Source organism: Colias philodice, chromosome 24 (genome assembly GCF_061535455.1).
Source record: "Colias philodice isolate Cphi_HAF_F1 chromosome 24, ilColPhil1 Martin Lab GWU primary, whole genome shotgun sequence".
Classification (NCBI taxonomy): domain Eukaryota; kingdom Metazoa; phylum Arthropoda; class Insecta; order Lepidoptera; family Pieridae; genus Colias; species Colias philodice.
Genome location: NC_143109.1, coordinates 6,508,748 through 6,733,492, shown reverse-complemented (window position 1 = coordinate 6,733,492; position 224,745 = coordinate 6,508,748). Strand labels below are relative to the sequence as shown.

Sequence of the window (224,745 nt, the reverse complement as noted above, 5' to 3'; positions counted from 1 at the left end):
CATATAAAACTCCCATTTAAGGTTACATCTACAGAGCCTTACCTTCTTATCTAAAATGTAACCAGAAGTCACGACATACATCACACTATGAGTCATTGATAAACTAAGATTTTTATTGCATCCTATACTCACGTAATTTTCCTTTCAGGTCTTATTGTCTGTTAATATTGTTTTACAAAATATATTTAAAATATAAATGCTTATATTATGTATTAAATAATTATATACATAACATATTAGTTCTTAAAATAAGGTAATGCATGACTTTAGATATTCTTTGACCCATCTAGAAGCCTTAGGATAAAAATGAAGTCAGTCAAAAAGTCATAACGGCATAAAGCAATCCTGAAGTATGAATGCTTCAAATGAACATTGTTATACAACTTGTTCACTGTGACTTCACCTTCGTTACAACACAGCAAACTTTATTTAAGATCCGTTCAGTAGGTTTGGTCATTGGTGTGATAACAAACATACACCAATGCATCGATCTAAAGATCAAAACTTTAACATTTTTAGCAACATAAATAAACATTAATATTTTTATCTAGAAAATATGTTTGTATATTAATTTAGTACCTATGTACTTAATGTAATTACCATTCTGTTCTTATACAAATATTTTAATTATGTATTATAAATTCGTGGTATCGCACAGAAATAACTTTAGACACCTTTTCCTTAAATTCCACAAAGATACGGAAAATTTGTGAATATCTTCGTATTATGCGATATTTTATCCATATAAAGGTTTGTTTATTTCTTGATGTTTCTTACTTTTAATAATAAATAAATGAGATTCAATTTATCGTGAGTCAATTACTAGTGGATATTTTTATATTGTTTTCTTGCAATGTATTAATATAGTGCAAGATAGATATAAGATAGTTATTATTTTATAGTCTATATTGGAGCGAGAAGGGCAGGCATAGTTTTTTTTTTATAAAAATAATTTGATTTGGGCTTATTTTACTTCTTAAATTTTATATCGATTCATTGTTACGTCTTTTTTATATAATATGAAATGTTATTGCCACATTATTTAAAAAAAAAAAATTTGTGCCACTCAAAAAAATGTACCTAGTTATATTATATAAAATGATGATTAAGTACTAGGTAATTATATTGTGTATACAAGATTTAATAGTACCAAGAACTATTAGTAATTGATGAGTAATGAATTAATAATGTTCAAGTATACCTCGTGATTCCATGAACATAACAAAATACCTTTTAGATCCGAAGCAAATAACCTTGTTTCAACGTAACCTTAGTTTTTATACTCCATAACAAAATCCTCACTAAAAAACAAGTTTCGAACAATCTAGAAATAGGTTGTTTAACTAAAAATTTACAATATATTGGAATTAATTAAAATTCCGACGAAAAATACTTAATTTTTTATCGAATATCGATTATCTGTACAGAAATCACTACACATCCTGTTATTCGTTTTGCGTTTTATCGCTTTTATGCCAGACTGAGATAACATTGGTCATTTCTGAAACAATAAAACTATAGAGTAGGTTGTATTATGTGTTCTTGGAATGCATGCATTCGACATTCCTTCATCGGAAATCGGAATATATTTTTAAGGTTACGCAAAAAGACGCACAGCTGTCAAGTGCAAAAATACAAAAACTATTTTTCAACTTGTTTATTAAATCACTCAACAATAATTGCACTTAATTAAACATTATTCTAACTAAAACAATTAGATAATAATCAATTAATAAAATTTAAATCTGTTACGCACATAAATAAAAAATATTCCATTAAATTCCTTAAGTACCTATGTACAACTTCAATGGCAATTTTATAGGCACGATATGTTACATTCTTTCGGTAATATTATGATACAAAAATTGTACAGGGATACGATCACAAATCAAACATGACACGGTAGAGTACTGATGTCACGGCGCGGGCTGGCAACACCGCATTGCACCTGCGCATAGGCAACAGCGCCTCCGTTATGTACAATAGGGCGTTTCATCGACACGCGAGCTCGCATCACGCACACACGACACGGCACCTCACAACTTCTTAACGATATCGAACTTGGATTTGAGATCCATTGGCACCTTTTTGGGGTCTACTTTCTTTTTAGCCGCTAAGAAAGCACGCATCTCCGCGGCTGTCATCTGCAGGTTGAGGCGGGGTGGCTCAGGGGACGCTCCGTCGGTCCGGTCGGAGCCTGTCGAGCCGGTGGTCGGCGTGGAGTCGTTGGAGGAGGCCGCAGTGTTGTTGGCAGGCCGCTCGGGCGCGTCCAGGTCCGGCATGGGCTCGCCGGGCGCGGGGGCCACCACCAGTAGCTCGGCGTCGTCGCCGCGCTCCTTGATGCGCGCTACCACTTGTTTGTGCGTCTCGCCCGCTATACTGTGACCGTTCACTTCAAGGATGCGGTCGCCGCGGCGCAGCCCCGCCTTCTCCGCGGGCGATCCTTCGTCCACCTTGCCGATGTACTGGCCCGGCTTGCCCTTTTCGGCGTGCAGGTTGAAGCCATAGCCGTCGAAATCGGGGACTTTTCGCACGTGGCACAGCCGCGGTTCCGCAGCCGCGGTGCCGTTCGCAGACATAGCTGGAACTTGATAAACGCGCTATCGCTCTCGGACGCGATGAGCCACTGCCACCCGCCGCAACACGTATCACCTGCGGAGGCCGGAGGCTCCGCTGCGGGGAGGGGAGGACGTGAACGCGGCCGACACTTCCAGTGCTTACCGGGTCGCCGTTCAGGCGCGAAGTATTTGTTACGTGTTTTGTGTGTGTGTTTCGAAACTTGACTGCAAACGGTAAGTTATTAGGACCTAAGGAGGCGATTTGTTAATGGGGTGAAAGATGCCACGACACGTCAGCGCGCGCGCATACGACAGAGTATCTCAGTGACCGCTTTCCCGTGACGCCACTCCCTATTTTGAGCATACTGTTACTTTCATCTGCTTACGTCTATGTTATACTTCAACCCTTTGTTAGTCCACTTCATAGTGTAACAGAATGTATTATATTTATCGAAAATTGTTGATCAACATGTGTAAAGTGTAAAGATATAAAATAGTTTGAGAAAAGGCCGCCGGTAGATGGCGCACAAGTGTCGCCGGTCGTTGCTCCGAAGGTATACGCAACTCAGCTGTATTTTAATTAATGTTTACAACTCTTCAGTGACAAGAATTCGTGAGGCATGCATAAGGTGTGTTCTATAGGTGCTAAATAAAAGACCTGCGATGAAGCAAACGATTAAGATAAGGAAAAAAACTCAGTCCCTTTATCACAGGTACACGTCGAAACCTTTGGCTTGCCGCAGGTAAATTTCAAAAGGCATTCTCGTGTATAAGACTACAAATTATGGATGATTAATATTTCTTACCCACCATCAGACAAATTTATATGAATTACATTACATACCTATACTTTGGGAAACACTGGAATGTAATCAATTCCACAGAGTAATAATGCGATACAGAGCCGTCTGATAAATCGCAAAAAAGTTTTCATTCACACATTAATTAAGTAGAAATTGTGTTTCTACATTTCTTAACCTTTATTCAGTGAACTCAGACAGAAAAGACTTTCAATGGATTTAACAAAGCCTTTAAAAAATAAAAAAAAATTATGTTAATATAATTTGTAGGTTAATGGTAACGCAAATTAAAAGTAATTGGTTGTTCCACTCATTACTTTTAATTAAGTCCAAATAAAAAGAGATAATGTACCCATTCGGCACCAATAATCATAGGTAATTTCAATCGTTTGTTTGTTTACAAAAGAAAGTATGTTTCACTCGTTTATTTTAAAAATAAATTTTCTATATAGTGAATTAGATGATAAAACTCAGCTTGAATAATAATCTAAAGTTTATGAACTAGCGTTAAAACGTACTACCAGGTAGAAAATATGTAAAGGGACCACATAACTAGGTACCGTTAGATTGTGGTGATGTATCTACAATACCTACCATATTCTTTCAGTAGATATTCACGTACTTAAAACAGGCTTCATTCATTTATAGTGATAGGTTACAGTGGGCAAAAGTCATATTCACATAGTAACAGGCTTTATTATTTATGGCTGATTTTTCAATGCTTGGATAAAACTCATCCGTCCAATAAAGTATTACACGATAATATTAAAATGTCACGTAAACTGTCAAATACGGGCAATTAGAATACGTTTTTAAAATGGTAGTTTTATACATTATTCGACGAATAAGTTTTAACCAAGGATTGAAAAATCAGCCCTTAGTGGTGTATTTCAGTGAGCAAAATAAGATTAATAGTCCACATGTTAGAAGACCAATAGACCACTTTTCAGCACTTTTAGCAAACCTGGGTTATCTAGGTACCCCATTCTAGGTTATGAACATGTACCTACATAATCTATAATACGGGTAACGGTCCATAATTCCAATATGGCCGAAGACCATAGACACTGGCGGGTTCCTGCAATAAGTACGTGATACAAATATTAATATAATTGGAAATGCAATGCAGGAAGCTATGACCATATTAGATGGAGGTTGACCGGTTCGGTTCCTGCAATTAATTTTTAAACCATTTTATTCTAACAACGTGTTTATTGATTATAATGAAAGCCCAGTAAGGTCATTCCAACATGTCATTACCTATGGGCCCTATGGGACTGTTTCAATGTTACGCTATTGATACAATTTCGAGTTATACTGATGATAACTGGCTGAATTGAATGATCCAAGGCTCGAAACTAGATAAATTATGACAATTTATCTTTAAATTCACCTAAACCTTCATCTAACGTACATTTGGTATAATTTGGTGAATTGGTAAAAGATCTCAACATGAGGTAAAGGGCATAATATACAAGAATTCGTACAGTCTGACAACATAATTTGACGAGCATAAAATAGTAAATCCAAACATTTATAGATGTTTGGATTTACTATTTTATGCTTAAGTGGATGGAAATATAATTAATTCTTAATGTATAAGATTGAGATTTGAAAAGTGATTATATTTGCATCAACTGTTCCTGCGAAGCACAGCACCTATTAACTTTTTAGTACAGGAGATCACGAGAAGATTTTATACAATCAGAAACATAATTATACAATCGTATGAACACACACGTTTTAATACGTTTTTTTAACGTAGCGTATAATCACATTACAATAAAATTTCGTCTGTACGCATCTTGGGTGTGGCAGCCATATTACATACAGCCCATAAGTGGTTTTGAAGCCATCGACAGTTGTTGATTGCGCAATTTTCTTTGCTTTGTCGTTGTACACAGGTGGTTTAAATTGCCAATAACTTATCTTCATATTTAATTCTTACCGTAGAGACGACAACGATTAATGATATGCTGCATTGATTAGTAACTAATGTGAATGCATAAATATGTATGGAAAAAAAGATTTTCTTCGATAAAAGTTTTATTCTTCGATCTAATGAAGACATTCATTCCCTCTGATAAAGGTCCCCTGTTTTATAAAGGTCATGACTTTAAAAATATTTATTTAATAGCACTGAAAATGGCATAAACAAATATAGTATATAGTCATAATTTATGACCTTCCAAAGAAGGCAAAAAGTCTTTCTACTGAAATTTTCTTTGAGCCAGCCTAGGCTAACACGTAGGTATTATTATCAAGACTCAAGAGTAACATAACATACACATATATCATTTGATAATTAAATAACCATTTCGTAATAACACGAACGATTCATTACAATTACCTCATAATTGTGATTGATTGATTACTTTTATAATAGTCCAATTAAATTCATAATATTTTGCTTTCACTACATTTTTGCATACTAGCTAACGGTGTACGAAGGCGTATACAGGTCTTTACAATATCAATTGAATCGTTATTTATAATACTGAGGTTAGCACTATACTGTGGTTAGTTTATAGTTCTGAAGTTGGCCCTATACTGTGGTCAGATAGTACACAACACAGCCTTACTATGTCGTCATAAAGCATTATTATTGGCAGTGTGGAAAAATGACAGCGCTATACAGGTCGTCTAGCGCCATCACTTTTCCATTCTGGAAATATAACTGATATAGCAGTATTATTTCCAGAATATAGTCTATAAGTCTTATAAGACATCATGGTAACCCCTATGGTTTTAGATTCTATGCGCAGTTGAAACATGAAATACAACAGTAAAAGAAATAAATCAGTTAATCAGTTCGAAGTCCCTGATATTCCACATGGGGGCACGAGGCTTAACACAATTATGATAAGATTTGATTCAGAACAACAAATTATACAATCTATACTAATATTATAAAGCTGAAGAGTTTGTTTGTTTTTTTGAACGCGCTAATCTCAAGAACTACTGGTCCGATTTGAAAAATTCTTTCCGTGTTGGATAGCCCATTTATCGAGGCAGGCTATCATCACGCGCCACGAGCCACGCGGGTGAAACCGCGGAGCGCAGCCAGTGAATTAATAAAACTAACAAGCATTTCAACAGTTCTAAGTTTACTAGCTATGGGATATAGCTAGTACCTTTCAATCATTTCTATTCTTAGTGCAAATTTGAGTTGTTTTTCATTTACGTGTTCAGATAATCCATTCAAACAATACTTTTTATAACACTTACCATACACATACGTATCTTTTATAGCCGCCATTAAAAATATTAGCCTGCTATTTCTAAATGCTAATTTTTACAGTTAGGTACTCTTTTAGAGTAATAAGAATGTAGGTAGAAAGCGAATAAGTTAAATACGGAGCAGAAAAGAAGGTGTTAAATTTCATTATTTATTCGTAAATTAATATTTATATTATGTTTTGTTATTATAAGCAGACAATGAACAAAATGAGGTCATAAAAGTTTTACAATAAAAAAATGAACTTGATCAAGGGGCGGTTATTCAATCTTTAGTTAAAAATTAACCGTTCAATAAAGTTTTACACAATAATATGAAAATATCACCTGTAAAATAACAAAAGTCGGACAATAGACCCAATTTTTAGTAGTTTAATACGTTAATCGATGAATAAATTTTAACGGAGGATTGAAAAATCGACCCCAAGTTGGACATAAATACGCCCAAATATTGGGGAAATCAGTAAAATACATACATAAAATATGACATAAAAATATATTTCATTATTTTCTGCCTTATAAAATATAATATCATGTGTAATATATTCATTCCTTATCAATTTGATTACATATATTAATATGAAATCAATTGTTCAATATTATATCTTTGAAATGATAAAATACTTGTGATTACGTCTTATCATCTCTTTGTGCCTGTTATGATGCGTAGGAAAAGACTAGACATAGCATTTATATTAGGTATTATGTACTAAAATATGATATTTATTCATAAGTACATTTCCGCAGGCGGCTTCGCCCGTGTTTTCAAAGAAAAACCCGCATAGTTCCCGATCCCGTGGTATTTCCGGGATAAAACCTATCCTATATGTTAATCCAAGTTACCCTCTATGTGTGTGCCAAATTTCATTGTAATCGGTTCAGTAGAGTTTGCGTGAAAGAGTAACAAACACACACACACACATCCTCACAAATTTTCGCATTTATAATATTAGTCATTAGTCATAATATATTTGTGTAACTTTAAAGCTATGTTTAAAAAAACAGTGATTATATTTTTAATTAAACATTGATCAAAACTCAAAATAAATATTTCAATTAAGTAGTAGTTAGGGGGCGTGTTCTGTAAATCTGGATGTTGAATACGTTATTTATAGCTTTAATACAAAAAAATTAGGTAATTCAAATATTTTTTTAAAGAGTAGCATGATACCTATCACCATAAGTTTCTAATCAACAGTGTTCTTTATCTCATATCATCGACCATACTTTCATAGAAGATTCATGGTCCCTTAAACATATTGCCTTCAATGTAATACAGAGGTCTCACTAAACTGGTTGTCTTTAATGGCTTATTCTAGTGCGAACTAAATTATCAAGTATTTTCATATAACGTTAGCACATAGCAAATGTGATGATTCATAAGAAATAAGGTTGGCAAGTTTATCATTAATGCTGTGTACATCGTTGTGATTTGAATAGATATTTATTGTTTAAACCCAGTAGGTACTTATTATAGTAGTGTGTAATAAAATCGGCAAATGAGGAACACAAACATATATTACAACAAATACATAATATTATTTAAACTTCTGTAAAAAGCCCGAATATGAAAAGTATTTACGAAAAATAAAGGTTCATGTCGTTTTGAAATTGACTGAATGGACTTCACATAAACTAATATAAAGTTTAGAACTTAGAAGAAAGGGAGATAATAGGATTTTTTTGCCTTACGATTTAACTTAACCAGTTTTAAATGATCCTATTATCATTTGAAATTGTTTTTTCCTACTTACAAATATAATCTACTAGCTTTCCACCCGCGGCTTCGTCCGCGCAGTCAAAGAAAAACCCGCATAGTTTCCGTTCCCGTGGGATTTCCGGGATAAAACCTTAAACCTATCCTATGTCCCGGGGTAAAAAGTAGCCTATGTCCTTTCTCGGGTATCAGAATATCTCTATACCAAATTTCATGCAAATTGGTTCAGTAGTTAAGGCGTGATTGAGTAACAGACAGACAGACAGAGTTACTTTCGCATTTATAATATTAGTAGGGATTATGTATTTCATTATCCTGGACTAGCGCGAATTCAGGAAGTTAGTACGTAAGTAAAATTTTCAAAATAATTTACACTAATATTATACCGCCTTCACAGAAGAAGTGCTAATTTTACATGTGATTGAAGGCTGCTAACAAGGCTGTATATCGCTAATACATTGTTTATATACTTCAGTTGCATAATCGCATTCCGATCGGTGCCTTGAAATAACGTTATCAGTTTCAAAACATTTCGATATGTAATTATTATTGCTTTATGGAGTGAACAAATTGCCGACATTTTTAAAGACAGGATTTTCCATCATATTTTTATCCAATAGGTACATAATATTTTTGGGCGGGAGAAAAGTCAATTTATTTTTAAAGTGAAACTTTTATTACAATATCGTCTCAAACTTTTTGGTCTGTGTAGCGTATGTCGCGTGACGGTCGAAACGTACGATAATTATCGTACAAATACGATAATAAAAATAAAATAAAACCACACAACATTTATTATTTTTAGTTTTATATTATTTTTATAGACATGGTTCCTCTTTGGTTAAGAAAGTGTGTGAATTATTAAAACTGATCCTAGACACGATTAAGACTATTTTAAGCTTCGTAAGTTACAGAAAGCTTCAAACCAACTTTCAGTATATACCTAAACTAGATGTGAAATATATATCCTTAAAAATAATCTAAAATAAATAAAAAGTAATTTATCCTGTTTATATAGTTCAATCAAGATCTGTGCTACCTATTTCTTTGCTTATTATATTGTACTTATTATTATTAAATCACGTTCACACTTTTGGCGTAAAAATACTTAGATAAAATTATATAAAAACTTTTATTCTTTTGAACATTAATGAGAATTTTATATTATGTAGAATGAATTAACATCAATGCCATTTAAAAATAGTAGGCCACTGATTTTGCGCTTCCCTCGCGTACAAATGTGCAGCATCTCAGATGAAATACAAAATACAAAATATATTTGACTAGAAATACAAAATATATTTGACTAGCTGTGCCCCGCGGTTTCACCCGTATTGCTCCACTCCTGTTGGTCTTTAGGTTACGATATACCTATAGCACCTTCCTCGATAAATGGGCTATCTAACACCGAAATAATTTTTCAAATCGGTCCAGTAGTTCCTGATATTAGCGCATTCAAGCAAACAATCAAACAAACTCTTCAGCTTTATAATTTTAAATTATATAGATTAAAATTTATCTACGATTATATTTATTTGGATGATGATTGAAAGCATAACTTCTAAGTTCCAAATCCCTTGGAACCTCCACTATGTCATCACTAAAGAATGTGTGATCATGGGGAAATCAGTCAGACGTCATAACTACACGAATAGTACAAGTTAAAACGAACCCTAATTACTTTATCATAAGGATTAATTTTCTAAATTAATATTCGCACGTGTTTTCGCGTATCAATTGATATTAAACTTTATGTTTTGGATTAGAAGGTATTATTTCGTGTGCTCTTGAGTTGGTTAAGATATGCGTTATCAAACAATTGACATTCTTGTACCGTTTGTGCAGTGTTTTAGTACTCAAGAGACATTTTATATACAGCTTTACATTATGTGAATTATTTTTCTAAAAAGCGTGGTGAAAATAATTATATTAAGTTAATAATAATTCATAGGTATGTGTTATTCACGTTATTATAGTGTAGCTTAAAAATAGAATAAGATTATAATTTTCCTCATAATAACTGTGAGACAATTATCAATGTATCTATAAAATGTGTTAAATTAAAATTTAAGTTGAAAATTCGATATCGTAGGCCAGTGCCCGGTATCTAAAGTAAATTTTTATCTCATTATATAAAAATTTAGTTTTCAATAGATAGGTATGTAAATTTGGCATTAATAAGTATTCCTCAGTAAATTATTTGATAACATGATTATTATCTTTATATTGAAACAAATTATCTTAAATTAAAACCGATCCTATACATCATAGGTACCAAACATTAAGTGACACATTACAGTACCTACAAGAATAATAAAAAGCCTCTTGCTAGTATGAATTTAATCTATAAACAGATGAAGGTCACTGGAGGCTGCGACAGGCGGCATTCTTTGCGTATTTGCGCAGAGTTACGTGTACGGCAATAGGTCAACTGACCAGCTTGTCGAGGTTTTCATGTAAATATTCTTAAGGCTTTTTTAGGTAATGGTGATTTGTACTTGCTGATAGTGCGTTAGATAAGTGACATTTTGGTGGCCCTTATTTTTTTTTATAACAATACCAGTTTACTTATGTATTTCTAGAGAAATGTCTCCACTATGTTTAATTTACTAGTACATAAAGTGTGCTCAGTATATAGTGGAAGATTTATTATATACCTGCTTGTAATTAATAGTTCAAAAATTACTACGATGGTTTTGTAAATCCTTTGCCAGTAAAAAGCTCAAAGCTCCATTATTACTAATCCTTTTTACATTGAGGTCACATTGAAATCATTACGTAGTCAAAACAATTTAACTTCTATTTTTTTTTTCACAAAAACAATTACAAGTTTGTTACATATTACTCTGCCAAACTGTACAACAGTTTGTTGGCAGTTATACCTTTCTTAAATATATTATATACTTATCTATATTATAAAGCTGAAAAGTTTGTTTGTTTGTTTGAACGCGCTAATATCAGGATTTACTGGTCCGATTTGAAAAATTATTTCGGTGTTAGATAGACCATTCATCGAGGAAGGCTATAGGCTATATATCATCACGCTAAGACTAACAGGAGTGGAGCCACGCGGGTGAAAGCGCGGAGCGCAGCCAGGCCCCCGTCACTCGCTCAAGGTCGCGCTATAAGCGCCTACCGCACAGTAGGTCGGTACCGACCCAAGCGGCAGTTGGTTGGCACACGCGAGACTGCGCACCCGCGTCACGTTTCCCGCGCTCGCTACCAAGATGCCCGGTTATTGCGATGTGGACGGGTGTCGGGAGTTCGGAGTACGGAGTCAAAGAAACTCACAAACCTTATAGCGGGTCCACGCGGGTGAAACCGAAGGAAACAACTACTTACTATCAATAAGATTTCATTTTTTTTATTGTATAATGTAACAAATATAATTAACAATAAAAAATTAAGTGTTTCAGCAACTCTGTGTTTAATTTACGCGCTCGGTACAACCCTAAAGTTTTCGTTTGATGACGCAATCACGCGGCGTGCGCGGGAAACTCACTTCTCGGTGCGTGTTCGTAGAGTACATTTCTTACTGCAGCCGAGTTGCGACGCATTTTGTAGGTAAATATAGCGTAGGTATTTTAGCTTTTGTATGGGAGTGATGTATCTGTTACGAAGTAACTATTCTCTAATCTGTGGCGCAGCTAGTAATACATCCATACTAATATTATAAATGCGAAAGTAACTCTGTCTGTCTGTCTGTTACTCAATCACGCCTAAACTACTGAACCAATTTTCATGAAATTTGGTATGGAGATATTTTGATACCCGAGAAAGGACATAGGCTACTTTTTATCCCGAGAAAATGACACAATCCCGGAAATCCCTCGGGAACGGGAACTATGCGGGTTTTTCTTTGACTGCGCGGGCGAAGCCGCGGGCGGAAACCTAGTATAATAATATACAAACTTAATGTTATAAATGAAAACACACTCACTAATTAATAATTTTATGGAAATTGATAACCAATTTACGAAATGCATATATTAAAGATCTACAAATTAGATGTGACATCATGTTTTAATTAACTAATTAGTATTTTGCAAATTGTTAGTAATCAAGTTTCAGTGGTTGACCTTGACCTGTCCTCTAGATAATTATAGTAGTTTTATATGTGATACCATTTTAAGTTAAATAAAAGTTTAGTTCCAGATGGTCTTAAGTGTAGTTTAAATTTTTTTGTCTGGGTAAAAAACACGTAAAAAATTATTTTTGTTACAGTTATTATATTATGGGTAGTTTGTTGTATTTTGTTGATATTTTTTGTCTTGTTTCAATTTACTTATGTACGTAGGTATTTATAGTTCAATCTATAATATACATGTAGGAGTTTTACTGGCTGGTAGAAGTATAACTGGCTGATGAGAATTACATCGGAACGAGATTTGACAACTGTCGATCTAGCGGAGCGTCGCGTCGATGGTCGGCTGCAGACGTTGCTGGGTTACAAACGAAGAACGGCAAAAGCACCACGTTTGCGACGAATCGCTATTGTTCCGAGTAATCTTGTGCATTGTTGTATCGAAACTAATTAAAAGCGATTGATCAAGTGATTCCCTAATTACTAGCGCATAGATTTGTGCGATTACATAACATTTGTTTGTAACATTGATGATTCATTTGTTTCCACCAACATTATAATTTACTGAAGATATGGGTGATTCTGATGATTATGGCCATCCGCCCATATACATATAATATAGCGCAGGAATGATTATGTTGAAAATGATAGAATTTTGAATGAATGAATTAATTTTATTCATTCGTTGAAATAATTCGAATCTAAGTAATGTAATTATTCATATATTATAATATAATTAATTGTAAATTCATATGAATAATGATTACAGAAGATAAAGTATGATAACGAATCTTATCTGAGTGGCAAATTCGATCGATAACATATTTTACGTATTTTTATTTATAATTCTTGTTGAACGTAAAAGATCGATATGTAATTAAATTATTGATTTAAAAAATTAATTAATAGGGTTTTTCATATTGGTATTAAATAAAATATTATCAAAATCGAGACGTTCTTATAAAAGACATCAACGCATCATATAAGTATGTAGTATCAATTCTATGCAATCAGTGTTATTATTTTTTACTAAGTGATACCACAAGGAAGTTGTAAGAGTAAGTAGGTTGGATATGAGTGATATAATTATTGTGAGTGATTAATAGAAAATATATCATTTTTTAAACGCAAAACATTACAAAATTAATACTAAAATTTCTTATCGTTGTGCTGACACAAAAATTTGTAATTTTACGTGCCTGCTCATTTTAACGCATATTATTAATAATATTAGGTAACACTAATAATAGCTAACAATACATGACAGTATACTACGTGACTTAGTATTGTATGTTTGTGTGACACATACCGCGAAAAAAGTGAAAACATAAATGAGTCTTAAAACAGAGTAAGTAATTCATTAAGATGTAAATTAAGATTCGGCAGTTTGCATTTGTAATAAAAATGAAATCTATGCGAAGATTACTTTTTATAGTTGGAGAGTAAAATTTCATTTTGCAACATAATTAAGAAAATTAATCTATACCATAGATAATATGTACATATATACTACCTACCAATTTTTAATAAACCACAGAAGCGTTATGTTATGGATGAATTATGAAATGAAAATATGTAGTTGAAGGGACAAACGTACGTCTTTAATCTATACTAACATTATAAAGCTGAAGAGTTTGTTTGTTTGTTTGAACGCGCTAATTTCGGGAACTACTGGTCCGATTTGTTAGATAGCCCATTTATCGAAGAAGGCTACAGGCATATCATCTCGTTAATACCAACAGGAGCGAAGCAATACGGGTAAGTCCGCGGGACACACCTAGTATGTTGATAAAGCTTTGAAACAGGGAATTACAGTTTTAAGGCCTTTTCAAACCAGAGAAACCCACCGCGTGGCGGTAGCGGATATATATCTGGATTTTTATGGCGGATGAAACCGCGCGGCACAGCTACTACGAGCTTATAAAATGTTAATTGAGCAAAATTTTAAAGCTTCGTCCCTTTCACTACCATATCATAGTAAATATGTTAGAACGAGATAAAACAGTAAACTACTTATACCCTTTAGCTTGTTATATGAATGACGAGTAATGTACTAGACTTCTACACTATTGTTATTCTATGTACACTAAAATGGAATAATCTCACGCACAGAACTTTCTATGAGTTTCTACACATCATGGTATGTGTAGTTCCGTATACCATGGATTAGAGAAAGTACTAGAAAGGGACAGATGGATGTATATCATACGTGTAAGGGAGAAAACTGTATGTTCCTCTTGCGCGTCACGTAACCCTGTATGGAAATTGTAGTTCATTCATGATGGAAATTTCTAAGAATTTCAGTATTTACTACATGATTTATATTTTATGTCAAACATGTTAATCAAAAGTCCCACGACGTTCGTTATACATATACTTTTAACTAGCTGCGCCCCGTGATTTCACCCGCGTGGCTCCGCTCCTGTTGGCCTGGCGTGATATTAAAGCCTTATATAGCCTTCCTCGATAAATGGGCTATGTAACACTGAAATAATTTTTCAAATCAGACCAGTACTTCCTGAGATTAGCGCGTAAACAAACAAACAAACTCCTCACCTAAATAATATTAATTACATCAATCACGAAAAAATTGATTACCGCATGAAATATAAATCGTATTTCTAAAGCTATATATTCGGAACTGCCTGTTATCTCGAGAATGTTTACGAAGTACCTAAGCGTAACTAATTTGTAATTAGTGCTTTAATCAGTAATTGGGATTATGCAAACTTTATTATATTGGCAATATAAAAATGAATCGCAAAATGTGTTGGTAAGCGCATAACTCGAGAACGGCTGAACCTATTTCGATAATTCTTTTTTTATTATATTCCTTGAAGAACGAGGATGGTTCTTATGTAGAGAAAACGTTAACATGTACCACGGGCGAAGCCGGGGCGGACCGCTAGTTGGCAATAAAATTTAATTTATTGATGCCAGTTAGTATTGAATGACTCCGGAAGAATATCAGGTTATGACACACTTCAGAAATAGTAATTTTTCCAAAATAATAGTTAAAATTAATAAATTACTATATTTAAAACATTTTATTCTGTATCTATATTAATATGATAAAGCTGAAGAGTTTGTTTGTTTGTTTGAACGCGCTAATCTCAAGAACTACTGGTCCGATTTGAAAAATTCTTTCGGTATTGGATAGCCCATTTATCGAAGAACGTTATAGGCTATAATATCATCACACTAATACCAACACAAGCGGAGCGACGCGGGTGAAACCGCGGAGCGCAGCTAGTAATTCATAAACCTTAAGCATTCTTAATAAGTCTACAATCAAAACAATTACAAAAATTGTATGAAAGTTCGTTCCTTTGTTTTCGATACATTTATGCACTTACTGTTATCAGTTATCACACATAGCATCAGATAACTTTGATAATATTGATGCATTGATAGCTGTTCTGCTCGTTTTGATTATTTTTTCTGGTAGAACCCATCAAAATAAAAACATGGTAATATTTTTGTAGTGAAAACTTCTTTAGCGGCGTTGGGTATAAAATCTTAAACTCGCGTCAGGACACGTGGCCTGATCGAAAAAGCGTAAGACGGATGTTTGTTTTTGCACGCCTCATAAGCGAAGCGTTGAGGTGGGTACTACTGTCACTTCGCGCAAAACATCTGATTTTTCAAACTTAAAATGTCTTTATGTATCATACATTGCACTTGTAAGATAATACATACACACACATATTAAGAAAAAACACTATTTTTAACATTCATGATATTTTTGATGTCATTTTTGTTATTTAAACTAGTTAAAAAACAGTTTAAAAAAGTTCTGTCTTGGACGTCCGTGTGTCTGTATGTGCGGAGGATTTTCTTGTTAACACGATAGCGACCGAAATACTTTACTAATCGAGTCTTTTTTTTTTCTCTTACGCTTGAGTATGCTCAGGAATAGAACCCTTTCATTTTTCAGGGTCTGATTCGATGTGGTTTAATTGTTATTAAATAAACAAAAATAATAATTAATAAATAATTATTAAAAAAAATTATGAGGCGTGCACTTTTGGATTTTCCAAATTATTTTTTTTTAGCCCTTATATTCCATGCGTAAGACGGATACCATTCCAAAATATCAAACATGCTGAACGTTAATAATCAAGTTTTCACTTCTATACCGGCACTCCCGGAGTGCAACCCGTCTTTTTTTTTTAAGTAGATAATCTTTTTAACTATTAATTGAAATGCAAGAGCACATTACATATTGTGATCTTATGATAAAAATTATAGTGACATAGCCATATATATGCAAGATGAAGAAAGTTATTATTATTTTATATTTCGACCCATTTAATTGAAAATGTGATAATTTGTTTCACAAAACTAACAAAATCTATTTTTCGTTTCAGAATTACAACAACCAAAGCAATATAACTGAAGATGCAACAACATTGAAATGGCAATGCGGAGTGGCGGAGCAAGCGCAGGGGGGCGCTCCCGTGGGGGGGACTCCCAGGTAAGCTATTATCTCAATATATAATACTTAACTAGTAACATTATATTATGTCTTGATACCTAATGATAAATAGGCGAATTCTTTTAAAAGACACTAATATATTATACTAGATTTCCGCCCGCGGCTTCGCCCGCGTTTTCAAAGGAAAACCCGCATAGTGCCCGTTCCCGTGGGATTTCCGGGATAAAACCTATCCTATGTGTTAATCCAAGTTACCCTCTATATGTGTGCTAAATTTCATTGTAATCGGTTCAGTAGTTTTTACGTGAAAGAGTAACAAACATCCATACAAACTTTCGCATTTATAATATTAGTAGGATCACTTTGATAATCCTTACAAATATCTATGTTCCTATTTTTTTTTTCATTCTAAATAATTTAATAAAACCAAAAAAATAATAATAATGAAAGTATTGCGCAAAGTTTGAATTAAATATGTATGTTTAAAGTGTGTGTCAAAAGCATACAGCAAAAACGTTTGAAAAAGAAATTTTCCCTCATATTGCAAAACCAAAATACAGTCTAAAATCTAAATAATTAGATCCTCGATCCTTTTCATAACATTTTAATACGACCAATCACCAATTACCAATATATAACCGAGAACCATTTATTATTTCCAGGCAGCGCGTGCGATGGACGAATTCGAGCAGCTGGCTGGTCTGCGAGGGCGGGCGGTATATGTGCTGGAACACCTGGCCACCTTCACGGTGACGAGGGAGACGGGGATCGTGTACCCTGCTGATGGCATGAGGCGGCTGCTGCAACTGGAGAAGACAAATGGTAATTGAAATGAAATGAAGTTATTATGACCAGTAAATAGTTATTACAAATGTAGGATAGTGCATCCCGAACTAAGTGAAATATTTGTACCTTGGGATTTGTTTTTGACAGTCTTGTAGGCGGGTTTGACGCACTTGGTGCACTTCTCAACTTGTACACCATGCTCAAATGGTGAACTTAGCAACTTGTACACTTCTCAAATGGTACACTTCGCGACTGGTACACGTCTCAAATGGTGCACTTCGCAAATGGTGCACTTTTTAAGATTAGTTGAGATTTGGAAAAATTGTGTAAAAATGAAAGAATTTTTAGTTTTGGATGTTTAATTTTTATAATTATGTCAACACAATAATAATAATTAAACTATACAGAATCACCTTAAACACTACCATCTGTGTACCATGTGTTTCTACCATCAACATTTTGGGTCATTTTTATTTTTTCAAAAATAAAAATGTGACTCGGATATAATAAAAATAATATAATTATGTCAAAAAAAAGTAGATTTACAGTAAAAAAATATCATAATAAAGATATGATATAATATAATATTATATCAATAACCTTTGTAATATTATTATTTAACTTTTAACTATTACTAATTAAATAAAAGCTTTAAATTAAATCATAACCTGTTTCTTAAAAACAAATTAGTAAAAGTAATAATAAGTAAAACTTTGTAATTGTTACTATTTAATAATATAATTAATAATATTATATCCGAGTCACATTTTTATTTTTGAAAAAATAAAAATGACCCAAAATGTTATAGTGTTTAAGGTGATTCTGTATAGTTTAATTATTATTATTGTGTTGACATAATTATAAAAATTAAACATCCAAAACTAAAAATTCTTTCTTTTTTACACAATTTTTCCAAATCTCAACTAATCTTAAAAAGTGCACCATTTGCGAAGTGCACCATTTGAGACGTGTACCAGTCGCGAAGTGTACCATTTGAGAAGTGTACAAGTTGCTAAGTTCACCATTTGAGCATGGTGTACAAGTTGAGAAGTGCACCAAGTGCGTCAAACCCTGCATCTTCTAGGCATAAATGGTCAGTAAGAGATACAAATGGAACTTAATACAATAATAATAATAATTAATCACTTCAATTTTAGTACTTATTTATTAAACTGAAATAATCACAGCAAAACTATTAACAAATATGTTATGTATAATAATACATACCTAAAAATTATCTACCCACTGTCACTTACTCAATTAACACGAATCTATAGGCACCACGCAAAGACCGTTTGCGCTAAATAAAGAAATACACGTAGGTACATTTATTTATACATTTTCATGTAAAAGGAACCTGAATAACAAACTGCTTCCGAAAGAGGGTATTCATGATAAGTTATAATTCGGAAAAGCGTTATTTTATTGTTATGTCATAAAAAGTATGGAAGGTAGAAGTACTACTATAAAGAGAACGTTTTTATTTTTAATATTTCTACTGAAACTTTTAGAAACGATTGTGTTTTATTTTTTAATAAACAGTAATCATAGTTCATACAAACAACAATATATATCTGTGTCAAAAATTATACTAAAATGTTATTTTCCAGGAATATGGAGTCAAAAGATGCAGCTATGTTTAGAAGAACAATGGGTTCTTGTGATGGATTACGAAACTGGAGTGAGTATCAATAAAATTATACTTCCAATAATAATTTTAATTTAAATATTTAAAAAAATGTAGATATATTAATAATTATATTATACAACATACTATATAACTATAATTGTTTCGGAATATTTCCCGAAAATGAGTCCTATTTGTAAAACCATGTTCAACATTGACAAGTAAATAAAATTCATTCATTCAAATATTTTTATGCATGCTATGTATTTCTGAATTAATTGATATAATCGACAAAATTAAAAAAAAAATCATTATTGTTATACAAACGCACCTTCAACGCAAGTCATCACTACAATCCAAACTCAACCTTACCCCCTTTCCCCACAGTCCATAATGGAGCGCTTCCCCGCGACCTGGGTGCATTCGCCCACCGCCTTCACATCACCAGAACCCGCTGAGCTCTACAACAATGTGCTAGCCTTCGTGGTAGGGGCCCCGGAGACTGGTGGTGGCTCGCCGGGCGGTTCGAGACGGGAACTGCATATATTTCAATGTCATGACGTCAGCGCGCAGACCCTGGTTGAGGAGTTGAATGCTTTGAAGTAAGTTTATATCTATTTTTATATTATGTAGGCTTCTATAGCCGCGTTGAACACTTTTTGGTACGGAAAAAGCGCATAACCGTCGGTCGCCGACATTCTTATTTATTTTATGAAATTTAAAATTCGTTTTCATTTTGTCTCGTCTCGTCTCTATAACCGTATAAACGTAGCTGTTTAGTAATCTTGCTATAATGACTACCTACTTTTTTGTGTTGTTTTTAACCCGCGCGAGCCGTTTCGTTCTTCCTCTTTAGGAAGTATTAAAAGTAATAATCTGTATCTTTAAAGGGTATCCTTAATTTTATAATAAAAGCAAGGGAATTAATATAACAAAATGAACATAATATTGTGAAAAAAAAGCATCTGCAGACTTACTCTTCAACCTAATTTCAATTCCAATCTAAGACCAATCCGATCCCAATGTTAATTTTGCAGTCACTTGATAACAGCACTTGATTTCGTACTCTTGAAAACCATACCATAACATACATTGGATTGAAATTTGAAATTGGAATTGCTCCGCGCTTTGTTACACGTGAAGTTAGCTATGATACGAGCTAATAGTGTCGTCTAACTCTTTACGATTAATCGGTATTCCGTATTAGGACTTTAAAATGCTATTATAATTTATAACTTTAAAAAAACAAGGCTAATAAAATATATGTCTGAGTAAAATTAATATTAAATTTTATTAATTTTAACGTATTCCATTTATTGAAAATGTTTAAAATCATAAAATCACGTTTGACGTTGGCTGTATGCGGGAGGGTCGTTGCCTTTTCTGCAACGTAAAAAAAACCGCAGAGGCGCTCCAATTTCAAATATTTTTTACATAATCAAGTGGTTGAGAAGAGTGAACTTATTTAGTTGTGAGAGTTAAATATTTATAATTTTGAATTCATATTTAATACTCAAATAATAAGAAAGTTTTACATAAGTGGTAAGTGAAATATATACTAGCTATATTTTAAGTAAGTAATGTTTTATTACGGTTTTAGTTTTTACTTTACTACGTAAATAATGAGAACCAACTATATTTGTTTTATCGCTGTACCATAATTACTATCGTAATGTAGCTTTTTAAGGATAATATATTTTTTTAAATGACGAAGTGATTTTTGATTTTAGGTATTTTGTGATAATTATATTTGTTATTATTTACAAATATATGTACATACAAACCTTTCTCTTTATTATATTAAGTGTAGCGTGGTGTAGCTATATTGCTGGTAGGCAGATAACATAAAAAAATGGGCCGATATTTTGGTCAAAATAATTTTGAATTTAACGTTTGATACAAATATCTCTTTTTGTGTGAGAGAAAAGTAAGATTATCATTTGACACACGTCGAAAATATCTTGATAATATTATCAATCAAATAAAAGCACTTAAGATCAAATTGTGTGTGAGGTGTGAACGGTGTGGTTATGTTTAACTTGCAGTTGCGTTTAAAATTTCCTGTTTTAACATGGTAATGTATGTTCTAATTATTACCTATAACATTAAGTTTCTTATTAATGATTTAGATATCCAATGAGGTTATTTAAATAGTCAAAATTTACTAGCAGTTTGAGCAAATTCATATCTAAATAACCAGCCATGGCTATTGCGATCATAATTTGAATTTGCCCAAAGAATACTTATACTCTAAAAAAGAGAATTTGCCCGTTCGCGTCGGTTCAATTCATGGTGTCAACTGTCTGGAAATAAAGAGGTCATAATACGGATCCTGTACACAGATTATAAAAAAGTTCAATTTTAAGTTGTGTTTTACAATCAATATCTACACAAATAATTTAGTGAACGTTTTTATTGTTGAAAAAATTAATTGAATTGTATTAAAATGTTTAAGGTCTAATATAAGCACTATTTGCATATCTATACGGAATCAGTTTCATGGGAAGATTTTCCCTCCGAAGGAGTTATTTTCTTCAAGTCGAATGACCTCATAAGTCATAATTATGTTAATTTACATAATACTTAGATCCCTATATAATATCATGGCTATATGATTAAATAATTATACGTTCTTGTGTGACTAGTTTTTCCCTCATCTTTTTCAATGCCTATACAATACTCACGTATAACACATAGGTATATAATATATATACAGTTCATAACATCATGAATACATTGTACCTAAAATCTAAATAAATATTCTATAATCTATTCAATATGTGTCATAAGAAATCTGATAACTCATTATTATGATTTTTTATTTAAATCAATAGAAAAAAAACTATAAAAAATTGTATACTAATGTTTTTATTGTAATAATAATTATTTATTATTGTTACAGGGGCGTAGGAAGTGGTGCCTCGGAGAGTGGCCGCGATTTCGTTATCGAGCGGGAGAGAGAGCGTGAACGGGAGACAGAGATAGAACGACCTCGACGGCAGGTGAGAGCATATTCTAGTCTTTATGGTGCATTTACACATTTGTGCGAATAGCGAGCTGAATTCTGAACACGTATATACCCACGTAAAGAGTGCTGAGATGCGCCTAAACGTCTAAAGAGCGACTTTTCGGACGTAATCAAAGGGAAGACGCAACACGGATTCATGTCAACAACTGAATACAAATGCTTCGTTCAGTGATGAGGCAGATGACGAACACGAATGTGTGAATGCACCATTACCCATCGAGATATAGTACGTAGTACATATATCTCGAGATATAGTACGTAGTACATATATCTCGATGCCATTACCTGATAGCTGAAATATATATTGCACGCCTCATAAGCGAAGCGTTGAGGTGGGTACTACTGTCACTTCGCGCAAAACATCTGATTTTTCAAACTTAAAATGTCTTTATGTATCATACATTGCACTTGTAAGATAATACATACACACACATATTAAGATAAAACACTATTTTTAACGTTCATGATATTTTTGATGTCATTTTTGTTATTTAAACTAGTTAAAAAACAGTTTAAAAAAGTTCTGTCTTGGACGTCCGTGTGTCTGTATGTGCGGATCCTTTTTCTTGTTAACACGATAGCGACCGAAATACTTTACTAATCGAGTATTTTTTTTTCTCTTACGCTTGAGTATGCTCAGGAATAGAACCCTTTCATTTTTCAGGGTCTGATTCGATGTGGTTTAATTGTTATTAAATAAACAAAAATAATAATTAATAAATCTTATATATAAAAATGAATCGCAAAATGTGTTGGTAAGCGCATAACTCGAGAACGGCTGAACCGATTTCGATAATTCTTTTTTTATTATATTCCTTGAAATACGAGGATGGTTTTTATGTAGAGAAAACGTAAATATGTACCACGGGCGAAGCCGGGGCGGACCGCTAGTATTTATTAAAAAAAAATTATGAGGCGTGCACTTTTGGATTTTCCAAATTATTTTATAATAAGATGAATGCATGCAAAATAATTTAAAAACAGTAATTATAAACAATATTATGAATAAAAACTTTTATTATACGGCTTTAATATATCAGGTAGGTTACCGTTAATAAAAGTTAAGATTATAAATTCTCAAAGAAGTAAAAAATGCAGAAACCAAACATAACGACAAACAATAATTTATTTTAAGTACCTAGTTGCTGTTTCTTATACAATGAACTAGTAACCCTAGGAATCTCTTTATTTACTTCACATTATAATGTGTTTCTTTTTTTATAAACAAATGTATTTATTTTATGAGTTTAATTATGGTAGTTAATTTCACAAGAAATGTGAGTCACTTAAGGGGGCGCATAAAGCAAAATAACCAATCTTCTATTAGATGATACGTGTAATATGCAAGACCAAATCTAAAAAATGAAATATATATCAAACTAGATGATATGTTCAACGATTCTGTTTAATCAAAAACATAATGGTTAGGGAGCCAGGTGCAAATTTGGTTAACTATTTCCTCTCAAGAGATAATTCGTCAGACGCATGAGAGTATAGTATTATAAAGCCTCGTGAACGTCAGCTGGCGCTCGGTTGGGGCGGTGAGCGGTTGTAGCCTCCCACGCACATAGGAAAAAAAAATACATTCATTCATTCATTTCCTCTCAGCTAAAAATTTGTCAAATTGTAGCTAACCCAATATCTCAACGAAAAAAAATAGTCAGCTGGTTACAACATGGTGTATTATACGTCAGCTGGTGTCTCGAACATGAAAGTTAAATTTAAAGAAAAATTTATTTTCCGTTATTTCCTCTCAAACAAAATTTACCTGATGATAGCTTATATGTAACTGTGGATAAATATATATGTCAGCTGGCTGTATCTTGGTGGAAAAACCGTCAGCTGATACGGGAGGCTACAACCGCTCTTCCCCCCAACCGAGCTCCAGCTGACGTTCACGAGGCTTCATAATACTATACTTTGATGCATTTTACTAATTACCGCTTGAGAGGAACTTGGTCATAAAATCTGCTGCTGGCTCCCGGACCATAAAATATTAAAATTGACTCGATAAAAAAAAATCACCAAGTTAGCTCTAATTTTCACACTTTTACGTTTTCTACTTGACATGGTAATACTTATTATGATTTTTTTCTCATAAACAATTATATTAAAACATTTGCAAGATATTTGTCAGAGCATTTTGTGTAATTACTTTTAGTTTTGGTTTTATCTGCGATAAACCACTTTTATCGTGACAAAATCAAACGTTTATCTCGAGAAAAAAAGAGCGCCAAAAGTGGTTTATCGCAGATAAAACCAAAACTAAAAGTAATTACACAAAATGCTCTGACAAATATCTTGCAAATGTTTTAATATAATTGTTTATGAAAAAAAAATCATAATAAGTATTACCATGTCAAGTAGAAAACGTAAAAGTGTGAAAATTAGAGCTAACTTGGTGGTTTTTTTTTATCGAGTAAATTTTAATATTTTATGTTTTTGATTAAACAGAATCGTTGAACATATCATCTAGTTTGATATATATTTTATTTTTTAGATTTGGTCTTGCATATTACACGTATCATCTAATAGAAGATTGGTTATTTTGCTTTATGCGCCCCCTTAATCATGACTTCATTCGTGCATCAATTTAAATAACAAGCAGGTTATCTTATCAAAGATCCTACTAATATCGCATAAATGCGAAAGTTTAGTGTGGATGGAAGTATGGAGGAATATCTGTTACTCTTTCACGTAAAAACTACGTGTTAACGTGACGGATTTGGATGAAACTTTACAGAAATAAACACGGTCACGTCAAATTAATTAATGAGCTACAAAATACTTGATTTTGCATGCGGCTTCGTCCTCGGGTGAAACCACAGGTGAACCAGTGTGCGACTGTTACGGATTCTTGATACAAGTGGGATAAAATTGATTCTGAAGGATTCGAATACACACAAACATACAGGTGTAACTAATAAAAGCGTATTAATAACAAAATATTTGCTTTCAATACATCGTTTATCTTAGAACAAGGTTTATGCGGCTTATCGCTGCTGATAACGAAATAACTCGTATTGCGTCGGCCATTATAAATATAGCATACTAGATTCCTACGAATTTGCTCGTGTAAAAAAAATTGAAAAACACCAAAAGCGAAAGTTCAATAAAGGCTTCAAAATAATGTAATATAAAATAAAATAAAACTTTAATAATTAAGACTAATTAGGTAAAATCAGACTGAACGTTATTTTTTAGAAACAATTGCATCGAGATAAAAGCATCCTTTAATATAAAATATGTATTAACTCGACCAAAAAGCTAATCTTATCAGCATTGAATTAATAAACTGAATAATAATTATGATTTATTTTTATCATCGGATTCACAAAATGATGCATCATAGTAAAACCCCCTACAAATTTTCCCTACAACGCGGTTACACTACAAAATACAAATTCCTAAGTATTGTAATAAGTACTTAGTTATTATTTTTAATTATTTTATTATTCTGTTACGAAGCGTTTGTCCCGGGATTAAATATATAGCCTATTAGAAACAAAATTATGTTCTTAATATAGGTCTACCAGAATCTGATGGCTTATTTATATTTAAGAAATAAAAGATTTTCATGTGGCAACTTATTTGACAACTATCAAATTGGTTGTCAAATTATTTGTCATTTTTGCAGTTGATAAATAATTTTTAGGATTTTGTCTAAAAAATCTTCGAAAATGTCGAAAAAGCCGCTGCGATCACAAGCAAGAGGTGTTGTTTATAATGTGTGTAGAAAAATATTTGATGAAGAAGGGTCAAACACATCACAATTTTCAATTTAGAAGATTTTATTGGTAAATTGGACTTACCCGCTTTGATACTTTCAATTAAAAAATATTATATGTAGGTAACTATAATATTATTTGTTGATTGGAATATAATTTTATGAAAACTTATTACAGGAGTTTCCAATACGGCTATTCGTCAAGTCCAAGCTGTCCAAGTCAATTTTATAATGTGTGTATCTAAAAATACTTACGAAAATAAACAGTTTTATTTTATTTTTATTTTATTTTATAAAAAAATATAAGCAGTCTAGTTTTCTATCGATATAACATCGATATTTTCACATGGCATAATGATAATGAACATACAAATATAGGTATGTGTAAATAATAATATGTATTACCTGTATAAAAGTAATATGTATATTATACATGTAAGTATGTACCTACATAATATTAAGTGGATATCTCATTATTAAGAACAGTATTGTCCACTTATGTAATGTGACTAATGATATTGAGAACAAACTAAAAAATAAGCAGTATCAAGATCGTTCAGTCCATTTTCCCTAGGGTTGCACACTCAAAATTTTGATTTCCCTAATTGCCATCAGATTCTGGTTTACCTATAATATTTTTTTATTAATCGGTAGTTTTTGTTGAATATCGTAACAAACAAACAAATCAACTCTCTCCTCTACATACAATATTTAGTACCTAGTTTATGTTATTCAAAAATAGTTTTTACCTATGATTTCATCTACTAACAAACCGGCCCTTCGCAAGTAATCCCCGATAGTGATATTCATAGATAATACCTATATCAGTGATAAGAATTCAGTCAGTCAGTAGCCATCATGGCTCCTGCGTTTCGGACGTTCACTAAACAGCAATGGGAGGCTGTGATGATCGTGAGTGATTTATCTAAACTAATGATATAATAGTGTAAGAAATAAACTAGGTGGTAAATATTTTTTTTTCATAAATCCGTTTTGCCTTTTCTTAGTGACAAAGGCTATTTTGTTATTTGTTATTGTCCTGGTTCAAGCAGGTTTCGTCAACATATTTCTTAAAGCTCCATTATACCATATTCCATTACTATTTACTACCATAAATAATAATTAACCACATGCCTCATGTCACAAAAAAATGGCATAATATTTTTTAATAATTCTTGGCGTTTTACTTTCTTGAATAAGATAGTAACATGGCTAGAAGTGTTTCTAATATCTATGTTAATCTTATATATAAAAATGAATCGCAAAATGTGTTGGTAAGCGCATAACTCGAGAACGGCTGAACCGATTTCGATAATTCTTTTTTTATTATATTCCTTGAAGTACGAGGATGGTTCTTATGTATAGAAAACGTAAATATTATGTACCACGGGCGAAGCCGGGGCGGACCGCTAGTTAATAATATAATTAAATTAGAACCATTGAACGTTGGTAATGTTATAAGTTTAAGGACTTTTCGCTTCTTTTTGTTGACAATCTCGGAACAAGGATTAAATTATTATGTTTTCAATTTCAGTTAGAGAGAATGTGTATTCTATTTTCTTTGTAAAGATGACTAAACTTTTTAGTTAGGAACTTAGAAAAAGTTAAATTAATTTTGTAAATGTATCAATATATAATATACTATACGATTGCATTTCACATGGCGAACACTGTTACGCAATACTTTGTAATACAAAACATCGAATGTAGGTACCTACGTGTTCTAGCAATTAATAAATTAATTTGAATTTTGAAGACTGGTTCAAAACTGTGATATGCCTTTATATGCCTTTTGGTCCAAGGTGTATGATAACCTGTATCTTCTCTCATAGGTTTTACGCAAGGTTAAACTTAGAATTTTGATTGCGAAACCCATATAAGATAAAGATAAAATTTTCTTATCCGTTAAAAACTAGTCAAGATTTCACTTCAAAAGATCTTCAAAAGAAATATGACAAATCACTCGAAGATAAATGAGCCCAAGGAAAGTGTGCTTAAAAACAGAGCGGACGCGTCAGGGTGTAGTTAGAATATATTGCCAGCAAAAATGACGCAACTTTTGTTATAAGGTATTGCTACACTTTAATATTTGCTCAAATTGACTGTTTACAGAGAAATGACCTTTATGGGCCTATGTATTACTCTATTTTAAGTACGAAAATGATATAAAACGAAAATCGCTAAAATGTTAGTTAGGAGGTATTGATACTTCATCGTCGATATGTATTTCGAAATTACACTTCGAATTATTATCTATTTCCTCTTATTGATGGTATAAATAAAAATATTAGCTAGTTAGATTGGGCGTTATCTTATCTTGAATTCCTTTTAGGATTATAACACACTTACTCCATTTTTAGACCTAAATTAGCATAAATATATCACCTTAATAATGTTCATCCGTAGCTTCTTTGTGACTTGATACATTATAGTTTATTTATTTATACTCTTTTCCAGAATTCTATTAAAATAACATTCCAATAATAATTTAAAAATTTTGTTGTATTTTTATTAAAAGAAAAGCTGAACTTGATTAGCAAAGCTTCGATCATGATTTTATCATCTGAATGATCATACGTTATTCGCATCCATTTTTCCATATGTTTTTTTCCAACATTATGTTTAACATTATGTGTAATTATAAATAAAACTTAATGATATACGATAAAAAACACGATGCAGAAGCAATGCAGACACTACCAACCTTTAATAAGATTGTGATGAATTTTTAAATCAAACTTTACGTAAATTTTACCTAACAATATGTTCTATTAGTAACACCAACATTTCTAACATCATATAAATTCTTCCAGCAAATGTCAGCACAGCTGGGCCGCGGGGAGCGCGGGGAGCGGGGCGGGTCCGGCGGGGAGCGAGATGACGCATCCTCCACAGGATCCGAGCGTCTGTATGAACAGGACATCGCCATCTTAAACCGATGCTTCGACGACATAGAGAAGTTCATCGCACGGTTGCAACACGCAGCCGCTGCGTCTAGAGAACTCGAAAGACGTAGACGCTCCAGGGGAGGGAAGAGGAGCGCGGGGACAGGAGAAGGAATGCTCGCGTTACGCACCCGTCCCCCACCAGAAAGGGACTTCGTTGATGTGTTACAAAAGTTCAAGTTATCCTTCAATCTGCTAGCAAGGTTGCGCACACATATACACGATCCAAATGCCCCGGAATTGGTCCATTTTCTATTCACGCCGCTCGCGTTGATAGTGGATGCGGCACAGGATGTGGCTGATGGTCGTCTGCCGTCTCGTGTGGTGCAGCCATTGCTGACAAGGGACGCGCTCAATCTGCTGGCCAATTGTGTGACCAGTAAGGAAACAGAATTGTGGCATTCGCTTGGCGATGCTTGGCTGATACCAAGGTTTGTAACGTTCACTACATAATATGCATAACTATTTCTATCAAATCATCCATCAAGTCATGAATTTTCGGAGATTGAAAATGACTTACTTTACTCGATACAATATAATACTTCATTCGAATTCCCCATTTAACAAAAATATTCCAGCTTAAGGACCTTGATCGAGTGCAATCATCCGATAATGTAAGAAAAACCATAAATTTTCAGAGAACAATGGAAAACAGCAATACCTCCATATCAGCCGGTGTTCATGGATGGCTGGACGCCGGACTATCAAGTAGACGATCAGCCTTTGAGAAGGTGAGCTTTATATACAGTTCTACATTTATATATGGCTTTAGGGAATAATTTTCAAGCAGAAATGCCTTATAATTCACCACTTTTTAAAACTACAATCGAACAATTATAACTCATTTCATCAGAAAAGTTTTGTTTCCATATGTATTGTATATTAAGTGTATGTGTCGTTTGATGATTCAAAGTATGTTCTAATATATTTTTGTCCAAATGTGCTGTATCATTTTAAGTGTATGTCCTTTCTGTGCAAAATATCATGCCATTTTTTGTTGTCCCAATATACTATTTGTCAATGTTTGTCCAATCATCCAATTGTGTTTGTCTATGCTTATGTGTGTCCAATGTGTTCAATGTTCACCCAAAGGCCGTCCCCTCGTCGCAGCGAAGGAAGGGTTGTAGAGGAAGCTGCGGGTAGTGCAGCGGATGGTTATGTTTATGAAAGGGATGAACCAGATCTGTACGGGGAGAGGGAGTACGCACCGTATCCAAGGTACGAGTGCTTCTTTGTTGCTTTGCGTGTTTTTGTTCTATAATTATTATGACATTATTCTTTCACCAATATCATTGAAATTGTGTTATTTACGCCGATTTTTCAATGCTTGGTTAAAACCTATCCGTCCAATAAAGTATTACACGATAATATTAAAATGTCACGTAAACTGTCAAATACGGGCAATTAAAATAAGTTTTTTAAAATGGTAGTTTTATACATTATTCGACGAATAATGATTTTAACCAAGGATTGAAAAATCAGCCCTAAGGGCTGATTAATCGTCATTTTTGAAAGAAATTAAATTGACAATTTAAACTACCATAATAAACAATAAAATGGAAGTAGTTTTCCTTTGTTTGAACCGACTACTTATAGTCTTTCGCCAGCCAGACATTCGCCAGCATCAGCATCAACTCTCTTCCCTAAAGAAATATCAATTCCTTTCACAAGCAGTTTTATTAATTAGGCGAAAAGTAATTGCTGTCTGATTAGTAACTTTTAATACTACTTTTTTATAGAAATACGCGAACACTGACACGAGAAGATTCTGGGTCAGCGGCTTCATCGCCGGAACGGGAACCTCCATATCGCCCCAATGAACGTGAAGATGGTACGCACATTGAAATCCTAATTAATTTTTATATATCAATTCTAACTCATGCACACAACTTCGTTTGATTTAAAAAAAATATTTTCATTGCTGCTCTGTTTCTAGTCGCCGCAGCTGCAGCGTGATATCTTTACTACATAGTATAAAACAAAGTCGCTTTTTCTGTCCCTATGTCCATTTATCATTAGTATAGATTTATTACCTAGGTCATCAAAAAAATTGGCTATCTTCCGAAGTTCTTGACACCTATTTTTGGATAGATACGTTTTAATAACAATAAAATAGAATTGTATTTGAATGTGAACCTTACTGCACTTGAACTAAAGCTCATTTTATGTTACAGATGATCTAGGAGAAGCGTGGGCACAAGGGGTAGCGGCCAGAGGGGGGAGGGTGGTACGTGTCACCTACCCCAGGACTGCTAACAATGATAAAGAGCTAACTGTAGTCCGTGGGGAATATCTTGAGGTAAGGATCCTTCGTAATAAAGTATTATTAAAAAAGCTCCTTAAATTTAAGCTGATTTAGGTCTATTAAATTAATGGACCAAAAACGTTACTGTGCATGCAATAGTAATTTACAGCAAACATTTTTTTATAAACATAGTTCTCGGTAACTTTGTTACGGAATTACAGCAAAATAAAGCAATAATATGTACCCTACTGATTACAACACCTCTTGGGTATATGGGTACTATGGTATTTTATTTGGCGGATTTTTTTACCTTGCCAACATAATTAAAACAGTTCAACGCCGATGACATTAATGATTGTTTCATATTATCTGTATTCTTAACAATCAATCCTACAAACATCAACAAATTTTAAACTTTTACCCATCTTAATATACAGGGTTACAGGAAAAGTCGATGTAGATCCGTTAAGGGCACATAGTACACATCATTTCTGAATGATTTCACTACGGAACCCCCCATCCTAAACTTAACCATTTTCGAGATATTCGAGTTTTAATTATTTTTTTGAAAATGCCCAATTTTTCGGCTATTCAATTGAATATTTTGAATTTTTTTGACTCTTATGATTATTTTTTTGGTTTTTTACATGAAGAATGAGATGCTTAATTACCTCAATGACTAAAATTGCACGTAAGTTAACTAAATAGGTCATGGTAGACGATCGAAACTTTAGAAAATAAGTACAAATTATAAAAACATATTTTTCTTTTCTGGATATCTCAAAAAAATATTATGGCACTTGCTCTGCAGATGTGCTTAAAAACATCTACATTTTATCAGCTATCCAACGAGGTATAACAACTTAGGGTTGTATTTAAACTCATAGAAAAAAACATAGTTGAAAAGGTTCAGGTGGTAGGTCTAACGGGTCCCTCGGCTATTGTCCTTCAAGTTAATCCGGTGCGTGTGAGCGAGACAACTTACGATTTATGCAGATGAGAGTGAGAAAAATAATGTGCAAAAACAAGTTTGGGGATACAACATGCCCATTGTTTTGTATTTGGTCGTTTGTTTGCTTGCCATCCATTTTAGTCTGCTCATGCAATTCGTCCATGGTAGATGCGAATTATTGTGCTTTCGGATTCCCACACGACTTTTGTGTGTGACTTAAGTGACCTACTAATGATCTCCAATTACAATTACTGCGGGACATGTGGTTTCAACATGATGGCTGCCCTGCTCATTTCAGAAGAAGCGTTAGGGAATGGTTGGACACTAACTATCCTAACAAATGGATTGGACGAGGTGGGCCTTTACCCTGGCCACCCAGATGTCCCGACCTGACCCCCATTGATTTTTATGTATGTGGGCACATGAAGAGCCTCGTTTACAGTGAGCCCAACCCCATATCGTCAGTGGAAGTTCTCAAAGAAAGGATAATTAATGCTGCTAACGACATAAGAAGAACATTAACCACATGGTGTAGTGAAAAGTGGACTACGTGAAAGAATGAGAAAATGTGTGCGAAATAGAGGTGGACACGTAGAACATGAACTATAAAATTTTATTCAAAAACATTAGGTGAATAAATGTTATTTTGAACTGATTTATTGTTTCATTTAGCTTACTACAATCACCGACGATCTGTACGCCAACTATGAGTTGAGCGTGAGTGACTTTGTATGCCAACTAGCGTTAACAACGCACCGATTACTTTATTTTCCAAACAATAGCCAGTAACTAGTCACTTACGCTCAAGTAATAGTTGGCGTACGGTCATTATTTGTACGATCGACGATGTGAACAAAAAAAATGCTATAAAACTGAATGATCTCCTAGGTCAGGATAGCGGGATATCGATGGATGCATGAAGGTTGTACCTAGCCGAGGGAGGCCTATGTTCAATAGTGGAAGCCAGTAGGCTGAAATGATGATGCTGAACTTAAGTCAAATTAATTAGATTAAATAAGGGCTATTTATTCTGACTGCCACGTAGCCTTAGAAACTAAGTTTCACCTTTGAGGTTAATAAATACCCTAGAGTGTTATACCTCGTTGGATAGCTGATAAAATGTAGATGTTTTTAAGCACATCTGCAGAGCAAGTGCCATAATAATTTTTTGAGATATCCAGAAAAGAAAAATTTTTTTTTATAATTTGTACTTATTTTCTAAAGTTTCGATCGTCTACCATGACCTATTTAGTTAACTTACGTGCAATTTTAGTCATTGAGGTAATTGAGCATCTCATTCTTCATGTAAAAAACCAAAAAAATAATCATAAGAGTCAAAAAAATTCAAAATATTCAATTGAATAGCCGAAAAATTGGGCATTTTCATAAAAAAAATTAAAACTCGAATATCTCGAAAACGGTTAAATTTAGGATGGGGGGTTCCGTAGTGAAATCATTCAGAAATGATGTGTACTACATGCCCTTAATGGATCTACATCGACTTTTCCTGTAACCCTGTATATAAATCTCGTGTCACAATGTTTGTTCTCAATGGACTCCTAAACCACTTAACCGATTGCAATAAAATTCGCACACCATGTGCAGTTCGATCCAACTTGAGAGTTTAAACATGTAGGTACGACGGGCGAAGCCGGGGCGGACCACTAGTATTATAATATAAATTAAAAAAAGACGTGTGGCACTCGGGGACTGCCGTGGTAAAGCTATTGCATGCTATGCCTTCAAGCCACACCTCCGTGCCCGTCGGAGTGGGGGGCGTGAGGATTTTCGTTACTACATTTCTGGATTCGGTTCCCGCGCTCAAGGCCCGCGATAGAAGCTATGCAATAGCTTCATCATCATCATCATTATCAGCCTACATTTGTCCACTGCTGGACATAGGCCTCACTCATGGCACGCCACTGAGCCCGGTCGTTCGCTCGTTGCCGCCAGTTATGCCCAGCAACCCTGCGGGTGCGTCACTCCACCGTGTAGCAGGGCGTCCTACGCAACGTTTGCCGAGCCGCGGTCTCCACTCTAAGACGTGTGCAATAGCTTAATAAAACCAAAAATATCAAATTCATATAATTCTCTCCGCAGGTGCTCGACGACTCCCGCAAGTGGTGGAAGGCCCGCAACCGGCGCGGCGTCACGGCGCACGTGCCGCACACCATCGTGGCGCCCGCCGGCTCCCCGCCCTCCTCCCCGCACCTCTACCCGAACCCTATCTATACGCACTATCAGGTTTGTTCTAATTCTATATTAGGCCGCCTTTTTTTGAAGTGAAAACTTCTTTAGCGGCGTTGAGCACTTTTTTTGTAATTGGTATAAAATCTTCAACTCGCGTCAGGACACGTGACCTGATCGAAAAAGCGTAAGACGGATACCATTCCAAAATATCAAACATGCTCAACGTTAATAATCAAGTTTTCACTTCTGCCGGCACTCCCGGAGTGCAACCCGTCTTTTTTGTAAGTGGGGAAATCTTGCATAGATACCCACGGTTGCTGTCAGACAGACTGTCGGACATTTCTCGCAGAAGTTTTCTTGCAGATGGAATCGCGGTCTTAGTTACTTAAAAAACTGGAAAATACATTGAAATTGGTTATATAAGTATCTACAGAACTATTGTCAATCAAGAAGTTTCTTATAAATCAATACTTATTTCTTAATAAAAGAAATGTGTATTGATAATGGAAAATGCATTGTGCTTGAAAATCGTTGTATCAAGTATCTACAGAACTTTTACGAATCAAGAATTCGTGCAGTTTCTTGTAAATCAATGCTTATTTCTAAAATGAAAAAATGCGTATTTTAGTTGGCAAGAAAATACCTTCAATGAAATATAAATTAGGTACCTATACGTTGTTTATACGTTGCTCTCTAATAATGAATCAGTCCTATTTTTACTGGTTTTTCTCTTTATAGCAATGTATAAACATACAGTCTCAATTTTTACGTAATATTCTTTATTCGTTGTTCCAGGAAGGCGGTCGGGGCTCCGGCGGCAGCAGCCCCACAGCGCCCGCGGGTAGGAACACGGCCGCTAGCGCCGATTGGGTCCGCAATGAGAGGATCGGCAAGAAGGGCGAGTTCCGATACTTCTAGCGAACACGCTTAGTCATTATTTATTTATTACAATACATATCTACAGGGTGTTCCACTATTGGTATACTAAGCGCGAAGGGACTTGTAGTTTTGCATACACTGACCACGTAAAAAATACTTAAACAACAAAATTACGTCAAAAATTTTTTGCTAATTTTTTTCTGAAAATCCATATTTTCTTCGCGCAGCCGGCATATACCGCTTCTCTAATGTGAGCATTTTGTCTATGAAAACATAATCTTAGACGATAGCTCACGTGCGGGTGGCAAAGTTGGGCGGGTTACTTGTTAGGGGTGTACACTGTACACATAGAGTTTTAAGAATTCATCTATTTGAAAAAAAATGCGTATGGAATTTTTTAAGTATTTTTTACGTACTCAGCGTATGCAAAACTATAACCTCCTTTGAGCTTAATATACCAACAGTGGGACACCCTGTATATGTCGCTGTCTGGTTGAATCTGATATTTGATTGAATGTCTAGCGTGTTCAACGATGACGTTCAGTTGACTAGGCGGAACGTTAACAAGTGTCACACGACGTCCAACTAGTGACGTAGTAGCATAGCACTTTGAACAGAGCGGATATAACACGACACAATTTACTTTTTCCAAATATCCTCAAGAAGACGTTACATTTAACAACTTGGCGAGTTGTCCTTGAGTCATTCAAAAAAATCATTAATGTCGTCATTCAATGAACGAGCTAGTCATTCAATTAAATAGCAGATTCCACCAGAATGCGACATATAAAAGTATATGCTTCGTGTAATTATCGGTTGCATTTAATATTTTGTAACTCGTTTATCAGCGTAAAGGCCCATTCAACCAGTGCGGTACCCGATGTACGCGATTAGATCTCTTACGCAGTATATTATAGAGACTCTAATCGCATACCGATCGGTATTGATACCCAGCAACAGCGACTGACCGGTTGGCTTGGTTGGTAGTGGCCTTGCCTTCCAAGCCCGAGGTCGTGGGTTCGATTCCCACCCGGGGCAAATATTTGTGTGACGAACATAGATATTTACTGTGTCTGGGTGTTAATAATTATATATATAAGTATTTATTTAAAATTATACATGCATGTTTATCAGCCGTCTGGTTTCCATAACACAAGCGAAAGCTTAGTATGGGATCAGATCGTGTCGTGTGTGAAAATTGTCTTGAAATATTTATTTTATTACCCACGGCCTTAGCCCACGGCGGTAGCGGATACCGCTCTGGTTTGAAAAGGCCTTAAAGCTAGTAAATGAATTATTAGTTTTGAATTAAAATTTTACATGCAGTGAGTATCGGAACTCGCTTATCGGTTTTGTGTCGTCAAGGTCGTGGTCGATAGTGTTTCTAAGACTCAAATGTATCGTTAACGTGTACGTGTTTCGTATTTTGGCAATAACCTTGAAATGACCTTCGGTGTGTGTGTCGCTATATGCTAGTGTGCGTGTGCGCTTGGCAGATGTTTATATTATTTTTCTACAATACGTAAGTTATCTTTCTATATTGAATGTGTCACTTTGATTAACGAGTGAAGATTCAATTTTATTTATACAGAGTCTATTTTTATATAAATACTATTTATTACGCTCTGGGTTGAACAGAGTTACACTTTGTAAGTTTGTTTATCAATAGGCGCGCACGTGTTGGGTTTTTTTTAATAGTTAATTGTACTATCATTTGGCAGCTATGTGATTAATGAAATTGTACATAAAACTAACTAAATTTCAACAAAAATGAAAATTGATTATCAAAATAGTTGAATACCTCGCGGCGCGCTTATACAATTTATTGTATTGATGAGTTTTTAACATTTATAATTAAACTCAGTACTACCAAATATAGCGTTTTCTTCCCTGTTTCGTCCTTTCCCTTTTCTACTTCTTTCTTGAAATTTCTACAAAATATACTTTCTTGGATTTTTAAATCGCTTTTGTGTAGCGTTCTGTACAACGAAAAACAAAGAAAATTGCAGAATCTCAAATTAATGTAAATTACTTTTTGATTTCTCCTATAGATAAGACTTAGGAGGACTTATAAGACTTAGGACTTAAGATTTAGACTAAAAAGTTATTCTGTTTTTTAAACCGGGTAAAATTCATTTGCGATATTTTGGGGGTATCTCGATAACCATTCTTGTCTCAATTTAATATAATTATTAAGTATATATCTCTATTCAATCAATATTAAATCAATTTCTAACGATAAACAAAGACGTTATTTTAATATTTACCGATGTAAACGACCATAAATCTTCATTGTTTGCTAAAAAAAATAAAATATTTCCAATTCAAAATTTATAATTCGAATAAAAAAATATGATTAAAATAATTGTTTGTAATTCAGAATTAAAATAAATGATTATGTTAATTTACATCGGCAAATAGGGGATCAATGGTGTTTTTCCACCAATAGTGTGCGAGGAATGTGTTTGTTAATAACCAATAGTATCGCTTCAAACGCTAAACGCTTCAAATTTGAAACTAAACGAAGCGATATGATTGGCTATTTACAAAGACATTCCTCGCTACACATCCCCGCACATTATTGGTGGAAAACCACCCTTAATGTTTTATATTTTGTTGTTTTGTACTAAACGGGCTTGTGTGTTGTAAACATGTTTATGTAAAGGTTTGTATTGCTTTGTGTTTGTATGTTTGTATTCGTTGTGACTCGTATGGGTAAGTGTTTTGTTTTTTTTTTTATTTGTAATTGTAAATATAGATGAATGATATTCATTTATTGTAGCATTGTTTTACGATATAAAATGGCGTAGATATCAGTAATCAATACCATAAAAGTAATGTGACAAGATATACTTATCTATTTGAATTATTTCTTTATATAGGTGTTGAGGTTTTTATATTGTGTAGGTACCTTTTTAAATTATTATCGTTTTAAAATTCAGTAGTAAAAATTTACATCAACAATTAAAAATAGAAGCATAATAGCCTAATCAATAATTAGTCTTCGATTAATTCTATATTCAAAATATTATTATCCAAATACCAATTTTACAGAGAAGCCCATACCCCCTCCCCCACCACCGCCGCCCCCTCCCCCTGAACCGCCTGTCGCGCCGCCACCGCCTCCACCTGTGACGAAAACTGATACTATCAAATGTAAGTATAACACGTAGTATATTATTATTAGTCTGTGGTATAACAATAAAAATGTTTGTAAATACTTCATGCACGAAGTAATCAAAATCTTACATAGGTACGTATTTATAAGTACAGTAGACCCGCGTTACACCGACCCCTGGCCTATCCGTCGCCCCCTTTAATCCGACATTGCCAATTTTTACGTCTATCATGCATGATTTAACTGTATACAATATACATTCTGTACCAAATAAAACGAGCCACCACTATTGTGCTCTACTGGAAGATATTGTTTTAATTCCAAAATACACAATGAAACATGATATTTTGTAGTACCTTCTTCTGAAACATAACTACCTACAGCATCTTATCTTTAGGTCTCTAATTTGTCGAATTATAAGGTACTCTTACGTAAAAACATCCGGACTATAGGGGGATCTCTAGGCAGCACCCTATAATCTGACACATTCGATACTTCGACAAGGCCTTGCAAAACGATTGTCGGAATAACGGGGTCTACTGTAAATTGTGCCGGTTACGTGGTAACTTATACTTAATCTGTAGTACCAGGCAGATTCACCCGCGGGCAAAGCAAATATATTACCTATATCTCATGTGTAACTTTGGTACATAAGCTGCACCACTGCCGCAAGTATCATCTACCTAAATCGGATCAGTGGTTTACGCATGAAATAACAATATAACAACAAACATACATAGTATGTATGTATTACATACCTACATACATCCATCCATCCTTACAAATAATATTGGTAGGATTGTTATTTGATCTTTTTGCCCAATGGAGGACAATCTATAACAGTGGACCGATTTTTTAATAACTTCGTGAACTTACACACATTCAGAATTAAATCTATTTAGATATTTTAATCTGATTCTAACTGGACCATACGAAACTGCTAAAAAAAAGTCGTGTGGCACTCGGGGACTGCCGCGGTAAAGCTATTGCATGCTATGCCTTCAAGCCACACCTCCGCGCCCGTCCCCGTGGGGAGCGTGAGGTTTTTCGTAACTAAATTTCTGGATTCGGTCCCCGCGCTCAAGGCCCGCGATAGAAGCTATGCAATAGCTTAAAAATCTACATTTGGACAGAAAAGTAACAACTATCAACGATCTGTCTTCGATAGACCTTTCAAAACTAACCTAAAATTATCACCAGCCACAAAGTCAGCAGTGAGCACCAGCAGTGATCTACACGAAGAACTAAAAGCCGTGCTACCACAGATACAACGCAGGCTGGAGATCAAGAAGACACCGGATATATTTATTCATCAGGTAAGGTATTACAATAAGTTTAAAAATTAGCTATATACATACTACATATAGCTTCCGCCCACGACTTTGTACGTTCATCCCCGTTTTTCCCCGTTCCCGCAAGAATTTCGGGAAATCCTTTCTTAGCGAATGCCTACGTCCTAACATCTACCTGCATGCCAAATTTCAGCCCGATTTTCAGTCCAGTGGTTTGGGCTGTGCATTGATAGATTACCTACTATATCAGTCACCTTTGAGTTTTATATATATAGATTTTACTTGGCAATACAGCTTACTTTAATACTGCAAACTAGTTGCAAAGTATTGTTGATAAATTCTAAAATTTATAGGGTCAGTCAATAAAAAATGTAGCCACAAATAAGCAGAAGCTAACTTCATTGTAAAATGCCCTCAAATGATTCCATAAATACTTGATTGATGATGATGCACATCAAAAAGATGATACGTATTTGGTCTTATTTTAAATTGATTCTAATTCTTAATTATTTCAAAAGTCTTCTTCCAAAATCCTAATCATGACTATTAATCAGGTTTGCAAAAAACAGTAAATTATGAGAAAAAACATGTTTTTTTTGTTTTTTTGGTTTTGGTCAATGTTTTATGTTTAATTCAATGTTTTTTCTTTGTACTTTTAATATGTTTTAATCACCCATAGGCTTTATGTTTTCTGGACGCGATTACAGTCAGCGATGACCGCGATTGCAATCACTCATGTCCGTAGTAACGTGCCCAATGTTGTGTGAATCGGAACGCGATGTATGTACTATGTACATAGAAGCGAGCGCGCTTTTGTTGACAGTTTGACACTGACGTTAGCTTGTTTCAGTTTTTAAAAATATGAATAAAAAAAATACAATCTCCCAGAGTGGCCATTTAGAGCATTTGGAGGAATCCTTATTAGTTGACTAAGTATTAAGTTAAATAATTATAATAATGTTAAAATTAAAGTTTCTTTATTTGAAATGTTTTATTTATCTTATTAGCTGAATGACTAGTGGTATATAATAATATAATTAAGTTAATTAAATTAACATTTCGCAATAATAAAATATCGCAATAATAATAATTTCCCATTTGAAATTGTTTTATTTATCTATCCCACTTGTAAGTTTAAAACCTGTTTAAAACAATGTATAAAACATTGATTTAAAACAGGTGGAAAAAAACATGTTTTTTTTACAATTTGTTTTAAACTTGTTTTAAACATGATGTTTTAAACAACGATGTTTTTTTGTAACAACCCTGGTATGGTATTAATAGTATTAATAGCCACCATTTTATATCTTAAGAACTTAATAACATAGAAGCGACGTATAATTTCAAATAAAAGCTTATCCAGAACATGACGACGCGGTTGGCGCAGTGGTAAAGTAACTGCCTACTGAGCCGACGGTCCCGGGTTCGATCCCCGGTCAGGGCAAATATTTGTGTGATGAACTCAATTATTTGTTCTTGGGTCTGGGTGTTATTATCTATACATGTATTTATTAAATATTATATTTATCGTCGCCTAGTACCCACAACAAAAGCCTTAATTGAGCTTACTGTGGGACTAGGTCGATTTGTGTAATAATGTCCTATATTTATTTATTTATATATATTTATTTGTTTATTTCAATTAACAGAAATCGAATCCAGAGGAAGTCGTGTCCTGGCTGGAACTGAAAGGCTTCAGCAGAACTGCCCAGAAGCAGCTGCGTGTGTCTGGTCACCAGCTGTTCGCGCTCTCCAGAGCACAGCTGGAGCGCGTCCTGGGGCCAGACGAAGGGAAGCGGCTGTATAGCCAGGTTCTGGTGCAGAGGAATGTGTCTGGGGTAACATATTTGCTATATTGTGGTTGAATTGTATTGATTATTTTAAAGCTTATGATAAGGGCCTTGGTCACCGGATAAATTAGCTACCCTTTGTTTAGATTATAATTGTCAGAATTTCTCTGCTGCTCATTTTATCTTACATATGAATGGAAATTTAAAATCCTTAGATTGTGGGAGAATCAATTGATTTCGATTTAGTCGTGAACAAACTAGACACTGTTTTTAATTCCATAAAGAAGGGAATGATTAGTAATGAAATCCGAATGAGATCAGAATTTTAATGATTAACAAGTATCCTTAAAAGATTATTTTGAGATGATTCCAATAATTTAATCGAATTGTGTTTGAATGACGTTCATTTCATTATACCATTGTTTACATGGTGATGGGCGTATCGTTTAAAATATTTAAAACAATTTTCATTTTGGGTGGTGCTCTCGTGCACGCGAGCAGTACAAGACGACATCAGCGTCAGAACTGCAGAGCATACTGCGGAAGGTTCGAGAGAAGGTGGAGGTTTCCTGACCATAGATAACAAAAATGCCACAGACAACGCAAACTCCAGAGACAACGCAAACTCCAGAGACAACGCAAACTCCACAAACAACGAATGCGCCACAGACGACGAAGCGGGTATAGATCCGCCCATAGACTATATTCAAATAGATGCAGAACAGAAATATTATCGAAGTTCATCGTTCTGTTGATATATTATTATGTTATTAATATGATTAAATATAATTTTTTACCATAATTTTTGTATCATTTTTTTTTATTACATATTTAAAAATAAGTGATGTTTGAGAATTTAGAAAGGAAGGTAGTATTAAAGTAATCCTAGTAACATTAATATATTTTTACAGCCGTATTCAATTGCCTTTTAATATCTTTATAACTTTATATGATGTCGGGTTGTCTTAGAATAATCTTTATGATTGTTACTTACGTCAAAATATACCTATAATTTAATTGCGTTCATAAATATAAATGAATAAACAGTATCAGGCATTTCTCAGAATGTGCTTTGTTTATAAACAAAATTTTGTAAAACTGAAAATAGGCTTACTTACATTAGACTAAAGACATTCAAATACTAGGCAAATTCATAATTGTTGTGTAAAAATGTGTTCTAAATAAACCAGGGTATACCTACCCAAAATTGTTAAATAAAAATGAATAAAACACAATATTCGCGTCCCGTATATTTTATTTAGGTATTATATCTTAAAATGATAACAATTTGATCATAGAGTTTCATTACAACAATGGGTTAATTAACAATATATTAAAAAATAAATACATATTCGTAGACTATCAATTCCTGTAATATTTGTATGATTTACAAAATATATATTTTTATAAATAACAAAAAATATATATTTTTCTATCTACGATATGGAAATACAATATTGTAAAATAACAAATAGTATACCTACTATTTTAAAAATAAAGCTGCCATTAAAACTAATATGATTTCATGTAATAAAATTGATATTGATTTTAAATTATGATAAGAATTTCTCACCTAATATGAAAAAAGATAAAATGGCAAGACTATTGAAAAATATTAATCTTCAATTAATGAACAATGAATTTATTACCTAGATATTTGATTATTGTACTTAAATAAACTTACATAACTAAAATATCAAATATTTAAAATTAAACACATAAACTCATTTTACCTAGTACGTCTACCTTTTTATTTATGCGTTCAATTTCAAAAATAACATTAATTGTATATTTATGAATAAAATAATAAAATTCATGATATACAGGGTGTCCCACTGTTGATATACTAAGCTCAAAGGAGGTTATAGTTTTGCATACGCTGAGTACGTAAAAAATACTTATAAAATTCCAGACGCAGTTTTTTTTCAAATAGATGAATTCTTAAAACTCTATGTGTACACCCATAACAAGCAACCCGCCCAGCTTTGCTACCAGCACGTGACCTATCGTTTAAGATTATGTTTCATAGACCAAATGCTCACATAAGCGAAGCGGTATATGCCGACTGCGCGAAGCTAGAGAAGAAAACATGGATTTTCAGGAAAAATTTTGAAAAAATTTTTGATGTAATTTATTTGTTTAAGTATTTTTTACGTGATCAGTGTATGCAAAACTACAAGTCCGTTCGCGCTTAGTATACCAATAGCGGGACACCCTGTATATACCTAACTATCTGTAATATCATATGTTCTTTGTACAATTATTAAACAAAAATATTATTAGCTCTAATAGATATGTAAAAGATCTTTAAAAAACTATGTTATAATCTAATAGTTTTAGAACTAAATGTTGTATGTACTTATTAGTAATTTGTTTGAAGGTCTCACCGATTTCTCAAAGATACAGTACAATGTACTTACATAAAGAACAGAATGTTTAAAATTCTTTAATAATTATTCTTTTGAGAGTTCGGCTAGATATAAATTACAAATATCAATAATTATGGCACTGATAATTATAATAAAATTACGTAACTAAATAAGGGTCAATATCATTTTTCATTTGTTTTGAATGGCATGAGACAACATAGATATTTTATACCAATAATTTCTGTTACGACGTAAAGATATCGAACCTTACTTACAAAAGGATTCATGTTTACTTCATATATTATCGAAATATTATGAACTAAATATAATTACTATGTACAGATAAATTAATATCAGTTTTAAACCAACTAATGTATTAGTTAATAGTTAGGTAGGTTATTAATTATCCATAATTCGTGTTTATTTTTCACACAACTGGTAAAAAATATTCACACTTTTATTTTAGTAATATTTATCCTTTAAAACCTGTATTTAACATTGATAGCGTTTTATCACAAATAAAACGTCCCTTTTAAATGCTTAAATTCGACACAAAGTGAACTTTTCTGGTTTTACGAACATTAAAACGAACATTAAAATAGGTATCATAATTTTCGTTTATAATGGACTGCGAGGTGAATCTAAAAATCACAGTAAATGCCTATAAATATACTTTAACCTACAAAGTCTTTCATTGCTAACAATATACATAAATATCTCCCATTTTCCATTCGTTATTTTATTCGAACATGGCGGATCTTACATTGTTACATACATTAATAATTTGGATAATATCCTTGGCTATATAAAAATATCTTTCCTTCTAGTGAACTGTGATGTTCAATGTTTGGAAAATAACTTCTCTGTTTGATTTTATAATTGAAACTGTGAAAAGTTCAATAAAAATTATCTGTTCATTTGTAAGGGTCTGTATTTGTTTCATGCCTATATTATAACATAAGCCAAATGGAATCAGACACAAAATTTATACCAATAATATCGAACTTTTACAAAATATTTTCTATACATAAGTAGTGTAAGTTATTCTCATCTTAGATACAATTTTAATATGATTTTTATTCGTAGTGAAGTTTTTCTCATATATTTATTTGTAAACTCTTTATTAACACTCATTCGTAGTTAAATATATTGTAGCTAGGATTTCCTCGCCGCAACTCTGGCAGCAATGGCCGCTGTCAATGCTGACCCTTTGCCGCTGCCGTCTTCAGCGCCCAATAATGTGAACTGTATAGAAAATCAGTATTATTTATCATCCAATTTATTAGATTATGTTCTGCTTAGTTTTTGTATCAGTCAAATCACCATTTCTAGATAATATGTTCTGTTGTTATAACCTAACATGCCCGTTAAAATAAAGTATCAAAATATTGTCTGTAAAGTCGGTTTACTGACGATAGTTGAACGTGACAACGTCCGATTGTGCTTCTTTGTTCCGGGCTCTCGCTTGCACTTCAAGCCTTACGTGGAACGCCTCAGAGCGAGGTAACGCCGCATGAGTCATGTTTTTTCGTGCGTGCAGCCGGCTATATCGAATTATAAGACGTTGTCACGTCAAAAATATGTATAATTCCTAAATACATAAGATTATGAATCGCAGATGTATCTTGAACAGATTCTTGCTTTTTTATACCTACGCTTTGAGAATACTATAAAAATACGTACAAAAGGGTTACCCTACGAATAAAATAATATAACCTTATGATGAGGAGCCAATAGAGCGACGTATTTGTCCATAAGATGCCTGATGCGGGGGTGCTTTTTGTATACAGATCCATCTACCGCCACCGACACGTGCGCTCGGTCCATTCGCTTCAGGATTGTTGCTATGCCTGTAAAAATAGAAAAAATAAATAATATTCATTTTTTGAAAAGCATTCTAAAATACATTGTCTATACAATTTAAGAGTGTCAAATTTTATTTAACCAGTTGCCGTCTGTTTTATTTATTTTGTATAGTAAGTTTAAAATAATTAATTAGTTTTGTTTGTGATCATTGTGTGTACAATATTTTCAAAACAGCTTTTTGTCCGTTTTATCACAATTTCTCTATTTAATTAAACCAATTACATAAATGTGTACATAATCACACCGTACAATTATACACCGTACACACATACAATTACACCGTACACACGTACACACATACAATTATCACACCGTATCTCAATGAACAGAAAATTGTAACTGGTAGCGATACATTTCATTCAAATTATAATTCCCATTATCACAAAAAATCAATAAAAGAACTCACAAACAGACACAAGTTGCGCAGCACGGTTGGAGATCAATCGCGCCGCATGTTGCGCAACAAGCGCGTCGGTTCGTGATATTTGTGCGCCCGCGCACGCTTCGCACAGCGCGTCTGCTGTGCGCTGCCAGTCGCCGCTCAGGTTGTCTCTGTAATAATGTAAACATAGATAAATAATATTACAATTCAACATAAAAATATGTAGAAGTAGCACGTAACAAATATTTTAACCGACTTCCAAAAACAATAGAAGAACATATATGGAAAATGTGTTCTTATGTCACATATATATACATATTATACATAGCATAGTTTCATCAATAAAAAAAAATATTTAGAGATTCAGTTTTTCAATGTCTTTCCAAAAGTGGTATTTTTCTGTATTTTGACGATTCAAAAGCGCATTTAAATATTCTATAGTTGGTCAAGTTGAATAAATAAATGTTTGAGTTTGAAAATATTACTGACACTAAATACTACCAGTCAAAATTTAGTTACCTAAACAAAACAAAACAAAAACCTAATTACGATAAAGACAATAATTCCACTTACTCTTCAAACATGCTGACGTGCGCAGACAGTATTTCCCCTTTAGTGGGCTCAGCAGCAAATAGACCATCTCTAGCCAACGCACTCAGCACTGCACACAGAATTTCTCCCAAATATTTCCCACCGATGTATTTCTCGAAACTGTGAAAAAAATATTATATTTTATGTTTATGATAAAAATACATTTAGACTACAGCTCGTTACTAATTATGAGTAAATGCCTTTTAGAAATACGATTCCGAATAGTACTCTGAAATAGAGCGTTTACACTAAGGTTTACACAACGTTTACTACACACAAGTTGTTTGTTGTATAGAATTGGCAAGCCTACACACAACTCAATCTGCAGACAATCCAAAATCAAACGACCATCAAACCAAAATCATAAAAAACACGGCCAAAAAACTTATTGAAGCAGTACCAAGTTTAACAAATACACATAACAAACTAAAACATCATATTATAAAACTCACGTAAAGGATGCAGCGAGTAACGAATTGCTGTCCACCTCGTTATCGAACTCGGTCCTCAGGAAGGATAAACACCCGTTGTCTCCAAACGCACCCCACTCGATATCCACACAGACGTCGTGGACCTTCTCATGAGCTGATTCCCAGTGCTTGACCCTGTCTGCGCGCTCCATGTAGCAGCCGTTCGACCCTGTGCCGAGGATCACACCCACCTGGGAAGGGAAATAATGTTTCAAGTATATTTCAAAGAAGTTTGGTAGAATCACTAGGATGTTATTAGCATTATTTCGAATGTTCTTTGTTAATATTATTTATATGTTTAATGGAATAATTAATATTACCTACTGCTCGTTAAAAAATATGCCTAGGTAGTTATATGTATTACTAAAATTTTGGTGTGATTGGAAAAAATACCAATATCAAGAATCAAGATGTAGATTTATTGGGCATAATAAGAGCTATTCCAGTTTTGATTAAATATAAAAGTTTCCTTTGATAAGCATCACTATATTGATTGATACCATTTATGATTTCAAACACCTTTAATTTGCATCCCTTTAGGGTCTATTAGGTACTAAATCATTCGTCTTATATAAATAACTCACAGCAACATCAGGGTCCATATGGGCGCCAGCGACCAAAGTCCCCGAGGTATCATTGAGCAGCACTTGCACGGTTATCTTCAGACCCCTCTCCCGTAAGCACCTCTGGAGTAAAGCAGCCACGTCCACTCCATCCATCCCACTGCATTTGAAGCTTTTGGTCCAGGTTATCAGCTCGCCAGATGATATGGAGTGCTGCTTCATGGGGAACGAGAATGTGAATCCTGAAATGATGAGATGTATTAGAAATTTTTATGGAATGTTACCAAAATATGTTGTGGTATGTTTTTTTTCGAAAATTTACTACGATGCTGCTGTGTTTCCGACATTTAAACAGACGCATGATAATTCTACTATTGCACAGAAATATGTAGATCCGTTCTCACAATTGCAACCACTAATAACTTAACATTTTGTTACTTATTAACTTAACTTAACTTTCGTCAGATTTTTCTTTAGGCGCGTTGAGAGTGAAATTTCAAGATCGCATCATGGCAATACCGTCACATCATGAAGTAAGGCGACGATTTTGGTATCTTTGTATCTTGCCAAAGAAATTTCACTTCTGCCTTGTCTGGCACACACGCTCTTTTTGAAGTGAAACTTCTTTATCAGGGTTGGAAAAAAATTTAGTGTAACATTTTTTTTAAATAAGGTCATAAAGAAGTTTCACTACTTACGTGTGTACACTAGACACCACAGCTAGACACGCACACATTTTTTTGTATGTATTAACTTAGGTTGAAAATAATAGTACGAAAAATTATGAACATACCTAAGGAAAGTTCACGGTCTACCATGTCTTCTGCACGTAAGAAATCAAGCACACAGTCTGCGAGGAAGTTGAAGAGCTCTTCACCAGTTCCAAGCCGTAAAGCATCGCTGAAAGTAAATTTACATTGTGTTTTATAAAAAAAAAACTTAGATTTACAGTGGTAAGTAAGAAGACATACCTACAAAAGAAAATTAAAAACAATAAATTATTCTGTCAAGCAGTACCCTAATTATTACAATTTCACCAAAGTTCTTTGAAAACCTGAATACAATTACCTTAAAAATCAATTTGTATTTCCAAAAAATATCTTTTTAATAATAAAATAATTATTTTATACAATTAACACACTGATATCGGTACATATTATATTATGCATAGTTATATACTATACAATTGGTTTATTTACTTTCAAACTTTTCAAATCGATTTCCAGTAATTGATCCTTTAAACACAACATAACTTCCCAAACATTATTTATTTTTTGACGTGACAACGTCTTATAATTCGATAGAGCCGGCTGCACGCACAAAAAACATGACTTATGCGGCGTTACCTCGCTCTGAGGCGCTGTAAGGCTTGAAGTGCAAGCGAGAGCGCGGAACGAGTGGCAAAGAAGCACAATCGGACGTTGTTACGTTCAACTATCGTCTGTAACCGACTTTACAGACAACTATTTTTTTTTTATTTTACTTGGAGCACCAACATCGTATGTACAAACATAAAATATATAGCAGTTTAAAATACATAAAGCCAATTAAATATTTATCAACAAATCGAACACCACAAGCTTATAAATCTCAAGTGCCTCTATCAGGAAAAGGGGGTGTAGGTACCTGATATGATAATGTTTGACATCCTCTCGCACCAGCTGACCTCCCCGCAGTTCTAAGAATAGCACTCGGAAATTTGTACCTCCTAGATCTAGTGCTAAGAACACACCTTCCTCTGTAAGAATTAAAAGATTTAGTATTTATTTTTGAAAGAATTGATTAAGCTTGGCATTGATGGTAAGTATAATAATTGGCTCCTTTTAAGAACTCAATGGTTGTTCAATGTCAAAATTATTATTTTCCAGGAAACATCAGAATAAGCTAAGGGATATTAAAAGTAAATTATTCCTAACCTGTGCCATCAGGAAGTTCAGGAATATATGTGTTTTCCATCTGCAAGCTGGATGGTCTTTCACTGAGGCCATTTTCAATTTCTCGTGTAAATACTTCCCCAACTTTCCGCAAGGTGGCGCCACATAACACTAGACTGGATAACCTGGACTCCACCTTGAAATAAATACATAGTAGATATTTTAAGCTGTAAAGTAAATTTAATTGATCTAAAAAGTTAAAAACATGTGTTGTGTCGTGTCAAACTTCCTGCTTTCAAACATTTTAATGCAGCCTGCGAAAAACATGCGAAAAACTAAAGAGTATTACGACTTGCAACAATCAAAAAAGCTGAGTTTGTTATTAAAAAATATACAAAAATGTAACTTACATTAAAATATAAGTTAACTATCACTAAAAATAATTTTTAGACAACCAAATCTGAAAGTTTTTACATCATTTTCTTTTAAAATAAATATCATAAAGATATCACTGTAAATAAACATTTTACTTTGTTTTCGTGAGCACGACTGATAAAAAAATCATTATGATGTGTAAATAATATGTGGATATAACACATACTTAAGCAATTCTACTTTTTCATCCTCAGTTATGAGATATAATAATATCTTCATTTAAAACACTCAAGAAGTGTAGATCGTAATGGTCATAAGTTATATCACAGACTATAGCTGCTGCGTCCCGCGGTTTCACCCGCGTGGATCCGCTCCTGTTGGTTTTAGCGTGATGATATTATATTATAGCCTTCCGCGATAAATGGGCTATCTAACACCGAAAGAATTTTAAAATAAGACCTGAGATTAGTCCCATCTGTCTTCATGGGCGTAGCCACGGTGGGGCAGGGTGGGGCGCTTGCCCCACCCTGGCTCTGACCTGGAAGGTACCTAACCAAATCTAAAAAAACTAAATTATCTATGTACTCACTATAATACTAATCCATTAGAAAATTCACACTTGAAAGTCGTCATTCGACACAAAAAATGCGATCAAAACAAAGCTTGCGCACGTTTGACCCCATGCGTACACAAATGCAATCCTTTTGTGTGATTTTTGGATGAATTTCGTGATGTAAGTAGGTAGATAAGGTGCTCTGGATAATTACAACAAACCAAATAATATAGCTGATGGTTGGGAAAAAAAGACGGGTTGCACTCTGGGAGTGCCAGCAGAAGTGAAAACTTGATTATTAACGTTGAACATGTTTGATATTTTGGAATGGTATCCGTCTTACGCTTTTTCGATCAGGTCACGTGTCCTGACGCGAGTTTAAGATTTTATACCCATTACAGAAAAAGTTCTCAACGCCGCTAAAGAAGTTTTCACTTCAAAAAGAAAATAGCCGATGCTTCTATGTTACATGATATTATGTACTTTGGTGACAGAAAAAGAAGTGTAGTCGTCGTCGTCGTCGCCGTGGTATTTCATGTTAAAAAGAAATTAATGAATTTAATTATTTTATTTATAGAAAGCAAAAGCATAGGTATAACATAGTAGCTCCAACCATATTTTTAAGTTACCGAACCACAAAAAGAAAAAACGCAGCAAGCAAGCAGTGAAAAAATCAAAGTAGACCAAAATACACACATTCACAAAAATACAGCCGTTTGCTGCAAATTATCGCAAAATTTCGACATTTGCAAGGAATCAAAACCTACAGTTCTTCCCGTGAACCCAGTATTTTGAAATTTTCATGTATGGAACCCTCGGTGCGCGAGTCCGATTCGCACTTGGCCAGTCTTTTTATTGTGTAACCATTTTGTATGAAATAAAAACCAGCTGAAATGTATAAATTTATAAAGAATAGAAAAAAAGACTCGCGCCTCGTGATCGAATTTTTTCTATTCTTTATAAATTTATACCTATTTATAAAGCATTTGAATGCCATAAAACCAAAAATATCAAATTCGGCTGTAATGTAATAAAAAAAATCATACTATTCGCTTATTTCTATATCTATGTTATAAAGACGTTGCTTCGTACCAAATTTCAAGATTCTGTGTTCACGGGAAGTAGGTTTTTATTCCCTTGCAAATGTCGAAATTTTGCGATAATTTGCATTTTGCAGCAAACGGATGTATCTTTTGATTGCGTTGGCTTATAAGTTTGATTTTTTCACAGCTTGAAGAGACCGTGGATTTAAGTATTCGATATAAATTTCAGCTTGATACCTCCACGCGTTCCTGAGAAAAGGAGTCATGACAGACAGACAAACTTAAAAAAAATATTAAAGACTAGATTTCCTCCCGCGGCTTCGCCCGCGTTATCAAAGAAAATCTCGCATAGTTCCCGTTCCCGTGGGATTTCCGGGATAAAACCTGTCATATGTGTTAATCCAAGTTACTCTCTATATGTGTGCTAAATTTCATTGTAAACGGTTCAGTAGTATTTGCGTGAAAGAGTAACAAACACACACACACACACACACACACATCCTCACAAACTTTTTTCGCATTTATAATATTACTACATAGTAGGATAATTTTAAATTATGTAATTATTTTTTTTTGCAATTATTCCTCTATCTGTGCTATATGTTGCTTCGTACCATATTTCATGATTATGAGTTCACGGGAAGTACCCTGTAGGTTTTAAATTAGGATTAACTTGCGAATGTCGAAATTTGCCAAAATTTTCACAATTTACGGCTCGGTGCGCGAGTACGACTCGCACTTGACCGGTTTTTTCCTTTTGAGGTTCAGAATCCTCAAAATTAACCGGAATAATACCTCGGGTATAGTTGCTAGTTACATATTATTTTATATTTTTGCCCCACCCTAAGCCTATGGCTAGCTACGCCCATGTCTGTCTTTTTAAGTTTAGAAGATATCCATCATTATTATTGGTACCGTGGATTTAGAAATTTTACAATTGAGCTAAAAATATGTTAATTACTCCGCGATACATGAAAATGGTAGGAAATAAAATGAGAGGGGAGTTTAAATCATATTCTAAGCCATTTTTTCGTAAATAAACTCCCCTCTAATTTCTTAACTTTAGTATTTCTTGTAAAAAATGATATCTATCATGGCAAAGGAAATAGGGATTCATTTTTATATGCATACTATATGTACTTATTCAAATACATGGAATATTTCCGTCGGTTGCAAATTACTTTGGTTGACCGTTGAAGGGCCAGCCCTTGAACGTCCCGAAATATAACCTTTGAGGACAAACAAAATAATGATGTGAGATCGTTATTATGATATTTTAATAGTAATTGAAGATAGAGACATGTCTCTATTATTTTAGAGACAGTATACACTTGTTATTAGATTTATATTTTTACCGCCTTTAAAAAGTAAGGTCCATTTAACACAATGTTTTTTAAACAAATTGTATCTTCGTTTTTAATAGGTTTTCAATAAGTAAAATTAGGGACAGAAATTAAATTATTCAGAAAAATGTTAGTCATAGTATATTAGGTACTAGTACAGTAACTACGTCCATATCATCACAGTTATTACTTTTTATTAAGCGTGTCAAATTAATTATGTACAAATAGTCTTAAGTAAAATTCGTAATAAGCATATTTATCACTGTACAATATTGTTTATAAGTTTCAAGATAAAAGTATAATAAACACGAATATTCCATATAGAAATATTTTTATAATTATTAATAACATGACCCATAATCATTTTCTTATCGAAAGTGTGAGTGCAGGGTTAATTTTCCTTACTGATTTATTTATCACTAATTTAAACCGCTTTTAAATTTGTTTTTAAAACAAATTAGCGTCTCGCCCCGTCTCTACATATTATGTTAAAAAATAAAGCTTTATGAAGTACAGCTGCTTTCTACGGATAGACGAATTATCAAAATCGGATCAGTAGTTTTTGCGTTATACCTTTATCTTCAATTATTATCTTGTAATAAGAATTTTCCAAGAAGAACAAGATTGACAAACTGGGGAACTAAAATTATCTAAGTATACATATATTTGAATTTTGAAGTGTCGAACTATATATTATCTATTTTTATGTACGAGTAAGTACAATGAATTCTCCGCCAACTGTTAACCGATTTTCACTTATTTACCACAAGAGCTTCAAAATTATCGGGTATTTTCCGATAGGTTCGTTGCAAACAAATGAAGGAGTCAAGTTTTTAGTCAAGGTTAAAAAAATCACGAGCGCGAAGCGCGAGTGATTTTTCCTGAAAAACTTGACGACTTTATTTGTTTGCAGGGAACCTTGAGGGAAATGCCAGATAATTTTGAAGCTCGTGTGGTATTCGGGGGATTATTTTTCCGTCCCAAATGTCGGCCGCCAATAATTTCACAATTGAATTCAACCTGTCAGTTTGACGTCAACGACCAGAGAAAATTTTCAAAAAATTATCAGTATAATACCATGTAGGTTGTACCACGTGACGTCGAATGGTGCAATTCTATTGGTCGATATTTGGGTCGGAAAAATAATCAGAATTATTGCTCTAAGATCCGAACATAGGTCGACCTTAACCGGCGTGATATTAATAAAAGATACCAATTTTCAATAATTAATTAAAAATATCCTGTCCAAGATTTTTCGAGACTAAATTTATTATAAAATTGGTCTCATTCTATTATCACGCCGGTGAAGGTGCGACCTATGTTCGAATCTTCTACTATATTTTTTTTATTTGAAACTTTTCAGTCCCGTAACTAATTCTGACTTTCATTTTTATTATTTTGTACATTCTATGCCACTTATTATCCATATTCTTCACAGCTGGATATTATTTATATTCGTATTGTGATCACAATAATAATGGTCTGCATTCGATCGCTCGTAATCTTTGACCAATATAACCCAAAACAATTTGTATCAGTAGGGTGCAAGTCAAGGTGAAGGTTTTACTGATATTCGTTTTACTAGTTATTTAACGTAATATGAATATAATTTATTATTTATCCTTGCCAATTTGAATAATTAATTTCGCATGATTGATTTTTAGCCAAGTGAGTATTTAAATTTCGTTTCCACATTTCATTTTAAATTATTTAGCTGAAATACTGATGAATTAAATAAATATATTGTCATACTAGCGGTCCGCCCCGGCTTCGTCCGTGGTACCTACATGTTTAAACTATCCTATCTCTCAAGTTGGATCGAACTGCACATGGTGTGCGAATTTTATTATAATCGGTTAAGTGGTTTAGTAGTCCATTGAGGACAAACATTGTGACACGAGATTTATATATACATATTAAGATGAATTACAAAAAAGTAATCAAAATATTATTGCTTCACTAATAAATAAAGAAGAAGAATGGTAGAGCTTTTTTGCATGCTTTATGCCCGTATTTTTGTCTGCAGGTGAAACCGCGTGGCATAAATATTATATTATATTGTTATATTAACGCTATAAATATTAAATATACTTATATAATAAAAATGAAAAGAAAATGCATCATTTATTGTTTTAGATACATATCATATAAACTTAATCTTTACTGCATTTGCCACCAAGGCAGTTATTGTTTAAGTAGCTTCTAGCTATTAAACATTAAAATGTTATCTAAATATATTAATGGCATTATAAAATATGTGTTTGTTTTATGTTAAAGGTTGACTGATAATATGGAAAAATGTCTGAATATATTCCAAAATGCATAAAAATTGTTTTTAAGAATGGTCGAAGTTGCGTGAATCAACTAGTGTTGTGATATGGTATACCGATATGCGTTTGTACTTTGAACGTTTTTTTCGATATTACACAAAATAGAGGAAGTGATAAGTAACAAAACACTGACATATTATTGTTGTAACTAAATTGTAAAATTAAAAAAAAATTTTTACGTATCGCTATTTGTATTTTCTGTATCACGACTCACGATTTATTTTATTAAAAAATAAACTGCACGTCGTTATAGGTTGGATATAAATAATAAAACTATTTTATACTACCGATACCTTTATCCTACTAATATTATAAATAAAAGTTTTTATGTTCGTTTGTTACTCCTTCACACAAAAACTGAACTGCTGAACCGATTTCCATGAAATTTGACACACACTAGGTACTTTGGAAACTGCGTGTGAAAGCTAATATTAACGCATTTTAACGTATTAATTCTTTCTTCACACAAATCCTGCTGAACCGATTTTCATGAAATTTGGCACACACTACTTTGGAAATTGGAAGCTGGAGAAAAACTAGTATTACCTACATATTTTGACTTTTTATAGATACCTACATAATCAAGAATATTCGAGATACCTACTTTTCCATACAATAGCCTTCTCAAACATTTCTCAATGACATTTGATCTTTCTGATAATGAGAATAAAACACGAGTACAAGTGAGCCGTCTCAATCGACCCGCTATCTGTCATCATTGTTACAATTGAGCTCATCAATAGGTATAATTGATGCATTTCAACTTAAATATATGTATATACATATATATGTTATAGTCAAACCCCGAAACAATCTCTTCGCGGAAGGACTGGTTTATCTCAGGTTTGGAAGAAATCCATCGGGCAATCCTCGAAATACATTTGAATTCCACCCTTTGACTGAAGTCAGCAGCAGTCTCGGGCGTAGGCGATCGCAGCATAGGCATCGCACGCGCATTAAAACGTCCCAGCTGGCGAAAACGACTAACGAAAATTTCGAAATAATAGATTTATTTGGGCTTTGATAAAGTCATTATGCGAGACCTGACTTTTGACCAGTCCAACCTAGGAGTGCTCGAGCTTCGGGGTTTGACTATAACATATAAATAAAAATAGATTTGCACTGAAACGATTCAAGTCCGTCGAATCTATTTTTTACGCGGCCTATTTTCTAAAACTGTCACACTACAGATTAAGAATAGAATAAGAATTGTTATTTTTTGACAACTCTTTTATTATCTGTGTTCATTTCATTATTCCCAATGCATTCAATTACCAACCTTTTCTTGAATTAAAAATTAACTGAATTAAAGACGACGACATGCTTTTGTGTCGTCAGACACTTAATATTTCATACTCTTTTATCATTTAATTTTGTTTTATTTTTGATAAATTGAACTATAACATATTATACGCCTTAATAAACAAAACATTTGTGATGAGACTAAATCAATACAAATCTTAAATTCCAAAAAATAAACAATTCCAGGTTTAATACCATTCTACCCCAAGTTTAGTATTATTATAGTAATAAAGTAATGATAAGAGTATTTGTGGAATTTTTCAAGTCACAATGATATTATAATATGATTGTACTATCATTTTTATAGTTATACAGCGTGATAACTGCTAATGTATAAGAGAAAATGATTATAATGCTCTTTTTTTAGTAGCAGCCTATAGATATCTTCACCAAGAGGTAAAGAGAGTTATAATATATTATAATATCACAATGATAAAATAATATCATTTGATAGGGACTAACAAACAGGGAGATATTTTGATTTATACTATGTAGTGATGATGACAAACTGTATTACTATCTCTTCCAAAATAAGTTTTAAAATAATAATCCAATGAACTTTCATTCAAATAAACAGAAAGACAGGCAGATCGACGAACAAACAATACCTAGTTCATGTCTACACATTTTAATATACCTATAACTAGCAAAACTTACCGCCAAAGCACGAGCTCTATCATCAATATCCAACGCCGGTGGTAGGAACTGCTTCTCCCAAGGCACCTCCCCGTTCACACCGTTTACCCCGTTCACACCGTTTACCCCGTTCACTCCATTCACCCCGTTCACTCCGTTCACGTGTGTTCCGTTCACTCCGTTTACATGTGTCCCGTTGTTCTTCCCGTTGACATATACGCTATGGCCGTTCACCCGCTCCTTGTGACCATTTTCTACCACCAGTGACATGTTGTTTCTGGAAAAAACGGGTGTTATTAGAAAGAAAATTTTTAAAAATGGTTTTGTTGTATGGAATGGTAGTGGGTGGTCCCATTCAATTAATTAATATTAAAAACGTTTGATAATAATTATTCAAACACTTTTCTCAGTGTATAGTATACCTACATATCGTAAAATATTATGTTATAAACATATTATTGTGTCTGAGTTGTAGCGTATTCTTTATCATAAAAGATAGCCATTAATTCTTAAACAATAATATTATAACTACAAATACGTGATAAGTATGTTGTTAATAGTCTCTACATATATCATAATTTTATTAAAGATATTATATAATATACGATTCTGAATTTCAATTGAAAATAACAACAAGTAATAGAATAAAATAATAATATGAATTTAGTAGTGCTAACTGCTAACGCCTTTAGTACACCTACGCATTCGTATGCGGCAGCGAGTCTCACAAAGGCTTAAATTAAAAAATTATGTAAAAAACGTTCAGAGAGCCTATTACAGCATTAAGGAATATATGGAAGATAAAAACCCATGGAGGGTTGTCGCGTAAAAACCACAGGACAGTTCTTTGGCATATTATGATAATATACAGTTAGGTCCAGTCATAACAATTCACGGCGTAATCTGTCTGGAAATAAGAAGTCATAATACGGGATACGGCGCCTGGTTAACGCTCATTTCCATAATAACATTTCATTCTGTTATTAATATTTTGCGTTGTATTTGCGACGTAATTAATCTACTAAGAACTGCTATTAGTTTCGCCACATAATCACTTGGTGTATGTGACCACTTAGCGCAATTAGGTATCTTATGTCTTGGTCTAGTGATTGCAAGATAGAATCTCTAGAATCCCGGTTTTAATATGTTTTTTTGCTATTTATTAATGGAATTGTATATCTTAATCTTAATATTATTATAAAGGCGAAAGTTTGTATGGATGTATGGATGTATGGATGTTTGTTACTCTTTCACGTAAAAACTACTGAACCGATTACAATGAAATTTAGCACACATATAGAGGGTAACTTGGATTAACACATAGAATAGGTTTTATCCCGGAAATCCCACGGGAACGGAAACTATGCGGGTTTTCCTTTGAAAACGCGGGCGAAGCCGCGGGCGGAAATCTAGTATTCGTATAGTGGCATTGTAACAATTGTTTATTTCTTACCATTTCCATAAAAAAATGCAAAACTAGATGGAATGTAAATGTTTCGCATCGTTCAATAGATATATTTTTGGCAGAAATAGAATAAATTATAAATTAGCAGAAACTTTGTATTTGTTGAAAACTGTACAATCATTTGCAAAGCTCTCTTCAAAAAATACGTTACGATGTGTTTGGTTTTTGGGAAATATCTGCATATTATATCACATTAAACTTCCGCTCTCCTTTCGACTCTACTTTGGTTAAATAAAACTCAATTTTTACTTCAAACGGAACTAAAAAATATGAAGTAATTTCTAACATATCAAATACTTATTATTGAACTATCCTTACCCTTTGAAACATCTCCGAAAACAACAAAACACACCACAAGTTTGCATTTTCGAAAGCGCGAAAACCTACTGAAAGTTCCTGTCTCTTATTGAAATAATACCACATATATATTTGATAACTTATCAACTAATTTACAATTCATTAAATCCATGGGCGGTTTGTGTTTCAGAGATAATACAGAGATTAGTGTATTGATCATATTTGTATCTACAATCAGTACATAAAGAATAGTGTACTATATCTTATATATAAAATTCTCGTGTCACAATCTCTATATGTGTGCCAAATTTCATTGTAATCGGTTCAGTAGTATTTGCGTGAAAGAGTAACAAACACACACATACACATGCTCACAAACTTTCGCATTTATAATACCTATTAGAAGAAGTATGATTGGTAGGATTGAAAGTAGTACTTATAGAAAATCTGTTAAATTCTAGATTTAATATATTTTTTTCTGAAGAGAAAATATTTATAATATACTTACCTATATATTATAAATATATTTCTTGTGCTAAGTTTTGTGTATGTTCAAGACTCTATTCATTGACTACATAGGTACATATATGTACAAATAAAAATAAAAACTATCTCACTCTACATTACGGAAAATACTACACAATGAATGAAAACCATTGAAAAAAATTATGAAACGAAAATCATACTTTAAAGGTAACACATTTATTTGGTTGAATTGGTCTACTTATCTAAATCGTGTAAAAAAGTCTTATCCCTCTTTTATCTCGCAATAAAATGAGTCGTCTAGTCGTAATAAAAACAATCTGACAAATAAAATTATTATAATAACATCTTTCTTTACATTATATTTTATGTCTTTATACTTTTATATCAGTAAAAGCTCACGTTTTCACCTTGACATCTATAAGTCCATATTTATTATATGTATTATCATCTGTGCCCAATGAAAGTTTAAAACAATAAATTATCAAGATAATTACGTATTATAACCTCAAAATAAATGCACTTGTTTCCACAGAAAACATTATTCATTATCATTGTGTGTAATGCACGAATGTGCCGGCGTAATGGCGCGGTCGTGACGTAGGGTCGTGCCCACCAATGTTTGCCAAGCATGACCAATGTTTGCACCAACGCTGGGCCAACGTTGTTTTATTATACACTTGTCGCGGAAAATGATCGGAATGCAAGCGTAAATTGTGCGTGATACGAAAATAATTTTATTTGCTTTAGTAATTTATAAATTTAATGATATTTATGGAGTTAATGAATTTATCGTTAATATAATATAAGCTGTATCGAAAATAGTTTAGTTTGTTTATAACATCAGTTTTTGAGCTGTTTCGTCTGGCTTTTGTCTGGTTATATTTTAAGTCTTTAGGTAATAATCAATGTTAATTAGGTGCCTATGTACCTAACCATATTCATCAGAGTATTAACTTTTTTATCAAATATTTTGGATTTAATACTTTAAATTTGATACATACAGCTCCCAATTTATATTCATTAGTAAATAAACAAATACCTATATTAGACCGGTTTTTTATATCACCTTGAACATGACATAGTACATTACCGCAACCGCAAGATGGCGCTTCTGTCTCTAATTTCACGTAATTTAATATTGTCTTGTAATAATACAAATATTATTATTGAAATGTAAACTAAGTGATTTATAATACTAAATGTTGATTTTGGGTGAATATTGAAGATCTAGAATCAATATAGATTAGCTATATACGAAATATCTTTTAAATATATATTCAGAAATATATATTTAAAAGATATTTCGTAGAGTACCAAAATTTTAAGAAATTCACCAAAAAACCTAATAATATTATACATAGTTAGTAGCAAAAGTTTGTAGGTTTCTTTGTTTGTTACTAATTCACGCAAAAACTGCTGAACCGATGTCATGAAATTTGGCACACCTATAGAGGGTTAATTGGATTAACACATAGGATAGTTTTTATCCCGAAAATTTCTCGAGAACGGGAACTATGCAAGTTTTCCTTTGACTACACGGGTAGTAAACAGCTATTAAACACATAAATAACAGACAGGAGAGTCTTATCACTATTGGTAGTGCAGCGATCTCTACCAGGCAACCTGGTCAGTGGAAAGCAATGAATCTATAATGAAGGGAGGCAGAAAGTGAAATTTTAAAATAGCAACTATGGAGTTTCTTGCCGGTTCTTCTCCATAGATACTGCTTTCCCAAGCGGTGGTAAATGTTAAAAAATGTTATGACGATTCAAATGTGATCAAAATTGAATAAATTAATGTCTGACATTGAGTGGAATAAAAAGTATTAGTAAACAAAACAAAGCATCAAACTATATCTAGTTTTGCCGGAAAATTTATTGCATGATCCTTCTATGGCACGGGGCCAGAAATAAATGATTCGCTTTCACTCACAATTGAATAACATAATACTTATGAATAGAATTTTGATATGAAATACCAACTTTAGTTCCTTTTTCTAGAGCCAGTCTGATACTGGAAATAAAATTCGTAGCCATTAGCGTATTTTTTTTTCTATTTCGATGGAACAATTGCTTTGGTCCCATAATATTTTATTTATTCTTAGTACCTTATTACGCTTGTTACCTTTTTGATTGCTTGTAAGAGATCACAATGAAGTGATAAGGCCGCCCAATAATCTGAACTCTATGTTACTTTTATGCACAATTTTTATAATATGTCAATATCAATCTGTACTTTAAAATTATAAAGCTGAAGAGTTTGTTTGTTTGTTTGTTTGAATGCGCTTATCTCAGGAACTACTGGTCCGATTTGAAAAATTCTTTCGGTGATAGATAGCCCATTTATCGGGGAAGGTTATAGGCTATATATCATCTCGATAAGACCAACAGATAGCTAGTCATATATATGTACTGATTAAGAAATAGTGCCACCCTGGGTCTAGGCCTCCGAACTTTTTATTTAGATTGATGTTTTAATGATAATATGATAAAAATGTCTACTGATAACACACTCTTATACAATACTTTATCTTATGTCATGTCAAAAATAAAAAATATTGATAACGAAACAGACGGTTTTGTCTGCAAATTCGCTTAGTGATATTGAGCCTAGGTATATCTTTTTTTTTTATAGTGGGGAAATCTTCCAAAGATACCCACGGCCCCCGGGGAAGGAGCCGTGGGTTATGTCGGATTCTTACCGACTAAAACCCCACTGTGTTCCGTCGAGCCGCTTTAATGATGGGGCCGCGGGTATTTGTTGGAATTCTTCCGCGACAGCCTAGGTATACCTAGAACAGCTGTCTTGTCATGTTTATTTTTATACTAGCTGTGCCCCGCGGTTTTACCCGCTTTGCTCCGCTCCTGTTGGTCTTAGCGTGATCCTATAGCTTAATAATTATAGTATAAGTACCTACTTAATTTATAAATATGTATGTGGCTATCCAATATTGGTTTATTAAAATAATATTTGCGAAAATCTGATCTTTATGAGAAAAATTGATTTTTATAAATCCTTGCCTTCATAATTCTACACATAGATTATAGTAAACGTAAGCCTTTAAGTTATTTTTAGAAAACCATACAGTCAGAATACCTTAAATTATAAGTTACTTAGTATTTTCTGATGTTTGATTTTACGCGAGTATTATACATTTAGAAATTAAAGACTTTTTAACGGATTTTAAACGCGATTTATTCATTCTATTATTTTCCCGACGTTTCGAACACTTTACAGCAAGCGTGGTCACGGGGAGACTGACGTATAAGTTACTTTTCACCGAATATACTATTCTCAGGCCGCCTTTCCATCTGCAAGAAAACTTGCGCAAGAAGTGTCCGACAGTCTGTCTGACAGCAGCTTGCAAGTCTACTTGCAGGTGGAATCGCGGAATTAGACTTGCAAGCTGCCGTCAGACAGACTGTCGGACATTTCTTGCGGAAGTTTTCTTGCAGATGGAACGGCGGCCTTAGATTTCATATAGGTAAAAATATATAAACTTTTATCTAAACCAAACCAATTCAATCCAGTTAAATCCTAACGTTTCAAAATATCTCTTATCTATGATGTTTCTGCGACTGATATTTTGACGGGTAATCAATAAATTTGCGAGTTGCGACGTACTATAGACACTGTTATCAGATCATGGCCCTAGAGTCGACCCCTGTGTAACCCCCGTAATATAGCACTAGATTAACTAATTGCACATCGTTTATTATTTACAAATATATTGTGATTTGTAGTTATTTACACAACAAATCACTATATTATTATTAATTGGTAATAATAATTGAGCTAAAATTTATTAATGTGCGTGTTAAAATCGATCTTTATAGAGTAAAAAGCATTAAAAATCTTAGTAAAAATTTGTAAATCGTTTATAATAAGCCATAGTTACGTCAAACTTATTTATTCAATTGGTATCCTACTATAGGTATTGCTATTTTTAATCAATGCTATTTGTTCTTTACCACATAAATACATTTCCGATTCCGGTTTTAAACCTTTATATAAAACTAGCGGTCCGCCCCAGCTTCGCCCGTGGTACATATTTCGCAATAAAAGGTAGCCTATGTTCTTTCTCAGGTTCTAAAGATTATCTGTGCCAAATTTCATCAAAATCGGTCCAGTAGTTTATGCGTGAAAACCAGACATACATACAAACCTTTCCTCTTTATAATATTAGTATAGATTTTCTTTGATGACATATCTAATAATTATATTATTGTGATAGTTTTTTTTAATTTTCCCTCATTACACTTACTACATAAATTGAGTTGTGGTAATATTTTTATTGACAAATATTACAAGGTTAAAACAGGTGATGATTAGCTTGTAATGATGATCATTGTATTTGTTCACCATTTAGCAGCATACGACTAAATACTAACGTGAACAAATATGTAGTATTAGTATTTGATTTGTACACGCGTATTATACGAAACTGACCGCCTCCTTGGTACAGTGGTTGACGCGTGAGCGTAGCACCGAGTGGTCCTGGGTTCGATTCCCGGTGGAGACGAAGAAAAAAAATGTCTCGGTCTGGTAGGACACAGAAGGCTGATCACCTACTTGTCCCTAAAGAAAATCGATCAGTGAAACAGATGTATAATGCATCTGCCCCTTACCCTACTAGGGGACATGGGACTTCACTTTTTTTCACTTTTATTATAGGTACGAAAGATTATTGAAGGTAAAAAAGCGGAATCGGTTGTAAACAAATGTATAATTAGATACCTTTTACATACATTAACATTTAAACGCCTCATTATAGAATTTATTCTACTTTTTTAACTTTTTTTCGATTATATGTCCTTAAATTGTGTTTGTTTTGGTATCAATGTCTAAAGTTAATTAAAAAAATGAAGAATTTTGATTTTTGTTGAAAAAACGTAAAATTTTAACAGCTTTACCAATACAAGAGCTGAAGGCTAATAATTTTTTTTTTTCGGTAAGTAAGTACTATTTTTCAGTTATTTATCAATTACTGATAAACAATAAACTACATTAAATTTGAAACGCAAAAATGTTTATTAACTTATCTATATTCCCAAGAAAACAAATAATATTGATATTAACACAATCAAATTAAATAATAAACGCACAAACAAACAAATGAATTATTTTTACGATAAACAAAAAGGTCACGATTCAATTCGATAGCGGCAACATTATTATATGAATCCAGGGAAAATACCTAAAAATGGTATATAAAATAACGGTTTCATATACATACAACTATAAAATACAATGTTCAAGTTCCAAAAAGAGTATATAAATTTTGAGTGAGAAAATTAAATATTCTTGCCTATTTTAAACAATTTCGAAATGACGATTTATATATACCCCGGTTTTGATATATTTTACAATATTTTTCTCAAGTGCAATATTAAGAATAGATCATACTCGGAAGGATTGGAATTCAGGAAGCTAATTCCTTTCCCTTTGATTGCGATACATTAAGAAAAACTAGATATTTAATAGTAAAACGCTATAAATTAATAAAGTTTTATATTTATCTAGTTTTACCTATGCCGTTTTATATTCACAGTTAATTAAATCACTACATACCTAGTATAAAACAAAGTCACTGTTGTAAGCTTTAACTACACAACAGATTTTGATGCGTTTTTTTTATATATTTAGACAAGCTTTCCGCCCGCGGCTTTGCCCGCGTTTTCAAAGAAAAACCCGTTCCCGTAGGATTTCCGGGATAAAACCTATCCTATGTCCTTTCTCGGGTATCAAAATATCTCTATACCAAATTTCATGCAAATTGGTTCAGTAGTTAAGGCGTGATTGAGTAACAGACAGACGGACAGAGTTACTTTCGCATTTATAATATTAGTATGGATATCTAGATAGGGGAAGATTTTTGCAGGTATATAATTTATTTATATTAGGTGTATACAAAGCAGGCAAAAATTGAGAATGCAAGTAAAAAAAATGAATGACTTTTCTTTCAGAGCATCGCGCGTCCGCGTCGTCTTAAAAACGTCGCAAAAAGTGTCGCAAATGAAACCGGAATACCGTCACCACGCCTTCCGTCGACTCAATTCTCTCCCCCACATGGTGTTTATTGGAATTGCATAATGCGCTTGCGCAGCTATAAATCCATACTAATATTATAAATGCGAAAGTAACTCTGTCTGTCTGTCTGTTACTCAATCACGCCTAAACTACTGAACCAATTTGCATGAAATTTGGCATACCAAATCCCCACTAATACCCACTCCATAGAGTGGGAGATATTTTGATACCCGAGAAAGGACATAGGCTACATAGGCTATATTTGCACATAGATCGTTTTTGGATTTGATATAAACGAATAATCGTATCAAATTTGATGATTAGGATTAATATTATAGAAAAGTCGTGTGAATTTCCCATTTTCGAATAAATTTCAAATCTTTATTTTAATAATTTGCAACGTTTCATCTATCTATGTATCAAAAATAAAAGCAGTAGATAATAATGTAACAGACAACAGAAAATTTAAGTATTCAGCGTTATTAGTAATTATCAATAGTAAATTAAGTATCTATATATAATATATATTATGTACGTATGTGTATGTATGTACTTATTTAAGAAAGGAAATGAAAGGAAAATTAAAAAGATAAAAGTTGTTTTTTTAAATAAAATATACATTACTTAGATAAATGTTAATTAACTAAAAAAATCCACACAAACGTGATTAATTCTAGAGTGGGACGCATCAAAATCATTTATCAAATAAACTGCAGGGATGATAAAACGTCGTAGTACGTACGGATAAAGTAAAAAAGTAGAATTCATGATAATTGTTTCAAATTTAAATTCATTTATTCATTGCAAAAAAATCGTACAATATAATATCTTCTTTATATATTTATTTATTTATTTATTTATTTATTTATTTGATTTGCCAACAGATGTACATCTTATATTTATAATATATTTTGAGTATGTGACATAAATTAGCATGCATAGCAAGATGTAGATCCAATTACAGGCAAATTCAACATGCATTTTTGAGTTGTATCAAATTATAGCTTCTAATCGTAGTATAAATTCTAATCAGAAAACATTATTCTCATCAGTATAATTTTTATGTAAAACGCTTTTATATGCAAACAAACTAAGAAAGTTGATGTCAACTTTTGTGCTATTAAATAATCTATTATGTTCCCGACAAATTCTAGCAATGACGCTGTTGAAGCCTAAATTGGTTCTATATCTTTTGACAAAAAATACATTGGTTTTCCTAGAGTATCTCCTTGGAACAGCTATATTAATTTTTGATAGAAGATTAGGACAAATATACGAATTTGTAACAATTTTATATAACAACATTTGATCTGCCATCCATCTCCGATGTTTAAGACTTTCCATTTTAAAAAAAAAATGTGTTGGTAAGCGCATAACTCGAGAACGGCTGAATTCGATAATTATTTTTTTATTATATTCCTTGAAGTACGAGGATGGTTCTTATGTAGAAAAAACGTAAACATGTAGGTACCACGGGCGAAGCCGGGGCGGACCGCTAGTCTCCAATAATTTTGTTCATAAATATAGTAAGTACCTATCTTGTTCTTTCAGATCTACATAATCGACTTTATTTTACATATAGGTAAGCTACTACAACTGAGATTTGCGACTTCAACAAAAGTGTTGTACCTACAAATACTTTGGTGTTTCAAAACCACATAAATGATGTTAAATTAATACATAATCATGTTAAGAGATTTTTAACGCTTGCAAACGTATTGTAAACATAATGAAACTCCTAAATGTATTTTTATTAACTACTTGTTACATTGTCACTCCAACCTCTACACCTGTACCAAGGTGGAGCGACATAATGCGGCGTTTCTGGTATTAAATGGCGGCGAAAAGCAAGACCGAGCTCTTAGGAATAGCCTAAGTTCAACAGTGGACGGAAAAGAGAAAAAAGTGAAGTCCCATGTCCCCTAGTGGGGTAAGGGGCAGATGCATTATACATCTTAGACCGGGAGATACTGACACAAAATTTCGAGTCATTTGTAACAGGATGGCGGTTCTACAGGGTTCTTAGTACGCAATGACAAAAAGAAAAATGATGGTGTGAACGCTGGTACCGGCGGCTTAGTCGCGTGGGCGTTAGTCGAACTCGTCGCAAAATAGCGAAAGTCAAACGATTTGTAACAGTATGGCACTTATTTTTCCTGTAAGTTTGAGGATCAACGAATATAAATACAAAATTTCAAAGATCTAGGTGTTGGAAATCTTCACTTATATAAATTAATAATAAATTTATTTTTCAAGTATGACAGCACTTTTTCCCCCTACTAGAAGTATGGCAAATATAATAATGGTCACATTTTATCAAATACTCTCCAAAAAGCCAAATGCAATACTGGTACAAAAAGATAGGCGAAATAAAAAAATTTTGCAGATTTTCGGCGGTATGGCGACCATTTGGAATCGTCCGAAAAGTATGGCATGGCGATTTTCGTAAATGGCTGCACGACGATGGTTACCTGTGCAAAAGTTAGCTTGGTACAAATGGTTGAATAATTGTTTTTTTTAAATCAACACATTCGCGTCGGTATGGCGGGTTGTAAGTCATACCGGAAAAGTATGGCATGACACTACCGCCTACTTCTTTTTTATGGGCTATCGGTAAATTCTAAAATTTTTGTGTTACAAATCGTTTGACTTTCGCTATTTTTCCGACGAGTTCGACTAACGCCCACGCGACTAACCCACCGGTACCAGCGTTCACACCATCATTTTTCTTTTTGTCATTGCGTACTAAGACCCCTGTAGAACCGCCATCCTGTTACAAATGACTCGAAATTTTGTGTCAGTATCTCCCGGTCTATCTGTTTCACTGATCGATTTTCTTTAGGGACAAGTAGGTGATCTGAAGCCATCTGTGTCCTGCCAGACCGAGACATTTTTTTTCTCCGTCTCCACCCGGATCGAAACCAGGAGCCTTCGACTCACGCGTCAACCACTGTACCAAGGAGGCGGCCAAACGGAAAAGTGAGAGAATGTTATATTATCAACATACTCAATCTTCTCAACGAAGATTCTAACTCTCATGATCTTCTAGTTAGTCTAACTGAATTAAGCTGAGATATCAAACAATGCACTTATCCAATAGAAATATTAGATCAATTCACGTGGGAGCACAACGCAACGCATTGTGATCATGATGGACGTCTTGGTAATTAGAATACTATTGTTGTATACGTATTAACTTAAATAATATAAACCTACATATTTAATACTTCATTAACTAAATAAAGTAACTTAAAATATTAAACAAAAATTCTTAACAAAAATACATTTTAAAATGGATTCTGCTCTACCATCAAAGATAATAATTTACCTATAGGTATTAAGGCTTTTTCATATGAGTGAAAGTCCCTAAATAAGAAAATACATTCATGTAAATGTACGAAATGTTGCTAATAATTTTTTTTTTATATGAATACTTGTAATTAAGTTATCAAAGAACAAAAAACCTATTACAAAAAGATTAACAATTGTCAATTATGTTACCTAGAAATACTTCAAGTAATAAAAACGACAAAGTAGATTTTCAGTCTACCACAAAATATAAGCTATCACAAAATAAGCCATTATGTTTTTATTTTCAATCTTTCCAAATCAATTAAAACACCTAATAAATAAACTATTACACAAAACAATTAAAATGTAAATTATATTTGATACCTACTATTTCTCTTCAAAAATAAACGAAATAGATTAAATGAATTTTAAAGACAATAGTCTTATTTCACAAATTTTACAAAAATAATATCAAACTGCTATTTCCACCTTCACCTACGTAGGCGTAAGTATTGTTGTCACAGGGCGTGTGTTACAGCCAGCTACTTACCACAGTCGAGTTAACTAAACAAAAAATGTTTGCGAAACAAACACGCAATTTTTGTTTTACATATTATGGTAGATAAGGTGTTTGTGCACTGGTAATACATTGTTTTGCAGGAGTATTTGAAAAGATATGTACCTATTTAACGTTGAATTTATATTCATACAATAATTATTCTATCAAATAATATCATTTACATTAATAGATTAAAAAAATAATTAAAATTTCCCTCTTTTATATCTACGCATAAAAAAAATTACATCACTTCTCTGTCCCTATGTCCCTATGCATGCTTACATCTTTAAAACTAAGCAAAGGATTTTGATGTGTTTTTTTTAATAGATAGAGTGATTCAAGAGTCGTCTTATGCCGGGTCCAGACTGGTGAAACGTAACATGCAATGTAACATTCTGCCTTTCATTGCATGTTCGCTGCTGGTGTGGACGCATAGCGCGCTCACACAGATCAAAGAAACTAAAGGGAGATATGGTTAGGGGGCGGGGCCGGTGTCGCAGCAATATGCCCAAAAAAAGAACACATGCTGTTTGTTCCATTCAGTTGACGTTCGACCGTCGGCCGGGTATTATTTGACAATGCCGTGTTGTTCCGTTAAAGTTTGTAAAAACCGAAGTGAAACCAGCAACTTTAAGTCAAATGGAATCACATACCATCGGTAAGTACTGAAAATTATACGATTTTCTTACTAAAATTTCAAAAACAATATTACGTAGAGTGATTTCTTGTCTTCATTATGTGACAGAAAAACAGTCACAATAATTTATGTAAATAGTTTACAATGCTTCTTCTGTACGTGACTCTATTCAAACGCGAAGTTCGAATACCGCAATGTATAATGAACATAATAAAGCTAACAAAACGTTCGATCGTGTAGTACAGGCCGCTGCTCGCGGTCGTTAGTTGAGGATGCGCGTCGAGTGTGTCCATGTCGATAAGATTCGGATTTTTTATCGTATTATGTATTATTTTACTACCTTATTTTTATATCATAATGTATTACTATTAGCTTAATATCTGATTGTATTATTATTATTTGATAGGTACTCGAGCAATAATTTTATAGTAATTATTATACATGGATTAAAAAAAGAAGTCACTTATTTCATACTTATATTACTTTACAATAAGTCAATAGGCAATGCTTTATGTACTTCATCACCATGAATGCTACCATCAAGGTGTCCATTTCTATTTTCTACGTAGTTACTGTATTGCCTATAAATTGTTTTAATTTTAACGTTTCTCATTTTATCGACAAGCAATCCCTATCGTAAACGCATATCTTGCGGCTGTGTGGTGCTGTATACGTACGTCACTTACAATCTAGTGTGCGAACGAATAGTCGCTCTCAAATTTTTGTGTGATGACACGCACACAACGCGAAGTATTGTTTTTATTTTGTTTACTGTTGTGTGCGTAAATTTGTTATGAGACACAGGTTTCGTACTCAGCGCAAGCGATTGGCATCTCTCTAGATCTCTATGCGCGCTCATAACGCGCATTCACTACGAACCTCCCGTAGTCGTGTTCCTTGCCCCTTTGTGTTCGTCGAAAAACCGACAAATTTCGGATCGCTCCGCGCGCGGCTTGTAATGCTCGTAGCATGCGCGTGTAATGCACAATTCGCGCGCGCAAGACGTCCAAACTATGAGAAATTGTTACAAAGTGTGTTACCTTTCATGATACATTGCAGCAATGTGGACGGTGAATTCTTTCATTTCATGTTACATTGCATGTTACGTTTCACCAGTCTGGACCCGGCATTATACAAAGCGGGCGAAGCCGCGGGCGGAAAGCTAATAGGCTATATAGCGCATAGATATGTAAAGTTAACAGCTCTATGTGATATATTCTGTCGTCTCTGACGTCACAACGATGACATTGCAAGATATCAAAACATCATGCGGGTTCATTGATAAGTAAGGCTTCGATTTTATCTATTATCAACAGCTTTTGATGCACCTTGTACCTATGGGAACCAGTCATTTATTTTCAACTAGCTTTCCACCCGCAGCTTCGCCCGCGGAGTCAAAGAAAAACCCGCATAGTTCCCGTTCCCGTGGGATTTCCGGGATAAAAGCTATCCTATGTGTTAATCCAAGTTACCCTATATATGTGTGCTAAATTTAATTGTAATCGGTTCAGTAGTTTTTACGTGAAAGAGTAACAAACAACCATACAAACTTTCGCCTTTATAATAGTATTAAGATAATGCGCTGGGATTTTACGTGATTCTACTTACATACCTTCATATTTCAATATTTAATTAAGTATTTTTTTAATTATTTAATGAAGCTCTCTTTCAAGATTTTGGCTATTAAAGACAAATAAAAACAAAAAGTGGCGTGTAGATGTGTAGATCTACATTTAGAGAAACACTTTATATTATGTCATATTTATTTATTTATTTGTCATAGAGTCATGTCATAGAGAATATAAAACTAGGAGTTTCTGCAAATCAATGTAATTTTTAGTGCGTTTTTTATAAACATTATTGTCATCAAAACTACCGACAAAGCAAACACGTGTTAGAATTTTTAACGTGTCCTAGAAATTCTATAATAAAATAAATTTTAGTAATATAAAAGTTCCATGGTAAGAATTGAGGTTGATTGATAACATTTCGGGAAAGTTTGTCCAACAATAATTAGGCTCCCACTTCAGTTCGTACATTTGTATGGTTTGTGTCGAACACTTGATTATCTTCTATTTTTTATTTTATTATAAAATGTTTTTATAATTACAGATATTATGTTAAAATATAAGTGCATTTCTCAAACTTTTGGCTTAAATTTTTATCATCGCAGATACCTATTTCATTAATTTAATTGTCAGATCAATTTGTTGTTGAAAAAATTTACCAAAAATGAAAAATATAAAGGCTTAGATACTAAATCAACTACTGTCTACTACTACTTTATTTCTTCTTTTTCTTCTACTACTTTCTTAAAACTTGGTAAATTATTTAGGTAAAGTAATAATTATCTAAACAATAAACATGATACCAATTCCAAAGTATTCAATACTAGCTTACCGCCGCGGTTTCGCCCGCTTTTTCTCAAACCTAATAAATTATACACTAAAACCTTCCTGTTGAATCACTCTATGTACCTAGGTATTAAAAAAACCGCATCAAAATCCGTTCCGTAGTTTTAAAGATTTAAGCATACAAAGGGACATAGGGACAGAAAAAGCGACTTTGTTTTATACTATGTAGTGATGGAAATTCCAAATGCGATATACAAATAATTATTATTCATTGATAGAGATACGTCAATGTTATATAATACCTATATTCTCCAATTATAATACGAAAGCTTGGAATCTAGACTATTTATCAACCTTACAAGACCGTTTCAAACTCGTTTCTGAAGAGAAAATAACAGTTACTGAGCGAAGCAAACATTTCCAACATAATATTTATTATACTCAAAAGAAAATAAAACTCACATAATTTTTTTAGTATTTTAAAAGTAAATATTAAGTGTTATAAAACACGTAACTCAAACATTTATTCATTCGACTATCCTTTGCTTAGATATCGTCAAAAACTAATTTAAAATTAATTACTATATCCTATTTGGAAAGCAATTTCTACAAGCCCACAAGAACCTCTATGTTATGTTACCCGCGCTTCTAGATGTCATACATTCCCAGCAAATCATAAAGAAACTCATAACAATGAAAATGGATCAAAAATTTAACGAAATGACGAGGATCCTGATATAAAATAAAGAAATATAGCGCCAACAAAAATAGTAAGTACCATACGCACCAAATCGTGTAATTTTAGAATTCATTCCTCTCTTGAACTAAATTGGTTCAAAAACTTAGTACATCAAAGCGTCCCCACGTGACTCCATTGTCGCTAAATTGGACAGGATGCGTTCTGAGCAATTGCCAATCGTAGCAGTGTAGATATGATTTATTTGCCCACATAACAGTGTATGTGCAGTTGGCGACCAATTGAATGGTCAAAATTGCAACTCAATGAAGCTTTTTTTATATAAGAATAGCTATCCAACTTTTAGATATGTATATTGTATACTGAAATAGTACACGTATGCTATAGGTACCAAGCAAAAATATTTTATCGACTAAAAAGAAAAGATTAATAGCTTTCACAAAAGTTTCAGACAAAAATGCTACGACAATGCTGTCAAAAACATAAAATATGTTTTAATAAATATTATTTCAGTAATACATGCATTGAAATTCGATCTCAACAAAGAAGACGGTAAATAGATAATATATATAAGACTAGCTTCCGCCCACGACTTTGTACGTGCATCCCCGTTTTTCCCCGTTCCCGCAAGAACTTCGGGAAATCTTTTCTTAGCGGATGCCTACGTCCTAACATCTACCTGCATGCCAAATTTCAGCCCGATACGTCCAGTGGTTTGGGCTGTGCGTTGATAGATCACTATATCAGTCACCTTTGAGTTTTATATATATAGAAGATAGAAGACTAGCTTTCCACCCGCGGCATCGCCCGCGCAGTCAAAGAAAAACCCGCATAGTACCCGTTCCCGTGGGATTTCCGGGATAAAACCTATCCTATGTCCTTTCTCGGGTATCAAAATATCTCTATACCACTCTATACCAAATTTCATGCAAATTGGTTCATTAGTTAAGGCGTGATTGAGTAACAGACAGACAGACAGAGTTACTTTCGCATTTATAATATTAGTATGGATGTATGTAACTTTGAAACATACACCATTTTAGTAACCACATTCAGTTAATAAAGTTTTAACAGGACTGAATCATATAATGATACATAACTTAGTAGCTTTTCTTAACCAAATTCAAACAAAACATATTCAAAATTACTGCTACAAAGTAATTGCTAGAAACTGTCATATAATTACTGCGCATAATCACAATTGTAATAAACCAACAGATATCTGATACATATAAGTATTTCTAAAGAACATTCGTAACCTATTCTTAAAATGTCATTACGATTTAATTGTTGGAGACGTCTACAATTGTCGTAATTAACTCGATGCGCAAAACGTTATCTAACACAGAATCACTGGTACAGTGCTGTGCTGATGACATCTCTCAAGATCACTGAAGATCACTACAATTGGTCAAGAAGTTTTTAGACGCAGTTCAGATTCTAGGAATCATTACTGATGATTTTTTGCACCATGTCTAAATTGGAGAATATTGTTTTATTGGCTTTGGATCGTTAGACCTACCCGTCTCTGAATTTATTTACACCTTACGGTGCATTTTCATCAAACGAACATAGAGCGAGAGCTAGAGCAAGCTAGAGCAAGAGCATTAATTATCTCGTGATCTTTTAGTGTAAACAAAAGCTCGTATTCAGTATTACATTGCATAGAATCTTTTCGAACGCACTAAGAACAACGAAAGAAAGCTCTACGCCTGTTTACATTAAATCAATTTGTCATAGTGGGGTTAGAATGAGGATTCGCTTGTTTGGTGTAAACGCACCGTTATTCAATTATATATTATTATAGAACACTGTCTATTGTGTCATGCATGAAATCAGCAGATTTAAATGGCTTATCACTGTGAGATTATTTACGAAATTGTACCTACACTTTCTGTTGATACCTACTTACTCATTAATTCTGCGCTGTAGATTCCACCAAGATGGAATCTGAACATACCTATAGGTAAGTAAGTATATCTAATAAAAGGTAGATAGAATAAGTTGGGATTAGCCGCTCTCAAAATTTAGTTATTTTGATTAACCAAATGCTTATAATATATTCATCTAATTTTCAATCAGTCAGTCATTAAATACTATCAAAGAAAAGACAAAGAGGGCTATTAGCATAACAGAAAATACTAATTATTATGAATATATCGACATGCGGTAAAATAATCGATTAACGTATAAAAAACATAATTTCAGAAGCAATGACTTTATACCTACATATATTTGTATGAACATTTCAAAACTATATATTATAAAGAGGAAAGATTTGTATGTATGTATGTATGTATGGTTTTCACGCATAAACTACTGGACCGATTTCAAAAATTCTTTCACCATTATAAAGCTGCATCTTCACTGAGCAACATAGGCTGTATGGCATTTTCAAAACAAATAGAGATCCTTGCCAAAAATGCAATAATGTAACCCAAGGTGTAAAAAATTCCTGGTTAAAAATTCTGTCATCGCGTGCGCTGCGTAATCTATTCTTATGAAAAATAATAATAGTTTAACAAAACTAAAAAACACGCTTTTAGTTCGGTTTTCTATAAAACGCGTGTTTTTTATTTTTTTTTTAACTATTATTTATTTTATCAAATTAGTGTATTGTCATCGGTCCTAAATAAATCTACAAAGTTTGAACGAAATCTGGCCGTTTAAAGTGGGTCAAAATCGCGCCCAAAGAAGTCGGTTACAAACATACAGGTGAAGCTAATATAAAGCGTGTAAAAACGTAAACATGTAGGTACCACGGGCGAAGCCGGGGCGGACCGCTAGTTGTAAATAAAATGATATACTACATATATTTAACAATTTAAATAAACTATTGATAAATGTCGTAATCTATACTTAAGTAAAAATTTAATTAATTAAATTTTTACAGTTTTTTTACCAGTTATGTTTAGTTGAGAAAATTGTGACTACTTAATAAATATTATGTCGGAATTTATTGATATATTTTCATGTATGTATAATTAAATGAAAACTGAGAAAGTATTCAGTTTTAAGTAGAGCTCTAAAGGTAGAGGCGAGAAAATTATTACCTATGTAGTTAAATTTTTAAATAGTGCATATTCTTATAAAATTCGATTATCCTTCTGTGTTATTTCACTCTAAATAAATAAAAAAACAAGTTTACGTACATAAAATTAAATTTTAATTTATGACTTAATATTCAAAACATATATAATAAATGCAAAAATGTGTATATTTCTATACCATGTTCTTCAAAAAGAGTAATCTTCAAATTCCTTATAAAAGTTGTTCAAAATATGTTGAAACGGGTGTACTAATAATTGAAAATAACTATTTATTGAACAAACAAGCAATTTTACAAACAATACAGTAGATTAAATATGTATTAGCATCTATTTACTTAAAAGTTACGTGTGCAGCAAATTAATTAATAAATTACGCTGACTTTTAAACAAAATGTGTTGTTGTTCAAAAGTATTTGTTAATTACATACCTACTTGCAATTTTTAATGGTTTTTGCTAATAGCATTTTTTTAATTTTGTAGTTTAGGTACTACATTAATAACTACTTATATTAGTTAGCTATATTCCTCTGGAAATATCAATATAGAGCGATTTATGTATGTAACTAAAAAAATATGTGTGGTGGATTATGATAACGTAAAGCTTCAATTAAAAATCGCCTCATAGGTATATTTAATGAAAAAAAAAACATTATCTATTATGTTTTTTTGCGAGATAATAGAGCTACTATAAAACTATAAAGTAGATAAACGGAACCGTATCTTCATGTGATTTATTTGCCTATTTTAAATATTTACTAGTCTGTACAATAATTTATTCATACAAAACAAACATTCAAATGAAAAAAACGCATAACTAGTTAAATAATTGATTCATATCGCAAAATGCTGGAGCTTTAATAAATTCTTAAAAATACTTACACGTGATCGTTCAAATACCAAATCAAAACGACGTGAAGGCCGAAATGATAATGTAAAAATACACTCGAGTTAAATTGTGAGGCGCGTTTGTGACGTCCGATTTATGCCGCGGTCGGATCAACACTGGTCTCTGATAAATATTTCATAAATTTATAAACACAGGAGCTGGTTGTTTGGCCATGGTGGCCGAACGCTTGGAGGCGCGAGGAGGCTCGTCGACACACCCGCAGCCCGCAGGAATATAGAGCTGTTTTACTCGTACTGTAAAGTCCTTCTATAAATGGAAGTTTCTGTCTTGTATTTACAATAATGGCTCTCTCTCTACTGCAAGACTGCTTCAAACTACAATTTGAACATTTTTCAAAAAATAACAAATAGGTACCTCTCATCTTTTTTTCTAGACTATTGCTGGTTCTAGTTTTTGTATTGTAAACTGCTAACAGCAAGTCAAACAATACTTTTGAAGAGTATAACATCGTACTAAAACATTGAATACATATTTGGATATCCATGTATTTGAGCTCATACATTTATAGCATTTTACCTCAAGTATATTTATGTATATTGAGATAGCATTATCCTTGAATTAGATTCATTTAAGATTTTAATTTTACGCGTAAATGCTGTGATCGTTGCCAAAACCAAAATGCAATAACATATATGCTAAATTTAAAAATTGTTTGATCAGCTCTACATTTCTAGAATGTACCCAATTAAACAATAGGATTTTAAAATGAGTAACTAGTTAGGTAGTCTTTTCAGAAAATATAATATTTTTTTGAAGTGAAAACTTTTTTAGCGGCATTGAGCACTTTTTCTGTAATCTTAAACTCGCGTCAGGACACGTGACCTGATCGAAAAAGCGTAAGACGGATACCATTCCAAAATATCAAACATGCTCAACGTTAATAATCAAGTTTTCACTTCTGCCGGAGTGCAAACCGTCTTTTTTTAATTTACTTTAGATTAGTTAGCAGCTCTATATCATAGAGTTTAATCTTTATAGTACTAGGCGATAAGAAACAAGTAATTAGAATTAACCATAAGGGTGCTTTTCCACCAATAATGTACGATGATGTGTTTGTAAATAACCAATAGTATCGCTTCAAACGCTAAACGCTTCAAACTTCAAACTAAATGAAGCGATATGATTGGTTCTATACAAACACATTCCTCGCTACACATACTCACACATTAATAGAGTATCAAAGCAATTATATAATAAGTTAATTTATTCATAAGTTATCTCAACCATGTAACAAACTGTATTTCTGTGTATGTACAATAAAGAGTATTCATTCATTCATTATTGGTGGAAAAGCACTCTTATAATATGCAGAAACGATTTTTATTTCATAAAAAAAAATATAAAATGTATGGAAATACTACATTTTTTGAATTATAATGACTGTGATGCACGAATAACATAAATTCTACTCTTAAAAGGAGCTTCCTCAATAATTGGACAACTGCCCGAAATATAAACTACTAGTGGTCCGCCCCGGCTTCGCCCGTGGTACATATTTCGCAATAAAAAGTAGCCTATGTCCTTTCTCGGGTATCAAAATATCTCCATAAAAAATTTCATGCAAATTGGTTCAGTAGTTTAGGCGTGATTGAGTAACAGACAGACAGACTTTCGTTACTTTCGCATTTATAATATTAGTATAGATTGGTTTTCTACAATCTTCACACATCTGATTAAATTAATGCAATTTTTTTAATTCATTAAAAACGAGACACGTGATTTTTCGTTTAATAAATAAAGTATGTATCTGTGTAGGTATGTAATTATTATTATTATATACCATGAATTTTATATACACAAGTGCTTGTTTAGATTCTCTGTGGACTATATAGATCAAGAGCCCACGACGGCCAGACATTCCTTTCTTTAATAAAGTTGAAAGTTTCTCTGTATAATATACAGACATATTATGTCTCCGATACAGATAAGAATGACTAGCGATTATCAAGTCTGGGTTGTGGTTACTTTGGCAGGAAACAGGTAGTAAGAGTGTATAAAATTGTACCTAACTGTAGTTTAAAAGCTAAATTTTATATTTTATGTTACTTGGGGACCTATAAAAAGATATTACCTTAAGAGCCAGACAGTTTTCATGGTTCTTACATCTAGCCAGACACATTTAAAAAATAACTAACATATCATCAAATTCACATAACTACCTAAAAGCGCTCCCTAAAAGTCTCTGCTTATCGTCGCAGGCTGAAATGGCTGCCTATCAGATATCGCCGGGATGCTCATGTGCTGCATCTGTTGTATGGAATATTATTCGATCCCAGAACCCCACCCTACTTAAAAAACAACTTTGAGTACGCAAGTAACCACGGATTAAATCTTAGATCCAGTGATACTTATCTCCTTAATGTACCCATACATAAAACTAAATTTTTCAATTCCTCATTTACAGTGAAGGCTATTAGACTATGGAATGACTTACCAATAGCTATACGCAAAGCGAGTTCCATTGATGCTTTCAAAAACTTGCTTTTTAATTACTACATATCTTTAATTAAGTGATGACCTTATATATTTATGTATTTTCTCTCATCTATTAGTACGTATTATACATATTTATTTATTCTTTATCTTTTTATTGCTTCAGTGCTTCAGTATACACCACCTACCTGTATTCGTTGTTTTTGTCATTGCTTTCCTTGGTTGGGTTACCTGGAAGAGATGGCTCTGTAGCCATAAGGTCGCCCATTGTGCAATTTATGTGTATTCTATTTTATGTAATGTCTGTAATTTGGTGTGTACAATAAAGTTCTCATTCATTCATTCATTCATAAAAGCGTAACAAATATGAAATAACGCACTAAAAACATTAGTTAACTATAATTATTAAAAATTTAATAGTATAATATAAAAGTTATAAAGTTATTCCTTATCTTATAGTACGAGGACTTATGATGATGGAATTTCACGTATCCCGATGACTTTTTTATTGTGTCATCGAGGTCGTCTTGATCTAATAGAGTCCATGTAAAAGGGAAATAAAATGAAATAAGCATTACATACTTACACATAAGTCGTATCTATGAAACTATAAGCCCTCATTATCTTTACGGATTTATCAAAAAATTTCTAAGCTTATCTGCTCTAATACTTTGATAAAATTTGTTTCTTATCATAGGTAACTAATGCATAATTATAAATGCGAAAGTAACTCTGTCTATCTGTCTCTTGTTCACGCCTCTACCACTGAATCGATTTGGATAAAAGTTGGTACAGAGAAGCGACTTTGATTATTTTATACTATGTAGTCTTAATTCCGGTTTGTGTGTTTAGCGAAAACATAGATATGTATGGAAAAATATGCGTTCTGAATTCAGAATCTTAATGTTAAGTCCGGAATTCACAACCGACAGTACATTTTGCCATATCAATATCGATCTGAAATAATCAGAATGTGTGTGGGGAAACAATAAAAATAATATGCATTTCTGTACTTTCTGAATTCAGATTCCGAATTAAGTTTCATACAGATATCCGTCCATATGTATTTTATGCAAACTTTTCCATTTTAATTAGGTAGGTAAGTAGGATAAATAATAAGGAGTAAATAAGGATAAAATAAAACAAATACATTCAAACATTGTGCTTTTATTAACACTAATGAGAAATTAAAATTATCACAATATCAGGCACTTGACATTTTAAATACCTCTTCTTTATACATTATGCATGCAAAATATTTATAATTTAAGTTGAACGTTTCCACCAATGACAGCAACGTAGCATAGCACATCCTGGTGGAAAACCACCCTTAATGTGGAGTGTAGAGGCAACAATACAAAAGTACATCTATAGATCATTTTATAGTCATGAATTGAAAAGTCATGTATGTAATCTATACTAATATTATAAAGCTGAAGAGTTTGTTTGTTTGAACGCGCTAATCTCGGGAACTACTGGTCCGATTTGAAAAATTGTTAGATAGCCCATTCATCAATAGGCTATATTGTGGGCTATATATGGGGCATTTCACGCCAAGCGGACACAGATTTCAGGGTCAGGTTTCAGATTTCGGTTATATTTTAGTATGTTACACCTGTATATATCCTCGTTATGTATACGAAATATTTTTGCATTTAGAAGCTTAGTTTTTAAAATACAGGTGTTTGAAGATGTCAGTAAGCGCGAGGTATGGGGGACTTTGAATGTAATTATCAGTTCAAGAAAAGTAATTTTTAAATAAATTGATGACTGAATAATATACCCCATAAAATAAACTTTTTATGCTCATATTTCGAATTTCGAATTTATGTTTAAATTCCTTAGAAAAATAAAAAAATATTTTTCATTGTCATTTTTTTCAAACTTTGCGTATTTTTAATTTTTTTAAAGATCATTAAATAAATGGCTTATATTATGCTTAAACTTCATGCAAAGTTCTAGAGTGGTCATCGCAGTAGTTTAGAAGCTACATGTATTATAATGGCGAGGCGCGGCAATATCCCCATACTAGCGCTTAGTTGGTTAGCGCACCGTACTGCAGTATTTATCTCACTATAGTTAGTTAATAACACCGATTCAGGTTTTAATAAGATTTTATAGTGGTAAATAACAAGCAAGAAAATATTACTTTAGTTTTCTTAAAAAAAAAATATTCAGTAAAGTAATATGACATTTTTACGACTTTGAATACGTATATCTCGTCAATTATTTATTTTATCATAAAACTTATTTATAAACCTCCAATCAATTTTTAAAGACCTATCTGTTGACACCTCATTTAATTCAAATTTCTAGAATTTATTTTTTGTCCCCGTTTGTATGAATATTCAAGTGCGTCGCGCTAGGCGCTAGTATGGGGATATTGCCGCGCCTCGCCATTATAATACATGTAGCTTCTAAACTACTGCGATGACCACTCTAGAACTTTGCATGAAGTTTAAGCATAATATAAGCCATTTATTTAATGATCTTTAAAAAAATTAAAAATACGCAAAGTTTGAAAAAAATGACAATGAAAAATATTTTTTTATTTTTCTAAGGAATTTAAACATAAATTCGAAATTCGAAATATGAGCATAAAAAGTTTATTTTATGGGGTATATTATTCAGTCATCAATTTATTTAAAAATTACTTTTCTTGAACTGATAATTACATTCAAAGTCCCCCATACCTCGCGCTTACTGACATCTTCAAACACCTGTATTTTAAAAACTAAGCTTCTAAATGCAAAAATATTTCGTATACATAACGAGGATATATACAGGTGTAACATACTAAAATATAACCGAAATCTGAAACCTGACCCTGAAATCTGTGTCCGCTTCGCGTGAAATGCCCCATATATCTTCTCGCTAAGACCAACAGGAGCGGAGCACTGCGGGTAAAACCGCGGAGCACAGCTAGTAATTAATAAAAATTTCCACAAACACAACCCATAGCAACTACAGCCCCTTTAAACAAATATATTAGTATGTAGGTACTTCTTTATACTAATATGTTTATTTTTGAAGTGAAACTTCTTTAGGCGCGTTGAGAGTACAATTTCAAGTTCGCGTCATGGCAATGCCGTCACGTCATTCAACGATTTTTGTATCTTTGAATCTTGCCAAAGAAGTTTCACTTCTGACACGTGTGCTCGACACACACGTTCTTTTTTAAAGTTTTATATATTTATCACTATTATCAAATATTTGTAAGATTTATAGGAAAAATAATGTTACCTCCACACTAAACTTTTTTATGATATAAATTTTGATAATTCGGTGTGATGACGACCCAAAACCAAAAAATTGCAATTTTCTAAAATATTTTGTGAACGCGTTCCGTGATTTAATTTATACAAGTTTATTAAAACGAAGTGTCTAGTCGTCCGCTAAACGGATGAATAAAATAAATTAGTCGTCCGATTCAAACTCAAACTCAAACATTCATTTATTCAATTAGACTACTATTTAGTAGCACTTTCGAATCGTCATTACATAGTATTTTAACATTTACCACCGATTCGGAAAGCAGTATCTATGGAGAAGAATCGGCAAGAAACTCCATAGTTGCTCTTTTAAATAATGTCAATAAATTTACATAATATGTAACTTATATCTACCTAACTACAATATAATATGCCAAAGAACTGTCCTGTGGTTTTTACGCGACAACCCTCCATGGGTCTTTATCGTCCATATATTCCTGAATACTGTAGTACGCTCTCTGAACTAGTACATTTTTTATGTAAGTTTTAAATTTAGTACTACTAAACTCTTTAATATTATGAGGAATTCTATTGTATAAGCGTATACCTTGACCCATAAATGAATTTTTAACTTTAGCTAATCGGAAAAATGGCATTTCAATTCTATTCTTGTTCCTTGTGCCATAATCGTGTCTATCTCCTACTCTTGTGTGTAAGTCAGAGCTTTTGTGTACATGCAAAATATTATTAAATATATACTGTGATGGTACAGTAAGGATACCAGTATTCTTAAAATGATCTCTTAGTGAGTCCCGAGCACGTAAATTATATATAGAGCGAATGGCTCTTTTCTGTAAGATAAATATAGTTTCTATATCTGCAGCCCTGCCCCACAGTAGAATTCCATAGGACATAATGCTATGAAAGTAGCTGAAATAAACCAATCTGGCCGTATCTTCATCGGTGAGATGCCTTATTTTTCGGACTGCATATGCAGCAGAACTGAGCTTACCTGCAGCGGTGTTGACATGGGCTCCCCACTGTAGTTTCTCGTCCAATGTTAACCCTAGAAATACAGTAGACTCAGTAGGATGCAATACCTCCCCGTTCAAGGTAATATCTCTGTTCAACTTTTTTACATTAGGAAGTAAAAATTCAACACAAGTGGTTTTTTTGGCATTTAATAATAAATTATTGGCAGTAAACCATTCAGATATGTGTAAAAGAGCACTGTTCACTTCGTCAACATTTGGGTCATGCCTATCCACATTAAAAATTAATGAGGTATCATCTGCAAACAGAACTATTTCACACCTATCCTGCAAATAATAGGGAAGATCATTGATATATACCAAGAACAAGAAGGGACCTAAAATTGACCCCTGTGGAACACCAATGTTAATTGACGCACCGCTAGAACGTTCTCCATTAACAACTACAGTCTGTATCCTGCAGGTATGACGCTATGAGGTTCTGGGCTTTTCCTTTAATTCCATAGTGATTAAGTTTACGTAACAAAGTACAATGTTCAACGCAGTCAAATGCCTTGGAGAGGTCACAAAATATCCCTAGAGCATTTTTTGAGTTTTCCCATGCCTTATATATATGTGTTAGAAGTGCAACTCCAGCATCTGTGGTTGAGCGCCCCTTTGTGAAACCAAACTGTTTGGTGTGCAGCAAATCATTATTTGCAAAATGACTACTCAATTGGTTTAATATTAACTTCTCGAATACCTTACTTAATGTTGGTAAAATAGAGATAGGTCTATAATTGTTACAGTCTTCTTGATCGCCCTTCTTAAATAAAGGTATAACTTTACTAAGCTTTAGTAAATTAGGAAATGTACCATAGTCACAACACTTATTAAATATGGAAGCTAAATTTTTCGCAATATTTTATATTATATTATTAACTAAATTTACAGACATTCCCCAAAGATCACAAGTATTTTTAAGATTAAGCGTCTTAAAGGCAGTAACAATATCATTAGCAGTTACGTGTCGTAATTCAAATAATGTACTGCACTCCGCAACATGGTCCCTCAAAAAGGTCTCTGCGAGTGCTGAAGACGAATTTAAACTATTAGTAATAGTAGCAGGGACACTACTGAAGAATTCTTCAAAAGCAAGCGCAACATCAGCACTTTTGTCAATAACCCTGTCATTATTTACAAGTTTTATGGTATTACTTGATTTGCTTTTACCCATTTCACCATTAATAATTGACCAAACTGTTTTAACTTTATTATCAGAGTCGCGTATTTTTTCTTTGATATACAAACGCTTTGCAGTGAAACAAACTTTTTTAAAAATTTTTGAGTAATTTCTAACATAACTAAGAAAAGATGGGTCTTTATTATATTGCTTCATACCATATAATTCATAAAGAATGTTCCTGCACCTATGTATACTAGCTGTCGCCCATTTACTAAATGGTAAATCCTTGGTAATATTTAAAGATTTAACTTTAAATATTTTTTCAAATTCATTATGTACTAAATTAAAAAGATTTTTAAACATTTCACAAGGACTATTAGGATAGGATTGATCATTTAGTACGGGCAGGTTTTTAATATTATTATTAATATTATTCCTAAATTTATTAATGCCTTTTTTAGTTATAGGCCTAACATTAATCCTTTTAAATGTAGGTATGCAATCCCATTCAAAAACTACTTTCTGGCCACAGTGATCCGAAGTCAATGTATTGAGAATATTTTTCTCTAAACAGATGCAGTCACAGTATATATTATCAATACAAGTTGCAGAAGTAGGTGTAATTCGTGTGGGTGATTACCGGATGAATAAAATAATTTAATCGTCCGATTACCGGATGAATAAAATAATTTAATCGTCCGATTATTCGGATTAATAGATAACCTTTTAACACTAAAGCTAGTTGGGTTGGACTAAAGCAAAGGGGGCGCAGGTCTTAGAAAATTTTTGATGGAGTTGGTGTCATTATAACACCTATTTATTATTATTTTATCGTAAAGATTACGCTAATATAAGCATGTTTTATAGGAACAACTTTTCTCTAAAATCAAAAATGGCCGAGATAGTCGCCCTTAATTCGTTAGGTTAGGTTTAGGTTAGGTTAGCCTTTAGGTTAGCTTAGGTTAGGTTTCTTAAAAAAAAACTACACAGAAATAGGAGCCCCGCGAAGCGGGGCTCCGTCGACGCGCAAAAAAAAATCAAGTTTAGGTTAGGTTAGCCGTTAGGTTAGGTTAGGTTAGGTTTCTTAAAAAAAAAACTACACAGAAATAGGAGACCCGCGAAGCGGGGCTCCGTCGACGCGCAAAAAAATAATCAAGTTTAGGTTAGGTTAGCCGTTAGGTTAGGTTAGGTTAGGTTTCTTAAAAAAAAAACTAAACAGAAATAGGAGCCCCGCGAAGCGGGGCTCCGTCAACGCGCAAAAAAAAATCAAGTTTAGGTTAGGTTAGGTTAGGTTAGGTTTCTTAAAAAAAAAACTACACAGAAATAGGAGCCCCGCGAAGCGGGGCTCCGTCGACGCGCAAAAAAAAAAATCAAATACCAACGTGTGCCCTCCTCCCCCCTCCTCCCCCCACAAAAAACCTATAATACGTGCGGCAGTTCTCTAAAGAAACCCCGATAACCTAACTATATAGATAAATAGATGTTATCGGACGATTAAATTATTTTATTCATCCGGTAATCGGACGACTAATTTATTTTATTCATCCGTTTAGCGGACGACTAGCTTTGTCCTTATTAAAATTATAAAAGAAATAAAATTAAATTTACACAATAATTGGATAAGATAAAATAATAAAAATTCATTATTTAATGCTCAATAAAAGTCATACACATAATTTTTCTGACACCTATATTAAAACAACACAAAAAAACACATTTTAGGCTTACATTGTGCTACATCATATTTTATAATTTTTTATTGGAAGCTTATTTTGTTCGTTTCTTTTATTGTTAAAAATAACTCACTGCATTCTAAAGATGATACAAGATTATTCGTAAAATTAATAAAACGCCCTGTTAATATTAATGATTTTCATGATTTTTAAATATATTTTTTTTGTGATCTTTAAATTTTGTTTATTGATTAAAAAAAATATTGGGAATAAAATTACTATTATATTACGCACGCTCGACGAACATAAACTGCCTGAAATTTGTATGTAAAAGAAAGTTGAGAAAATAAGAACTTTTATCATTGTGATTTTTCATCACATTACATTTTGAATAATTTGCAAAGTATTTAAAATAATAAGTGTTAAGATACTTTATATACTCCAAATAATCCCGTACCATTATTATTTAAACAAAAACTGCAGTTAAATTATGTCAGTACTTTACAAAAATATTATAATTGTGATGTCAAACACTGAAATATTATTTTAGTACACGCATATAACCGCATATACAATTTTTTTTAAATAAAAACAATACGAATACACCAAATATCCAAATAAATGTTTATCGTTTTTATGTAGGGTTGCCATGCAAATAACTAGCTGTATACCGCGGTTTTTCTCGCAACTATATAATTTGAAATTACCTAATTTACAGCAACAGAACTAGTCACAGAACGAAAGCTTCTTAGGAAGATCTTTGGTCCTATCAGACAAGAGGATGGAAGTTGGAGAATCCGGAAGAATGCCGAATTAGAAAAACTCATGGCCGAGCCAAATATACTTGGGGAAATAAAAGCGCATCGCCTGCGTTGGCTTGGTCATGTAGAGCGAATGGGTGAGGAGCGAGGTCTGAAGAGAGCATACTTGGGCCGTCCCTCGGGCCGTCGGCCGGTGGGTCGGCCCAAGTATCGCTGGCGCGATCAAGTGGAGAGGGACCTGAGTGCGCTTCAAGCCAGTGACAATTGGCAAGAGACCGCTCAGGACCGGGCAAGGTGGAGAGTTCTCGTCTCGGAGGCCAAGACCCACTTCGGGGTTTCAGCGCCACAGGAGGTAGGTAGGTAGGTAATTTACAGCAAGATGAAGATCAATAAAACATATTGAATAAAAATTCAAAACGACCATTGTTTTGACAAGTATGATCCGATCCGGCATGGCAACGCTAGAAACAAAAAATACAAAACATAATTTTTAAAATTCATTGATCAAGTAAAATATACCATACCCAAATGTCATAATTAATAACTTTTTCTTCAATACAAATATATAGTTTTATACAAAAATGTAGAAATGAAAGGAACAATACATCATGAGGTAATAGTTGCACACAATTAAAATAAAATAACGATTTACATCACTTATAAATGAAATTAAAATATCTTAAAACTAACTTTTGATACATAGCTTATGGGCGCTCCAATAATCTGAAAAAAGACAATCAAATATAAATACACAATAATAAAATATTAATATTAAATAATTAATCTTATATATAAAAATGAATCGCAAAATGTGTTGGTAAGCGCATAACTCGAGAACGGCTGAACCGATTTCGATAATTCTTTTTTTATTATATTCCTTGAAGTACGAGGATGGTTTTTATGTAGAGAAAACGTAAATATGTACCACGGGCGAAGCCGGGGCGGACCGCTAGTATTAAATAATTTGATAGTTTTTAATGTAATTTAACGTGAAAGAGCAGTGTACGGTCTTCGTACATTAGCTTTATTGCGCGCTGTCAGCATTTTACGCGGACACGCGGCATTTTAATACATTTCATCAGTTCGCGTTCGATCACCGCAGCAATCGCGCGTTCTCATGACCATCACCATTAACCATTAGAATTAAGGCAATAAAGGCTTTATTGTACTTGATTCTTTTATTTACTCTGTACGGGCCCTACAACCCCGTACATCGTGGTCCTTCGAGCCGGATCACGATGTACGGGGTTGTAGGGCCCGTACAGAGTAAATAAAAGAATCAAGTACAATCGCGCGTTCTCATGACCATCACCATTAACCATTAGAATTAAGGCAATAAAGGCTTTATTGTACTTGATTCTTTTATTTACTCTGTACGGGCCCTACAACCCCGTACATCGTGGTCCTTCGAGCTTAAGTCGTAAGCGGGACTTGCGCGAGTGATAAAGTTAAATCGTGAAAGTGAGTTCAGTTTACGATATATATTAACCAGTGTTAGATCAACCAATAACCAACCAGGATAAAGGTGCCAGCTACGGGACAAACCAGCTACCAAGTGCCAGTCTCTGAGTGAGCGCTTTCCATTATAAATTTCTTTACATTTTATTTTTTTACTTAACACACCATATATACCATAACAACCATGGAGGCAATTTTAGCCACGCAAGAGCAAATAATTTCTGCGATGGAAAGCCTCCGCAATAATTTTAAGAAGGATGGGCCAGAACGTAAAACGCCCGCCTACATTGAGAAACGCCTAAGTACTTTAGATGCCTATTGGAAGGAATTCCAAATTAACCATACGAGATTAACTGTTGAATTTGATGATCCTAACCACAAATATTTTAAAGAGAACTACTACCAGTCTACTTTAAGGTTTTATAATGACACCAAAGTTCTCATTAGTAAATATGATCAAAATAAACCATTACTAAGACCAGCGACACCATTATCGCAATTTTCCGATCGTCAAGGGCCAGCTCCTTCGCCTCCCGAATTGGGTGCTTCACATTCAAGGCCACTAACCACTCAAGGGAATAACAGTAGGGTTGACGAAATGCTTCGTAAGCAGAAAAGCAATTTTAGGGCATTCTCGCATACTATAAATTCTGCTAACCTTGAGAATCTTTCTGAACGATGGGAATTGGAAGATTTATTAAAAAATATTAATTTGAGATGGTCAGTCATCGATTCTTTACATTGGGAAATCGACTGTGAGAGCCTCGTAGAGAATGAAGAATATGAACAAGCTTATATTCAATATGAGATAAAATATAATAACATAAAAAAGGCAGTAAACAATAAAATGAGCTCGGTCTCATTTAGAGAGAAATCAACGCCGCATTTGGACATACCAACGTTCAGCGGAAATTTCCAACAATGGATATCTTTTAAGGATTTGTTCAATGAAACCATACATAGCAATAATTCATTACCGAACGCTCAGAAAATGCAACACTTAAAAAATAAATTGAGAGGAGAAGCGTCGAAATTAGTTCAGCACTTGACCATAAGTTCCGATAACTATCAAATTTGTTGGGATATTCTAAACCATCGTTATAATAATATGCGAATTATATTTAACTCTCATATTCAAATTATTTTATCGATGCCTAGTATGCAACAACAATCAGCTGGGCAAATAAAGAAAATACATGACACTACCAACGAGTGTCTCAATGCCATTAAAGCCATGGGGGTGGACATAACGTCTTGGGATCCTCTTATAGTGTATATACTATCGCAGAAATTGGATACAGAAACCCACCATGATTATATCGAGTCGCTAAAGAACCCCAGAGATTTAGCAACAATTACCGAATTTCTAGATTTCCTTGAAACAAAATTTATATCATTGGAGTCTTCACGAAGAAAACAAGATTTAATCAAGCCTAAACAATTACAATATCAAGACAACTATAATAAAAATAGAAATTCATTTAAATTACCTAATAATAATTTAATGCATAAAACTTCGCAATTAAAACCTATTATTGTAAACCAATCGTCAACCATAAGGAATTCGCAACACCGGAAATGCATAATCTGCAATAACCAGCATGCATTGTTTCAATGTAAATTATTCTTAGAATCAATGCCCGAGGAAAGGCGAAAAATAATTGACAATAACGATTTATGTAAAAACTGTTTAATAAATCATTTCGGAAAAAATTGTACTTCCGAAAAAACATGTCGCTTTTGTAACGATAGCCACAACACATTGCTACACAATGCCTACGTGACATACGCTCCGTCTACTTCTTGTGCTACTAAACAAAAGGAGACGCCGAAATCAAACATATTATGTATATCAAAGGCGCCTCAAGAAACTTTACCGAAGTTGTTAGCCACCGCTAAGGTCAACATTAAATCGGAAGATGGCTGTAATTATCTTATGCGTGCACTTATTGATCCCTGTGCTGAGTCATCATTAATCACAGAAAATGCAGCTCAATTGTTAGGACTACCCCGTGTTAAACGCAACTGCATGGTGGTGGGAGTGGGTTCAAAGGCTAACAACAGTAAAGGAGTTGTTAAAATTACAATATCGTCTCTTTACAGTGACTTTACAATTGATTCGGAAGCATATGTTATGAAGCATGTTGTCGACAATTTACCAAGTCAGTCATTTAGAAAACCAACCTGGCCGCATATAGAAAAATTATCTCTGGCGGACCCGGAGTTCAACATAAGTAAACCCATTGATTTGATATTGGGTGTAGAAGTATACGAGTTAATATTACTTCCCGGTTTTATTCGTAACAGCATATCTCAACCGATTGCCCAGAATACCGAGTTGGGTTGGATATTAAGCGGTTCTGTTGCAACACAGAGTCATTGTAATATTGTTACGGTCAATATAAGTAACATTCAAAGGTTTTGGGAGATAGAGGATATCTCAGAAAATTCATCTGATATGTCCAGCCAAGATCAATACTGTATGCAACATTACCAGTTGCATACGAAGCGCCAGTCAGATGGGCGTTATGTTGTTAGATTACCACTAAAACCAGATATGAAAGACAAATTGGGTGACTCTAAAACCAAAGCTATAGCTCAATTTCGTCAATTAGAGAATAGATTTACCAAAAATAAATTGATTTGTGAAAGTTATAAACAATTCATTCATGAATACATATATTTGAAACATATGTTTGAATGCACCGGTAACCAGACACCGGAATCATATTTACCTCACCATTGTGTCATACGTGCGGAGTCAACGACCACTGCCACGCGCGTCGTTTTTAATGCGTCAGCAAAAACATCGACTGGATATTCATTAAATGATATTATGTACAGTGGACCGAATTTACAAAAAGATTTATTAACATTGATCATAAGTTGGAGGCAATACAAAATAGCCTTTACTGCTGACATTGAAAAAATGTTTAGGCAAATACTCGTTAATAAAAAAGATCAAGCCTTACAGAAAATTATATGGCGTGATTATCCCAATAAACCATTGAAGGAATACCAATTAGCCACCGTCACTTACGGCACCAAGGCCGCACCATTTTTAGCAATGATGACCTTGAAGCAGCTTGCTAAAGATGAAGCTTCCCGGTTCCCAGAAGCAGCTGAGGTGGTGAATACCAGCTTTTATATGGATGATCTACTTCATGGCCACCACGACCTTCAATCTGCCATGAGGTTGAAGGCTGACCTTATAGCACTTCTACGTTGCGGAGGATTTAATTTGAGGAAGTGGTCATCAAATAGATTGGAGATGGAAGAGAGTTATTTATCGGGTGATGATCAGACATATATTTTTAAACACCAAGAGTCTACGAAAGCGCTAGGACTGCAATGGCATTCAAGAGAAGATCAATTTTCGTTTCATTTGAAAACTGAGTCACCTACTAAACTGACAAAAAGAACGTTGCTTTCGAGTATATCTAAGATATTTGACCCTCTTGGGTGGCTGTCACCCGCTACAACCAACCTTAAACTATTATTTCAAGAAGTCTGGCTACTTGATATAAAATGGGATGATGTCTTACCAGATGCCATCATCTCAAGATGGAAGACCTTGGAAATTGATTTAAATAATATTAACCGTATTAAAATACCGCGATGGTTGCATAGCAATAAAAATGACACTATAGAGCTCCACGGTTTCTGTGACGCGTCCGAGAAGGCCTACGCTTGTGTCATTTACTGCAGAGTAAAGGGTAGTCCACATACTAAACCATCAGTAGTCATCATCACGGCAAAATCACGTCTAGTACCCGCAAGGAAGGCCATTTCGCTACCAAGACTAGAGCTGTGTGCAGCTGTTTTACTATCAAAATTGATGAAAACTGCGTTACAATGTTTGTCAAACTTTAACATCAAGATTTATTGCTGGTCTGACTCAACAGCTGTTCTCGGTTGGCTTAACGGCGAACCGAGTCGTTGGAAGCCTTTTGTCGCTAACAGAGTTAAGAAGGTAGTAGATGTGATTCCATCAACTAACTGGCGATACGTAAAGTCTAAGGAGAACCCTGCTGACTGCGCTACTCGAGGAATCACAGCTGATCAACTAGCTACTCATAATATTTGGTGGCATGGACCAACTTGGCTTTTAACTTTCAATGAAGAAACAATACAAAATATTATATATAATACTAATGAAGAAATTAAAAATACTGTTTTAATAAATACATCTACCATGAAATATGAGAACCAAGTCATTGACTCGATATTTCGCAGACATAGCGATTTTACGCGAGCGTCACGAGTGCTGGCGTGGGTACTACGTATGACGACACGATTACGTAATAAACCTAATTATTTAACGATTCAAGAATTAAGAAAATCGAAAATTTTATTAATTAAACACGCACAGTCAATATCGTTTACAGATGACATAGATTATATTAAAAAACATAACCAGCCCCATTCTAAAAGTCCATTACTAAAGTTAAATCCATTCATTGATGAACAAGGAGTTTTGAGAGTTGGAGGACGAATTTCAAAAGCGAGTATTCAACACAACATGAAACATCCTGCGATTATACCACATAGTTATCAATTAACAGACATGCTGATTGACCATGCGCATAAGATGACATTTCATGGAGGTGCTCGTTTAACTTTGACATGGTTGCGGCAACAATATTGGATTATCGGTGGAAATAATGCCGTTAAGAAGAGGTTAAGAAAATGTGTTATTTGTAGGAAACACAGCCCCTATAAACATGACCAGTTGATGGGGGACTTACCTGCAGCTAGAACCAATATAACTCGACCTTTCTACCATACGGGGGTCGATTTTACCGGCTTTGTGGATATAAAATCTCAAAAGGGGAGAGGAGTAAGGTGTACCAAAGGGTACATCGCAGTTTTTGTGTATATGGCAACCAAGGCCATACATCTAGAACTTGTGTCGGACCTGACCGCTTCGGCATTTATTTCTGCTCTTCGTAGATTCGCAGCCAGGCGGGGAACGCCTAGTCATGTGTATAGTGACAACGGTACCAACTTCATAAAAGCAAATCGATTATTGCAAGAAGAGATATTACATCTAAAATCAATAATTGACGAACAGTTCTATACAGAAATAACAGAAATGCAGATTGAATGGCATTTCAACGCTCCTTCGTGGCCGAGTGCAGGCGGTCTTTGGGAAGCAGCCGTCAAATCTTTAAAATACCACCTAAAGCGAGTCATAGGGGAACAGAGGTTAACATACGAAGAGTATTCAACGTTACTTGCGCAACTGGAAGCCTGTCTTAATTCTAGGCCTTTGTGTACATTGAATGAAGATCCGGAAGACCTTGACGTTCTGACTCCAGCACATTTTCTATCTGGGGGACCGACAGCGACCATAGTTGAAACGGAAAAGGACTTGCGTACTAGGTGGCAACTCATGCAGAAGATATACCAAGATATCTGGAAGAGGTGGCGAGCTGAGTACCTAACCCAGCTTAACGTTCGCTCTAAGTGGCAGCGACCGAAACCAAGTATGCAAATAGGCGATATAGTCTTAATACATGATGCTAATCTACCACCTGGAAAGTGGGCCCTGGGTAGAATTGTAGAACTACACCCAGGAAAAGATGGATTCGTGAGAGTAGTATCCGTTAAAACCAAAAACGGAATCATTAAAAGACCGATAGTAAAACTATCTTTATTACCAGTCGGTGAAAACACAAATACACATACAATTAATGAATCTACCGACTATGATAAGGAAGAAATTAAAATCTCGAAAACAAAGAATCCCCGTGGCATCTCCTTCTCCGCTATAGTGTTATCGTTAACATTATTTTTCCTCTCAATAATAAGTTCGTGTCACGCACAGTTTACGTATACACCATTAAATAACAACAGTATTTATTTTGACAAATTAACGAACATGCGGCTGGTTAGAGACGATTGGAAGCTAATAGTTTATTATGATAAATACCCTTATCAAGAAGGAACGGCCGCACTCGTAAAAGACATACAATATCTCAAAACAATATGTCCCATGATAAGAGAACAACTAACACAATGCGACGCTATACTATTACAGCTTGAGCACGAGTTCGGCGAATTGGAATATTATAATAACATTTTATTTATGAGTGATTCATTTGATATGGGAGCTAAGCGCCCGCGTCGTGGTTTAATAGACGGAGTAGGCTACGTTGCTAACAGTTTATTTGGATTATTAGATCAGAGATTTGCAGAAAAATATGAAAACGATATCGACCTTTTAAGAGAAAATGAAAATCACTTATTTAAATTGTGGAAAAATCAAACTTCAATCGTGGAAGCTGAATTAAATCTAATGAAAAGAATGGAACAAACAATGATTACACAACATAAAATAATTAACCAGAGACTTAATTACCTTGAAAAGTCAAACCAAATCTTTAAACAAAAACTACAAAACGCATCTTTTATCTCCGATTTTATATCCTCGGCGCTTATAACTAACAACTTATTAAACAAACTTAGAAGAATGCAAGACTTTATTTTAGATACAGTGACGGATATTTACAGTGGCAAATTAGATTTTCATTTGTTATCTCCAAAACAGCTGAGATCAGAGTTAAATTTGATATCTACACAACTACCCAACGATTTGGCGTTGCCTGTTGATAATTTACATTTTCAAGATGTCTATAGTTTACTAAAAGTTAGAGCCAAGAACACTAAAAAATACTTAATTATTGAAATAAAAATACCTTTGGTGGAAAGAAATATGTATGAAATATTTAATCTCATTTCTATCCCACGTATATCAAACGGCAGCATGGTGAACGTGATACCGACCTCTAATTTAGCGGCTATCAACATACAAAAGGACTCTTATATAACGATCTCAGAAAGCGATTTTAAATCATGTTTGAGCCAGAATCCTACTACTATGTTTTGTCACATCAGAAATCCTATTCGACATTTAATAGATGATCATGATTTATGTAAGAGAATTCCTAATACGAGAATTTGTCAAACAACATTATTACCTTGTACGAATCGTTGGCAAGAATTATCGACCTCTAATGTATATTATTATTTTTGTTGTAATGAATGCAACATAAAATTTATCTGTGCTGAAAAAAATAACCTCTACAAAGGTAACAAAAGCGGGTTTGTTAAGCGTTATGGAGGGTTGTACTATTAAAACTAAAGATTTTCAAGTCTTTTCTCATAAAAAGCTGTCGAGCAACATAAATACCACTTCCGAGTTTGTGGCAATAGAAATTGCTCCAATAAATCATCTTATAAATATATCGATCTCCAAATTAACAGACCAGGATCTCAATACAAACAGTTCGGAAGACATTAAACAATTTGACGAAATAAAAAGAAAAATTGACCTCCTAAAACTGAGTGAACCATTGGGCACGAAGTTGTCGTATCACGACATTCATCATTACTTCATAATATATGTGTTAATTGGAATTCTGGTTGTTGTGGCAATAATAACGTATTGGAGACAGCTGCGTCGTCGACGAGCCTCAGCAGAGCCGGCGGTGGAGGCTGCGACCAGCGTCGCAGTCCCCGCCCGGCCACCTCCAACCCCGGTGACAAGTGATTGTGTGATAAGTGTTAGTGAAAAACCATGTTTTAGGGTTAGTGAAAAACCATGCGTTAGTGTTAGTGAAAAACCATGTGTTAGTGTTAGTGAATCCACCTCACCCTTATTCCGTAAGCATCGCTTTACGGAGGAGTGTTAAACCATAAGGACACTAAGGATTAGTTAAAGCGAAATTGAATCACCTTGTCTCATCATCATTCATGCCCATCGCTTTTCATCCATTTTCTCGTTGTGGGAGCATGTACGGTCTTCGTACATTAGCTTTATTGCGCGCTGTCAGCATTTTACGCGGACACGCGGCATTTTAATACATTTCATCAGTTCGCGTTCGATCACCGCAGCAATCGCGCGTTCTCATGACCATCACCATTAACCATTAGAATTAAGGCAATAAAGGCTTTATTGTACTTGATTCTTTTATTTACTCTGTACGGGCCCTACAACCCCGTACAAGCAGTCAAAATATTCGTTACTATACAGAATTCTTTCGAAAATAATTTGTATCATCTTTTTTCGCTATAAATTAAAATTTGCATCAATTGAATTGGTTTTCATTTTACACCTTCCCAGTCTTGGTATCAGGGCGAAAAGTCAAGGTAAGGTCAAACTCAAACTAAAACATTTATTTATTCAATTAGACTTCTTCTAGAAGCACTTTCGAATCGTCATTACATATTTGTAACATTTACCACCGATTCGGAAAGCAGTATCTACGGAGAAGAACCGGCAAGTTTTTTTAAAATCAAACAAAATTCTCACCTAACTTGCACCCTCCCGATCTTGGTATCAGGGCTGTCCCTCGGGGGTGGGGGGAGGTCCACACACGAGCTCTTGAGGTGCATCGACAGTAGCCCCTTGGCGACGAAGCCACGCCCGCAAACACCACATTTGTATGGCCGCGCGCCACTGTGGTACCTGGAGAATAATAATCATTAAAAAAAATTGGTTGTTTGTAAAGAAGGTTTACGATCGAGATGTTTACGTGATAACATAATGCAGTGGCAGCGCTCGAGATGAGACGGGAGATCAGTCCGTCTCTCTCTCGTTATACCTGCGATCGCGCTCGTGAGGTTTTGGTGTGACACAAGTTTCTGAACATGTCACCCGACTAAAACGATTTTAAAAACGTTATCACGTTAAAAATTAGTCCTTTGATGTTACTATATTGTTTTTTGGGAACAATGAAACAAAATGCGTATCATAATGAGGATTTTTTTAATAAGATTACACGAAAAAATTCTCTCATAATTGTGCTCTATTAAATTTCATATACAGTACATAATATTATAATAATGAAACTTTTTTTTCAAGAAATATAATCGGTACAGCGTCTCCCCAAGTAAAAAGCTCGCGAAATCAATCAACGCTAACTGACATGATCATAATTATTAATTTATTTTCTTTTTTTTCTGTCAAACACCATACGCAATTTTTACATTAATTTTTGTTTGTCTATCGAACCTCACCTCTCATGTATAACAAGTGTAGATCTCTGCGAGAACGCCTTGCCGCAGTGCGAGCACACGTGCGGCTTCTCGCCCGAGTGCACACGCTCGTGGAGCGTCAGGTTGCACTTTTTCACGAAGCCCTTGCCGCATGTCCTGTAATAATTGATTAAATATTAATAAATGTTATTTGAAAAAAATTGTTTTATTCGTTATATACGTATAGGGAGTATATAGGGAGTCCATAATTATTTAAAAAAATCAGAATATTTTAAGATTGTAGACACATTTTTTCTTGAATATAAAATATCCGCAGTTTTCATAGTACTCGAACCTCTTCGTCGTAAATTCTTTGCTATGACTTTCATCATGTAATTAAACGAATTATGAAGTTTTTAACTGCGAATAATAAAATTTTCGTTTTCACACATAAACAAACAGCGCTTCTTCCAATAATTAATTTAACTACTTTACAATACGATCAAATAATTTTGATCATTTCATGAAAAAACCGAGCGTTTAGTGGGGCATATCGAGAAACGATTTCTTATCATTGATCTGCTCAAACCACATCATGATGTGGCCAATAGACATTTAACTAATTCATGAAATGCGACCATTTCGTGAAATGATCAATCATTTCATGAAATGAGCAAATTTACGATATGTCTACAACATATCCACCTTCGCAGTTTGAACTACCTGTACACAACACACACACTCACTTGCACACGTTGGGCTTATATCCCTCCCACTTGTACAGTACTCGTCATGTAAAAAGAACGCTGGATGAAAGTGATGGGGTGTGTTTTGGCATGTATCGAGTTTAGCACGAAAGTTATTTGCTGCTTATTTTATTTTTGAAGTAGGCTCTCGAGTCGTGGCTTCCCAACTACATATTTGTTATTCTTATACCACCTCATAACACGAAATAGACCAATAAATCGCCAATGCGCAGCTTAACCGTCAGCGTTCTTTTTACATGATGCGACCTATACACCATACTCACTTGCACACGTTGGGCTTATATCCAGTGTGTATGCGCACGTGGAACTTGAGATGCTCGCGCGAAGACAACACTTTCCCGCACACACTGCACAAGTGCGTCCGTTCCCCGCTATGTGCCCGCAAGTGTCGACGCAACGAGTTCAAGTGCGCAAACTGACGTGCGCAGACTGCACAGCGGAGCGCTAGGGCTCTGCTGGCGGACTCGGGGTGCGCGCTGCTGCGGTGCGCTAGCAGGCACCTGTCGGCAAGATTTTGTGACAATGAGACAATATACAGTTTAATTAATTAGTTAATTTTTGTAACTCATGAATTTGTACCACATTTCCTACATTGTTTTGTACAATGAAGTGTTATAAATAAATAAATATACAGGTGATATCCTATCCTACTAATATTATATGCGAAAGTTTGTGAGGATGTGTGTGTGTTTGTTACTCTTTCATGCAAATAGTACTGAACCGATTACAATGAAATTTAGCACACATATAGAGGGTAACTTGGATTAACACATAGGATAGGTTTCATTCCGGAAATCCAACGGGAACGGGAACTATGCGGATTTTTCTTTCAAAACGCGGGCGAAGCCGGGGGCGGAAAGCTAGTATTATACTATAGTCAGGCCGCTGGTGATCGGTCGTTATGGAAATCTTTGGGGGAGGCCTATGTCCTGCAGTGGACGTCCTGAAAGGCTGAACCATACGAAACTATAATTATATATCCTTCTCACGAAGAAATTTAGGCTAATTAAGTAATAAAAATTAATATTTTCGAGGCTGTAAACTTGACTTTAAAAAATTCACATTTTTTGTGTTCATTTGAAATATTTCGATATGTAAGTAGTGAAACTTTTTTTTTAGTTGCGCCCAAAAAAAAATCGTCCTAAAGTATATCTCCTTGTATACCATGTTTGTGCAAATAAGAAATTATGAATTATGACGAGGTCAGGTCTTGCCACGGTACGTCGAAAGACGCGGGTTCGAATCCCGACTCACTATCAATATTTTTTTCTTTAAAAATTCTCAATCCTTTACAAAATTTCTTGAAAATAAATTGCCCATTTTAAAAATAAAAGAAATACCCTATTTTATGTTACTTACCGCATATAAACGAATCCTTCAGGACACAAATCGCACACGAACCGCTTCGCGGGAGCACTGGGAGCTTTCGTACCATCCAAAGAATCATACTGCATCTTGTGGGCTAGACCTGAAATTAGAAAAATAATAATATTTACTTCACTATTAACATTTCAAACTTCATCCAAATTGGTGCTGTGGTTTTGCCATGAAAGCATAACAGACAATCAGATTTTCGTATTTATAACATTAATTTTGGCCCAAGAGCTCATGACGGCCAGACCTATATTATCTAAACTTTATAGGCGCTGGCCATTCTTATCAGTATAGGAGACATATACAGAGAAATTTTCAACTTATATAAAATAACGAAGGTCTGGCTGTCGTGGGCTCTTGATCTATTTTGATTGAATGTAAAAATATTAAAAATTTTCTCAAGATCCTATTGCAGAGACATATTTTATGGTATAGAAAGTCTGTGTTTCTGCAACAGCAATAATAAAAATGTTTATAAATAAAAGACTACCAAGAAATTGTGTAATAAGGTATTTTGATTGTAAATTTACAGATATAATCCAGCAGTTGTTCCTCACCCTATATATTGTCAAACATGTAAATTAGTATTGTGCACATAAACTTAATGGACCAATTTGGCTAAAATTTTGGTATAAATTTTTGTTACTAATGACTGATGTGTCTTTAAAAATTTGATTTTAGCATAAAATATAATATATTCACTACATAGTATAAAACAAAGTCGCTTTCTCTGTCCCTATGTCCCTTTGTATGCTTAAATCTTTAAAACTACGCAACTGATTTTGATGCGGTTTTTTTTAATAGATAAAGTGATTCAAGGTTTTAGTAATAATTTATTAGGTTTTAGACAAAGCGGGCGAAGCCGCGGGCGGTAAGCTAGTTACTAATAATACAAATTTTGTTTTATTTTCTTGAACCTTACCATGTTTAAGTATGCTGTGGTGGTCCCTAAACGTTTTCTCGCAGAGGGAACACCTGTAGGGCCTCCTGTCCCGCTCCCAGTGGCCCTGCCAGTGAGTCTCCCATACTTTGGGGTCTGTTATTATCTGTAAATGATATTGGTATTTTGGTTTAATTTTAACATCCGTAAGTTTATAAGTTGCCTACATACTTAAATAGGTATATCAATGGAAGCAATAAGTTTTGGAAAAATCTACTACATAAAAATAAGTCGGGTTTTCCTTCCTGATGCTATAACTTCAGAACGCACGAACCGATTTCCACGGTTTTGCATTCGTTGGAAAGGTCTCGGGCTCTGTGAGGTTTATAGCAAAGAAAATTCGGGAAAAATTTCAACAGAAAAGCGGGAAAAAATGAAATGTTACATAAAACGAAGCCATCTGGTGGCGAAACGGAGTTCGCCGGGTTTGCTAGTTTTGTATAAAAATTATCTTAAAAATGTCTATATACCTCATAAAGTAGAAACAGTTTCATACAACACATTAAAGTTAAGTTACCTTCTGACATCTCAAACAACGTTGTGGTGACTGTTCAGGGAATGGAGGTGCGGGAGGTGGTTCTAATTTCTTTGCTTTACTTGCATGTTCTCTGAAAATTTATATATTTCTGATGAGCCAATGTGTGACTTGACTTTAAAACTATGTTTGTAAATACAATTAAGAATTCAATATGAGGCTGAAGAGTTTAATAGTTTGAATATGTTAATATCAGGAAATATTGGCTTGATTTGAAAAGTTATTTCAGTCTTAGACTATCCCATTTACCTAGGAAGGCTACATCCTTCCTACATAAATAGCTTACAAGCTATAATTTGAATACAGACAAAAATAATTAGTTAATAACTAAAATAAATGAATTGAAACTAGATGGCATTATGAGTAATATTAAGGAATATTCAATTATTAAATAATACAAAAATTAGCTTTTTTAACTACTTAGTACTATAAAATAATAATAGTTTAAAAAAACTAAAAAACACGCTTTTTATAGAAAACCGAACTAAAAAATAGAAAATTTTATCAAATTAGTGTATTGTCATTGGTCCTCAATAAATCTACAAAGTTTGAACGAAATCTGGCCGTTTAAAGTGGGTCAAAATCGCGCCCAAAGAAGTCAGTTACAAACATACAGGTGAAGCTAATATAAAGCGTGTAATAAAAATGATTTCACATACTCACTTATAATGTTGTAGCATGATAGGCCGGGTCAAGCACTTAGTGAAACATATACAGCAGTAAAAAGCTTCAGCTTCCTCCTTATTCTCTAAGTAAAAATCGTCCTCTGATTCCTCTTTCACTATATCCAAGTTAACTTTGGTCTCATCTTTTATATTATTGTCTATTAATTCAGACGCTAAATTCAGACCATTAGATAGATCATTAGATAGGTCTTTTCGTTTACGTTCTTGCTTTTTAGTTTGTACATGTCCGTTTTTCTCATCTTTTCTTTTGTGTTTTTTGTTCTTTTTGATGTTAATGAGGAGATAATCGTCGCTATCGTCTGATATATGATCTGGTACGTCTGATACATGATCTGGTACATAGTCGTTGTCTTGATAATCATTTTCTTCCTTTATTGGAGAAGGCGACCTGTCTGGTTCGTTTTTTACTTTAACTTCAAAGTCTTCTGTTTGTGTTGACTGATCTATGTATTGACTGTATGCTGCTTGGTCCCTTTTTGGCGTGTTAGATGTTATAGTCACTGTTAAGTCTGATGAAATTAATTTTCGTAATCTGAAATATTACAATATATCATTTAATAAAGGATACGTGCCATTTAGTATGCTAAAAAAGACAAAAGAATCTTTTCTTTCGCTGAGAATAATGTAATACTGTGTATGCTGAGAGACATATAGTAATAGATGAAATAAAAGCCATTTCATAGCTAAATTAGAACCCAAGTATAGATGTATAATAAAATTAATAAGGTGTCCTCTAAAAAACTACAAGTTTTGCATGGTGTTTGGTTTAGTTATATTATTATTCATTCAATTTATCCTTGCTCAATCTCAATGCAAGTCAATCATTAATATTATTAAGCACCTATAATATATTGTGTAATTTTGTGACTACGAATTTATAAGAATATGGAAATAAATACCTGGTTTCAACTTCAATTGTTTCATTACAAAATTGATAAAAATCGTTCACTTTGCAACTACACTTATCACATATTTTCTTAGGAAGGCGATCGTTTTTAAAAACCTGTCGGAATCACACAAGAAAAAATATATATTTTTTCATAAGACACGTACAATACGGTAACCTAATAAAAATTAAATAAAATATAAATTGATTGTATACCTTTATCGGCAGATATAATGACATCTTTAAAAATAAGGCTTTCTCTTCGTCAAAAATATAATTGTTCACAAATTTTGTAGAAGAACATAGGCGACATATGTCTTCCATTTCGAATACAAATAATAATCATGAATTATATAGAATTATTCAAAAATTGTAATGTTTATACAGTTCCAAAGTTTTCGATGGAAAAATGACAGATGTTCTGTGGTTCAGCCATTTGTCAAATATTGAACAGGAGTGCCAAATGCTGGTGTTGCCAGTGTTCATAAACAACCAAAAGCATTTTGGAGGACCTAATTTGTGATAAAAATGTTATAGTTATGTATATTTTAGCAGACAAAAGGGGTGGGCGGAGAAGGCAGGCGCGGACGAGCCTCTGCGCCAAACTTTTGATTAATGAACAGATCGTTGAAAAGTTTACTTACTTGAGCTAAATTACAAATATTCAAAACATTGTAAACTTGACTTTCGTTTGAACTCACCGTGTGTAACATTTTGATTTTTTAAAGAAGTCAGTATTTTTCGCTACGAGGAATTGTACATTATAGACAAATGGAAATTAGCTATTCATTATACATGAAAACATCGTGCTAGTTGCATATTCATGAATATTTAAGTGGTTTCAGATTCCTTGCTATAGGCAATTTAAGCTACGTGTCCTTTCTTTAGACACCAAATAATAGAGTGACTCTTACTTAAGTAATCTAGTTAGTACCTAATCTTATTCAATACAAGTTCATTTTACATAATGTTTACATACTTATATTGAGACGTATAAATTATTTAAACCATTATTAATAATATCAATACAATATTATATAAAAGTACATCATCAGACAAATTATAAAACAATACTAGATGGCGCTATTTTAGCTTAGGTGCTTAGACCCACAGACCCACAGTTCCCCAATTATACCATACTTACCATATTAATAATAAAGAAGAAAAAATATATAAGAGTGATTAAATATAATGATTTCAAAAACTAATGCCAACATTAGAAGAAAGACGGTAACTATAAAGAATAATTTATTTACCAAGCAATCTCCTATTAGACCTAATTTAACATTACGAATTGAAATTCAAAGAAAAATATTTAGAAAAAGGTGTTTTATTACAAGTACGTGTTTTATTTTAATAATCATATTAGAATTGGCATAGCGTAACTTCCTGAAGCAAGTTCTTTTCGCGATAGGCCGCGATAAACTCGACTACCACTTATCTTTATCGTGCGCCTTCAATAAATAAAGTGTAAAAAACGAGATAAAGCCAAGGTACCTTTAGTTTGCTGACGTGACTACGGTATGCATTTACGTATGTCTAACTAAAACAAAACCTGCGTTTTATTTAACCAATTTATGTATTGTGTTACCAAAGGCTAGGGTAGCCTTTGCGTTCGTATGATACTGTAATACGTATTTATGAAATAATATTCGAATTAACATTTATAGTTATATGCAAATTTATTACACTAACTACTATTACAGTAGTCAAAAGAAATAACCTAATAATAAGGGAAGGAAAGCCGCGTTACGAAAAACTAAGAGTTCAAGCAATCGTACTACAAAATTATTAAGATTATTTAAATTTCAGTGGTGTAAATTGAATCGTATATAATAACAGATGTATAATTTTACTGTTAAATTTATTCACTTTTGGCCAGATTTTTGTCAAGGAGGGAACGATACACCCAATTGTTTGCAGATTCAACACAACTCAAATTATGCATCTGGATATATTAGGGCATGGTCACGCACATAGCCTATACAACCAGTGAGAACAGATCTAACGATGTTCTTTATGAATGAGAAGACAATTTGTGATATTAAATCAGTTAAATTAAGAAAGAAAGAAAGATATTTTTTAAATTAATTTAAAATAAACTCTCTACTCACTGAAAAAAAGGCTTTAAATTTAAAGCTTTATTTGGATATCTTATAAGAGGGTAGTATTATTAATTCCTAATCAACCAATGAAGACAGTAAGGTCATTGGGATGTCAAGGAAAAATCCGTTGAACTCATAAAATATTATGACTCATACCTTGAAGTAACACAAGAATAATACAAATAAAAATTTATTGGTTGATAAGAAAGTTTATCAAAATAAGTACCTAAAATTTGGTTACCTTGAAACCGTAAAAAATTATGTGAATTGTAAAGACATATTATAAAGGTACATATTATAACGAAGAAATAATTGTCTTGTGTTTTCACACTAAGGTAGATGCAGCAATTCTAGAATCTAATAATCTAATAAATATTATAAAGGCGAAAGTTTGTAAGGATGTATGGATGTATGGATGTATGGATGTATGGATGTATGGATGTTTGTTACTCTTTCACGTAAAAATTACTGAACCGATTACAATGAAATTTAGCACACATATAGAGGGTAACTTGGATTAACACATAGGATAGTTTTTATCCCGGAAATCCCACGGGAACGGGAACTATGCGGGTTATCCTTTGCAAACGCGGGCGAAGCCGCGGGCGGAAATCTAGTTCAAAATATAATACCTAACGATACTGTAATGGAAATAAACCTTGTATTAGAAAACACTTCCAAAAATGCGTTTTTAAATTATAGAAATATTATTCAAAGTTGAACTACCTACGTTGGTTACTTTAAGAATTATTATAAGTGTAATTCTATCTCAAATATTACTCTATATTGCTTATCAGATAAGATTTTATGCTGCTAAATCGTAGAAAATTCTGATAATACTATTTTTGATACTCAAAGAACAATATAGCTACCTAGTATGCTTTAGTATGTCATTAAGTTTTTAATTCGATACGAGTCGTTTCTTATTTTTCACTGATAAAAATAAATAATAATAGTCTCACTAAATTTTAAATCGCCATTCACTTAATAATAAGTTTCAATACCTAGCCTACCTAGGTACCCTAAATTGTAAAGTCAAATATTACCTATTCAAATAAAAATAAAATAACAGCGTACAAAATCCCCTGTACTTATTTATTTAAGTATACCTATACTTAAGTACTTTGAACTCACGAATATTTGTTCAAATTGTCTTCCTTTAATATTTCGTGTGAATTTTATCAGATAGCACTTGATAACAGTGAAAAATAGGTTCAGGTGCGGCTCTATCACTGATAGATATTGGCCCTGTTAGATATCTTGACCTGTCGTTCCTGAATAACACGTGTTTTGAAATACATTTTTAATATCTATAAGTTAGTGACATGATTCATCTATCTTATAATTTAGTTATTGGGTATGCTGGAAAAAACGAAATTTGGATAGTAGTCCCAAGCTCTATAATCCCATACTAATTAATAATATGAAAGTCTGGCTGACTATTACGCTTTTATGGCACACCACAGTATCGATTTAGATAAAATTTGGAATGAAAATATTTGTCTAAATATAATAGAAATAAAAAATTAACCCATAGAGATATGATGTAGAGCATAATCTACCTCGTCTACCTCTTTAAATCTACCTTTCTAAATGTATCTTTACAAATCTAAATTATCGTAAACTAGCAAATCATTTAAAACATGTAGAGTAGAGAAAATTACCATACCAATGATTCTATTCATGGATGTATTGCAGCGAGGTATGGGGGCGTTGTGACATCGCTACAGTGCAGTGCGGTCTAGAAATAGTTATTTACACTATTTATATGATTTCGAATTTCGTTGATGTTCGTACACAACATGTATTTTTGTCCTATTACCTATTTCATTAAATTTGTTTGTTTGAAGTTTGACTATTGAACTTTATTCATTTAAATTTTTAACGTATGAGTCTTCACCGTTATGTTATAATATTATATTTTGATAATTAATAATTAATTCCCAAACATATAATACAGAATCAGCTGCTAGGACACAGGCTGATTGCTACACTAAAACTCAAATAAATAGAGCTGATATTAATCGATTCTATGATTAACGAGGAAATGTGGAACATTTTGTCATAATCGGCATAAATTTATAATGATCATACATTCAGTTACGATCCTATTAAGCATAACGTGAATAAACTGACTGCATCAAATAACATGAATAGAAACCTAATGTTTGTAAGATGAAAACGTAACACATACATCTGTAACTTGTAAGTATACTCAATACCGACGCATGAATTAAGAGCAGTCCATAGTATCCGCCGTCTATAAAATTGTAAATATGACCCAAATATACCCAAGTTCAGTCAAACGCGAGACCAACACATGACCGAAGTGAAGAACCTTGAAACATTTGATAAACATAAGATGAAAATCGATACGGGAAACTTGCGAGTCAACTTTGTAATTCAGTGAAACGGCACACACGGCTCTGAACTCCAGCTTAACTTTAACCCACATAACAAAGTTCAATGTAAACACAATACGGCAGAAGTTTTCAAAGTCCCAGTTCACGGCCGCGAGGCGACGGGCCGCGCCTCCCGTGGCTCCCTCCCACCCTCCGAAGTTATTGTCGCAACCCCTCCAGATATTGGCAATCCTCGCGATGCCTTTCACGGTATTCCAACAGACAGACTGATTTTTGACAGCCATTGTTATTGATCTCAGTTTTGCTTTCTATCTTGTATTTAGAATATTTTTTTTTATATTAGCTTGGAATTAAAGTTTTTGTCATAATTGCCGTGTTTAATTTTGTATTCTTTCACTTCAACTGGAAATCTTTCATATTTAAAATATTTAAGAATTGTTGCAATTACATTAATACACGAAAATTATTAAACAAACCTAAAGGTACATTGAATAAATCCACAAAAGATAGATGGTAGAGCTGAACTCTACCTTTTTGAATCAGATGATAGAATTAAATTTCTTTGAGAGAAAAACAGATTTTAGGATAAGTACGATTCTATTACTGCTACTAAAACCTTCCATAAAAAGTCAGTAACCTCCATAAATTAGTAGATAACTATTATTTTCCTAAAAGTAGTACATATTTAAATGATTCGAGTACGTGTTTGATGTGATTATTAATATACACCTGTCTATAAGTGTTCCAGAAAGCACACCTCAGGCCTTATCAAATGACACCATTTGATATGCGCCTTTTGCCACCTTATCTGTCATGTCGAAATTCTTCCACGTACTATCACATGCCTATTCTTGTAAACTGTTTTATACATAGATCCTTTTGACGTAGAATTGCTGTGTAATAATATGAGTATACGCAACACAACTTTACTGGGAAATGGTATAGATGCTTATCATTGTTTTTATACTTCTGAAATATTTTGATGAAACGATAAGTACCTATAGGAGTCCTAATTAATACCAATTACCTCGTAAATTAGGTCCTCGTACCTAAAATCTGAACATGTTAAATATTCAAGTAATTATAGTTACAATATATATATTAAAAATTGTGTCTGTATGATGGTTAAATCGAGGAATAAATACATTTTAAGTGGTACACTAGCGTTTGCGTTAGACAAATACTCTCATCTAAACCCTATAATATCACACTCAATTGTTTGTAGCAGACAAGAAAATGTAATTATCTATTGCCAACGAGATATAACGTAATAAACGTGTATCTTCATTGTAAACAACTAGTCATAGTGATGAAGTTGCAAGCAGATAGCGGGCTGAAGGCATCGGCCCCGGACGGTTGCGAAGCCCGAGGTTTTGGAGTCCTGTATTTCGAAGCACCGTCGCAGCCAGCTTATCACAGTGGCACCCATTGGCCGGTTAAAGTGTTTGCGTTCCCGATACTAACAGCGGGGACCAATCGATTCTTCGGGCCGTCGAATCTTATCACAATCATGGTGGACATTTGTACCTCGTGGCAATTCCCTGATATCATATCTGAAGATATGATCGAGTGTATAAATATGGAACCATCGATCGATCGTCTCTCTATCGAAGTTTGCGCAGTGATTGATATTGACCGTTGGTAGTTAGTGTCCTGTTTGGAATATCTGGCCTGGGCTAGTTAAGGTTTCTTCCCAGTTTGTGTGTAGCGTTATAAGTTGTTGCTCTTACGTAGTAATTGTCAAACTGTGTAACATTTTTCTATAAATTCATTTTATCTATGTGACGCGTTGTAAGTACCTAGTTTAGTGTCACACCTATTTGATTACGTAATAATCAATCAGGAACATTTATACGTGGAATATTTACGAAACAATTTATTTGCGATCACGAATAATGTTGTTGTAATTGATAATTTCATGGGGAATATTTGAGGTATTTAGAATAGTCAACGTGACGGGGAAAAGCAGTGCTCTTATCAGAGTACGTTAGCCGCACCTTTTCAAGCGGTGATAGCGCACCGCGCGGCTTCATAACGAGCGCGTGCACTACGATTATCACACGGAATTAATATACTGGCGTCATACAAATTTAATATTTTTGTTACAGGATGGAGTACGGCTACGACGGAGATTGAAAAAGGCTACTCGTCTGAGTTGGACAGGGGATCTTGACAGTTTGGTATTATGCTGCCAGATCTATCTTTCCAGCTCACACGTGAAGTCATCTTCCTCGCACACATCATCACCTCCCTGCGTGATATCATACGACGTCATCAAAAGCATTCGCGTGAAGGATTAAGTGGAGGTGTGATCTCTTCACTTTTTATGTTTAAAGTGAGATTCAACTCCTCCAACTTAACCCTGAATCGCATATTCAACGGGCAGACATCTGATTTTGTAAATAAATGTATTTTTAATTGTTTCATTTGTGCTTTTATTTAAGTTATTTTAATTGGAATGTTAAATAATTTGATCTGATTTGTAAAATTAATTTTATTAGTAAAATAAAAGTATAAAACAACGTTTGTTTTCTTTATTTACCGAAAAGAACAATATAATATGGTACTGTACTATTGTAGAGTAATGAGTATTAAATTCAATCTCTACAAACACTATTCGATATATTATTTACTTGAAATTACCGCCACGCTCTACGAGGGCGCCACTGTACGCGCATGCGAGCTTTGTGGAGGACCGAATCTGTTCAGACTAGTATGAAGTGCATCACAAATCACAAAAAAAAAATCACAACAGCCATACAAAAAATAGGCAAAAAAATGTTGGTAACACCGGTGCGCTAAAAAAGCTTGCAAACTTCACGCACGTAACCTGCGCTGGACATCGACTCGTTCGTAGCTCACTCAGGGAAAATGTATATTGATTTTTCAAAGAAAACTCAACCGATGTAACAAAACACCGTTCGCGGAGTGTTTATACGCGTATTAAAACGTCGCGGTCGATGTGTTGTATCGCCGAGATGGTGCGACGGTGTATCTCGGCGTGTTTTAAGTGAGATCATAGTGTGTTGCGTCGCTCGGCCGTCGGCCCGGAGCCTGGCTGCGGCCAGGGCCTGGGCGCGCCATGGACGCCGCTGACCCGCTACGAACGGCTAGGCCGTGAGTATCACGCGCTCCGGAAATCCTTGAGCCGTCACCCAAACGCCCGCGTCGTTACGCGGTGGATTATTTTGGTCTCCTCGAGCTAAAATCCATCTGAAGTTGCGAAACGTCCCTTACATTCGTTCGCTATAACGCAAAGTCGCCATTCTCTCGGTCGTGCGGCGTCACGGCCTCCGCATCGTTGCGCCATTTCGGAACGGTCGGATCGTCCGCGAGCGCTAGGCGAGGCGAGGACACGGCTATGTCGCGGTCGCAGGGCGGCAGGGCGCCGCCGTCGATAGTAATCTCGCAGCGCGGCGGCCGAGCGTGACTGCTCCGCCTCCGCCTCGCACCGCCGTGCCCGTCTAGTCCTCGCTGTGACCGTGTTCAGTGCATGAATGGCAAATGGACATTGTCATAAATCGTCAGTCGTGTTTACAGTTTTTGTGAATATAGCTAGTTTCGCGCCGCCCTTTGTCCAACGGGGGCGGTGGTAGAACGCGGTTCTCATGCGGTCAGGCTCGCCTGGCGCTCACGAAACGACCGAGTGAATTATGGCTATGTGCATATACGTCGTGCAGTACACATACCTAACGTACGCGCCTACCTATCTATACTACAGTGCAGCGATGAGCGAAGGCTGTAACTACGTACCTACTCAAACAAAGCATTTTGCTCGCAAATCTATACTGCTGGCATGAACGGCTAGTTTTCATGTTCTTTGTAAAATTTCACGTAGCATCGTTATCGTGTTTTTGTCGGGGCCATAATTTATGAGTTTCAAAACATCTGTGCTTGTCAATTGTCTAAATTAGTGTGCATTTTGAGGTTAGGCCGTGATTTGTGCTAAATTCGCAATTTGCGAGGAGAGTGGTTTCCGTAGTGATTATAAAAGTGTTATAGGATGTTATTTTAAGACTTTTGTGTTCATAGTGTGGAAAAAAATGTGTTTGCTAGGCCAAGACTGTGTCAATAAGGACAGCACATAATCTATGTGTTTTGAATCGGCTATTAAATGCAGCAATTCCACATAAATTGGTAATTAGATGTTTTAAATTAGTTTTGCAAGGATTTGAAGTGAGTATGAGTGTGAATGTGTGAGGACATCATGTATACTTTAGAAATTAAGTAATCCTCTGTGACCAGGTGATGGCTATATGTCTTGTTGACACTATTACATGGTAATTCTTTCATATCACAATTCACAAATAATAAAAGAAATACTTGTTATATCTGTCATTAATCATTAACCAATCTATTTATATTCTTTCAAATTAATAAAATGTAATTACCCGTGAAATTGAAACCTAAATATGAAATACCTTGCCGTAAGTAAGTAAGGAATCAGTTGAAGTTACAAAACTTCAATTTGGTTATACATTTCAAAATCTTTTGCTTAGCTAAATTGGAAGAATTATAATGTTATAGCTTTCAGAATATTAATATACTTTATGAACAAGAATTGGTTTATTGAAGTTCAAATTAAATTTAAATCAATATTTTAAATATACTTCTCATATAGGTATATTGAATAAAGCAAGTCCATAATTTCTGTATAAACTGTTCCTAAGCCTTACTTATTTTAAAATAGCAATTATACAATTAAATTTTATTGTATTAAAAATAAGAAAATTAATTACCCACATACATCATTAACTGTTTATCAAAGCACTAAATTTTTTACACTGTATCTTATGTTTTTAATAGACTTAAGATTTTAAGAAATAGTCATTCTTATAGAGTACAATGAATTTTTCTTCTATAACATCATAGAAATAAAAAAAAACAAAATCACAAATCCTAATATTTTATGCATCTCTATTTTGTTGGTTAATATTAGTTGAAAACTGAAATGGTTCTATATCTACCAATTCAATTATTAATTTGTATGTTTGTATGTATTCAACTTTACCATATAACCTGTAATTGTATACATACAAGTATTTATATTGTACTAAATATAAAAAGATTCAATTCTCATTCTATCCTCAAATGTTATGACGGTAAAATATCCTTCACACATCAACTCTGCTTATGTAAAATGAATTTTTGTGCATAGATTTAAATCTCAATTCAAAAATGCTACAAGTAAGGATTTGTGTAAAAGTTTTACAAAATGTTATAAGTAATTTTATATCACGTTAGACCCTGAATATTGATACTTATAAACAAAATTTTTAGTCAATATACTCAAGTATATCTAACCTCCATTTTATCATATAAATATTTATTTACGGCTGTGATTCCTTATGGCATTGAACTACTATATTATCACGTTTATAGACATTACGCATATGAAATTTACACGATCATACTAACTCTTTAAAACTACATTAAACATTGACCTCTGCCATTTGGCATTCGGTGCTATCAACTTCTTGTGTCTGCGTACCTATTTGTTGATGATTTTTGCTAGCACAGTACATATTGTATGTAAAACTCAGTTTAACAATGACAACCAAAAACGCATGAATTATTAGTGTGAAGAAACAAGAAGGCACACTTTAAATAATTCTAAGATAACTGTCAGTCAGAATATTTACAATATTTATGACACCCTTTTTATTTGCATACTCTAAGATCACCAAGTTTACTGGTAAATAGCACTTTTTGTTACTCATAAAATGTAAAGCATTACAGATGCGGTTGAAGACAAGACCAATACATGTTACCTCAGTCTCCACCCTCAGTTTTAGTTGTCAAACATTAATTTTAATTATACCTTTATTATTGTGAGTTCTAGTATTAACCGAACACATTTCCCTATAATGCTCTGTATACACCTGGCCTAAAACAAAAAATACAATTAAAAGCATTTATTCGTTCGCTAAATTCACTCACATCCAAATTCGTCATTAACTTGCAGTATCACTATCATTTAAACTTGCGGTTACTGAAAATGACGTAAGCGCAAGTTATCAGCTAACCACACAGTAAGGATAGTCATATAATAGTGATATGCCTATATGGGCTTTAGATGAACAAACATGCTTGTCATTTTTGTTTTTTAACATTTTTGGAAGCTTTTCTTTCAGTTATGTTTGTAAAAAATACATGAAATAGATATGTTATTTATGATTTTGAGATGTTAGCATGATAAAATTACTGATTTGGATGAATATTTCAGGTTTTCCTAGTTATCCATATTCATCCATCCTGATTTAACTTGCTTGAGGTAGTTTATCGGCTTTGTATTATGTATCTTATAGAGATAAATGGTAACATTTTTATTTATTGCATCAGAAATTTCACTTAATTATTTTGGTGATGTGATATAACTCATCTAAATATGTCAGAAAAAAATATATTAACTATTACAAGGTATTAATAATAGAAATAATAGAAGTCCTTTTTAACCTTATTCATAAAATGTTCTCAAAGCATATGTACAATATTGTAATACATATTTGAGAAGTTTTACATACAAATGGTCTAAAAATGTAATTAATAATTATTTTGAAGACCATAAATCAAAGTTAATAGACAAAGAGATAAGTTGGTTGGTACACTCAATAAAAATGTTATGATAATTTGTACAAAAACATCACTCAATAAACTATTTTATGAGCATCAATTAGTGAATATTTATCAGCTAATAAAAGCAAAATGATATAATTCAATTATGTTTTAGTGGTTATGAAATAACTATTAAAAACACTTAAAATGAGGAAGTTATTTTTAAAGCATCTGTTGTTTGCATTTTCAATTTAATACAGGAGTTTAGTTTGTAATAATTTTGACATGAAAATATCAAAATATTAAATAATGTGATGGATATTTACTTTTTATTGTGGTTTAGATTATATTAATTGATTCCAATACAGATTTTTTTGTATGGCCAAAGTCTTGTCATCCAATTGTGCTGTTTCCAGTTTAAGTAGAGAATTTGTTTTTGCTTTCAGTTTCTCTTATAAAAGATTGATTAAAGTAAATGTTTAGTAATAGTAGTGATACTGATATAATAAGTTTTTGCCAGAAACAAAGATTTCAAATAATGAAATCAATTACTTACAAATAAATTTTAGTGTATATGTTTAGTAAGCAATATCTAAGTTATTAAACATCTAAATAATAAAATATCATAAGAAGTTCTAGTTATCATAAGTAACTATTTGGAAATACTATATTTTAGTGGAATTATCAGTTAGTCAGACTTAATTATTGCAGTAATTACTCCATGATCATGATTAGGTGAATTATTTCAATTGTATCGTTAATTTTATCACTGACATTGAAGGGTGATGGTTCAATGTCTTCTTTAACATTGAATGTATAGGTTCGTTGTTTGATGGTACGTTTGTTTATGTTAGTCAAAGTGGAGAGGGTTTTGATTGAAGATGTATGGGATTTTTCAGTTTTTTTTACAATATTAAGGATAGTTATTGATGTTTCTTTATTCTTATTGAGTTTAGTATATTATATTTTACTTGAAAAAAAATTGTAAGTAAGATATTTTACTAAACATTTTTTATAATTGACAAATGAACTTGCACCTTTTATTAGTAAATGTTTATTGAATTATTGAAATTAGCAAAATGCTATAGTGTATTATTTAAGAGGGGGCGCGAAAATTCAGCAAGTCTCGCCTGAGCTCACCTCAGGCGAGACTTGGGTGAGGGGGTCCGCGTTTAGTATGGAATCAACGTGCTCGAAACTAACAATCGTAAGCGCCATTCACATTTTTATCAAAAAGTGAATGAAAATATTTGGTATTTTCTAAATCTAAAACAGTCACGAAATCGAGAAGGTAAATTACCTATGTATTTGTGATTTTATACGAATTATTATCGTAAAATACGGTTGTAATGAGCATTTATATATTTTAGAGGTAACTTCAGGATTTTTTTTATCAAGCAAAATTTTTCCAATCGTGTTTTGGAAACAGTCATCCCATCACACATACGTTCTGTAATACATATTAGAAATTTCAGTGCGAAAAATCTTCAATATTTTCAATAATTATAGCTCATAGATAACAGTCCATTTTGCCGTTTTCACCTACTAAGGGACCTTAAGTATAATTCTTGGCCTAGCCAAAACAAAAGTTTCTAGGGAATTTCAAAACATAAACAACAAACATTTTCTTTTGTCTAATTAATTATTAGCTATATTCTCTAATAGAAATGTCTGTATTTAAGGTCTCAGTTTTGTATTTGTTTAACTTGCTACTGCTGGCCTTGAACATCCTTTTTGTTCATGTGATATTAGTAATTTTCCTTGTTACAATTAATTTAATGTGATAGTCAAATTTTCCTCTCCCTTTTAGGATGACTTTGTGGACTAGTGTTTCATAATTATTATTTAACTAGCGGTCCGCCCCGGCTTCGCCCGTGGTACATATTTACGTTTTCTCTACGTAAAAACCATCCTCGTACTTCAAGGAATATAATAAAAAAAAGAATTATCGAAATCGGTTCAGCCGTTCTCGAGTTATGCGCTTACCAACACATTTTGCGATTCATTTTTATATATATATAAGAATATGTAATTGAAACATTAAATCCAATAAAACTTAATAATTGAACAACTGCAATGGACACTTTTTAGGAGTCTAATTTACTTATAGTACTACAAATTAATGACCTACATAATTCATATGAAAAGATGAAGGTTAGGACTAAATTTAATACTAGACTTAGTAAATGCAGGTTTTTCCGACGAATTTCGTCGATTTTCGTTGATTACGACTTAGTGACATGATAACAAAGAGGTCCACGTTTTTGAAGCTAATCAGTCGAAAAAACCTTGAAAAAAAAAACGAAAAAAAGATATAAAAACGTCTGAAATATACCTAGTCCTTTTTGTAAAAAGAATTTCAGTCTTCTATTTCATAATCAAATATTCTATCGTTCAGTGTTTTTGTTGATTTGTCCTTCCTTTACGTTGTTGCCGAGTAACCGCATTTTGAGTTTTATAAAAATATTGCGTACCTATCGATATATAAGATACTTTTTAAATACTATGCGAGTCTAGCGAAACTAGATGTACGTAAAAAAATGTTGCTGTCACAAAAATCCTCTATTTCCATTGAAATTTAACGAAATATTCACCACCGTGTGCAACGAGTAGTCGCCTAGAGACAAGGTTTCATATTCCCACTGTACGTGCTGAAGTTATGCTGCGAGTCGCTTAGAATATCAGCCGGGCAATATCTACGTTATCTCGCCAGAAGTAGGTCGTTGTACTTGATCTCGTCGTGGCAATACAACATATAGAACGTACCTATGTTGTGTGTAATATATTATTATTTAGGTATTAAATAAAATGCGTTTACATGTCGCTTTTAATTAGCATATGGTTCGTGTGCAGCGGATTTTTTATATAGGAATTACTTTTTTAACGTAGGTAGGTAGGTAATATGGCGAGCTAAACGAGCTGGCGCTCGTAATCGTAATATTTATTACGTGGCCCATATGCTCCTCTACTTGCTCTGCCATAATCAAGAATAGAAAGTCCTGGGAATATATTATAATGGTGGATTTACCATCAAATTGCAAATTTTCCGTGTGGAAAATCCGTCCTTCAAAATGGAAAGTCATAACTATGATAGTTATAATATGTTTCCATTTTATAGAAATTCGAGTATTTTTCTTCGAATTATAGAATCCACGGAAGATGAGGATTTGTTGTTTTGTTAGAAGAGATTTTAAATTTTAAACTAATCAAATCAAATTGAAAAAGTAATCATTATAGTTTTTTATTAGAGAACGATTAAATATTTTGCCGCTCATATTGAGCGACTGGCCATTTTATCCCTGTCGCACAAAAATGGCGCCGTTCCTCGTAGCATCCGCCATATTGAATGTGTGACGTCATATGGTCTACGTCCCATTGAGCTGCAGTAAAGGCACGTTGATAGATAAACGTAGCCCGTCCCTGTATGCTTTAGTTTGGATGTATGTATATATTGTATGTATGTATGACTTAGAGTAAATAACTTTTCAGAAACATTTGTTTTTAATCATGTCGACGATGTTATTATGGGCAGTTTCTTTATGGTCTTCGAAATTGGTATAAAGTAGATATTTACGTAGTCTGTATAAGCCGGCTAGCTTCTAGAATATTCTATTGTCGCGGGGTACTAACTAATCCTATTGAATTAAACCTTAACACAAAATATGTCTGTGCAAATGAATTTTCATAATTATAAAATAACACCTTTGTGTACCACTTAAAGGATCACTCCGCTGTCAGTCCGTCTATGTCAAGGTTCTGTTTCTCAGAAATGAATTATATCCTCACAAAGGTATTTTCTTAACTGGTCTTACATTGATGTAAAAGTATCCTTCATCAAAGATCTCTGTAAAAACCTCTATAATATATTCCCTTTGAAGCTAGATATAGGTACATGCACTAAAATGTCAAAGCGATCGTGATGATTCTGCGTTTATTTTAATATTCCTCTAGGTGATTTTTTATGTACTTATTACTATTGATAATGTACCAAAAGATTGTGACATACGTAAAATATACAAAAAGGGGAAGATGTATTAATCGTATACGTAAATATCATTTCGATAGATAAATTCTTATTCGGCTAATAAATTAATCTGACGAAATTTCAAGAATACTTGCTCCGTTTTCATATTTTATTGTAGACATTCGGATCGCTTAATCTTTTTATAATTTACTATTTCTATCGCGGTAGAGGGGCTGTATCGATTGTTTGTTGTCACGCCCTATTTTTCGGCTTTGGTCTCCCTAACAAATATATTTACGAGTATAAAAATACTATGGTTTTCAACTAGTATTTTACAATAATGACACCTATTGTGCAATTTATTTCACGATCAAAATAGAGTAATTATATCGTAGTCACCGATAACCTCCAACATTTTCCGGTTTTTATACGTGGGTATATTATAAAAAAAAACTCAAAAGCACCTTCTTTATAGTACTAGTAGTTGGTGATAACCCGCAACTGCGATGACCTTTACATTAACATCGCTCGTAACTCACAGCAAGATTTTTAGGAGAAACTGCTTCAAACCGAAATTACTCTGGTCTTTATTGGCGGTGCAGAGTTTCAACCATAACTTGGAATAATAAAATTTATGGTAGTGGAATAAGCGTAAACGTAACAACCACTAGTAATACTTGCATCTTGTTTGTTGATCTTTTTATCTCTGTTATGTCTCCCTAACCTGATTACAAGATGAAAATCTAGGTGCAGGTATAATTAAGAACAAAATCTGTTAACAAATCTAAAGAAAGCATAACTTTCCAATTTCGTTAATATCTAATCGAATAAAAAAATTGTACGTGAAATGTTCCTTTGTGAAAGCACAGAATACTTAATAGTAGCTAACGCTAGTAAAAGTATAAATTTTCTTGTATTATTGTAAGAAAAATATTTCTTACCTATGTATTTCATTTTCTAAGACAGTTGTTCAATATTTCTCCGTACCTACATACAGTAAAGAATAGTTTTAATTTATTGAATAAAATATATTATTTTAATGATTTCTTAATCGTCACGATTAGAAGGCTAGCGTTTGATGAAAACAATGCATTATTATAAATAAATTTCTATAACTTATTATTAATTCTCAGTTAGTTTTTTAACGAAGCACGACACCGATTTATCGGATTCACTGATAAATTATTAATTTTCGCCAATTGTTGTATTGTTCTAGCATTTAACAATCAACCAAGAATTTCACACAATTGGCCATTTTTTTTAAGACAGATAGTAGGCGGAGAAAACTAGGCTTTGAAAATTTCCGGTTTTTATCATTCGGAAGCGATTCGTTTTCCTCGTGGAATCGATTTTGACATGAACTGATGCAAGTCGTTCGAGTTTGCAGAATGCTGTTAAATATGGCTTATTTCTTTCGATTAATATTGAAATAAAACATACTGGGATGGTACATTGTGCCCGTAATAAATAGGATTGAATAGGAGTAAGTGCAAACTTATCAATCGTTCGCCACTTTAATGTGGATACAATTCTAGATCCGATGCTCTTTTGTGGGATACATAACATGAAAAATGTATTATCATATTAATCGATTTTGGGGCTAAAACTGATCTGGCTCTAGGGTGGCTCAAGTAGAGGATGTTTTTTTACGCCCAAAGCAAACTATGGGGTGTTATTATTTTTACTTGTGTGTCTGTTTCTTGTAGCTTTTTTTACTCGAAAGTTGTATCTATCGAGATTCTTCGCAATATTTCGGCAGATTTTACTGAAAATATTCAGTTCTACTTCTAATTGGACTTTCCGTCAGGATCTAAGCCAATATTAATGAATAATATGTTTAGTTTCAGTAGGATTTTCAGTACCACTTTTGTGCTAATATAATATTGTATCGGTATATTTTATAGCAAAATAGTGCTTGTATAATACTTTCAAAGCTCGATATAATGATCTTGAAAGAATATTTATTAGCAGTTAGCTCATTATCGAGAGCTTCAAACGGAATACATTAACTTGTGTTAAAATATACGCTTGTTGATGTTACGTCCACTGTTTAAATATCACGATGTAAATAATGTGTACTCAAGTCGTAAATAACGGATCCATTGATGCACGTCCGTACCGAAAAATTTAAATCAACCTACGAAACAGTGGTGAAAATTTTACGAAATGTACGAATCGAAATTAAACATTTTTATCAGGAAGCTGTGGGTATCTACGTAATATACCTAGTTCATGTTTTTTGCTCAAGGATTCTTTCTTTCTGGTTCAAATTGGTTGGCTTTTGCACTAGTTTTTAGATGAATATAAAATTAAAAAGAATAAATATGTTTAATTATCACGAGCTTTCGCTTCCCTTTATTTTCCCCTAAAAATAATAAGTCACTAGATAAAACCAGCCAAGTGCTCAGCTTCTTTGATATATAACTGTTACTTCAGGTCCTCTCATCTAAAAAAATATATACCTATTTTTCAGGATTGTAGACTGCAGATTCTATGGTTTGATTCAGCAAACGCTCGCAGTTTTGTTATAAGTTTCCCCAAAATGAGTAATGGGCAATCGAAGGAATACAATTGTCGATATAACTATAATAAATGGGCATATTTGTTAATTTTCCGCAACCTTAAAGTTGCCGAATAACCGTTCTGTGCAAAGTGCATGAAATATTATTAATTTAATTATTTAAATTAGCCAACGGTTAGCCACTTTAATGTACTTTTTATATATATAATTAATATTATGAATGTTCATGGTCTAGCGTCTTATAAAAGTTTTGGTGCATGCTTCACACTTTATGCGATTGTCTGGGTTGGATACATTTTTAATTAATCTCCTAAATTAAATAAATACGAATGAACATTCTTAAATAAATAATAAACAGTTTTTATCTTTTTTACCATTGCCTAACTCTATCGCGATCGTCGTAGATATGAGTAGATCTTTGCTTACATTTAAAAGAATAATAATTGCTTACATTTAAAGTCTGAGATTACTAGAGTGTAGACTAAATTTTTAAACAATTTTTTGCGACTATTTGGCTTCCCGTTTCCTTAATATCTATGTTTTTCTCTTATCAATAAATTTAAATAAACCTGAGAATCAGGTTATACCATAATGTGGGCGGCCCTCCGAAAGTCGTCTCTTTAACAAAGTGACAATATAAAATGAGCTATAAAATATTATAATGAATACGTGCAAAGCGCAACTCAGCTGATGCATAACCCTAACGCTTCGCAGTGCGCGCATATTAAATACATAATTAGGTGGATAATTGCATGCTTCGTTACCGTCGTGCGCCTTTGGACGGCTGCTCATGCAAATAAATGGTAGAGAGGTACATTTGAGTTATTTCATCACTGTCCACTGGCTTGACATAAACGACTATCTGAGTGTCGCATGCGACTTCGGTACGCGATAATTTGTTTGCTCATTTCGAGTGCCACCGAGATTTATCCCCCGACCTTACCTATCGTTTCTTTTATCGCGTTTCGCAATAATCTCCGCAATTGCTGATTAGATTTTTTTGTGATGATGTGGCATAATGATGTTCAGCGGTTTTGGTTGGATTTAATTAGGAGTAATTACCACAGCGTCTGTAGGGGATTGCACTCGAAACTGTTTTTCTTTTTTCTGCAATTGTAGCTACTTATTTTAAGTGTCATTAAAAGCTTATGTATTAATTTGATTTTATAAGAATTTTACCTATAAATAGTGCTGGTACTGAATTAATGATACCTACTCAGGAATTTTCCTTTAATGTTTCTATTTCATTCCAAACACTAGTAAGTGCTTTGGTGTACTATAGTGTAGGGATTGCGCTCCATTTAAACAGAAATACCATTATCTGCTAGTTTGATTCGTGGAATAATAGAAATATGTAACAAAACTTGGCGAATACAGTGCTTACACGGCTTTATGTTTTCTGATGTTCAACGTATAAGTATAGTTACCTACTTGATATGTATATTATGTCGCGATTATAGATAAATTGGTACTTACTATCAGAATATAGCTAGAGCTGATGTAATCCCGTATAATATGTGGTAGGTATATATAATATCATCATACGAGACACGACTATCTACATATGACTCATTTCCGATAGTTTTTGCGTCTGAAATCAGCTTACATTTGCGTGCGATGCGCGATTTAAAACAAGAAAAGTAAGTAAACATGTTTTTTTGCGCCTTTAAATATTTAAATGCTCAACTCTCAATAGTGTTTATTTAGCACCCTCAAATTGCTTTAATATTCGTTTAATAATTAATGCTTACCGTTTTACTGAATTGCATTACTGGTTAAATATGATTTTTATTGATTAGTTTTATCATGAAGGAGGCTCTGTAGCAAACCTTACATATATGTATTAATATAATATATTTAAGTATAAAATATTTAACACGTCCTGACAATGAAGGCAGCAGAATGTGAACCAAGAAGTTATTCAAATGATATCTGACGTAAACACTAAATAGCGCTTCATTCTCATGCGGCCGTGAAGTAGACATTGAAAAAAAAAATAGGCTAATTGCTCATAATCAGTATGCTAATTATCAAATCTTGAAGTCTCGGGTTTGGCTGCACAAGCCTGTCGGTGAGGTTACGCAACAAGTTTCGCAACTCGTCGGCCAGCGTTGCCAAAAGTCGTGGCGAACGATTACTTTCGTTTCGCCCGATTTCTGTGGATCTGCAACTGGTTGGTGGTTGGATTTGTAACGGAATGATGTTAGTACATTTTTGATGCGAATGGTTTGTAGGAACTTGGCAGATCTCGCAGATCTGAGTGCTACGCTTTGGAGCAAGCGGGCTATCTAGATATCTATACGTGCGATGATGGAACACACCGCAGATAAGATGGGTCGATGATTAGTTTGTCGATTATACACGTGTACCCAGATTCATATAAATAATCCAAATATGTCAGATGGACTTTGGACCGTTCTTATACTTATCAGTTATCACTAATGATAATATGGTATCGGAAGAAAGCTCGAGAAGCACCTATTTCAGGGGTTTGAGTAAATATTATTGATTTTACGGCTCACTTTGTTATGGTTACATTTCTGTTGCAAGCGTGACTCATTAGCAGACAAAGCTTGCTTCTTCCAAGATTTGGTAAACCACTGAGGTGTAGTAATCTGAAGATGGTGATTTGGCTACTGAACAATTACATTTTTCAAAGAAAAAATAGTTTAAAGACTTGCGTAAACATTATTGATGTTTCGAGCGAAATTTACTTCGAGACGAGGACAAGCTGGAGAATTTGTTGTTCACATGATATCTTATTCAATTTTGGAATAAGAACATCATTCAATCTAGTTTTTATAATTATTGTATTTAATTATAACACAACCACATCAGACATCTTGTTTTACTGGTTAATTGATCATTGAACGGAGATCAACGTTTGGAAGGCATTCTGTTTTATGATTCACGACGTAGAATTTTATCGGTTTTTATAATTAACTTAGCAAACGAACAATTCCTATTGATTGCTAATACTTTAACTGATTCTATGATAGTTTATACTGCGTCTGTGCTTTGTCGTTTGCCATGAATGTAACTTCTGTGATGCCTTTCGCTTCAAGTTTGACTTGAGTTGGATTCATAATATCATAGTGTGATAGTAAAATTTTAATAATTAGTAGGTAGTAGTGTGTAAATTTATCGAATGGGGAATACATAAATTGCACAATTATCTAATGGTACAGGTAATCACCCTTCATGGACACCCAAACATTTTTTATTTATATGTTTTTTTTATAGTATAGGTAAAAGAAGCAAATCGGCTTTTAAAACCCTTCAGTTGGTATTAATGTTTCCCTTTTATGATCTCATTACGCTATGTGATAAGTAAATAATTCTTATCCTAGGTTCACGTTAATAATGAGTCTTTAAACGTGTAATAAAGCAAGATAATATAACCGCTCTCCACCAGTTGCCGAGAGTACCTATTGATTTTATTGTCTTGGAAACGTGCCTGTCCTCAGGATTCGCTTCGCGTGCGAATACATTCGAAACATGATATTTAGTCCGTTCCAAGTTTATACGACAAATAATAGTTTAATTATCAAGAGACCTTCGTAATAATCATAAACGGTCGTTAACTTTAAACTCGTTCGCGCCAGAGTCGGTTCAAGACGACCTCTTACTGAGGATCACGGACTATCCTTGCGCACGATTGTGTCCTTTACGCGGCACCTAATATCATACTATTATTGCCATTATAATATAATTGTAGTAAATAAAATGCTGCGACGCAAACAGTTACGGAGGTTGACTATTTTTGAGATTGATATTTCAATAATCGAGACAGTTATTAAGCAATAAGTGTTGTTTATGGAAAATTAAATTTTAAATTATAGTAATTTAAATGGTTATTTGCATACGTATTTGAAACTTATCACAGCTTCTTGAAAATATTTTATTGCTTGAATAATTGATTTATTACTTTATTGGGAGGTATTTAATTACACATTAAATCGAAACAGATGCATTTAATTTGTCAAACTTGAAATCAAATATAAAGACATATTTATAGGTACCTACCTACTCATGTGTGAGTAGGTATTTGAGTCTTACAAAATGTATTTAAATACAGTAGTTATTAAGTTGGCATATTCGAAATATTTGGTGTAAAATATGTAGGTACCTACTGCTAACTCTGGAGTCTGGCTTCGTTCAAAAAATATACACAGCATTTATAATTCTTCTTTATGATTCACTTTAAAGAATATGTACATCATGCTCAAAAAATTGCATGTACCCATAATCGAAACAGAAACATAGCAGAGCACGATAGACATTACTGATTACAGATGCTTATTATTTGCTGAATAAACATAATTGTTTTGGAGACATATATCGCAGTACGAACGTAAGTAATACACATGCTAAAACCATAATCATCCCTATGAGCGAGATTTCGTTTTCTCCACGTCTTACGAAACGCATTCCATAATAATTCAGCCCGTAAACAATTTCGTACTCCGTATACCTAAATATTGTATTCATCGCGTCGTGATTCAGCTGTGCGAAAAGTTTGCAAACTCCGCAATCCGCGGTCGGAATGAGTTTTGATACTCTTTCAACAAGTTGCGCGGCAAGTTAACTTGTCCGCGTTTCCTATTACGCAACGGAGACCTTAGATCCCGGCCTGATGAGCGAACTTACGTCTGCTAGGTACTTTCACTCGCACTGCAGCCGCACAGCTCCTCCATAATGTACGTAGGTACTGGAAATAGAAAATCGCCAACCGTTTGAGACGTCCCAGTTTCTAGAATGACGTGGAAAAGCCGGGTGGGATAACGCGCAACGTGGTTTTAATTGTTTGCGTGTATGGGTGCGTTTTGTATTGATTCGATTTTTATTTTATTTGTTGAGGCTTTTTCTCGCACTGTTGCCTTTAAATTTTTTTGACTATATTTTGATAATAGGCTCGGTTGAACTAGGGCATGCACCCGGGTTTACCCGGTTCCGAAAAACCCGGGTAAACCCGGGTTTTTTGATGATCTTGAGAACCGGGTCTGAATAGTATGAAACCCGGTTCTCCCGGTTCCGACCAAAATATTAAAATATAAAGTATTATTTATATTTTGCTGCATTATTTTACCAAATTTATTGTATATCAGGCAACGTCAGACTCACGTGCATCGCCAATTTTCGTGCCACGCCTCAAGCGTGGCTCCGATTGGTTGTCTAACCTTAGATACTGTAAGTTTCCTACGGTTGTATTACCAAAAAAAATTAGGGTACGAAAATCACCAAAATTAAGCTACAGAAATATTTTTATTAGATTTCTCGTGAATTTGAAAAGCTGTTAATTTTACTGATTCATATAATGATCCAGTCATGTTTTTGTTTTTGGTATCAAGCTGAAATTTATATCTAATACTCAAGTCTTCGGTCCCTTTTATGTGAAAAAGTCGAACTCACAAGCCAACGCATCAAAAGATACAGCCGTAAATGCTGAAAATTTTCGCAAATTTCGACATTCGCATGGGACTCAAAACCTACAGCTGGGTACTTTTCATGTTTTTATGTGATATTATGATAACAAGAGCGCCGAGACAACCGTCAAAACGCTAAGGCCCTTCGCTCATGGAGCTACTCAAAAAGAACTAGTCACAAACTCAAATTACTCACGAGTTGCCTGAGCGTCACAGCCCATACATGTTCTACGGAGATTCGCACACGACGCGACTAGTTACTAACTGGTGAGTAACGCGTTAGCAACCAATCACGCGCGACGCGTCGTGCCGGTCTCCACGCTACTGGTTTCCCGAGTTTCTTTGTTTTTTATGATAAAAATGAACGAGCAAACATTGACAAGTGACTGAAACCTTATAACTTGAGTAGCGTTGTATGCGAGATACAATTTGTAACTGGTTTGTAATCGTAATTACTGATTAGTTCAGTCATTTTTGAGTAGCTCCATGAGCGAAGGGCCTAAGGAATAGAATACGCTATCGATACAAATTGACATATGCGTATGATGTTTTGCCTAAGGTTTCGGTCACACTACCAACGACGACGACGACCACGAACAAAATTTTCATCCAGTCGAAATTAAATAAATTGTGCAAAACACAATTAAAAAAATTTTTTCGAGATCAATGGATAAAAAAATAGGTTTTTCGTAGAAACGGTAACTCCTAGGAAAAAATGTATTTAACCTTTTTTATGATGTACAATCTTGGTTCCAGGTGATTGTATGATAAACTTACCGTCTCGGCGAAAATCGCAAAAAAAACTATTTTTTTTATTAATTGACCTCGAATTAATTTTTTTCCGAGTACCGTAATGACGGGAGATTTAAATATTTTATTTTGAATAAATTTTGGCAAGATTTGAATTTTGGTCGTGGTCGTCATCGTCGTTGGTAGTGTGACCGAACCATTACCAAAATATCATGAGCTTATGTCAATAATTAGCGTTAGCAATTTCTATTCCTTGGCGATACTGACGTTTGACTAAGGGCCAAGGTACTTTTATAAGACTGATAAATAAAGAGAAGTATTGAAATTTTGTTTCTTTATTAATTTAGGGCCGATTTTTCAATGCTTGGATAAAACTTATCTGTCCAATAAAGTATTACTCGATAATATTAAAATGTTACGTAAACTGTCAAATACGGGCAATTACAATACGTTTTTAAAATGGTAGTTTTATACATTATTCGACTAATAAGTTTTATCCAAGGATTGAAAAATCGGCCCTTAATGAAATAAGACACAAGCCGCGTAAAATAAAAGGCCTATCAGGTACTTTTGCAGTTACTTTTGTTTAATTTCGTATTTTTTCCGAAGTATTATAAAAGAACCGGGTAACCCGGTTCTACCCGGTTCTGAGTTCGATTTGGAACCGGGTTTCAGAAACTTGGAACCGGATCCGGTTCTGCATGCCCTAGGTTGAACTGTTTTTGTCGAAGCTACTTTTTCTGCAATGGTTATCATATAATATTTTCTTATTACTTACATCTTATGAGTAATAATATGTCATCACGATTAATTTATCAGTGTGAATGATTTATTTTTACAAAACGATGTTTTTTTTAACAAGGAAAATTATTAAGTTTACTCAGGCTAACGCAAACAAAAAAGTTAAATGAGTTATCATAGATTCACATCTGCCTATTAATTAATGTCAGGTATGGGCGTATCATGACATTAGTGACATGTAAATTTGTTAGACGAATTGAATCTGATGACGCTTAATAAACGCAATATGTTGTTGTTTTTGTGGTATAATTGCTACTTTTTACGTCTGACCGTTTAGGTGCTATAACTGCTTGAGGTCAAACAAAATACAAAGGTCGGTTTGTACGAAAAGGAAGTTCGTATTCGACATTAGTCTTCAAGGTGCTCAGTGCTATCCTTCGTATAAAAAGCTGTATATTTATTATGCAGTATAAAATCTATTTACGTAGTTATAGTATTTTTTTAAAGATATCATTAAGTCGCATAAAAAATTACAGTACGTAACGTATATATGGGATTGTATGTACCTACTTGTAAATTATGATGTTATTTTATGAAAAAAATCCCAACGTATTGAATAGGATTCTATTTATCAAGCTTCTAGGTGCATTCTGGTCTACTGAGCCTAGACAATTTTTTATCAGTCTCTAGCTAAGAACCATTTTGTGATTTCTCAGTTCTTATACTCGCACTAATTGCTCGTTCTTGAGAAAAACCAGTTCGCAATGAATCTATTAAGAGAACCTACTGCTTTAGATCCGCAGTCAGCCTTGTGGTTCCATCTCCTTCAGTACCTAATATATTATTTCGTCGCGCGTATTTTCTCGTTTGCTCGCCGCAACTAAATATACATTCCTCTTTATTCAAGCGAAACATAAAGTCTAGGCAAACAAAGCGTGAATATATTAAAGTTTTGTTTATTTCGGTTACCCAATTCGTAGATAGGCTCTTGACAAAGTTAATGAATGCTGACTGGGTTGCCTACTTCAAAATGTGGGGTTGCCCGCACCGAGCGCCGTGATTGGTGATTTGCCTTTTGGCTTAACCTAATTTCTGAATATTATCTGATGGCTCAGTGGATGGCTCTATTGTGTTTTTAGACTTTAGAGAATGGGTTCGATGGGTAATATATTATGTATTTTAGCTACGGCTTAGCTAAACATTGTATCGATACTCGTCTAGTTTCCATAGGCTTTTGGTTAATTGTAAATTTGTGCAAATTTAATAATCTAAATAAATAGGACAGGTTACGTAGGTACAAAGTGTATGCGAAAGTGTCCTCGTCTAAAATAAAGAGATAAATGGTCATGGGGTCACGTGTCAAATGTTACAAAGCATTACACGTTGAATTTAAAGTTTCTAGGGTTCCGCAACGAGGTAAAATAATATTCACATTTTGTTAACATGTTTAACAGTTGAACAGTATCATATACCTAAAGTATGGAAGTCTTTTAATCTTCTTATATATAAAATTCTCGTGTCACAATGTTAGTCTGCATACTACTCCGAAACGGGTGGACCGATTCTCATTAAATTTTCTCTGCATATCGGGTAAGTCTGAGAATCGGCCAACATCTATTTTTCATATGTACCACGGGCGAAGCCGGGGCGGGCCGCTAGTTTTTATATAATAACAACAAAACTAGGATACCTAAATAACTTATGAAACACTGATAAAAACTACCGTCTAAAAATATCGTCTTAATTGAATCCTGTACACGCAAAAAATATCAATTATGTATAAATTTAGCGCTTTTATTGGACTTTCACATCCTAACGATCTAGATTTCAACACAAAAAGCATGTCGGACGCGTGAAATGTAATTTTGCAAGAATCCAAAAATAGAATTTAAATTAGTTGTATATATTATAATCGCTAAACAAGCTGTCTGCCCCCGACTTATCATTACACAGTATAAAACAGTTCCTATGTATGTTTAGATCTAGCAAAAAATCTACAATACGGATTTTGACGCAGTTTTCATTAATAGTGAGATAAAGCGGTCGGAAAGCTAGTAAGTAATGTTAAAATTAAATAATTAATATCAATAGTAAAGAAACACAATTCAAAAAAATGCAGTTCCATCAAGAAGTAACAATACAAAGTATAAATTATAATTAATATCAATCCTATTTCGTCTTCTTTAAACTTATATTGTGTCAGATTTGCTGCAGTGCCATATACAATAATAGGGACATTGTTATAACCCACGGTGCCAAACTGCGGGTTGTAACAAAGAAATTCCTTAAAAAAAGAATACGCTGGACCCAGGCATCAAACCCGAATACCTGGCAAAACTGTTTATATGTTTCTCACACATAATTTTTTATTTCGCAATCGACAGTCGCAAAACTACTTTTTCAAAATATAACATTTCATATTAGGTACACTGATTATGTAATTTTTGCAAAATTACAAAAAATAATTACTAAATTTCATATTTTGTTGCCATGTTGTGCAATTAAGATAAAAATAAAATAAATATCTCAGGCTCTAGGTCCCAAATTAGAACCGGTAGGTTTCCTGTTGACTCTCACCAAATTTTTTTGCTTCTCAATGTGTAATAGACGTCGGATGTTAAGACTGATCGGTTTTAATGGTCAAGAATTTAGTCAACTATAATAGGCCTTAAACTTTAAAAAATGCGTTGCAAAATTGTTTGCGTAATTTACCTACGTCAAGGGTATTCCTTGAAAGATTACTATTAATATTGTATATTTTCGACTGATCTAGGCTGTATTGGTACCTATTCCTTGAAAGATAGAAGAACTTTAAATGTAAATTTAATATATTCGTCTAGGCCACGTTTTACTCAAAGGAGTTCTTCCCCTAACGCAAAATGGTGATGTAAAAATTTTATTTGGAGCTTTCCACTACATGCAATGCATGGTTAATAAGTAATTCATCAGATTTTTGGGAGAACGGCCCCTTAAATTATGCCGAATCGGTCAAAAGGGTTTGTACGAGCTTCCTATAAAAAGTGGACATGATGGTATTGAGTTTGAGTGGTTAAATTATTGTGTTTTATCCTTTTTTTCATCCCCAACTTGAGGGGTATAGAATCTCAAAATTCTTGTTTCCTAACTAGCCATTAGATGATTCATTTTTCTTTCTTTGTTGTTTTGTTTACCTTTAGCAAATTGCAGTAAAGGATTTATTTTTCCATTATTAATCTTAATATATATAAATCTCGTGTCACAATGTTTGTCCTCAATGGACTCCTAAACCACTTAACCGATTATAATAAAATTCGCACACCATGTGCAGTTCGATCTAACTTGAGAGTAGAGGTCCGCGCCACGCCGGCGTGCCGCCGCCGAGAGACCCCGGCGCGCCGCCGCCGCCGCCGGGTCACAGAAAAATTGGCGCCGAGTTCAAATTTTGCGCGCGAACCATGTGTCACGCACGCGTTGTTGTCTACAACACGGCATCGTCGCATCGATATAGTAGACAATGTCTACTATATCGATGTACTATATCGATATATCGATTATCCCACCTCAAAGGAAAGCCTCAATGAGAGTCGAAACAAACTTGTGTCTGAAGTCGAGTCTTCTTTCCAAGAAGTCTCGGATTGGGGCGAACTTAATCTTGTCGAGTTCAATCCCCTAAAGACACAGGTTTGCTCGTTCACCGCTAAAAAGACCCCATTTGTCGTAGAACATCGGTTTAAAAGTACTCCCCTTAGTATATCGGAATCCTCGGAGTTGAAATCTCGAGTGACGTACAATTCCGCAGTCATTTGGAAGCGAAGGCTAAATTAGCCTCGAAAAAACTTGGTGTGCTCAGTAGATCGAGACAGTACTTCAAGCCGGCCCACCGACTTCAGCTGTACAAGGCTCAGGTGCGACCGCATATGGAGTACTGTTCTCATCTCTGGGCTGGAGCCCCACAGTATCAACTCCTTCCTCTTGACTGCATCCAACGTCGAGCAGCTCGAATTGTCGATGACCGTATAGGCTCGATCCACTGTCAGTGCGAAGAGACATTGCGTCTCTCTGTATACTGTACAGAATCTACTATGGGGAGTGCTCTGAGGAATTGTTCCACCTTTTACCAGCCGCATAGTTCCACCACTGGACCACGCGCCGTAAAAACCAGTTCCATCCGCACCATCTGGATGGTTGGCGCTCCACCACTGTCCGCTTCACCCGCAACTTCCTTCCGCGTACGGTGAAACTATGGAACGATTTGCCACTTGCGGTGTTCCCGAACGACTACGACATTGGGGCCTTCAAGAAAAGAGCTTGTTTGTCCATAAAAGGCCGGCAAAGCACCTGTAACACTAGAAGTGTTACAGGTGTTTATGGGCGGTGGTGACCACTTAACATCAGGTGGCCCACCTGCTCCTTTGCTTGCTCTGACATAACATTGCCAATAAAATTGGCAATGTTTATAATTATCATGTTCATGATTAAATAGTTAAGCTACTTAATTTTAATAAAAATATTTTTTTTATTAAACTTAAAGAGAGATTATTCTACTGCCCGTTCACCCCCTAATAACTTTAAAAATAACTAGTCCACGCCGGCGACGCCGCGCCGCGCCGGGTGCCGCACCCGGCGCGCCGCCGCTGGGCTTTTGGACTGCGGCGCGGACCTCTACTTGAGAGATAGGATAGATTAAACATGTAGGTACCACGGGCGAAGCCGGGGCGGAACACTAGTAAATAATAAGTATGTACCCAGAGATGTTTAAGTTTGTTGCAGAAACATGTTTTCCCTTCTCAGTTGTGAAACAAAGTGAATGCGGGTTTCGTATACAGGAGAATGTTCATTTCGATGTTACATACATATATACCATTAATTATAAAATTATATATTTTATTTTATTTTAGCTCATACAAATTCAATTCCCCTTTCCCATTGCAAAATATACGCGCACACGACCTTTAGTTCTAATCAAAGCAAACAACTCGCACGTGAACGCAAATGAAACATTAAAATATGCACCACAATACATAATGTTTAGTCGCAATGATCGGCCGTATCAGGCGCACCAATAAACCGTCGCATTACACATTTGTTTACAACGAGTCCATAGTAGCGCGCGGTAATAATTCAAGTGAACACTTTTATGAATGAAACTCAATTCATGTGGCATTTATGTTTATTGCCGTGGTATAATGCGGGATCTCGATCAGCTGATTCGCTCATTTCGAATTCTGTTCCCGTATTGTTTTTTTATCGGGATGAATCCAGTTTAATTGATTGCCTATTGGAGTTTTAATAATTCAACGCTCATGTTGCGTTGGATTTGGATTGCGGTAACTGTTCGTTTATTGATTGTTTTTGAGGTTTTATCTTGTACACTAGTTTTTGTTTGTGTTGAATTGTTTATTTATTAATTGTTTTTATTGGATTTAAAGGTGCCTTTTATTTGTTTTGTAGTTTATGTTATGAATGAAACGTGTGCTGGTTGTCAATGAATTTGAAATAGCGTGGATGCTTTAAATATCAAACATTAATCTTTGCAATGGAAGTATGACGGCATGACGTTAATTAGACGTTTTGTCGTATCTATTTAGAGTCAGACTAATGGAAAATTGAATTATACGCTCGTTATATTTTATTGCGTTTTTTTGTCATCTGCAAACGCACTGTTTTTGTTAGCAATAGACAAGAAGGTTGCACGTGGAGCGTCGTTGTTAAAAATAGACTAGCTTTTATGTAAAACTTGTTAAATCTACATGTTTATTAATGTCTATATCTTATGATATTTAAATATCGTTTGAAATATCGTAATTTCGTCATTGAGATTGCGCTAGATGAGAAAAGGTTTTATTTTATTTAATAGAAAAACTTGTACAGGATTTGTCAATAAGTACATAGTATTTTATTAATAATTGATAAAATCTGTTGTGGTACAGCATCAGAACTGTAGAGATATAAATTTCTTAAATGTATTTCGATATGGACCATACGTTCGGTGCATACGTAATATCAGTCACTATAAAAACAACGTAACAATACTCCTAATCGAAGGAAATTTAAAACTTACGCGCACATAACGTTTTGTTTTATTTATAATGTAATAAACGCGACGATCGTATTAAGCTGTAAAATAAATCGACGCTCATATTAAATGATCTCGGCGCGCGGTGTGGCGAGTTTTTTGCGCAAAAGTTTATGGCGCGTTTTACGATTATAAAAATTTTCAACAATGTGTAAGTGTATCTACGTATCTTGGTTATTAGCTTATAAAAACGCAGCGCGGCCTTGTTATCAGGTTCGCATCGAGACCTTGCTCGGTCGCCGTGTTGCGAAATAAAATTTAGATTTGTCAGAAAGTCTGTTGAGGGTTTAACGAGGCAACTTTGTGGAAAGTTTGACGGCTTCCCGGAACAGTTTTCGCTCCGTTACAAGTGTGATCGTTTGTCGTAATTGCTAATGAATGGGTGTTTATGTCTAACTATCTTATTGAGCTATTTACGTCGCGAGTGAACGAGTTGTTTCAATCAATCTGGCAATGGGTGGTCGCATCGAATGTCGATTGATCCGTCTTATTTTATTACCTGTGCCACAATTTATTTTAAAACTTTTACAAGTTTGACTTTACAATATGGTAAAATGAATTCTTGTCGATTCCTAATCCCTCTTTACTGTACAGTGTACATAAACTACGACCAAGGGGTCGTAATTTAGAAATCTCATCCCCAAAGGATTTGTATAAGGATACAAATCCTTTGGGGATGAGATTTCTAAATTCTTTTAATTCACCCCTGATTAGAGGAATATCTCTCCCAAATTTCGCCTCCCCTGCCTTTTAGACTGCGTCGTTTTCTTTAGTAATTTAAAATACTGTTTTACAGTCACACATTTTATTCATGACATAATTTAATTATTGATTACGTACAGGAATATCTTAAAGTGCTCTTAAACTGGTTTAAAATATAACTTGTGTATCAAAGACTATGACAAGTTGCAGGCAATTTATTATATCGGCGCCATTAAAGTTCATTCTTTGCTATTCGCAATGCTATTGATGTTTATAATATTCTTGTGTAAACAAATACAATTTTACCGTTCGACTGCATTCATCATTTTTATGCAATTTCTTTAAGATGTGTATAAATTATATAAAGTGGTTTTTAAATAAATCTTTGTGAATATTTTGTTCTTTGTCATCAGTTTCATAGTTCAATACGTATATCAATTCGTTTCAATGGAAGTTTTTGCATAGTAGTAGTTGTTCTGTCATCGATGGCCACAATTTAGGAAATAATGTTTTCTATAGGTAGTTTAACCTATTGGCATTAGCTAGAATAGCTAGTCTGAATACAATGGGTACATGTGGAATGGCGTATCACTGAAAGAGAAACGTATTCTTTTAACGCGTGGCGTAATGTCAACGTAAACGTCCCTCGAACGGCGCGATCCGCATTGTCTGGTCTAGGCCTTTTGTTTGAGGTCGGCCGACTTAGCTGCGCCGAGGCTAAACCGACCTGTTTGTGTAAGACAGGTGACTAATCACCTGCGTAAATATCTTTAATATTTATGCCGAAAATCCAAGGGCACTCGGAGCATCTGCGCTCTATGTACTAAGTGTTTTTATTGCAAGCAAGCAGAGACGGGTGGCACCTGATGAGATAAATGCCATGCGATATGATGACGATGTTGTGTATTGGATACTAATATTTTAATGTGTCATATTAATCATTTTTATATGTGGCGTGTTCATTTTTTATGTTGTTTTTTTGCTCGCTATTAACGAGGTTAATAGTAGTCTCAATATCTACTGTGTGATAGCCACTATGATATACCTATTACCTATATCACCATATATATGATATTTTTTTTATGTCAGAGCAAGCAAAGGGGCTGGTGGGCCACCTGATGTTAAGTGGTCACCAGTCACCACCACATAAACACATGTGTTGATATTTAAGCAATATTAAATATTAAATTTTGATTTTATTTTTATGTTCCATACGGTTCAATTTCAAGATTTGTGTGAAGGTATTGGAATCCAACGTTCTTTTAGATTTTACAAATTCAGATAACCGTATGAAAATTTATATTACCAGCTTCACTAAATGAATGTACTTACAATGTAAAAGTGTGTGACGTTTTTGTTCATTACAACTTGCTCTGTTTAAACACGTGACTCCTTAGTCAAGGACAACAGGAACGTAACATATGCAAGTGTAAGCCATTACTGCTAATTGATTATTAAAATTGAAAACCCCAATATGTACTATATTTAATTCTTTATAGATCAGGTTATAGGTATACTAATCAGATGTAATTTGAATGGCTTCATTTTGTATGCGGATTTGAAATTGGCGACTTTTCGAAATTTAAATTCGAAATTTTTTTCTCTATTCAAAGTTGCGGTATACATTTTCATTGAAAGTAGGTTTTACTTTCATACATGCTACGTTAAGGTGTAAACTTGGAATGTTTTTAGCTACTTAACACTACAAGATCTCGGCGTACTTAAAGATTACGTATATTAGCGCATTGAAAGTAGGCGTGCAGTCTTGAAAAAAGGCCAACTTATAAGGTTGGGTCGCCTAAGATCGGATGTGACATAAGATCGGATGCATGGAATAACTCGCAAACTAGGCAATATTCTCTACTGCTACCAACACTACTAGATCCGCCATTTTGTTCTGCCCCTCTCTTCACTCTGCGGCCGGCCAGCGACCAGACGGGACGTGTACACAGGTGATTCAGCAGAAAAGGTGTATTTTGTGGCGAAAATCGTCGATCCGATCTTACCTACAAAATTTTGATGGCTCATTGTGGAGAGTACTTTCATTGAAATAATGTAATTAATTATTTTGGGGCAGAATTAGCGAATCCTCTTTCCATCTGTATACTTTGATTACGCCTAGGACGTTCACAACCCAAGATCCGATCTTCCCTCCCAATGCCGAAGATCGGACCGAAGTTTAGCTCTTGACTGCGCCTTATGCAATAATGCGCAATAATTGTTAACTTTTAATATATTTAACTATCCAATGACGCTATGACTATCAGACCTTAGGTACATTTTCATTATTTAGTCCTAGAACACGGAGGATAAAAGTTTGAGAAACTTAATTAGGATGAGGAGGGAAGACCGGACTAAAAAACGCAATAAAAAAAAAAAACTTCTTTGTCAAATTTTTTGAGGAATTTCCTGACTCAATCATTGATGCTCAATGTATGGACGTAAGTCCGGATGTTTTCCTAATGTTAACATTATTATTAAACGCATAGAAGTGAAGATACTACATAGTCCGATCTTCGGCCGAACTGTTATTTTCTTCACTATGGTAAGTCGAAAAAAGTCTGCTTTTTAGGCTCTAAATTTGCTTAGATAGATAGCATCTACGCAAACCAAAAAATTAGGGGTTAAACAATATTTTCTTGTCATCAATTTACAGTTGACCGCAACAGAAAAACGACATCGAATCATGAGAAATAAAATAAAAAATACAGTACGTATAAAATTTTCGGCATATGCGTCCGATCTTAGGCGACCCAACCTTATAAGGCTTTAGGTGCGAGTGTGACGTCAGAATGATATTATACGAACGGTCTACGATTGTCGTAAATTCGCCTTCTGCTTTATTTGTTTTTGTCACGGTAAAGGACAGTTGGACAGAATTGGCGCTTTTATTTATTGCTTCCGGACACTTAGGCCTTATGATTTACATTCACATCGATTTGGAATAGTGCATTATGTTGTTTTTGGGGTATTGTATCTAGAGATTACGTCAGATCGTGTCCCGTTACCTACTGTATTGTAAAAAGATGCGATTTATTTGCGCTTTTGAAGTTGGTCTCATAAAAATTGTGTCAAAATCAAAGACCCGCAAAGTATCTAAATAGTTTTACAATAAAGCGGGACAAGAGTACCTGTGGTTTTTTGAATTGCATTTAACATTTTGTACGTACAAATACGGTAAAAAGAACCGTTATGGTCATACTTAGGTTTCTGTAAGTCTGTGTAAGCCCCTTCTCTTCTTGGAAGTTAGAAATGCTGCAAACATAAAATTAAACAATTAAATTGAAGTACTTCGCCCACATCGTAATCTTGAGAATTTATTGATAGCTTTCGTCGTGTAGAACATTGGAAGATAGGTGTATTACTTAATTAAGACAGATGCACCATAGACTATATATAGCACGTGGTTTTTATTCATTTCACTTTCTCTGTTAAATGTCATTGCAAAACAAACAGGCAACTGTTTTTGTCATTTTATTATATCATTTCTCCACGAAAACATATATATACCTGAAGGCTCTTTAATTTGCGTTCCTACATATTTGTTCTGTGGAAAAACATAACTGTACATACTCTTAAATTTGCGTGTTGCCGTGGAATACTTGTCGTCAACATTAAAAGTAACTTATATAGTTGTTACAAGTATCGAAAGTTTGCACGGCGAAGTTCTAACTTCGGGCACTTGTGTAGTTGTCGAACTAACTTTTGTCTGACTTATGTCTAACTTTGAATGCCAGATCGTTGGTTCGTTCACATTCAAGTTTATTCACTATGTTTTAACCAGGTGATGCTTGCTACTTCTCTTGTGGTGTACTATTCTCTTTTTTTTGCTAATTCTAAACTAAACTCTATTGTTTTGCTAAGGAGGCCATTTACTATCTTTTAAGGCAGTAATTTGAAACTACAAACAATCACTTATCTTTACTTTTGTTGTCGTATAAGTACTTTTGTCGATGCAATGATGGTCAAACACATTAACACGTTCGCTGCATTACGAGATCTATCAGATCCCTTGCGGGACTTTTGTTTTGTGCGTTGAATATAATCGTGTTTTTCACTCCTTGCGGTAGGATCTAACTTGTAAAGTTCTTTAAGTATGAGTAGAACAAATATACATATTTGCTTCCTTCTTAAAACTGAGTTCAATAACATTAAAAAATAAATTAGAGATGGATTAGGTCCCTAACGCACAATACTGTAATTATATTCATTCCTTGCGTTAGGAGATATGTCGGTACTCGTGGAATCGTAGGCCTCGTAGACGCAAGAGAGGGAGGGTAGGCAGCGCGGGTGCTGCGTGATTCGCTTTAGTGTTGTCCTAGCATCGATGTGGGAGCTCGCTCGTTTTGGAAATAATACTGGCGCATCTAGGTGTTGATTATTTTTTTATAAACAATGAGTTCTTTAAAAGAAAAAAGTGAAAAAAATCAATTTATTTCTAACAAACTCAAACTCAAACATTTATTTATTCAATTAGACTTCTTCTACAAGCACTTTTGAAACGTCATTACATATTTTTAACATTTACCACCGATTCGGAAAGCAGTATCTACGGAGAAGAACAAAAAAATCAAAGCCGGATTATACTGCTGCATCGTCCAGTATAATAAAGATTTTGGAAAATGTTCGGAAAACGAATTGTTACCATATGCGCGCAATGCAAGCAATCAATGTGCTTACCATGTTTTAATGAAAAACACTTTACATAATTAATAAAACTATTTCAATCGATAACTGACATTCCCATCACTACTTACTACACATATTGAACTATCTTCGGTTGCGGTACGAGATACAATCGATATCTAATTTTTTTTTGGTATTTGTAATTTATTCAAATGTCATAACTGCGTGCGAACCTAGCAAAATATAAAACAATAGACTATCTTTCATCCACAAAAACTTCAAAGTATATGTCATTGTTTTCTGGAAGATATAAATTATTTTCAAAACTGTATCTTTAGGAGACTGATTAGGTCTCAATCGCACCAAAGGGTTGGTAAGTTTCGAGATCTTTTAGGTCTCCAAAGCACCAGCTGAAAGTTCTTTGATAATGATGGCGCAGTGAACGTGTTAATTCAGTAACCTATACAAAGAATTAATTCGACACATTAAAAACGAACACATACATCGCTCATAAACATTTCACATTGAGGTTTTTCCACCAAACCTCGATACCTACTCCCGATCACCTCTGCCACTTTTTGCATAATATCCAAGAGATGCTATAAAAACAGTTTATAAGTGCAATGAGCGTAACACACGATACATTAAACCGTGAAACAAACAAGCGCCTCGCTGTGACCGCGTCCAAAGACATCGCAGGCCGATAATTCGCACCTGCATACTGACGTCACTGCAAAAAAATATCACTAACAGATAGTAAATACGGGCGTTTATTTCGTGAATGCTCTCCACGTTAATTAATAGGGGAGTGATATGCACCTTGCCGGCCGAGTTTCACGCCTGCCAGCGGCTATGTTGATAAATTCGCAACTTCACATGGGTTTAATGATCGTACCGTGTATTTTTTTTACATTGCAGCGTTACATACATAATTGTACATGTAAGGGACGTGAGGCAGACACGTACGTAAATTTTTAACGATTCCAAAGAACCTTAGGCCATTTGTACGTGAAATGGAATCGTGCTAGGAAATGGTGAACGGAATTCTGGCTCTCTATATCAAGGCTGATAAAACTGATTACTTGTTTTTATAATGCAGTCGAGGTTTTAAATAAAAATTGACTCAATAACGATATTTCGATAAATTTTATAAAGCTCTGATGAAAGCTAATGAGCAATATATTTTTTTATCATACCTTGCTACTAAATTAATTACAATTCACCAAAAGTTCAGAGCCAAGAATGTATTCAAGTAACGTCTGCCTCGCGTATTATAATTTATAGCATCAAAAAGTTAATATGTTTAATACCTTTCCAGGGAGGAAGGTGAGGAGAAGCCGAAAGCGGCGGAAAGCCAGGACGATGGGTACGAGACGAGCAACAGCGGCGAGGCGCGGCGGAAGCCCTCCAGCGCCGAGGGATCCCCCGCCCCACCCGCGCCCCGCTCGCCTCCGCCTGAGCCCCCATTCGAGCCGCTTCTGCAACGACCGTTCCCCTCACCTTACCGGCACTTCGAGCCAGCACCGGCGCCGCCGCCTCCGCACGCCCACGAACAAGAGCCGTACCAACACTTTCCGTTCCCCAAGTACCCGCAAGACGCTTACGGCTTCAAACGCGAACCGGACGCCCCCTACGACATGAGCCAGCACCACCAGCAACACCAAATGCAACACCAGTTCGCGAAACGCACTGAAGACTTATACAACGGAATCAAGCAGGAATGTGAGGACCCCTACTCGTTCGTAGAGGAGGACGCGATGTGTGCGATGCTCGGCCAGCAGCACCACATGCCGCCGCATATGCAGCACCACGACCATCACCAGCACCAGCACCCGCATATGCAGATGCACCCGCAGCAGATGATGCTCAACCAGCCGAAGAAACGGGGCAGAAAGAAGAAAATTAAAGATGAAAATGGGTAAGTTATCAACTTTTCCTATCTTTATGTACACGTGTGAAAGAGTTGAGCGAGTAGGTATTCAAATCGAAGTATCGTATAAGAATCTTAATCGAGCTGACTTATTTTGCAACTTTTTCTAAAGACAAAAAAGTACCTATAATTTTAACATCACACAGAAGCTGATGAGATAGAAAGGGTTGAACGAAATCGGGTTTCTTTACTACAATAGATTGAAATATTACACTCGCCTGTGAAGATATATAGGTGCAACCCCATTAACTGACCCATTTCACCCGTCATCGGGTAGCAGAGCAACATGTAATTAATGTAATTCGTTTATGAGCTATTAGCTTAAAGTTCAAAAGAGCGTAACAGACTCGATCCCTGGCCCTAATACGCTGAATCCATTATAGGTACATGCTATATTAGCCTAGTTAAAGGGGTTACCACGGCGCCAATAATGTGCCGTGATTCTAGCTGGCTTTAGAACAATTCCTAGAAATACTGCTAAGGAAGACCTTGCCTTGTGTAGAACTAATTCAGCTCCGAGAAATTATGTAAACTCGCATAAGTAATTATTTACTATTAGTCAAGCACCTAGTAGGCTACGTGCTTATAAGATAATGCCTTTTTAGGGTTCCGTAGCCAAAATGGCAAAAACGGAACCCTTATTTTATTGACGTGTATTTGACTCCAAGACCGGAGGTTCTTCCGAAAACTTGAAATTGTTTCTGAAAAACAATACAGTTTTTTGCCATCAACGATATGCTAATTACATTGTAGTTATTTTGTTGCGTAAGATGATTTGGATTTACAAAATTATTTTGGCTTATCTTACAGGTATTTAATTGGTTCTCATGCATTTATTCATACATAGGTATAAAACTTCGTATTAATCGCGAAATTGATGTTATTTTTGATAGCGAAAAATTAATATGTGTAGATTTCGTTCTGAAATACAAACATTGGCCGAAAAATAAACCACCGATCGTCTACTTTGCAAACTTCAATGTATCAAGTGATGTTTATTTTATTTGTTGATATATTTTTAATGGCCAATGTTTGTTATAGTAGGAAAAATTATGATTGGAAAATGAAATTACGCCATTGGAATTTCGAATAGAGTTATTGTATGCTCTCTTCAGCGACGGCATTCAAGCCCCGTGGCGTTCTTTGAAAATGAGAAAAGTGCGCTTAAAAATCTACTTAAAAACGTTTTAGCTAGAACTCGTTATTTCGAGACTGAGTCGCCAAAAGAGCAAACTTTTGTCTCTTTATCGGACGGACAACTGTCGGAGTCTTTATTGTTTGTGTTGTGTTCGTTCCCCGTATTGCATAGACACGGAATATGAGCATTTTTATGAGAATTTTGCATACGAGCTACGAAACTGCGAAACTAACTAGACAACCAATGTCGTCTAGGTATGAATAAGCAATGTACCTATAGTATTTTGCAGTTATTAATTGTTTAAAGTTATCGTGAATGAGATGAAGAGCTTTTGTTAACACAAAGCATATTTGGATTTTATTAGGTTAGAGCTTTCATTTTCTAAAATGTGTTTCCAGCACAAGAAAGCCAGATTTATATTAAAATCTCTGCATCCCAATCGATGTGTATCAAGTAGCAAAATTTAGTTTAATGTTTTTTATAAGTCAATCAATAGATCAAAACCGTTGTAAAACAACTGAGCTATAGATGCAATTAAAACTTGGAATTGTAAAGTAGGTAATCGTAGGATTGCCTCCGACCTTCTGATCATAAATAACAATACTATACAGTCATTATGCTACCACTGTGTCGCATATTCTGCTAAAACTTTCCCGCTTCAAGCGTGACCCAATTCGGGTCAAAGCATATTAATCATTTCGCTCTGACTCTCCACGTTTTGTGTTTAAGTACCCACAGCCCTTCCTCTACCCATCCTTTTGCCCAAAACCCATTTGAAGTTGGCATCACATCCGAGCTCGTCACGGATGCGCAAGCCAGTTTCGCCTTCCTGCCTCATAAAAACCGCCTATTCTCCTTGAAGTAAATCCAACGCAGGATGTTAAATGCGACGGCCTAGTTAGCGGCACAGCATGACCACTCCGACCTTTCATACTCGATCTGACTATGTAGGTAGTGTACACCAGTCGTATTGAAATTCTCTTGCAAGTGAAAGACAAGGCAAGGAGCCGCGGTATTTCAGAACTGCCTGTGAACCTCGTGACGTGCGACTTTACCTTTCGCGGCTTGCATAATTTAATCTCATAAATCAGATCTAGCTTGTATTAAATGCCTACGGTTTAACTCGTGCAGTTTATATCTATTTGATACGGTTCTAATGAATGAGTCTGCATTGTGGTCAGGTTCATTTGGTTTAAGTAGTTTTGGGGAATTTAATGATGACAAAATTCTTGGTGATAATCGATAATGAGGCAGTCATCCATAATGAATAAAATAGTATTAGTTAGTTAGTAGTTTCTATTATGTTTTCTGCATATGTTGACATAATGTACATGATTAATACATTTAACACCAATAATCGTAAAATAATATAGTCTATTTAATGTTTACTTCTCGCCGTTTTGTAAACTAAATAGTTGCCTAAAACCTTTAGATTTTGCAAAATGGAATAAATATTAAGTTTCCTTAAACCGATTGTGATACGTTAACAATAATATGGGACGTCGGCAAGGGGTACCATAGCATTGATATGGGTCGCGACGCTAAATCCGTATGGGGTCACCGGCCGCGGCCCACGCGCACGCGACGCGGTATCATCGCAACACACCCACTGCCCTGTGCGGAGACGTTCCCAGAGGCGATTGTTGTATTATATACCTATATGGCTATACTATGTGTATGTAATACTAAGTTTGTCATGCGGTTTCACCCGCAGATGAACCTGCAAGAGATATGAATGTTAAAAAAACCTTAGGTAAATTTTTTATAGCTTGTGTGATATTCTGTTTCACAAGCTACATCAGTGCAAAGTGTCACCAAAAGATGTTCATTTTCGCGGAAAAGGGGAACAAACATACAAACATTCATCCTCACAAACTTCACGGGAAAGAGGAACAAAGTACAAACATACGTATAGGTACATTAATTCATCCACACTTTTATATTATATTAGTAATATGATATAGACGAACTATCATACAACAGTAAGGGCGCTTGTGCACTACAAGGAATTTTACTGTCCGGCATTCCGATTTTTTACGGTCCGGTGTGGCATGAAAAAACCGATGAATTGCTTGTGCACCTGTCCGTCTTTACTCGGATCAGTGCGGTACAGTTCAAGGAAGTTTGGCGGTATAATGCTATCATAAATGATTGTTTTTGCATTTTACAAGAAACGAGTAAAAAATATAGAAGGTGAAATATTATATTACTTCGTTATAATAAAAAGTAAAGTTCCGTAAGAGATTTAAAATGCGTGTTTCACTTATTTATTTAAATCGGTGACGAGGAGCTAAAGCTATTCCCACTTGAACTTTAATTTACCAACACTTACTTCGATAATAATTATAGGTCAATGCTTGGTCAATGTATATAAAATAACAATACCGACTTCTCAAATCTCATTGCCAACTAAAAGAAAGTAAAACAAGAGCTTGCTTTTAATTGACATATGCAGTGAAAACAGTAAAATCCAAGCAAGTGGGCATTCGAAAACAATTATACCTACAGCGACTCGTAGACACAACAAACCATCCGGAATAGGGAAAAGTAAAATGTCGGACAGTAAAATTACGTATAGTGCACAAGCTAGTATATAGATTAATGGCGTGCCATATCGGACCGTAAAAAATCGGAATGCCGGACCGTAAAATTCCTTGTAGTGGACAAACGCCCTTAAGGCGAAATTTTCGAATATTATGAAACTCAGAATTAGCCATGGAACAAGACCCGTTTTGAATTTGGAAACGCAGCTCGAAAGGCGCGTATTCGTCGGGGAGACAAAATGGCTGACTGTACAGTATGGCGCAAATTAAAGCGGGTGATATCGATTGATAATTAAATATGAAGAAGTGAGAGTATTTAAAACATTCTTCATCTCCATAGAAACACCTACACAGGTAGTGGCTACTAAAGTACAATCAGTTCTTTGTTTAATTGATACGCTTTTAAAATTTATTCATATAATCTTAGCTTCTGCCTCTCGATCTAATTAAAACGAATTGGCCTTATATGTCTTTTCCACTGATCTAAGAGTCAGCAAATGGCCGTGATCATAATATGGAAGGGCTTAAAGGTTAAAGTCAAATAAAGGGTAATTAATTTTACGTTTGAACGGAGCTTAGACGCGTCAAACGACAATGAACGAATCACGTGAACCCAAAACACAAAATGTCCGTCATGATATCTTTTTGGTACAAATGAATTTCTTTTGGTAAAGGAGTGAGGTTGAATTTACGTGGCTATAATGTTATAAACGATATAATTTTTTGAGATAGAATTAACAATTATGATAAGAACAGAATATTATGTACGTTTTATTTTGCTCAAGCATACATTTCTATAAGTTGATAATAAAACATGATACTGATTGAAGTCTTAATCCGTATTTAACTAGGATTTCAACGAATCCTATAAGTTCTATAATTATCGCGACGAAGGAAAAAACTAGATGATAAAAATTATAACAAACATAGATATTGTATACTAACGAGTTTGTAAAAAGAAAAACAAATTCGCGATCGCAATTGCGATTACAATGCTAACGAGCGTCGGTGATCATTCACAATAATCACCCGTTACATCCCTTATAAACAAAATATTTCAAACCTGCATACATTAAGAGCCGACAAGCAGATAACGAAAAAACATTACCACTCGACTATTATAATTACTAATGAATGCGCGTTAAAAAGACGTATGGTCCCTTAAAACACGTAATTTGGTATAAAAAGGTGTCAATTAAAATTTTAAACGCAATTTAATTATCGCCAGCCATCGCTGTGCCGATGAAATTTTTATTCACAATGTAACATGTCAATCAACCGGTGGCAAACAACGATGATTGTTATTTAAAGATGAATTTTATAGTGCCTTTGTAATATTTCTTGCACAGTTCGCTCAGGACGTGATTAATTTTATGAGCTGTGACTCGCTGCAAGTATTTTTTATCTAAAGTAGCGAATAGTTGTTTGTAAATATAATTAAATCACGCTTATCTATACATCTGGTGGTCATTTTGAAATAACTGCCGTTTCGACAAGAAAAGTATGCTGATTAATTGTGTGATACGACAAAAATTCAGGTTAAATGTTTTCTTGTCTTTTACGGTTTACCACAGAGTTATCTCAGTCGTTCGGGGTTGCCGCTCTCAATGGAGTTGGGGACCTGTAAAAATCGATTCACCATGCTACATTTAGTTTACGTTTCATGCTGTATTTTCTTTTGATTTGAGAAACTCCACGCTATTATATTCAATATTGAATTTTGAGGATTGAAAGTTGCGTGAATTTTCGCTTTCTATTATGATGCTGTTGAAATGTTAAAGTCCGGGAAACTAAGAACTAGTTTAGTTATTTTTAGTTTCGCTATATACTCTATATTATATTGCGTGACGAGGAGTATTAGTTTATAGCACATAGCAAGATTTATCTATATACCTACGCTAATTATAGCCGATTACAATAAATTGAAAAACCTAAACAGACAGCTTCGCACACAAGGTGTTCATGCTTTGATTAACTTCATTTGATAACAGTCATGGGTTTTTGCGCCATTCTATCAACATAACCCGTATTATCATTTATCATCATATCTAATGACTAGCTGCTCCGCGCGGTTTCACCCCCGTGGCTCCACTCCTGTTGCCCGTAGCGTGATGAAATATAGCCTATAACCTTCGTCGATAAATGGGCTATCTAACACCGAAAGAATTTTTCAAATCGGACCAGTAGTTCCCGAGATTAGTGCGTTCAAACAAACAAACAAACAAACAAAATTTTCAGCTTTATAATATTAGTATAGATATAACGGAAATTCGCAAAGATCTAGGCTTTCCAAATTCCATACATCTAATCTAAATTTCACCTTTTGACTGTTAACAGTATAGTGATTTACATAATTCATTTCAATGAGAGCTAAACATTGTTGCCATTGCTTTTCTACTATCCTTCATATAGTTAGAGTTACTGAAAACTCACGGGTTTTCTTTCATCACCACGTGTGTGATACACCCGCCCGCATTGTTGGTGTCATCCCTTTAAACGTATCTAAATGACACGAGTCATTATCACGCGAACGTTTGGTGAGACGCGGCGCACAACGAATAAGTCATTACGCGCCATATACCGTGAATATAGTTCACGTCCCAGTTTACACGTCAGCGGGCAGCAACGACTTGGTGGCTGAGATCGAGTCTAACTTTTAGGGTTCGGTACACGGGAATTTGGTTGACGAATTTGTTGACGTTGGGTCTCTGCGCTATGTGGGCAAGACGCAGGTGTAGATAAAATAGTGTATGGAAACTATTGTTTTTTTATAGATGAAATGGTTAGTTTGTCTGTGTAAATGAAAAAGCTAAGTCTACCGTAACACATTTTGATATTCTGTAAACTTAATAGTTTAATATAAGTTTAGATATGCATGATAGACATTATATTGAAACGTTCAAAGGTAAATACCGTATGATACCTGCACATTTATTATTTTACAAGGATTATTCAGTAGCAGAAATGCGATCTTCTCACTCGAACGACCCTCACCTGCGTTCCATTGCACGTGTCGCGTTTAAACATGCGACAAATCTGTGTTGTTATGCGAAAATCATTATTTATAAATATTTGTATCATCACGATACGAAGCGTATACTCTAGAATACGTACAAGAAGAAGATACATTACCATACATTGTCACTTTGTATGTGTATGACAAAATAAAAAGATAATTGAATTTATAATATTTTGTTATACGGAACCCGCCCGCCACAACGTCTCCTGTCACATAAGTACGCCTTTTTATTGTGCGGTAGCTCAGCGGTTTAAGGACTTCATTGAATTTGTAGGCTTCGAAGCCCGGTGGGCTCGCTACAATGTACGTTTATGGCTCGCCCGTTTTATATTACGATCTATGTGTTTATTGTTACCGCTATGTAGTAAAGGATATAGGTACTAAAGTATATAGTGACAATCGCCGCCCGCATCTGAACCCTCGCCGAGAGGTTGCGGACTGAGATAGTGTTGCCAAAAGGGATTTGGGAACGTTTTTAAAGTCCGGACGCCTGGGCTTCTGACCGAGCCTGTACTTACACGCAAGCCGGATCGATATTGTTCGGGATTTATTGTACCTACGGTTAGAGAGAAGTGTGCTGTGTAGGTATAATATGTAAGAGCAAAGTACGAGATTTTCAAGTAAGTTTTTGTTGTTAAGGTTTTGCGCATTAGATTATTGTTCATTGTATCAAAGCCTAAGCGTTTTTAATTAACTACCCAAAATTATACAATAAATTATTCCCAGACGCATACCGCACAATGCCGTCTAGTCGCAGACGAAGCAACGCTCGTAACACAGACGAGACTGATTAACACACTTAAGCTAATGTTTATTTATAATTGCGTACATGTGAAGCGTATAAGAAATTAACAACGCACATACGAACTAACGACTAGGCAAAACACGAAGCCGAGGTAAACAAGAAACCAGCGGCTCCGTGCGAGTGGAAACCTTTACCCTCTGATTCCACATCATGAGTGCCATTTTGGTCTTTATGAAACTAGGAAACTTGATTACATCAGGCACGTGCGTACAGACGAGATCAAACATATAAAATTACAGTCGTCGAGCATCACATCATAGTAACGGATAATTAATTTTAATTAACATCATAAATTTTGACCGGCGTCACGACCGCGACGTTCGACTTTGGCTGGCTCCGGTAAAAGTGTAATGTGTACGGTGCTGAATAAAATACAAGAAAAAAAAACCCCGAGCGAGAAACCTGTTTCAGAAAAACCTCATTATAATACAAGACCTCTATGCCCGTTGGTCTGTAAATAATATTCAAATTTTTTGCCACGAAATTCGGTGTCTTGCCGCCAAAATTAATATGAAGATAAATTCTGTAATTGAAGATGATTTTCTTGATATCCACTTAATCCTTTATTTTGATTGCCTATGTGCTGTGGTAGAGATTATTCAATTGCCAGAAGGATTTATTGCATCAACCGTTCGTGTAAACAACGCTTGTTTTCAAAGTTGTTACGTAAACAACTTTTTTATTGAAATTAAACTTGAGGATTTGAGTTTTTACAACTTGCGAAATGTTTTGAAGGAATTTTAAAACACGATGTTTCCAAATTTCATGGTGGTTTCTATAAGAAGTTACACGTGCTGGAAAAAGTTAAGGCTTTTTGCGTCACAAAAAGAAAATCAATTGCTGTCTATCTACATTTATCTTCCTCATTGAATTGCTGACCCAGATTAAAGGATGTCACTTTGATAAAACTTCAAGGTTCGCATTTGAATCTTAGCAACCTGTTATCTTAATTCCCAAGCTGTTTATCTGTATACATAGACAGTACAATGGAGCTAGACTTGCAAATTTGTAAAAATGTTTTGTGGCGTAAGAGTAATTTTGAAATGCACATGCTTAAGAATAGTTTGAGCTAAACGAGGCGTAGCTTCTGTTTAAATAGTGGTCTATGATAACTGTTTTTAAAGAATTATGTTTGTTTGCTCATAACTATGTTACTTACCTGAACAGAAAATGTTGAAATTTTCATCATAATAACCCGTGTAGCAGTTTAATGGTTAATTCCTAAAATAAATACAGCTGTTGCTTCTAGATATAAAATCATGATGCGTGCAATATTTTTTTTGTTTGATCGAATGTCGCACTAAAACTACTTGACTGCCTGCCGGATTATTAGAATCATTAGTAAATGAACCTTTTAACCTAACAAGTATTCGCTGTAGGCATGGCAACAGGGCGGTCCTAACTTAGTTGTTTTTATATTCCTTGGTAACAGGAGCAGAGCGGGGGCGGGTTGATAGTTCAATTATACGTACCTCTAAGTAATAGCAGGTAGCTCTAATCTCATCAATCATGGATTTATTATTTATTAATAGTCGCGGCATAATGATGTTGTACTATAGTCTATAGAGTTTAGTCTATATCTATGATGGGCATCGAAGGACACGAGGGTCCTTAATCATTCGATCAGATTATTATGAATTTAGTTTATGAAGTTTATTAGGGACTTGTTTATTTTGTGTTAATGCATGGATTTTAATGTTGATGTTGTTGGATTATGATTCGTTTTGTCTTTTTGGGAACGTCGGTTAAAATTGTACATACAGTCATTCATCTGAAATACGTAAAGCAATATGTGTATAGACTATAGACCTATCAAAATAATGTTGAAAAAATTAAAAACTAACTAGATTTAAAAAAAAATTGGAAAATAAATATTGCGTCGTATCTGTATAGTTTTAGTTCTTCGCGCAATAAATAAAGCAAATCTCGCAGCCAAGTAATCCTTGCGACTTGCCAGTATATACGTAGGTAGGTATAGCCACGAATAGCTCTACAGATAAGCCTCAGCCTTCATGGTCCAAGCCCGCTATCAAATGGCGACGTCACACGCATCACGGCTACGTGCTCGGCGCGGCTTGTGCAAGACCGTGCTGCCGATACCGAGATGTATTGCAATAATTATCGCTCGTGTGTTCATGCCTTTATGCTCGTATCTTAGCTAATTGTTATGTAACGATCGGACGTTTATGAATGTGACCGTTTGTGTAGATTTTTACTATGTGACTAAACTTAGCATAAGAGACTACGGTACTATTAACTATTCTGTGCTACGGTATGAAAATTATTAAAGTTATTGGTAACATTAGCTGTCCCGGCAAACGTTGTTCTGCCTTACTCTATGAAAAATAGATGTCGGCCGATTTTCAGATCTATCCAATATACGCATACATGAGAGTCGGTCCAGCTGTTTCGGAGGAGTACCTATGGTAACTATCATTATGATACGAGAATTTTATATACATAGAGAAGAGATTATGTTCCAGCGAGGCTCGAACTCCACACCCTCCAGCGAAACGGACAGGGTCAATAACCACTCCACCAACCGGGTCGACAGATTTAGAAAAAGTCGTTTAATTCTTACTGGTTTATTTGCGTTGATAAATCGATTTTCTATTTTGGTCATCTCTAAATTAAGCAAAATACATTAGTGTTAATGTCACTTTCCTGTAGACACGCCTAAGTAGGCTATTTAAGCTATTTTACATACATACATATTTATTTTAAAAATTAAAAGCGATTGGGGTATTCGCTATATCTAGTTGTGTATGTTTTTTCTCCCTCTCACCGATGGATCGTTAGGTTTACTATTTTTTCCTATTTTTGACAATTTCGTATTGTTTTGTCGTTGTGTTCGGATAAAAATGGGTATTTTTTTTCCATTTGGAAAAAAATATATTTTCAGCAAAGGCAGCTAGCTAACTAGTTAAAATATATAACGTACAAATTTGGTTTCTTAAATTTAGAGATTTTGTAATTGAAGTTGTGAAATCGTAAAATTATACATCAGGGGCCTTAGACAAAGTAACAATTAAAAAACGATAACGAAGTTAGAAAAGGCAAAATTGTATAGAATTGACATACGCCGCGTTAGATCACGTGGTCTATCTAATGTCTATCCCATACATTTTTCCTTTTCTAACTTCGTTATCGTTTTTTAATTGTTACTTTGTATGGTTACAAATTGAAGATTACGATTTGCGGTTTCGTTTCAGCAGTCAGCTACTAAATAGGTTGCTTAGTAACAAGAATTATTTTATGTTAAAGGAAATATGAACTGGAAATCACACGTTTCCATTGATAAGGGCCAATTACGTAATACATTTCGATTAAGGATTAACAATTATAACAGAATAACTCATGCAATATATAAATAATTATATAGATAGATAGTATCAAAGTTAAAATTAAAACATGTGGAATTAGTTTTACAATTAATTACTGAATCATTGCGTGCCGAGCGCCGGCTCTGACTCTCGCTAATAATACAGAAGAATTACTTTTTGTATGTTTATCTTAATGGACAAATTCAGCAATACTCAATAGATTTGAAAATGTGTACGACGCCTAATTAAAACTAGTAAACTATATTATTCCAATTGGTGAATTCGTGAGTACGTAGAGACTGTATTTGACACATTACAGCAGCAGAGAGCCAGGTTTTTGTACAATAATTATTAATTAACGGGAAGATTGTATGAAAGTAAGCAACGTCTAAGCGCACAAAGTAAGGTCAGACAGCATAGTTTTTTATATAAACGGAGATACAAAGTCTAATAGGTCACGGAGAGCGACAAGAGATTGCAATCAAGGGATTTTCGGCGCGCTCCTACAGCCGACAGCGTCGAGTTAAAAACAATCTACAGCCGGCGTTCGTAATGAATCGATCTCAGATCTTTGAACCGCTCGTCAAAGGCGACTAATGGATGCTATAATTGACACAGAAATCATCCTGGAAAAACTATAATTTCGCAACGAAAACGTGATTCTGTTTGTAATATCTGAGTGAGGTAAATTACGGTGCGACGAGCGTTGCAGATGATAGGGGTTGTATATTATCTAGACGGGTATCTATGTTTTCTCTTTGTGTAAAGCGGGATTTTGTATTTTTATTTTCTTTAGTTATTATATAAAAATATAAGTATTATATGTTTTGTTAGTAATAAAGTTCATCATGACTATGCTGTGTTAAAATTGATTGTATTGATGTATTGTTTTATTCCTATGTCAGAATAGGTTTCTTTACCTATTTTAAACTTGTTGTATTAGGTAATTTCTGTAATTTCCCTATAGAATCGCAATTCCATAAATATTATTCAAGAAATCGTTTCTGGCTAGCTAAAAATAGAAATTCATTATTATACTTAAAAAAAAACATAATTGTCTAAACAAGAGAAAAATTAAAAACATTACCATTATAATGTTGCGTAATTTCATGTCCATAAAGATACGATCTTAGTGACCAAATACTTCATTAGAGAAATACGTTTGTACAATCTCGGCTAACTGGTAATTACGCTTTGGATTTTAATAAATATTCATACATACATTTTACATAATGGCATTTAGTCGAAAACATAGTAAAGCTTGTATGTTCTTACTACGGGAACTATTCCGGGAACATGTACCTATTGTCTGTACGATTAGGTAATCGTACAATCGAATCAACATTTATGTGTGTTTTGTAAATAAACGATAGATATATGTTATGTCGCTTGTATGTTTTTAATTGATGCGGATAAGGAGCTTTATGAATTTGAAACATTGAACTAAAATTTCAATGCCTAGGCCTCAAGACACATAGGAATGTTTGGTACCTAGGTAATTACTGTTAGGTGATGAATTTAAAGTGTAAAAGGGACGATTAAACATTTAATTCGTTAGTTGAGAAGCACACAAAATAACCTTTATGTTATTATATAGATGTTGAACGAAGGGAATACACATGTATGTACGTTCCAATTCCTCTGAGCATACGTTTCGTTTGCATATATTCAAAATATACCGTTCGGGTGTGGCGGCGCGTGGAGAGAGGAAATCCTGATGCGGGGGTGCTCCTTCAATGCTAGCACCAAATAAAGCCCTAAAATGAACGTATTTAAGAGCACAATCAAAGGACGTGTAGCGCTGTTAAATAATCTGCGACAGGATTTCCGCGGCCGACACGATTACAGGTCTAGTGATTAACGAAGGCCAATTCCAGTTTTCGATCGTTAATTAGCGTGAGTTTCGATACAAGTGTCAAAATTGAGAATAGGGAGAAAGGCGGCGACCCGTGCTGGTAAGGACACGGTTGAGAGCGCCGAGCGCCGCCGTTCCGCGTGGTGACCACATTTTCAGACGTAGCTGGGATTTTGTGCCGATAGTTTTGGGTGTGTTTCGGGCGCTACGCCACCCTCAGCGCCATCTAGACGTGATACATAGCAATTTATATATCTAGACAAAATAGAGGTGGATATAATATTATTATTCGGTGAAAGGTTGCGCCTCGTGGTAAGGTCACGCCTGAGAGCTCAAGAGTACCGTTCCACGTGATGACCACATTTTCAGAAGTGCTAGGATTTTGTAAAAATAGTTTTGTGTTAGGTTTTTAGCTAGTTTCAGCCACATTGTAATTTTTTGTAATGAATGTTTACAGGAATTTTATTATTAGTAGATACAGTACAAAAATCATGCTCGTTGAGACGCTAAATTAATTTTTTACACCATTATATCAATACCTACATTGTTATTTAATTGTGCAATATACAAACGATAACATCTATCTATGTACTTACACATCCTTAATATCGGAATGCATATTGCAAAGGAAGATTTGTAACACAGATCAGGAAAATAAAAGTAAAGATGTTTCATAGTTCATACTTAGTTCATTACGACGAAATTTATTTGCTATGTCAGAAATTAAAAAATAAATACAAAATTACATAATACAACCGAAACCTGGATCTAGAATCATAATATTTTGCAGAATGAAGCAAGTTATCGGATGATTGCATCATAATATGTTTAAATGGACCTTAAAATTTTTGCATTCAAAATGTTGTTTTTCCCACGAGAAGCTAAGATTAAAAATAATATCATACGAAATAAATCTGATTATTTTGCTTTTACATTTATCATTTTAGTCATTTCATTGAATAAATAAATTACTAAGTAGTACTACTTGGTTTGATTTTGAATACTAGAAAGCTTCAGTCAATATACTATTGTTAATACATAGATGCGTATGCGCCCGCGCAATGTTTACGTCGTATGTATTTCTGTACCGGAACCGCGATGCTATCGCTAGCCAAAAATTTTCTGAATAATCGGATCAAGGTGGAATCGTATGTGCGTTAATGCTTTCCACATTATAATCGTTTTAGCCTCAATTATCTTGAATGGTTCCGTGTAAAAAGGCTCCGAGAGAGACAGGCACGCGATTAACAGTTTTTCGGGAGCGCGTGCGCACTTTCCAACGTGTGGACGGCGCACGGGTATTTATAGAAGATGCGGATGGATGCACCGCTTTGCTATAGGTATTATTCTACGGTAGAATATGTTTAGATATATATATAGTATGTGTGAATCCTACTTCCTACTAATATGTATTATAAATGCGAAAGTTTGTGAGGATGGATGTACGGGTATGTGTTAGTGTATATTTGTTACTCTTTCACGCAAATACTACTGAACCGATTACAATGAAATTTAGCACACATATAGAGGGTAACTTGGATTAACACACAGGATAGGTTTTATCCCGGAAATCCTACGGGAACGGGAACTATGCGTTTTTTTCTCGGAAAAAGCTAGTATAAATATAGTTGGTACTTATTGTTGAATGGCAAAAGACGTAATAATGCTCATAAAACGTTAAATCTATTTTCGTAATCAATGAATCTTAATTTATGCATAATTATCTAATTCGGGTAGCAATTTAACGTGTCCACTTTTATTACCCGACTACGGCAAAGCAAAAGGAGGGTTATGATTTTGACAGGCTATGTATGTATGTATGTATGTATGTATGTATGTATATATGTATGTATGTATGTATGTATGTTCATCTGTTCCCTCGTAACTTCTAAACTACTTATCAGAATTCGACAAATGACATATCATTAGAAGCGTCTTAATTGTCCGCTGGTTATAGGCTATATGGGGTTTCACAAAATCTAATGTGGCGCCCTCTAGCGGACAAAACATACAGCGTAAAAAAATAAAGTTAAGATAAATATGCCGTGTTTGGTATCATTTGAAAGCTTTTTACTTGCACATTTTGAATATATATATATATTACTAGCATTTGCTTGTGACTTTACCTGTATTCATGGGCTGATTGCATATAATTCACATCTTTTCGTTCATAGCTTCTTTATTAGTTCATCAATTTAACTTTTGTTTTATACTTTTTCAGCGTCGTTTTTTGTCGTAGTTGGGTTTTAGTTGTTTTACTTTTTATCTTGTATCCAAAAATAGACATTTACGGTTCTACTTTTACTATTGATATACATTCTAGACCTACATACTATAGAGTTCGCATCTTAATTCACTTTCTATTTGAAAAAAGATACAAAATCTCAATAGGTATACCAAGACAAGAACGTGACTGCTATCGGGAACGACGGATTTTCATTTAAACAGCACTGTTGCAATAATTAGTATGCTAATGTTCCCGACCGCCACGCTATCTGCTTAATGTCTTAATCCGAGGTCTTTATAGCAAAAACTTGAGTGTTTCGCGGTTGTTAATAGAAAATTATCGGCCCGATTCAATCTGTAGGATGTGGAAATCTTGCATGAGAGAGGAGTGTAGAGATAAATGGCTAAAAACGATCTTTGAAAAGCGAGTATGGAACAAATGCAAGGGCCATTTTAAAGTTTGCAATATTATGCAAATAATTGCACTTTATACAATGTGATTAGATTTTGGCATAATAACAACAGGATAATAATACTAAGTAAGGTTTTATGCTAGGAAACGTACTTTTAATTATAATAGATTAACATTTTCAATTATCTTCAAGATACATTCAGTTTATACGGTTTTAAATGAAGTCAAGATAGCAATACCGAAATGTGGAAAACAATTAAAAGTGGCTTGTAATTTGCTTTGTCTATGTTGTAATTATTATGTGCAGTAACAATCAGGTTTATTATCAACCAATAAGTCAGCTCGATGACGTAGGAAGTCTAGAATCGGAATTTACACCTGATTCTAGAATTCCTAGGAATGACTACACAATCTTGATACAATCTTTATCTGCCATTGTTTGCGTTACGTTTTTCCAGTTTTGATTACTATTATTTTATAAAAGTTCAATTGGTCGAATTTTTGTTTTTTTTATGCTGTAGGTAGTGTTGTCCTAAATCTATATATATATATATAAAACTCAAAGGTGACTGATATAGTGATCTATCAACGCACAGCCCAAACCACTGGACGTATCGGGCTGAAATTTGGCATGCAGGTAGATGTTAGGACGTAGTCATCCGCTAAGAAAGGATTTCCCGAAATTCTTGCGGGAACGGGGAAAAACGGGGATGCACGTACAAAGTCGTGGGCGGAAGCTAGTCTATAATATAAAAATGAATCCCAAAATGTGTTGGTAAGCGCATAACTTGAGAACGGCTGAACTGATTTCGTTAATTCTTTTTTTATTATATTCCTTGAAGTACGAGGATGGTTCTTATGTAGAGAAAACGTAAATATGTACCACGGGCGAAGCCGGGGCGGACTGCTAGTTGATGATATATTTTAAACATCGAATATTTTAATAAGGCAGGATCATTTATAGTATACTGTCAAAGTTTTCATAGCACTATAAAACTATCAGTGAAAAATAAACTATATAAATGGAGAAAATACTTAGTTTCATGTGCAAAACACTTATCATATTATACCTATCCATCCATGCAATCTTTCGAATTAGTCGGAAAAAGCGCAAAAACTCAGCAGACATACCGAATAAATGCATTGTACATAAATGTATTGTCTATGCGGCCTATTATACCTCTGTTGTTTAGTCGGAGGTAGTTTGTCGTCCAATTATTTTGCATTCTTTCTATTATATTGAATATATGTATTACGTTACTTTTCCATGAGATGAGATTAAAAGCTACGCATGCTATATCCTCAGTCTGTATCTTTTCGACGTAATTTTGATGAAACATCTCTAAATTTTCAGTATGGAAATCAAAACGGAAGGCCTCGAGGGTGCCCTGATCCCGAGGCCGGTTAAGGAGAGGAAAAAGCACGACAGATTCAACGGCATGAGCGAGGAGGAGGTATCCAGGCGCACGCTGCCCGACCACCTGGCTGAGAACCTAGACATCATCATTGTGAGTACGATCGAGAGCTCTACTTATGTTTGTTTAGCTATGGATAGCGAGGTTGCGCCAAGTTTTTAGGTTGTGTGGTTCGTTGGAAGTATTTGGAATAAATAAAGAAAAAGCGTGGAACTTCGTTGGCAAGATTCAAATATACCAAAATCGTCTCCTTAATCCATGATGTGACGGTATTGCCATGACGCGAACTTGAAACTTTTCATCCTTTCTTTTTCTTTTTGGTTTCTGTTAGAAATTTATATTATGACGTAATTTTGAGAATTACGTTATGTTTATATGTATAACAAGTTGACAATAATTGTTAAATTCATATTAAATACAGTTACTGCTAACATTGTGTTTTATAAAAAGTATCAATAGATGCAAACACGGCAAAAAATTGGCGCAATCTCTAAAAATAAAAGTAACATTAGATATTATTGGTCTGACCGGTTTGCTTGGGTGGTAGTGGCCCTGCCTTCCAAGCCAGAGGTCGTGGGTTCGATTCCCACCCGGGCAAATATTTGTGTGATGAACATAGATGTTTGCTCTGTGTCTGGGCGTTAATTACCTATATAAGTATTTATTTAAAAATTATATAATTATGTATGTTTATCAACCATCTGGTTTCCATAATACAAGCGAAAACTTAGTATGGGATCAGATCGTGCCGTGTGTGAAAATTGTCCTGAATATTTGTTTATTATTATTATAGGTTTGCCTGGATCTATCTATACTTCATAGTCTACTTTTGAAATGATCATCATACAGATTGAACCGATTTTAGTGGGAATTTTACTGGGAAAAAATCTGACGCAGCATCAGTATCTGTAACTAGGCTATTCTTTTTTTACAATTGTATAATAATACAATGATGTAGTCGCTTGTTGCTAGGTTAAGTCGATTAATAATAAAGAAAAATACATAATACAGTACGATGGCTCGTAATATACTTTCGGTCGATATCAAAGTTTTTACTCACCAAAATAACGTTATAAAACTTTAACGGGCTTCAAAAGTTCAGCTTCATTTACTTTCCTGAAATACTTTTACTACAAATATGTTAACATTTTGTATAAGTATGACGAAAGTTAAATGAGATTTTTTTTTCAATTATTATTTCCTGTATGGGTGGGAGCAAAAAATATTTATTATGCCCATGTTTTGATTTCTCGATAAAAATGTGTCTTTGTATTTTTAGGATAGATAAGGTAAACGCAATCATAATAGATTGGTTCTATAGGGAAATACAGATAATCTTATATAAGACACTAACCTCAGACGGCGGCTTTACTCGCTTGGTAACTGGATAAAAATAGTATATCCTTCCGATTTTACTACATTGCCAAATTTATTAAAATTTTAAACTTCAAATTCAAATTTCTTTATTTCAAATTCAAATTATTTCATATAATGATAATGTATTATTTCAATAACAAGCTCATAGTGAATATCGAAATATGATGAGTTTTGAATGCAATCGAAGCAACGGGCAAAAGCTAGGTTAACGTAAAACAGAATAATAAAAAAGGAAAAGGTGGATTAATATATAAATTTCCATTTAAATATTTGCACACCCAAATAGAGGGTAGAATGCATAGAAATCTAAATAACATAGCGTCTCGAGAGCAACTGAACATTGACGAACGCACTGGTGGCTTGGAAGTCACCTGAGTGGCAACAAGGTCATGCGCACTTACGACTTCAAGTGTCTTGTTATTTAGATTTCTATGGTAGAATGTATTAGCGCTATAATAATAACACCTATTTTTGTAACTACATTCTTTCAAATAAATGTAATTTGAATTTATACTATATACATATTTCTGATATAGTATTCATTGTTTCTAGTTTTCCAGTTAAATAATACATTTTCCACAAATTTTCAGATCGGCATCAATCCCGGGCTTTTCGCAGCGTACAAAGGCCACCATTACGCGGGTCCCGGGAACCACTTTTGGAAGTGTTTGTACCTCTCCGGCTTGACCAGGGAGCAGATGAGCGCGGATGAGGATTATAAGGTGAATTTTCTGCAATGCAGTGTTGTATCTATACTTTTTACTATGCGAAACAGAATTTATAAGCACATCATTAAAAGGTATATAAGCACATCAGTAAAATGCCTCAGGATAATGTATCAAAACATATCTATTTTAAAATGAATCATGAAATAAATAAGTGGAATTAATTTCAGGAATTGCTACTTCGATTTGACAAATTGTATCGTCGTTTTTTAATAATATATTTATTGAGAAAGGCATCATACATGCTTATACAATGTACATGAATACATATTAATATAAGAAAAAAAAATGGTTGTTTGTAAAGTAGGTTTACGATCGAGATGTTTACGTTGATAACGTCTTATTGGTGGCAGCGCTCGAGATGAGACGGGAGATCGGTCCGTCTCTCTCTCGTTATACCTGCGATCGCGCTCGTGAGGTTTTGGTGTGACACAAGTTTCTGAATATGTCACCCGACTAAAACGATTTTAAAAACGTTATCACGTTAAAAATAAAATATTGCTGCGTGCAAAATCTCATAATGAACTTCATTATGATCTAGCCAGCATTCAATAAATAACCATATACCCTAAATTCCAGCTATTAAACTTCGGCATCGGTTTCACGAATATGGTAGCGCGACCCACGAAGGGCTCGGCTGACCTCACGCGGCGCGAGATCAAGGAGGGCTCGGCGATACTCCTGGAGAAGCTGCAAACCTTTCGGCCGAAGGTCGCCGTGTTCAACGGGAAGCTCATATATGAAGTGTTCTCTGGGAAAAAGGACTTTTGTTTTGGGAAACAGCCGGATACTATAGCTGGGACTAATACGGTGAGCGATTTGATTTGAAACATCGCCAGAAATTATGTAATGTTTTAAATAACGTTTTCAGTGTCGAGAAATTTCATAAAATTTATATTTGAAGCTTAATAATTCTAATTAGAAATAACTTCTACCTGTATGCACATCTACAGTTTTTAAAGTTTGTTTGTTGTTTTTAAAATCTTTTAAATAATTGTCATCACAAATATAAATGCCGCTTAACTCGCAAGCTTTACTTTACTATGTATTACACACACCTGACTATGTTACCAGTTACCACATTCACATTCAGCAATCAAGCTAAATTTAACAACGTAACATTCCATAAGAAACTTCTGACATTAAAATGCACGAAATAAATACTAAACTTCGAATCCAACAATTTCAGTACATGTGGGTGATGCCGTCATCATCAGCGCGCTGCGCACAACTACCACGCGCGGCAGACAAAGTTCCGTTCTATGCAGCGCTGAAGAAATTCCGCGACTATCTAAACGGTCTGGTGGCACATGTCGATGAAGCGGAACTGGTGTTCCCGGATAACACGAGCCGCCGGCCCCAGGAGGAAATGGAGATACGCAGGTGGGGGATTTTGTGGTGTGACAGGATAGGATAGGTAGAAAAATAGGTCATTAGCTTAGTTTTTCTCTTGTATGTAACAAACTTGGGATAGGTGGAAAATTTTGGGTATATAACACGAGTCGCCGGCCCCAGGAGGAGATGGAGATACGCAGGTGGGAGATTTTGTGGTGTGGGAGGATATAGTATAGAGGAAGGGTGGAAAAAGTTGGGTAGTAAAGGTTGTGTCATGAAAAGTTGGGACAGGTAGAAAATTTTAGGTATATTATAGATTGTATTGGTCGATTGGTTGCGTTGTGAGGGTGGTGATGGATGGTAATTTGGCTGTGGGAAAGTAGGAAAACTGATTTTGATTGTGAGAAAGAAAAAATTGTAATTATTCAAGTTATTATTTTTGGCAATAAATATGTTTTCTTTCTTTTCTTTTGGTGTGCTTTGGTGGTCAGTTCTGTGGACAAATATGTAAAAGGAAATCCCTTATATGTTTAATGTGTTTTGCTGTGGTGATGGAACTTACTTTTATAGAAAATTTAGGGTATATTGTAGATTTTATTGCTGGATTTCTTTTATTATGTGGATGTTAGATAATGTTAAAGATTTTGAAACTTATGAGTCATACTGATTGTGTTTCTTTTATGAATTATGATGTATGAAACTTGTGGGCATCGATTTTTATACGAATATATTAATTTGCTACTCATTAGCAATAACAATATAAAATTCAACAGTCGAAAAGCACTTAAAGTCGTAAGTTTTGAAACAAATAAAGCTCTGATGATTTCTTGTACTTATTTATGTATTATGTTCATCGAAATACAAGTGTTTAAATATGTTTCACTGATTTTGAAATTCTTTTAAATATTTAAAATTCACCATGTTCACCTGAATTTTCTACAGAACCAGAATCTGAACTGGAACTGCAATTTTAACCTTATTTTGGTACAGGTAACATGTTTTAGTGATATTTTCTCATGGTTTAAGCTAAGTTATTGAATAAGAATTAAGATTAATTATTTATTAGTATTTTTTACATGCATTTAAAATATTGCAATTTACAATTACGTATTTTCTCAATTAAGTTAATGTTAATTTACGAATATTTTTATTATATTAAATTAAAACTCTTATCAATTCAACATACCAGCTTCATATCATAAAATATATCATGCATTAAACCAAAAACATTCACTAACCCCAAACCGCCGCTAACCCGCGCTTCTAACCCCGCCCCCAAGCAGTGACCGCAAAGTAAAAAAACCATAAACAATACTGGACAAAAGCACGTCCATCCGCAGGCTGACGATGGAGCCAGAGCCGGGGGACACTATCATACTGGAGGATGGTACAGAAGTTCCACTAAAGAAGAAAAGGGGTCGACCCAAGAAGATTAAACTGGAAAATGGGGAAACAGCTCCTCCTACTCCTAGAGCACCCCGCCCCCCGCGCCCGCCCCCCAGCATGGACCCGAACGGGGAACAACCACCTAAGAAGAAAAGGGGCAGGCCGAAGAAGATACGCCCGGAGGAGCAGCAGTTTCTGCTGCAGCAACAGCAGCAACAACAGCAGCAGCAGCAACAGGTGTGTGATAACTCTTTTATAAAATAGTAGAATTCCGCTAAACGCTATCAGAATTTTTTTTTTTAATGTTTAACTTTCGCATTTATTAGTAACCAGATAAGTCAATACTTAATTATCTGGTATACTTATATGCTAATGAAAAAGTCGAGAAGTTTAATAAAATAACTTATTGAAAATAGAAAAGGATTTCAGAATTTTACTTTTGAAAGCAGTTATTCACTTGACTTATTAAAAATACGCCGTCTTACCACAAAAAAATTTAGACCTGGGTTTAACTAGCGCGGGTTCTCTTGAATCCGGTTTTGTCGTATCTCACATAGACAACTTTACAGATCCCTGGTTTCAAATTAGACTGTGTTTAAATTGTTTTGTGGTAAGACCAACGGTAATTAATTATACAATGCGCATTTTTGCTTTAAACTGACAAAAATTGTAAAAAAATAAATAAAATAAATACACTTTATTTAGCACCAAATAAAAACAGACAATATAACAAAAAGAAAAAGACAATATAATATAAAGCCAAAAAGGCGGCCTTATCGCTACTGAGCGATTTCTACGAGGCAACCTATATATATTATATATATTGTATGTATATTTTCAGACGAATTCCATGCTCCAACCGCAGCTATCCTCGATGTCGTCTTTGCCCCACGAGCAGTCGTTCATGGGACATAGTGGTGGGGACTTCCCCACGCAGATGCCGTCCCCGCTGCAGCAGGGCATGCTGTACCATCAGCAGCATCAGCACCAGCAGCAGATGGCGGACGGCTCCCCGTATTATCAACCGAATAATGGTAAATATGGACATTATAGTTTTAGAGCTAGGTTTTTTTCAGATGCGGATATTCTGCAGCTGTATTATGTTTTTTGGTTTGAGGATATGTTGATTTTTTTTTTTTTGAAGAACTGTGTGACGATCCCGAAATGTAAATAATATATTGCTTAAATAATAACTCACGTGAATTAGTTTAAATTATAAAATTTAAATATTTGTATGCCAATTGTTGGCGAATTGTGCGGACGTGAAATTTATTATAACTTTGCTTTGTAACCACAATTCATACAAATAAATCATTTCATTTCATTTCATTTCATTTCATTTCCCGGATAGCCTATTTTATAATTTTCGACTTACATGTTAAAATTCAAGAAATTTATTCATCGTACAACACTTACTTCAGTAGTACTTTTGAATGGTCAAAATACGCAATTTAATATTATTTTTTTTAACACTTTATTGTGCAAGAAACAAAATATACATAAAGGTTACAATAATAAGTTTAAAAAAGCACAAATGGCGGCCTTATCACAACCACAGAGAGAAAGGCAAAGAAGCGCAATATGTTGTAAAACAAAATAAAAAACATAAAGACATTTTAAGTTTGAAAAATCAGATGTTTTGCGCGAAGTGACAGTAGTACCCACCTCAACGCTTCGCTTATGAGGCGTGCAATATATTAATTACCAATTTGGAAAGAAGCGAGAAACTTATTAAGCACAAAACCTTTGAAACACAAACGTATAAATATGTATATATATTTTTGTGTTAATTGTGAATCAAATAAATGTTCTTTGTTTCCTTTACAAAACCTTCAATGTCCGTTAATATGGTGAATGTTACTCCAGGTGGCATGGAGTCTCCGCTGGACGTGTCGGGGCTAGGGCTGCGCGCGGGCTACGGGTCGCCGCGCGGCGTGTACGCGTCGCCGCGCTCGCAGCCCTACTCGCCCACGCCGCAGCGCCCCGCCGCCACGCCGCAGCCGCAGCCGCAGCACCAGGTCACATGTTCACATGTACTAGACTCCAGGTCACATGTACTAGATTTCCGCCCGCGTTTTCAAAGGAAAACCCGCATAGTTCCCATTCCCGTGGGATTTCCGGGATAAAACCTACCCCTATGTGATAATCCAAGTTACCTTCTATATTTCATTGTAATCGGTTCTATATCGGTAATATTATTATTCAATTTCCTAACAACGGTTTAGAGCAATCTTCCGTATCCTCTCCCATCTCACGGAACCGTTGTATTAAGTTCTCTTCTGAATTATTTCTGAGAAACACGAAATATAAGGTTATTTATTATGCATACCATGTTTAAATATAAATTTATAGTTGAATCGTTTCTATCGCCTTAAATACGTATTTTATCATAATTTACCTATAATATTATTTTTTATTGACTTATCGAAATTTTCCTGACGTAAAGAAATTTTCCTGGCGTATATATTTTTTCCTGACTTATACAAATTTTCCTGACGTATAGAAATTTTCCTGCCATATAGAAATTTTGATGGCTTATAGAAATTTTCCCTACGCATAGAAATTTTCCTGACGTATAAAAATTTTCCTGGCTTATAGATTTTTTCCTGACGTATAGAAATTTTCCGGACTTATCGTAATTTTCCCGACTTATGGATTTTTCCTGGCGTATAGAAATTTTCCTGACGTATAGAAATTTTCCTGGCTTATAGGATTTTTCCTGACTTAAAGAAATTTTCCTGGCGTATATAATTTTTCCTGACTTATACAAATTTTCCTGACGTATAGAAATTTTGCTGGCTTATATAAATTTTCCTTATCTATATAAATTTTCCTGGCGTATAGGAATTTTGCTGGCTTATAGAAATTTTCCCGACTTATGGATTTTTTCCTGACGTATACAAATTTTCCGGACTTATGGAAATTTTCCTTATAGAAATTTTCCCGACTTATGGATTTTTTCCTGACGTATACAAATTTTCCGGACTTATGGAAATTTTCCTTTCTTATCGTAATTTTCCCGACTTATGGATTTTTCCTGGCGTATAAAAATTTTCCTCACGTATAGAAATTTTCCTGACTTATATAAATTGGAAATTTTCCTTTCTTATAGAAATTTTCCCGACTTATCGTAATTTTCCTGACATGGATTTTTCCTGGCGTATAGAAATTTTCCTGACGTATAGAAATTTTCCTGGTGTATAGAAATTTTCCTGACTTATACAAATTTTCCTTACCTATATAAATTTTCCTGACATAAATTTTCCTGACGTATAGAAATTTTCCTTGTTTATAGAAATTTCCCTGGCGTATAGAAATTTTCCTTTCTTATGGAAATTTTCATATTTCATATAATATGTGTGGAATGAAATGCGGATATTTGTTATCACAAAATTTGTCTAAATCAGTGTAATGATTAGTAATTTAGCTATCAAAGTGTAACAGCCAGACGAATTTATAAATCAGTGTGGATTGACTGTTTTTTCAATCGATCAATAAAAAATTTAATACACACGAGAAATAAATTAAACAAAAAATTGTTTACGAATTCAATTCGTCTGCGCTTCGTTTATACTTACCACTCTTTTAAAATGATTACCATTTAACAAAGGATTCATATTTCTTTGATATAATTGCTACATTCATCATGTATATTATATTTTGACTGACCGGTTGGCTTGGTTGGTAGTGGCCCTGCCTTTCAAGCCAGAGGTCGTGGGTTCGATTCCCACCCGGTGCAAATATTTGTGTGATGAACATAGATGTTTGCTCTGTGTCTGGGTGTTAATTATCTATATAAGTATTAATTTAAAATTATATATGTATGTTTATCAGCCGTCTGGATTCCATAACACAAGCGAAAGCTTAGTATGGGATCAGATCGTGCCGTGTGTGAAAATTGTCCCGAAATATTAAAAAAAAAATTATATTATTAATGAAATTGGTCTGCACTCCGTTACAGTAAAATAAATTCACATTTCACTTGTATAAAAATGTTTTATTATTATCTTGTACATATTCGCGCATTACACAATGCGTCCAACCTGCCTTAATTAACTGCTAATACTGAACTATTAGTATCAAACTTCTAAACTTATAAATGTAATGTATATGTGCAGTTCCCATCAAGCCCCGCGGCGTTCTCGGCCCCGTCCCCACCACGCAACTCATTTGGCTCGCCGGGCGTGGGCGTGGGCGTGCGCGTGGGCGGCGCGTTCGCGGCCCGGTCCCCTCTATACGCGAGCTCGCCCAGCTACCGCCAGCAGCCGAGCCCGGCGCCGCAGCAGCAGCCGCGGTTCGCGCACGACCAGATGCAGTACGGCCGGGAGGGTGCGCAGGTACGGGACTTTTGCGGATTGAAGACAGAGATTTTAAGAAGTTTTCATGTAGAGATTTGGAAAAATTTTCACGTATTTTCCTGTTTTCGGGAACACTTTTTTCAACAAAAATTCAAAATTTTATGCATTATTGTCATTTCGGGAACGCTTTTTTCGACATAACCAATTATCTTGTGAAATTATTAAATTTGAGCATTGCCAGTTCAGGTATTATAGTCTTTTCCACCTAAGATTATTTCTGTGACACATCGATTTTTGACACGTGTAGAGAAGACATCTCATTACTGAAATCATATCAATTGTTTCCGATAATCGATAATATTTTATATGGAAATGAAATCGAATTGAATAAAGTACCAAAATAAGTTTTTTCGGCATTTCGCCAACAATTAACTAAGGAAACTTAGCAAACAACAGCAACAAAAAGTCTACAATAACAATTAGTAACAATAACAGAATACCACCTAAAGTATCAATATAAAAATGCAACTTCTATACAAGGCTGACGCACTCGTACAGACGATTGACTCGATTGACAAACGATCACAAGATGGGCGCCGATTATATGATTTTCCAACTCTATGATTTTTCAACGATCCATTTCATGTACGCGAATTGCGAAGGTATTATATTTTTGTGTTATTTTATTTTATTTTTCATTATATTAAACTAAACAATACTGTTTTTGATTTATAAGTTTATGATGTTTCATTTTTATATTTTTGGTAATAATGCCGCCATAAAATAAAAAAAATATGCACTAAAATTATTTTGGCGTTTTAAACATAAAATACGTAATTCGGAACACGATGAAGTGTCACAGGAATCATCCTACGTGAAAAGGACTATAATTGAAAATAAGTTACACGACATGACACAACACAACACAAGACAACAGATAATTGTTACATTTTTGGAATTTGTGTGCAAGATTTTGATGTAAATTGTTTTATCAGCACAACTATAACACAGTCAGTTGAGATTTTTTGTTTCATGATTGTGTTATAATCCTTTTAGTTTTTCCTGTTTGTTTAACATTCTTTCTCTAAGAACGCGTTTGTTGACTTCAAACGTAACGTATTTTTACGCGTATGCCATTTCTACCTCAGTTTCTATAATCGCCTCCGAAATTCGAAAGCTTGTTGAAATAATAAAAAATAAAAGTTGTTGTTTTTTCAATATGCAATATATTTTAAAGTATTGTTTATCTGTGTGTACAGTCTACGGGCACGCCGTACTCGCAGTCGCCGGTGCCGTCTGTGGGCGTGGGGCTGGGCGGCAGCACGCCGTTCCCCGCCGCGTCGCCCGCGGGCGGTGCCGGCGCGCTGCACTCGTACACGCCCTCGCCCGCGCACACGCCCTACAGCCACCACTCGTCGCCCGCGCCCGCGCCCCTCACGCCCACCTACACGGAGTCGCACCACTACGCGCAGGTGATTGTGTGCTCTACTGCCATAGCAATAAGGTGCACAGTCGAATGACAGCGCACACGCCCTACAGCCACCACTCGTTGTGAGCTCTACTGCTATAGCAATAAGGTGTAGATTGAAATGAGAATGCAATTTTTTACCAGTGCTGGTACCGTTCACGCCGAAACGGACTCGCATCACTGCGCAGGTTATTGTGAGCTCTAATGTTATAGAAATAAGGTCTACATTCAAATGATGTACAATTTTTTATCGTGCCGTGCTCGTGCCGCTCAAGCCGACACGGAGTAGCATCACTTCGAGCAAATGATTGTGTGCTCTAATGTTGAAGAGATAAGGTTTAAAATTATATAGAAAGTTTGTTGTTGTTCAGCTCTATGTCATGATAATTTTTCATCACTATCCAATTTACATACGTATACAAAATTTCAGCACAATCGGAAGTGAATTTGATGAATTTCAATTAAGTCATCGACATCAGACAAAAATGCTCATAAAATAAAAACTATTGGACCTATCCGAATCAAATTTTTACGGGACCAATTTGAAACTATTCCGCATCAATCAAAATAAGAATCACGTAAATCGGTACAGGAACAGGCGTAATCCGTGTACATACATAAAAAATAATAAAAAGTATACCGGCCGAATTGATAACCTCCTCCTTTTTAAAGTGAAACTTTTATTACATCGTCTCAAACTTTTTGGTCTGTGTAGCGTATGTCGCGTGACGGTCGAACCGTACGATAAAGTTTCACTTTTACCGTGGTTTCATAAAACCACACAACATTTTTTTTTGAAGTCGGTTAAAAATAAAATAAATTTAATTTCAAATATCTATTGTAATATTTTATGTTTTATCACTCAGGGTGGGGGCTCCAACGGTGCCGGCAGCAGCTACGGCGGCGAGTTATCTCACGAGATTGGTGCAGCGATCTCCTCGCCCGGGGTGTCGCCCGGGATAGCCACGCTGGACTTTGAGCCGCCCCGGGACGACGCCAGCCCCATGGGCAGCACGGATATGCATCCCGGGAGCAATAGCAACTCGTCGCTGTCGGATTATAATAAGGTGACTAGACTTAACATTTATTTCAGAAAAAAGGTACCTATACAACCCGAAAGAAGGAAAAACAAAATGGAGGATAAAGTAGTAAGTAAAGATAACACAAAAAAAGAGCGAGTGCTGAGCACACGTGTCAGAAGTGAAACTTCTTGCTCCATGACATGACGGTATTATTCATTCAAAAATGTGCCTGCAATTATTTATAACTAAAATTTAAACTTTAAATGTTATTGTTACTTCCATGCGTAAATACGAACATTCTTCTGTCTCATTAAAACTACCTAGTAGTGTTTCAACTTACATTTCATTGTAGCAACACCTCGCTCTGAATCGCGCAAGCGAAATGTTATCGCTACAGAGCATAAATACAAGTTTTCAACATAATTCATCGGGGCCTTAACGGCCGGCCAGTCGAGTAGACTGGTCGAGGATCCTCCCTTTTTCGATGGAGGAATTCCACCTTCCTTCCTCCACATCATTACTAACAATAACACACAGACTTTGCTAAATAAATATGACATAAACGTACATACATGTATATATACGTCATTACAAATTCGAAAAACAACACAGTCTGTTAATTAAATTGATGCTTGGCTAGAACAAAATCAATTATTTAGGTTTTACACGCTATAATCTAATCGGCCAAAAATAATAATTTAGTATTTAGCATAGAAATCTAAATAACAAGACACATAGAAGTGCTATAATGTCATAATTCGTATGAAAACCGCTGTCGCCAAAATCAACACATTCAAACCGAAAGCTAAACAGTACACACAAGTAAACTATGCCTTTTATTGGACAGCTTGATTTTAGTGAAAACTAACTTATCTATTAAATTAAGCTTTTGAATATGTATCCTAACGCACGAATTTACGGTTTATTTTAGAATAACATCCCTAAGTATATGAGACTTTTTGCTCTAATACGAACAAACGTGATAATAAGAATGGTCGACTGTGTCATTCATTGTTATTTCGATTACTATGGTGACACTCGTAATACTTGTAAATATTCTATAATTTTAAGGAAAAACGGCATTATTTCTAAAAAAAAAATATTTTCCGATGAAATATTATTCCTTTATAAGTATAATTACAACTTGTGGAAGAATTTCCGCAATAGGAATTGCTGAAACACACCATGTATACACTCATACGTCTCCAGAGCAACTGAACAGTGACGAATGCACTGGTGATGTGAAAATCACCTGAGTGGCGACAAGGTCACGCACGCTTACGACTTCTAGTGTCTTGTTATTTAGATTTCTATGGTATTTAGGGTATTTAGAACGAATTTATACCTAATTGGCACGCACGCAAGTGCGTGCCAATTAGGTTTAAATTCAAAAAATTAATTGCATGCTAAGTAGCATGCAATTAATTAATTTTTAATACGTGCCACTTTCGTGCGTGCTAATTAGATTAAAGTTCAAACTATAAAAATGGTAAAAGAAACATTATTTACAACAGTTATGACAAAAGTATTATTATACATTTCTATAAAGAAATTCACAATTCTAACTCGATATTTATTATCATTTCATCAGCGAATTGTGTTACCTAAAACTTGTTAGCTAAAAAGTTATAGTATATGTGTAGGTACACTAATATTATAAAGAGGAGATTTATTATAAAGAAGTTTTCGAAATACTTCGAATTTGGTATCAAAATAAATAATTTTTAACGGTGATTACGAATATATTTGCAGCTTATGGATGTTTTATTGGAGTTTGGAAAACAAATAAAATTTTTGATTGGCAGTCGGATTTTTTGTTGAGAGTAAAATTTCGAGGTCGCCTCATGGGAATACCGTCACGTCAAACAAGTTTCACTTCTGACACGTGTGCTCGCCACTCACGCTCTTTTTTATATAAATTATCTCACAAATTGAAGTATTTACTTTATAAATTGTATATTGTAATAAATTGTAATTGTATGTGTGTATGTTTAATAATAAATAATTTGAATTTGAATAATTTGAATTGAAGTGATTGTTGAATTATTAAAAAATGTTATTCAATGATTACTGTATAATATACAGGGTGTCCCAAGAAGTATGGATGAACTGAAGCCAGGAGGTAGAGGACCTAGAGGGCTATCCGAATCACCCCCATGTGTGTTATGCGATTTTTCGTAGTTTCGGAGTTATGACTCTTTTTTCAATTTTTCACCTATCGCCGAGTACGATGATATTTTCACTCATGGTGACGTCAACTATTGCGCTAGATGCTTGATTTTTTTTGTGTGCTAAGCTGAAAGATAGGCCAATTCAGTATGGTAACACTTACTATCGTTAGATCTTCGAATGGAATAAAAAAAAGAATTAAATGCCAAGAAAGATAAAATTATCCAGTATGTTCACAACTTCAAGGGCCCATAAAAAAATAAAATCACATAAGAAAAGTTTTCCGTTTGGCTTTTAAAAACTTGCTCTATCTATCAGGTAGCTACCCTGAAAATTTCATTTTATTATTCAGAAGGCTTCAATCGAAAAATTGAAATCTAAATGTGGTAAGTGCAAAAATTTTATTAACATGATGATCATTAAAACCAATAAATAGGTGTTTAGTTACCAGAATTTTTTTTAAAATAACCCCGCTGTTGCTCAATGCAAGTGCGACATCACCGTAAAAAGTTGTCTATTAAATGTCTTTATGCCCTTTTATAATTTTAAATGGTTTCTTCTGCTACTATGAATTTCCGGGCTATTTCGTCCAAATTGTGGCATTCTCTCAAGTAGCCGAGGTCTATTTAGTATCCCCATTGAAACAAATCAATTGGGTTTAGGTCGAGGGACCGTGGAGGCCAGGTTTTAAGGCAAGCGTCACCGGCGCATGCGCAGGCTGCAACGACCAATCCATCTTTCAGGGTATCTTTACCCTTTAGCCTGGCCTGAACGGTCTCCGGACATAAACCATATTGATTTTTTTCCGTGGGGATACTACAAAGACGAGAGACTGCTACAATTTGGACGAAATAACCCGGAAATTCATAGTAGCAGAAGAAACCATTAAAAATGATAAAAGGGCATTCAGACATTTAAAAGACAACTTTTTACGGTGATGTCGCACTTGCACTGAGCAACAGCGGGGTCATTTTAAAAAATTCTGGTAATTAAACACCTATTTATTGGTTTTAATGATCATCATGTTAATAAAATTTTTGCACTTACCACATTTAGATTTCAATTTTTCGATTGAAGCCTTCTGAATAATAAAATGAAATTTTCAGGGTAGCTACCTGATAGATAGAGCAAGTTTTTAAAAGCCAAACGGAAAACATTTTTTATGTGATTTTATTTTTTTACGGGCCCTTGAAGTGGTGAACATACCGGTAAATTTTACCTTTCTTGGCATTTCATCCTTTTTTTTATTCCATTCAAAGATCTAACGATAGTAAATATTACCATACTGAATTGGCCTATCTTTCAGCGTAGCACACAAAAAAAAATCAAGCATCTTCCGCAATAATTGATGTTACCATGAGTGAAAATATCATCGTACTCGGCGATAGGTGAAAAATTGAAAAAAGAGTCATAACTCCGAAAATACGAAAAATCGCATAACACACATGGGGGTGATTCGGATAGCCCTCTAGGTCCTCTACCTCCCAGCTTCCGTTCATCACTACTTTTTGGGACACCCTGTATATATTTATTAATACGTTTTTAGCAACCGACAGAGGTGTGTTTTCAATTAGTTTATAATATTTATATGTATTGTGTTTTCAGCAACCGAGCGCGAGCAACGCGGAGGTGTCGCCGGGCGGCGTGGGCGTGGGCCCCGGCTCGGTGGGCGGGGCCTCGTTCGGCGCCGCCCTGTATGAGCGGGACGCGATGCCGTATGCGGACGATAAGCCGCACGACTATCACTATCCGCAGGACCAGGGTCAGTTTTAACACATACAATGATTTTTTTGACGTGACAACGTCTTATAATTCGATAGAGCTCTGAGGCGTTCCATGTACCTAAGGCTTGAAGTGCAAGAAGCACAATCGGACGTTGTCACGTTCAACTATCGTCAGTAAACAGACTTTACAGACAATCAATTTTTTTCATAAGTGATATATAAGACTATAAAAGTTAAAAAGGACATATGTTTTGCCAAAAATTTATTTATTCAAGCAGCAAGCAATACAGTAGATGATGTCATACATTTCAAATATAATTTTATTAAAATGTTAATTATTTTATTAATTATTATAAAATTATTAAGAACATAGGCAAAGTTTCATATTTGAAACGCGTCGATCGGTACTGCGTACGGCGCATGTATGCGTGTGAAGATGTCACGTATGCGCCGCGCTCTCACTTATTACTATACTAATTTGAAAAATTCGACTTGCGTACAAAATATCTTCACGTGAAAAAATGAATTACAAAAGTTTACAATAAACGTAACCTTTTTCACCACATATACAGAAAAAAATACAATAAAATGTATATGATTGCAGGTAACGGCGTGGCTGGCAGCCCGCGGTTAGACCAGCTACATCAGCATCCCTCCATGTTTCCTAGTAATTTCAATAGGTAAGTTAAAGTGTGATAAATTTAAATTAATAATCATATTAAAGTGATATAATTTATTGAATCTGTACGTTTTGTGTGTAGTTTGAAAAATAATGCAAAAAATTTGGTCAATCATTACTATTTATTTTGCAGTATGTTGTTTGCCAATTTTCTATTATAATGTATAAAACTACCATTTTTAAAACGTATTCTAATTGCCCGTATTTGACAGTTTACGTGACATTTTAATATTATCGTGTAATACTTTATTGGACGGATAAGTTTTATCCAAGCATTGAAAAATCGGCCCTAAGTTATTTTAAAGTTGAAATAGTATTGAGTATTGAGTATTAAGTATTGAGTACAGTCTTATTATTTTTTAACACACAGATATTTGGAAAATATTTTTTTTCTTACATATGAGCATCGGATGTAAATAAATTTATATTGTGCAGATCAACACCCCCGGTAGGTGAAGAAACAGCATTCTCACCAATGGCATCAACCGCCTTCCGACCCGCTGAACATCATCATCCGCCTGGTAATATCATTATTATTAACGTGATATTTGTATTAAATCATCAAAAATTCGATTGTTTTTTCGAAATTTATATTTTTGTAACTTTTTTATTGAAAGTAATGGTGTATTGATGCAAATTATAATAATTATATGTAGTTACTGATATAAAACAAATTGAATGTATTTTTTGTGATGTGAGTTATGTATAAGGAATTATAACGCTGAAAAGTTTATTTGACTGTTTGAACAAGCTATAAACTGGTTTTTCTGCGATTATTAATTTACTAAATAATCAGCTGACGATCTCACGTTTGTCATGTTATTAATAAAACTAACTTGAATAATCAGCTGACGATCTCACGTTTGTCATGTTATAGGTAAACCAGAATCTGATGGCAATTAGGGAAATCAAAATTTTGAGTGTGCAACCCTAGGGAAAGTGGACTGAACGATCTTGATACTGCTTATTTTTTATTTTGTTATCAATATCATTAGTCACATTACATAAGTGGACAATATATAATGAGATATCCACTTAATATTATGTGGGTACATACTTACATGTACATATAATATACATATTACTTTTATATAGTTAGGTAATACATATTATTATTTACACATACCTATATTTGTATATTCATTATCGTTATGCCATTTGAAAGTATGGATGTAATGATAATGCAGATCAAATCTAGATTGCTTATAATTTTTTTATAAAATAAAATAAAAATAAGATAAAACTATGTTTATTTTCGTAAGTATTATCAGATACACACATTATAAAATTGACTTGGACAGCTTGGACTTGACGAATAGCCGTATTGGAAACTCCTGTAATAAGTTTTCATAAAATAATATTGTAAACAACAAACAATATTATAGTTACCTACATATAATATTTTTAATTTAAAGTATCTAAACGGGTAAGTCCAATTTACCAATAAAATATTCAAAATTGAAAATTGTGATGTGTTTGACCCTTCTTCATCGAATGTTTTTCTATACACATTATAAACAACACCTCTTGCTTGTGATCGCAGCGGCTTTTTCGACATTTTCGAAGATTTTTTAGACAAAATCCTTAAAATTATTCATCAATTACAAATAAGACAAATAATTTGACAACCAATTTGATGTTTGTCAAATAAAGTTGCCACATGAAAATCCTTTATTTATTAAATATAAATATGCCATCAGATTCTGGTAGACCTATATTAATAAAACTAACTTGAATAATTAGCAGACGATCTAACGTTTGTCATGTTATTAATAAAACTAACTTGAATAATCAGCAGACGATCTAACGTTTGTCATGTTATTACTGAAACTAACGCCCATATTGTACAGGATCACCGAGCGAGTACGGCGGTGACAGCGGCGCCGGCACGCCCAAGCCGAAAGGCCAACAGGACGTATCCGCTAAATCCTTATCCGGCCTCGAGTCCCTCGTGGACCAGATCCCCTCGATCGCGGAGGGGGGCGCGGGCGCGGTGGGGGGAGGGACGGGGGGCAGTGTGGGGGGAGGGGGAGCGGGGGGTGAGGCGCCCGCGCCGTCCGTGCCCGCGCTGCCGGACTACGCGCCGGCGCTGTACCCCCCCTATCCGGCGTACGGCACGCCCGCGTATGGGAATAATGGGTGAGTATATTAGAATAGAATAGAAAACACTTTATTGTACAATGCACACAAGAACAAAATTTACAGAAACGATATGTAACTTAAAATAAATGTACAATTTGGCGGCCTTATCGCTTAAAAGCGATTTCTTCCAGGCAACCTTGGGATATAGGAAAAATAAATCAGTAAAAAGGTATATTGTTAGCTTTCTTTGTGAAATGACGGCATGTGAAGGAAATACATGAAATTTGAACTTTGCTATTTCATCTGTTTATAATAAATGGAACATGCAAACTTAGCTTTTTTTCACTCTTTACATTATTATTAATTTCTTACTTGCAAAGTGTAAATTAAAAATCTACTTTAAAACTTATCATCCTCGAAAACCTTTAGTTCTAAATTTTGATTATTTGAAATATGTTGCAGCAGTACGCCGTGCATTTGCATGTTAATCAATAAACTTTTCTGTTTGCCTTTTACTCCTTTTCTTTGCTATAAATGCAACTAATACAAAACCGTGGAAATCGGTTCGTGCGTTCTGGAGTCATAGCGTCAGGAAGCGGCCCGCCCCGGCTTCGCCCGTGGTACATATGAAAAATAGATGTTGGCCGATTCTCAGACTTACCCGATATGCACAGAAAATTTCATGAGAATCGGTCCACCCGTTTCGGAGGAGTATGCAGACTAACATTGTGACACGAGAATTATATATATATAGAGATTATCAAAATAGTGACTCATTACAATTGATATGGCTACATTGCAGCTACGGCGGGCCGTTCGTCGGCTACGGCGGCGGGTGGGGCACGCAGCTGATGCGGCCGGCGCCGGGCTACCTGCCCGACTGGCAGTACGGCTACGCGCCCGCCGGCTACGCGCCCTACAACGCGCCCTACTACAACGGCTACGCGGGCCCGCCCCCCGCGCACCACCAGCAGGTGAGCGTAGCCGCGTAGCTGTTATATGTCGCTGTGATTTGTAGCTATTATATGTCGCTGTGATTTGTAGCTGTTATATGTCGCTGTGATTTGTAGCTGTTATATGTCGCTGTGATTTGTAGCTGTTATATGTCGCTGTGATTTGTAGCTGTGTATAACGATTGTTATTTTACGCCTTTAGTGGAGAGTGATACTTATAGCTGTGATTTTTAGCTGTCAATAACGTTATTTAACGTCGTGATAGGACAATGTTATTGGTTCAAATCACCTGTTTGCGACCTGTGCAGGAGAGCAAATAATGAATGAATTATAGGACTTTCTTACACAGATCGACCTAGTCCCACAGTAAGCTCAATTAAGGCTTGTGTTGTGGGAATTACAAATGACAATTTTGTAATGTATCCTATAGGAAATTCAAAACACAGTATTTAGAATTAAAACTATTCATTTAAGTACGCAATAAACAAAATATTTGCTATATACTTTTAACGTGATAACGTTTATAAAATCGTTTTAGTCGGGTGACATGTTCAGAAACTTGTGTAACACCAAAACCTCACGAGCGCGATCGCAGGTATAACGAGAGAGAGACGGACCGATCTCCCGTCTCACCTCGAGCGCTGCCACCAATAAGACGTTATCACGTAAACATCGATCGTAAACCTACTTTACAGGCAACCAATTTTTTTACTAATAGACATAATGTTTGTCAGGCCCACTACCTGTCGGCGAGCCCGCTGCTGGACCTGCACAAGAACGCGGAGCCGTCGGTGCCGGCCGTGCCGTCCGTGCCGTCCGTCGGCTTCGGCGGCTTCTGTTAGTGAATCTCTGCCCGAACGGTGATCGCCCCCCGAACTGATGAGCTTAATTTGTATCCTTCATTTGTAAATATTGTACGTATTTATTGTTTCGTTCGGAATCGCTGGGACACCGCGTGTGAACGTTAGGGCGTGGTTGTATCGCGCGGGGCTTGCGCTGCTCGTGTCGCTGGACGGTTGGTGTTCTGTCAAATTGACGTTTGTGACCAAGAAGCTTATATCTAATACTATATGTATTTTTATCCCATTCACACCTAACTAACTACCTAGGTGTGAAAGGGATAAAAAAACATATAGGCGTCATTCAACGTCATATTTTCTTGTTACAAGTTAATGTTCATGCTGAAATCTCCAGTGTATTATATATAAGCTTCTTGTTTGTGACGGTCACTTTGACAGTTCAGCCATTTTGTCACTTGTCAGCCGTGCAGCGGCAAGGCAGCGGCCACTCGTCGAGCGAGGGCTCACTTCCAAATTTTGATATTGGAAAGGTTGTGCCGCGTTTTGTTGTTTTTTTTTTTGTTTAAATGAAAACTCTTGCCAATGATGTTTGTCGCGTTCTAGTCACTTTGATTCGTGTCGGCTAGTCAAATTCTCGTTTCGTCGATGACCTTCCCTCCCCCCCCCCCCACGGCCCCGCGCGATTCGCGAGCGCGGAACTTTATCTAAGTCACGAGAGCGGCCTACGATATGTAATGAAAACGTTTTATTTTAGATTTAGTTACGTGGAGTTGGTATTTACAAATCAAGTTAAGCATTTTTATACAGTGATTTAATGATGTACTTATTTTTTAACGTTGCAATGGCGGCCATTTTGTCGCCGCGCCCGTTGGCATCGAGCGCCTCGTGGTAACTCAATTGTGTCGACGGGCAGTGGCATCGTGCATTTTAATGTTACCCAATCGTTGGCTTTGTGATTAAAGAAAACATACATATAAAATAATATAGGGTTGGCAATAATACTTTTTAAACGACCGTTTTGTTGTTGGATTGTTATTGATTCTTTTCCTAATGTCAAATAACAGTTTTAGTACAATCGTCTATGATTTTGACGACGTTCAATTTTTATTATAACTCTTTAATCACAAAGGCAATAAATAGCTTCGGATCGCTAGTGACTAGCATAATTTTACATGATATTATAAAATCTATATTTTTTATTAATCGTGCGCCATCTTTTTTAATTGTAAGGCTATATTATGTTGTATGACTGGTTATGCTCTATAGGTTTATTTTGAAGTTAATGCATAATATATAGGGTGCTGGAGGGTTTCATCGTTTCGTTGTTTACGAGTTTGCCATTTTTGGGTCGATTTTATTGTCGGCTGATGAAACGTGGTGTGAAAATAGCCAATAGAATTTATTAAACCACACTTTGTAGAAAATAAAGACATCCCATTGGCTAATTTGGTAAAGGAGTGCTTGATCTGCTCTCTTATTGGCTCTCTGTATTACTAGCCATACTTCATCGACAACAACGAAATTTTAAAGAATTGACAATTTAATATTTTATCCAGAGCGGTGATTGGTCGATATTTTGTCAAGACTCAAGCACATCAGGAATAAAAAGTCAAATTAGCCCATAGAATGACTTTGTAAATATAGTTCGTGGTATAACACATTGTATTGGTATGGTTATTTTCAAACTAGCGTTTCTTCCGTCGATGACCCTAACGAGGTGTTACTCAGGTAGCCTCGCGCTTGACGGTAGTCTCATAATTTCGTGTCTTTAGTACGTTGTTAAAGTTTTTATTTCCTATTATAATTTGTATGTTGCGTGATTACAAATAATGGGTGTCACAGTTTGAAATCATCCGCCGAATGGGGTATATGGTGTTCAAATCCGGTCGCGGATCGAAATCTCTTGTACAAAACGAATGAAAAAAAAAATCATTTTAAATTCTTTTTAAAGTTTTCCTTTGCACAAAAAAGTAAGGTTAGGTGGAAACGAGAACATACGTAATAAAGACATATACGTTTAAATATAGGTTTACACGAAAGAATTTATATATTGTAGTGGTGGGACGTCGCGGGGACGGTTGCAAGCCGTCGTGTGCTCAATGGCGCGGTGGGAATAGTGCATCGCTGTGTTTTGTTAGAGCGGTCTTGGAATGTACATGCTAAATTGAGTCTTATTACTAGTACAGTAAAGACTATTCTTCTTTTTGCGTTCTATAAATCCAAATTCAAAAATTAAAATAGCCCATTATTGTTGTGTTGTTCTATGCTCATTGAATTCTATTTTTAAAATAGTCGTGTACGTTCCAAAACCGTTTTTCAAACTTATGTAACTATTTTATATTAAAAAAAAAACGCAATTGTGATAAGAACAGAGAGGTATAATGACGTAATTGTAGGTTTAGTGAGAGAGTGATGCTAGAGAGACGTGTAATGTAAGAATTTTGCATATTTTCACTTGTGATATTGTCTTGTATAGAATATGGTGTGTGCCCTCTCTGTTCTTATTTGATCTGTGTTTTGTAAATGCATAATAATATATGATCTGTGTTCTCAGGAATTGTATGAAAAAATACTAGTTAAGGTACCATTTTGTGTGTGTTAAGAATGGTAGATGGTTTTTCTTCATGTACTTTTACACAACGGTGCACTATTTTAAATCGCATAATTTTTTATTTATTCAAGCATCGGTCAAAATATAATTTTAAAAAATTTAAATCAACAGGGTATTTAAGATTGCTTAAGATTTATTATTCTTTATTTATATTAAAAATTATATTTTAGGTTTCGCCTCGCGCGCTTGTATTGAGCGATTATTTGTTTTATTTTTTTTTATTTGTTCTAAGTAATTGTTAGCTTACTTCCGACGCCCATAAAATCATAAAATAGCTTGTGATATTTATCTATTAACTGCCAAAAGTTACATTAATAATGGTTTATGACTTTTGTCTAATTAATTTGGGTGTGTCGGAAAGGTTCGGTATGGTATTAATTGTAAGGGTGTTGCCACACAAATTTTATTTGTGTGAACGCCTCCATGTTTATGTATTGTGTTTGTAAATAAGGAGTGCTTTATTATGCTTTTTTATATTTTTATTTAATTATATTCATACTATTATATTTTGCTTTTGTATTATAACATTGTTTTTGAGTACTTACGTTTCTAGTAAACGCTTTAGGTGTCGGTTGTTATCAGCTTCATTTGAATTGAAAATAAATAAGACATTTTAATTATTAAAGGTTTTTGCTTTTGCTGAACCTGTAATGATTGTTTTAGTAATTCCACTAGACATATCATTTTACCAATTAAGTGAAAAGATTCAAATCGACATATATTATTCATACATTCTTTCAATATTTTTAATTTATTTATTGTGGTGGAAGTAATTAGTACATTTTCTAAGATAATCAAAAAATGACCGACACCAAGCGCCTTGGCCTATTCTCGAATAAGTTGTGATCGTATTGTGTTCCCGTCTCGAATATCTACATATAATATAACAGTGCAATGTGGGCGAGACTAGTGTCCTATCTCGGTAGTGTACGACAACGTATCAAGGGACCGCTTGTCTAAACCGTTCGGCGACAAGTCGCACGACATCCGATCGGGTGCGTGCGACCGTCTGGAGTTACGTCTAAATGCTAGAATAAGTCTCTATCAACGAGTTAGTTTTAGTGTACGCAACTTATCGCACGCGCACGCAATACGCGCCCGTACTTGCGTGCGCGGGAGACAAGTTGCATTTTATCTCTCTAAGTATTGAAAAATCGTTACGCAGATTCCCTTCCGCATTGTGTACTTAATTCTCGCTCTCGAACGAATCTGCGCAACGCTTTGCACCTTTGTTAGGGTTGACCAGTGTGTGCATTGAGTCGCTCAACTATTTGTACAGTATGTATATTTTTGTAAAATTTCAACTCTAACTCGTGGCAATATTATCAAATTTTAAAAAAATTATCTCTAACTAGTACAATTGTTATGCAGTTCTGTTTTTACTGTCGTTAGTCTTAGGGCAACGTCGATCCATCGCTTCGGTTAGGCTCTGTCGGTGATAAGACTGAGAGACAATGATATAGTTGCACGACTCACGCATTGCTGTCGCGGTCATTCATTCGGGACAGTGAGTCGCGTTCATTTCGAATCACCCTTTATCACGCTAAATGCGGTTTCAGTGTATGACGTACTGAACCCGAATTTTGGCCGGGTCTTTGCACGCGGTGTCTATGGTTTTTTCTAACGTGTAACTTTTCATTGTTTTAAGTTTTCCCACAACTTTTATCGCGTTTGCTTCAGTTTACCATTCCGGGAGTTTTAACTGTTAATATATTTAAATTAGTGTATTGAAATGTATATTTCCTACAAACAATATTCCTGACCATAAAGCACGGCGTGCACGGACACGATCTAGTTAACTTTTCTTGTTAAGGCTTGTGCCACACGAGCAGAGCTAGCGCGGGGCTCGCTCGGCGCTAAGTCTGCGAGTGTGACACAGGCGTAAGGGCGTATCGCCAATTGGTTGTGAATAATCGCTTATCGCCCGTCAGCCTCATCCGTCGTTTCCCATACATGAAGATATCAGTATTGCAAACACCGACGCATCAACTCCTAAGCAATAAATTACTCTTTAGTCTATGTATAGAGCAATAAAAAGAAACCTTCGTTTGACGTTTCGGTGATATGTAATTCGCATCTCTCCACACGACACCGCAGAGGGTGGACGGCACTCGACCGTCTGTGAATAAAGTTACCCGCGTATTGAAGCGATGATAGCGCGTAGTGAACAACAAGGAGATCGAATCTAGCTCAATTTTTTCTTAATAATTAATTATTAATTGTAATTTATTAACTCCTACTCGCTTGTTGTTTACCGTTGACTCGTTCGATTTATCCTCTTGACTGGTTTATTAGATAATTGTACAATAGCGATAATTCACGGTTTCACTTATGGAATTTAAGAGTTGATAGATATTATTTGATAATTTGGTAGTGTTAAACGTTCGTTTAAGCCAGCTAAGCCTCCTCAAGCTGCATAGTACTCAAACGACTCGCATTTCGAATAACGGTGCTTATTTCTCGTTGGTATGTTTGTTTGCGCGCGCGGACCTCGTTAGTCAATTACACCGCGGCGCCGCTCAGCCGCGCGTCGCGTCAGCGCGTTTAAAGTACAATTTATCTTTATATCTATTATTAATTAATTATAGTACATAAACTGTTGTCACTGTTGAGCTATGTCGCATGTTCTCGTCAGAGTTCGGTCTGTGTGTCCGTTTATATATACTTACGCTAGCAGTAACGATCGATAATGTTTGTACAGTTTTTAACGATACTTCTCGTAGCGTACTAAGCAAGAAATATTTTAGTATATATTTAAGATCTAATCGAATTACATTTTAGTGTATTATAATAAAGTACTCGAGTTTTCAAATTTCATTTTTAAAACTTTGTATGGTCCTATAGGTTTTGTTTGATCGTCTCATCTGAAACCGACTCCGTGGAATGTAATTAGAAATTTAACTGGAAGAATTTTAAATAAATTAAAACAACATTAATATTATTTAAGTAATGTATTATAAAATAGGAATAAGGTAAAAAGTTATTAACATTGTATGGAAAATTGTGACAAAATTATAGTCATTTGTAATATTATAGTGATGTTTTATTCTACCCTATACTATACCCTATACTTGTCTACTGTATATTTTAAACTAGCTACCGCCCGCGGCTTCGCCCGCTTAGTGTTTTGATAAAAGGTAGCCTATGTTCTTTCTCAGGGTCTAAAGATTGTCTGTGCCAAATTTCATCAAAATCGGTTGAGAGGTTTAAACGGGAAAGCGTAACAGACCGACAGACACAGTTACTTTCGCATTTATAATATTAGTAGGGATATCATATATCGCAGAACTTTATAATTACAAACATAATATCAACATTAAAATAGTCGCTACTATAACGTACCCATTGATTTTAATTACTTTCCAAAAAATATGCCTACCTCTGGTGATCTTAAAAACGACTGGACTGATTTTGAATAAAACTTCTTTGGAAGATGTTGTATAGCTTCAGTTTGTTGTTGTATAGCTTCGTCTACTTTGAAAAACTGTATTAGATATAGAAAATTTTAAGGAAGAAGATAAGAGGGATGTTTATCACTTATCAGGGATAGTACACTGTACACACTATCTATGTACAAACCTTTTAATCGACAAGAAAAAATAAAAATACATCAACGCATATGTATACTCAGAAACTACTACATTTTTTATGAAAATATTTTACAGCAGAAAGCAACAATTTCTAAATAAATATTCTTGGTACAGTATTACCACAGTATTACCATTATTTCCTACAGTAGTGCGACGAATGTACTTGTGCAGAGAAACGGAGGGGAACTGGCGGGGGTCGGGCGACGCGGGCCGCGTAAAGCAAACACGCTTAGTTTGCTTTACCTAGCGCGAAAGGATGACGCAGTCGTATTTTTTGTGTATTTTTTGTGTAGGAAATATGGTAATACTGTGCTACAGCTATGAACACTATGAATGATGAATCTAGCTATAAAGTAGAACATATTACTAAAGAGGTATAGAAATTATTATTTGTAATAATTAATTTAATAAGAAGGTACCTCTAAGCTAAATAATAGCGTAAGTATCAGTCATCAGATAAAAAGAACCAGTGAATTGGTGGCGCCATCTTCTGACGCACAAAGGACTCGATCACAAAGTGGAACAGACTGCAGAGGATTACAAAGAGAAACAACAAGACTTACGAGAAATGTTAGCTTTAGTATCGATTGTATCTTCAAACACGGTAGAAATAATTTTTACAGGTAACAAAATGCATCTATCGTAAGTATTGCGGGGATGAACCAATCAACAATTTCAATTCACAAGCTAGTGCCATCCTATGCAGATTATAAATGAACATGTTTCCAATCTATTAATGTAGATTGCACTGAAGTTCTATTAACAACAGAAAGCCTTATACTTTCACGTACTTTTTTACTAGAATATTCATATTATGTTACATTGTGATTATGGGTCTCAACTCTCATTCTTTTAAATTTTGACATGGTAGGTGCTTAGTAAAGCAAAAAACAAATCCAAATGAAATATAATAGGTTAGCTATTATTAAATGACCATAATATTATCTTAAACGTAGTAAAATGGAATAAAAATATAACAAATATGCGAGTATTCTAGGTTCGGTTATAATTTATATTGATAGTCTATTTGTGAAGGTTCATAAATTTAAACAGGGATTGGTATTGCTGCAAGTTTTGGAAGGATCACATTTAATTATACACATAGAGATCTAAATAACAAGACACAATAATTATTATACTAATTACAGCTATACATAATATTATACCTATATATCATAGACTAGTAAATTGAATAGTTTCTACATTTATTTTCCTACTTACCCTTTTATTTATGAAACACTATAACAAGTGTGGCCTTTTTTTTGTGGGGAAATCTTCCAAAGATACCCACGGCCTCCGGGGAAGGAGCCGTGGGTTATGTCGGATTCTTATTTCGTACCGACTAAAACCCCACTGTGTTCCGTCGAGCCGCTTTAATGATAGGGCCTCGGGTATTGGTTGGAATTCTTCCGCGACAACAATATTGTGGGCTAGTTTTTTTATGCACGTCCCATAACGAATAAATGCAAACTTGGACGTTCGTCATTATATCACGAATAAATCGTGCAATAACTATAATGTTACAAATTCTATAACATGAACACATAATAATATTAAGTATCATATTTTAAGCTATTGCATATAACATTTTTTTTAATTAATTGCAGTATCAACATAATAAAAAAAAATTATAATAGACTTAAAGTATGAAACCTACAGAATGTGCAGGCATAGTCGTTTTGCACGCCTCATAAGCGAAGCGTTGAGGTGGGTACTACTGTCACTTCGCGCAAAACATCTGATTTTTCAAACTTAAAATGTCTTTATGTATCATACATTGCACTTGTAAGATAATACATACACACACATATTAAGAAAAAACACTATTTTTAACGTTCATGATATTTTTGATGTCATTTTTGTTATTTAAACTAGTTAAAAAACAGTTTAAAAAAGTTCTGTCTTGGACGTCCGTGTGTCTGTATGTGCGGATCCTTTTTAGGGTTCCGTAGCCAAAATGGCAAAAACGGAACCCTTATAGTTTCGTCATGTCCGTCTGTCCGTCTGTCCGTCTGTCCGTCTGTCACAGCCGATTTACTCGGAAACTATAAGTACTACAGTGATGAAATTTGATGGGAATATGTGTTGTATGAACCGCTACAAAAATATGACACTAAATAGTAAAAAAAAGAATTGGGGGTGGGGCCCCCCATACATGTAACTGAGGGATGAAATTTTTTTTTTCGATGTACATACCCGTGTGGGGTATCAATGGAAAGGTCTTTTAAAATGATATAAAGTTTTCTAAAAAACATTTTTCTTAAAGTGAACGGTTTTTGAGATATCAGCTCTCAAAGTCGTAAAAAGTATGTCCCCCCCCCTCTATTTTTATAACTACGGGGTATAAAATTCTAAAAAAAATAGAGGTGATGCATGCTAATTAACTCTTTCAACGATTTTTGGTTTGATCAAAGTATCTCTTATAGTTTTTGAGATAGGTTGATTTAACTGTAATTTATTATATTTGCTGCTACGGAACCCTTTGTGCGCGAGCCCGACTCGCACTTGGCCGGTTTTATTTTTCTTGTTAACACGATAGCGACCGAAATACTTTACTAATCGAGTCTTTTTTTTTCTCTTACGCTTGAGTATGCTCAGGAATAGAACTCTTTCATTTTTCAGGGTCTGATTCGATGTGGTTTAATTGTTATTAAATAAACAAAAATAATAATTAATAAATATTTATTAAAAAAAAATTATGAGGCGTGCACTTTTGGATTTTCCAAATTATATTCTAATATTTACCGGGACAAACGGCTAGGTTGGCAGGTATAAACAGGTATGTCGGTACCAGTTACTTTCACTTGATAGGATGATGAAAAAAAAAATATGTCAGCGCTGTTTTATTACAAAATTGTTTTATTATCTCGTAACTGCAATTAATAAAAAATGAAAATATATTTTTTTTAATAATTAATAAAAAATATCCTGTCCAAGATTTTCCCAGTCAACCCATTTTTAATACATTTTTTAATACACTAAATTTATTATAAAATTGGTCTCATTCTATTATCACGCCGTTGCATTTCGACTTATATTCGGATCTTAGACCAATAGCTTCTATCGCGGGCCTTGAGCGCGGGGACCGAATCCAGAAACTCCGTAACGAAAATAACCTCACGCTCCGCACTCCGACGGGCACGGAGGTGTGGCTTGAAGGCATGCTATGCAATAGCTACTAGCTAGCTTTCCGCCTGCGGCTTCGCCCGCGTTTTCAAAGAAAAACCCGCATAGTACCCGTTCCCGTGGGATTTCCTGGATAAAACCTAGCCTATGTTGCTCAGTGAAGATGCAGCTTTCTAATGGTGAAAGATTTTTTGAAATCGGTCCAGTAGTTTATGCGTGAACATACATACATACATAATTACAAACCTTTCCTCTTTATAATATTAGTATAGATTTGTGCGTAGTACTTATTATATTATATTCTGAGGTAGATTGATTTTTAGACCTTAATATTTCAAAGTTTCCCTATTACTGGTATACGTAGTATGTATTATTATTAGTCTGTGCTATTACATAACATAATAGTAGGTACATTAACTAAATAATCTACATCTATACGATTGAACGCGCTAATCTCAGGAACCACTGATCTGATTTGAAAAATTATTTCGGTGTTGGATTTCCCATTTATCGAGGAAAGTTTCGTGCTATACGTAGTACATATATTAATATTAGTCAGTGGTGCTATATATCATCGCGCTAAGACCAACAAGAGAGGAGTAATGCGGGTGAAACCGCGGGGCACAGCTTATAATAATATAAAATTATATATAATTTTTAAGACTTTAGTCTATAATATGTTGTCGAGGACAACTAGATATGTACATAAATAATTAAATCAAAATCTGTACAGTAGTTTTTGCGTGAGCCGGAGCCAGTATTGTACACTTATATGCAGATTTTGGAGTTATTTATATAATAATTATTAATAACACGAAAGATTGTGTGTCGTGTATAAAATCAGTTTCAGATAGGTTAGTAATAAGTATTTTCGCCGATCCAACTTGTAGGTTGGTAATACATAATAGATCGGCTTCATGCGTTGAAAGGGCCCGTTTTCCCAAATGTATGTTTCTGAATCATGTTGTTTTCAGAGAAATATTTAAAATCCTAAAAAAATATACAGTACAGAAACGTCTGATCTATTGACTTTTTTTTGGATAAAAACAAAATATTAAACATTTAACTCGATAAAAAAAAATCAGAAGTAACATAGATTTTCAAGCATTTTCAGTTATGTGAAATACGGGAACGCTATTTTTATGAAAATTTTACATTTCATCTTCTAATCAGGTTTAACCACAGAACAGTAAAGTAGATAGAAGTGTGATGTGGGCGTGGCCCACGTGTCAATGATAAGTTTAGATCACCTAACTTGCTCTCAGTTGTGCGCAGAAAAATATTCGAGTCGGTTGTCAGCTGTCAAACCTTTTTTCCATATTTATTCATTAATTAGGACGTGTTGTTCGGTATAAAGAGTGCAAAAATGATAGCAGACGAAATAATATCAGCAATGAAGGCATTTCATACCGTCGGTAAGTCTTATTTTAATTTATTTTAATTATATTTTATGTTATAACTTCGCTTGTCGTAATTTGTCAAAATTGTATACAAATATCTAGTCAAAATGAACCTTAATCCATAAGAAATTAGTACTATTATAGATTGAACAGCAATCAAGACTTTCTGGAATATTATTGCAATAAACAAACGAATTTCGCTTTAGTAATGCTTGTGGTGCATATCGACAGTATCGATACTTTAGAAAAGACAAACATTATAAATATTAAATTTTATTTTATTTTTCCTTAGCTTTAATTTGTCTAATTTATTTATAGATTTCCCAAAGAGGCTAATTTAAAAGAGAAATGGATAAATGCAACGTGACGAGTTAACTGGATGCCGAACAGTACTAAGCGGTCTAACAAAGGCCACCGATACATCAAACCTACAGCAGTTCCAAGATTTAAAATAATGCATATTTTCTGTTTGTATTTTGTAAATATAGATTTATACTATTCTATTCCGTTTTTTATTTAATAATAATAATATAAAAAGACGTACTTAGTAGTAATAAACATACTCCAAAATGTGACGCATTATACTATACTCATATAAAAGAAAGAAAAAAAAATACACAAAAAATATTTATTTGTGAATTATCGATAACAAGGCTGACATCCCTCAGAGCATAGCATCAGATAAATATCAAGTTAATGTCATTAATGTTGAGTGACACAAATTTCAACCTTATCTCTATGTGTTGCGTTTCAAATTTATATCTATCGAAAACTAACGCCCTCTGTTGTGGAGTAGCTGAATGTTTTCGAATTTGGAATTTCTGTGCAATGAGAAACAAAACAGCTAATATACCTAGGGATGTTATACTAAAATAAACCGTAACATGGTGCGTTAGGGTACATATTGAAATGCTGAATTTATAACCTAAGTCAGTTTTTACTCAAATTAAGCTGTCCAATCAAAGGCATAGTTTACTTGTAGTGTACTGTATAACTATCGGTTTAAATGTGTGGGTTTGGCGACACTGGTTTTCATACTAATTATACATTACAGCACTTCTATATGTTTTTACTGTTCTGTGGGTTTAACGGATATTATTGGATAAATTTATAATTGGGTGCTTATTTTTTTTCTATATAAAATATTATAAAAACGTACTCGCGCGCACCATTCCAGTGCCGCCAGAGTCCAACCAAACTACTGATTTATTTATACTGTAGCGTGCTCGCCGGCCCCAAAAGTCACCGGAGTTCATGTCGCGCCGGCTCCTGCGCAACGCAACGCGAGCCTTTTCAGTGCCTAAAATGCCTAAACTTTCGGGACAAGGGGGCCTTAACAAAAAATAAACTAACATGTAATTTTTTAATAAATTTATTAAATAAGTAGTAAGTAAGTAATATTATCATATTCATTATAGTTAACAATGATTACAATGGGATCATCTTTGTTCTTTTACAAACTAATACTTGATTTTATCTTACGCTTTTTACTGAATAAAACAAAATAAATAAATATATACATATTTAATTTTTTCCAATAACGACAGGGAAGCTCCCGCTTTCCCCTACTTGTAACCAGTAACCATACAGTGACTATACAGTGACGCACTCTCCTATCCCCATTTCTCCAGGAAGTACACAATTACACTTCCTGTGTAAGGATGAGAGAGGAGAGTGATGCGTCCCCACTTTTCCAACACCGACTCAGTGACGTCCCCCCGTTCCCAGAAACTACAATGTGGCGTCAAATTCAAATTTCTTTATTTCGTCCCCCTTTTTTCCAAAACAACCCCCTTCCCAGTGGCCACATGGCCGAGCGCCGGTCACCTTGAACGCGTTCAAGTACTGCAGGCCCGAGCGCGGACCGACGCTATTATTTCCTGCACAAAAATACAGATAAATAAATAACTTGACATAACACAACTAGACAAAAAAAAACGATCACAAACAATATTATTCCCGCAATTGATATAAAATCGTACCTTGCGTGCCGTCGAACGTGTTAGCAACATAAAATCGTACCTTGCGTGCCGCCGAACGTGTTAGCAACATAAAATCGTACCATGCGTGCTGCCACACGTGTGAGCAACATAAAATCGTACCATGCGTACCGCCACACGTGTAAGCAACATAAAATCGTACCTTGCGTGCCGCCGAACGTGTTAGCAACATAAAATCGTACCATGCGTGCTGCCACACGTGTGAGCAACATAAAATCGTACCATGCGTGCCGCCACACGTGTAAGCAACATAAAATCGTACCATGCGTGCTGCCACACGTGTGAGCAACATAAAATCGTACCATGCGTACCGCCACACGTGTAAGCAACATAAAATCGTACCTTGCGTGCCGCCGAACGTGTTAGCAACATAAAATCGTACCTTGCGTGCCACCGAACGTGTTAGCAACATAAAATCGTACATTGCGTGTCGCGTAACGTGTTAGCAACATAAAATCGTACCTTGCGTGCCGCCGAACGTGTTAGCAACATAAAATCGTACCTTGCGTGCCGCCGAACGTGTTAGCAACATAAAATCGTACCTTGCGTGCCGCGTAACGTGTTAGCAACATAAAATCGTACCTTGCGTGCCGCGTAACGTGTTAGCAACATAAAATCGTACCTTGCGTGCCACCGAACGTGTAAGCAACATAAAATCGTACATTACGTGCCGCGTAACGTGTTAGCAACATAAAATCGTACCTTGCGTGCCGCCGAACGTGTTAGCAACATAAAATCGTACATTGCGTGCCACGTAACGTGTTAGTAACATAAAATCGTGCATTGCGTGCCGCGTAACGTGTAAGCAACATAAAATCGTACCTTGCGTGCCACCGAACGTGTTAGCAACATAAAATCGTACATTGCGTTCCGCGTAACGTGTAAGCAACATAAAATCGTACCTTGCGTGCCGCCGAACGTGTTAGCAACATAAAATCGTACCTTGCGTGCCGCCGAACGTGTTAGCAAAATAAAATCGTACCTTGCATGCCGCGTAACGTGTAAGCAACATAAAATCCTACCTTGCGTGCCGCCGAATGTGTAAGCAACATAAAATCGTACATTGCGTGCCGCGTAACGTGTTAGCAACATAAAATCGTACCTTGCGTGCCGCCGAACGTGTTAGCAACATAAAATCGTACATTGCGTGTCGCGTAACGTGTTAGCAACATAAAATCGTACCTTGCGTGCCGCCGAACGTGTTAGCAACATAAAATCGTACCTTGCGTGCCGCCGAACGTGTTAGCAACATAAAATCGTACCTTGCGTGCCGCGTAACGTGTTAGCAACATAAAATCGTACCTTGCGTGCCGCGTAACGTGTTAGCAACATAAAATCGTACCTTGCGTGCCACCGAACGTGTTAGCAACATAAAATCGTACATTACGTGCCGCGTAACGTGTTAGCAACATAAAATCGTACCTTGCGTGCCGCCGAACGTGTTAGCAACATAAAATCGTACATTGCGTGCCACGTAACGTGTTAGCAACATAAAATCGTACCTTGCATGCCGCCGAACGTGTTAGCAACATAAAATCGTACCTTGCGTGCCGCCGAATGTGTAAGCAACATAAAATCGTACATTGCGTGCCGCGTAACGTGTTAGCAACATAAAATCGTGCATTGCGTGCCGCGTAACGTGTAAGCAACATAAAATCGTACCTTGCGTGCCACCGAACGTGTTAGCAACATAAAATCGTACATTGCGTTCCGCGTAACGTGTAAGCAACATAAAATCGTACCTTGCGTGCCGCCGAACGTGTAAGCAACATAAAATCGTACCTTGCGTGCCGCCGAACGTGTTAGCAAAATAAAATCGTACCTTGCGTGCCGCGTAACGTGTTAGCAACATAAAATCGTACCTTGCGTGCCGCCGAATGTGTTAGCAACATAAAATCGTACATTGCGTGCTTCGTAACGTGTTAGCAACATAAAATCGTACCTTGCGTGCCACCGAACGTGTTAGCAACATAAAATCGTACATTGCGTGCCGCGTAACGTGTTAGCAACATAAAATCGTACCTTGCGTGCCGCGTAACGTGTTAGCAACATAAAATCGTACCTTGCGTGCCACCGAACGTGTTAGCAACATAAAATCGTACATTACGTGCCGCGTAACGTGTTAGCAACATAAAATCGTACCTTGCGTGCCGCCGAACGTGTTAGCAACATAAAATCGTACATTGCGTGCCACGTAACGTGTTAGTAACATAAAATCGTGCATTGCGTGCCGCGTAACGTGTAAGCAACATAAAATCGTACCTTGCGTGCCACCGAACGTGTTAGCAACATAAAATCGTACATTGCGTTCCGCGTAACGTGTAAGCAACATAAAATCGTACCTTGCGTGCCGCCGAACGTGTTAGCAACATAAAATCGTACCTTGCGTGCCGCCGAACGTGTTAGCAAAATAAAATCGTACCTTGCATGCCGCGTAACGTGTAAGCAACATAAAATCCTACCTTGCGTGCCACCGAACGTGTTAGCAACATAAAATCGTACATTGCGTGCCACGTAACGTGTTAGCAACATAAAATCGTACCTTGCATGCCGCCGAACGTGTTAGCAACATAAAATCGTACCTTGCGTGCCGCCGAATGTGTAAGCAACATAAAATCGTACATTGCGTGCCGCGTAACGTGTTAGCAACATAAAATCGTGCATTGCGTGCCGCGTAACGTGTAAGCAACATAAAATCGTACCTTGCGTGCCGCCGAACGTGTTAGCAACATAAAATCGTACATTGCGTGCCACGTAACGTGTTAGCAACATAAAATCGTACCTTGCATGCCGCCGAACGTGTTAGCAACATAAAATCGTACATTGCGTGCCACGTAACGTGTTAGTAACATAAAATCGTGCATTGCGTGCCGCGTAACGTGTAAGCAACATAAAATCGTACCTTGCGTGCCACCGAACGTGTTAGCAACATAAAATCGTACATTGCGTTCCGCGTAACGTGTAAGCAACATAAAATCGTACCTTGCGTGCCGCCGAACGTGTTAGCAACATAAAATCGTACCTTGCGTGCCGCCGAACGTGTTAGCAAAATAAAATCGTACCTTGCATGCCGCGTAACGTGTAAGCAACATAAAATCCTACCTTGCGTGCCGCCGAATGTGTAAGCAACATAAAATCGTACATTGCGTTCCGCGTAACGTGTAAGCAACATAAAATCGTACCTTGCGTGCCGCCGAACGTGTAAGCAACATAAAATCGTACCTTGCGTGCCGCCGAACGTGTTAGCAACATAAAATCCTACCTTGCGTGCCACCGAACGTGTTAGCAACATAAAATCGTACATTGCGTGCCACGTAACGTGTTAGCAACATAAAATCGTACCTTGCATGCCGCCGAACGTGTTAGCAACATAAAATCGTACCTTGCGTGCCGCCGAATGTGTAAGCAACATAAAATCGTACATTGCGTGCCGCGTAACGTGTTAGCAACATAAAATCGTGCATTGCGTGCCGCGTAACGTGTAAGCAACATAAAATCGTACCTTGCGTGCCGCCGAACGTGTTAGCAACATAAAATCGTACATTGCGTGCCACGTAACGTGTTAGCAACATAAAATCGTACCTTGCATGCCGCCGAACGTGTTAGCAACATAAAATCGTACATTGCGTGCCACGTAACGTGTTAGTAACATAAAATCGTGCATTGCGTGCCGCGTAACGTGTAAGCAACATAAAATCGTACCTTGCGTGCCACCGAACGTGTTAGCAACATAAAATCGTACATTGCGTTCCGCGTAACGTGTAAGCAACATAAAATCGTACCTTGCGTGCCGCCGAACGTGTTAGCAACATAAAATCGTACCTTGCGTGCCGCCGAACGTGTTAGCAAAATAAAATCGTACCTTGCATGCCGCGTAACGTGTAAGCAACATAAAATCCTACCTTGCGTGCCGCCGAATGTGTAAGCAACATAAAATCGTACATTGCGTTCCGCGTAACGTGTAAGCAACATAAAATCGTACCTTGCGTGCCGCCGAACGTGTAAGCAACATAAAATCGTACCTTGCGTGCCGCCGAACGTGTTAGCAACATAAAATCGTACCTTGCGTGCCGCCGAACGTGTTAGCAAAATAAAATCGTACCTTGCATGCCGCGTAACGTGTAAGCAACATAAAATCCTACCTTGCGTGCCGCCGAATGTGTAAGCAACATAAAATCGTACCTTGCGTGCCGCCGAACGTGTTAGCAACATAAAATCGTACCTTGCGTGCCGCGTAACGTGTTAGCAACATAAAATCGTACCTTGCGTGCCGCGTAACGTGTTAGCAACATAAAATCGTACCTTGCGTGCCACCGAACGTGTTAGCAACATAAAATCGTACATTACGTGCCGCGTAACGTGTTAGCAACATAAAATCGTACCTTGCGTGCCGCCGAACGTGTTAGCAACATAAAATCGTACATTGCGTGCCACGTAACGTGTTAGTAACATAAAATCGTGCATTGCGTGCCGCGTAACGTGTAAGCAACATAAAATCGTACCTTGCGTGCCACCGAACGTGTTAGCAACATAAAATCGTACATTGCGTTCCGCGTAACGTGTAAGCAACATAAAATCGTACCTTGCGTGCCGCCGAACGTGTTAGCAACATAAAATCGTACCTTGCGTGCCGCCGAACGTGTTAGCAACATAAAATCGTACCTTGCGTGCCGCGTAACGTGTTAGCAACATAAAATCGTACCTTGCGTGCCGCGTAACGTGTTAGCAACATAAAATCGTACCTTGCGTGCCACCGAACGTGTTAGCAACATAAAATCGTACCTTGCGTGCCGCCGAACGTGTTAGCAACATAAAATCGTACATTGCGTGTCGCGTAACGTGTTAGCAACATAAAATCGTACCTTGCGTGCCGCCGAACGTGTTAGCAACATAAAATCGTACCTTGCGTGCCGCCGAACGTGTTAGCAACATAAAATCGTACCTTGCGTGCCGCGTAACGTGTTAGCAACATAAAATCGTACCTTGCGTGCCGCGTAACGTGTTAGCAACATAAAATCGTACCTTGCGTGCCACCGAACGTGTTAGCAACATAAAATCGTACATTACGTGCCGCGTAACGTGTTAGCAACATAAAATCGTACCTTGCGTGCCGCCGAACGTGTTAGCAACATAAAATCGTACATTGCGTGCCACGTAACGTGTTAGCAACATAAAATCGTACCTTGCATGCCGCCGAACGTGTTAGCAACATAAAATCGTACATTGCGTGCCACGTAACGTGTTAGTAACATAAAATCGTGCATTGCGTGCCGCGTAACGTGTAAGCAACATAAAATCGTACCTTGCGTGCCACCGAACGTGTTAGCAACATAAAATCGTACATTGCGTTCCGCGTAACGTGTAAGCAACATAAAATCGTACCTTGCGTGCCGCCGAACGTGTTAGCAACATAAAATCGTACCTTGCGTGCCGCCGAACGTGTTAGCAAAATAAAATCGTACCTTGCATGCCGCGTAACGTGTAAGCAACATAAAATCCTACCTTGCGTGCCGCCGAATGTGTAAGCAACATAAAATCGTACATTGCGTGCCGCGTAACGTGTTAGCAACATAAAATCGTACCTTGCGTGCCGCCGAACGTGTTAGCAACATAAAATCGTACATTGCGTGTCGCGTAACGTGTTAGCAACATAAAATCGTACCTTGCGTGCCGCCGAACGTGTTAGCAACATAAAATCGTACCTTGCGTGCCGCCGAACGTGTTAGCAACATAAAATCGTACCTTGCGTGCCGCGTAACGTGTTAGCAACATAAAATCGTACCTTGCGTGCCGCGTAACGTGTTAGCAACATAAAATCGTACCTTGCGTGCCACCGAACGTGTTAGCAACATAAAATCGTACATTACGTGCCGCGTAACGTGTTAGCAACATAAAATCGTACCTTGCGTGCCGCCGAACGTGTTAGCAACATAAAATCGTACATTGCGTGCCACGTAACGTGTTAGCAACATAAAATCGTACCTTGCATGCCGCCGAACGTGTTAGCAACATAAAATCGTACCTTGCGTGCCACCGAATGTGTAAGCAACATAAAATCGTACATTGCGTGCCGCGTAACGTGTTAGCAACATAAAATCGTGCATTGCGTGCCGCGTAACGTGTAAGCAACATAAAATCGTACCTTGCGTGCCACCGAACGTGTTAGCAACATAAAATCGTACATTGCGTTCCGCGTAACGTGTAAGCAACATAAAATCGTACCTTGCGTGCCGCCGAACGTGTAAGCAACATAAAATCGTACCTTGCGTGCCGCCGAACGTGTTAGCAAAATAAAATCGTACCTTGCGTGCCGCGTAACGTGTTAGCAACATAAAATCGTACCTTGCGTGCCGCCGAATGTGTTAGCAACATAAAATCGTACATTGCGTGCTTCGTAACGTGTTAGCAACATAAAATCGTACCTTGCGTGCCACCGAACGTGTTAGCAACATAAAATCGTACATTGCGTGCCGCGTAACGTGTTAGCAACATAAAATCGTACCTTGCGTGCCGCGTAACGTGTTAGCAACATAAAATCGTACCTTGCGTGCCACCGAACGTGTTAGCAACATAAAATCGTACATTACGTGCCGCGTAACGTGTTAGCAACATAAAATCGTACCTTGCGTGCCGCCGAACGTGTTAGCAACATAAAATCGTACATTGCGTGCCACGTAACGTGTTAGTAACATAAAATCGTGCATTGCGTGCCGCGTAACGTGTAAGCAACATAAAATCGTACCTTGCGTGCCACCGAACGTGTTAGCAACATAAAATCGTACATTGCGTTCCGCGTAACGTGTAAGCAACATAAAATCGTACCTTGCGTGCCGCCGAACGTGTTAGCAACATAAAATCGTACCTTGCGTGCCGCCGAACGTGTTAGCAAAATAAAATCGTACCTTGCATGCCGCGTAACGTGTAAGCAACATAAAATCGTACCTTGCGTGCCGCCGGACGTGTTAGCAACATAAAATCGTACATTGCGTGCCACGTAACGTGTTAGCAACATAAAATCGTACCTTGCATGCCGCCGAACGTGTTAGCAACATAAAATCGTACCTTGCGTGCCGCCGAATGTGTAAGCAACATAAAATCGTACATTGCGTGCCGCGTAACGTGTTAGCAACATAAAATCGTGCATTGCGTGCCGCGTAACGTGTAAGCAACATAAAATCGTACCTTGCGTGCCACCGAACGTGTTAGCAACATAAAATCGTACATTGCGTTCCGCGTAACGTGTAAGCAACATAAAATCGTACCTTGCGTGCCGCCGAACGTGTAAGCAACATAAAATCGTACCTTGCGTGCCGCCGAACGTGTTAGCAAAATAAAATCGTACCTTGCGTGCCGCGTAACGTGTTAGCAACATAAAATCGTACCTTGCGTGCCGCCGAATGTGTTAGCAACATAAAATCGTACATTGCGTGCTTCGTAACGTGTTAGCAACATAAAATCGTACCTTGCGTGCCACCGAACGTGTTAGCAACATAAAATCGTACATTGCGTGCCGCGTAACGTGTTAGCAACATAAAATCGTACCTTGCGTGCCGCGTAACGTGTTAGCAACATAAAATCGTACCTTGCGTGCCACCGAACGTGTTAGCAACATAAAATCGTACATTACGTGCCGCGTAACGTGTTAGCAACATAAAATCGTACCTTGCGTGCCGCCGAACGTGTTAGCAACATAAAATCGTACATTGCGTGCCACGTAACGTGTTAGTAACATAAAATCGTGCATTGCGTGCCGCGTAACGTGTAAGCAACATAAAATCGTACCTTGCGTGCCACCGAACGTGTTAGCAACATAAAATCGTACATTGCGTTCCGCGTAACGTGTAAGCAACATAAAATCGTACCTTGCGTGCCGCCGAACGTGTTAGCAACATAAAATCGTACCTTGCGTGCCGCCGAACGTGTTAGCAAAATAAAATCGTACCTTGCATGCCGCGTAACGTGTAAGCAACATAAAATCCTACCTTGCGTGCCGCCGAATGTGTAAGCAACATAAAATCGTACATTGCGTGCCGCGTAACGTGTTAGCAACATAAAATCGTACCTTGCGTGCCGCCGAACGTGTTAGCAACATAAAATCGTACATTGCGTGTCGCGTAACGTGTTAGCAACATAAAATCGTACCTTGCGTGCCGCCGAACGTGTTAGCAACATAAAATCGTACCTTGCGTGCCACCGAACGTGTTAGCAACATAAAATCGTACCTTGCGTGCCGCGTAACGTGTTAGCAACATAAAATCGTACCTTGCGTGCCGCGTAACGTGTTAGCAACATAAAATCGTACCTTGCGTGCCACCGAACGTGTTAGCAACATAAAATCGTACATTACGTGCCGCGTAACGTGTTAGCAACATAAAATCGTACCTTGCGTGCCGCCGAACGTGTTAGCAACATAAAATCGTACATTGCGTGCCACGTAACGTGTTAGCAACATAAAATCGTACCTTGCATGCCGCCGAACGTGTTAGCAACATAAAATCGTACCTTGCGTGCCGCCGAATGTGTAAGCAACATAAAATCGTACATTGCGTGCCGCGTAACGTGTTAGCAACATAAAATCGTGCATTGCGTGCCGCGTAACGTGTAAGCAACATAAAATCGTACCTTGCGTGCCACCGAACGTGTTAGCAACATAAAATCGTACATTGCGTTCCGCGTAACGTGTAAGCAACATAAAATCGTACCTTGCGTGCCGCCGAACGTGTAAGCAACATAAAATCGTACCTTGCGTGCCGCCGAACGTGTTAGCAAAATAAAATCGTACCTTGCGTGCCGCGTAACGTGTTAGCAACATAAAATCGTACCTTGCGTGCCGCCGAATGTGTTAGCAACATAAAATCGTACATTGCGTGCTTCGTAACGTGTTAGCAACATAAAATCGTACCTTGCGTGCCACCGAACGTGTTAGCAACATAAAATCGTACATTGCGTGCCGCGTAACGTGTTAGCAACATAAAATCGTACCTTGCGTGCCGCCGAACGTGTTAGCAACATAAAATCGTACATTGCGTGCCACGTAACGTGTTAGCAACATAAAATCGTACCTTGTGTGCCGCCGAACGTGTTAGCAACATAAAATCGTACCTTGCGTGCCGCCGAACGTGTTAGCAACATAAAATCGTACCTTGCGTGCCGCGTAACGTGTTAGCAACATAAAATCGTACCTTGCGTGCCGCCGAACGTGTTAGCAACATAAAATCGTACCTTGCGTGCCGCCGAACGTGTAAGCAACATAAAATCGTACCTTGCGTGCCGCGTAACGTGTAAGCAACATAAAATCGTACCTTGCGTGCCGCCGAACGTGTAAGGAACATAAAATTGTACATTGCGTGCCGCGTAACGTGTTAGCAACATAAAATCGTACCTTGCGTGCCGCCGAACGTGTTAGCAACATAAAATCGTACCTTGCGTGCCACCGAACGTGTAAGCAACATAAAATCGTACCTTGCGTGCCGCGTAACGTGTTAGCAACATAAAATCGTACCTTGCGTGCCGCCGAATGTGTTAGCAACATAAAATCGTACATTGCGTGCTTCGTAACGTGTTAGCAACATAAAATCGTACCTTGCGTGCCACCGAACGTGTTAGCAACATAAAATCGTACATTGCGTGCCGCGTAACGTGTTAGCAACATAAAATCGAAACCTTGCGTGCCGCCGAACGTGTTAGCAACATAAAATCGTACATTGCGTGCCACGTAACGTGTTAGCAACATAAAATCGTACCTTGTGTGCCGCCGAACGTGTTAGCAACATAAAATCGTACCTTGCGTGCCGCCGAACGTGTTAGCAACATAAAATCGTACCTTGCGTGCCGCGTAACGTGTTAGCAACATAAAATCGTACCTTGCGTGCCGCCGAACGTGTAAGCAACATAAAATCGTACCTTGCGTGCCGCGTAACGTGTAAGCAACATAAAATCGTACCTTGCGTGCCGCCGAACGTGTAAGGAACATAAAATTGTACATTGCGTGCCGCGTAACGTGTTAGCAACATAAAATCGTACCTTGCGTGCCGTCGAACGTGTAAGCAACATAAAATCGTACATTGCGTGCCACGTAACGTGTTAGCAACATAAAATCGTACCTTGCGTGCCGCCGAACGTGTTAGCAACATAAAATCGTACATTGCGTGCCGCGTAACGTGTTAGCAACATAAAATCGTACCTTGCGTGCCGCCGAACGTGTTAGCAACATAAAATCGTACCTTGCGTGCCGCCGAACGTGTTAGCAACATAAAATCGTACCTTGCGTGCAACTGAACGTGTGAGCAACATAAAATCGTACCTTGCGTGCCGCCGAATGTGTTAGCAACATAAAATCGTACATTGCGTGCCGCGTAACGTGTAAGCAACATAAAATCGTACCTTGCGTGCCGCCGAACGTGTTAGCAACATAAAATCGTACATTGCGTGTCGCGTAACGTGTTAGCAACATAAAATCGTACCTTGCGTGCCGCCGAACGTGTTAGCAACATAAAATCGTACCTTGCGTGCCGCCGAACGTGTTAGCAACATAAAATCGTACCTTGCGTGCCGCGTAACGTGTTAGCAACATAAAATCGTACCTTGCGTGCCGCGTAACGTGTTAGCAACATAAAATCGTACCTTGCGTGCCACCGAACGTGTTAGCAACATAAAATCGTACATTACGTGCCGCGTAACGTGTTAGCAACATAAAATCGTACCTTGCGTGCCGCCGAACGTGTTAGCAACATAAAATCGTACATTGCGTGCCACGTAACGTGTTAGCAACATAAAATCGTACCTTGCATGCCGCCGAACGTGTTAGCAACATAAAATCGTACCTTGCGTGCCGCCGAATGTGTAAGCAACATAAAATCGTACATTGCGTGCCGCGTAACGTGTTAGCAACATAAAATCGTGCATTGCGTGCCGCGTAACGTGTAAGCAACATAAAATCGTACCTTGCGTGCCACCGAACGTGTTAGCAACATAAAATCGTACATTGCGTTCCGCGTAACGTGTAAGCAACATAAAATCGTACCTTGCGTGCCGCCGAACGTGTAAGCAACATAAAATCGTACCTTGCGTGCCGCCGAACGTGTTAGCAAAATAAAATCGTACCTTGCGTGCCGCGTAACGTGTTAGCAACATAAAATCGTACCTTGCGTGCCGCCGAATGTGTTAGCAACATAAAATCGTACATTGCGTGCTTCGTAACGTGTTAGCAACATAAAATCGTACCTTGCGTGCCACCGAACGTGTTAGCAACATAAAATCGTACATTGCGTGCCGCGTAACGTGTTAGCAACATAAAATCGTACCTTGCGTGCCGCGTAACGTGTTAGCAACATAAAATCGTACCTTGCGTGCCACCGAACGTGTTAGCAACATAAAATCGTACATTACGTGCCGCGTAACGTGTTAGCAACATAAAATCGTACCTTGCGTGCCGCCGAACGTGTTAGCAACATAAAATCGTACATTGCGTGCCACGTAACGTGTTAGTAACATAAAATCGTGCATTGCGTGCCGCGTAACGTGTAAGCAACATAAAATCGTACCTTGCGTGCCACCGAACGTGTTAGCAACATAAAATCGTACATTGCGTTCCGCGTAACGTGTAAGCAACATAAAATCGTACCTTGCGTGCCGCCGAACGTGTTAGCAACATAAAATCGTACCTTGCGTGCCGCCGAACGTGTTAGCAAAATAAAATCGTACCTTGCATGCCGCGTAACGTGTAAGCAACATAAAATCCTACCTTGCGTGCCGCCGAACGTGTTAGCAACATAAAATCGTACATTGCGTGCCACGTAACGTGTTAGCAACATAAAATCGTACCTTGCATGCCGCCGAACGTGTTAGCAACATAAAATCGTACCTTGCGTGCCGCCGAATGTGTAAGCAACATAAAATCGTACATTGCGTGCCGCGTAACGTGTTAGCAACATAAAATCGTGCATTGCGTGCCGCGTAACGTGTAAGCAACATAAAATCGTACCTTGCGTGCCGCCGAACGTGTTAGCAACATAAAATCGTACATTGCGTGCCACGTAACGTGTTAGCAACATAAAATCGTACCTTGCATGCCGCCGAACGTGTTAGCAACATAAAATCGTACATTGCGTGCCACGTAACGTGTTAGTAACATAAAATCGTGCATTGCGTGCCGCGTAACGTGTAAGCAACATAAAATCGTACCTTGCGTGCCACCGAACGTGTTAGCAACATAAAATCGTACATTGCGTTCCGCGTAACGTGTAAGCAACATAAAATCGTACCTTGCGTGCCGCCGAACGTGTTAGCAACATAAAATCGTACCTTGCGTGCCGCCGAACGTGTTAGCAAAATAAAATCGTACCTTGCATGCCGCGTAACGTGTAAGCAACATAAAATCCTACCTTGCGTGCCGCCGAATGTGTAAGCAACATAAAATCGTACATTGCGTTCCGCGTAACGTGTAAGCAACATAAAATCGTACCTTGCGTGCCGCCGAACGTGTAAGCAACATAAAATCGTACCTTGCGTGCCGCCGAACGTGTTAGCAACATAAAATCGTACCTTGCGTGCCGCCGAACGTGTTAGCAAAATAAAATCGTACCTTGCATGCCGCGTAACGTGTAAGCAACATAAAATCCTACCTTGCGTGCCGCCGAATGTGTAAGCAACATAAAATCGTACCTTGCGTGCCGCCGAACGTGTTAGCAACATAAAATCGTACCTTGCGTGCCGCGTAACGTGTTAGCAACATAAAATCGTACCTTGCGTGCCGCGTAACGTGTTAGCAACATAAAATCGTACCTTGCGTGCCACCGAACGTGTTAGCAACATAAAATCGTACATTACGTGCCGCGTAACGTGTTAGCAACATAAAATCGTACCTTGCGTGCCGCCGAACGTGTTAGCAACATAAAATCGTACATTGCGTGCCACGTAACGTGTTAGTAACATAAAATCGTGCATTGCGTGCCGCGTAACGTGTAAGCAACATAAAATCGTACCTTGCGTGCCACCGAACGTGTTAGCAACATAAAATCGTACATTGCGTTCCGCGTAACGTGTAAGCAACATAAAATCGTACCTTGCGTGCCGCCGAACGTGTTAGCAACATAAAATCGTACCTTGCGTGCCGCCGAACGTGTTAGCAAAATAAAATCGTACCTTGCATGCCGCGTAACGTGTAAGCAACATAAAATCCTACCTTGCGTGCCGCCGAATGTGTAAGCAACATAAAATCGTACATTGCGTGCCGCCGAACGTGTTAGCAAAATAAAATCGTACCTTGCGTGCCGCGTAACGTGTTAGCAACATAAAATCGTACCTTGCGTGCCGCCGAATGTGTTAGCAACATAAAATCGTACATTGCGTGCTTCGTAACGTGTTAGCAACATAAAATCGTACCTTGCGTGCCGCCGAACGTGTTAGCAACATAAAATCGTACCTTGCGTGCCGCCGAACGTGTTAGCAAAATAAAATCGTACCTTGCATGCCGCGTAACGTGTAAGCAACATAAAATCCTACCTTGCGTGCCGCCGAATGTGTAAGCAACATAAAATCGTACATTGCGTGCCGCGTAACGTGTTAGCAACATAAAATCGTACCTTGCGTGCCGCCGAACGTGTTAGCAACATAAAATCGTACATTGCGTGTCGCGTAACGTGTTAGCAACATAAAATCGTACCTTGCGTGCCGCCGAACGTGTTAGCAACATAAAATCGTACCTTGCGTGCCGCCGAACGTGTTAGCAACATAAAATCGTACCTTGCGTGCCGCGTAACGTGTTAGCAACATAAAATCGTACCTTGCGTGCCGCGTAACGTGTTAGCAACATAAAATCGTACCTTGCGTGCCACCGAACGTGTTAGCAACATAAAATCGTACATTACGTGCCGCGTAACGTGTTAGCAACATAAAATCGTACCTTGCGTGCCGCCGAACGTGTTAGCAACATAAAATCGAACATTGCGTGCCACGTAACGTGTTAGCAACATAAAATCGTACCTTGCATGCCGCCGAACGTGTTAGCAACATAAAATCGTACATTGCGTGCCACGTAACGTGTTAGTAACATAAAATCGTGCATTGCGTGCCGCGTAACGTGTAAGCAACATAAAATCGTACCTTGCGTGCCACCGAACGTGTTAGCAACATAAAATCGTACATTGCGTTCCGCGTAACGTGTAAGCAACATAAAATCGTACCTTGCGTGCCGCCGAACGTGTTAGCAACATAAAATCGTACCTTGCGTGCCGCCGAACGTGTTAGCAAAATAAAATCGTACCTTGCATGCCGCGTAACGTGTAAGCAACATAAAATCCTACCTTGCGTGCCGCCGAATGTGTAAGCAACATAAAATCGTACATTGCGTGCCGCGTAACGTGTTAGCAACATAAAATCGTACCTTGCGTGCCGCCGAACGTGTTAGCAACATAAAATCGTACATTGCGTGTCGCGTAACGTGTTAGCAACATAAAATCGTACCTTGCGTGCCGCCGAACGTGTTAGCAACATAAAATCGTACCTTGCGTGCCGCCGAACGTGTTAGCAACATAAAATCGTACCTTGCGTGCCGCGTAACGTGTTAGCAACATAAAATCGTACCTTGCGTGCCGCGTAACGTGTTAGCAACATAAAATCGTACCTTGCGTGCCACCGAACGTGTTAGCAACATAAAATCGTACATTACGTGCCGCGTAACGTGTTAGCAACATAAAATCGTACCTTGCGTGCCGCCGAACGTGTTAGCAACATAAAATCGTACATTGCGTGCCACGTAACGTGTTAGCAACATAAAATCGTACCTTGCATGCCGCCGAACGTGTTAGCAACATAAAATCGTACCTTGCGTGCCACCGAATGTGTAAGCAACATAAAATCGTACATTGCGTGCCGCGTAACGTGTTAGCAACATAAAATCGTGCATTGCGTGCCGCGTAACGTGTAAGCAACATAAAATCGTACCTTGCGTGCCACCGAACGTGTTAGCAACATAAAATCGTACATTGCGTTCCGCGTAACGTGTAAGCAACATAAAATCGTACCTTGCGTGCCGCCGAACGTGTAAGCAACATAAAATCGTACCTTGCGTGCCGCCGAACGTGTTAGCAAAATAAAATCGTACCTTGCGTGCCGCGTAACGTGTTAGCAACATAAAATCGTACCTTGCGTGCCGCCGAATGTGTTAGCAACATAAAATCGTACATTGCGTGCTTCGTAACGTGTTAGCAACATAAAATCGTACCTTGCGTGCCACCGAACGTGTTAGCAACATAAAATCGTACATTGCGTGCCGCGTAACGTGTTAGCAACATAAAATCGTACCTTGCGTGCCGCGTAACGTGTTAGCAACATAAAATCGTACCTTGCGTGCCACCGAACGTGTTAGCAACATAAAATCGTACATTACGTGCCGCGTAACGTGTTAGCAACATAAAATCGTACCTTGCGTGCCGCCGAACGTGTTAGCAACATAAAATCGTACATTGCGTGCCACGTAACGTGTTAGTAACATAAAATCGTGCATTGCGTGCCGCGTAACGTGTAAGCAACATAAAATCGTACCTTGCGTGCCACCGAACGTGTTAGCAACATAAAATCGTACATTGCGTTCCGCGTAACGTGTAAGCAACATAAAATCGTACCTTGCGTGCCGCCGAACGTGTTAGCAACATAAAATCGTACCTTGCGTGCCGCCGAACGTGTTAGCAAAATAAAATCGTACCTTGCATGCCGCGTAACGTGTAAGCAACATAAAATCGTACCTTGCGTGCCGCCGAACGTGTTAGCAACATAAAATCGTGCATTGCGTGCCGCGTAACGTGTAAGCAACATAAAATCGTACCTTGCGTGCCACCGAACGTGTTAGCAACATAAAATCGTACATTGCGTTCCGCGTAACGTGTAAGCAACATAAAATCGTACCTTGCGTGCCGCCGAACGTGTAAGCAACATAAAATCGTACCTTGCGTGCCGCCGAACGTGTTAGCAAAATAAAATCGTACCTTGCGTGCCGCGTAACGTGTTAGCAACATAAAATCGTACCTTGCGTGCCGCCGAATGTGTTAGCAACATAAAATCGTACATTGCGTGCTTCGTAACGTGTTAGCAACATAAAATCGTACCTTGCGTGCCACCGAACGTGTTAGCAACATAAAATCGTACATTGCGTGCCGCGTAACGTGTTAGCAACATAAAATCGTACCTTGCGTGCCGCGTAACGTGTTAGCAACATAAAATCGTACCTTGCGTGCCACCGAACGTGTTAGCAACATAAAATCGTACATTACGTGCCGCGTAACGTGTTAGCAACATAAAATCGTACCTTGCGTGCCGCCGAACGTGTTAGCAACATAAAATCGTACATTGCGTGCCACGTAACGTGTTAGTAACATAAAATCGTGCATTGCGTGCCGCGTAACGTGTAAGCAACATAAAATCGTACCTTGCGTGCCACCGAACGTGTTAGCAACATAAAATCGTACATTGCGTTCCGCGTAACGTGTAAGCAACATAAAATCGTACCTTGCGTGCCGCCGAACGTGTTAGCAACATAAAATCGTACCTTGCGTGCCGCCGAACGTGTTAGCAAAATAAAATCGTACCTTGCATGCCGCGTAACGTGTAAGCAACATAAAATCCTACCTTGCGTGCCGCCGAATGTGTAAGCAACATAAAATCGTACATTGCGTGCCGCGTAACGTGTTAGCAACATAAAATCGTACCTTGCGTGCCGCCGAACGTGTTAGCAACATAAAATCGTACATTGCGTGTCGCGTAACGTGTTAGCAACATAAAATCGTACCTTGCGTGCCGCCGAACGTGTTAGCAACATAAAATCGTACCTTGCGTGCCGCGTAACGTGTTAGCAACATAAAATCGTACCTTGCGTGCCGCGTAACGTGTTAGCAACATAAAATCGTACCTTGCGTGCCACCGAACGTGTTAGCAACATAAAATCGTACATTACGTGCCGCGTAACGTGTTAGCAACATAAAATCGTACCTTGCGTGCCGCCGAACGTGTTAGCAACATAAAATCGTACATTGCGTGTCGCGTAACGTGTTAGCAACATAAAATCGTACCTTGCGTGCCGCCGAACGTGTTAGCAACATAAAATCGTACCTTGCGTGCCGCGTAACGTGTTAGCAACATAAAATCGTACCTTGCGTGCCGCGTAACGTGTTAGCAACATAAAATCGTACCTTGCGTGCCACCGAACGTGTTAGCAACATAAAATCGTACATTACGTGCCGCGTAACGTGTTAGCAACATAAAATCGTACCTTGCGTGCCGCCGAACGTGTTAGCAACATAAAATCGTACATTGCGTGCCACGTAACGTGTTAGCAACATAAAATCGTACCTTGCATGCCGCCGAACGTGTTAGCAACATAAAATCGTACCTTGCGTGCCGCCGAATGTGTAAGCAACATAAAATCGTACATTGCGTGCCGCGTAACGTGTTAGCAACATAAAATCGTGCATTGCGTGCCGCGTAACGTGTAAGCAACATAAAATCGTACCTTGCGTGCCACCGAACGTGTTAGCAACATAAAATCGTACATTGCGTTCCGCGTAACGTGTAAGCAACATAAAATCGTACCTTGCGTGCCGCCGAACGTGTAAGCAACATAAAATCGTACCTTGCGTGCCGCCGAACGTGTTAGCAAAATAAAATCGTACCTTGCGTGCCGCGTAACGTGTTAGCAACATAAAATCGTACCTTGCGTGCCGCCGAATGTGTTAGCAACATAAAATCGTACATTGCGTGCTTCGTAACGTGTTAGCAACATAAAATCGTACCTTGCGTGCCACCGAACGTGTAAGCAACATAAAATCCTACCTTGCGTGCCGCCGAATGTGTAAGCAACATAAAATCGTACATTGCGTTCCGCGTAACGTGTAAGCAACATAAAATCGTACCTTGCGTGCCGCCGAACGTGTAAGCAACATAAAATCGTACCTTGCGTGCCGCCGAACGTGTTAGCAACATAAAATCGTACCTTGCGTGCCGCCGAACGTGTTAGCAAAATAAAATCGTACCTTGCATGCCGCGTAACGTGTAAGCAACATAAAATCCTACCTTGCGTGCCGCCGAATGTGTAAGCAACATAAAATCGTACCTTGCGTGCCGCCGAACGTGTTAGCAACATAAAATCGTACCTTGCGTGCCGCGTAACGTGTTAGCAACATAAAATCGTACCTTGCGTGCCGCGTAACGTGTTAGCAACATAAAATCGTACCTTGCGTGCCACCGAACGTGTTAGCAACATAAAATCGTACATTACGTGCCGCGTAACGTGTTAGCAACATAAAATCGTACCTTGCGTGCCGCCGAACGTGTAAGCAACATAAAATCGTACATTGCGTGCCGCGTAACGTGTTAGCAACATAAAATCGTACCTTGCGTGCCACCGAACGTGTTAGCAACATAAAATCGTACATTACGTGCCGCGTAACGTGTTAGCAACATAAAATCGTACCTTGCGTGCCGCCGAACGTGTAAGCAACATAAAATCGTACATTGCGTGTCGCGTAACGTGTTAGCAACATAAAATCGTACCTTGCGTGCCGCCGAATGTGTAAGCAACATAAAATCGTACATTGCGTGCCGCGTAACGTGTTAGCAACATAAAATCGTACCTTGCGTGCCGCCGAACGTGTTAGCAACATAAAATCGTACATTGCGTGTCGCGTAACGTGTTAGCAACATAAAATCGTACCTTGCGTGCCGCCGAACGTGTTAGCAACATAAAATCGTACCTTGCGTGCCGCCGAACGTGTTAGCAACATAAAATCGTACCTTGCGTGCCGCGTAACGTGTTAGCAACATAAAATCGTACCTTGCGTGCCGCGTAACGTGTTAGCAACATAAAATCGTACCTTGCGTGCCACCGAACGTGTTAGCAACATAAAATCGTACATTGCGTGCCACGTAACGTGTTAGCAACATAAAATCGTACCTTGTGTGCCGCCGAACGTGTTAGCAACATAAAATCGTACCTTGCGTGCCGCCGAACGTGTTAGCAACATAAAATCGTACCTTGCGTGCCGCGTAACGTGTTAGCAACATAAAATCGTACCTTGCGTGCCGCCGAACGTGTTAGCAACATAAAATCGTACCTTGCGTGCCGCCGAACGTGTAAGCAACATAAAATCGTACCTTGCGTGCCGCGTAACGTGTAAGCAACATAAAATCGTACCTTGCGTGCCGCCGAACGTGTAAGGAACATAAAATTGTACATTGCGTGCCGCGTAACGTGTTAGCAACATAAAATCGTACCTTGCGTGCCGCCGAACGTGTTAGCAACATAAAATCGTACCTTGCGTGCCACCGAACGTGTAAGCAACATAAAATCGTACCTTGCGTGCCGCGTAACGTGTTAGCAACATAAAATCGTACCTTGCGTGCCGCCGAATGTGTTAGCAACATAAAATCGTACATTGCGTGCTTCGTAACGTGTTAGCAACATAAAATCGTACCTTGCGTGCCACCGAACGTGTTAGCAACATAAAATCGTACATTGCGTGCCGCGTAACGTGTTAGCAACATAAAATCGTACCTTGCGTGCCGCCGAACGTGTTAGCAACATAAAATCGTACATTGCGTGCCACGTAACGTGTTAGCAACATAAAATCGTACCTTGTGTGCCGCCGAACGTGTTAGCAACATAAAATCGTACCTTGCGTGCCGCCGAACGTGTTAGCAACATAAAATCGTACCTTGCGTGCCGCGTAACGTGTTAGCAACATAAAATCGTACCTTGCGTGCCGCCGAACGTGTTAGCAACATAAAATCGTAGCTTGCGTGCCGCCGAACGTGTAAGCAACATAAAATCGTACCTTGCGTGCCGCGTAACGTGTAAGCAACATAAAATCGTACCTTGCGTGCCGCCGAACGTGTAAGGAACATAAAATTGTACATTGCGTGCCGCGTAACGTGTTAGCAACATAAAATCGTACCTTGCGTGCCGTCGAACGTGTAAGCAACATAAAATCGTACATTGCGTGCCACGTAACGTGTTAGCAACATAAAATCGTACCTTGCGTGCCGCCGAACGTGTTAGCAACATAAAATCGTACATTGCGTGCCGCGTAACGTGTTAGCAACATAAAATCGTACCTTGCGTGCCGCCGAACGTGTTAGCAACATAAAATCGTACCTTGCGTGCCGCCGAACGTGTTAGCAACATAAAATCGTACCTTGCGTGCAACTGAACGTGTGAGCAACATAAAATCGTACCTTGCGTGCCGCCGAATGTGTTAGCAACATAAAATCGTACATTGCGTGCCGCGTAACGTGTAAGCAACATAAAATCGTACCTTGCGTGCCGCCGAACGTGTTAGCAACATAAAATCGTACATTGCGTGCCGCGTAACGAGTTAGCAACTTAAAATCGTACCTTGCGTGCCGCCGAACGTGTAAGCAACATAAAATCGTACATTGCGTGTCGCGTAACGTGTTAGCAACATAAAATCGTACCTTGCGTGCCGCCGAACGTGTAAGCAACATTAAATCGTACCTTGCGTGCCGCCAAACGTGTTAGCAACATAAAATCGTACATTGCGTGCCGCGTAACGTGTAAGCAACATAAAATCGTACCTTGCGTGCCGCCGAACGTGTAAGCAACATAAAATCGTGCATTGCGTGCCGCGTAACGTGTTAGCAACATAAAATCGATCCTTGCGTGCCGCCGAATGTGTTAGCAACATAAAATCGTACCTTGCGTGCCGCCGAACGTGTTAGCAACATAAAATCGTACCTTGCGTGCCGCCGAATGTGTTAGCAACATAAAATCGTACATTGCGTGCCGCGTAACGTGTTAGCAACATAAAATCGTACCTTGCGTGCCGCCGAACGTGTTAGCAACATAAAATCGTACCTTGCGTGCCGCGTAACGTGTTAGCAACATAAAATCGTGCATTGCGTGCCGCGTAACGTGTTAGCAACATAAAATCGTGCATTGCGTGCCGCGTAACGTGTTAGCAACATAAAATCGTACATTGCGTGTCGCGTAACGTGTTAGCAACATAAAATCGTACCTTGCGTGCCGCCGAACGTGTAAGCAACATAAAATCGTACCTTGCGTGCCGCCGAACGTGTTAGCAACATAAAATCGTACCTTGCGTGCCGCGTAACGTGTTAGCAACATAAAATCGTACCTTGCGTGCCACCGAACGTGTTAGCAACATAAAATCGTACATTACGTGCCGCGTAACGTGTTAGCAACATAAAATCGTACCTTGCGTGCCGCCGAACGTGTTAGCAACATAAAATCGTACATTGCGTGCCACGTAACGTGTTAGTAACATAAAATCGTGCATTGCGTGCCGCGTAACGTGTAAGCAACATAAAATCGTACCTTGCGTGCCACCGAACGTGTTAGCAACATAAAATCGTACATTGCGTTCCGCGTAACGTGTAAGCAACATAAAATCGTACCTTGCGTGCCGCCGAACGTGTAAGCAACATAAAATCGTACCTTGCGTGCCGCCGAACGTGTTAGCAAAATAAAATCGTACCTTGCGTGCCGCGTAACGTGTTAGCAACATAAAATCGTACCTTGCGTGCCGCCGAATGTGTTAGCAACATAAAATCGTACCTTGCGTGCCGCCGAACGTGTTAGCAACATAAAATCGTACATTGCGTGCCACGTAACGTGTTAGCAACATAAAATCGTACCTTGCATGCCGCCGAACGTGTAAGCAACATAAAATCGTACCTTGCGTGCCGCCGAATGTGTAAGCAACATAAAATCGTACATTGCGTGCCGCGTAACGTGTTAGCAACATAAAATCGTGCATTGCGTGCCGCGTAACGTGTAAGCAACATAAAATCGTACCTTGCGTGCCACCGAACGTGTTAGCAACATAAAATCGTACCTTGCGTGCCGCCGAACGTGTTAGCAACATAAAATCGTACCTTGCGTGCCGCGTAACGTGTTAGCAACATAAAATCGTACCTTGCGTGCCGCCGAACGTGTTAGCAACATAAAATCGTACCTTGCGTGCCGCGTAACGTGAAGGCAACATAAAATCGTACCTTGCGTGCCGCCGAATGTGTTAGCAACATAAAATCGTACCTTGCGTGCCGCGTAACGTGTTAGCAACATAAAATCGTACCTTGCGTGCCGCCGAACGTGTTAGCAACATAAAATCGTGCATTGCGTGCCGCGTAACGTGTTAGCAACATAAAATCGTACCTTGCGTGCCGCCGAACGTGTTAGCAACATAAAATCGTACCTTGCGTGCCGCCGAACGTGTTAGCAACATAAAATCGTACCTTGCGTGCCGCGTAACGTGTTAGCAACATAAAATCGTACCTTGCGTGCCGCCGAATGTGTTAGCAACATAAAACCGTGCATTGCGTGCCGCCGAACAAGTAAGCAACATAAAATCGTACCTTGCGTGCCGCCGAACGTGTTAGCAACATAAAATCGTACCTTGCGTGTCGCCGAACGTGTTAGCAACATAAAATCGTACATTGCGTGCCGCGTTACGTGTTAGCAACATAAAATCGTACCCTGCGTGCCGCCGAACGTGTTAGCAACATAAAACCGTGCATTGCGTGCCGCCGAACAAGTAAGCAACATAAAATCGTACCTTGCGTGCCGCCGAACGTGTTAGCAACATAAAATCGTACCTTGCGTGTCGCCGAACGTGTTAGCAACATAAAATCGTACCTTGCGTGCCGCCGAATGTGTTAGCAACATAAAATCGTACATTGCGTGCTTCGTAACGTGTTAGCAACATAAAATCGTACCTTGCGTGCCACCGAACGTGTTAGCAACATAAAATCGTACATTGCGTGCCGCGTAACGTGTTAGCAACATAAAATCGTACCTTGCGTGCCGCCGAACGTGTTAGCAACATAAAATCGTACATTGCGTGCCACGTAACGTGTTAGCAACATAAAATCGTACCTTGTGTGCCGCCGAACGTGTTAGCAACATAAAATCGTACCTTGCGTGCCGCCGAACGTGTTAGCAACATAAAATCGTACCTTGCGTGCCGCGTAACGTGTTAGCAACATAAAATCGTACCTTGCGTGCCGCCGAACGTGTTAGCAACATAAAATCGTACCTTGCGTGCCGCCGAACGTGTAAGCAACATAAAATCGTACCTTGCGTGCCGCGTAACGTGTAAGCAACATAAAATCGTACCTTGCGTGCCGCCGAACGTGTAAGGAACATAAAATTGTACATTGCGTGCCGCGTAACGTGTTAGCAACATAAAATCGTACCTTGCGTGCCGCCGAACGTGTTAGCAACATAAAATCGTACCTTGCGTGCCACCGAACGTGTAAGCAACATAAAATCGTACCTTGCGTGCCGCGTAACGTGTTAGCAACATAAAATCGTACCTTGCGTGCCGCCGAATGTGTTAGCAACATAAAATCGTACATTGCGTGCTTCGTAACGTGTTAGCAACATAAAATCGTACCTTGCGTGCCACCGAACGTGTTAGCAACATAAAATCGTACATTGCGTGCCGCGTAACGTGTTAGCAACATAAAATCGTACCTTGCGTGCCGCCGAACGTGTTAGCAACATAAAATCGTACATTGCGTGCCACGTAACGTGTTAGCAACATAAAATCGTACCTTGTGTGCCGCCGAACGTGTTAGCAACATAAAATCGTACCTTGCGTGCCGCCGAACGTGTTAGCAACATAAAATCGTACCTTGCGTGCCGCGTAACGTGTTAGCAACATAAAATCGTACCTTGCGTGCCGCCGAACGTGTTAGCAACATAAAATCGTAGCTTGCGTGCCGCCGAACGTGTAAGCAACATAAAATCGTACCTTGCGTGCCGCGTAACGTGTAAGCAACATAAAATCGTACCTTGCGTGCCGCCGAACGTGTAAGGAACATAAAATTGTACATTGCGTGCCGCGTAACGTGTTAGCAACATAAAATCGTACCTTGCGTGCCGTCGAACGTGTAAGCAACATAAAATCGTACATTGCGTGCCACGTAACGTGTTAGCAACATAAAATCGTACCTTGCGTGCCGCCGAACGTGTTAGCAACATAAAATCGTACATTGCGTGCCGCGTAACGTGTTAGCAACATAAAATCGTACCTTGCGTGCCGCCGAACGTGTTAGCAACATAAAATCGTACCTTGCGTGCCGCCGAACGTGTTAGCAACATAAAATCGTACCTTGCGTGCAACTGAACGTGTGAGCAACATAAAATCGTACCTTGCGTGCCGCCGAATGTGTTAGCAACATAAAATCGTACATTGCGTGCCGCGTAACGTGTAAGCAACATAAAATCGTACCTTGCGTGCCGCCGAACGTGTTAGCAACATAAAATCGTACATTGCGTGCCGCGTAACGAGTTAGCAACTTAAAATCGTACCTTGCGTGCCGCCGAACGTGTAAGCAACATAAAATCGTACATTGCGTGTCGCGTAACGTGTTAGCAACATAAAATCGTACCTTGCGTGCCGCCGAACGTGTAAGCAACATTAAATCGTACCTTGCGTGCCGCCAAACGTGTTAGCAACATAAAATCGTACATTGCGTGCCGCGTAACGTGTAAGCAACATAAAATCGTACCTTGCGTGCCGCCGAACGTGTAAGCAACATAAAATCGTGCATTGCGTGCCGCGTAACGTGTTAGCAACATAAAATCGATCCTTGCGTGCCGCCGAATGTGTTAGCAACATAAAATCGTACCTTGCGTGCCGCCGAACGTGTTAGCAACATAAAATCGTACCTTGCGTGCCGCCGAATGTGTTAGCAACATAAAATCGTACATTGCGTGCCGCGTAACGTGTTACCAACATAAAATCGTACCTTGCGTGCCGCCGAACGTGTTAGCAACATAAAATCGTACCTTGCGTGCCGCGTAACGTGTTAGCAACATAAAATCGTGCATTGCGTGCCGCGTAACGTGTTAGCAACATAAAATCGTGCATTGCGTGCCGCGTAACGTGTTAGCAACATAAAATCGTACATTGCGTGTCGCGTAACGTGTTAGCAACATAAAATCGTACCTTGCGTGCCGCCGAACGTGTAAGCAACATAAAATCGTACCTTGCGTGCCGCCGAACGTGTTAGCAACATAAAATCGTACCTTGCGTGCCGCGTAACGTGTTAGCAACATAAAATCGTACCTTGCGTGCCACCGAACGTGTTAGCAACATAAAATCGTACATTACGTGCCGCGTAACGTGTTAGCAACATAAAATCGTACCTTGCGTGCCGCCGAACGTGTTAGCAACATAAAATCGTACATTGCGTGCCACGTAACGTGTTAGTAACATAAAATCGTGCATTGCGTGCCGCGTAACGTGTAAGCAACATAAAATCGTACCTTGCGTGCCACCGAACGTGTTAGCAACATAAAATCGTACATTGCGTTCCGCGTAACGTGTAAGCAACATAAAATCGTACCTTGCGTGCCGCCGAACGTGTAAGCAACATAAAATCGTACCTTGCGTGCCGCCGAACGTGTTAGCAAAATAAAATCGTACCTTGCGTGCCGCGTAACGTGTTAGCAACATAAAATCGTACCTTGCGTGCCGCCGAATGTGTTAGCAACATAAAATCGTACCTTGCGTGCCGCCGAACGTGTTAGCAACATAAAATCGTACATTGCGTGCCACGTAACGTGTTAGCAACATAAAATCGTACCTTGCATGCCGCCGAACGTGTAAGCAACATAAAATCGTACCTTGCGTGCCGCCGAATGTGTAAGCAACATAAAATCGTACATTGCGTGCCGCGTAACGTGTTAGCAACATAAAATCGTGCATTGCGTGCCGCGTAACGTGTAAGCAACATAAAATCGTACCTTGCGTGCCACCGAACGTGTTAGCAACATAAAATCGTACCTTGCGTGCCGCCGAACGTGTTAGCAACATAAAATCGTACCTTGCGTGCCGCGTAACGTGTTAGCAACATAAAATCGTACCTTGCGTGCCGCCGAACGTGTTAGCAAAATAAAATCGTACCTTGCGTGCCGCGTAACGTGAAGGCAACATAAAATCGTACCTTGCGTGCCGCCGAATGTGTTAGCAACATAAAATCGTACCTTGCGTGCCGCGTAACGTGTTAGCAACATAAAATCGTACCTTGCGTGCCGCCGAACGTGTTAGCAACATAAAATCGTGCATTGCGTGCCGCGTAACGTGTTAGCAACATAAAATCGTACCTTGCGTGCCGCCGAACGTGTTAGCAACATAAAATCGTACCTTGCGTGCCGCCGAACGTGTTAGCAACATAAAATCGTACCTTGCGTGCCGCGTAACGTGTTAGCAACATAAAATCGTACCTTGCGTGCCGCCGAATGTGTTAGCAACATAAAACCGTGCATTGCGTGCCGACGAACAAGTAAGCAACATAAAATCGTACCTTGCGTGCCGCCGAACGTGTTAGCAACATAAAATCGTACCTTGCGTGTCGCCGAACGTGTTAGCAACATAAAATCGTACATTGCGTGCCGCGTTACGTGTTAGCAACATAAAATCGTACCCTGCGTGCCGCCGAACGTGTTAGCAACATAAAACCGTGCATTGCGTGCCGCCGAACAAGTAAGCAACATAAAATCGTACCTTGCGTGCCGCCGAACGTGTTAGCAACATAAAATCGTACCTTGCGTGTCGCCGAACGTGTTAGCAACATAAAATCGTACATTGCGTGCCGCGTTACGTGTTAGCAACATAAAATCGTACCTTGCGTGCCGCCGAACGTGTTAGCAACATAAAATCTACCTTGCGTGCCGCGTAACGTGTTAGCAACATAAAATCGTACCTTGCGTGCCGCCGAATGTGTTAGCAACATAAAATCGTACATTGCGTGCCGCGTTACGTGTTAGCAACATAAAATCGTACCTTGCGTGCCGCCGAACGTGTTAGCAACATAAAATCGTACCTTGCGTGCCGCGTAACGTGTTAGCAACATAAAATCGTACCTTGCGTGCCGCCGAATGTGTTAGCAACATAAAATCGTACTTTGCGTGCCGCGTAACGTGTTAGCAACAAAAAATTGTACCTTGCGTGCCGCCGAACGTGTTAGCAATATAAAATCGTACCTTGCGTACCGCCGAACGTGTTAGCAACATAAAATCGTACCTTGCGTGCCGCCGAATGTGTTAGCAACATAAAATCGTACCTTGCGTGCCGCCGAACGTGTTAGCAACATAAAATCGTACCTTGCGTGCCGCGTAACGAGTTAGCAACATAAAATCGTACCTTGCGTGCCGCCGAATGTGTTAGCAACATAAAATCGTACCTTGCGTGCCGCCGAATGTGTTAGCAACATAAAATCGTACCTTGCGTGCCGCCGAACGTGTTAGCAACATAAAATTGTACCTTGCGTGCCGCCGAACGTGTTAGCAACATAAAATCGTACCTTGCGTGCCGCCGAACGTGTTAGCAACATAAAATCGTACCTTGCGTGCCGCGTAACGTGTTAGCAACATAAAATCGTACCTTGCGTGCCGCCGAATGTGTTAGCAACATAAAATCGTACTTTGCGTGCCGCGTAACGTATTAGCAACAAAAAATTGTACCTTGCGTGCCGCCGAACGTGTTAGCAATATAAAATCGTACCATGCGTACCGCCGAACGTGTTAGCAACATAAAATCGTACCTTGCGTGCCGCCGAATGTGTTAGCAACATAAAATCGTACCTTGCGTGCCGCCGAACGTGTTAGCAACATAAAATCGTACCTTGCGTGCCGCGTAACGAGTTAGCAACATAAAATCGTACCTTGCGTGCCGCCGAATGTGTTAGCAACATAAAATCGTACCTTGCGTGCCGCCGAATGTGTTAGCAACATAAAATCGTACATTGCGTGCCGCGTTACGTGTTAGCAACATAAAATCGTACCTTGCGTGCCGCCGAACGTGTTAGCAACATAAAATCGTACCTTGCGTGCCGCGTAACGTGTTAGCAACATAAAATCGTACCTTGCGTGCCGCCGAACGTGTTAGCAACATAAAATCGTACCTTGCGTGCCGCGTAACGTGTTAGCAACATAAAATCGTACCTTGCGTGCCGCCGAATGTGTTAGCAGCATAAAATCGTACATTGCGTGCCGCGTAACGTGAAGGCAACATAAAATCGTACCTTGCGTGCCGCCGAATGTGTTAGCAACATAAAATCGTACCTTGCGTGCCGCGTAACGTGTTAGCAACATAAAATCGTACCTTGCGTGCCGCCGAACGTGTTAGCAACATAAAATCGTGCATTGCGTGCCGCGTAACGTGTAAGCAACATAAAATCGTACCTTGCGTGCCGCCGAACGTGTTAGCAACATAAAATCGTACCTTGCGTGCCGCCGAACGTGTTAGCAACATAAAATCGTACCTTGCGTGCCGCGTAACGTGTTAGCAACATAAAATCGTACCTTGCGTGCCGCCGAATGTGTTAGCAACATAAAATCGTACCCTGCGTGCCGCCGAACGTGTTAGCAACATAAAACCGTGCATTGCGTGCCGCCGAACAAGTAAGCAACATAAAATCGTACCTTGCGTGCCGCCGAACGTGTTAGCAACATAAAATCGTACCTTGCGTGCCGCCGAACGTGTTAGCAACATAAAATCGTACATTGCGTGCCGCGTTACGTGTTAGCAACATAAAATCGTACCTTGCGTGCCGCCGAACGTGTTAGCAACATAAAATCTACCTTGCGTGCCGCGTAACGTGTTAGCAACATAAAATCGTACCTTGCGTGCCGCCGAATGTGTTAGCAACATAAAATCGTACATTGCGTGCCGCGTTACGTGTTAGCAACATAAAATCGTACCTTGCGTGCCGCCGAACGTGTTAGCAACATAAAATCGTACCTTGCGTGCCGCCGAACGTGTTAGAGACATAAAATCGTACCTTGCGTGCCGCCGAACGTGTTAGCAACATAAAATCGTACCTTGCGTGCCGCGTAACGTGTTAGCAACATAAAATCGTACATTGCGTGCCGCGTTACGTGTTAGCAACATAAAATCGTACCTTGCGTGCCGCCGAACGTGTTAGCAACATAAAATCGTACCTTGCGTGCCGCCGAACGTGTTAGAGACATAAAATCGTACCTTGCGTGCCGCCGAACGTGTTAGCAACATAAAATCGTACCTTGCGTGCCGCGTAACGTGTTAGCAACATAAAATCGTACCTTGCGTGCCGCCGAATGTGTTAGCAACATAAAATCGTACTTTGCGTGCCGCGTAACGTGTTAGCAACAAAAAATTGTACCTTGCGTGCCGCCGAACGTGTTAGCAATATAAAATCGTACCTTGCGTACCGCCGAACGTGTTAGCAACATAAAATCGTACCTTGCGTGCCGCCGAATGTGTTAGCAACATAAAATCGTACCTTGCGTGCCGCCGAACGTGTTAGCAACATAAAATCGTACCTTGCGTGCCGCGTAACGAGTTAGCAACATAAAATCGTACCTTGCGTGCCGCCGAATGTGTTAGCAACATAAAATCGTACCTTGCGTGCCGCCGAATGTGTTAGCAACATAAAATCGTACATTGCGTGCCGCGTTACGTGTTAGCAACATAAAATCGTACCTTGCGTGCCGCCGAACGTGTTAGCAACATAAAATCTACCTTGCGTGCCGCGTAACGTGTTAGCAACATAAAATCGTACCTTGCGTGCCGCCGAATGTGTTAGCAACATAAAATCGTACATTGCGTGCCGCGTTACGTGTTAGCAACATAAAATCGTACCTTGCGTGCCGCCGAACGTGTTAGCAACATAAAATCGTACCTTGCGTGCCGCCGAACGTGTAAGCAACATAAAATCGTGCATTGCGTGCCGCGTAACGTGTTAGCAACATAAAATCGTACTTTGCGTGCCGCGTAACGTGTTAGCAACAAAAAATTGTACCTTGCGTGCCGCCGAACGTGTTAGCAATATAAAATCGTACCTTGCGTACCGCCGAACGTGTTAGCAACATAAAATCGTACCTTGCGTGCCGCCGAATGTGTTAGCAACATAAAATCGTACCTTGCGTGCCGCCGAACGTGTTAGCAACATAAAATCGTACCTTGCGTGCCGCGTAACGAGTTAGCAACATAAAATCGTACCTTGCGTGCCGCCGAATGTGTTAGCAACATAAAATCGTACCTTGCGTGCCGCCGAATGTGTTAGCAACATAAAATCGTACATTGCGTGCCGCGTTACGTGTTAGCAACATAAAATCGTACCTTGCGTGCCGCCGAACGTGTTAGCAACATAAAATCTACCTTGCGTGCCGCGTAACGTGTTAGCAACATAAAATCGTACCTTGCGTGCCGCCGAATGTGTTAGCAACATAAAATCGTACATTGCGTGCCGCGTTACGTGTTAGCAACATAAAATCGTACCTTGCGTGCCGCCGAACGTGTTAGCAACATAAAATCGTACCTTGCGTGCCGCCGAACGTGTAAGCAACATAAAATCGTGCATTGCGTGCCGCGTAACGTGTTAGCAACATAAAATCGTACCTTGCGTGCCGCCGAATGTGTTAGCAACATAAAATCGTACATTGCGTGCCGCGTAACGTGTTAGCAACATAAAATCGTACCTTGCGTGCCGCCGAACGTGTAAGCAACATAAAATCGTACATTGCGTGCCGCGTAACGTGTTAGCAACATAAAATCGTACCTTGCGTGCCGCGTAACGTGTTAGCAACATAAAATCGTACATTGCGTGCCGCGTAACGTGTAAGCAACATAAAATCGTACCTTGCGTGCCGCCGAACGTGTAAGCAACATAAAATCGTGCATTGCGTGCCGCCGAACGTGTTAGCAAAATAAAATCGTACCTTGCGTGCCGCGTAACGTGTTAGCAACATAAAATCGTACCTTGCGTGCCGCCGAATGTGTTAGCAACATAAAATCGTACATTGCGTGCTTCGTAACGTGTTAGCAACATAAAATCGTACCTTGCGTGCCACCGAACGTGTTAGCAACATAAAATCGTACCTTGCGTGCCGCGTAACGTGTTAGCAACATAAAATCGTACCTTGCGTGCCACCGAACGTGTTAGCAACATAAAATCGTACATTACGTGCCGCGTAACGTGTTAGCAACATAAAATCGTACCTTGCGTGCCGCCGAACGTGTTAGCAACATAAAATCGTACATTGCGTGCCACGTAACGTGTTAGTAACATAAAATCGTGCATTGCGTGCCGCGTAACGTGTAAGCAACATAAAATCGTACCTTGCGTGCCACCGAACGTGTTAGCAACATAAAATCGTACATTGCGTTCCGCGTAACGTGTAAGCAACATAAAATCGTACATTGCGTGCTTCGTAACGTGTTAGCAACATAAAATCGTACCTTGCGTGCCACCGAACGTGTTAGCAACATAAAATCGTACCTTGCGTGCCGCGTAACGTGTTAGCAACATAAAATCGTACCTTGCGTGCCACCGAACGTGTTAGCAACATAAAATCGTACATTACGTGCCGCGTAACGTGTTAGCAACATAAAATCGTACCTTGCGTGCCGCCGAACGTGTTAGCAACATAAAATCGTACATTGCGTGCCACGTAACGTGTTAGTAACATAAAATCGTGCATTGCGTGCCGCGTAACGTGTAAGCAACATAAAATCGTACCTTGCGTGCCACCGAACGTGTTAGCAACATAAAATCGTACATTGCGTTCCGCGTAACGTGTAAGCAACATAAAATCGTACCTTGCGTGCCGCCGAACGTGTAAGCAACATAAAATCGTACCTTGCGTGCCGCCGAACGTGTTAGCAAAATAAAATCGTACCTTGCGTGCCGCGTAACGTGTTAGCAACATAAAATCGTACCTTGCGTGCCGCCGAATGTGTTAGCAACATAAAATCGTACCTTGCGTGCCGCCGAACGTGTTAGCAACATAAAATCGTACATTGCGTGCCACGTAACGTGTTAGCAACATAAAATCGTACCTTGCATGCCGCCGAACGTGTAAGCAACATAAAATCGTACCTTGCGTGCCGCCGAATGTGTAAGCAACATAAAATCGTACATTGCGTGCCGCGTAACGTGTTAGCAACATAAAATCGTGCATTGCGTGCCGCGTAACGTGTAAGCAACATAAAATCGTACCTTGCGTGCCACCGAACGTGTTAGCAACATAAAATCGTACCTTGCGTGCCGCCGAACGTGTTAGCAACATAAAATCGTACCTTGCGTGCCGCGTAACGTGTTAGCAACATAAAATCGTACCTTGCGTGCCGCCGAACGTGTGAGCAACATAAAATCGTACCTTGCGTGCCGCGTAACGTGAAGGCAACATAAAATCGTACCTTGCGTGCCGCCGAATGTGTTAGCAACATAAAATCGTACCTTGCGTGCCGCGTAACGTGTTAGCAACATAAAATCGTACCTTGCGTGCCGCCGAACGTGTTAGCAACATAAAATCGTGCATTGCGTGCCGCGTAACGTGTTAGCAACATAAAATCGTACCTTGCGTGCCGCCGAACGTGTTAGCAACATAAAATCGTACCTTGCGTGCCGCCGAACGTGTTAGCAACATAAAATCGTACCTTGCGTGCCGCGTAACGTGTTAGCAACATAAAATCGTACCTTGCGTGCCGCCGAATGTGTTAGCAACATAAAATCGTACCCTGCGTGCCGCCGAACGTGTTAGCAACATAAAACCGTGCATTGCGTGCCGCCGAACAAGTAAGCAACATAAAATCGTACCTTGCGTGCCGCCGAACGTGTTAGCAACATAAAATCGTACCTTGCGTGTCGCCGAACGTGTTAGCAACATAAAATCGTACATTGCGTGCCGCGTTACGTGTTAGCAACATAAAATCGTACCTTGCGTGCCGCCGAACGTGTTAGCAACATAAAATCTACCTTGCGTGCCGCGTAACGTGTTAGCAACATAAAATCGTACCTTGCGTGCCGCCGAATGTGTTAGCAACATAAAATCGTACATTGCGTGCCGCGTTACGTGTTAGCAACATAAAATCGTACCTTGCGTGCCGCCGAACGTGTTAGCAACATAAAATCGTACCTTGCGTGCCGCCGAACGTGTTAGCAACATAAAATCGTACCTTGCGTGCCGCCGAACGTGTTAGCAACATAAAATCGTACCTTGCGTGCCGCGTAACGTGTTAGCAACATAAAATCGTACCTTGCGTGCCGCCGAATGTGTTAGCAACATAAAATCGTACTTTGCGTGCCGCGTAACGTGTTAGCAACAAAAAATTGTACCTTGCGTGCCGCCGAACGTGTTAGCAATATAAAATCGTACCTTGCGTACCGCCGAACGTGTTAGCAACATAAAATCGTACCTTGCGTGCCGCCGAATGTGTTAGCAACATAAAATCGTACCTTGCGTGCCGCCGAACGTGTTAGCAACATAAAATCGTACCTTGCGTGCCGCGTAACGAGTTAGCAACATAAAATCGTACCTTGCGTGCCGCCGAATGTGTTAGCAACATAAAATCGTACCTTGCGTGCCGCCGAATGTGTTAGCAACATAAAATCGTACCTTGCGTGCCGCCGAACGTGTTAGCAACATAAAATTGTACCTTGCGTGCCGCCGAACGTGTTAGCAACATAAAATCGTACCTTGCGTGCCGCCGAACGTGTTAGCAACATAAAATCGTACCTTGCGTGCCGCGTAACGTGTTAGCAACATAAAATCGTACCTTGCGTGCCGCCGAATGTGTTAGCAACATAAAATCGTACTTTGCGTGCCGCGTAACGTGTTAGCAACAAAAAATTGTACCTTACGTGCCGCCGAACGTGTTAGCAATATAAAATCGTACCTTGCGTACCGCCGAACGTGTTAGCAACATAAAATCGTACCTTGCGTGCCGCCGAATGTGTTAGCAACATAAAATCGTACCTTGCGTGCCGCCGAACGTGTTAGCAACATAAAATCGTACCTTGCGTGCCGCGTAACGAGTTAGCAACATAAAATCGTACCTTGCGTGCCGCCGAATGTGTTAGCAACATAAAATCGTACCTTGCGTGCCGCCGAATGTGTTAGCAACATAAAATCGTACATTGCGTGCCGCGTTACGTGTTAGCAACATAAAATCGTACCTTGCGTGCCGCCGAACGTGTTAGCAACATAAAATCTACCTTGCGTGCCGCGTAACGTGTTAGCAACATAAAATCGTACCTTGCGTGCCGCCGAATGTGTTAGCAACATAAAATCGTACATTGCGTGCCGCGTTACGTGTAAGCAACATAAAATCGTACCTTGCGTGCCGCCGAACGTGTTAGCAACATAAAATCGTACCTTGCGTGCCGCCGAACGTGTAAGCAACATAAAATCGTGCATTGCGTGCCGCGTAACGTGTTAGCAACATAAAATCGTACCTTGCGTGCCGCCGAATGTGTTAGCAACATAAAATCGTACATTGCGTGCCGCGTAACGTGTTAGCAACATAAAATCGTACCTTGCGTGCCGCCGAACGTGTAAGCAACATAAAATCGTACATTGCGTGCCGCGTAACGTGTTAGCAACATAAAATCGTACCTTGCGTGCCGCGTAACGTGTTAGCAACATAAAATCGTACATTGCGTGCCGCGTAACGTGTAAGCAACATAAAATCGTACCTTGCGTGCCACGTAACGTGTTAGCAACATAAAATCGTACCTTGCATGCCGCCGAACGTGTAAGCAACATAAAATCGTACCTTGCGTGCCGCCGAACGTGTTAGCAACATAAAATCGTACCTTGCGTGCCGCCGAACGTGTTAGCAACATAAAATCGTACCTTGCGTGCCGCCGAATGTGTTAGCAACATAAAATCGTACCTTGCGTGCCGCAGAACGTGTTAGCAACATAAAATCGTACCTTGCGTGCCGCGTAACGTGTTAGCAACATAAAATCGTACCT

General features: G+C 36.4%; 5 protein-coding genes and 1 long non-coding RNA gene across 9 annotated transcripts; 3 read left to right on the top strand and 3 right to left on the bottom strand.

Annotated features, from left to right (window-relative positions):
- Window positions 1–1,642: 1,642 nt before the first annotated feature.
- LOC149477777 (Na(+)/H(+) exchange regulatory cofactor NHE-RF1) lies at window positions 1,643–2,670 on the bottom strand. Its single transcript, XM_089710382.1, has one exon. It carries the CDS (start codon window positions 2,577–2,579, stop codon window positions 2,037–2,039), a length of 543 nt encoding a protein of 180 aa, XP_089566508.1. The 5' UTR covers window positions 2,580–2,670; the 3' UTR covers window positions 1,643–2,036.
- On the top strand, window positions 2,656–42,213 carry LOC149477776 (epidermal growth factor receptor kinase substrate 8-like). Of its 2 annotated transcripts, XM_089710349.1 has the most exons (17): window positions 2,656–2,792; window positions 16,767–16,873; window positions 17,497–17,656; window positions 19,231–19,301; window positions 19,635–19,849; window positions 22,150–22,249; window positions 28,816–29,378; window positions 29,586–29,678; window positions 30,040–30,165; window positions 30,687–30,778; window positions 31,122–31,246; window positions 34,245–34,388; window positions 35,130–35,175; window positions 38,268–38,369; window positions 39,532–39,647; window positions 41,273–41,461; window positions 41,915–42,213. In XM_089710349.1, exons 2-17 carry the CDS (start codon window positions 16,814–16,816, stop codon window positions 41,984–41,986), a joined length of 2,274 nt encoding a protein of 757 aa, XP_089566475.1. In that variant the 5' UTR covers window positions 2,656–2,792; window positions 16,767–16,813; the 3' UTR covers window positions 41,987–42,213. The 2 variants fall into 2 exon arrangements, with proteins under 2 accessions (XP_089566475.1, XP_089566476.1); XM_089710350.1 differs by lacking the exon at window positions 30,040–30,165.
- LOC149477772 (uncharacterized) lies at window positions 15,854–188,469 on the top strand. The gene is made up of 3 exons (XR_016317557.1): window positions 15,854–15,954; window positions 187,740–187,981; window positions 188,285–188,469. It is a non-coding gene; the product is annotated as an uncharacterized LOC149477772 (long non-coding RNA).
- Window positions 43,639–76,969, bottom strand: LOC149477775 (hexokinase-4-like). The gene is made up of 11 exons (XM_089710365.1): window positions 76,856–76,969; window positions 57,132–57,387; window positions 49,571–49,724; window positions 49,281–49,392; window positions 48,448–48,554; window positions 47,676–47,896; window positions 47,074–47,282; window positions 46,604–46,741; window positions 46,055–46,200; window positions 45,499–45,632; window positions 43,639–45,027 (listed from the first exon to the last, which is right to left on the bottom strand). The coding sequence occupies exons 2-11, from the start codon at window positions 57,378–57,380 to the stop codon at window positions 44,938–44,940; spliced, it is 1,560 nt and encodes a 519-aa protein (XP_089566491.1). The 5' UTR covers window positions 57,381–57,387; window positions 76,856–76,969; the 3' UTR covers window positions 43,639–44,937.
- On the bottom strand, window positions 87,538–103,193 carry LOC149477774 (uncharacterized). Its single transcript, XM_089710364.1, has 10 exons — window positions 102,964–103,193; window positions 102,761–102,864; window positions 101,839–102,393; window positions 101,158–101,248; window positions 100,623–100,746; window positions 99,686–99,794; window positions 98,590–98,826; window positions 97,602–97,736; window positions 96,895–97,050; window positions 87,538–87,842 (listed from the first exon to the last, which is right to left on the bottom strand). The coding sequence occupies exons 1-10, from the start codon at window positions 103,069–103,071 to the stop codon at window positions 87,824–87,826; spliced, it is 1,638 nt and encodes a 545-aa protein (XP_089566490.1). The 5' UTR covers window positions 103,072–103,193; the 3' UTR covers window positions 87,538–87,823.
- On the top strand, window positions 110,014–177,799 carry Tdg (Thymine DNA glycosylase). 3 transcript variants are annotated; one of them, XM_089710339.1, is made up of 18 exons: window positions 110,014–110,332; window positions 139,874–140,473; window positions 157,161–157,314; window positions 159,189–159,320; window positions 159,903–160,133; window positions 160,513–160,706; window positions 161,984–162,281; window positions 162,886–163,078; window positions 163,911–164,062; window positions 166,163–166,381; window positions 167,602–167,814; window positions 168,677–168,877; window positions 172,607–172,763; window positions 173,330–173,405; window positions 173,840–173,925; window positions 175,255–175,543; window positions 176,289–176,460; window positions 177,174–177,799. In XM_089710339.1, the coding sequence occupies exons 1-18, from the start codon at window positions 110,298–110,300 to the stop codon at window positions 177,279–177,281; spliced, it is 3,510 nt and encodes a 1,169-aa protein (XP_089566465.1). In that variant the 5' UTR covers window positions 110,014–110,297; the 3' UTR covers window positions 177,282–177,799. The 3 variants fall into 3 exon arrangements, with proteins under 3 accessions (XP_089566465.1, XP_089566467.1, XP_089566466.1); XM_089710341.1 differs by having other exon boundaries at window positions 110,015–110,332; window positions 161,999–162,281; XM_089710340.1 differs by lacking the exon at window positions 110,014–110,332 and adding an exon at window positions 110,340–111,352.
- Window positions 188,470–224,745: the final 36,276 nt, after the last annotated feature.

Coding starts and splice junctions, on each gene's coding strand:
- LOC149477777 (XM_089710382.1), bottom strand. CDS start 2,579: ATGTCTGCGAACGGCACCGCGGCTGCGGAACCGCGGCTGTGCCACGTG.
- LOC149477776 (XM_089710349.1), top strand. CDS start 16,814: ATGGCAATGCGGAGTGGCGGAGCAAGCGCAGGGGGGCGCTCCCGTGGG. Junction 19,302..19,634: donor TGATGGATTACGAAACTGGA/GTGAGTATCAAT, acceptor CTTTCCCCACAG/TCCATAATGGAGCGCTTCCC. Junction 39,648..41,272: donor CGGATATATTTATTCATCAG/GTAAGGTATTAC, acceptor TTCAATTAACAG/AAATCGAATCCAGAGGAAGT.
- LOC149477775 (XM_089710365.1), bottom strand. CDS start 57,380: ATGTCACTGGTGGTAGAAAATGGTCACAAGGAGCGGGTGAACGGCCAT. Junction 47,283..47,675: donor ATATGGACCCTGATGTTGCT/GTGAGTTATTTA, acceptor TTCCCTTCCCAG/GTGGGTGTGATCCTCGGCAC. Junction 46,201..46,603: donor CACGTCAGCATGTTTGAAGA/GTAAGTGGAATT, acceptor ACATTATTACAG/AGACAACCTGAGCGGCGACT.
- LOC149477774 (XM_089710364.1), bottom strand. CDS start 103,071: ATGGAAGACATATGTCGCCTATGTTCTTCTACAAAATTTGTGAACAAT. Junction 102,394..102,760: donor ACAATTGAAGTTGAAACCAG/GTATTTATTTCC, acceptor GTAATATTTCAG/ATTACGAAAATTAATTTCAT. Junction 101,249..101,838: donor ATCATGCTACAACATTATAA/GTGAGTATGTGA, acceptor ATAAATTTTCAG/AGAACATGCAAGTAAAGCAA.
- Tdg (XM_089710339.1), top strand. CDS start 110,298: ATGGACGCCGCTGACCCGCTACGAACGGCTAGGCC. Junction 157,315..159,188: donor AGAACCTAGACATCATCATT/GTGAGTACGATC, acceptor ACAAATTTTCAG/ATCGGCATCAATCCCGGGCT. Junction 167,815..168,676: donor AGTCGCACCACTACGCGCAG/GTGATTGTGTGC, acceptor TTTATCACTCAG/GGTGGGGGCTCCAACGGTGC.